The following is a 288,358-nucleotide window of genomic DNA, read 5'->3' as shown; positions in this document are numbered from 1 at the left end:
AGATTCAGCTTTGGAAGCATTTAAAAAAAAATTTTTTTTTTTTTTTAATTTCAGAGAGGAAGGGAGAAGGAGAGAGATAGGAACATCAATGATGAGAGAGAATCATTGATCAGCTGCCTCCTGCACGCCCCCTAATGGTGATCAAGCCCACAACCAGGGAATGTGCCCTGATGGGGAATAGAATGTGACCTCCTGGTTCACAGGTCAATGTTCAACCACTGAGCAACACCAGCCAGGCTGGAAGCACTCTCTTAAATACAGCTCCCTATACTAATCAAGTGAAAAGTCAAAATACGTTTTAAAAATAAGATGTTTAAACCTCTATAGTAGGAAGGGCTCAGGCAGGGGAAAGACAGAATGAACCTGGGACGTCTTGGGCCAGAAAGCAGGGAAGCACTGAAAGCTAACGGCGGGAATAACAGGACACACAGAAAGCAGCTGGAAGAAGAACCAATGGGACAAATTAGGGGTCATGTGAGCATCCAACTGTAATGCATGTGATCCAGCAACTCTTCTTCTGGGTATTCACCAAGGAAACACGAAAGGCCGTATAATCCCATAGATTTGTAACTGACTGGCTGCTGAGGGCAAAAAGGAAAAAGAAGATGAGAAAAGTGACATGCAGGTTGGGATCCAAGGAACCAGGAGAGCGACTTCATCATGAATTCATAAAGATATGCCTGCACCCGCATGCTCACTGCAGCATTATTCACAACAGCCAAGACATGGAAACAGCCTCAGTGTCCACTGACGGATGAATGGGTAAAGATGTGATGCCTGTAAGTACAGGAGTACTACTCGGCCATAAAAAGGACGAAGCACTGCCTTCTGTGGCAACATGAATGAATCCTGAGGGTATTATGTTAAGTGAAGAAGGACAGAGAAAGACAAAACTGTATGATTTCACTCATCTGTGGAATGTAAAACAAAAAAGGTAACAAATGAACTAAAAAAACAACAACTCACAGATTGGTGACAACAAAAACAGAATGGTGGTTACCAGCGGGGAAGTGGGGAGGGGAGGGCAAAGTAGGTAAGGTGATCAAATATACGGCAACATAAGGAAACTAGACTTTGGGTGGTAGGCACGCATTTGATTATACAGATATCAAATTCTAATGTTGTACACATGAAACTTACACAATATTAAACAACATTACCTGGATAAATTTAATTATTTAAAAAATTTAATACAGTAGTCGCCCCATATCTGTGGTTTTGCTTTCCGCAGCTGCATTTACCCATGGCCAACCATGGCCTGAAAATATTAAATAAAAAATTCCTGACATTTTGAGAAAGAGAGAGAGCACATTTCACATAACTTTTATTAGAGTATATTGTTACTGTTCTCTAACTGTAAAGTGAACTACTGTTGTCCTTTTTATATTAGTTATGGTTAATCTCTTACTGTGCCTAATTTATAAATTAAATTGTACCCTGGGTATGTATGTTTAAGAAAAAGCACAGAACCACCCTAGCTGGTTTGGCTCAGTGGATAGAGTGTTGGCCTGCAGACTGAAGGGTCCCAGGTTCGATTCCAGTCCAGGGCACATGCCCGGGCTGCAGGCTCGATTCCCAGTGGGGGGCATGCAGGAGGCAGCCGATCAACGATTCTCTCTCATCATTGATGTTTTCTATCTCTCTCTCCCTCTTTCTCCCTCCCTTCCTCTATGAAATCAATAAAAACATATAAAAAAATAAAAAGAATAGATCAATAGTCTCTGAAAAATCAAAATTAACACTATTTAAAAAAGAAAAAAAAAAGCATAGTACATATAAGGTTCGGTACTATCCCTGGTTTCAGGCATCCACTGGGGGTCCTGGAACATATGCCCGTGGATAAGGGAGGACTAATGTACTGCATATTTTCTACACATGTCCAAGAAACAGAATATAATGACAGCCTATCCTATGAATCGAGCATGGCTACCATCATCACACCAATTCTGCAAGTCACTTCAGTCAAAAATCATACTGGCTTCAAGGTTTCCAAATCTCATGACGTATTCAAATTGCGAAGAGCCAGTGCCCCTTACCTTGAGAAGAAGTGTAGGGTTCTGTGTAATGTCCATTGTAATGCAGCGGGGGTGGGGCGGGCATCGCATAGGGCTGAGGCTTAGGCTGAGAAATGGGAAGTTGGAGGCGGGGTTAAAACACACTGCCTAGGTAACATGCAAAGGCGCTGTCTGCTGGCTTCTTTGTCTCCTCTAAAAACACTCCCAAAGGAGGCACAAACATACGTGAAAAGCGAACATAGAAGTACACAGCTCTTATCTGCCATTCTCTCACTGCTGCCCCGAGTGGCGATGCCAAGCCCCGTGCACTGAGGGCAGACATCACACAGCACAAGAAAACGTGCTGCGTCTGAAAAGTTAAGGGCAAGGGGGCGAATAGACAAAAATGGCCTGAATTCTCAAGTAAACATATGAATGTAAGAAGCTTATATTTAATTTTAGGAGGCAAAATTGTCCAGTAGTACTTTAAATATCTACAAACTCCGGATTACTCTTGGCTAATAGTCAAAATTTTAAATATTAGATTCGACCTAATATTTCAATGTATAATATAATAAATGTTATATCAATACTGGGCTCACCCTCTGGGGGAAAAAAAAATCACCATTTCTTTGGTCAAAAAAACAACAGAATATTGACACACTTTTGTGTTCAAAACAAAATCAGCACTGCCCTAAGCCTACTTTACTAAGGAAGGTGACATCACTAAGGGAAACAGCCATCGTGGCTTTCCTTCTCTCTTACCAGAGACATCCTGGAAGAAGACCTCCTCCTGATCAGGTTCACGGTGACGGTCGGCGTTTGCCTGTAAAATAAGGCACGTCCTTACAAGAGCATACATATGTTCTCCCTCTCGCTCACTCTCTATACATGCAATCTTCCTAATTCTACGAGAATAAATTGATAAGATGGTAAAATGATACAGGTTCCCGTGCAAAAGACAAAGAAACCCAATCTCAAATCTGAGACAAGGAAGGAGGGTCCCTTCCCTGGCATGGCCTCGGCCCCATCCCGCTGCCCAGGCCCCTCTGACCATGCCAGGGGCTGAGCCTCCTCCCACAGTATCCGCTGCCTGGACTACCGGAGGGGCCGACAGGGGGAACCTTCCCTGGTCCATCCAGGAAAAGCAGAGGGGGAAGGAGGTGAGGCCAGGCCACCCACAAACTCACCCCAGAGGCAGCAAGACGATGCAAACGCACCGCTCCGTGGCCTGGCTCAGCACTGACCACCCCACTGACACACCTGAGGGGTGGCCATCGGCTGCCAGCCCCAAAGCCGGAAGCACCGGGACTGCATTTAGCTATAGTCTGTTAACCAGACTCCAAACGTAATAAAGAGATAAGCTTATCACGTTGGTAACTTAAGAATCTGTATTTCTTCTAAGGAATTCAGTTAGGAAAAGCAGGAGAGTAGGAAAATTGTTTTAGTGGGCCTGTGGTAAACCCGTTTATTTACCTTTCTTTCAAGAAACTTCTCTCTGGTTTTAAATGTACTTTTTAAAAAGCAATGAGAATGGGTGGAGGTGGGAGAAGGCATAGAAGGGATAAATGGTGATGGGAAAAACTAAATGTTTTTAAAAAGCCATGAGAATATTAAGGAGGGCCAACTAACATTTACCAGATAATCTGAGAGTTTAAACGAGTCACAACAAGTCCCATCTCTGAATAAAATTAGAAACAGGAAGCAGAAAAACCCATTGTAATTCTATAGTTTTTAAACAGAGGCAGGCATTTTTTTGTTTTTGTGTGGTCAGTTTTGTCAAAAGTTAAGATCTAGGAACCTAAGCACTAAGGATTCTTGGCTTTGCTGATGACTTACGTAATTTTGTCAAAGCACCTAAAAAAGACACACAAAAAACCTCTGCCATCTGTTCCTGGTTTGTGAGCTTACACGGCACGTAATTACTGATTACAGAAATATGCTGTGACCTTTGGTTGCACTGCTCCAAGGACTGATGACTGCAAATCCACAGCACAAAGTGAACGCTCATGCCCCATAGCACCGAGCCTCGGTCTCCCCGATCGGCATTCCTAGCGCTCTAACAACGAACATCACATCCAAACCCTGTCCATTATTAGCTCAACACCAGGCGACCACAACCGCTTTTGCTAGATGATTTTCTTTTTAAATTAAACGCTTTAATAATTTCTTTCATTATCTTTGGAATGTAATAAGCTTGTTGATGAACAGATGTCTCTTTCCCAAGGACGCTCCGTTCTGCCAGGATGTATGTTACTCAACAACCCCGTGGACGCGACTTCCGTTACGCTACGAAAATACCACACATGCCTGGTTAAGGAGGCCTCCTTGGTGAAGCAGGTAAGAAGGCTGTGTCTGGGCTTTATTTAATTTTTTAATAGTCCTTAACTGCGCGTTAATATATTCCTAAAATCTGTGTCCAGAATTTGAAGACATTGCACTTTGCAGCCTTGACATTCACTCTGCCTTTGCTCATTCTCCAAGGTCAAGGGTAGGTTAGGCAAACTGATCTTTTGAAGTTTCGATTTAGCCCAGAGACTCGCCGAAGTGAACTGAACTTTAAAGCACTACAAATCTGAAATTGAGACTTGGGAGGAAGGACTGCTGACAGAATCCTCCAGCGACATGTCCAGAGTTGCCCAGCCTGCAGCAAAAGTCAACCGCAGTGTGTTAAACACAAAACCCCAGGATGCAGAGCCTAGGACACAGGCAGCAGCTCCCCCACGTGCTATCGATGCTGCACCCTGGCCGGCAACACCCAGCATGTGGGCGACACTACCCGCTGCAGACACTGCTCCCACTGCACACCCACAAGCCAGTACCTCTTCCTCCTGCCACACTGTTTGGCAGAGTCAGCCTCGCCCTCATTCTAATTTTCTAACCTCCCCTTTCTTCCTGCCAGTGTCCTTGTCAATGCAGTTCACTGTGGGACCAGCTACCCCGCACTCAGTGCACGACAGAAAATGGGGGAACTGTTGGTTGTGTTTTCCAGACTTGGGGGGTCAGTTACAATGCTGATGGGTGCTGCTGACATGAGACCGGTGAAGAACTCTTAGGAAAAAAATCACCGGAATGCGTGCACCGGGGAAGACAAAACAAGAAAAGGCTGCCAGCCCCGAGGAAGATAAATGGCGGGACTTGTTGAAACAGGGCTGACGACGGAGCACGATCACCCGGGGAGGCCCACACCAACCCCATGCGGGAGGACGGCTGACCCTGATTTCACAGATGAAGAAACTGATACTTAGATTAAGTAAGTTACCGCTGGTCACGTGGAAAATAAGTAGCAGAACCGGCATTTGAACAGGCAGGTCTGTCCACTTACTGGGCACAGGCTCCTGATAATTGATTATACGCCTAGAAGTCCCCCCCCCCGCCCCCACCTCATGCACACACACAACCCCACCTGCTTTGTAAGGCCCATGGGGGCAGGAGCACAGGCCACAGTATTGTGGTGCCTGGCATACAGGAAGCCCTCCATGTTTGCTGAACCAAAGACACAGGGACTGAGGAGGGAAGTGATGCTCATTGCTAAGCATGGGCAGCTGAGCTATACTTCTGAGAGTTGTCTAAGTTTTGCTTTGTCAGCTTCTTTCTTATAGATTTCTGGCTATTGCAGAGGAATGAGATTTTTTAAAAAATATATTTTTATTGATTTCAGAGAGGAAGGGAGAGTTAGAGAAAGAAACATCAATGATGAGAGAGACTCATTGACTGGCTGCCTCATGCACGCCCCCTACTGGGGATCGAGCCCCCAACCCGGGCATGTGCCCTGAATCTCAGACTGGGAATCAAACCATGATCTCAAGAAAAGCCTGGAGAAAAGGAATCCTGAGAGGCCAATTCTAGGCCTGCTGCAGTCTCATTAAATGCTCACCACGCTTGAGTTGACCCAGTTGGACCGTGAGAACAAGTCTACCAATACTTCAGTCTAGGTTTAGAGCCTTAGAAGACATGACCAGAAAATTAAAGTTATTTTCCATTTTATTACCTACCGAAAAGCTAAGCATTCATTTACTTCACCTGGGGAACAAGTGCTCACCATGAAACATACAGTGGGGCCTTGACTTACGAGTTTAATTCGTTCCATGACGGAGCTTGTAACTCAAATTACTCGTATGTCAAATCAAAAAGTGAACGAGTGAGACACGTGATGCTGGGCTGATGTTGTGGCGTTCACTGTGACGTTCGCTGCGCCAACTAGCGGTGGGGTATCTGAAGCTGGCTCGTAACCCGAATTTTAGCTCGCAACTCAAAGCAAAAAATCGGCCGAGAGACGGCTCGTATCTCGAAAAACTTGTTAGTCGGGACACTTGTAAGTCAAGGCCCCACTGTACTCATTTTCCACAGAGCGACGTGGATATCAACCGTCATGAATAATTACATAGGACTACCGCATGGAAATGGACGTCCACGACCTACTGGATGTACAGAGATTAGAAACAAAATGTGGCACCAACTAATACAGAGGCCCGCGGGAAAGGAATTATATTGGTGGCTTATTCAAACCCATTGAGTCTTCATTATTTTCCAGAAAAAGAATAAACTGAGGGAATGACGGGTCAATAATATGGGTACTCTTCAGCGTATGAAAGGCTTTATCCTTATGAAAAGGCTGTGGTCCAGAAGGTTGCATATCTATTCCCTGAACCTCAGAACACACTTCTGCATAAAAATAACGTCGCACGTGGCTGGGTAGGCGGGCCAGCCCGAAGGAGCCCCCAATGCAACTATCCTGGACTAGCAGCACCCCTGAATCTAGCAGCAGGGGAACATTTCCACCCACAAATGCACCCCAAAGTCCCAGCCAGGCAGCAAGCAGAGGCTCCCATATCCACAAGGAAGCAGGTGTACTCCCCCCTGCCAGCTGGTGCTTTCGGAAACCCCATCACCAGACCAGCAGGAGGACTCGGATACAAACAGGGGTGCAGGGATGCAGGGAGGGGGGGACAGGGACCTAAGTGCTAATCGTCAGGTGGTTCTGCACGTGTGAGGTTTTCTTCACACCCAGGTCCCTATACAACACAAGCACTCCCGCAGCCTTTCCTCTTCCTTCCTGGCCAATTTTTTTTTTTCCCAATTGACCATTAGTAGTTAAAAAAAAGCAACAAGGAGCGAAAGGGCTCTTCTCCCCGGATCTGTCACCATGTCACCCAGGCTCCCACCAGGTGCTAACTAAGCCTATGCACGTACAAGGCCCCCTGCCAGGCTCCAGGGCACGAAGATGGATGGGAGGAGCCTGCCCTCAGGGAGCCCCAGCGGACTCGGCAGACAAATCGCATCACAGCGCAGACGCGGACACTCCAACAGTCTGCACAGGGGCTGACAGCGCAGGCTCAGCCCCGCTGCTCCCCGTCAGCAGGGGAACAACACTTGACGTCTCTGAGTCTCCATGCCGTCGCCCACAAAAGGGCAATAATAGCTACCACACAGGTGACTGTGAAGATGAGAGGAGATAAAAGCTCTCAGCTTGATGCTCGATACGGAGAAAGCATTTGCTGAATCAGAATTACTGTTATGAAAGTGATAGGAAAAAATGGGACTTGGAGAGTGAAACCGAGGACTAACGAACAGAATGCATGGTGGTCTCAAGGCGGCTGCATGCAAACCAGACCTTGAAGAATGACTGGCTCTTCGAGAGAAGAGGAGGAAGGGCGTGCCAGCGAGGCCTGGGGCTGCGAGGAGCATCTTCATTGGAAGGACTGAGGGCCCTAGACCCGGGATCAAGGGTGAGTGGGGCAGGGGAACCCAGAGGAGGAACACTGGACTCTACACGTAATCCCATAGCTGAGGAAGAGTGAAGAGGGACAGGCTCAGATTTGGTCCCAGGCTGTAACCCTGAGAGGAGTGCTACGTCTTTTGCTCATCCAAACAGAACCCTGGCTGGAGCCAGGTAGGATGGGGTAGGTGAGGCCAGGAGGGATGGGGTAGGTGAGGCCAGGAGGGATGGGGTAGGCAAGGCCAGGAGGGATGGGGTAGGTGAGGCCAGGAGGGATGGGGCAGGTGAGGCCAGGAGGGATGGAGTGAAACCAGGTCGCAGTTTAGCTGTCACTCGGCTAGGAAGCCGTTCCTAACTGGACGCTTCTGCGTTATGTACCCTTCTCCTAGGGGCTCCTACAGCACGACACACACCCCAAAGCAGAGCTCCTAACAATTGTTTCTATAGACTCGTTCAACAAATTCATCAAAGCCTGCCGTGGGCCAGGCCCTTGTTCAGCGCTGAGAATACAGGGGTTAACAAGACAGGGAGAGTGTCAGCCATGAGCACGGCTGGGAGCTGACCTGCTGGGAGGAGACACGGACAGTAAACAAGTAAACAAACAAACATAGATATTCAAGTGGTGCTAATTGCACGGGGATAGAGAGAGACAGGTTGTAGGGGGGAGGGACACAGGTGGGAGGGGACAGCCTGGCCACCTCTGATCAATGACGACATGTGAGGACACGGGAGAAGAAGGGGCAAGTATAGCGCCCCCAAGGGTGTAACATGTTCACAGACCAGAAAGGATCCTATTGTGGCTGGGACAGGGGAAGCAAGGGGGAGGGCAAAGGCAGCAAGGCTGGAACCAGGCAGTGGCCCGATGACACAAGCCTTGTACTTTTAAGTGGTGGAATGAAAGCCAATGCGGGGTTTTCGGAAGAGTGATGGGATCTGACTCACGTCAAGGTCATTTTACTCAGGGAGAAGCTATAGGCAGGGCAGGCTCAGAAAGGGAGTCTGGAGGCCACTGCCGTCTTCCAGGTGGGAGACCGTGGCAGCTGGCACTTCAGCTGTTAGCAAAGGAGGTGGTAACATGTCAGATTCCAGGTACATTTTGAAGGCAGAGCAGGCAGAGCTTGCTGAGGAATTGGATGTGGATGAGAGAGAAACGGGACTCAGGTAGGTTCGGGGCCGGTGAATATGGTGTTGCCATCTGCCAACACGGGGAAGAGGGAAAAGCAGGCCTGGGGGCAGGAAGCAGGAGAGCACCTCAAGAGTTTGGTTTTAGACAAATGTGAGGTGCCTTGTAGCAGGTGGGGATGTCAACGAGGCGGGAGGATATGTGAATCAGGTGCTCGGGGAGGAGACAGGGCTCGATGGGAAACCAGACGCACTTTCGGCATAAAGATGCCGTTTCTAAGCCCGAGGCCAGGTGAATCCCCCAGGAAACGAGCGGATGGAGATGAGGTCTGAGCATTAAACCTCAAAGGTGAGTGAGAAGAAACAGCCTAGAAAGAGGAGAAGCAGGGGAGGTGGCGTCCTGGCAGCCAGGGAAGAGCAGGTGCAGGAAGGAAGGGCGGTCAGAGGACAAGTGCTGCTGGAGGGTCAAGTGAACGAACAGAAATGACCACTGGGTGAGGGTCACTGTCCCTGGGACAGGCAGACTCAATGGTGCGGCAGCTTCGTGGAAACAGGCTGGGAGGAAGGAGAGAAAGCAGGTGCACACAACTCCTTTGAAGAAATCTGCTTCAGCCCTAGCCGGTTTGGCTCAGGGGATAGAGCGTCGGCCTGTGGACTGAAGGGTCCCAGGTTTAATTCCGGTCAAGGGCACATGCCTGGGTTTCAGGCTCAATCTCCGTAGGGGGTGTGCAGGAGGCAGCCAACCAATGATTCTCTCTCATCATTGATGTTTCCATCTCTCTCTCCCTCTCCCTTCCCCTCTGAAATCAATTATTTACACACACACACACACACACACACATATATATATTTTTTAAACAGAAAGAAATTTGCTATAAAGGAGAGCAGAGACATGATGCCACGGCTAGGGAGCATGTGGCATAAAAAAAAAGTGTTTTAAGATGTGAAATGTTACAGCACGTTTATATGCTGATGGCAATGATCCAGTAGGGGGCAGTGCATGTAGGTTAAGAAAACTACATTAGGCAGAAGGGCCATAAATTCTTCACATGGCTTGAAAAGCAATAATCCCTAATTACACAAAATGCTGATTAAAAAAATAAAAGATATTCACTTTCTAACTTTCAAAAATTAGAATGATTCTAGTAAATGGGTAAAAGAAATCTTACAGGCATATCTGCAATAATTAGAAGTTGGTCCAAAGCAAAATAAATTGTAAAACTTTGAGAAATATCATTTTAACATGCAAAAGCCAAGAGTTTATCATAAAAATGCCATCTAAACTATCATATTTCATAAAACTGGCCTTTCTAGATGATGCAATACAACTCAAGATGAAAATGTCTAAACTTATTCTTTTCTCCAATTTCTATGAGCAGGATATACTTACAGGCTGCACTGATTTAGTCTGTAAAATTTGTGCCTCGCCACACAGAGTCTCCACATGTATTTTGCTGTTTCCATATCTTCCTAGTAAGTAAAATATGCATAAAATAGATGAAAGCACATTTACAACGTGATACAGAGTTTATCTGGGGACAAGACGTAATACAGAGTTTATCTGGGGACAAGACGTAATTATGTCAAGTCACTTTAAACACCCTGGGACTCTTTCATTTTCCAATACTGTGTCTTCACAGGAATGTGAAGGATAATTAGGATTTAAATTATGAAGACAAAAAAAATCTATTCGAACAGTGTGATTCTTGTATTAAACAGCTTTAAAATGACTTAGAAATTTAAAACTTATGAAAGTGTCAACTTTCATTTTGACAAATAGATAACTCAAAGACATTTTTAAACAAACCATTTGACTCAGTGACTCAACATTGCCATGTGTCAAGGGAGCAGAAGCAAATACCTGTGAAATAATCTTTCTACAGAGCCATTCACTTAATGGAAATTAAGATATTAGTGCTCACTTTCTCCCCTATGTAGTTGCTTAAATTTAGTAGTTATCTAAGGATTCATTCAACAATATTTATTGAGCAATTACTTTTGTCAAATGCACTATTATGACAAAACTACCATTATGTAAAATGTTGTAAAATTTTATTTTATGAAACTGTAAAATATTATCATTTTAATGCCACCCACCCCCTCCTCCCCCAAACACACACACAGAAACGCTAACGTGTTCACTTTCGGGAAAAACATTCCATGCTATTCCTACTGCCCACTCACCGTTTGAAACTGGATGGTTTCCTCTTTACTCGCCAGCTCTAAGGCAAAGAACGACTTATTGTGGGACATGTTAGCAATATCGTGCCACCTAGAGAACAACACACAGAAAATGGCAATGTGAGCGCTCATGCGTACGCCAAGGAGGTGGAACACGTGATTTCCATGTTTGAGCTTGATACATAAATTAATATTTGATTGTCTCGGAAGCAAAACAGTTGTTTTAATCCTCTAGCATGCATTTTCTAATTGAAGTGATAACACATAGCCGCAAAAAGTAAGTGCAGGTATACTAAACAAGGCCAAAGGATGCTTGAAAATGTAAAATCTATTTACCCCCATTTGTCAGACTAGTTAGATCAAAGATCCCTATATTAGCTGGTTGCCAATGACCCCTTCCTTCATTCAGCAAACGTCTTACAAAGATGCATCATGGCAAGGTCGGAAACTATGTTAGGTCCCAGGGACACCAACGTCAGTGGGACTGAGTGCTTCCCTAGAAAGGCACACACCTGGGTTGCAGGTTCACTTCCCATTCCGCGTGCGAGGAGCAACCAGTAGATGTGTCTCTCTCACACTGATGTTTCTTTCTCTCTCTCCCTCCCTCCCTCCACTCCCTACCTCCCTCCCTTCCATTCTCTCTGAAAAGCAATGGAAAAAAATATCCTCAGAGGAGGATTAACAAAAAAGAAAGAAAGAAACAGCCCTAGAAACCAGAGCTCATATGAAAAATTCACATCAAAAGAAAGAACGCCTCCATATGGGAAGAAAAGGGGCACATTTGTAAGAATTTCCTAAGTCAAGCCCCATCACAAGCACTATTTTCTGCACATCTGGCTTTGAAGAAAGCGGCATACAAAAAGCACCCGGCAGTGAGGTGGCATTTTTTCCTCGGAAGGGCGTATTTCCATCTCCTACTGAGACCTGGGGAGATACTTATGAGCATAATAATATAACTAACATCGAAACTAAAAAGTAGCACCAACAAGAGCCACAGAAACTGCACAGAAAGATGGAAGAAAAATACCGAAATATCACAGGAGGCCTTCCGTTCTTGTGTTTCACAAAGATGCCCTCCAGACAGGCTCCGATGGAAATGTCGCTGCCCTGGCTGTCCTGGAAGGAGAAGGACACACTCAGGCGGCAGGTGCACAGCAGCCACAACTGCACCCCGTTCCCTGAACCTGTTTCCCAGACATGAAATGCTCGGAAGATTCACAGGATAACTATTCTGAAGGTGGAAAGTCTGAAAGTTATGAATGTGTCGTCTTGTAAGCATATGTGGATATAAGAAGAGATGGACCCCTTAAGGAACTCTCTCAAGAGCATTCAGAGAGCCCTAGCTGGTTTGGCTCAATGGATAGAGCGTCAGCCTTCGGACTGAAGGGTCCCAGGTTCGATTCCGGCCAAGGGCACATGCCTGGGTTGCGGGCTCGATCCCCAGTAGGGGGCGTGCAGGAGGCAGCCAATCAATGATTCTCTCTCAGCATTGATATTTCTCTCTCTCCCTCTCCCTTCCTCTCTAAAATCAATAAAATATATTTTTTTAAAAAAGAGCATTCAGAGAATGGCAAATCAGGAATATGTTTGCTGCATCACCTTGGCCACAAGGACCTCAGCTTTGAAATGTCCAGAACTTTGCACGATGTCGGCCTTCGCACAGCAGGCCACCCTGGGCTTTCCCTGCGATCCTCCATCCTCCGGGAATCGCTGAGACTAATTTTGGAGAGCCCCAGCCTCTGCGTCCCACTTACCTTCGCAGGGTAGCTCTCTTCTCCATAGCCTTCCATCCTCTCCACCTCCTGCATGTACAGCATTTCCGCCTCAGGAGCTGCGAGCCCTCTGCAACCCAAACGATGTCAGTGAGATTAGCCACAAAACTAAAAACAAACAAACAAAACCACGGAGCTTTTCTAAAACACTACATATGGATTTGGCCTAAAACAGTATAAACATTTCAAGTTTCTAAGCATCTGCCATCGGTTATATCAACCCAATATTTACTGAAAATTGGCTACATGCAAAGCACAGTGTGGCACACTGAGGTTAGTTATGGAAGATCCTCTCCCTGCGCTTTAGAAAGGCGAGGGGAACGCAGGGAATAAGACAACCCCTGGAACATCTTTGGGAAAAGCTAGGCTTCTTTCCAAACCACTGAATAACTGCTTACTATCCAAACTACCAGGGGATACTAAGCATCACGTGCCCAATGCCAAATGATAAAAGTGCGGAAAGTAAGAGTTAGGAGAACGGAAATCCTTTTTAGCTCCAGTGACACAATTACAAGGATGGGTAGGTAGGAAGGGGGTGTGGGCAGAGAAAGTGCTCAGCTGCATGGGAACTTGCCTCTTCAACCTCATCTTCGCTGCTCCCCCACACCCACAGGGCACCCCACACCTCAGCCATCCCAAACTCTGCCTTTCTGTGAATACACCACGTTCCCTCAGGCCCTGGGCCTTTGCACACACTGATCCCTCTTCCTGGTATACCTGTCACTCTCACCTGTGCACCTCTCCTTCAAGGCTTGGCCTCTGGACCCATCACACCTTCTCTGTCACCTGCTGTGATCCCTGAGTAGGTCAGACATCCCCGCTCTACACAAACCCACCACATTCTGTGCTCATTTCCCACTGCTCCTATATTCGTTCTGACTATTCTAACTGCCTGCTGGTGGGTTGTCCTGCCTACCCCTTAGACTGCAAAGCAGGAAATACACCCTCTGGTGGCAGGGGACTGTCCAACTTATCTCTGTGCCACTACATCTTTAAGGGGATGCACAAATGAATGACTAAAAGTAACAAAAGACAAGGCGATGTCGGCCTGAGGGATTAATTGTGCTGGGGGGCGGGGGGGAAACATGGCTCATTTCGGGGGGGCAGAAGGTAAAGCTGGAAAGGCAGGATTAAACCAATTCATAGGAGGCCTTTAATCCCAGGGGCAATGAACTCAGGCTAGTGAAGAGCAAAACCAAGTTCATGAGCATCTGAGAAGGGGGGTGGAGGGGGAGAAGAGAGAGGAAAGTGATGCTTTAGGAAGATTAATCCTTTGTGAGCAATTGTGTGAATTTGAATGAGGAGAGACTAAAGGTTATTTTTAATGGGAGGGGATGAACAATAGGTTATAATTAGACAGACCTGGGTCCAAATCCCACCTCTACCTCATGTAACTTTGGGCAAGTTATTTAGTCTTTCTGAGCTTGGCTTCCCCAATCTGTAAGGAGATAATAACATTGACTTAAAGCGTGGTTATAAGAATGTAATGATATATCACATACTTGGAACGGTGCATCTGGTTTAGAATGGAGACCTAGCATTCTTACAACAACTAGTATAGATTCACAATCCAAGAAAGTCACTGTCTACCCCGGACGGTAGGTCAGGGCAGTAAGCACCGTAGCTCTTAGCACAGCTTCCCCGGAGGACAGAGATACAGCTTCCAAAGGTGCAGAGGAGAAAACCCTGTACCTGCCGCATCGCATATGAAAAGAAACCCCTCCAACCTTGAACTGGCCTACACAGGGCTCGGTTAGCACCAAACCTTTCATACTCAGGGTGGAGGATGGGCACCCTCTCAACGTTCTCAGCCTCCTCGTGGGGACAACATGGATAATAGATGAGGTAATATGGCTAAGTGCCTGGACCAGCACTCGGCACAGTGAGTGCTATGAAAATGCGGGGACTTTCAGGAGGGGCAGCGGTTGCAGCAGCAGCAGCAGCAGCAGCGTTAAGTGCCAAATTTCACTGTGTCAACGCACATTCCAAGTTCAAACAGGCACTGGCTCCATACCATTGCCCTGTCTTATTTTCTTAGCGTTACCTGTACTTCTGATGCAGTAAGGCCACTTTTTGGGTTGCTTCTTCCAATACCTTTTCATCCTGTAGCCAGCCCTGAAGAAAACACACGGCAGTAAGTATGTACACAAGTCACCCCGATTTCCCAGGAAGACTCGTTGCTGCTGACTACCCAACTCTCGTCGCCATCAGGCAAAAGCAGGGCTGGTAGGAGTGCGAGGGAGCTTGGCTTCAGCACGTCACCATGGTCTCCCTAAGGAATTGAGGGGCTTCTGGTCAGAAGCCAAACACTCGCCCTGCCTTTTCCATTCAACCTCAGAGCAAGTTCCCACTGGGCTATGTCCGGTGGTAACATCCATGGGCAGTTGCCATCCCGGCACTATGACACCTGTGCCCTCCCGCTGGCCGTGCAGACGCCCAGAAGAGCATCCCTCCCTGGGTGGCTGCAGAGCAGTTTTCCTGCCAAGGGGACCAGTAGTGACCGTACCAGAGTAGAAGGCAGTGTCCTCCCATCATCTACTTTTTAAACTGCTGATGAGAAGCCGAATTTATTTCCACGTAATTTTGTGAGGTTTCAAGCCTTCGGTTAAAAGCAAAACCTCCTGTGGCTCCTCAGAAGCGGGAAACAAATCCCTCTTTAGACTCAACGTCCAAACGTTAAGACAAATGTCTCTGGCGACAGCCCGGTGACTGCAGACCCTCCCGTGTCCGTAGCTTTACCACAACCAAGAAAGGTGTTACAGGAAAAAAACTTATACTTGCGTGTTCATCAGAGGGAACCGATTTTTCAATACTATTCCTGACTGTAGAGGGCCCCTGGGAAGGCATATGGGCATTTCTTTAATAAATTGTCAGCTGAATCCAGGGCAGTAGGCAGAGCCATGTCCTGGATACGCATTTTGCCAAAAAGGCAGAAGTGTTCTCAGCTTGACCTTCATTTTGCCCAGGTGCCTGGGAGTGGGTTTATTACGTAAATCCAGCCAAGCACCAGGAATGAAGGGCCCACCCAGAACTGACCTGACAAGAATGCAAATAAGCTCCTTTGTCTTGACCTTTGGTGAAACTTCTGGTATTTGGGGGTATATAAAATAAACATGCTGTTTTGGTGCTGGGTCCCTGTCTCTCCATCAGAAGAGGACAGCGGTCCCACCCAGTCCCAGCTTTTTTCTTCCATCTTTGTGTTCTGTCTCTTTCTTTCATATTCTCAATCCCCAGCCGCCCCTACTCAAAGAACCAGACCATTCTCTAGCCGTGCTGGACACGGAAACGAGAGACCCCTCCATACCTGACTTCATTTCAGGGAGTAGTAAGGGCATGGAAATAAACTGGTTATACAAAGGCCCAATGTCAAAAGCAGTCTTGCCCTAAACGGTTTGGCTCAGTGGATAGAGCGTCGGGCTGCGGACTCAAGGGTCCCGGGTTCGATTCCGGCCAAGGGCATGTACTTTGGTTGCAAACACATACCCAGTGGGGGGTGTGCAGAGGGCAGCTGATCGATGTTTCTAACTCTCTATCCCTCTCCCTTCCCCTCTGTAAAAAAATCAATAAAATATATTTTAAAAAAGGAGTCTTACCACAGGAAATAAGGCAAATTTCTGAAGGAAGTCCTGGGATTCATACTGATCAAAGTCACCAAAATCAGCTATACAAAATGACAAATATTCACATGTCAGTTATGTTTAATTTGCATAGCAACGTATGCTCAACTATACCTTATATGTCGGACGTAGATGGTGTGCTTATGATTCAGAAGTCAAATTTGCATTATAGCTATAAAGTGTATATTTTAAAAATATCGTTCTTAAAGCATTAGTGAGGTGGACTCATGTGTCTTGACTTGGAAAATGCCTACTAATAAAGTGAAAAATAAATTACAAACTGTATGTAATGTGATCTCATCTTTATAATTAAAAAATAAAACTGCCCTATAATCATGTGGGCTTACTTATGCACAGAAAAATGTCAGGAAGAAACCAAAGTGTTCTCAGTAGTGGTTTAGAAAGTTTTAGCTGTTAAAAATAAATCGATAGTGCCGAAACCGGTTTGGCTCAGTGGATAGGGTCCCAGGTTCGATTCCGGTCAAGGGCATGTACCTGGGTTGCGGGCACATCCCCTCTGGGAGATGTGCAGGAGGCGGCTGATCGATGTTTCTCTCTCATCGATGTTTCTAACTCTCTATCTCTCTCCCTTCCTTTCTGTAAAAAACCAATAAAATATATTATAAATAAATAAATAAATAGTTTGGCAAAAAGTTTATGAAACACCATCTCTTAAAGCCAAAGATGACATGTAGGAAGAGTCAAAGGGCTTTGAAAAGAATGTGGTTTCATGTGACAGGCAATTGTCTAGAAATGATAAAGGTCTCCACGCCTGCTAATATCTGAAGAATTTTATTAATAATTCTTCTGACTAAATTTCAATTCCCAAGATTAAATGCCAGTTATCATATGAAACAATGTCCCACCAGAAGTCTTCCCAAGGTATATATATCCGTGTAAATACTTATCAATTGGGCACAGGAAAAAATGACAGAATTAAACAATCCCAAAAACTACCCGTGAAAGGCAAACTTAATCCAGGAACACTGTTCAGGAAACCAAACAAGTGACGTATGCCTAAAGTAGAAGTGATCATAACCTTATCAACCTCACTGTTGGCTGATCTTTCTTCCTAAAATATTAGCTAGCAGCAAAGCAAGAGAAACATATAACATGCAAATGCTCTGTGTATTTTTTTCCTGTTTCTCTGTTGACATATGAGAACATGTTTATCCTTCCAGAAGTCTCCTTTCACTAGAGAACCCAAATTCATTCTCCCCACAAGGAAGCCCCTTCGGTAACAGAGTAACATTTCACCAACATATTTACACTACTATAGAAAGTCCGTTACTTTAAGAATTCCTAGCTGTTTTCGTTATAACAGTTTTAATCTGATACGTCAGGTACAGTATCAGGTGTCATCATTTACCTTGAACAGCCAAGCCTGCTAGCTGAATTGCTTGTTCTAATGTACACGGAATGTTTCCTTCCAAGATATCTTTCTTCAGCTGCAGATAATACTGATACCTACAAAAAAATGTCAATTTTATTTTATTTTTTTAAAGGGGAGAATGATGATTTTTTTATTTTTATTTTTTTAAATATATTTTATTGATTTTTTAAAAATATATTTTATTGATTTTTTTTACAGAGAGGAAGGGAGAGGGATAGAGAGTTAGAAACATTGATCAGCTGCCTCCTGCACATTCCCTACTGGGGATGTGCCCGCAACCAAGGTACATGCCCTTGACCAGAATCGAACCTGGGACCCTTGAGTCCGCAGGCTGACGCTCTATCCCCTGAGCCAACCCGGTTAGGGCAAAAATGTCAATTTTAAAAAGTTAACACCAACATTAGCTCCAATTGAGACAAAGCATTTTACCATAATTTATTAGAGAAGCATAAACTAGTCAACTGAAACCTTAAGCCGGATGGTTTCAAAGAAAGACAAGAACATCCTTGACCATACCTACACCTATACCTACACACACACACACACACACACACAATCTGTACCTACATCCATACCTACACACACACACACACACACAATCCGTACCTACACCCATACCTACACACACACACACACACACACAATCCGATTGTACCTACACCCATACCTCTACACACACACACACACACACACACACACACAATGTAATAATTTATTGAGTTACTTCTCCTAAACCGCAGTTATTTCAAAGCTATAACCATGTAGAAGACAACTGGTCATCTACCTTATGCCCCGTAAGACAGTCCCTACATATTGTCCTTGTTAGCTGGAGAGAGACGCCATAGGCAATCTTTACTTTAAAAACTCTGCCTAGTAACTTGGTAACATAAGACTTTGCTTATGGTGGACGTTCCCTAGCCGTGGAAGATAAACCCAGAAGAAAACGATTCCTGATATTTCCGACCAGATTTATATTGAAATTTTTTTGGATGAAATCCCTAAAAGCATAGCTGCTAAATGCTTGCTTCATATTCTTGTAAAATGAGTTTACTTATTATTACACTTTCAATATTCCAGGCACTGGTTACCAGCGCAAGCTTTAGTCACGCAGACCTAGATTGCATTCCAGCTCTCCAATCAAGCATTCTGAGCAAGTCGTAATCTATGGGTTAAATTGTCACTGGCAAAATGGGAATGCTATCATCCCTTCACAAGGTGGAACGTATTCAAGGAATATAATTTAAAGCTTTTAGCACGATACTAGAACACAGCTGGCACTCAAGAAACCGTAACTATTATGATTGTTATCAGCAATCATCTACTTTAAGCCAGTCACCAATAGTTCATGTTATCACTTCTCCATTTTGGTAAAGCCCTACAGTGCAGATTTATTCTGCCTCCCGTTCATTTACCCACTTTAACCGGGGATTACTAGTCCCTACTCTGCATCAAGCCCTGTTCTAGATGCTGGGGACATGAGTGAAATGAAGATCCACCAACTCTCTGCCAATATGGTCCAGAGAAATAATGCCTTGATAAAATGTAGCCTGCAAACCTGAATTCAGAACTGTTTAATCCAAGGAATGAAAAAGACTGCACACGTTAATTCTAAAGCAAACATTCCATATACTTGCCCAAAAGCCAAATATGCTGATTAAACAAAAATATCACCTAAAGCCTTATCAACTTGTCAATTTTCTAGTATAAAGTATTTTTACACAAAAATATTACATTAATACCTCATGATTTCACTCACTTATGGATAATAAAGAACATTATAAACTGATGAACAAAAATAGACACAGAGGCAGAGAAGCATCAGACTGTCAAACTACAGCGGGAACACTGGGAGGGTTGGAGGGGGGAGTAAGAGATCAACTAAAGGACTTGTATGCATGCATATAAGCATAACCAATGGATGCAAGACACTGGGGGAGGGGGGACATGTGCAGAGGGGGGGAGGTGGCGGGGGAGGAGAGGCTGGGGGAAGGTCAATGGGGAAAAAAGGAGACATGTACTACTATTTGTAATACCTTAAACAATAAAATTAAATTAAAATATATATATATATTACATTAAATAATTATAATAGATTAGGTGCCTCATTTTGCACAACAGAAATTTTAAATAATGTGCAGCAGGTAGTTTTCACCTGTTTTTCTTAGGTTAGTAATAGAAGGCTAATGTACAGACATTTTTATTTTTATATATTTGTTTTATTATAGAAATTTTGACAGATATACAGACAATAAGTACAAAAACTCCCATAGCCTTAGCATGCAGCCTCACCAATCGCCAACGTTATGCCTGCCATGTGTCCTCTATGCTCTCCCTCCCTGGCTCCAAGAGTTTTACAGCAAATCCCAGATGTATCATAGCAACTACAAATACCTCAGTATATATCCCTAAAGGTCAGCTCACACACACACACACACACACACACACACACTTTTGACATATCTAACAAAATGAATGACTAAAATGCCTTAACACTATCCAATACCCAGTCATGTACAATTTTTGTGACTGCGTCAACAGTCTTTTTACAGTTGCTGTTTTTTAAATCAGGATCCCAACAAAGTCCACAAATTACATTTGATTATTTCTAAATTTCTCTTAATTTTAGAAAAAAAAATGCCTCCTCTTTATTTTCATGTTACTTATAGACAAAATGGTGTGATTTATCACTTAGAATTTTCCACATTCTCAGTTTGCCTGATTGTACTCTCATGGGGACATGTGATGTGTCCATCCCTTCTCCTGTGAACTAACTGCTAGACGGAGAGAGCAGTGTCGTCTAACAGAATTTGCTGCGGGGGTGACAATGGTATATATCTGTGCTGTCAGAGGGCAGCCATTAGCCACACTTACAATGTGGCGATTGTGGCTGAGGAATGGGAAAGGCCCCTTAGAGCAGCATGACTTGCTGAGAGGAGAGCCGGGTTTACGCTTCTGCTCCCTGGAAGGTGAATGCAACAGCGAGGTGGTCTCCAGGATCCTTTGGCTCTGAGGTTACGTAGTGAAAGGAAAGAACACGAACACGCTGAGGATGGTGGAACAGTAAGAGACAGAGCATGGGTCCTTGAAGACTGGTCCTAAAAGCTCTGCAGGGCTGACCTCTGGACTTCTTCCACGGGAGAAGTCAAAGGTATTAAGGGCTTTTGTTATATACAGCCATACCTAATCCTTACTGATGCAACTTATCTATCAGGTTCTGCTACACCCAATTAATGGGTAATCATACTGGCTGAATCTACAGGGCCTGTTCTCTCTCAGCCCTCCCCACAGCTAATGCCTTTGTTCAGGTCCACATTCTACACTAATGCCCGGATTATGGCGTGTACATTACTAACTGGTCTCCTGCCTACAGTCTTGCCACCTCTGATCTACCTTTTATGATGGGTGACCTTTGTGATATACAAATTTTATCATTCCATTCTGTTAAAATTAAAAAATGTCTGTCCTCATCGTATCATGATTTTATGACGAAAACACTCCTATTTTTTTAAACATGGGGGAGGGGGAGGGACACATATTAGCCAACATTTTCAGACCTTCAACACCTCCCGCCTCTCCCTCTCCCCCTCCCACATCACCACCCCACACTGCCACTGGAGTCAAAGAATTGTGAGAACCCTGCTACACACTTCCTTGAAGAAGGAACACAGATTCTGTGACTAATTTTAATTTTTCCCCCTCCATCCTTTCGTTGTTAGAAAGGTCAGAAACAAATCAATGCACACACTAAAGATGACATCACTATGAGAAGAGTTCACAGCCAGGGTAGAAGTGTTTTCCCCTTAATCACTCTTTTGTGCCCAGTGAAACCATAACTCATGCAAACGCAGTGAGGCATTCTGACACACCACATACCAGAACCTCCACGTGACACAGTGGCTGAAAATGTGGGGCGGGAGGGCAAAGGTCAGCCTGATCGCCTGATTGCAACCTTCCTTTCACTTTTCCAATCACACGCGGTCATTTCCTGAAAACAGAGCATGGACTCTCTCACCTGGTGACCTCCTGCTGCAGCTGGGACACGGAAGGCACGTAGAACACCACTCCGAAGGAGACGGTGGGCTCCAAGGCGTACTTATCCAGCTGCTTCTTCAGAGGCTTTTCCAAATCCACCCACCGGCGCTGATTCTGCTTGTTGTAGTACCAGAGGCTGAAGTACGTGATCTGGAAAGAGGGAAGGTCACTGAAGGAGGCAGAAATGTACAAAAGGGTCTCTCTACTTCAATTGCTCTAATCCATGACCTGGGGCCAAGTGACAGCCATCTCCTATTGTTTCACTTCTCAGAAAGGGACAATAGCAAAACCTGAAGGGGGAAAAAAAAGAGTTAAGACCTATCTATAGCTAGGTACTAGTATTCAGGGGGGAAAAGGTGGGAAGTCAATTACTCTTGCAGACGATTTCTTCAACTCTGCACCAAAAAAAATGCCTTCATGGCCTAGACAGCAGAATGTAGTGGGTGCTCTGAAATTTTACATACAGTTTTTAACAAAAATCATATGCTAAAAAATATTGAAATACTAAGTGTATTATAATTAATGTTTTATAATAAACATAACTGGGGGTCTACCTAGTAGAATTCTTTTTTTTTTTCAATTGATTTCAGAGAGAGGAAGGGAAAGGAAGAGAGAGGTAGAAACATCAAGACCATTCAGTGGAGAAAGAACAGTCCCTTCAACAAATAGTCAACAACTGAAGTTAGGTCCCTACACTTCTCACCATGTATTAAAAGTAATTCAAACTGGATCAACAACCTAAATATAAGAACTACAAACTCTTTAGCAGAAAACATAGAGGTAAATCTTCATAACTTTAAAATAGATCCTCAGATAATGACACAGAAAGCTTGAGGAACAAAGGAAACAACAGATACATTTCACTCTATCAAAATTAAAAACTATGTGCATCAAAGGTCCAAATCAAGAAAGTTAAAAAGGCACAAACTATATAGAATGGGAGAAGATATCCACAAATCACATATCTAGTATCTAGTATATATAAAGAACTCCTGCACAACAAAAAGACAACTCAATTTTAAAAAGGGCAAAGGGACTTGAAGAGCTATTTACCCAAAGAACATATACAAATGGCCAAGTGCACATGAAACAAGCTTCATGTCATTAGTCACTAGGCAAATATAACTCAGAACCACAATGAGATATTGGATATGAAGAACCTGAAATCTTTATACATTGCCAGTGGGAATGTAAAATGGTTCTGCCACAATGGAAAATAGTTTGGTGGTTCCTCAAAAGTTAAGCATATTAATCATCATATGAACCAGCAGTTCCACTCCTAGATACATAACCAAAAGAACTGAAAACAGATATTCAAATACATGTACAAGCATGCTCATAGAAGGGCTATTTGCAATAGCCAGAAGATGGAAACAACTTAAATGTCCATCAGTAGAAGAAAGGATCCATAGGTTTTGGAATATACCGACAATGGGACATTATTCAGCCATGAAAAAGCAGCACCGATACATACTACAGTGTGGATGATTTGCAAAAACATTATACTAAGAGAAAGAAGCCAGGTACAAAAGGTCACATGTTGTATGATTCCATTTAAACAAAATATTCAGACTAGATAAATCCTGAGCAACAGAAAGTAGGCTGATGGCTTGGGGAGTGAGTTGGAAGAAAGGAGAGCAACTGATTAACCCGTGGAGGGTTTCCACTCAGGGTAACGAAATGTTTTGAAACTAGATAGAGTAGGTATTGTGAATGCACGAAATCACTACATGGTTTATTTTTAAATCGTTAATTTTTTATGTGAATTTCATCTCGAAAAAGACTTTTTTAAAGAACAGAAACACTAAATAAAAATAAAAAACCACTAACAACTAAAATTAAGTACAGACTCTTTTAAACTTATAAATAGGTCAAATTCAGTGTGTTTGAAACAGTCTAAGGAAAAGAAATGAGCCAGAAATAGAAGAGGCTAGCCATGCGTTAATTGGATTTTTTGCTTCCTAATATCTATCCTTTGGTCTCCCTCTATTTAAAGTTAAGATATACCAGGAACTTTTTTTTTTTCATACAAAAACCTGAGTACAGACAGGCTCCCATGTGCCCTAAATTTTGACTCTTACCAGTCATTACTTGGCCTAGGATAGTTGCCCAGAATCATGTGTCTTCTCTTCCTTGAATCCGAATCTTCTGGGCTATGCATACCCTATAGTGTTTATGGGCTTGGTTTAACTGTAATTAAAATGTTCCCAGGAACCAGCCTTTAATTATTGGCTCTCAGGTGATGCCTCCCATCACTCCTTCTTTACTCCCCAGGACCTTTCCTAGGAAGAATCCACATGGCTTCCCTTGCCCCACAGCTCTGTCTGCTCTCACCGATGACCAAAGCAAGCTGACCAGGCCTGTGGAAAACTCACTCCAAGAAAAGCCTCTAAATAACAGAATCTTCCAGCATCCTCGGAGCACTTCTCAATGATCAGTCAATAGGTTTTTGTGAAATTTCTTCACGGTGAGATACTTTTACCTTCACCGGTTCTTTCCTATTTTATTCTAAACAAACACATCGGTAGTCTTACTAAAGTTGCTCAAGGATTTCTTCATAAGCTGTTTAAAATTTTACTAGCTACTCTCCTAAAATGGTATGGATAATTGTGCCTGCTGTGTAAACAACAGTAAAAACAAAAGTTATGCGGTTAAAAAAGTTGGCTTCTTTACAGGCACAATAGGGTTTACATGAACCAACATTGACTCAGAGAACTAAGTGATTCGGTAACTAAGCTTTTTGTTCAGCAGAAAACACAGCTACAAATTTTTGAGCTCGGGTCGAAGGTGTGTAACAAATCACAGTCGTCTAAGGAGACACCGATGGTTACAAGCAGGTCCAAATCCTGCCAGAATGTGACCCTTTCCTAAGCCCCAAGTCATTTCTTGTCTAATTATTTTAAGAGTCTTGTTAGTTGTACTATTTTTAAGGCAGAGCAGAAGGACACACAAATTAGCGGGAGGGTTTTTTAAGCCACTGATGCACTGAGTTTGATACAGGTTGATCCCATATAAAATGGCAACTATAATTTTATCCTGATGCTTTTCTTAGACGAGGCAGAAGTCAGCAGACGTTTCATCAGGAACGAGATGAGAGGAGATAGCACCCGATAAAGCCTTTCCCAGGCAGAGATCATCTAACAAGGGTGGTGAATAAGTATTAACCTAATTCAAGCCCAGCTCTTGCCTCTACACTGAGTCTGTCATAAATAATGAAGCATTGTGCTTCTTCCTCTCAGCTGTGAGTATGGTGGTCACACTGCCTCAAAGCAGACAATATATATTGTCCTTTTCTGTTTAATTTTAATCCATTTTCTTGTGTCCTTGGTCAGGCAGTGTATGATCTGTTTTACAGTCAAGGTGATAATTAATATGCAATATCACTACACCCTAGCACATATGAGGGCTCAGAAATATAACAATCAAAAGTGTATCTTCTTCACCCTAACCAGTTTGGCTCAGCGGATAGAGCATTGGCCTGCGGACTCAAGGGTCCCAGGTTTGTTTCTGGTCAAAGGCATGTACCTTGGTTGCGGGCACATCCCCAGTGGGGAGTGTGCAGTAGGCAGCTGATGGATGTTTCTCTCTCATCGATGTTTCTAACTCTCTATCCCTCTCCCTTCCTCTCTGTATAAAATCAATAAAATACATATTTTTTAAAAAGTGTATCTTCACCTTCTAATTATACTGAAACTTTTATTAGACTGAAGCCCAAGTAACAGATGGCCTCAAATAACCAGATTTTGTTGCTATTGTAACATTTCACTTCCAGGAAAAAGAGTCCAGTGACAGGCCAACTTCGGGGATTTATTAAAAGAAAGTCCGCCGAAACCAGTTTGGCTCAGTGGATAGAGCGTCGGCCTGCGGACTGAAGGGTCCCAGGTTCAATTCCGGTCAAGGGCATGTGCCTGGGTTGCGGGCACATCCCCAGTGGGAGATGTGCAGGAGGCAGCTGATCGATGTTTCTAACTCTCTGTCTCTCTCCCTTCCTCTCTGTAAAAAATCAATGAAATATATTTAAAAAAAAAAAGAAAAAGAAAAAAAAAGAAAGTCCGAGACATGAATTGGGATCACTATCTACATAGATGACGGCTCATACCTTCTCTATTTACTCTCCTGAACAATAAGATGCTATGAAGAACCCAATGATCCCAAAACACAGTACAAACATCCTTCAAAAAATATATATTGTACTTCCTAAGAAAAATGGACTGTCTTAGAAAAATTCATCTATTCATTCAATGAATACTGATTGAACACCTACTATGTGTTATAGGGACACAACACTGAGGAAAAGAACACAATCCATGCCCTTATGTCACTTACATTCCAGTAGGGAAAGAAAGACAAACAAAATATAGGGGAGGTCAGATACCAAGAAGTGTTACACAGAAATATATTCAATTATAAAGTTAAAATGATATTGACATGTTTTTAAAGACTAAAAACATGCAAAAATGTTAGTACATAGGAATAAATGCAAAAATGTTAGTACATACATTTTACTGCCCCAAAATGATAGAAATAACTGAGATATTCCTGCACACAGTTTCCACACAAAGGCTAACATGCTCTATCTTGTATTAACCACATAAAAGGTCCATTTGTTTAGGACCCACATACCTGAGGGTAAGTCAAGCCTCCCATACTTTAATTATTTTAGCTGTCTAGTTTATTATATTACAGGGCCATTTCTTATATCCCATTCCAATAGAATCAGGCAGATTTCTCTTTATTTAGATCTCTAAACTTGGGCCTTTGCAGGTTTGCTTATTAGCTTAATTCACAAATGTCTATGTTTTAGATCATTCATAACTGTTCTCTTTTTATTTATAAGACAGATAACCTCAGTCTAATTTGGCCCATACTCCAGTTTTAAAATTTCAATTAATTCACAGGAAAAATTTGTTCCATGTTTTCCTGATTTCGAGTCTTAGTTATTCTTTCTATCTTGGTTTACCATAGTATTGGGCAGTGTGAGCAGTAGTCTTCGAAGTGTTAACTGCACAATGTAAAAATGAAAAGAAGAGCTGAAATGAGTATATTTAGGAATAGCTGCTTATTTTTCTGACATTCAGTTTTGTCAGGTTAAAATTATATCTGTTTCATGTGACTCAGAAAGTGGTAACCATGAAGGACCACAAAGAGATAAAGGGAATTAGAAAGAGGATAAATCCATTTTAAATGAATATGGGCCTTAATTCATGTTAAGAAAGAATCTAGTCAAAGTTAATTTCTATTGCCTGAAAGAATATTACCCAACACATTTTCCATTGCCCTAAAAAAAAAAAAAAAAAATACAGTCGCTTCACTGTTCTTAAATTAGTATTGCCATGAAAGATCTGAAGGTTATAAAATCAAGTAAATTATTTTTGTGGTTAAAATACTAAATAGCCGAAACCGGTTTGGCTCAGTGGATAGAGCGTCGGCCTGCGGACTGAAAGGTCCCGGGTTCGATTCTGGTCTAGGGCATGTACTTGGGTTGTGGGCACATCCCCAGTAGGAGATGTGCAGGAGGCAGCTGATCGATGTTTCTCTCTCATCGATGTTTCTAACTCTCTATCTCTCTCCCTTCCTCTCTGTAAAAAATCAATAAAAATATATTAAAAAAATAAATAAATAAAATAAAATACTAAACAGATACACATGAAGAAACTCCTAGATTTCTGTTACTAAAAGTTATGCTGTTTTCTTCATTAATCAACACTTGCAAATCATGGTTTCATTGTACATGAAGTAACTCTTCTTTCCACATATTTACAAAGTGGTTTTCTAGTTACAGTAAACACTTCTTCCACGTACACAAATGTCCCAAGAAAACAGTAAAGTTATTTCCTCTTTTAATACAAAAAGGCCATTATCCCCTTTTTTATTAACGACATAAAGTTCCATTTAACAAAGGGCACACTACGGCTTTAATGAACTTCCTTTTGAACTATGTTCCTCACTGAGGAATAAGGCACGGATGGTACATAACTCAGAAATATACACTCAATATTTTTTAATTGTTTAAGTACCATAATACCAGTTACATTTTATTCCAAGAGGTGCTACTTAAAAAATACAAAGGACTAGGTATTTTCATTATATTTAAAAGTAGAATAGTTGAACTGACCATAAATATGTATTACTATTAAGGATAATAGGAATTACCCACTATTCATTATCCTATATCCAACTATCCTATATTCAAGGAATCCTATATAATAAAAGCCTAATGTGCAAACCAACCGAATGGCGGAACAACCAGTGGAATGACTGGTCACTATGACGCGCACTGACCACCAGGGGGCAGATGCTCAATGCAGGAGCTGCCCCAGCCCGCAGGCAGACCAGCCAAGGCGGGTGCCAGCGGGGGCCCCTGATTGCCCCTCTGGTCGCCCCACAGATCGGCCCTGATGGCCGGCCAGGCCTAGGGACCCTACCCATGCACAAATTTCGTGCATCAGGCCTCTAGTATAATGATAAAAGTCTTACTGGGAGGAGTGGGGGAGAAGAGACAGACAATAAAGGTTAAATGATAGAATCATGACCTGCAAAAGAGGAATTAAAAATGGGACAATTAATAGTCAGTCGCCTTGTCCCCATGCCAGGAATTCCCAGGTGGCAGCATGGAAACACTTTGGTGTGAACTGCTGTAACAGGTGGAAATACACCCGTGGGCACAGCAGCTGAATCCCAGTGATCCGGCTCATCAGGAACGGCAGCAAGAACCGCAATGGGCTCGCTAGTTCTCCCAGGCTTCCTTGTTTGTATACACATTGAGGCCCCAGAAGCCCCCAAGTCCATCCAACAGCCGTGCAACCAGATACTGCTTTGGAAAAACTCTCAGAAGGGAACTCTCCTGGGATGTATTTCATCAGCCTGATGCTTCGACTCCACCAGGGAACAAGCTTACAAAAGGCTTCCTACCAACCAGCTCTGCTCCCGGCATGTCAGGAATTCATTGCCAACCACGTCTTGCTGGCTAATCATGATTCATGTCCCTTCTCAGAAACGGTTCTGATGTGGTCACCGTGGAGGGCCATAAAGAGATAAAGGGAATTAGAAAGAGGATTTGGGAACTATAAATGAATATGGGTCATAATTCATTTTAAGAAAGAATCTAGTCTTAGCCTGATGTGACTTTAAAAGCATATTTTAAGCAAGATAATACATTGTACTAATTAAAATAAATGATAACAAATATCTCAGGGGTACTTAAAACAATCTCCATCAGCTTTGGGAGGCTGCAGTGTAGCAGGCTGTCAGAACACCTGTCACTTGCCCAAGGCTACATGTCGGGAAGAAAGATGCCCATCAAGGAGCCAGAACTACTCCTCCAGTTGTGGTTCCTGCCATGTAAACCGTGAGCAAGTGACTTAACACCTCTGAGTCTCAGTCTACCCATCTGTAAAATAGAGAAGAATATCATGGTGACTCACAGGATTCTTGAGGATCAAAATAAGTGAAAACATTTAAAGCACTTGGAAGAGGGTCTCATACACGATACATACGCAAGGAATATTAGCTCTTATTCTCATAGTCTTCAAATCCCCTTAACTAGTATAAAACTTCATATTTCATCTTCTTTCATATAGGAAATTCTACACCTAAATACTTCCTTCATTAACAGGGTTTTGTCATAGGTAACTTTTCCTTTTAAAATCAATTATTAGAAAACACCAACATTTGGATTGTTGGTTGTTGTTTTTTTAAGGAAAATGACAATGGCTCGAAGGAAAAGTAGTGTGTGGTTGAGGAAAAATGCCAAACCTGGAGCTGGAGGACCTGAATCCTAGTTGGGGGCTGTCACTGACTACTGGCACAGCCAGGCAGAGGGGGCGCAGTAGTGTACAGTGAAGTCTATGTTCGATAGTGAACAACAAATGTCATACGTATAATAATATAAAATATTAGATATAAAACAGGCTTCATTTCTTCCTGTTATCATGCTGTAATAAAGAATCTATAAGTATTCTCTTCATTAAGTAACCATTCAAACATAAATTTGACTTCAAATTAGGAGCCAGTAATAAAAATACAGACAAGTCAAATATGCCCTTGTCTAAATATCATGTGTAAGTGCAAAATATGGGTGAGTAGAGTTATTCTCTAGATAATTCATACCAAACTCTGGGACAAAGAGAGAGGATTTACAGTGAATATCTTAATTCTCAGTGGTGTAATTGATTTAATTGGCTAACAATAATAACACCTCGGAAGGAGACTAAACTTCGGGTGGTACACAGATGTTGTATTATAAAGTTGTACACCTGAAATTTATATAATGTTATTAACCAACTAGAGGCCTGGTGCATGAAATTCGTGCATGGGTACGGTCCCTAGGCCTGGCCTGCGATCAGAGCCATCTTCCCTGGCTGCCGGCAGCCGGCCCTGCCCCTGCTACCACCCACCCTCAGTTCCCCGTTTGCCATTGGGCGATCAGAGCCTGCCAGCCAGGGAAAGAGACTGAGAGGTTGGCTGTTCTTGCCTGCTCACCAGACCCATCCCCCAAGCCAGTTGCCCTCTGTGTGTGGGGCGACTGGCGGGGCGGGGGCATTGGTCTGGCGCCGCCTGCATCCGCCACCACCCACCCCTAGTTCCCCGTTTGCCATTGGGTGATCAGAGCCTCCTGGCTGGAGTAAGGGACCGAGAGGTTGGCCAGCAGGCCCCAAACAGGTGATTAGGGCCTGCAGGCTAGGGGCAGCTCCTACGGTGAGTGTCTGCCCCCTGGTGGTCAGTGTCCATCATAGCGACCGGTTGGTTCTGCTATTCGGTTGATTTGCATATTACCCTTTTATTATAGAGGATTTTACCCCAATAAATGTAATAAAAAAAATTTAATAACACCAAGTCACTTTTCTTCAATCCATTTTTTCTCAGTAAATTATTCTAACTAAAGAAGAAATGTACATGATGTAATAGAAAATGGAAATAGCTAAAGAAAAATAACTTTGCACACACACACACACACAAAAACAGAGCTGACAGTTAACAAGTGCCTTGCGTGAGAACCTCTCTTTGGTCTGGACACTGCCCCTTGTGTCCACTGCATCGCTGAGATGGAGCGAGGAGGAAGGAAGTCAGTCACATGCAGGGTTAAATTAAACATCTAGCCAAGCATCTATTTCAGCACTTGGCATATGGTCAGTCCCCAATAATTCGCGATCATTCTTACTACCACGTGTAACCATATCACATATGAAAGAAACAAAATCCATGGTTTCCTTGGTCACACAAGTAGTGCAAGGATTTGAAGCCAAGTTCACCTGGCACCCAAACTCTACCTTGTTGCCTACAAAACCCTGCTTTGTCAATCAGTTGAATTCAATCTGCTGAAAATTCACTTGACATTAAAAGTCATTTGTCGCCGAAACCGGTTTGGCTCGGTGGATAGAGCGTCGGCCTGCGGACTGAAGGGTCCCGGGTTCGATTCCGGTCAAGGGCATGTACCTGGGTTGCGGGCATATCCCCAGTGGGAGGTGTGCAGGAGGCAGCTGATCGATGTTTCTCTCTCATCGATGTTTCTAGCTCTCTATCTCTCTCCCTTCCTCTCTGTAAAAAATCAATAAAATATGTTTAAAAAAAAAAAGTCATTTGTCAAGCCCTGACCAGTTTGGCTCAGTGGCTAGAGCGTCGGCCTGTGGACTGAAGAGTCCCAGGTTCGATTCCGGTCAAGGGCATGTACCTTGGTTGCGGGCACATCCCCAGTAAGGGCTGTGCAGGAGGCAGCTGATCGATGTTTCTCTCTCATCGATGTTTCTAACTCTCTATCTCTCTCCCTTCCTCTCTGTAAAAAATCAATAAAATATATATTTTTTTAAAAAGTAATTTGTCAAGCCAAAGTCCGGTCCATCTAAATAATTATAACAGGACTGAGCAAAGACAAGTTGCTTTATATTCATGAATAAAATGAGTTGCTGCCACCAAGCACGAAGTTACATGTATATTTTCTTACCCCCTCAGTTTAAGCTTGTTCAAAATAGCACAATTACTGAGTCCTATTCATAAATCTGAATACTGCACGCCTTTTAGCGAGCTTACAGAAAGTACCACAAACCCTCCATAGAAAAGTTATTTCTACTACATGCTGCTACTACGCACATATAAAATTTGTGACATGCGTAGTTTCTTCTAGTGAAATCAGCATTTTAAGCTAAACCTTAAAATTTTTAAACTGACTCTAGATATCCCATCAGTTTATTAAATGCTAAATCTAAGTGGCATTTACTTATGAACAAACTGCTTGGGAATATATTTGCTAAACCAGCTGTTCTGTATCAGTTTGATATGATTTCAAATCAACTTGCTTCTGACAAAAGCTGAAGTTGTTTTTAAGAATGAAGTTGTTTTTATAAGTAAATTGTTTTGATATAAGAGTGAGGTGCCCTGGCCATGGGTTGTGGGTTCAATCCCCGGTCAGGGCACATACAAGAACCAACCAATAAATGTAAAAATAAGTGGAGCAACAAATCAATGTTTCTCTCTCTCTCTCTCTCTCTCTCTCTCTCTCTCTCTCTCTCTCTCACACACACACACACACACACACACACACACACACTCTCTCTCTCTCTCTCTCTCTCTCTCACACACACACACACACACACACACACACTCTCTCTCTCTCTCTCACACACACACACACACACTCTCTCTCTCTCTCTCAAATCAATGTAAAAAATTTAAAAAAAAAAAGTGAGGTGAGCTGTGAGAATGCCATTATCTCACCTGTGTGGTTGATAAGCACCCAGTAGCTCAGTTGCTGAGGGATTCCACTGGGGCTTATCGATAAGAATATATGAAGAAACAACTATGGCAGGAGACATTCAGATGATAAATACCAAGACTTTGTGAGGGCTATTTGCGAATGTTTGGTCTGGGCAAGGCTACCCTTTGCTGATCTAAATAGCTCTCCAAAGACCTTTGGGCGTATTAACTCCTGCCCTGGCAAAGATGCCCCCTACCAGCTGTGGCAAAAGCTGTGCAGGGGCCTCACGAAGAAGAACATCATGCCTGTCAACCCCACACCTTCATTCCTCAGCAACATGCTCTAGCAACAAGAAATTTTTACTATTGTGCTGGCAACTGGGCATCAGCTCTCAGTGGGCCAAGCTGAGTGCCAACTTGTAAAAGGTACACCTCAACTAAACTCAAACTGTATTCCTTTCATCTCCCCTTGCCTTGAATAATAGTGTAATTAATCTATCACTGCTTTGGAGTATGTTATACTATTTTTAAAAGATATATTTTTTTTATTGATTTCAGAAAGGAAGGGAGAGGGAGAGAGAGATAGAAACATCAATGATGAGAGAGAATCATTTTGGGCCGCCTCACTGGGGGCTGAGGCCAAACCCCAAGTATATGTAATGACCCAGAATCAAACCATGACCTCCTGGTTCACAGGTCAATGCTCAACCACTGAGCCATGCCAGGCGGGCTACAGTACTGGTATTTCTTTACCGACTTAAGAGGCATCATCCCACATGCTACCAGCCTGTGAAATTCCCTCAGTGAACCTGTGTTAAATAAATTGCTGACAAAGACAAACTCAGTCTTGGAGCATAATTTTGCCCCCACCCCCACCCCCCGAAACTGACGCCAGCATATTGTGAAGACAGTGACATGAGCAAAGGCCTTGTTCAGAGGAAAGAAAATGTCATGTTAAGGTAGGTGTGTATCTGATAAGAAGAATGAAGCGTAAGTCTCAACAACTGGCCTGGAATTTGGTTAATGCATAAGGGAAGCATGAGTCATCCATTCATTCACTGAAGAATTATCACACACCGACTGCTTGAGTACTTGGTGGGCACAAAGGTGCTATCTGGTAGGGAAGACAGACATGGATCTACCACCAGAACTGCAATGAAGGAATCCCACTCACAGCCTCCTCCCTTCCCTCCTTGAAAGAAGTTTTGTTTTGCTTTTCCATGAATAGTAAGTTGTCCCAGGGAGGAAAGGAATAACCCAAATGGCCTTTCCTGAGATCTGAATACAAAGGCCATTCAAAAAGAGCATTTGAGCCTGGCCAGCATAGCTAAGCGGTTGAGCATCGACCTACGAACCAGGAGGTCGTGATTCGATTCCCGGTCAGGGCACATGCCAGGGTTGCAGGCTCCATCCCCAGTGTGAGGCATGCAGGAGGCGGCCCATCAATGATTCTCTCCCATCATTGATGTTTCTATCTCTCTCTCTCTCTCTCTCCCTTCCTCTCTAAAATCAATAAAAATATATTTTTTAAAAACAACACAAACAAACAAAAAGGGCATTTGTGGGAGAAGGGGGTAAGGAGTATACTTCAGAGGCAAGTTATTGTCTTAAAATTATGAAGGCCTTGAATTGCTCACAAAGATTCCATCCTATCAGCACCTTCACTCTGGAGAAAGATTAGGGAAGAATCTATTAAACCAAGACAAGGGGAAAACTGCCTCATCCAAGAGGCTTCTAGGCCCCCAGTCTGAGCTCACAGATGGACTGAGGGAGGGGCATCCAGGAACCACCTGAAACTGTGTGCAAAATTCTGCATTTTCATCACATTCTCCAAGGGGTCCATGACCCCTCTACCTTTAATGAAGTTCAAGCAGAAGTCTGACAGGTATACACTCAAATTCTGGTTCTTTTGCTCATTAGCTATATGTCCACCCAGATGAGTAGAACAAGTTACCCAGTTTTTCAGGGCTTCGTTTTCTTCATTTTAAAATAGAAAAGATAAGGCCTAACTCATTGTGAGGATTAAACCAGATAAGGCATGTTAAGCTGCCAGCATAATCATGTTCATCCACCCAGAAGGAGGACAGCAGAAAGCTGTTAAAGCTTTTACTATTATAAGGAATGAAATCTGAAACCATATACACAAAGGATAATGACAGAACTTAGAGCCCCCCAAATGCCATCAGTTCCCCACATCTGACTTTTTTTTTATTATTATTGATTTTTTTACAGAGAGGAAGGGAGAGGGATAGAGAGTTAGAAACATCGATGAGAGAGAAACATCGATCAGCTGCCTCCTGCACGCCCCCCACTGGGGATGTGCCCACAACCACAGTACATGCCCTTGACTGGAATCGAACCCAGGACCCTTCAGTCCGCAGGCCGATGCTCTATCCCAGGGGTCCTCAAACTACGGCCCGCGGACCACATGCAAATACAAATATTGTATTTGTTCCCATTTTGGTTTTTTACTTCAAAATAAGATATGTGCAGTGTGCATAGGAATTTGTTCATAGTTTTTTTTTTAAAACTATAGTCCGGCCCTCCACCGGTCTGAGGGACAGTGAACTGGCCCCGTTTAAAAAGTTTGAGGACACCTGCTCTATCCACTAAGCCAAACTGGTCAGGGCACATCTGACATTTTGTAACTCAACTTATAAACCTCCCCACAGGAGTAAAACCACACTTACTTCCAGGTGATCATGGGACTACACTATCGTGGCAGATGGTTGCTGAGAGACACTCAAGGACATCTCTAATTCTCTCCATAATCCTAGCTAATAAAGAGGGAATATGCTCATTGACCCTCATGCTGTCGCAAAGACCGTGGTGCCCACAGCCAATAAGGAGGGAATATGCTAATTGACTGCCCCACCCTCAAAGATGGCAGCACCCACAGCCACAAGATGGCAGCGCCCAGTCCCCTGAGCCCCGCCAGGCCTGCCCCCAGGTGGGTCTGTCTGCTCCGTGTGCCTGCCTCCAGAGTCCCCCAGTCCCCTCAGCTCCCCAGCCACCCAGGGCCTGCCCAAGGCACAGGCAAGCCTCGGATGGCAGCTGCCCAGCTGCCCAGGGCCACCCAATGCTCAGGTAACCAGGGCCGGCCGAGGCTTGCGCTGCCGGCAGTGGCAGCAGCAGAGGTGTGATGTGCGTTGCCTTCCCCTGATCACCTCCCGCCCCTGAGGGCTCCCAGATTGTGAGAGGGGGCAGGCCGAGCTGAAGGACCGCCCCCCATCCAGTGCATGAATTTTCATGTACTGGGCCTCTAATAAGAGAATAACATCTCAGATTGTTAGCCTTTACATTTACTAGAAATGAGGTGAATTTTTTAAAAAGTAATGAGGTGAAGGTTAAATACTCCATTTCTTTAAGTAAACACATTTCCAAATTAATTCTGTATTAACTTGTGTGATAATATATTATTTATTCTAAAGTGCGTACTATCTCCATATCCATATGTATCATTCCATACATATTTATATGGCCGGTTCTTAATTATCTAGTAGACCCAATGAAAAAAGTAACAGATAATCTAAAAATCAGAAAAAAATCCTTGCTCACTTATAATCAGCTTTGGACTTTGGATAGCATTCTTTATCTGATAGGGGTGGGTGCGGAACCTTTTTTCCTGCCAAGGGCCACTTGGATATTTATAATATCATCCGTGGGCCATACCAAATTACCAACTGAAAAATTAGCCTGCTATATTTGGTCAAACATTTAATTAACTCACCCCGACTGCCTTGGCAGGGCCACACCAAACGATTTCTCAAGGCCTTATACGGCTCACCGACTGCATGCTCTCCACCCCTGATCTAAGGGAAGAGGTCAACTTAAGATTTATATTTGCTTCAGATGGTTCAATAGATCTAGCTGAAAATATTTACTGATCCATGCCTACTAGTATTTGTCAGTCTTACCGGTTTCATAACATACATAGTTGATTTAATAACTACCAGCCCAAAAGGTTAAAAAGTTTGCAGGTAATTACACTTTTACCTTACACATATTCCAGCTATGTTTAGAGTCCAAATGAAAACAGCTAGTACAGAAGGAAATGCGCTTGAAATTCTTGAGGTCTACTCAGGTAACAGTCACGATAAGGTCAGTGGATATTTGGAATACCTGAGACACTAATTTAAAATAAAACACTCCGGAGGCCAAGAACACTTTCTAAAGTTGCACTTGAGAGTAATGGCTTGCATTAGATGCTTGATTCCTCTCCCTTCCAACAGATCCCTTAGCCAAAAATGTTCCCGTCGGCCAGAAAACACTGTGAGACGCATTTGTTCAAAGTTCAGCCAAGTGGACACTCCCAAGTGGATACAGCAATCTTATCTTAGGGGGTTGTTCAAACTAGATCATTTTCTAAGTGTTTCAAAATAAATCCCCAAAGTGAAAACCAAAAGGCTAAAGAAAAAGGTGCTTTTCAAGTTGTATTCAAAACTTTGTAGTAAATGTGCAACTTTCTCCAGGAAATAAAATCATGCAGTGAATACAGGCTGACTAAACTGAATTGCTGTCCGTGCTTATCAATCTAAATTCAAAAAAAAGACTCTTAGTTTAAAAATAAGTAGACATTTATTCAGCAACTATGTACGGAAAGGCACAAGGCACCATATCAGGCAGTGGTGACAGAACAGTCCTACTCTGTTGAAGCTTATGTTCTAAAGAGAAAAAACCTGACTTATGTGTGATGCACTTCAAATACAATTAAAAAAAAACATTTTCTGAAGACCTGTGATAAACCACAACACAGTAACCAACTATCAAAGCCTATCATTATCATTTTAAAATGAGAGGCCATAGTAAGAACTTCTAAATGTTACTAGACTTTTCCCCTTATTCAACAAAATATTTTGGAGGTTATTTTAGGAGTGATTGAGTATTGCTCTCAACCTCAAAATTGTAGTTATGTATATATACCATATAAGTAGACAACAATGAGGAAATACACACACAAAACTCAGAAATAGTTGGAAGAAAATGCCGTCTAAGATTTAAGTTCTAAAACTAACACACAGAAATCGTAGCAAAAATTATGCAAAAGTTGTCTTCAAAAGGCTTTCAGGGTTTTATAACTTCCCTTAGAAATTTAAAACTTAAAAACTCCAACCGCGTGTAAATCCTAGCTGAATAAGGACTTTAAGACCAAGGAAGGCTCCTGTAAATAAGAGATTGCAATGGATCTAATTAAAACCCATGACAGCATGATAAAAATGTGATTATCAAACAAGATTTTTAAAGAATTCTTGAGAAAGACACACACTAAAGAAAACATATAAATCTTAATCCAAAATTTCCTTAAAACTTCTTTATTTTTAATCCTAGTGGCTAAGTGAGGACAAGAGGGAAGAAAGAGGCTAATAGAGAAGTAAAAACCTATCAAGGCTCTAGTTCAGTGGTTCTCAACCTTGGCTGCACATTAGAATCACCTGGGAATCTTTTTAAAAATCCTGATTTCTGCCCTGGCCGGTTTGGCTCAGTGGATAGAGCGTCGGCCTGCGGACTCGGGGGTCACAGGTTCGATTCCGGTCAAGGGCATGTGCCTTGGTTGAGGGCACATTCCCAGTGGGGAATGTGCAAGAGGCAGCTGATCAATGTTTCTGTCTCATCGATGTTTCTAGCTCTCTGTCCCTCTCTCTTCCTCTCTGTAGGGAATCAATAAAATATATTTTAAAAAAATAATAATAAAATAAAATCCTGATTTCTGGGCCTCATCCTCCGGAAATTCTGTTTCTTTGTTACTAATGTTGTAGCCCCACCCCATAACAAAGAAACAGAATTTCCGGAGGATGGGGCCCAGAAGTCAGGATTTTAAAAAGATTCCCAGGTGATTCTAATGTGCAGCCAAGGTTGAGAACCACTGCAGTTGTTTAGGGCAATGAGGCAGTGACATGGTAGAAATTAATTTCAGTTGGCATGAAACAGTGGCTCAAATATGACTGCCAAATTACAGTGATCTACTAAAAAGTTAGCCCTTTAGTGACCAAAGAAGTGTGACTACCAGCGACCACTATACTTGTTTGTACTATAAGAACATTTTATAAACAAGCGTGTATTCTCTTAATAAATAGAAGAAACAAAGATATGCACAAAAGGAAAGAGTTCATTTGAAGACGAGTGGGTCAGTCACCACCACGTGGAAAGGGTGTCACAAATAATAACGGTAATGAAGAATAGCACTTACTGAGAGTTCCCTACATACCAGGTCCTCTGCTAACCATCTTACATTTGACATTGAATCCTCACAATGACCATCAAGTAGATACTGTGATTCTCAATTTAGAGGGAAGAAACAGTGGACTTGGGAAATTAAGTCCATGTGCCCAAGGTCACACAACTAATCAGTGGCCGCACTGGCCTCCAAACCCAGTGTTTTTTTTGTTTGTTTGTTTGTTTGTTTTTTAAATATATTTTATTGATTTTTTACAGAGAGGAAGGGAGAGAGATAGAAAGTTAGAAACATCGATGAGAGAGAAACATCGATCAGCTGCCTCCTGCACATCTCCTACTGGGGATGTGCCCGCAACCCAGGTACATGCCCTTGACCGGAATCGAACCTGGGACCTTTGAGTCCGCAGGCCGACGCTCTATCCACTGAGCCAAACCGGTTTCGGCCAAACCCAGTGTTTTGACTCTGCTGGCAAATGTGTTCATCAGCCTGTTAGGCAGTCTTCTCAAGAGGCAAACAGAGCCAGTGCCCACCTTAAGCACTTGCCCAGAAAAACTACCCAGACTCAAAGGAACTGGAGGCAGTCCATTATGAAGATATGTAAGGTTTTCAGGGCAACCTCCATTCTCTCATTTCTTGCTCACCAAGTTGCTCTGGCTCCCAAGTGGCCTGCCTACAGGAAGATCATGGCACACTTACTCGGGGCCCTTGGTGGGTCCACAGCTGGGCGTTAATTACTGAACCTGCACCCTGGTTATATATCCTTCTCAGTGAGCTGGGGTGACACAGGTCTCCTTCCCTGAGACATTCGGCTTTTCAGTCTGACCACTTCCCTCTAGAATGTGCCGATTCCCATGGGAGACGCTGTGCCCAGATGACACCCCCCATCAAACCTCTATAACTTAGTTTCAATACTGGAGAGATGTCCTAATTCCCCTTAAATTCTATAAAGCCTTTCACAGCTTCTCTGGAACGTGTTGTGAAACTCAGAATGATATGCAGAGAATTTCAACAGCTCTGAGAGGCTATTGCTATAACAAACAGCAATATTTTCCTATGAGGATAATTGTTTTCCCCTTTTTAAAAGTCACTTTCCATAGTTCAAATGCGGTGAATTTAGAAAACAATTAACAACCCTAAGTCAAGTAAATTGAATATATTAACCTTTGTTATTAGGTTCTTAATGTATTGTAAAATACCTCAGACAAAAAAAAAAAAAAAGACCAAAAAGCAAACATCATATACCCACACATCCAGCTTAAGAAATAAAATGCCGCCGTAACCGGTTTGGCTCAGTGGATAGAGCGTTGGCCTATGGACTGAAAGGTCCCAGGTTCGATTCCCGTCAAGGGCATGTACCTTGGTTGCGGACACATCCCTAGTAGGGGGTGTGCAGGAGGCAGCTGATTGATGTTTCTCTCTCATCGATATTTCTAACTCTCTATCCCTCTCCCTTCCTCTCTGTAAAAAATCAATAAAAATATTTTTTTAATTAAATAAATAAAAAGACATCTGTTTAAAAAATAAATAAATAAAATACCACCAATATAGTTGAAGCCCCTGGATACAGCATTATAACAGTACATTGTGGAGCCCTTGTAAGTGTATTATTGTGGAGCCCTTGTAAGTGTCATAATAGTGAAATGGTACACAATTAGGCAAGAAAAGGAAAGACTTTTTCCTCCCCCAATTTAAATGTGGGCAGTAGTGAAGTTTATCAGCCAAATCTATATACTGTGATGATTCTGAGTTTGCTTGATGGGAGAATAGTGCGAGACAACAGCATACCAATATCACTTGGTATGAATCTTACAAATGATGTATGGACACACACTCAGAACAGGTGTTGCTGAATCAGGTTATTTCTGAGCAGTTATTCAGTACAATTAGGCCTGGGGCTGGAGCCATCTGTTTACATGTTACAGCGCAAAGCTTCTGAAACTTTGTAAGGAAAAAATTTGCTCTACAAACTAAGTTCCTGACCATGACTGCCATGAAATCTTGAGAATGGTGGGACAGCCTGTGCAGGGGCAAGACATTTTCTAGGGATCACATCTGTTCCCTCTCAAAGCATTCTATACGCTTCTGTTAAAAAAAAAAAAATCATTAAATTCCCACATCTGTATGAAGTTGCTTATTCCTGAGTCTGATCACCTTAAACAAGAGATAGCAGCTCCCTGCACTTCTTGGCTAACAGAATGAAGGCAAGGCCTGTGGCTTCAGTTCAACCTGTATTGACTGAGCACATCCCATGCCTGGTACTCTGGGCACAAAAATAAATTAACCACAGTTTCTCAAGACGTTGACTCTGTAGTGGTTGTAGGCAGATCTGGTGCATGAGGAAGAATTACAGAAAAAAGGAACCAAAATAGGGAGGAAAAAAGGAAAAATGGGCAAAGGAAGCCAAAACCATGGAATAAATGCAAGTCAACAGAAACGGTCGCTGAGGCCAACTCTTCTGGTTTACTCTTTCCTCCTAGGACGGCTCCATGTCCACTTCCTTCCAAGGCTCCCCTCCTCTAATTCAACCCTGCGGGTCTGCTACATCTTGTTCCCTCCTGGACAGCCTCCCACCTTCTCACAGCTTTGATTAATTAACTGATCTCGGCTGGTTATTCCAACATCTTTTCTCTCCAGCCTGGATTCTCACCTGAGCCCCAGACCCACAATTGCTCTGCCTGCTCAACATCTCAATTGGCATCTCAATGTCAATACGTACTTTCAGACCTGCGCTCACCGCACCTCTCCTTTCCCCCTCAAAGCTACCCTTCCTTTTACATTTCTTCTCTCAGTTAGAGCTCCCACCACTTACTGGAAACCTAAGTATCAACCTGGATCCCTGGTAGACCTTCCCCAACACTCCGGAGGCGGGTCCTGAATATCTCCGGATTCTACCCACTGTGTCCATCCCATCCAAATCCAACAGACCACCATCTACACCACAACTCCTCCTCTCTAATGATTCCCCAGAGGGCCCTCTCTTCGGAAAAAAACAATCATCCCACACCCGTTTAAAAATCCTTCACTAACCTCCCTATTACTTTCAGGATAAGCCCAAACTCTTTAACAAAAACCCGTGTTATAGGGCCCCTGCCTCTCCCCACTCTCCTCTCCCCACTTCAGGTTCCAGGTAGATCTCCTGCTTCCTGTCTTTGGCCCTGTCCAGTTCCTTTGTTGGAATAGTCTTCCCCAACCCCTGATAGGACCACCCTGCCCCATTCTTCAGGTGCCAGTTCAGACATCCCTTGCCCTGGAAAACTCTCCCTTTACTGCCAAACCCTATTGTCTATAACACCCTCCAATTCTCCTATCATAGCATGGACCAGGACTGTTTCCTACTGGTAGCAACACTAGGGTAAGCTCCTAATACATATGTGCTTGGCATTTAAGTCTTTAATACTGAATCATCAAATGATTGGATGGTCACCAGGGGCACAGTTTATCTATTGCTGACTATTTATGAACTACAACATCAGTGGGATTTCCAGTTAGGAATACAGACATTTATGTGGAATAACCAGTTTCTCCATCTTTCCCTTACCCTAGAACCAGGTGGCCAAAGGGTAGAAGGATCCTAGGTTTAATTAGAGCCCTTTTCATCAAAGGCCTTACCTAGCATTTAATTGAAGCCATTGGGTGGATACTTGAGGACTCTACAATTTCCTATTGACTAGATGAGGGGTTTTTCAAGGGCAAACCTCCCTATGGTTACCATAGCAGACTAGTAATTAGAGCAGGGGTCCTCAAACTACAGCCCGCAGGCCACATGCAAATACAAATATTGTACTTGTTCCCATTTTGGTTTTTTACTTCAAAATAAGATATGTGCAGTGTGCATAGGAATTTGTTCATAGTTTTTTTTTTTAATTATAGTCCAGCCCTCCAACGGTCTGAGGGACAGTGAACTGGCCCCCTGTTTAAAAAGTTTGAGGACCCCTGGATTAGAGCTTGGCTTTACTAGCACAGCAAATCACACAACCCCTCTGAGGATAACCCCTGCTATCCCCATGGTTCAGATGAGGAAACTGGAGCCCAGAGGGGTCACAGAGCTTGCCCAAGTTAAACAGCCAGAATTCAAACTCAAGCAATAATCTTGGCCTGGCCCAGGGAAAACAATGAATGTTGAATGAATGAAGTCAGTACACGTATAGATCAGGATGACCCCCATTTGGGATTATATTAGAAAAAAGAAACTTGATCATCCAAAATGCATTCATATTTGACTTTTAATGGCATATGGGGGAACATATAAACATTTTTAAAAACTCAGGCACTGTAGCCCTGGCCAGTTTGGCTCCGTGGATAGAGCGTTGGCCTGTGGACTAAAGGGTCTCGCGTTTGATTCTGTTGGGGGTGGGGGGAGGGAGGCAACATGCCTGGGTTGCGGGCTTGGTCCAACATGCAGGAGGCAGCCAATCAATGGTTCCCTCTCATCATTGATATTTCTATCTCTCTCTTCCTCTCTGAAATCAATAAAAATATTAAAATTTAAAAAAAAAACCTCAGGCACTGTGCATTCTCTTTTCTCTCTTACCCCCAAGGAAAGACCTCTTGTTCTGTATCTATTCCGTCTCCTGGGACTGTGGGCTAGCAGGCTAATTCAGGTATCATGGCCAGGGACATGGGTTTGAGAACGCGCAGCCAGCATCCATTCAAGTGGCTGGGAAGTAGGGAGAGGAGCCCGCAGGCTTGTTTGTGGCTTACCTCCCGCAGCTCCAGCCTTTGGGCCACAGCCTCCAGGCTCTCCTGGCCTGTGCTCTCCACAGACAGCGTGAACTCCACAAACTCATTATTGAGTAGCTGGATCCGGGCAACCAGGCAGCTCTTGCTGGACACCGTGTAGCGCCGGGTGCGTTTGAGTTTCAATCCGAATGGCAGTGGCATCTTCTTCTCTCTTCAAGAGTGGCGGGGTAAAGGGGGACAGCAGGGCCACCAATGCAGCGGCGGTGCCCGGGGAGGAGGGCGATCTCTCCTCTCCTCTCCTCTCCTGCCCTCCTGCCAGGAGGGTAGCACAGTCCCCAGCTGCTCACCCAGCAGCTGCTGCCGCCATTAAAACGCAACTGAGTCTCCACAGGCGGGGCGACGGGGGCATCCACACCAGGGCTGAGGAAAGGAACACACTGGTTACACGGGCAATGGCGACGCTGGACTTCGCTTTTTAAAATCAACATCCATAAAGTTATATCCAAAGAATAAGCTTCCCCTCTGCTTTGGAAGGTTGGGGAGGCGGTGGGGGAGTTGGCATCAGAGCTGCGTTAGCGTTAGCGCTGGGGTCAGCCTCCACCCCTCACTCACTCCTACAAAGAGTGACAACCGCCTGCGGCTGTTTCAGGATTAAATGGGATCGTTGGCTGGCACTACTGTAAACCCACATAGTGGTTCCGTTTCTGTTTGGGATAAGGTGGGGGGGTGGTTTGGGGTTGTGTGTTGTTGTTTTTTTCACAGTTAACTCTTTTTGGCTCCCCAATACTCCACACCTGAGGGCCTTTAGTCTTTAGGCGAGTTAACTACAAAACACCTCCAAAAGAGCTACGTCCAAGCCTCAGCCGCCAAAGGCAAATTAACCCTGAACCCAAATGAGAGGAATAATCCCCTTGAGCATATGGCAGCTGTTAGTTCAAAGGAGGTGAAGCGCTTAACAAGCATTTGGAGAAGCCCTTCTGGTTTCTAAATAGTGACGTCACCAAGTTGGTTGGTTGGTAAACAAATCATGAAAGACCCCACACACGCTTGTTATCAGATCACCATGTGGAACAAGTGCTGAAAAGCGTGGCCCGGGCTGCTCCGCGGGTGGGGACGCCTAAGGAGGCGGTGGGCCTTCTCGTAAGCGGAGCCCGGCCCAGAAGCGGCGGGCGAGGACTTAAACGCCATCTGGCTTCACGAGGGGCGGACGGGGTCCGGCCAGCCCACGTGGCTAAGAACACCCAGGAGCGCTCTGGCTCCGACTCCTCCCGGGAAAGCGGCCGTCGTTGCCATGCCAACGCGCAGCCTCGGCAGCCCCGGAACCCTCCGCCCCGGGCAGCGTTTTCCGGACGGACGCGCTAGAGCAGGGCCGGGCCGGCTGCTCCCCAAGGGAACTTTTAAAGGACCCAGCTCGAGCCCCTACAAGTGCTGAGGTTTGGGCGCGGGCTGTTTGATTCCGGTTCGGAGCCTCACGACTCCAAAATACGCGACTTCAGCCACGTTTTGAGTCACACCTGTTGATGGCCCGAAGCGACCAGCGCGGATTCTTACATCAGCTGGCTGTCCTTCCCCCTGGAGGAGCGGACAGAACCCCGGGATAGTTCCCACCCTCCGCTTTCGTCGGAGCGGAGGAGAATGAATCGTTCCTCAAGGCTCGGGGGTGGCGGGTGGCCCTGAACTTGGGCCCGGAACCGCGCGGAGGGGCGGGGTGCGCCCCCACCCGCTCAGCTGGCAGACACGGAGCCCAGGCCTCGCAGCTTCACCCCAGGATGGAAGGAGCTGGGGTCGAGCCCAGACGCCTCATGCCCAGCCCTTTTCCGCTCTCCGGACCGCGTCCCAGCCCCAGAGTGATGGGCACTCGGCACGGGGATGGATGGCACCCAGCTCTGCCAGCCAACGTTTGGTAATTCCATTCCGCAAAAGCGCGCTGCGTCTCTGGGCACCAGGCAGTGCCGCGGGCATCGTGCGGAATCCAAGGCGAATCCTAAGCCGGCGCTGCCCTCGAGATGAAAAGCATCTGTATTTGCCTATAGGGATGCACCTCTAAGAAGGGCCCGATCGATCTGTCTGGCTTTTGGTTTGTGTTGCTTGTGTTTTGGTTTTTGAATTCTGGTTATTTTCAGAGAGCCTAAATAAATAAATAAATAAATAAATAAATAAATAAATAAATAAATAAATAAAAAAGTTTAAAACAAGGAATAGAGGAGGAAGGCCAGAGGGAAAAAAAAAGAAAACAGGAACTACCTACAGCACTGTATTAACAGCATTTCCTGAGTGACTTTTGTAGGTAAAAGCATCATACTTCTACAGGTAAGGAGGGAAGTGGAAAATAAATATTATAAAAATATATGATCTCGCCCTGGGCGAGAACTTTTAAAGGACCCCGCTCAGTTAGAGTGGCATCCTGATACACCAAGGTTGCCAGTGTGATCCTCCATCAGGGCACATACAAGAAGCAATCAATGAATAAGAGGAACAACACTGATGTTTCTCTCTCTCTTTCCTCTCTAAAATCAATAAATAAAATTTTAAAAAGAAAAAGAAAAAGATATGCTTCTCCACCTGCAGTTTGTAATGCTGTTTGTTATATCAAGGCATAAACTTAATAGATAGTTCAGGCAAAATGGATAAAAATCAAGAATGAGAACCCTGCCCTACCCGGTTTGGCTCAGTAGATAGAGCATCCGCCTGCGGACTGAAGGGTCCCAGGTTTGATTCTGGTCAAGGGCACATGCAAGGGTTACTGGCTCCATCCCTAGGAGGGGGTGTGCAGGAGGCAGATGAACAATGATTCTCTCATTGATGTTTCTCTCTCCCTTCCTCTCTCAAATTAATAAAAATACTTTTTTAAAAAAAAGAAAGACATGAGAACCTTAATACTTTTAAACTAAAAAATTTCCTGATGAGCCAATAGCTTTTGTATAAGTTTTAAAAGATTGCATATACATTAACATATATATACTAAACACCCTTTCATGAGATGAGGTAATGCATTTCAGCTTAAAACACAAATGATGGTAACTGAAGAAGGATTAAGTAGTGGACATGAAAGACAAGATATTGCATATATGCAGAGGAAAGATGAATATTTGTATTAAGGGTGTTCAAATATGGTAGTCTCTTCACTACAAAGTAGAGCTATACATTGAAGGCAATAGATAGGACACAATGTAATTATTAACTTATGCTCTGATTAAGCAAATGCAGAGTGAAACTTTTCCTTTATCCCTGAGATTTGAAATATTTTACAACATCAGGTATAAAGAAAAGCCAATGTGTTCTCTTTATTTTGGTAGATGTTAATGTAATCTTAAAAGTTGAGGGTGTGTGTATCAGGTGCATTTCCCACCTTTCCCACCCCTCCCAAGACCTAACCATAAGAATAGCTTGCTTTTTGCATATATATATATATTTTTTTATCTTAACAGTAGGATATATATATCCTATATATACTGTTAAAATAATGTTTTGCTATTAAAATATACTGTTAAAATGTTTTGCTTAACCACAAATTTATCAATGACTTACACATTTTAACTTTCTTTTATGTACAATATTTGCTACCAAATGATGTCACAGAGTTATAAATGTTTGAGTAGAGTAGAAATTTAGGATGCTTTTGGGAGAGTCTCAGGTGTAAAATAAGTATGTAATAATTTGAAAGATAGTTGGGTCTGGAGTTATAAATTACCTAACTACTAAAGTAAACAATTCATAATTAGCTTTGGAAGGAAAAAACTACAAAACCATTCTGTTATATAACATACTATATTCTGTTCAAGTTTTCAAAAGACAGATATTTGTAAATTCATTTTAATGTTTTCTCTTCACATCCCCTCTCAAACCTTCTCAACTGCACTTTAACTGAATCCTGTATTTCCCCCCCTTGCTGATAAGATCCCCACCATATATATTTTGCCAATGAGGCTTTAAAATAAAATAACCACTCAAAAAGATATTTTTAGAGTAATATATAGATCTATAGCATTCTAACCTATGTTTCTCATGGACCAAATATTTACACGTAGATACACGAGACTAAAATGCCCTAGAAACAAAACAAACTATTTTCAGAGTAAAATTGCTGTCATATCCGACACTAAAAAAAAAACAAAAACAAAAAAACTGTCAGCAACTATCAGGCATACAGCGGTTGTCACTTGGAGCCCACGGAGTGTTTTGAATGTTTGAGAGCACACGCTATTATTATAAGGCTTTCTCAGCAAAAAAGAAAATAAGACGAGCATGCCAAGAACTTCTAATCAGCATCTGCAGAAATCACAAGTCGGAATTTGCAGACCCAAGAATTCTCTTTTCCAGAGTAAACACTCCTGACTCCAAAAACAAAACCAGTCGTCGCCAAACAGTCCTTCCCTGCTCCCCTTCTCCGCCAAGCTATCGGGCAAATTCCTTCGCACTTCAGACTCCGGGAGGCACAGACATGCCGAAGACTGAAAGCCCTGCTCCGGAATGGAGCCGCCGCAATCAGAGGAGGAACTCAGGACGGACCTTCCAGCCCCTTTAGGACCGACTCAAGTAGATCGCGGAGGACCTGGGCAAGGGAGACTTTTCCCTTTGTTACGCTCCTGCCATCCGATCCGTCCGTAGCCGGGACCCGTCCCCCAGGGCCGCCCGACGCGCTCGGGGGTCCCCGCTGGCGGACACACCCCACCGATCCGCCCGCCGCCCGGCGCCCCGCGCCCTCACCTGCTCCGGCGCCCGCATCCTCGGGGCCGCGCGCCCGGCTCAGCGGCCCGCCTCCCGGGGCCCCGCCGCGCGGCCGCCGCAGCCGCGCCCGCACCGCGGCGCGCTCATGGGGCTCGCGAGCCTCACTTCCTGTCTCCCCAAACTCGGCCCGCGGACCATCCCCGGGGGCCAGTCCCGCGGCGGCCGAGGCCAGGGGAGCCGCCTGGAGTGGGGGACCCGCCGGCGAGGAGCGGCGCACAAAGAAAGCGCGCGGGGCCCGGGAGGCAGGAAGACGGACGGACGGGCTCGGGACGCGCGGCCGGAGCGGCAGGCAGCGGAGCGGCGGGGGCCGGCGTCCCTCCCCCCGGCCGGGCGGATCCGGGGAGGCGGCGGCGGCCGTGACCTCAGAGAGTTGGAATGCGCGCGGCGGGGCGCGGGGGAGGCGCGGACAGCTGCGCCCGGCCGCCGGGGAGGGGGCGCGCCGCCGCTTTTTTTAATCATCTGACCACTTATTTTAGGAGTTTCCAAATAAAGCCGGGCTTTGAATGCAAATGAGGGGAAGGGGGATGTTAGTCCTGTTCCAGGTAGAGGGTTTTGTTCCAGTGTTGTTATCAGGTGGTCTGTAAAAGGCTGTTCTTGCTCGAGTTTTTCGATTACTCTTGGACATTTCTGAAAACCATTGAAACGCTCTATTTCTTGCCTCCGAGGGTGTGTCCCATACATAAGGAAAAACACGAGTGCTGAGTGGAAAAGCTCTCCCTCTCTCTCTCTCTCTTTCTCACGTAAATGGTTGATACGACCCAAATCATCTGTGAGTCTCAACAAAAATTAAAAAGTCTGCATATGCAATACCAAGTTAGAGCTATTAAGGATGCAGGCTCCAGGGTCCAAGTGTCCGGGGTTCAAATCCCAGCACCAACACCTGCTCGATGGTGTGACTTTGTGCAGTCTCTTTTATAAGATGGGAATAAAACGACCACGATCCAGGAACTTGTGTAAAGTATATACTAAGGCCCTGGCTGGTTTGGCTCAGTGGATAGAGCGTCAGCCTGCAGACCGAAGGGTCCCAGGTTTGATTCCGGTCAAGGGCACATATTTGGGTTGCAGGCTCGATCCCCAGTAGGGGATTTGCAGGAGGCAGCCAATCGATCGATGATTCTCTCTCATCATTGATGTTTCTATCTCTCCCTTCCTCTCTCTGAAATCAATAAAAACATATTTTTTAAAAAAGTATATACTAAGTGTTTCATTTAATTCTAGACCCTACTAGCAATGTTTATTATTACATGGTATTATTACAGGAATTGGTAACCAAGGAATGAAACTGTGACCCTTACAACATCACAATTGGGTGTTTGATATTTACTTGGCCTGTGGTTTGAATGTTTGGAGCAGAGAAGCTTTTAGGTAAATTCTAACTTAAATTTGCTTTTTCTAAAATAGTGCTGTTTCTGGATAGCTTTTTTATGTTGCTTCTCTTTAAGTCTCATTTTCTTCTTCAGTAGTTAACAGACACTTATTGAGGACTTACTATGTATAAGTCTGACCCCTGCACACAAAGGACTTCTGGTCTACTGGGTGAGAAAATACATACACACCACACATACCCAGTACAAACAAGGTGAGCGCCATCTTACAGGGATGAGTGCTAGGGGAGAACAAAGCCTGGGCAAATGCAGGTTGGGCCATGGAGCTAAAGGCATCTAATTACATGTGTTTCTAATGGAAAAAAATAAATCACTTCTGTTCATAATTGATATTTCAAGCGGACTCTGTAAGGGAGTCAATTTGTGTGTGAAGAAAAAAAAAGACATGAAAAAGTTACTTTTCTGATTTCCCAAGCTAGAAAAATCAAAATTCTGCATGATTCTTCTCGCTTTCTCATCCAACCTGTCATTCAGACCTAATAGTTCCTCCTTCCAAATGTCTCACGAATTTTCTTTTCTTTCCTCTCTGTTCCTCATCGCCTCAACGTCCCCTCCCCCGTTCTAATCCAAACCCTCATCATTTTACATCCGGACTACCAAGGGTGGTCTCTCCTTGCTTCTGGTCTCTCAGCTCTCTCTTGTTTCCATGCTAATACCAGGCTTACCCCTCTCTCTTGAGACAACCCCTCTCCCTCTCCCCCGCACCTTTCACCCCCAAGGCTAATTCAACTTTTCTGCCTGCCCTTTAGGTCCTTTCTAACCTGGTCTCAGCCTCTCAAACCATCCTTATTTCTCTTCCTAGTGCCCCCATCAAACGGTTTCTCCTGCCCCCGAGCTCCTGCCTCCCCCCTCCCACAAGGCCTCTGCCTCTCTCCAAGCCTCAATTCAAGGCTCTCTGTTCCAGGACAACTGTCCAGCCACCCCATTCCGCAGCGATGTCCACTCTTGGCAAGAACTTTAAAAACTTTCATGAAGGCTTGTTTTCTAACTGCTGGAATTCCTAGGGCACTGCTGGGCAGAGAGGAGGCACTAAATAAAAACGTGTTAATTGAATCGGGAAGAAAATAAAAGAATTTTAAAAATAGAAAATGATCCCCAAACCCAAGGATGTTAGATAACTGAGTTGAACTTCCTCCCTCATAATCCGCGAGTGTCATTCGCTGACCGAGCACTTAAGCTGTTTTCCCTCAACCATGTTCATCTGACAGTAGCATCCCCGTGAGAAGCCACTTGAACAACCCCTTCAAAGTGTTACACATGAAATTATTATTGGCTTATGATTATGAAGGAAGTGAAGTCATTTATATGGTTCAACCCTGAAGTTACAAAAGGATATAAGTGAAAAGTCTCCCCACCCTGCCTGCTAGCCACCTCGCTCTCCTCCTGGGGGTAGCCAGGGTAACCCTAATCTTATGTATCCATCTAGAGATATTCTGTAAATAAGGAAGCAATTGCACATCTGTACCTTTTCTCCTCTTGTTACCTGGAAAGTGGCATATTATAAATACTTTTTCTTCTGAAGGTAATTCTTATTAAAATACATAAAGTAAAATTTACAAAAGGAAGTTCTGTACTGAAAAGATGCTCCATTAAACGGAAGGAAGTTGTGATTTGCGTGGTGCAGTGACTAAAATTTTTCAGGAGTTAAGAAATTAATCTGCTTTCACAGCTTGGTGAGTATCCACTGCACCTCACTATGTAAGTTACCATCCTCTGCAAGAATCTAAATTGAATGACTGTCCCACCCTATAGAGATAATGATGCCTGGTAGAGGGAGTCCTGGGAGCTACAGCCAGAAAGGTGAAATCTCCTTTGGTCTCTGAACCCTCACTAGGTGCTCTGCCTACCACACTCAACACCACCTCAGGTACAGTACAGCACTTTTTCAGCTGCAAAAGGGTGATAATTTAGAGGCCAAAGTCCCCTAGACTTCAGAGGAATGACAGCATTGGCAATATATCTACTCAAATGGACTTGAAAATGGAGAAAAGTATGTCAGACTCAGTAGCATAAGTGACTGCCATGAGTGTGATTCCCAGCACTTAGGGTGTCTCACCCAAGGGCAGCCATGCCATGTGCTACCCGCGACGGAAAAGACTTGTCCATTCACCCCATATTTATTGGAATACAGGTGCTGCAAAGAGAAAGGCAAATCAGATACATAGCCTGGTCCTCAAAGACGCACCATGGGAAAAAAAGATGAATCTCTAACTCTAGTCACGTTACTAGTACATTTACTAATGGGTGTATATTCTGCGTGGAGTGGAGACGCCTAGTTTAACACTGAGATCAGCTTCTGGCTGAGTCTGGAAGGACAAAAGTTCACTAAGCATCCAAAGGAAGTAAGAGAAAAGCATTCCAGGCTGAAGGAGCCACCCCCAACGCATACTTCCAGAGGATGTGCAACCTCCAGCGGGAATGCTGCCTGAGAGGGGAGGAGGCTGGAGATGCCAGGGGCCAGTGTCAGAGGACGCAGGCTCCACGGAGTGGGGATTCGTACTCAGACCTCGATGACTTCAGAACCATGCTCTTTTCAGCCATCTCTCTCGGGAGACAGCCCAGAGCTCTCCTAGGCGGCACTGTGGTTTGTTGCCATCTAGTCTTCACTCTATCCCCTGAGCAAAATATGTCATCCCTCCTGAACCGGAGCGCCCTTCCCTGTTGGAAAAGAATTCTCATGGTTCAGCTTAGTCTTTTTCAAGCCGAATGCCCCTTTATTGGTTTCTCTCAGGACACCATCTTGAGCATCTTCCTCTTGATGAGATACAGTTGTGAAGCTGCGTCTTCGAAGAGCACCGGACCACCAGCTGCTCCGCTGTGACCCAGACTCGTGACTCCTCAGATCTAAATATGCGATTTCTGTAGCAGCCTGCAAGTCCCTTTCCCAATACTTTTAAATGGATTGTATCCAAAGCTAACTCTTTCTTGAATACATTTTAATACAAATTTCCCCATTCCAAATACATTTTATTTTTTTAAATTTATCTTTATTGTTGAAGGTATTACAGATGTCCCCCTTTTTTCCCCCCATTGACCCCCCTTCACCTCACACCTGCCCCTCCCAGGCCTTCACCACACTATTGTCTGTATTCTGGCTATGCATATATGCATATAAATTCCCAAATTAATCCCCCCCCCCGCCCCCACCTCCAGCCTTCCCTCTGAGATTCTTCTGTTCCATGCTTCGATGTCTCTGGATCTATTTTGTTTATCAGTTTATTTTGAATACATTTTAATGAAAATAATCTCTAGTCTTTTAACATGTTCTTTCAATATTATCTAAATATTGGCTAAGAATTTTGTACCCAGGAATGGAAAAACATGTGTTTTATGTTCTTAGTTCTGAAATGGTGGATAAACAAATAGAAACAATGTACCTGTCTTTTTTAAAAAAATTGATTTGAGAGAGAGAGAGGAAAGGGAAGGGATAGAAACATCGATGAGAGAGAAACATCGATTGGTTGCAGGCATGTGTGGAGTAGAGCTGGTGACCTCTTGGTTCATGGGTCAACACTCACCCTCTGAGCAACATCAGCTGGGCTGTACTGTCTTTTGGATTGTGTCCTGAATGTAGTCTTGCTCATCTTTGTGCTTGGGCTTCTAGCACAGTATCTGGCTCAGGGCAGGCATTTAATTTTTAATCAACAAACATAGTGCTGCTATGAGTCAAGCAAGTTTGAAATGTTTCCAAAATATTAACATTTCATCCTTATAATAACCCTAACGAAGGAGAAACAGGTGTCATACTTATGTCATAGGTGAATAAACTGAGGCCCAGAGAAATAAACAACATGCCTAAGGTCTCACAGGGAGTAAGGGAGCTGGGATTCAACGGAGACAGCCTGGCTCTGGTGTCCCTGTTCTCAGTCACTCCGCTCCACTGCCTCTCATCAATGTTGAATGAAGACATGATCACTGAATTTATCCATAAGGAATGCTCTCGTAACTTAGTCATTAATTTCTTTTTGTCTTACAACACTCAATAAGTGCTTACTATGTGTTTAGCATGCTGAAAGACACTTTGGAGAAATACAGAACTACAAGGAATTTATAATTTTGTTAGAGAGGACACACCCACAAATAAAATAAACATTACAGAGTATATTTTGTCCTAGTAGCAGCTCCCAAATGGATGTTAAAGGAATTCAGAAGGGAAAAAAAGGTGTATAAGATGAAGGGCCACATGGCAGACAGACCCGAGGTGGCCTCAGGATTTCTGCCCCTGCTGTTCACACCCCGGATAACCAATCCCCTCCTTTGAGTGTGGGCAGCACCTGTGACTTGGGTGTAGCCACCCTTTACCCCACTCAGGTTAGGTGTGGAGTCAAACAAAGGACTATGCTTGATGTTTCAGCCCTGTTGCATTGGATATTCCGTTTTCCCTCCAAGTGTAATTATAATGCAACCGCTAGGAGGCAGTACCTACTTCACAGGTAGAAAACCAGGACTCAAGAGTATAGATACCTACTGGGGGACCACTTTGTACAGCATATGATTGTTTCACCACTATTTTGTACACCTGAAACTAATACCAAATAATATTGACTGTAAACTGTAATTGAAAAAAAATGTTTTAAAGTTTATCTAAACCAATATCATACTACCAGTAAGTGAAGGCTGGATTCGAATTCGGATATCACATCAAAGCCAGAGATTTTCTCGCTGCATATTTAACTCATACATATTTTCCAGCGGAGAGTAAAATTAATAACTAGGGGCGAGAACAGGGACCAACCAACAGCTCTGCAGGTGCCCAAAGAGAAAGGGAATCCGAGGCCAGGCGCAAGCCGCTGCTCTCCCTGCCTCCAGCAGAGGGCGCCAGAGCGCAGGTCCGAAGGGGGGGGGGTTCCAGGTGTGCGCAGGCGCAGGCGCAGGCGCAGGCGCGCGCCACCCGGCTCGCTCCGGGCGCTGGGACGGTGTGGGCGGGTCACGCAGACCGCGCAGCCAGAAGCGGCGGCGGCTGTGTCCCGGGGGCTGCGCGCTGGAGCCGGCTCCGGGCTCTGGCTAAGCGAAGCGCCGCGCAGTGCTGAGCTCGCCGCCCGCCGCGGAGCCATGGAGATTGGCACCGAGATCAGCCGCAAGATCCGGGTGAGGCCCGCGGCGGGCCGGGGCGGGAAGCCGGGCCTCGGCGGGCGCGCGGTTGTCAGGAGTAACGGGGTGGTGGGCCCGGCCTGGACGCTGCGGCCTGGTCGCCGGCTAGCGGCGCCTCCTCGGGCCTGGGGGCTGACGCGGCCCCGGGAGTGCGCGGGCAAACGGGCCGCGGGGAAGCGGAAGGAGGCGTGGGTGGCCGGTGAGAGCCGTGCTCCGCCGCACCGGGAGGGACCACGGGGAAGGGGGAGGGGCGGCGAAGGGGAGGGGGGGACGGGCGTGGGAGGCGGCCGCGGCAGGGGGCCGGGGGGACCGGCTGGGGCCGGGGCCGGGGCCGGGTCGGGGCGCCCCCCGCCTCCCCCGGGCGCCCGGGGGTGCTGGAGGTGCGTGCGCCCGCACAGTCGCGTCTGCGTTGCAAGTCGCTTTTCCGCGGGCCGCCTTTCTCTCACGGACGTTTTGTCTTTTTCCCCCCTCCACCTCAGAGTGCCATTAAGGGGAAATTGCAAGAACTGGGAGCTTACGTTGGTAAGTGCTGTTGCTTTTGTTATCCTAATGCCATTTAGAGTTTGCAGCTATTGGAGTTGTAGTGAGTGCATTTTCCCAACGTACTTTTTTTTGACTTTTTTTTTTTAATTTTTTAAATATATTTTATTGATTTTTTACAGAGAGGAAGGGAGAGAGATAGAGAGTTAGAAATATCGATGAGAGAGAAACACCGATCAGCTGCCTCCTGCACATCTCCCACTGGGATGTGCCCGCAACCCAGGTACATGCCCTTGACCGGAATCGAACCTGGGACCCTTCAGTCCGCAGGCCGACGCTCTATCCACTGAGCCAAACCGGTTTTGGCCTTTTTTTTGACTTTGAAGAAACTCCTTTTCTGCTATCTAACCCTCTTCTACTGTGGTGTTTTGAAATTGTTTAGCTTCCTCTGTGGAGGCATTGTCGTATTTTTATTGTTTTTCCTATTTTTTTTTTTTTTTTTTGCTTTCCTTGACCTCCATTTTTTTCACAATTATTTTGCATGTGGGATGTTTGATGCTTTCTGGCATTTGCCTCCGCCGTGGTTCAGTGAGTTTTATGTTCAGGTCTCTTATTTACTTTTATTTTTTCCGTTCCTTTCGCTTTTACCTCCTACCAGCAATGTATCCCCTGTGTTCTTTTGTGATTTTTATAACTTGAGCATTTACTTTGGGCCAGGCCCTGTGCTTAACCGCTGTGTGTGCGCATTAGGCCATGGTAATCCTCAGGGGGACGCTGGAAGGTAAGTGGTAATATCCCCAACTGTACAGGCAAGGAGACTGAGGCTTGGAGTGCTTACTTGAGCAAGATTGAGACCTGGGTCTGTCTGGCTGCAAAGCTGGTGCCTCCTGTACGAATAGTAGCTATCACTTAGGAAGGTGGTTCCCAAGGTGTGGAAGACTCCAAGGGTCTCTGAAGTCAAAATTGTTTTTATATTAATACTGACATTTGGGTTGTGCAAAAGCAGTCGTGGGCAAAACTTCTGGTGCTTGACCCTGAATCAAGAAATCAAGGTCTCACACCAAACGTTCGGGGAAACCTTCATATTCTTTACGTGCAGTTCTCTACTTGCAATTTTTTAAAAAAAGCCCTTTCGCCCTAGCCAGTTTGTCTCATTGGATAGAGCGTCGGCCTGCAGACTCAAGGGTCCCAGGTTCAGTTCCGGTCAAGGGCATGTACCTTGGTTGCGGGCACATCCCCAGTGGCGGGTGTGCAGGAGGCAGCTGATCGATGTCTCTCTCATCGATGTTTCTAACTATCCCTCTCCCTTCCTCTCTGTAAAAAGTCAATACCAAAATATAAAAAGCCCTCTTCACTTAATGTAATTGATGAAGCAGTAAAAATATATTTTTAAAATCCTGGCCCTTGATTACATTATTTAATATGCAGAGAGGAAGAAGGAAATAGTTATAAATATATGTTTAAAAGTACTGTACGAACCTACAAAGTATTTCTGGTGTACGCTGAAGCATGATGGGTTGTCTTAAAAAAAAAAAGGATTTGTGTAATTGAGTTGAGAACTGAACTAGCCACCTTTTTCATGGAGCATCATTTTTAAATTATAAGGACTGACAAGCTAGTCACATACACGTGGGTAGTTGCCAAGACATTTCCTTGAAAGTGAGTAGAGGAAAAGAACTGATTTTGCTGCCAATGACAAAACAAAAGTTGGTTTGAGGGGGCGGGGCAGGGCATGCAGGAGGCAGCGGATTGATGTTCTCTTCGCTGATGTTTTTATCTCTTTATCCCTCTTGCTTTCTCTCTCAAAATCAGTAAAAAATATTTTTAAAAAAAAGGCTAGGATGGATTAATGTATTTTCATGTAACAGTACAAAAAAAGGTTATTGATATAGTTTTTGTTTGCATATTGCTACTAACCCTTAAACTATCACTTGTTGAATTTTGGTGTGGTATCACAAAATAATATTCACATTATCTGCAAAGGCTATTAAAATACTTGTTTTTCAAACTACACGTGAAAGACCAAATTTTCTTCACATTCTTCAATTATAACAACATATTACAACAGGTGAAATGCAGAAACAGAAATTAGAATCCAGCTGTCTTTTAAACCAGATGTTAAAGAGAGTAATAAAAATATAACTTATTTTGCTCTAACCAGTTTGGCTCAGTGGATAGAGCGTCGGCCTGCGGACTGAAAGGTCCCAGGTTCAATTCCGGTCAAGGGCATGTACCTGGGTTGTGGGCACATCACCAGTAGGAGATGTGCAGGAGGCAGCTGATGGATGTTTCTCTCTCATCGATGCTTTTAACTCTCTATCCCTCTCCCTTCCTCTCTGTAAAAAATGAATAAAATATATTTAACTTTCTCTCTTTTTTTTTTAAATATATTTTATTGACTTTTTACAGAGAGGAAGGGAGAGAGATAGTTAGAAACATCGATGAGAGAGAAACATCGATCAGCTGCCTCCTGCACATCTCCCACTGGGGATATGCCCGCAACCCAGGTACATGCCCTTGACCGGAATCGAACCTGGGACCCTTGAGTCTGCAGGCTGACGCTCTATCCAGTGAGCCAAACCGGTTTCGGCGAATAAAATATATTTAAAAAGTATATAATTTATTTTATATTTTTGTACTAATTCTTTTCTTTCGGAATTTTTAAAAATAAAAACATCTGTTTATTTAAGTGGATTTATTATTAACAGTAGATAGGTCTGCTTTAAATGAATTAATGCTGCGTAAAGTTTTAAATTTTAATTTCTAGTATAGTAAATATCAATAGATATACTCACATAAATGAAACTTCTTTGGGGGTCATCAGTAGTTTTTAAGAGTGTAAAGGGTGCCTGAAATCAGATAGTTGGAGGATTGCTAATTTACTACATGCTGGGCACATTTCATAAATTATCTGTTGTTGGGACTTTACCAGATAAGAAAATGAGGCTTAAAGGTTAATGATGAAGGTGAACCAGGATTTATTTATTTTATTCATCACTTGATGGATGCCAGTTATATGCCAGGAACATGTTTTGGGTTAAAAAGAAGTCCACAAAAAATGTACATTGAGAACTTTTTTTAAAATTAATTTTATTGATTTTAGAGAGAGGGGGAGAGAGAGCAAGAGAGAGGAAGAAACATCCACCCATTGTTCTACCCATCTTCGCATTCATTGGTAGTTCTTGTATGTGCCTTGACCTGGGATCAAACTTGAAAGCTTGGTGTATTGGATGACACTCTAACCAACTAGCTCCCCAGCTATGCATCCAGGGCCTGAGAACTTTCTTAATTCTAGCATATGAAAGCACGGGCATGTTAACAGTCTTATTGGTGATTCCTATCATTTATGAAAAGCTCAAACCAAGAATTTTGACCCTATTAAAAACCTCACAAGCTTGGGCAAAGGTCAGTATAAAATGTAATTGTAGTAAAAATATCATGTATTTTATTTATAGCTTTCAAAATGCATTTATATAGCTCCGTTTCTTTTAAACATGATGCTGGAGTGGGATGGCAGGTAGTATTACTCCTTTTACAAGTAAAGAAATGGAGTCTTGACTTCGTAATAGGAACTTGGTGAGCTACTGAACAGGTAGTAGTTACTCCTGTATGCTCCACTATAACTCCACTGAAATAAATCTGTCTTGGCAATTAACATAATACAGCTTCTCAATTCATTTGTTTCTGCTTGACCGGAAGTTTCTTTGAGGGTAGAGACTTCATATTTGTTTTGTCTCAGTGGCCTACAGAGAACCTGATCTTTTCATAAGTGTTGAAGTGGGTAAACGCGTCACCATGACGTTCTGTTTGAGATAAAAATGCATTACTTGTTTACAGTTAGCTACCAAATTATTTGTGCATTATTATTCTTCTGAAAAGGGTGACTTTAGAATCCCTTTCTTTGTGCTGGAGAAAGTTCTGGAAACTTCAGGTTATTGAAACGATCCTTTAATAAATATTTGACAGAATAGTCATGGGGGTGTCACACACAGCTTAGGGAATATAGTCAATAATCCTATCTAATAATAGACAAAGATTCAAATTGACCATACCTTTGCTATGCCCACCATTGGCTAATCAGAGTGATATGCAAATTAACCACCAACAAAGATGGAGGTTAATTTGCATACATAGGCGTGAAGCGGCAGAGTGAAGACTGAAGGCGGCTCCGGCCAGAGCAGCGAAGGCTTGAAGGCGGCTCCGGCCAGAGCAGCGAAGGCTTGAAGGTGACCCCGGCAGGAGCGAAGGCCTGGGTCCCGGGTGCCGGAGGAAAACCGGTGCCGGCAGCCAGGGGAAGGGAAGGCCTATTGCATGAACCTTTTCATGCAAAAGGCCTCTAGTATTATAATAACTATATATCGTGTCAGGTGGGTACTAAATTTATTGGAGTGATCACTCATAAGTTATATAAATGTCTAATCATGGGGTTGTAAACCAGCAATTACCATTTAAAAATAAAAAGTACTTTAAAAAGTAAACATTTTACTACGTATTTTCAAGGCATTGGGCAGGATGCAAAGGTGAACGGCCCTTTTGGTTAAGAACAATAAGGTCTCATTTGACTGTTTAAAATGGAGGACTTCAGTGAGACCACAACTATAATTTAAAACAGTATTTCATTCACATTTTAAAGATATGAACTTACAGAAACCTTCAGAATTTTTAGTTTTTTAATTCAGTATGTAGATTTTAAATGAACTTGTGAAATTCTGTAAAAATGTATCATGAGCACATTAATTTTTCATTATTTTCTTGTATCTAAGAAAACTACAAATTTCTAATAGCTATGTTGAGCTATAGTTGCTATACATTAAACTGCACATCTGTACAGTTCGGTAAGTCATAGCATATGTGCACTATAATCAAGCGAATGAGCATATCCATCACTCCCAACAGTTCTTGGGGCAGCTCTGTATCTTTCCCTCCACTTTTCCCTGCTCACACCCTGTATTCACCCAGGCAACTACTTACTACATTTCTATAAAATTTTAGAAAATGCAATGTCATATTGTGACAGAAAGCACAGTCTACTCATTTTCATCACTGACATGAGGGAGAGAAACTGCCAAAGCATTCCAGTTTCTTTACCTTTCCTGGGTTACCAGTGGCAGTGCATAGTAGGTACACTTCATATAAATAAGCTACCAGCGTTATTTACTAAAGTTTTGAGAAAGCAGTGGGGACCTTTTGTTACTCTACAAAGAAAATAATAAATGACTGGCTACTTGTCCTTGTATCTCCTCAGATGATGTATGATTCCGATAAACCTGATTTCGCTCCATTTGTAGATTGGGCTTTCTCAATATAGTTGTGCTTTTCTTGAACTGGATTTTTTATATTTCTCCTTTTAACAAATGTCTGGTAGTACTTTTGAAAGGAACCTTTCTGCTTACATAGAAATATTATGAGTATTTAAGGTATTAAATAATTATTTTTGGTAGGGATTAGAGTTCCTGGTAAATGACTTCCGTACCTTCTCATTATGGTGGTTTTTGTTTTTGTTGATTTTGATCCTTTATCTCACCCTCATAATCAGTGTGTAGGAGGGTATTAGTATAAAATAATGAGTTGAAATTATTTAATCTTAAGATGGAATTTTAAAATGATGTAGGGTTTTTTAGTGGTTTTAGTTTATTTGATGTTGCTGCATGGTTGTTACCCTGAGTAATTGAAACCTGACTTTACTAAGGATAAAGGTGTCCTCTTGAGAAATGAGTGTCATTTTGAAACAGACACTAATCTAACCAAAACTCAGTTTGGTGGATGTCCATATGCTTTCTGGAAACTTCTCTGAAATTATCATTTTTAAAACGATGGAAATGTATGTACTCAAGTTGGATACTGTAATTTCAAATATCTAGTTTTGTAAGTATTCATTATTCCAAATCCCATCCTTCTAGTAATTGAAATACCTATAGAATGAAGAGAAAAAAAGCTATACCTTTTTTTAAACATAATTCCTTTAGAGCTGAAATATTCTTAGAGCTACATCTATATTTTCAAGCATGTCAACTTTATAGAGGGAAACATAAAAGAGTTTTTATATACTTTTCCTTTTAAATAGATGAAGAACTTCCTGATTACATTATGGTGATGGTGGCCAACAAGAAAAGTCAGGACCAAATGACAGAGGACCTGTCCCTGTTTCTAGGGAACAACACAATTCGATTCACCGTATGGTATGTTTCTGAACACTTATCCCTTAGACCAGTGGTTCTCAACCTTCCTAATGCCGTGACCCTTTAATACAGTTCCTCATGTTGTGGTGACCCCCAACCATAAAATTATTTTCGTTGCTACTTCATAACTGTAATTTTGCTACTGTTATGAATTGTAATGTAAATATCTGATATGCAGGATGTATTTTCATTGTTACAAATTGAACACAGTTAAAGCATAGTGATTAGTCACAAAAACAATCTGTAATTATATATGTGTTTTCCGATGGTCTTAGGCGACCCCTGTGAAAGGGTCGTTCGACCCCCAAAGGGGTCTCGACCCACTGGTTGAGAACCGCTGCCTTAGACCAGAGTTTGGCACAAGCCAGAGTAGGTATTCTTTCTGAAAAGAGACTCCCGATAGGAGAGTCAGATTCAGTGTGGAGAGGCAGGTTGTGAGCAATGAGCACAGCTGCCGGAGCCAGTTGCCAAGGTTGAATCCTGATCTGCCTCTTGCCTTGGTTTCTCCATTTGTAAAATGTGAATAGTAAATCACCTTTATAGGATCCTTGTGAAAGGGTTAAGTGAGCTAACACATGTAATGTGCTCACAGCTGTGTCTAGCCTGTGCAAGTACTTAGTATATGTTAACTGTAGTTACTGTGTTTCTCTTGTAAATGTCTACATCTTACTCCTTTCCTCTAGCCTAAACCAGCTGCAGGTGTTCTTTTGGACTGGGTTGACTTCCTAAATTGCTTTCTCTGAGTTAATTCTGAGGGGGCAAGGATTTTGACAGAATTTCAAATTAATTTTTTAAAAGTTTAGAACTTTTTGAAGTTTGGAATTTTAAGATAGGCAACTTGATGTTCAAATATAAGTCAATATAATCTTCAATGTCCTTTTTCAAACCACATAGGCCTTTAGTTAAAACTCCTGACTAGAAGCACAAGATTAAATTTTAAGAAGTCAGGTCAGGTTCTGGTGCTGGGTTTGAGGTTAACTGAGAGTGCTGATGTGGATGAGAATAGAGCAGGAAGTACTCCAGGCTCCTCACACTGGAGACCCCCAGTTACAGCACAGTGGATGGTGGAGCAGAAAGAGAGTGAGGAGAATGGCCTGCTTAGTTTGAATGGCAAGAGACTGGAACAGGGAATACTCCTAAGTGTAATACTAAGGAGGAATATGAAGAAGCTGGTTCACTTTCTGCCTTTAAACCAAAAGTTTGTCTTGAAGGTGATTTTGCCCCAGCAGGTAAATGAATGCTTTACAACTCTTTTGAAGCTTTCTTGAAATTCCACACAGAATTCTCTAGTTTGTATTACAGTTTGGAAGAACGTGGAGTACAGTGGTTGATCCTCAAATGCTTTGGTGCATAGTGTGTGCGACCTAACCCACTTGTTTACAGTTTGTCCCCAAAATGTACCCTCTCCACCTCCCAAAAAAGATCAACATGTTTTGCCTGGGGAAATTACCATTATCATGAGTGCTTTTTTAAAGTCTTCAGCAGTCCAGGTATTTGTTTCATGTACATTTTTATGACCTAACTTCTTTTTTTTTTTTTTTTTTAATATATTTTATTGGTTTTTTACAGAGAGGAAGGGAGAGAGATAGAGAGTTAGAAACATCGATGAGAGAGAAACATCGATCAGCTGCCTCCTGCACATCCCCCACTGGGGAAGTGCCCACAACCCAGGTACATGCCCTTGACCGGAATCGAACCCGGGACCTTTCAGTCCGCAGGCCGACGCTCTATCCACTGAGCCAAACCGGTTTTGGCTATGACCTGACTTCTGGTTTAACTTTTGGATCACTTTAGTTTTGAGTCCCTCAAAATTAATATAGGAGATTGACCTAGTGGATTATTTCTCAGATAACTTGATGGAATGTGTTAAGACAGATTTCTTACTGCTAATAAACATACTGCTAATTGAATTTGAATTTAAAATCAAGTTAATTCAACTTTTTCACCTTGCCGTAAGTTCAGTTCTTTAACATGTACTGACGCAAGTGATAGTGTCTGTCATTCGGCACTTTACTTTCCTAAGTTAAATGTTCATTGACAAAGGTCCCAAATTATTCTTTGGAGCCCTGCAGTAGTTGTTTCCTAGGTAACAGTGGCATATGACTGGGTTCTGGGTGAAACATACTGAGCTATTTCTGGTGTTTCAGGAGGCATGGCCTCTTAGAAGGATTGTAAGGCCAATTTGCCATGTACATAGCTACTAAAATAAAATAGGTTATATTATAAGCAGGGTTATGGTCTGTGCTTGTTTACAGCATTCATTTTGTAAATAACAGATCAGTGAAATGTGATAGTATATTTTGAGATTAAGTTTTCTTACCTCAGAATTAAGGTTTTTTTCCCCCAGAAACCATATGAGTAGATAAAACTAATTTAAATAATGCCTCAACAATTGTAATAGTAAGCTCTAGTACATGTGTGGGATATTTTATCTTTTACCGTCAGTTACCTTGCATCTTTGGTCCTTAGGAAACAAAATGCATCCTTTTAGATAAGACTGTGTGCTCAGACTATATTCTGGCACTTATTTTTGCAGAGGTTAGATGTTGAAAATAGTGATGAAAAAAAATGATTTTTTGATTGGCTCTTGTAGTATTCATGTAAAGCCTTTTTAAAATGTGAAGCTTAATACCATTTATCTATTAAATACCATTTAATATCATTTATCAGTATTTATCTGAAGATTGATTCCACAATGTCATCAAATTTAGAGTGGCAGTTGAAATAAAATCTTTCTTGATTAAAGGAAGCTTTAAATTTTTTTGTTTTTTCTTTTAGGCTTCATGGTGTATTAGATAAACTTCGTTCTGTTACAACAGGTAAGATTCATAAAAAAGGGCTTTTTGGGGAATTTGCTATAGCATACGATTGCTTTCTTTCTAAGGGAAAGAACACATAAATTTGGCAACATTCATTTGAACATTTTTAGGAAGCATTTATTGTTATGAATTTAAGAGCAAGACATTTAATATAATTCAAAGATAATTTAAATAAGGGAAGGGAACTAAGCAATTTAACCTAAGGAAGTAATTATAGAAGTGTGCAACAGTTCAGTTTCAAGAATGTTTCAGTATTTTATAATTGAAAATTACTTAAAAGTTCAGTACATAATAGTAAATTATGTATGGAATAATATTGAGCCATTAAAAATGTTGTGAAGATGAATAACTTTTAAATTGGTGATGAACAAGGGGAAGGATCAAAGTAATGAAATAGTGTAAAAGGATTATGTTTTTCTTTCCAGACCCCTCTAGTCTAAAGTCTTCTGATACCAACATATTCGATAGCAACGTGCCTTCCAACAAGAGCAGCTTCAGTAGGGGCGATGAGAGAAGGCACGAAGCTGCAGTGCCACCCCTTGCAGTTTCTAGCACGAGAGCTGAGAAAAGAGATTCCAGAGTTTCTTCAAGTTCACAGGAGCAGAAAGCCACTAATGTCAGGTAAGAGCTCTGTGTAGATCGCCTGTGAACAGATGGGAGTATATGTGACATTTACATTAGTTTTCATATCTTTGAATTGCTTTTTTCAGAAAATTTTGGAAATAGTGAGGTAGGTGGTCGTGAGCAATTTTTTAAATAAAATAAAGAGTGGATAAGACCGAAGTATAATTATCTTAAATATAGTAAAGTTTAAAACAAAAAAGCCATTTCAAAGTAGTTTCTAATGGACTACATAAAGCGAATATTCATTCTTTTTCATTGCAATTTAAGTAAATATTCTTTGACTATTTGAACATATTCCTCTAAATTGGTTGTAATATGTTTGAGTATGTGTTTAATAGGCAGAGTTATGATGATGGAGCTGCAACCCGATTAATGTCAACAGTGAAACCTCTAAGGGAGCCAGCACCCTCTGAAGATGTGATTGATATTAAGCCGGAACCAGACGACCTCATTGATGAAGACCTCAATTTTGTGCAGGAGAATCCCTTATCTCAGAAAAAACCCACAGTGACACTCACATATGGCTCTTCTCGCCCTTCTATTGAAATTTATCGACCACCTGCAAGTCGAACTGCAGATGGTGGTGTTCATTTAAACAGGTTGCAGTTTCAACAGCAGCAAAACAGTATTCATGCTGCCAAGCAGCTTGATATACAGAACAGCCGGGTATATGAAACGGGACGTTTGTGTGAGCCAGAAGTGCTTAACAGCTTAGAAGAGACTTACAGTCCTTTTTTCAGAAACAACACAGAGAAAATGAGTATTGAGGTTTGTATGTACTTGTGAATCTTGCCTTGTTAGGCTGAAAATTGGCAATTCTTTATACTGAATAGTATGTGACATAACTAAATACATACATATTACATGTTTATTTTAAACTGATTTCTGTGTGCTCAATATAGTATACCAGTCAGATTTTCCTCTCCATGACTGACTTCTACAAGTGTATATTACACCTTGTTTACTTTCATGGGATGCCAAAATGTGAGATAGTTTTAACAATACCTTATAGTTTTGGTGGGATTTTTAGGTCAGTTTTAAATTTTTGATGTCATTTACTGGAAAAGAAGTAACCATTTTGTTAGTTTTCTCAACAGTGCTATTTGCTGCTGCATATAAATGAATGTAAAGCTCTGGTTTTTGTTTTTGTTAAAGGTTGGCTATTAGGGATAATATTCATATTTTTATAAGAAACCGGAAATAGCCCATAAATTATTAACATGATTGGCTTTTTCTTAAAGAGAAAAAATTCTGTGGTAGAACTTTGTTATTTTCTGAGACTAGGTAAGCATGAATTTATCTGATTACAGGAAGAAAACTTTCGGAAGAGAAAGTTGCCTGTGGTAAGTTCAGTTGTTAAAGTAAAAAAGTTTAATCACGATGGAGAAGAGGAGGAGGAAGATGATGATTGTGGGTCCCGCACAGGAAGCATCTCCAGCAGTGTGTCAGTGCCTGCAAAACCCGAAAGGAGGTACCTGAACATGTCTGTAACTTAATCTTGAATTGCTTGGTGGTGCCTTCTGTGTTTCTTGAAGAGGGTATCATAAAAATAAAAATTTAATAGCATATAAGACTTCTCCATTGGTTTTTGAATAAACCATATTAATGAAAGAAAAACTGCTTAAAATTGGAGAAATTGCTGAGAATATTAAAAACTAATATGGGTGGGAAGTTGATCGGATTTATTATTTTAAAAAGTTATAAGGTTTCAGTCTACTTGGCATTTCCTAGAAACTACGGCTAGTCTGTTCAAACCTAAGAGAATGTCCTGGGCCGGTGGCTCAGTTGGGTGGATTGTCCTGTACACTAAAAAGGTTATGGCTTTGATTACTAGTCAGGGCATGTGTCTAGGTTGTGGGTTCGATCTCCAGTTAGGGTGCATGCGGATGGCAACAGATTGATATTTCTCTCCCCCACCCTCCACCCCTTCCTCTCTAAAATCAGTAAAAACATATCCTCAGGTGAGGATGTAAAAAAAACACAAAAAACTTAAGGCTGTAGTAAAGGCATAGTGGCTAGCACATAAAGAATTCAAATCTATAATTAAAATGTTTTCTTTTTTAGACCCTCACTTCCTCCTTCTAAACAAGCTAATAAGAATCTGATTTTGAAGGCTATATCTGAAGCTCAAGAATCTGTAACAAAAACAACTAACTATTCTACAGGTAATTTAAATGAATTATGTTTTCATTAAGTAAGAGATTTCTATAACTCTTGAGTAAGCTAGAAATGATGATCCCCAAGTTGTGGTGAAATAAAGAGCCCTACCCAATGTCAAGACCAAGGTGCAGTTCAGAAGAATGGGTTTAAAAGGAGATTAGGCCAGTTTGAGAAACTTTCCCAACTGTCAGTGGAATTTATTTCTTTGAGCAACTGTCATGTCTTTTACTCCCTCTTTCCAGTGTGTGTGAAATAGGTAATAAATATAAATTATTACATGTTTTAAAGCAAAGGAGATGAGTCAACTATAATCTGATCATACAAAAAGCTCATTCTGAAACGCAAACCATATCATGGATGTCATGTCATTAAATTCTGTACTCTGTGCCCCACATACTAGAGTTGGGTGTGAAATTTCATTCATAAGTTGTAATGATTACTCACTTTAAATTTTATTTTATTTTTGCTGCCTATTTGATGATGATTCTTTTAGAGCTGTTCTGCTTTTTCATATTTCTTTTTGCTACCCCTTCCTAGAGTGAAGGAAACTATAAGCTTACTTTTGATCCTGATAGTCATCTGTCTCCCTGCTTCTCCTCTTTTAACCTCTAAACATGAAATTGAACAGGTTTTGGCATATAGGATAAGGATTCTCAGGCAAACTGAACAATCCTTTTATTTACACTCCCATTTTGTCACAATAGTGTTTAAAATGATGAGTGTAGAATTGTACTCATTTGTGAACTTGAAATTTTTTTGCTTTTATAATAGTTGGATATTGCCCAAGTTTTGTTTTGTTTTTTGTTTTTTCTTGAGAAATAGCATTGAAATTCTTTCTTTACCTAGTTTATCTAAATTACAATTTGAGGTTGTTAATGGGATCACAAAGTAGAACAGTGATGGCGAACCTATGACACGCGTGTCAGAGGTGACATGTGAACTCATTTTTTTGGTTGATTTTTCTTTGTTAAATGACATTTAAATATATAAAATAAATATCAAAAATATAAATCTTTGTTTTACTGTGGTTGCAAATATCAAAAAATTTCTATATGTGACACGGCACCAGAGTTAAGTTAGGGTTTTTCAAAATGCTGACACACCGAGCTCAAAAGGTTCGCCATCACTGAAGTAGAACCTAAATTCCATTTGGTTAAAATGAATATATATGTGCTTCAGTGTATATATGGCATGTGGTTTAACCCCTAGAGTGCTGGGGAGCGCAATTGCGCTCCTCCTGTCTTTCGCCAAAAGAGCCGGGAGCGCTATCAAAGCTTCGAAATGGCGTCCAGTTCTAAGTCTGCTCATATTAGTGATGATGATATTGCTAAGTATGTCAATGTAGTAAAGGTTTCCTTAAGTTTTTGAACATGTAACTTCATTTACTTGTGATTCATAATTTTTTTCCTAAACTGCTGTAAAATCAGCAAAAATGCCTTGGCAATTTTAGCATAGTTCCTAGGATATTGGTTGGCACTCAAAGGGTTAAAATGTGTAGATGCTGTTTATACACATAGAGGTATTTAAGTCAGGTTATCTATCCCTTGAGAATATTGTAAGAAAAAATGAGGTGATATCTATGAACTATTTAAAACTCCTCATGTTCTAAAGTAAAGGAGGCATTTATGTTTAATATGACTGTTGAGTTTGATGTATTGCTACATTTCCATTTCCATCTTTTTTGCTTTTTATATAAAAGTCTCGCAGAAACAGACACTTCCAGTTGCTCCCAGAACTCGAACTTCTCAAGAAGAATTGCTGGCAGAAATGGTCCAGGGGCAAAGCAGGACCTCTAGAATAAGTCCCCCCATTAAAGAAGATGAAGCAAAAGGAGATAATGTAGAGAAAGGTCAAGGTAATTTAAATGATATTTCATCCTCTATTACACTTTTTTCATGAGGCATTAAATATTTTCCAGTGGGTGTTTATGAAATGTTATATTATGAGAAAAGTGCTCACTAGCCCAAAAATAGAATAAGAAGGGACCATGAAGAATCTATATTTACATATTTCAGAGTTTTAAAAACCTTCTTATCAGGGAAATTTTTAATGTTCTCAAAGGGAAAAGAATAGTGCAATGAATTTCCATAAACTCAGTCATCCAGCTTTAGTATTATCAATATTTTGCTGGTCTTTAGAATGTGCCAATTTAAAGATACATAGATATCTACATTCAAGCTTTCCTTCTTTTTGTTAATTCTACTCCTGTTCTCTTGAATTTGAAATCTTATCTTTAAATCTCCCTTTTCTGAGCATCCTCTCTGTCTCTGACCTGCTAGATGCCTTATGTCTTAGTGGCCCTATTTTATCCCCTTGTGCCTGACAAACTACAGTTAGCTTCCAGCTGGTCTTTCTGTTTCCTTTCTCTTAGCTCCCATCCCCGACTCCTGCACTAACACTCTCCATCTAAAGTATGACTTAATGTGACTTCTTTGTCAGAGCATTTATAGTGTGTGAGTCCCGCACACATACCTCCCAGGGCATGGCCCAGGACTGATGCCATCAACGTGGCCTTTTGACAGTTTCCTTGTCTGGCCCCTGGGTCTGCCCAGCCCTTCCCCCACTGCTTTCCACTGTTTCTTCTGTCCCCATTAGGAAATATTCTAGTTTCTTCTTTTTTTATGATTTGAATTTTAAAATCCCACCAAAACTATATGCTCATTATGTTGTTTCTAACTTACACTTTGCTAAGACTGGAATATGTTTATTATTCCTCTTCAACTGTATCCTTTAAGTAGTTCCAGGTTCATTTCAGATTTACTTGTTTCATGAAGCTTTATGAGTTTATCCTATATTTGTTTCTTTGTTCTCTCTTTAAAAAAAAATCTTTGTATTGTACAATTTTCCATGTCAAGGTTATTTACAGTTCCAATAAGTGATGGACCTGAGCGCAGGAAAACCCCAAGCCAGCCAGTAGGTAGTAACTGGGAAGTGTGAGTGGGCCAGTTTGTGGAGAGCAACTGGGTTTGAGCTTCATTAGAAATAGGAAAGGCAGTAGATTGAATGAAGCCCACGATTTCATGATGATATTTTTAACTTTTTTTTACGATGATTATTTTAAGAAGTAGACCCTAATTCAGTGATGGCGAACCTATGACACGCGAACTCATTTTTTTGGTTGATTTTTTCTTTGTTAAATGGCATTTAAATATATAAAATAAATATCAAAAATATAAATTTTTGTTTTACTATGGTTGCAAATATCAAAAAATTTCTATATGTGACACAGCACCAGAGTTAGAGTTTTTCAAAATGCTGACAAGCCGAGCTCAAAAGGTTCACCATCGCTGCCCAAATTGATCACTTTCTGAAAAATAATAGATTCTAAACCAAATAAATAATTGAGCATTTCTACTGTCTTTCCTTTAAGAATGGTGCCACTGGGCAGCAAAGTGGTACAGGAGTTAGCTCATATTTTTGTAAATACAGTTTTCTTGGAACCACCATGCTTATTCATTTATATATTGTTTCTGGCTGCTTTTGTTCTATAACCATAGAGTTGAATAGTTGCAACAGACCATGTAACCCACATAACCTAAAATAGAAGAAGTTTGCCAACCCTTCATATAGATGACGGAAGCATCTTATGAAATCATTCTAGCTAATAAAGTGAAAATCAGCCATTTTGTACCTCCTGATGAAAGAATAAAATTCTACCTTAGCCTTGCCATAGTGGTCAAGTCTCTGATACAGCAGTCAGCTTAAAGGAAGTGCAGAGGCCAAAACATGTTGGCTGAGCTACCCCATGTGTGTATAGCAGGCAAAGTATAGTTTCTGGGAGTTATATAGGTCAAAAAGCCAAGAATTCTAGATTAAAAGTCTTAAAAGACAAAATAAAGGTGGCAAAGTTAAGCTCTAGTGCAGTGGTTCTCAACCTTCTGGCCCTTTCAATATAGTTCCTCATGTTGTGACCCAACCATAAAATTACTTTTGTTGCTACTTCACAACTGTAATGTTGCTACTGTTATGAATCGTAATGTAAATATCTGATATGCAGGATGGTCTTAGGCGACCCCTGTGAAAGGGTCGTTTGACCGCCAAAGGGTTCGTGACCCATAGGTTGAGAACCCTCTGCTCTAGTGTCTAGAGCTTGTGTGATAAAACCATAAACAAAACAGTATTACTATGAAAGGCAATAGTGATTACTTTTGGAGAGGACTTACTAGGATGGAGCTTGTAATGGGGCTTCTGGGGTGGCTGACATAGCTACTTCCTTGACCTAGAAGACAGTTGTAAGGATGTCTTTGCCTTATGAAAATTATTGAGCTGTTACTTGTTTTGTGTGGTTTTCTCTATCATTGTTTTGTTTTAAAGTGAGACAATAGAAGTGATATCAAGGACCTCTACTGATGGAGGACTATTACTACTCTTACTGGATTCTTACTGTGTTTTGTTTTGTTTTGTTTTGTTTTTAAATATATTTTTATTGATTTTTTACAGAGAGGAAGGGAGAGAGATAGAGAGCTAGAAACATCGATGAGAGAGAAACATCGACCAGCTGCCTCCCACACATCTCCCACTGGGGATGTGCCCGCAACCCAGGCACATGCCCCCGACCGGAATCGAACCTGGGACCCTTCAGTCCGCAGGCCGGCGCTCTATCCACTGAGCCAAACCGGTTTCAGCTACTGTGCTTTTTAAAAAAATATATATTTTATTGATTTTTTTACAGAGGAAGGGAGAGGGATAGAGAACTAGAAACATCGATGAGAGAGAACCATTGATCAGCCACCTCCTGCACACTCCCTACTGGGGATGTGCCCGCAACCAAGGTACATGCCCTTGACTGGACTTGAACCTGGGACCCTTGAGTCCGCAGGCCGACGCTCCATCCACTGAGCCAAACCGGCTAGGGCATTACTGTGCATTTTTAAGCATGTGCAGCAAAAATTCACTCTTTTTGGGCAACTGATCCTGTGTCTAGTCCCACTGTTTGGCTTGGGTACACTCTACGAGCTCCACCATTGTAACAACAGAATGGCACACATTGCTTCTGTGAAGTGACAGCCTTCTGATACATGGTGGCTCTTCTGCTGTGCATACTCTTGATGGGTTTCATGAGTGTTCTTCAAATGAAATGAAGACTTGAACCTCTTGATTTGCAAGATTTTGTGAGATTTTCTGGTCAAGTGAATAGTGAGCAATTTTCAGAGGTCACTTCAGGATGCTTTTATTAGAATTATTGATGTAGTTGGACTAGTTTCTATCTCTTTATTTGTATTTGCTTGCTTTTGTTTTTCCTTGTCTTTTTCCTTTATTCATTAATTACTATTGTTATTGTTGATTATCCAGCTCTACCACCCCCCCCCCCAACTAATTTAAATTTAAACATTCCATTTCTGTTCTTTTAGTGGTGAATTTTATCAAGCAAGTTTAATTGAATATTCCAAAAATTAATATTCTGACCCTATTCTCAAATAGTAAACGAACTTTAGTATACCTTGGCACTAGTCTTGACCCTCCTATGTTATGTTTGGTCTTTTTAAAAATGCATAAATTGACCACCATTATCTTATTTTACCCAGGCAATATTTGCTTAGATATACCAATGTTTATCATTTTTAATTTTCATATCTCTTGAATGTTATTTGGGGATCATTTTCTAATTTTTTGAAGTATATTCTTTGGAAGTTTCTTTAGAACAGGTCTATTGGTGGTAAATTTCCCAAGAGCCTGTTTACCTATAAACATTTTTTTTCTCTTTGTTCTTAGGCAGTAGTTTTGCTGGATACCCATATCTAGGTTAACAATAGTCATTTGCTCTTAGCACCTTGTATATCTTATTCCACTGTCTTCTGGCTTCCATTGTTGTTGAGTGGACATCTGTTATTCTAATTGTCTGTTGTTCCTTTGTAGGTGATCTGTCCTTTCTCTGGCTGCTTTCAAGATCTCTTTGTCTTTGATGTTCTACAGTTTCACTACGATGTGTCTAGGCGTGGGTTTCCTTTTATTTTTCCTATTTGGTATATGTTGTATAAAAATATTTAAAATAAAATATTTCACATTATCAAATAAATGTTCATCACAGAAAATTTGGTAAAACAAATCATTGTAATACCTGCTGATAAATTAGAAAATAATCAAATAGTATAGAGAAATTTAAAATAAAAAAACAACATTCCTGCCTTGGCCGGTGTTGCTCAGGGGTGGAGTGTTGGCCCACAGATCAAAGGATCTCGAGTTCGATTCCCAGTAAGGGGCATGTACCTGGGCTGCAGATTTGTTCCCTGATCCCAGCTGGGGTACGTGTGAGAGACAATCAGTTGATGTGTCTCTCAATCTCTGTTTCTCTCTCTCTCCCCCTCCATCCTCTCTTTCTCTTTCCCCATCCCTCCCTCCTTCCCACTCTCTCTAAAAAATGTAATATATATATATATATATATATATATATATATATATATATGTAAAAAATATTCTTGGATGAGGATTAACAAAAGCAAAAAAGGGCAACATTTCTTTTTCATTCTTCTCCACCTGATCTTCTCTAGAGGCCACTGCTTTTGAATGACTGTTTTATGACTTTAATTTTCTCCATGTTTGTAATAATTTGCTTATACCAGTTCCTTAATTCACCAACTATAAGATGGTATCTTTTGATTTCTTTATATATCAGGATCTAACTCACTTTTCCCTCTCTCTAAGCCCATACAGTAAAATCACTATTTTTAGTTATTTACTGGTTACTTTTGTAATGTTAGGAAGTATAACTAAATATCTATATTTTGTCTGATTAACTATATTTCAGTATGTTTTGACTCCCCAATTCCAGTACATTTTGACTCCTAAGAAATAAGGATATTTATGTTCTTTAATTCTTATATACTTTTTTCTCCCATCTTTTCAACTTTCTCACCTCACAATTGCATTTACATTTTTTTCTGTTTCCTAAGTAACACTACCATTCTTTTTAGATTGCTCTAAAAATTGAGAACCAATAAGCATTTCTATTATTAAGACTATATAAATATTACTTATTACGGGGCCAAATTAAAATTTTATTCTACAGTTCTTTGTTTAGGGGTTCCCTAGAGTCGTTTATTTTTCCCCCTTTTGGTAATTTTTTTGTTTTCCTTCGTTCTTCACCTCCCCCCCCCGCCCCCCTTTTTGCATTGCCTGCCTGTATTATAGCCTTAAGATCTATCATTTTAAACCATTAAACTTTGGGTTTTCCTTTTTTCTTAGGTACCTTCCTACTAAAGCAATTGTTCTCTTTTGCTCATCTGACTGGTTGCTCTCTAGGTCTGCCTCAAGGATATCATACCCGGATATATTTTCCTCGTTTGCTCTGCATTTCCTGGGTCCCACTTTGTCTTCTCAGTATATTCTATTTTGTCACTACATCGTGAAGAAACTTAAAATGTATGGGAGATAAATTTTCTGAGTGCTTAGAAATCTAAAGTGTTCAAAGGAGCATGTCTGAGATAGTGTTTCCTCTCCTTGAAATATGTTCTTTCAGATGTCCACATAGTTCGTTCAAAAGTCATCTCTGTGAGGCCTTCCCCAGCCCCACATTCCCTAACTCACCTTTCTATGCTCTCTTTTTCTCCATAGGACTTATTGCCACTTATATATTTTATATTTTCATAATTTAGATATTTTTACCCAGACTTAGGATTTTAAATATGTATCATCAACATAAACTATGTTATATATATATATATATTTATTTTTAGTTATTGATTTTATAGAGAGTTGGTAGGGGTAGAGACATACATCAACTTTGTTGTTCCAGCTGGAACCGGTTTGGCTCAGTGGATAGAGCGTCGGCTTGCGGACTGAAAGGTCCCAGGTTCGATTCCGGTCAAGGGCATGTACCTGGGTTGCAGGCACATCCCCAGTAGGAGATGTGCAGGAGGCAGCTGATCGATGTTTCTCTCTCATCGATGTTTCTAACTCTCTATCTCTCTCCCTTCCTCTCTGTAAAAAATCAATAAAATATATTTAAAAAAAAAACACACAAACAAACTTTGTTGTTCCAATTATATATGCATTCATTGGTTGCTTCTTGTATGTGCCTGACTGGAGATTGAACCCTCAACCTTGGTGTATCAGGGTGATGCTCTAACCAACTGAGCTACCTGGCCAGGGCTAAACTATGTTATATATATATATATGTATTTAAATATGTTTTTATTTATTTCAGAGAGAGGAAGAGAGAGGAGAGAGAGAGACATCAGTGATGAATCATTGATTGGGTGCTTTCTGCACGTCCCCTACTGGGTATTGAGCCTGACACCCAGGCCTGTGCCCTGAGCGGGAATCAATCCAACCATGACCTCCTGGTTCATAGGTCAACTCTCAACCACTGAGTCACACTAGCTGGGCTTACCAAATATGTTCTCCCTTCCCAACCAGACTATAAGCTCTTTTACTAGGGATTTGTGTTGGTTGTTCATGTCTTTTACTGAGTACCCAGAACAGTGCATGGCATGTATAAGAGCTCAGGAAATATTTATGTCCCTCTTGCGTTGCCTCTGACTTGAAGTTCTCCCAGGGTCTCATTTGGCTTTTCTGCTCTGCCCCATAGCCAGTATTTGTATGTATATTTTCCATTTCCCAGGGGTGGTTGAAATCTCATCTGCTATGATCCCCTCTCAAAGCCCATCTTTAAATCAGTGATCTCTGTATTTTTTACCATACAATTTTTTATATACTAAAATAATTTCTTGGTGCTTATACTCAATATACGTATTTTATTTACATTTACACCCGCTATTATTAGTATGTATGTTAGAACATGTAAAAAATAGAACTCTGAGAAGGATAGAGATGATAAATATTTCTACTGTGATAGAATTTCTGATATTTTCTTCCTACATTTTATTGGATTATCTTAGAAACCCAGTTTGGAATCCATTGCTGTATGTTGAAGACTTGTGCCCTTTAAGTTTCTTCCTTCCTTTTCATGGACTCTCCAGAGGAGAGCCTATGATACTTGATCTATCATGTTGGACTAGAAGCACTTAGTTTTAGTGTAGAGGAGGTTTATGTTAAGAGAAAACAAGGGAAATCCCCCTGTGTTCTGTCCACAGTCTTCCTCAGAGGTAAGCACTGCACCCAAACTAGTTTGATGTGCTATCTGTAGTCTTCCTGGCTTTTTAAAAATGTATATACATGTTCACTTTCTGTATCAAGTAGAATTACATGTATATTTGTATGCATGCACATATATGTGTATATAAAATAGGAGTTATACCATGTGAATTTCTCTAACGTTTATTCCACTTAATGTATCATGAAGTATAAGGTAGTGACTGTGACTGATATATGGATTCAGGGAGCCTGATTGTTTAGGTGTTAATCCAGGCTCTGCCACTTACTAGCTGACATTAACCTTTCAAGGTTCCAGTTTCCTTAAAATATGTAAACTTCCTCTGCTGATGGATATTTACATTGGAATCTCTAGAAGGATCTTTGCTTACTTTGCATTCTAAAGTTGGTCTAGGTACAATGGGTGACAACAAGAAGCTTCAAATGGACTTTTTTTAGCTACCTTGTTTCCCTGTGACTCATCTCTGCTTTTCTCATTGAAGTGTGTTTGCTACCCTCCAGTGAACCACCTGGTTTGCAGGTGGCACACAGCTCTTCCTAATGTGTGCTATAGGTGTCATCCATAAGCTAGTGCTCTTAAAAAATTCTCTGTGGCCGAAACCGGTTTGGCTCAGTGGATGGAGCATCGGCCTGCGGACTGAGGGATCCCAGGTTCGATTCCGGTCAGGGGCATATGCCTGGGTTGCAGGCACATCCCCAGTGGGAGATGTGCAGGAGGCAGCTGATCGATGTTTCTCTCCCATCGATGTTTCTAACTCTCTCTCTCTCTCCCTTCCTCTCTGTAAAAAATCAATGAAATATATTTAAAAAAAAAAATTCTCTGTGAATCCAAAGCCTTGTAAATTTTGAAAATTATTTTCTATCCAAAGATTTTGAAGAGTTAGGTTAACTTACAGATATAATAGAGAAATGAATAAAGGTTATTATATAAACTTAAGCATTTTTACTTTATTCTGTTATTGTGTTACTAGAGGCCCGGTGCACGAAAATTCGTGCACTGGGGGCGGGGGGAGGGAAGGGTCTCTCAGCTTGGCCTGTGCCCACTCAGGGGAGGTCCACCTGCCAGCTTAGGCCCGTGGGGAGCAGGCCTAAGCCACAGTCAGACATCCTTAGCACTGCTGTGGAGGCGGGAGAGGCTCCCTCCACTGTAGCTGCACTGGCCAGCCACCAGTCAGCTTCTGGCTGAGCGGCACTCCCCCTATAGAAGTGCACTGACCACTGGGGGGCAGTTGCTGCACTGAGCGTCTGCCCCTGGTGATCAGTGCGCATCATAGCAACTGGTCATTCCTGGTAGTTCTAGGGTCAATTTGCATATTACCCTTTTATTATATAGGATTGTGAACAATATCTAGCTGAGAAACCAAAGGCTACAATTATTTATAAGAATTACTCTTTTGCCCAGCCTGTGTGGCTCAGTGTTTGAATGTTGACCTATGAACCAGGAGGTCGGTTTGAGTCCCTGTCAGGGCACATGCCCGGGTTGTGGGCTCCATCCTCAGTAGGTGTCATGCAGGAGGCAGCCAGCCAATGACTCATTCATCATTGATGTTTCTCTCTCTCTCTCTCCTCCCTTCCTCTCTGAGATCAATAAAAATATATTAAAAACAAAAAAAGAATTATTCTTTTAGAGAGGCACTGGGTAATCGTGTTCACCATCTTGTATCTTCATATTTTAAATTGGTGATACTCCCAAATTGACCTATAAATATAACTCAGTGTTTTAAAATTCCTGCTTGTTTTTTGCAGAAATTGGCAAAATGTTCCTAATATTGATATGGAGATGAAAAGGACCTAAATAGCTAAAACTATTGAAAAATAATAAAGTCGAAGGACTTAGATTTCCCAATTTCAAAACTTGCTACAGACTTACAGTAATTAAAACTGGTACTCTCATAAGGTATAACAAAGACCAATGGAATCAAATTGAGAATCCAGAAATGGACCAATATATTTATGATCAATTGGTTTTCAACAAGTATATCAAGACAATTCAGTGGGGGAAAGAATAATCTTTTTCAACAGGTAGTGTTGGACTGCTGGAAATCCACATGCAAAAGAAAGAAGTAGGGTCCTTCACTACTACATATATAAATTTTTAACTTAAAATGAATCAAAGACCTAAATGTAAGAGCTAAAATTATAGAACTCTTGGGAGAAAAAATAGGTGTAAATTTATAAGTAAGCTTGGTTTAGTCAGGCAATGGTTTCTTAGATATGGCACCAAAAGTCAAAGAAACTAGATCAATTGGATTTGATCAAAGTTTAAAATTTTTGTGTTTCAAGAAAATGAAAAGACAACCCACAGAATGGAAGAAAACCACATATCTAATAATGTTTTAGCATCAAACCAAGGCAAAGTCTCTATTTCCCCCTATCCTTAAATTTCTACCATTTCATATCAGTGCATTGAATTCCATTATCACCACATATTTTTCGAGAGATTTGTGTGTGATCATGAGTCCAATAACCCTCCCTGCCTTCTGTCTACAAAGGAAATGCTAGATACAGTCCTTTACCATTTTTAAGGGAAGAAACTGAAGATACTAGATTAAACACTAAATAATCTGAAGCTTAAAAACTATTATTTAATAGATGTCAGGACAAAATTATACTTAATTCACATTATATCCCAGAATAAAGTATGTTGTTATATTTTTTAATTTATATCCCAAACCTTCAGTGCTCCTTGTCATGAGGTTAATAGAAAAATTCTTTGTGTGTCATATGTCTGTTTTTAGCCAATCAGAAGCCAGAATTCTCTTGTATGTAATAATAGGGCTTATTGTTTGGAGAGGAGCTATAAAGTAGGACTTTTGAGTTTTGACTACAGGAATATAGAATCCTGTCTTTTTAGTTACAGGTTTAAAAATGTTATTCATTCTTAATGCTTCTTAAAGTAAAAGCCTTTAATTACTACTTTTACTTTTGATGAAACAATTTAATGGGCTTCAAAGGAAAATATATTAAAAATAGGAGGGAGAGAGAATTTTATGAATATGTCTTCAAGGTTTTCTTCATCTTTACCGATTTTCGTCTCACCTGAGCCAATTGACTTAGGTTCTGTAACAAGTTCCTCTTGTTCACTGAATGAGCTAGACAATATTTCCCATCTTTTAAGGAAAATATCAACTGATATCAATGAAATTAAAGAAATGAAAACAGCAATGTTGACAGCGGAAGCAAATCTTTTTGATCTAAAAGTTAGAGTGTCACAGAATGAAGCAAAAATTTCGTCTTTGGAGGTTAAAATGAATGAATATTCAACATCAACAGCTGAATGCGACAGAGAGTTCAAAGGTCTTCAAGAGGAAGTAGATTTTGAGTCACAGTCAAGGACTACTGATGTAAAAATAATTGGCTTCCTTAGCAACATTGAGAAAGGTAAATTCTTAATATGATAGCTTCTAGGTACCCACGGCGCTATATATTTTCCTGTAACCTGACTAGTTCTCATACAGAGAGGCAGCATGTCACAAAGAGCTTGAAAGTTTTCGTGGACCTTTAATGACAAAATTGGACCGTGCATGATTTAACGTAGAAGTTTAGAACTTAACCAGAATTCCGTCCTCTCTAATGGATCTCTCTGAAATTATGTCCTGAAAAGATAGGTGAGCATAGAGAGATGAAGCAAAAGTTGACATATGAGAAAACGGTCCCTTTTTTTTGTATCTATCTTGGGATTTTTTTTTAAATGTTAAGACCTGTTGTATTTTAATTGGAAGAGCATTTTTTTCCTGTAACCTAATCCGTGTCAGTTTCTCAGGCTGCCCTTTAGGAATGCTGGCTTGACCAAATGACATCTGTCTTTCATTTTCAGGTCAGCTCCTTGGGATTTACTGTATTTTTACCATGATAATTTTGGAAGGAATTAACTTTTATTTTGGCACACCACTACAGGATAATGTAACATATTATAAAAGAAAATAGCTGATACAATTTTGAATTGAGCATAGCTTTTACAGTTTAAAAACCCTTTTAATGAAAATGGTAGTTGGCAGTTCCATGTTTTCGCTGAGTGAGTAAAGGCTATCCTTGTGAAGTGGCCAGTAGTACATACACTAAAAGTTAGCATGCAGGCACCTAATATTTCAGTGTGTGGAACCCTATCAATCACATCCCTTTGTATGCTGTACTGTGTGATGCTTTTGTAGCAAGTCTGCAAGCGAGTGAGGACCTAATATAGGCTGTGCATTGGACAGGGAGGCTTGGAGAAAGAAGTGTGACAGCCTCGCATCCCTCAGAGCGTTTACCCTCCAATTGAAGATAGAGACAGTTAGTGCTGTGTCAGTGCTGTATGTGTTTTGCAGTGTAACTATGAGCCTGTTTCTAGCCGAGCATCTTCTGGGAAATCCAAGTGGTTATTTTCATGCTTTGGTAGGACCTGGACAGTAGAGCTGAGAATTTTACTTGTTCAGTGTTCTCTTTATATCCATCCAAGCCTGTAGTCAGTCTTTTGGGCACTCTCTAACCAGATAACTCTGGAGTGTTTTGTTTTGTAATTCCAGGGGTGGGTGGAGTGAGTCATAATGGAGAGAGCCAGGTGATGGAGAGAGATGCCTCTTATGTTGACCTTGCAGTTGGCAGTTGCCTGTCTCCCATGGTGCAAGCTGTGGGTCCTTGCAGCACCTCCCTTTGGCTTTTCTACCTTTTCACCTTTATCTCCAGTCCAGGAAAACCAGCCTCCAGAGGGAGAGCCAGGAATGTACATTGCTGTTTCTGGTTTAATCCTGAGTACAGGTTTTTGTCTTAAAGACCTTTGGTCTAGAAATATTAGTAAATTGTATTATTTAAACTTTTATTTTTAAGACTTTAAGAACCCAGAAAGATTATTTGGGGCTTAATTTCTGGGACATAAACATGCTGGTATTGTGTTTTAAGCTTAGTTAAGTTTTAAAATATATATTCTAGGAACTCAGCAGAGGCCGTTACTGTCCCGGCTGCAAATTGATCCAGTCATGGCAGAAACTCTGCAGATCAGTCCAGGTTGGTAATCATGTTAAGTTTTCAGTGTAATCGGGCATTTTTTAGTTGCTATTTTCATTACACTTCATTTAATGTGCCTTGTGTTTCTTAGATCCTGCCCTAAGGTGCTATATTTAGGTCTGAAAATACTTTAGGGGCAGGTGACAAGATCTGCATTTTCTTTGTTACATGTGTTTGTATTTTTCACCTCATTCAAAACCTTTCTTCCATTGCTGCCATTTTACGTAGGACCCTGGAATTTGTTGGCTGCTCACTTCCCTGCTCTAGGGATGACTAGTGTCCCTACCCTACCCTCCTCTCTGCCCAACTTTTGCCAGGCCCTGCTGCTGTAGTTTCCCTGCCTGTTGAACCAGTCTTTAGACTCTCATTGCCAGGGACACACCAAGGACTTGTGGTTGTTAGACCCACTGGAACTTACCTTGAGGCTCTCCCACCCCAACACACGCCATGGCTACTTCAGGACTGGGGCTAGTGCCTTATTTATGTCTGTTGCCAGTGCCCTTGCCAGATGCATGTGGAATCCCTCATGTCTGCTGAAAAAATGATGGGAGCCATTGACACCTGCAAACTTAAAATCAGAAGTCTTATTTTCTCCACTTCCTTCTGTCTCCCCCAAACCTGCTCTTCACTAGAAGCTCTGGTGCCTTGACCCTCTGCTTCTCTGCCCCTAACCAAATTTTCTTCCCCGTGATCGGGACTCCACAGTCACCACCTGTATTACCTGACCTTGCCATGGCCTTTTGTGCTTGTCTTCTCTGAGGGTTACATCCCACCCACATGCCAGCTCCTAACCTGCTGATGAGCAGTTTGTTATCACCACACTCGTGTCACTTCAGTTTCTGCCTCTCTTATGGCTTCTCCCTTCTACCTATAAAAGGGGTTAGAAATTCTCCGGTCTTGATTTTCCACTTATCTCCCAACATCCTATCCTGCTTTCTACAAGGGCATTTTCCTTCAAATGTTTGGCAGCTGAAGTCTGTGTATGTAGTATCCGCTTAATCAACCCTCACACATTCGTTTTGTTTCCTTTAGTTTTTATATTTATCCATGGTGCCCATACAGTTTGAATCATCAAGTAGTTCTAGTAGGCTTATGAATGACTACATCCTTCGCTTACCTCCTATAATTTTTTAAATTGATTTTAGAGAGGGAAGTAAGGGTTGGGTGGTGGGGGGAGAAACATTGATGAGAAAGAGACATCAATCGGTTGCTTCCCATACACACCAGGACCAGGGATTGAACGCTAAACCTAGGTATGTGCCCTGACCAGGAATCAAACCCATGACCTTCTGGTACATGGGACAACGCTCCAACCAATGCCACACCAGCAAGGGCTCTACAATTTTTTAATTTTATTTCTGAGAGCCATTTTATTTGTGCATCTTTCTCCACCACCCCCCCCCCCTTTTTTTTCCATACTGGTTTTGTTTCATGTATGCAGTACTTTCTCCTATTTCTCTGAGGATATTGAGGTAGTTTCTGACTTTTTTTTTGTCTTTTATCCAGTTGTTCATTTTGATCACTGTCTTTTGTGAAAGTGGTTTTCTTTTTTTTTTTTTTTTTTTTTTTTTTTTTTTTTTTTTTTTTTGAATTTTTATTTTTTATTTTTTTTTTTAAGTTTTTGTTTTTTTTTTTTTTTTAATTAAATCTTTATTGTTCAGATTATTACATTTGTTCCTCTTTTTTCCCCCCCATAACTCCCCTCCTCCCAGTTCCCGCCCCACCCTCCGCCCTCACTCCCCACCCACTGTCCTCATCCATAGGTGCACGATTTTTGTCCAGTCTCTTCCCGCATCTCCCACACCCCTTTCCCCCCCAAGAATAGTCAGTCCATTCCCTTTCTATGTCCCTGATTCTATTATAATCAACAGTTCATTCTGTTCATCGGATTATTTATTCACTTGATTCTTAGATTCACTTGTTGATAGATGCATATTTGTTGTTCATAATTTGTATCTTTACCTTTTTCTTCCTCTTCCTCTTCTTAAAGGATACCTTTCAGCATTTCATATAATCCTGGTTTGGTGGTGATGAACTCCTTTAGCTTTTCCTTATCTGTGAAGCTCTTTATCTGACCTTCAATTCTGAATGATAGCTTTGCTGGATAAAGTAATCTTGGTTGTAGGTTCTTGGTGTTCATCACTTTGAATATTTCTTGCCACTCCCTTCTGGCCTGCAAAGTTTCTGTTGAGAAATCAGCTGACAGTCGTATGGGTATTCCCTTGTAGGTAACTGAGTTTCTTTCTCTTGCTGTTTTTAAGATTCTCTCTTTGTCTTTTGCTCTTGGCATTTTAATTATGATGTGTCTTGGTGTGGTCCTCTTTGGATTCCTTTTGTTTGGGGTTCTCCGCGCTTCTTGGACCTGTAAGTCCATTTCTTTCACCAGGTGAGGGAAGTTTTCTGTCATTATTTCTTCAAATAGGTTTTCAATATCTTGCTCTCTCTCATCTTCTGGCACCCCTATAATTCTGATGTTGGTACGCTTGAAGCTGTCCCAGAGGCTCCTTACACTATCCTCGCATTTTTGGATTCTTTTTTCATTTTGCTTTTCCGGTTGGGTGTTTTTTGCTTCCTCGCATTTCAAATCATTGACTTGATTCTTGCGCTCCTCTGTTCTGCTGCCGGGAGTCTGTATAATATTCTTTATTTCAGTCAGTGTATGCTTAATTTCTAGTTGGTTCCCCAATATAACATCGAGGGTCTCATTAGTTTTCTTGTAGATCTCATTAAGTTTATCGGCGGCTTCTAAACAGTTCTTGAGAGACCTTAAAAGTGTGGTTCTGAACTCTAGATCTTCCATTGACAATTTTGTCCTGTTTCTTTGTCTCTGCATTTTGTTATGCTTCCTTGGTGCACCCCCTAGTGGCCTTTGTGTGCAGTCTTGTAGCTAATTCCAGGGAGGGTTTGCCCTCCAGGCCAAGTGGCTATGAGAATCAGCTGTGTCAGCAGTGAGAGAACTTCTGTCCTCTAGGGAGGTACTAATCTGGCGTTTGCCTGAGGCTATCCGGCAAATGCCTCTGTGCAGGGCTTGGGCGGGGCTGGCCGCACAGGATCAACAGGGTGGGCCAGAGAGAGCAGTTATGGCCGCTCTCAGTCCTGTCCCCAGGGGCTCTGCCTCTCTGAGTCCCAGCAATGGCTGCAAAGCTCGGAGGGAAAGCTGCACTCGCTCTGACCAAAGCCAGGCAGTCCCGCTTCTCCCGTTTGAGTCTGGGTCCCTAAAGACTCGCCCGGATCTGGAGCTCAGAGTCTGCGACTCCCTCCGGATTGAAAACGCCAACCGCACCCTCCGCCGCCAGCCCGCTCCGCGCGCGCACTCCGCACCTCAGAATTTGACTTCAGCACTGCGCCTCCTCTGAGTGTCCGTGTGCGTTTCTCTTTACTCCTAGTTGTAGGACTTCCACTCAGCCAGCGTTCCAGTGGTTCTGGGTGATGTCCCTCTGTCTTTTAGTTTCACTTTTGAAGTAGTTGTTCAAAGCAGCAAACTCCGGCGTTAACCTATGCCGCCATCTTGGTTCTCTGAAAGTGGTTTTCTTCAGATGTCTGCAGGCCCTTGGTAGGCTTAGATTTAAGAGTGGGCACTTAGAAAGCTGTTGGTGCTCTGGGTTAATTGGCTGGGGTGTGGGCTTTGGACCTCGCATAGGAACACAGATCTGCAGTGGAGTGTGATGTGTCTTGCTATCTTGGGGCACCCTGATGTCGGTTTTTAGGCCTTTCCTGTAGGCTGGTCAGCTTCTCTAAAGAAAGACCTTTCAAGTAATGGACTGGCTGGGAGCCAAGTGGGAAAGGGAACTGGGGAAGGCACCTCAGCATAAATCACTACAGAATGTTTACCTTAACAAGCCCCTCCATGGTTTCTGAATGGTGGTGCTTTCAACCTGGCTGGCATCCCTTGGTGCAGAGACCCTTCTGCTTTTAGCTCAAAAATCTATAAAGCGATACTTTCTCCAAGGGAGAAACTGGTCAGAGGAAACCTGCTTTTAACAGTTTTAATAGTATGCATTTAGTTCATGGTGCAGCACCTTTCTGTCGGAAACCAGGGAGCTTCATCCATAGGTGTCTCCCATGGTGACTAGTGAGAAAGTGGACCTCCAGTTATTGCAGATGTCTTCAGTAGAGAGGTAGGGGAATAGAAACGAGAATTTAGGAAGAACTAACTGTGCTTGAAATGGACACTGGAGCCACGTCTGTTCTGCCCATCCCTAGAATTCCAAGGTCCCCTATTTCTCAACCGCTGGAGAGAGTCTTGGGATCCATGCTGGTTGGCTTCATTATTGGCTTCAGACTCAGCTTTTGAAGATCTACTGAATTGGTTTCTCACTTCCGAAGTGTGGTTGTATCTCCTTTCACAATCATTTTCTTGGCGGGTTTTTTAAAAATTAACCCTTTATTGATATTTTAGTGGCGTTTCAGGAGGAAACAGAACACCTGGGTCAGACGCCTGTGTTCTTCACCCAGATGTCACTATTCCATCTGTCTGGTTCGCCTCGACCTGGGCTGCTCACATTAGTCCTGCAGAGGCGACCAGTGGCTGTGTGGGTGCAGCGCTCCTTTTTCAGTGTCCACTTCCTAAACTGTAGCTTACGACACTTGAATTCTGTTTTCTTCCATCTCTGATCCATTGGCTCCCAGGACTTTCCTGTCCTCCTACTAATTCCTTTTCATTCTCCTTTATCAACTCCTTTCCTCGTCTACTGCCCTTTAAAATGTTAACTTTACCCTGTGTCCTGCCCTCAGTGTTATTTTCATCTCCTATATTCTCCCAAGATGCAAAGTAGTAGAGCCTCTTTGCCTCAGAAAAGTGCAGGGTGGTGAGAAGGAATGCTGCCGCCCTCGGACTAACTTCTGGACTCTGCCTTTGCTGGCATGAGGCTTCGGATCACCTGTGGTCTCGGGTCACTTGTGGTCTCTGACGTGCAGATCCATGAGAAGACAGCAGCACTCCGTGTGTACACTTTATTAAACATTCTTATTTCACCTTCACTTTTGACTCTGCTTCTCTTATTTGTCTCCCCACCCCCAGTGGTCTGATCTGAATTTTCAACTTCTTTCCTGAACATGTGAGAGCCCCACAACACTTCAAACTAAATAAACCTAAAACTGATATTTATCTTTGCCCTCTTCTATTTTTTATTAACATTTATTGGGGCAACATTGGTTAATAAAATTATACAGGAAAGGGCAAAAATAGATTTACTGTTGTGAGTATGTGAAACACAGTTTATTCTTGTACTAGTATTATTTTTTAAAATGTATTTTTATTGATTTCAGAGAGGAAGAGGGAGAGAGAGAAAACATCAATGATGAGAGAGAATCATTGATTGGCTGCCTCCTGCACACCCGCTACTGGGGTTTGAGCCCGAAACCCTGGGTATGTGCCCCTGACTGGAATCGAACCCAGGACCCTTCAGTCCACAGGCCAATGCTCTATTCACTGAACCAAAACAGCTAGGGCATTATTTATAAGTTGTATAATTTTCCATACGAACACCTGTAAACTTCCTTTTGCCCCACCCTTTGGAGGTTTCAAGTGTTCAATTGTGTAATACATCTTCCGTATATTGCATTGTGTGCCCATCACCCCAAGTCAGGTCTCTCCTTCCATCACCACTTATCCCCACCTTATCCTCTTCTACCTCTTCCCACTCTCCTTTCCTTCTGGTAACCAGTATGTTTTTGTCTGTGTCTAGAGTTTTTATGTCTTGTTGGTTGGTTGGTTGGTTTCAGTTTTATATCCCACATATGCATGAAATCATATGGTGGTTGACTTTTTCCATTTGACTTCATGTTGCAAGTGGCAGTATTTATCTTTTCTACGTCTGAGGAGTAGTATTCCAATGTATATATGTATCTCATCTTCTTTATCCAGTCATCTATCGAAGAACCCTCTAGTTGTTTCCATGTCTTGGCCACAAGCCTTTTCCCCCTTTTAAATTGGCTCTTTCTCATGTCCTCTATTTCCTGCATCAAGTTCCTCTTCCTCCTGCTTTCATTCATACACCTGTCTTTACCAGTCTCTGCTGCACTGGCAGGGACGACAGGCATGCCTCCTACTTGGCATAGTAGGTGAAAATGCACCTGCTGTGAGCTGCTGGTGCTCATGGGAGGGTGTTAGACTAGGAAAAGGGGATGAGACTTTTAACTTGGAGCCTCAACATCACTCCTGGGCAACAGCCTCATAACCGAGATATAGGACTCTAATCCATCTGACCACTGTTCCTTTTTTCCTGAAAACCAGTTTAAACATGTGACCTCCCTACTTAGAAACCTCTCTGGGTTACTTACTACTTCTGGACCAGAATTTAAACTCCTTTATGCCTCAGCCTCTTCCTTGCCACTCATCTGCTTAGCCCACCACACACAGCCCTCCAGCATACCACAATCTCACTGCCTCAAATCCCTGTGCTCCTAATGAGGAAAGCCCTGCCTTTCTCCATGCGGTGTCCTCTCTTCTCCAGCACTTTCCTTCCTAGTGTATTCCTGCTCATCCCTTTAGTACCTGTTGTACTTGTTCCTCCTCTGTAAGCCTTTCTTCTCCCAGTTGGAGGAGGTTCTGGACTCTTCCAACCTGCTTACACCCCTTTTAGGTCACTTTTTGGGGCATACGGTTCTGAAATATTTTTGTGTGTACCTAGCCCAGTATTCTCAGCAGTTCACTTTTTTCAGGGAATGAACATGAACGAATAGTCCGAATTTTGGTCTCTGTTATTTGCCTGTTAACTGTGGAGCTCATTAACTCGAGTCAGTTGACTCCATATTGATAGGTCAGCCATCTCCACTAGGGCTTGGTGTATTTTATAAAGTGTTGGGCCTAAGATGATGTTGCTGATGATGTGAGCTCTACTTATTTGCATTGAAGGTCATTGTGTTCCTTGCTGTATTTTTTAAAATGTCTATTCATCTTAAAATTCTCTCGTATAGTGGTCTTTAAAATCGGGCGGAAATTATGACAGCTGAATTCTTATCATTAGAATGTGTTCATTTCACTAACTGATACTGTGCAAAATGAACAAAACAGGTTTTAGAATGCTTTTTACACAATCTTTGTATCATCGTTCTAGGAAACATTAGGGCTCTTTATTCTCCATGTTTTTAGGAAGTATTGTGTTTAAAAGTAAGTTCATATTGTTAGTATCCCATTAGATGCCTCATGTAAGAACCTTTCCATACTGTAGGCAAGGAGTGTTCTAGAATCCCTTGGTTATATGCTGGAAGAGGGAAAGAATGCTTCTTTGGAAAGATGTTTGACACAGAATTGCAGCCCTGTTCTGAGTAGAACCATTGTGATTTTCCTTTGAAAATAATTACAAATATATATTAAAAACTTGACAGTCTTCTCACGTGTGTGATGTTGGGAATGAAGGTATATTCAAAAGTAAACATTTGTGGCCAATTTCTTTGGCTCAGATTACTATGACATGGAATCCCTGGTCTATGCAGACACAAGATCATTTATTCTGAAGAAGCCAAAGCTGTCTGAGGAAATAGTAGTGGCATCAAACCAAGAGTCGGGGATGAAGACCGCAGATACCCTTCGGGTACTTTCAGGACACCTTATGCAGACACGGTAGATGGTTTCTTTTTTTTGTGTAGCTAATTTGTGTTCATTAGATGGGCAGTGCAGGATAACCGCCAGTTTACACTTCCCTCCACCCCATCCTGGTGCTCAGTGTAGAGTGCTTTGACTCAATAGTTAGGCCACGTATATAGTAAGCCAAAATCAGGTTTCAAATATTCCAGTTCATCTTTCTTGTTCGGAAATCCATTATCCTGCAAAATAAGTCAGCGTATGATTTAATGTTAATAAGATTCTTTTCTTTATGTGCATCCAGGAAATGAGATTTTAAAGGCCAGGTGATCAAAATCAGGAAATCTCTCCAGAGTTAGCCAGTTGGGTTGGGATGATCCTTCCCTTAGAAAATTAAAAGTTCTAACAGACATACAGATAATAAAATTAGTGTAAATGTAGACTGCTGGCTATTGTGCTGTGTGCATGGATGCTGACTTCTCAGTATATTTCCATGTGACCCTATGAGGATCAGATGGACAGAGGGGGTTAGGGTTGAGGAGAAATTGGCTTTAGCCCCGGGGGCGCTGGTAATGACACAGTGATGGGCCGCAGCCAGTGTGTGGTAGCAGGAATCCCACGGAGGCTGTACCTGCAAGTTCTTTAAAGTCTTTTTTTTTTTTTAACTGAAGAAACCACAGCAAGTAAGGGAGTGATAGTTCTGCTAAACAGCAGGTTAGGAGGCTCAGCTTTATGTGTTCGTTTCCCTAATTCTATGGTATTTTCTATCTATCTGGCAGAGATCTTGTACAACCAGATAAACCTGCAAGTCCCAAGTTTATAGTGACGCTGGATGGTGTTCCCAGCCCCCCAGGATACATGTCAGATCAAGAGGAGGACATGTGCTTTGAAGGAATGAAACCTGTAAACCAAACTGCAGCCTCAAACCAGGGACTCAGAGGTCTCCTCCACCCACAGCAGTTGCAGTTGATGAGCAGGCAGCTTGATGACCCCAATGGTAGCTTTGCACACGGTGTGTTGAGAGCTCAGCCTTTCCCTCTTAGGGTGCTGGTATTGAGAAGGAAATCTTTGACATGTTTCTCTGTCTTGAATGAATACTGGTTGGAGGCCTTGCTTTTGTTTATTCCTCAGTAGTGGCCTTTATTTTTTTCAGACAGAACAACCAGTTAAATTTGAGACTGTCTGTCCTGTGAATGTTGGCTGTCATTTAGGTACTAACATGGTATTCAGCCATGGAAGCCAAAAAATGCCTTTTATTCATGTCAGAGAATGACCATCATTCTTAATTTCTGTTTGCCTTTTTCTGAAAAAGAAACTGTACTGGCTACTTTCCTCTTTTACCAGCATTAGTCTCTTCTATAATTAACTTGCTAGAAAAATGAATTTGAATTTTGATGCTATTTCTCCTTCAGTGAAATTCTCTTGAGTGAAGTTTCTCACCTAGCAGTCAAAATAGTTCTTGGACGCTTAGAAAAGATCTTATGTTTAAATTAATATTTAAGCATAGTATTTAGAAGTCAGATCAACTCATTTCAGATAGTGACATGCTTTTAGGCAGATGAGCCTTTCTTAGGGCTTTTCACTGGATACCAGTGGCAGGTACAGCTACTGATCATTGTCACTCAGGATAGAGAATAACCATGCTCTTCAGACCTCACATTCCTAGAAACACCTACTTTGACAGGGGAGGCAATTACTACATTTTTAAAAAATAGGTTTTTAATGATTTTAGAGAGAGAGGAAGGGAGAGAAAGATAGACAAACATCGATGAGAGAGAAACATCAACAGGTGGCCCCCTGCACAGTTCCCACTGGGGATTGAAGCCGCAACCCAGCCATGTGCCCTGACTTGGAATTGAACCACCGACCTCTTGGTGCATGGGTTGACATTTAACCATTCAACCACACCAGCCGGCCAGTTACTGAATCTTAATAGTATCAAAGAAAAAAATGGGTTGTGAAATTTTTCCAGAGTAAAATTTCTTTGCAGATACATGAAAATATATTAAATGGTTTTTTAGTAGCTAAAAAATATAATAGTCCTTAGGGGGAGATATGAGTAAGTGAAGAGATAGCGCTATTATCTTGAACTGAATGAGGCAGTAATATAGTGTTACGGTTTTGATTGGTGGCAGAAGCTGAAAACAACCCTATTCAAAGGAGGAAAGGTTTTAAAATGGAAACAAAGATGGTAAGAACTGCAAGTTGGGCACTGCATATTTCTTGACCTTATATATTTTGTCTAAAATAAGAGAAAATTCTGGTGCTTTTGCTACTTTGGTTTTCAATTTGGCAGCTTAAATATTTATATGTTAGGGTCCAGTTTCATTTAAATGTAGATGTCTGTCAAGCTTTATTGGAATATATGTCATCGGCGACACACACACCAGTGGCTCTTATGGAGACAGCTGTGCTGCGTGGTGAGCCTCCTTCACCGTCACTCTGATCTGGGACTCTTGGTGTATTACGCTGAGAGACTCCTGAATAGCAGTCACAAAGAGGCTGGGGTCTCTCTTGCTCTCCCCCTCTGAGCAGGGAGTTTGAAACTTTGTCATTGCTTTTGGTGGCTTTTTGTCCAGTTTCCAGGATGCTACCGACAGCAGCAGCCGTTTGAAGTCACCCCGACTGGCCATTATATAGCAGTCCAGATTTTATAGTTTGAAGCAAAAAGTGAATTTGCCTCTTAAAATGTAAACAGGAAAAGTTTTAATAGCTTATGAAGTAAATGTTAGGGAAAACCAGAGTCATGACCTTCGTATATATGGTTTAACATTGCTCTCAGGAAGATACAGTGTCCTTGTGCAGTATTTAACCTCTTTAACATGCTTGTGAGTTGCCACTTATTCCACTTTGCAGCAGCCTGCGATGAGTATTCTGTTAACTTCTCATTTGGCCTGGGTTTCCACACAGATACCATAGTCTAAAACAGTGGTTCTCAACCTTCTGGCCCTTTAAATACAGTTCCTCATGTTGTGACCCAACCATAAAATTATTTTCGTTGCTACTTCATAACTAATGTTGCTACTGTTATGAATCGTCATGTAAATATCTGATATGCAGGATGGTCTTAGGCGACCCCTGTGAAAGGGTCGTTCGACCGCCAAAGGGGTCACGACCCACAGGTTGAGAACCGCTGGTCTAAAGAATGTTCTTTAGGAGGAAGGTCAGACAGACAAATCTCTGCAAAGCTGACACAAAAATCATTTAAATTTGGAGAAAATCCTCTGGCCCTACCAGATTTTACTTAAGACTAGGGATACTTTTTATCCTGGAGATAAATAATTACTTTAAGTAGCCTGGAAAATTTATATGTCAGGCATAGTCATAATAGCGCTGATGGTCTTCCTAACGGGTTTAGGACTGGCTGTGTGTGCCTTGTTATCCTATAATGAAGACGGAAGTCGGGTCACTGTATTGTTAAGTTTTGATTGTTACCTGTTTTGCATTCTTGTTTTCATTTAATCATAAAATTAAGGAAGACATTATTTCCTCTGTGTAAATGAGGAACCTGACATTCAGAGATGTTAGCACTTGCCCAGTGTCTACCTTCTCTGCTAGTAAGTTACAGAGCCAAATTTGAACAGCTCTGTAAGAGATGTAGTTTAAGTGATATCTGCTTTCACAAACATGAATATGAACAATAATAGGTAATACCCATGGTGCTATTGGGAAGGAGGGTTGGATGTGTTGGACCAGAAGTTGGTAGGTAGCTCATGATAGCTACCAGGTGTAACTTTATTTGGTTTATTCTGTTTTGAATTTGAATTAGTTGCCAGCATTTAAAATGTAAATGTCATGTAAAAAGGTTTTTGGCTTACCGAATCAGGAGACAGTCTGGCAACATGGTCCCACTTTCTGAAGTCACAATAATTGACATTGTAATTGGACAGAATCTGGTGAGTGGTATGGCAGAGAGTGTGCCATCTGATGGTGTGTGCACTGGTCTCTTTCCCACCCGTTTGCTCCACGAGGAGACTGACCGCCATGGTGATCTCACATCCAGCCAGGCACACTCCGTTAGGTAATCTACTGGGCCCCTGCAGATAATGACATTTGTGACCCATTTTAGGCAAAAGTCTTTCCTCACTTTGAAGACATTGCTGAATTTATCACTTGGACTTAGAAAACTGGGTATTCCTCAGTGAGTTGGAATATTTTTGTATTGGGACCACTGGTGAACTTGCCTGAATGAGAATTCGTTCACATTTTTTATCAACTTGTGTTTTCAATCTGCATTTCATTTTATTGACTCTCTACTTGACATTCTTCCCTCTTTTATATTTGATCAGCTCTGAAATATTTTTGAGAATTGGAGTTTTTTGTGAGAACTTTGGCCCTAGTTGCAGCATCACTGTTCACTTACTTCCACAATGCAAACTAGCCTACTTCCTGGATCGTTTACAGCATTCTGTTACAGTGTCGGTCAGATTACTTTGACTCATTTATTTCATATGACTATGGACATAGAAGATAACGATTTTAAGACTGGGTTTTGAGGGAAATTTATTAGAAGAAGTGCCGTGTACTGAATTGATCATAATTAATGTATACTTTTAATTCCTCTCCCTTTGTAGCTGAGATGAGTGAACTGAATGTGGCACAGAAGCCAGAAAAACTTTTGGAGCGCTGCAAGTACTGGCCTGCCTGCAAAAACGGGGATGAATGTGCTTACCACCACCCGATTTCACCTTGCAAGTGAGTAGCAGCGAACCATTTCTGGTCTTCAGGTTAATTTCTATATCTGATCACATATTTAGTTTTTTTTTGTGTTTTTTTTTAAGGCCAAGTTTGAGTTTTGTAACTAAATTCATTGACACTTAACCACGGTCCTGCCCTGAACAGCATATGTGTGTGTAGCAGGGGGTGGGGTGTGGGTGTGGGGGTCGGGGTGTGTGTGTGTGTGTGTGTGTGTGTGTGTGTGTGTGTGTGTGTGTAGGTGTAGGGATGGGGAGATGGGAGGTGGCTTCTTTGTGCCTCAGACCTATGAGATACCGAAATTCTGGGTTTTATTCCAGATTCTGTACATTTAAGGAGGTGGGTATGTAATAACTATCCCAGTTTGTATGCATTGTGTTCATCCATACATACACAAATGTTAAGGCGTTGAGGAAAAACTATATAATAGGTAATGAGAAAATATTTTGGACTTGGGTATAATTTTTCCTAACCAGCTGGCTGTTTAAATGGAATGACCTTTGAGGGATGACTTTTACATTTTGTTTTTGGCCCATAGGTAGAATCTCTCCATGTTTTAATTTCAGGAGCTTTTGATATGAGAATAACATGGATGTATAAATAGGGAGATCGTGGGACAAGTACTCTTTTTGGTAGCACAATCCCTTGTATAAATATTGTGCTCACTATAGTGTTTACTTCATAAAATATATAAACATAGACTTTAATAATTAAGTGGTGTGATTCTCATTATCACCAAAAACTCTTTTACCCTTCATGTGGTTTGGCTGGAGTTGAAAAACTGTTATTATCCCAGGCTTTGGAATAGATAGTTGTGTCCTGTTGATGTATGGCCTCACTTAAAAATGGAGTTTCCTTCTCTTGTTACTTTTTGTTTCTGAAAACAAGTAGTGATGGAATGAGTATAAGGAGCCCCTCTACAAAAAAACGAATGCATTCAGAAGATTAAATGTGAATAATATGCTTTTTTTTTTTATAGGGCTTTCCCCAATTGTAAATTTGCTGAAAAATGTTTGTTTGTGCATCCAAATTGTAAATATGATGCAAAATGTACTAAGCCAGATTGTCCCTTCACTCATATGAATAGAAGAATTCCAATACTGCCTCCAAAACCAGGTTAGTGACTTTGTGCACTACTACTTTTGGGTAAAATAAAATTAAAAAAAATTAAAAATGACATTTTGTGAAAGGAATAGTTTCAAAATTGTAGCAGAATCAATTAAAGTAACGAGTCTCCAAAGAGGAAGTGCATGCATACTATAGTATTCTTACGTATTTTTATCTTCACTAATGAATATATATGTCTCATCATTCATTATATTTTAATTTTAAAATGGTTCCCATAAAAACATCAGAATGCATTAAAAATTATTTTGCCAAATAAATTTGATCAATGTTTGTCCTCATTTTTGTCAGCAGTTATAACAGCAACACCATCTTCTAGTAGTCAGCTCTGCCGTTACTTCCCTGCTTGTAAGAAAATGGAATGTCCCTTCTATCATCCAAAAGTAAGAACCTTTTTTTCCCTTTATTGATTAAGGTATTACATATGTGTCCTTATCCCCCTATTTCCCCTTCCCCACCCCCATTCATGCCCTCACCCCACTGGTGTCTGTGTCCATTGGTTAGGTTTATATGCATGCATACAAAGTCCTTTGGTTGATCTCTCCCCTTTACCCCCACCCATTTTCCCAAAACTGAATTTAGTGATAACTTTTTAGTTGTGAGACCTGGAAGATCACTAGCAAATTGAGATTGAGTATCTTCCTCACCTCCTTTAGCTTATTTTTTGTTAGAGTTAAGTTGAAGGTCTTTAAGATCTTTAAGTTATTCCTTGGTATCACCCAGCCTGTTTTTCTCCCTGGCCAAGTGGTGTGACACTACTGAATGTCAGTCTTCTAAGCTCTCAGGAGGGTAGAGCTCACCTTTGCTGTTTGTTCTTCACTGCCCCTAAGCATGTCGGTGGTTTTTTCTTTCCCTAATGCTGGAACTGAGATGATGACATTAGTAGTCCAGCTTACTGCCATCCAGGCTTGTTCTGATGCTTTTGTCTGTGTACTAAAGACTGGTTGCTGTGTCCTCAGCTGTTTCATTGCTCAGAGTAGTGTCTCCTTTCTGAAATAGCAGCTTGAAGACCATACAGAAGGCCTTCACTTCCCTCCAGTTGCAGTTGGGCATAGCTGAGGGTGCTCAGTGAAGAATGTTAGGGTGTTAGGCAGGGCGTGCAGGGTGATTGTTAAACATTGATTAGAAGTAGTTGATTGTATGCTAAGGTTCTTTTTGAAATTTGGCTTGTTGTTATTCTGTGACTAGGATTGTGTGTGTGTGTGTGTGTGTGTGGGAGGCGGTTATTTTTCAAGGTTTCAGTAGTAATAAAAATTAATGTTACAGACCATATCTCTTGCCCCATTGTTAGGGTGAGCTTGTTAGTGTCACTCTAATTGCCGTTTTTGTCTGTATTAGCTTTGCATATGTTGAAACTGTTCTTATCTCCTTAGCACTGTAGATTTAACACTCAGTGTACAAGACCTGACTGCACGTTTTATCATCCCACCATTACTGTGCCGCCACGACATGCCTTGAAATGGATTCGGCCTCAAACCAGGTAAAGACGAAAATTAGTTTTCCTAATGGCATTTCAAATACAATGGGGCCTTGACTTACGAGTATCCCGACTAACAAGTTTTTCGAGATATGAGCCGTCTCTTTGCTTTGAGTTGTGAGCTAAAATTTGGGTTACGAGCCAGCTTCAGATACCGCACCGATAGTTGGTGCAGCGAACGTCACAGTGAACGCCACAACATCAGCCCAGCATCACGTGTCTCACTCGTTCCCTTTTTGATTTGACATAGGAGTAATTTGAGTTACAAGCTCCATCACGGAACGAATTAAACTCATAAGTCAAGACCCCACTGTACTTTTCTAATATGTAGTTTCTTAAATTTATAAGCACACAAATGTGGAATAAATTATCACTGCTTTTTCTCTGATGTTTAATTTTACATGGGTCCTTTGGAAAAATAATATAGAGTAGAAGCCAATTTTGTTTTATCCAGTAATTGCTTATTTCCCTGAATCATCTCCAGATCAGGTTTCTTTTATAACTTCATCTGCACATACACTAAGGCCTTCAGGAGTTATACTGCTTACAAATCTCATATCAGTTTTCTTAGACATTAGTAATTCAGGGGGGGGGGAGTTTCAGAACATTTTAGTGTGGCCTATAAATTCATGTTATCTTTTATGTACCTTTTAAAATCTGGTATTTGCATCATAATCTGTAGAACGAATATTCATGGTCTGAAGAATCTCAACTTCTTAATTAAGGTATGTGGTATATAGGGATGCGAAGCAGTTAATTAAAAAATTTTTTTTGGTTTTATTCAGTGAATGACAGTCCTACCTGGCAGAAGATCGTGAAGTTTGAAAGTTTCCATCTACTGATGAAAAAGATTCTGTAGAACTTGTCAAATCTTTGAAACTTGGAATATATTGCTTTCATAATATGAAGTTATTGCCTATCTGAAGTACCTAATTTTTCAAGTTTGTACGTTTATTATGTGGTTTTAACATTGGGTGTTTTGTTGTTGTTTGCCTTGTTTTGACTATGGAAAGACAGTTTAAGGAAAAACTGAATTCTATTAAAACACCTGGTGTGTTTGTACACTGCTGTTTTGAGTATCAGCATGTACAACATGGTGATATTGTCAGTACAGATAATCCAGTTTGGGGCTACATGTTTCTGTGAGTGTCTGCGTGTGTGTGCGGGAGCGTGTGTATACAAAGAAATATAGTGAGGGGAACATCCTTATTCCAAAAGTTGGATTGCTACTTTCATCTTTTCCAGGGATTATACAATGTTCATGATCCACTAAAAAAGTGTTGAGGTAGTTTAAATAGTCCATCCTACTTTTTAATTTTAAGTGATTAAGTTTGGCTTCTTAGGTTGTGTGCTGGTTTGGTAAATGGTTCCCAAATAGCTAGTCTTTGCCTTTTGGGTAAGGATGAGTGAGATGGGCATGTAGAGTGAAAACAGCTGGAATGCCAACGGCAAAAAGAAAAAGAACAATTACTTAAAATGTTTTTCATTTACTGTTAACATATACTTTTAAAATAAATATTTTGGAGAACTACATTATCACAAAATTATACAAAAGTTTTTACAAGTATATATACATAGGTATCAGAGAACAGACTTGAAATTCACAAGATTATATAGCTATACATATACATTCTCCCATTCTGAAAAACATTCTCAGAAATAATTCCAGAAAATATAGTTACTGAAGATAATTTTTAAATGTAAAAATTAGATTTCAGTAGTATATTTTAAATGTCAGACTATATAATTACAGAGATCAGATGGATAAATTGCAAAGTAGGACTAAACTTTTTGACTACTGAATTAAAATACAGTTATGTGTTTGTGGTTTTTAAAATTGTTAAGGCAAGAAGTGTCAAAAACTTTAGAATTAAACGGATCGCTGATTTTAAAGACTTGATGTACAGTTTTTTAAAAAGTAAAGCTAAAAGTTGGTTAGAAAAAAGCGAATTAATGCAAAAGGGATAATAAAGACTCAAACATTCTGACGACCAAATTAAATGTAACTGTAAAAAAGTTCAGTGACTTCTTCAATCCACATCCTCAAGAGAGAATGAAACCACACGTGTCAACCCATGTTTAAGAGCCTGAAACCAGCAGTCTGTTGTTTTGTGGCTGCTGCTCTTCCATTGGGAGAAGAAAGATAACCGTTAACAATTTTGTAAGTTGCACTTTGCTGTGCTGATTCCAAACTAAAGACAAAGCACAGGAGAGCACAGAGTTGCCAGTGAGGTGTGAGTGAAGTGACCATTCCTCCTCTTCTAAAAAGTGGGCTCCATTGAATTTAAGGCATATATTCATTCCAGTGTTAGTACTTGAGATGCTTTTCACATCTCTGCAGAAGAAATTTGTTTTAAATTGTACTTCCAGAAATTTAAACAGATATTTAGCATCGTTTATAAATGTTTTGTAGTTGCAGTGTCATAATTCCACTATAAAAGACGTAAGTGGGAAACAAGGGCTGGTGTGGTTTAGTTCAGCCATTTTACAAGGAAATAACATGCTAAGATTGAATTGTTTCTTGCTAGTTAATAGACATTGCCTGGAAACATATTTAAGAGTTTAATCTTATTTTTCAGTTGCTATGGTTTATGGGAGAGCTAAGGTTGATTCTAAAACATTTGTTGGGTAATTTGGTCTAAAATGAACCATCATCCAAAAGGATCACAAAAAATGGAAGGGAAAAGGTGTGGCTCACGGTAAGCAGTGCATGGCACAGGGTGCAGTGTGCTTTGGCATGCGTTTATATACAGAAACAGGGCTAAAGGTGCCAGGAGAAGTCTCAGCTTACAAATTCAGGAGCATAGTCAGGTGCTGCGTGCACACACACATAATTCTCTCTGGGTTAAAAAAATGAACAGCAGAATCTCCATGGTCTATGGTGGTTTTTCACCTTCCCTTAGTTTGATGGCTGGTAAAAGCAAAAGAGCAAGGTACTCATGGATGACTCCTTAAATTCAATACGACCTTCAGTCATGAACTGACAACAGTGAGTAAGGTTGGCTCATCAAGTTGGCCACTTGGAAGAAAAAATGCAATGGAAGCAATTTTATCCTACTTGCTTAAGGTGAGTAGAGTTTCTATTTGCATTGTGATAGAAATAGAATTTCTCTTTAGCCAAAAACCTGCAAACTTGACTGCCAAAAGTCTCAAAAATGGAGGGAAAGAGGGATTCAGGGGATTTTTTTCCCTTTAATTTGTTGACTGCTCCTTTATAATATACATGAATAAAAATGTAATACTAGTGTATTCTAAAATTTGCCTTTATTTAGGAGACTGATGTAAATAATGAAAGAATATGATCTTATGTTTCAAGTTTCTTAAACACCTTTAATCAGTTCTTTTAACACAGCTATTCCAAGCTTTAAAACTGACCAGCTTTAATCACTGGTTAGGCTTTCTTGCGATGTAATTTGACCATTTCTGTTTTTAGTATTTACAAGGCGTTGGACATACAAAACTAAGATTTCCAGACACCTGAAGGGGCCTATTATGCTACAAAGATAACACATTAAAATAAAAATTCATAGGACCAATAGAGCATCATAATCTTCTTCACACTTAGAAAAATATATTTTTAAATATCAGTTTACATAATTTCCAATCTTCAGGAAACTACAGATAGGCTAAACAGCATATTCCTGAATGGCAAATACTGATCTTTGGCAGCATTTAAAGTGAATAGGAATAAAGATTTAAGAGTTCAGCCCCAACCCACCAAAAAGAAATAGACAAGTTTGAAAAGTGAACTTGTATTCATTCCTTTTGGAAGTTGGCTATGGGTGGCATACATCTAAACAGATTTTCCAATTAAAAAAATAAAAAGCTGTAAAAATATTTTTTCAAGAATTAACTAAATTGTATAACTTTGTAAATGTGAATTTAACTCTTTAGTTTACATGTTAAACATGTTTCTATTGGAGTATATCTTTAAATATTCAGTATGCTCTCCCATTTAAATACTATTGCTATCTAAACCTTAAAAAACAGTACACAGTTGGAAATGATTGTTCATCATACTACTTCTTCATTAATGAGGCTATAATTTTAACTTTTCAAATATAGAAATAACTTCTGAATAAAGATGAGGATGGATAGCTCAAAAATGAAAATGTAGCAATCATATGCTAGTAACTTTGGATTTGTCCCTGTACTACAAATGCCAGGAGAACACTCATTTATAAAAAGGGCTTTTCTTGATGCTGCAGAAGTAGTATGTCCTCCAGGGAAGTTTGTGTGTGTCTCCTCAGGGAAAATAAGGTTTGCCTTTTAAAAACATCCTTTAGGGTGATGGTGTGTTTCCTTTCCTTACAGAAACATAAGGATATATTTCACTTAAACTGTGAACCACAAACTTTCTAAAAGGAAAGTGTTGTGTTAAAGGATGATGAAAATAATCCGAGTTGGGTTTTTAAGGTTTTGGTTTGCCTCGCCAGCAGGTCTGCCAAATTTGCACACTCCCCCCAAATGGGGGTTGGCTCTCACTATTAAGTATTTATTTTGTCCTTCCTTGAATTGTAATTATCTGGCAGTGTATGGATTACAGTTACTCCGTGCATATAATAAATATTTTGAACTTATCCATCTTATATTTTGATGATTCTGGGCATATATCCCTGTTACAATCTTAAATTAGCACCACTTGACTTCTCCCTCGTCTGTAATTCTGGTTTCTCAAGGCTGTTTGTCCAGTCTTCCCAGCATCCACATCTTTCAATGGGGCGTGTGTACACACTTCCAGACAAACAAACTGCAACCAGAGAAAACCTGCAGTGAGTTCATTATATTTCTAGGTTTTCAGAACAGTTAAGTTTTTCAATTGAGCTTTCAAACCATACATGTATAAAATTTTTCCTCGTTAACTCCTTTTACTCTGTATTTATACATAGTGCGTGACTCTAAGGCAGTGGTTCTCAACCTTGGCTGCACATTAGAATCACTTGGGAATCTTTTTAAAATCCTGATTTCTGGGCCTCATCCTCCGGAAATTGTTTCTTTGTTACTAATGTTGTGGCCCCACTCCATCACAAAGAAACAGAATTTCCAGAGGACGAGGCCCAGAAATCAGGATTTTAAAAAGATTCCCAGGTGATTCTAATGTGCAGCCAAGGTTGAGAACCACTGCTCTAAGGAGTCATCTGCTTTTGCTACCTTCCGATGCTGACAGTTCAGTGAGCCCACAAACTGCCGCTGTAGAAGTGATACCAAATCTCTAACTAGCAAAGACAGTCTGCTCTTGGGCTGAAAAAGTTACCAACCTGCAGTCATCACCTCCAGCACTAATCACGTGTCGATCACCACTGGTAAATCGAATATTTGTCACATGGGGTGAATGACCTAAGAACCTTTTATGCTTTGCCTGAAAAAACAAACAAAAAACTAAGCTCAAGGTGTGTGATGCACACAAAAGTCCAAGGTTGCTACAAGGAACCATAACTTCCCATCACCAGGGCTGAGGAGAGAGGAAGCAGGACCACAGCCAGTGATCAAGTGCCTTTCAGATTAGTAATGGGCCGGCACTTAACACAAACCAGGTGATTTGGGCAGGCAGATGTCTCCAGTTACTCTGAAATTTTTCCTGAGGAAAAGCATTTGAAACTTGGTAAAGGTTTGATAAAACACTAATCACAGCTTTTTATTAGTATAGTTTGCAAAGATGGGTGTTACTTCAGGGCAGGGGGTATAATTTCTAATAGCTATTATTTCAGAGTAAGGGATTTAAGAAGTTTGGGGGGAAAAATTAAGAACACAAAGTATTTCCAGAGCAGGACACAACACAGTTTAGCTATTATGTGGGGAAATGTACTAATGATCAGACATCTAATTGAGAATATGATTATATAAAATGCTAAACCAAACACTTACAAATTTTTCAGGGCATGGGAAGTCAAATAACTTAACCATGCCAAAGTCATCTCCTGTCACAAGGCTGATTCCTGAATGAGACACACAGGCACAGTTGACATCTGCTTTCTCAGCGTGCCTGGACCAGATTCCCATAACTTCACTTCCTAGAATGCTAGAGGGAAGGGAAAAGAGAAATTCACCATAGCAAACAGGTTTACCATACTGAAAAAGTTTCTTGGTAATTAATCTCTAAGTACCTAATGTGTGTTTTAAAATACAGGAAGCAAATTGTAAGTTACTGGGAGTCCTGAGTTTAACCTGGGATGTTAATCCTCCCCCTGCCTAAAGAAAATTTAAAAATTTTAAGATTTATACATTAACCTTTTAAAAATTAATACTGTATGAGAGCTGGCTTTATAAAATAAAAAGTGAAGCTTATTCTATAGGAATTTGACAGTTTTCATTTACATTGGCTAAGAAGATGGATGCTCATCATTACCTGTTACACAGCCAGTGAGTTTGAACAAATTTATCGTTTCATTTCTAACAGCTGCAAGATAGCATTCCTTTTCGATAGAGAAATAATACAATTGCCTAACAGAACCCAATATATTTGTTGAACCTATGAGGTTAAAGGAAATAGCAGGGCATCTTTAAAGTATTAACTTTGATTTCCTTTTTTTTATTATTTTTTTATGATTTCCTTTCTTTAAAAGAACTGATAAGTCATGGAAACTGAAAAAGCCTGGAAATACAGGCAACCCAAAGCAGTCCCAGAATGAGCAGTCCTTCTCAATGACTATATGAATGCTTACCTGGTCCATGTAGCCCAAGTAATTCGATCAATGGCAGCCTGATCCGTAAGGTGTCTTCCCGAAGGCACTTCGTAGACATGCCGTTTATAGCAACCAGTGGACACCTTTCATCATATATTAAAATGGAACAAGAATTCCATTATGTGAGGCAAAATCCAGAAGTTTACAGTATACTAGCGGAGTGCTATCTGGTTTACACTTCTAACATTACTAAGAATGAAAAGATGACTACAAAATCTTGTACAAAAAAGTGGAGGAAAGGACTGAGGAACAGGGTAGTAAAAAATGTAGCGAGTAGGAAATGCAAGAGTTTGGAAGCACTGGAACTCAGGCATTTTAATGCATCAACTAACGAAATGTAGAAGAAATGTACACGTGTCCAGTACTGATACTGCACCTGGAGGTATCTGCTGTCTGCGGAGAAGTCCATTTGGATGACGAAGCTGGGGATGTCTTTGCAGTAGCTGGTTCTGTTAAGGGTGGGGCCCAATGACAGGTCATAAAAATCCACCGAGTTCTCACTAGAACCCACTGCCAGGAACCGGCAATCTGGACTAAATCTGAGTAGGTAACAAAACGTGTAAAAGATGCATTAAGTGACAGTTAAAGACCTGTGACTGTTCTTTCTAGCTCGAAAGTGTGAACATAAGATTGGCCTCAAACCGATTTACCTGCTAGGAACAACTGATTATGTATCCTGAGATACTGGTGTTACATGAAACAAAAAGCTTTATATTTGACTTCAATCTTAAATTGTTTCTGAACTTTTATCTCCTAATTCCTTTAAAAACATTTGTTTTTTTAAAAAAAAACACAATTACATAATTACCAAGTTACATAATTCACCTAAGGTAGTCAGGATTCTTTCATCTGGAAACATCGTGTCTTAGCAGTAAAGACCAGCTTAATTCACGTAGGTTATCAGAAGAAGGGACATTACTTGAGGCTTGGATGATGTTATTTTAAAAGACAAAGTACTATTTGTCTAGTGATCATGGAAAACTATTCAGTCAGTCTTGTGAAAACTTGCTGAGCTCAGTACCTTAGGGAAGCCATTACTGTTTTATGTCCTGAAGTTCTGAGGAAGTTTCATTTGGAAAGGGGTTTTAGCGGTGTAGAAAGTGGAAGATTCTGACCTGGATTATTATCTATCTAGATCACATAGAAGTGCTCAGTAAATGGTAGCCACTTAAGCTTAAGCACTGAAAAATAAAAGTTCAAGAAATTCAGATTCTGGGGCATAGCAGGTATTTAGTAAGTATTAAATGAATGAACTATATATTCTGCTGATACTAAGAAAAGTAAGAGATGGTTGTATTACTACTACAGTTTTCCAGGCTGACAACTTTTTCAGGGCAGGGGAAAGATCACTTCAGCAGGAGGAACTTACTGGGCATCTAACATTCGCTGAGTACTTGCTATTACAAGGCACTGTGGTTGGTGCCCAGTGGATTCATAACTTATCAAGAAGGAAATAAGTCTATAAACAGCCATATTTCAGCATACAGTTTATGATGTGATAAAACGCTATGGGCAAGAACCTTTTTTCAAATGCAAACTGGGTCAATTAAAAGGACACTAGAAATACTACATTTGTTGACTAACCTGATATCATGGATTGCACATCGTCTGTCTCTCTTCTTTCCCCATATTTTTAGAGAGCTCACCAATAAAATAATAAATTCTCCATTTTTCATTCCTATAGCCACCATGTCCCCTTCAGGGCTGTAACACACAGTACGAGCAGCATGTCCCAAATTCACTTTGTTTAACATCTTCTGCATAAGAACCAAGGGTCAGAGAGTACTATATTAAGTAGAGTACTTACAGAATAAACCAATTTCTTCCCAAAACTCAACACAATTCTGAAAAATTATAACATCTTTTAAACTGTTTGCACCTACTTTATCAGCAATATCCCAGAGTCTCACTGTCCCATCTTCAGCAGCAGAGAGGAAAAAATCCCTGGAAGGATGTGTTGCAAGTCCCCATATGGGTCCGTCCACATGACCATTAACTAAAATATTACATGCTGCATTTTTCTCTCCAACTTCAATAATTTCAGCATTCCTTGTCCCAACTAGTATCTTGCCCTGAAATACAAGTGGGACCAATAATATTTAATGTAACACTACAGTTCTTTTTAATAAGAATGCCCTATTGACCTATGTGCTACTGTGATTTATAATAAATACAGATTTGGTCTTCATCCCATTTCTGGCACTAAGCTCCTAAAACCCTTGGAATTTACTAAGTGATGAGAGCCTTAAAGGGGTCTTTTCGTATGTTAATGAGGTGCCATTTGGATTCCACTTAAGATTGGATACTGGTTGCCAGGAGACTCAACCATATGATGAAGGTTGTCACTTTCAGTTCCATCTCACCATCCACCTGGGGATGGTGGAAGGGCTGGAAGTTAAACCAGTAACCAATGGCTAAGGAGTTAATCAGTCCTGACAGATAAGGCCTCCATGGAAATCCAAAGGAGGGAGCTGGTGACCAGGTGGAGGTGAGGGAAGGGTGGCTGCTGGGGGGGCTGCGGCTCCCGCCTGTGCCACATGCTTCTACATCTGGCTGCGCAGGAGTCACGTCCTTTTACAGTAAACCCGTGACCTAGGAAGATATCTTGGGAGTTCTGTGAGCTGCTCTAGCAAATAAACCAAACCTAGGGGTGGGAACCCCCAATCTGTAGCCAGTTGGTTGGAAGCACAGGTAACCACCTGGACTAAAGACTGGCGTCTAAAGGGGGTGGGGCAGTCTCCTAGGAGACCCCTCACCTGTAGGATCTGATGCTCTCTCTGGGTAGGCAGTGTCAGAATTGAGTTGAATTTCAGACACACTGTTGGTGTTGGAGAATTGTTTGGAGTTATGTGGGCTTCCCAGACCCTATCCTGTTAGAACTGTATCCAGAACCAAAGCAACCTACTTTCAGGGAACTTGCTGCTTTGCACTCACCTAGCCTATGTGGTTTTCTATGACTAGAGGCCCATTTGCAAGAGCATTGGGCTGGGGGCATGTCAGAGTCCGTGCTAAAAATGTCGCCTTTTCTCTAAGATAATACACCTGACTTCTCCAATCATCAGGTTTTGACACTGTAAATCTCCAAAGGGGTGTTAAGTGCATTGAGATGTAGGAAGACAGTTTGGATTTTAATGCAAAATAAGTGTAAATAAAAGCTTAACTAATACTTAATATACAGACTGACAGTAATACATGAAGATATATAAATACACTTTTTACAAGTATATGCATAGTCAAAACTTTGTATAGAAATGTGTGTTTTTAAGAAAATGGAACAGCAGCACTAGTCAAAATTAGTAACTGGAAAGGAAATTCAGTTCCATCTACCACCGTTGAATGAGCAGAGTCAAGAAAGTATGGAGGACTGAATACAGCCTGAGGTGAGCGCTTCGCTTCCGCCCTGACCCTGCCCGGTGCAGGCTGCACGTGTGCCAATGGCGGCAGTGGAGCTGCAAAGAAAGCAGGGACCCCACAGAATACAGCTGACAAGCAAATCCGCCTAAGGATTACTCCTCGGCTTGCAGAGGGTGAGCATCACGGGGATGATGTTCTCTACTTTCTGCTGCCCCATCATGGCGCAGGATCAGCTTACTCTGCCTCTGCACACGGAACGGACGCAATCTGTGACTTGTCCTGTCTCCAGCCGGAAGGCACGGCATCGCCTCAGCTCCTGATCCCACAGTTTGACTGCCCCTCCTTCTTTTGACCTAACAGCCACCCAAGCAACGAAAAAAGCATTTATTATTGGCTATTACAAGTAATGTTTACTAAAACAAATACTAAATTATAAGCAGGATACTAAAAAGGCCCTGATATTTATGATTTACTTCTGATACTCAACATTTTATGGCAATTTTAAGATATATTGTTATCTCAAACATTCAGTTTAAGCAAATTTTATTTTATGAAAATTCATTTTTCTGACACGAGCATAATTTTATCTAGTGTCCTCCCCAAACATATCCTTTATAATAGCTCTTGATTAAGGAAATGTACAAAGTGATTTAATGTTAAGAAGACATTAGAAATGTATGGCTATGCCGAAACCGGTTTGGCTCAGTGGATAGAGCGTCGGCCTGCGGACTGAAAGGTCCCAGGTTCGATTCCGGTCAAGGGCATGTACCTGGGTTGCGAGCACATCCCCAGTAGGGGATGTGCAGGAGGCGGCTGGTCGATGTTTCTCTCTCATCGATGTTTCTGACTCTCTATCTCTCTCCCTTCCTCTCTGTAAAAAATCAATAAAATATATTTAAAAAAAAAAAAAAAAGAAATGTATGGCTAGAGGAAAGGATTCCAGCTGCCATGTTATCGGATATAGTTTTACGGACCAAAAGAGAAGCACATTTTTTCCTACATTATTATTCAAATGTCCTACTGAAAATAAAACCTAAAAAAATGTATCTTTTATCTAATAAGCTTCCTATATATGTATACACACACATTTAATATATTCAGGCACTTGTTTGGATTGAGAGGCATCAGTGAAATGTTCCATGTTAGCTTTGGCATTTGAACAAGTTCATCCTATTACCTTAGTTATAAAACCATTTCTAAGATCAAAACAATATCTACTGAAACCGTTTATAGGCTAATGAGTAGGGGTGTGCAAGACTAGATAATTATGGGAAATAGTATCAAAGTAACATAAGATGAAATGTAGCCCATTTATGGTTTTTCTGTTGGAAGGACTGAAACACATACTGCTTTATTTTCTGCTGGATGAACTGCTTGTCTTGGGGAAAAACATGTTCTTGTACCATAATACAGTCTTCCTTAATGAGAAAGGCAAAAGCAGCTGCATTTGTGTTTAACTGGTGTATGGGGCTCTTGCAATCCTGCACTGAAAATGTACTTAGTTCCTGGTCACACTGTATGTTGCACTTTAACATGCATGTGAACATGTTGGCAGGAATCAATGACAAGTATCTGGTTTCCACTGGATACCTCTCTTCAGACTTAAATTCTGAAGTCTTGTTTTAAACAGTTTTATCTAACAAGTTTGCCTCAATCAAAAGCAAATGAGGCAGAGTTTGTTTCTAGCATGCTCTCACCCTTTCTAATGCAGCAATGCGTTCTACCCTCAGCATCCAGCCTGAACAAAAGCGAGCAGTAAGATGCATCCTGGGCTCAATGGCAAAGATTCCCCCATGAATCACCTATTTCTCAGCAAAGACTTACACAAGCATATAGACATCAATAAAATCGTCTTTTGCTCTGGCCAGGGTCCTCAGTGGTTAGAGCATAGGCCCTCATACCGAAGTTAGATTCCCAGTCAAGGGCACATACCTGGTTGCAGGTTCGACCAGGGCGCATACAGGAGGCAACCCATTGATGTGACTCTCTCACATTGATGTTTCTCTCTCTTTCTCCCCTTCCTTCCCTCCTCCTCTCTTTCTTCCTTTCCACCCTCTCCAAAAATAAATGGAAAAAATATTTTCGGGTGAGGATTAACAAAAAAAGAAAATCATCTTTTATTGATTTTAGAGATGAAGGGAGCAAGAGAGAGGGAGAGAAGAGGGAGAGACATCGATTTGTTGTTCCACTGATTTATGCAATCATTGGGTGATTTGTGCATGTGTCCTGATCAGAGATGGAACCTGCAGCCTTGAAGCATTGGGACAGTGCTCTAACCAACTGAAATACCTGCCCAGGGTCAAGAAAAAAAATCAAATCTTAACTTGCAGGACAACAGCCTATCCATACCTCAGAAAAATTATCACCCAAAGTTGCTGGAGATTAATTTATCTACAATGCAAAAAAAAAAAAAAAGCCATTTAAAATAAAGCCATGGCAGGTATGGCTCCGTTGTTTGAGCACTGTCCCATGCATGGATAGGTTGCTGGTTTGATTCTCGGTCAGGGCACATGCCTGGTTGCAGTCTCGATCCCCCGTGGGGGACATGCTCAGGAAGCAATCAATGTCTCTCTCTCATTGATGTTTCTATCTCTATCCCTCTCTCTTCCTCTGTCTCTAAAATCAATAAAAAACATAGTTTTTTAGAAGGCAGTAAAATGAGAAGCATATGATGAGGAAAGTCAGAGAGGAGAACCTTAGAAATAACTAGAATAACTAACCAAGCCTCAGGGAGGTCATAATGCATAGCCAGGAAGGCTGTGAAGAAAAAAGGACTCACGGCCTTTCCTTGCCCCCAGTCACAATCAGTCCGTCTCGCAGGGTGGTGTACATGGCAAACACAGGCCCGTTGTGGGCTCTGGCCACAACTCTACACAGTATGTGATCTTTCCACACGCAGACATCTCCACTGATGGTACCTGTAAACGTCAAGTTATTCTGAAAAGGAGTGGGGAAGACACACTCATCAAAAGTTCCAGTGGAGTTCAAACAGATGCAATTCTTATGTACACATGAGCCTGCCTCACCGCGGCTACCGAGAGCAGGGCTGGTGGGAGGACATGCGCTCAGCAGCCAGGGAACCTGACCTGCGGCTGCGCCTTGTCAGCGCTCTTTCTGTTCCAGTGCTGTTGCTTACTGGCTGGAATGACCTTGGACCAAACTTTTAACCTCTATGAGTATCAGCTTTTTCATGGGTAAAATGAGGGAAATCATCCTCTAAGGCAGCGGTTCTCAACCTGTGGGTCTCGACCATCGGAAAACACATATATATATAATTACATATTGTTTTTGTGATTAATCACTATGCTTTAATTATGTTCAATTTGTAACAATGAAAATACATCCTGCATATCAGATATTTACATATAATTCATAACAGTAGCAAAATTACCGTTATGAAGTAGCAATGAAAATAATTTTATGGTTGGGGGCTGCCACAACATGAGGAACTGTATTAAAGGGTCGCAGCATTAGGAAGGTTGAGAACCACTGCTAAGGTCTCTTCCAATTACAAATACTACATATTGTCCCTTTGGGATGCTCCCTTGTAGCTGCCAAGAAATAATTTAAAGGTCACTAGTAACTGAGAGTGGAAAAAAAAGTAAAAATAGGAAGTGAAAATAACTTTTTTATTACATTATCTTTTCATAGAAAATAAAACTACCATCTATAGCAAAGTTGTAGTTTTTCAGATTTTACTAACTCATAATGTTAAAAATGAAATTAACACTTGCCATTTCTTAAAATCAAGGTAGCCAAAGTTAATGCATTTCTGCAATCAATCCAAAATAAGATAAATTTGATAAGGTACCAAAAGCTTATATATGCTTTAGGTCACATTGAGAACTGCAATCCCAATATAGTTCATTATGTGGAAACTGGAAAATGGAAATCCTGCATCACGTGCTATTTTCATCCCATTTTAGCTTCACTTTTAGAACAACTTGTATAAGATCGTTCACCCAAAACAATATGGAAAGAATCAATAGGAAAAGAGACGGAATGATAATAGAAACAAACGGAGATTTTTCTTTAATCTTCCTGAGAATACTAGTTTGTATGTTTAATTTCCCTACAACTTACTGTCACTGTGAATTCCTCAGCATATATACTTATAGCTCATATTTGAGTAACAATGACATCTGTCGTCTAAGAGCAGCGTTAATTCATGCCTTATATGCAGTTAGAATGTAAATGCTCAAAGTGTAAAAACCAGTATCTTATTTCTCCGGCTGTTTTCATAGCCTAGCAGAGAGCTTCACAGGCTTAAACTGAAGAAAACTCACCTTGTTTTGTAACAAAACATTCTCACTGATTGCACTGTTGCTTCAAACATAAAAGTATGACTCATCTTTTAGTCTTCACATTTATTTTGTGTTGGGAATAGGCAATTAACTACCTAAGGAATTTTGTATGTGAAGGTTAATCTACATGGGCAAATTAAACGCCAGGAGCATTTGAATGTGTGGGTTTTCCTTCTGGAAAGGAATTACTGGTCTTATATTAAGAATTCCCAAAAGATTTAACTGGTTTGACATGGTGTTGTCAACATTTTTAATGGTCTTTTTTTTCTCAAAAACACGAGTGTGCTTAAAGGTTCTAAAACTGTAATTCTCTTCAAGGATTACATACCCACGTAAATACTTTAGTAAGGAAACCCAGTTAGTTTCCAGTGCACCAGGGGCAGGGTCTTTAAGGAGACATGTGAATTGTAAAACAGTCCCAGATGGGATGGGAGGGGCAGTAAGTGGCTCTTTTGAACACTTTCTAGTAAGTTTAAGAGCAGTTGTGCTCTGGCCAGTGTATCACAGTGGTTAGAGCATTGACCCAAGCACCGAAGGGTCCTGGTTGGGTTGTGAGTAGGAGATGAGCAGGAGGCAACCCGTTGATGTGTCTCTCTCACATCAGTATTTCTCTCCCCCCGCCTCCCTCCTTTCCACTCTGAAAAGCCATGGAAAATACCCTCACGTGAGGATGAACAAGCACAAAAAGACCAGTGTGCTCTCTTCCCTGAATGAGAGCCACTGGCCCAAAGCACTTCCGACTATGTAAGAAGCAGGGTTAAGATGATAAAAAGCAGAGGAAATCCTAAACCCAAGTACCACCTTTTAAACACTTGAAAATTACATTTTTTGATTTATATCTCTTTTATTCTCAAAAATTTTTAGGGCCTAGGAGATTTAGGATAACAATTATAAGATCAACGAAGGCTTTTGAGAATGGCAATGGCCCAGGGTTTCATTATAGTTCTCCCTCATTAACTTTCTCACTCTCTGATTTCTGAGAGTATCAGATTCTTAAAGATGAAATATATGCATGACCCGGACATATGTAATGATTGGATTCCAGTGCCATCTAAACATCATTAATGTGATTTATCTAAGGCAAGAAAATTCAAAGTAGTCCTATTTAGGTAATTCAAAGTACACTACCACACGCATTTTAAGAGACATACTGCACCAAATGCAACAGCCAGCATGGTCTGCATCCGGGCATCTTCGAGAGTGCTCAGCAGCCCTTTTTTGCTAAGAAGAGCCCTTCCCGCCAGTGTCCAGAACTTCACGTGCTTTACTCCCACAGAGACAAACTGGGAATCTGAGTCTGGTCGGAATTCTGCCACAAAAATACGTTGGTTGTGACCAGCTTTGCTGGCAATTTTGGCACCTGATAAAAAAAGATAAGACAAAATCATGTAGGTTAATATAAGAATTAAGCTAATTTTCATAGAATCAAACAGTTACTCAAAATATGTAGTTCAAAAAGCAAATGATTATTTAAAAAAGTGAGAGGGTGTGTCCCTTCCACTGCTACCTAGCAACCACATGATATACAATTACTTGTGTAGAGGGTCCTTTCTACATATTTTTGCAAGTGATGTGTGTACAGAGAGCTTCATTATCATTTAAGGGGCATTTTATTTATTTAGTTTTGGTTTATAAAACTAATTAAAACTGGATTGTTCTTCCTTCCCATGAGCATCCACCCAGCTTCCTTGCAAATTCAGCTGCAGAACTGCTGTCATCATTTAAGCCCAGTCTGTCACCGGCGACTGACACTATACTTCCCATCCAGAAGACAAAACAGGCTGGGTGCTTAATGTGTTAAGGGGCATTTTAGGTTTTAGAAACCATATCTTATTTTTTTCTATGTAGCTCTATGAATTTAACTTTTTCTAGTAGGTATGTATCTGAAGAGTTTTGTCTGAATATTAAATAAAATTACCCTATTAATCTTCCATTATCACTTACAATATAGTTCACTTCCATTCTTGATTAAGAACCTCCTAGCCCAGTGATGGCGAACCTTTTGAGCTCAGCGTGTCAGCATTTTGAAAAACCCTAACTTAACTCTGGTGCAGTGTCACATATAGAAATTTTTTGATATTTGCAACCATAGTAAAACAAAAACTTATATTTTTGATATTTATTTTATATATTTAAATGCCATTTAACAAAGAAAAATCAACCAAAAAAATGAGTTCGCATGTCACCTCTGACACGCGTGTCATAGGTTCGCCATCACTGTCCTAGCCAAACAAAAATCAGCAAAATGCTTATATACATAATTTCTTACGGAAAGAAAAGAGCAGTAAACCATTTATAATATTAACTTTATTAGGTTATGTTTTGCGAGCTTGCAATTTTGCTGGGCTTTTTAAGAGGGATGTAACAATAACACCAGCTGTGTGCTGTATATTGTCCAGGTTATTGTGAATAATGGTTTCAATCATCAAGTTAAGGCAAACACTAAATTGAGAATTCATGTTACCATAGTATTCTTATTTTTTTTAATATATTTTATTGATTTCTTACAGAGAGGAAGGGAGAGAGATAGAGAGTTAGAAACATCGATGAGAGAGAAACATCAATCAGCTGCCTCCTGCACACCCCCTGGGGATGTGCCCGCAACCCAGGTACATGCCCTTGACTGGAATCGAACCTGGGACCTTTCAGTCCGCAGGCCGACGCTCTATCCACTGAGCCAAACCGGTTTCGGCAGTATTCTTATTTTTAAAAATCACAAAGGAAAAGAATCCTACCTTCCTGCCATCTCCAAATGGTAACAGTATGCTCTGGGTCTAGTCCCACAGACAGCAAGAGTTTGCCAGTAGCACTGAAGCTGACTGAACACACGCCCTTCGAATGGTAGCATCTTAGTATAGCTAACGTCTGCTTGTTCACTGCATCCCAGATGTGGACAGAAGGAGCTGTAGCTAAATACAGATAAAATCCAAAAGTTGTAACACACCTCTCACAAATGTTTCCATACTCATCTCTGAAACATGGAAAGGCATACTCATCTCTGAAACATGGAAAAATAAGTACCAAAGAAAGACTACATTCTTAATTTAAAAATGTATAACTAAGACTAAATTAAGAAAAAGGAAGAGAAAGGAAAGGGTAAAAATACAGAATACTTCTTCAGTCTACTAGTATAGTCCAAATTGCACTTTTGACAAAGTAGCATTTGGATAAGCAAATTAGGTAATCACAACTTTAAACAGCTCCTCAAAAATAATACATGTTTTAGATGCATGTTAAATCTTACAGAATTATGTGGAGAAATATATAAACATTACACAATTAAAGACCAGGGTATATTCAATACTTAGGATTATCTCAAGGAGAGATTGAAAAGTAAACACAAACTGAGAAAAGCAACATATAGAAAACTATGGAAAAATATTCTAAGGAAATGTTTAACTGGATATTGGGTAAAATGCTAACTCCATATCACTTTATAGACAGTTTTTTTAAAAAACAGGATTTTATGGAAGGAATCTTTTTTTTAAAGTTACTTTTGTTGTTATTTATCTTGCAGAGCCCATTTCTGCTGCTTAAAAAAAAATTTCTCAGCTCTCTATTTTCTAAGTTAAAAAAGCACAGGTTTGTATTATTGTCCTTTTTTCATGAACTGTACCCTTAAAAAATAGGTATGTTAATTCAGCAGCTAATTCAGTCTCAGAACTCTTAGTAAAATAATCATAATACTAACGTCATTTGCTTTAAATTATAAATTTACTACAAATACTGTATTGCAAAAATAGAGAAATATTAAGACAAGCTGCTTTAAAACCATTTGGTGCAGAAAGAAACTTTGGTCTCTAAAGAAAATATTCTGATCAATTTAGACTCTATTGTATACCATCTACAATTTATATTATACAATGATAAATTAAATCTGATAGTTCCTCAAACAAAGGAGTTACAATATATTAAACCAGGAATTTAAATTTTATTATTATTAAGTAGGGACTATTCAAAGACTTATGCAACTTTCTCTTAAAGTTATCCTTTATTTAATTTTTAAACTTTTTCAATTACAGTAACAAGTTTTATGTAACTTTATGTAAAAAATCAAAACTACATGGCAACAGATACAAAGGGTTACCCTATAATAAAATAAGGTATCTATGTATGAAAAATGGATAATAATTTAAGTATTGGAGTAAAATGTTGCTCATTCAATAAAAGTCAAAGGATATGGGGACTGTAAACTTAATAAGCCATGTTAGGTGGTTCAAATTTAAAATGTAAATACATAGTAGTAGATCACTCTAATTTTTTGCCAGTGATAAACATTACATGGGTCATAATGTAAAAACATTTTAATATGTTTACAAAAAGCACCTCTGGGCAATTCATATACTACATTTGCCTAAATGTGATGAGGTAGATAATGGACTTTCAAGAAACATCACTTATTTTTGTCTCCAAACTTAATATGCCACAAATTACACAGTTCAATTTACCTAAAATTTAAATAGCAAATAATCTTAGATAAATTGAATTACTGAGCTTTTCAAACATTTATAAAAATTATATGAGATGGAAAGAAACTTATAGCAGAATTTATATTTTAAAACATATAAGTATGACTATGTTATGGGACTGCTCCACATTTAGATTGTTCTAAACTTATTGATATAACAGTCGTTAAAATTTAAATTACTGGAAATTCTCAAGGCCTAAGTTACAAAATAAGTATTAAGTTTATTAAGTATATTTTATTTTCTCCTATATAGCTGTCCCTCAGTTTCCCTGGGGGATTGGTACCAAAATCCGGGGGTGTTCAAGTCCCTTATGTAAAATGATGATATAGTATTTGCATATACCCTGTATTTGCCTAAAGGCTATGGCAGTGTTCACTTCATTTGCATGGATTCAGCACAGTGCTCAGCGTGTGGCAAATTCAAATTTTGTTTTTTGGGATTTTGGGGGAGCTTTTTCTTCTGGGTATTTTTAATCTGCCGTTGGTGGCCCATGGATATGGAGGGCCAACTGTGATTTCAGAATGGCCATTCTCTCTGCTGCCGTACACAGATGCTACTCTTGCTCTCTGCTTCCTATATGCCACCAGATATGAGTGCCTCTCATGGACCAGGCATGTTACCAGGAACATCTCATGCTTTCCAATCCCTACTTCTGGACAGGTATGCTTTCCCACGGACTCAGGCTCAGAGAGGTGAAGTGCTTTGCCTGAGTCACACACAGCTCAGGGCGAGCAGAGCCAGCAGGTGTGCTGTAGTCAGTCCCCAGGCTCTTGTCTGTCCATCACATCAAGCTGCCTCTGGAAAAGCAATCCCACCAACTTCTCATGACATCCTTGACTCTTAGTCTCCAGTACAGAGATGCCAGTAGGGTCTCCTTAAATTACAGCAAATCACAGAACCGTGCTTTATGCCCGAGGAGGGGAGGGCAGGGAAAGAGTTACAGATCACTGGGAAATGTTTTCTTGTTAAACTGCTAATTCTTACTATACCATGTAAACTGAAAGTTCAGTTGAAAAGCCTAGTTATTATACAGGGTGTCCCCCCAAAATGTATACACGCATTCTGAATAATTATAAAGGCAGTGTTTATTAAAATACATTTTATTTTCAAAACTGAGCTATCAGTTATTAAAGTGTGTATACATTTTTGGGGGGATACCCTGTATATCTAAAAACAATGAACACATTTTTTATTTAATAGCTTTATAAATTCACAAGCCCATGGTCAAAATCATTAATAAAAAGTTATTTATAAATATTCAAATGATCTGTTGATCTAGCACAGTGATGGCGAACCTTTTGAGCTCAGCGTGTCAGCATTTTGAAAAACCCTAACTTAACTCTGGTGCCATGTCACATATAGAAATTTTTTGACATGTGCAACCATAGTAAAACAAAGACTTATGTTTTTGATATTTATTTTATATATTTAAATGCCATTTAACAAAGAAAAATCAACCAAAAAAATGAGTTCGCGTGTCACCTGACATGCGTGTCATAGGTTTGCTATCACTCACCTAGCTTGTGCAATAATTGTGATAGTATATAAAAATAAAAATTTAAAAATTATATTTTCAGGCAATAAAATTTATTGATTCATATTTAAGATTAAGTGTTAAACCCCCTACTTTTAACAGCTACATGACATTGGCAAGTTAATACCTACCGTTAAGAATTCTTGTGATGACTAAATAGGTTATATATATAGTGCTTACAACAGTGCTGGGCACACTAAAAAGGTCAAAATATAGTATTACTTTAAAAAAATTATTGTTATTATTATTACAAATTGGGCTCAATATCATGACATTAAGAGGATGTATTCTTCATTTTTAAAACATCCAAAATAGGTTCAAGTATCTCATTACTTTATGCAAATATGGACTACATTACTAAACAATATAACTAAAACAAAAAAAATGATTAATTTTCCTTACGTGACATGTCTGCTGAATCACCTAAAATGGAAAAGGAGCAGAAAAATAATTACCCATTAATAACATAAATACTAAAAGTAAAATTTGAAAAACTCAATTATAAAATAGTGATTTTATATAATTTAAATAATCAAGTGTCATACAAAATTAATTTTATGTGAAACTGAGTAAACTGTAAATGAAGCTAATAATTTAAATTATACATACATATTAACATTCTATATATATGACCTTTCAAACTTTGGATTAATACTTTATTTTCTTTGTATTTGATAAGTTAAATAAAATTTTAACTTTAAAAATAATAATATGATTTAAGTTGATATGATCCTCATTTCGTTTTACAAAATGAACTGTTAATAGACCCTTTAAGGTTAGAATGCATCTCTACTTGAAGGGGAGAATTAGTTCTAAACCTGAGAGAAATGATGGCAAAAGTTACCATATAATTCAAGGCCATAAATTAACCATGCTCATTTTTTTTTTAAACTAAATATTTTCTGTCTGAGTAAAAGGTTACCAATACAGAAAACATGGAAGTCTAAGCTCGTTATGTTTGTGGTATAAATACCTATTAACCAAAATTTTAGAAGTGGCAGTTTTTAGCAATAAAGGCATAAAAATTTAGAAATCCTTTCAAGGCAGATGATGGCTTTGGGAAATAATGATTTCAAGGATGTATGGATAATGAAGGCCCAGGGTGTGCTGACATGGAATGTGAGAGAAAAGAGAATATCGTAGCTGACAGCTGAGCAGACGCATAGGAAACACACTGATGGTTGTGAACTGCTCTGACAACCAAAGGGGGAGGACTGACACCGCGCCACAGGAAGCACGGCTGGGGAACCCGGGCACTCTGTTTGGAAGTCGGGCTTGGCCCTGAATATCTGCAGGACCTGGGACAAGAGTACAAATAAAGACCTAAACATCACAGGCCTAAATATTTTCAAGTTACCAATCAAGATAAAATTAAGTGAAGTGTTTTATCTTCCTATCTTGACAAGTACCCCCCTACAACAACTTTGAAGACCTGGTTCGATTTTAGAACTCGTTAGAATTTGGGCAGCATGAGACAGCCTTAGCCTCTCCCTTTCTCTTCCCCTCCCAGCTTTATCCCCTACCACAGGAGCATGGCAGCTCATGTGTAGCCATCCACCCTGCACATCAAAGGCCTTCACCACCTCCCAACGCACGCTGCCCCTTGGGCATCCTCAAGAGGGCTCTCACTAGTTGTGCAATCTATGACTGGGGGCTTGGACTTGCAGAAGAGGCTCAGACAGGCCCACAGCAGGTTTAGGACCATTTGATAGAGAATTCTGGGTTTTCAGATATCATAGTCATGGAAAGCAATCCCATTGCTCTCATTTTACTCTGACTTATGAAATGTATTTGGAGGATGTCTAAAGTGAGCCCTTTTATTTTTTTTAATTAAATCTTTATTGTTCAGATTATTACATTTGTTCCTCTTTTTTTCCCCCCATAACTCCCCTCCTCCCAGTTCCCACCCCACCCTCCGCCCTCACTCCCCACCCACTGTCCTCATCCATAGGTGCACCATTTTTGTCCAGTCTCTTCCCGCATCTCCCACACCCCTTCCCCCCCCCCCACTGCCAAGAATAGTCAGTCCACTCCCTTTCTGTGTCCCTGATTCTATTATAATCACCAGTTCATTCTGTTCATCAGATTATTGATTCACTTGGTTTTTAGATTCACTTGTTGATAGATGCGTATTTGTTGTTCATAATTTGTATCTTTACCTTCTTCTTCTTCCTCCTCTTCTTAAAGAATACCTTTCAGCATTTCATATAATACTTGTTTGGTGGTGATGAACTCCTTTAGCTTTTCCTTATCTGTGAAGCTCTTTATCTGACCTTCAATTCTGAATGATAGCTTTGCTGGATAAAGTAATCTTGGTTGTAGGTTCTTGGCATTCATCACTTTGAATATTTCTTGCCATTCCCTTCTGGCCTGCAAAGTTTCTGTTGAGAAATCAGCTGACAGTCGTATGGGTATTCCCTTGTAGGTAACTGAGTTTCTTTCTCTTGCTGCTTTTAAGATTCTCTCTTTGTCTTTTGCTCTTGGCATTTTAATGATGATGTGTCTTGGTGTGGTCCTCTTTGGATTCCTTTTGTTTGGGGTTCTCTGTGCTTCCTGGACTTGTAAGTCTATTTCTTTCACCAGGTAGGGGAAGTTTTCTATCATTATTTCTTCAAATAGGTTTTCAATATCTTGCTCTCTCTCATCTTCTGGCACCCCTATAATTCTGATGTTGGTACGCTTGAAGCTGTCCCAGAGGCTCCTTACACTATCTTCGAATTTTCGGATTCTTTTTTCATTTTGCTTTTCCGGTTGGGTGTTTTTTGCTTCTTCGCATTTCAAATCTTTGACTTGATTCTTGCGTTCCTCTGGTCTGCTGTTGGGAGTCTGTATAGTATTCTTTATTTCAGTCTGTGTATGCTTAATTTCTAGTTGGTTCTTTATCACAACATCGAGGGTCTCATTAGATTTCTTGTAGATCTCATTAAGTTTATCGGCAGTTTCTAGAAACTTATTGAAAGACCTTAAAAGTGTGGTTCTGAACTCTATATCCTCCATTGACAATTTTGTCCTGTTTCTTTGTCTCCCCATTTTTTTATGCTTTCTTGGTGCACCCCCTAGTGTTCCTTGTGTGCAGTCTTGTTGTAGTTAAGCTTTGATTGTTGTAGGTAATACTGGGAGGGATTTGCCCTCCAGGCCAACTGGCTGTGAGAATCAGCTGTGTCTGCAGTGGGAAAACTTCTGTCCTCTGGGGAGGTGCTAATCTAGCCTTTGCCTGAGGCTATCCGGCAAATGCCTCTGTGTGCAGGGCTTGGGCAGGGCGGGCGGAGGGAGCAGTTATGGCTGCTCTCAGTCCCGTCCCCAGAGGCTATGTCTCTCAGAATCCCAGCAACTGCTGCAAACCTCGGAGAGAAAGCTGCCCTCGAGTTCCGACCGATGCCAGAGAGTCCCGCTTCTCCCGTTTGAGTCTGGGTCCCTAGAGACTCGCCAGGAACGGGAGCTCAGAGCCTGAGACTCCCTCCTGATTGAAACAGACAACCGCGCCCTCAGCCGCCAGCCCGCTCCGCGCACACCTCCGCACCTTTGTATTTTCTGCACTGCGCCTCCTCTGAGTCTCGGTATGCTGTTCTCTTTCCTTCTAGTTGAAGAATTTCTCTTCAGCCAGCCTTCCTGTGGTTCTGGGTGATGTCCGTTCCGTCTTTTAGTTGTATTTTTGAAGTGGTTGTGCGAGGCAGCAATCTCCAGTGTTTACCTATGCCGCCATCTTGGTTCTAAGTGAGCCCTTTTAGAGGCTAGGTTAGACTAGATTAGACTCGGGGAGATTGACAGTTCTCTCCAAATACTGGAAGATAACATCATGGGAGTAAGAAATTAGCTGTTCTAGCCCTAGTTGGTTTGGCTCAGTGGATAGAGTGTCGGCCTGCAAACTGAAGGGTCTCAGGTTCGATTCCTGTCAAGGGCATGTGTTTGGGTTGCAGGTTCGTTCCCCAGTAGGGGGCGTGCAGGAGGCAGCCAATCAATGATTCTCTCTCATCATTGATGTTTCTATCTCTCTCTCCCTTCCTCTCTGAAATCAATAAAAAATTAAAAAAAAAAAGAAATTAGCTGTTCTAGGTACCTCAAGAATGAGGACCAATGAGGTGCAATTAAAGAGACAGATTTGTGTTCTGTATAAAGAAGCACTTTATAACCGAGCTTCCCAAGGAGAGGTTACATTATTTTGTTAAGCATTAAGTGATGATGGGGTTCAATCATATGTAGGAAGACCCTTCACCAGAGATGTTACAGAGGACATTCAAACATCTAATGATAGACTAGATAAAATGATATTATTTGTCCCTGGGATTCCAAGATTCCAGTCAAGAAAACAAGAAAAGTTTGAATGTAATGGGGTAAAATATGAAAAAAAGCAAAGTATTTCAATTCTTCTGTGATCTAAATAATTTTCAACAAAGAGAACCATAAACATTATAGTGTTCTGTGCTTTGTGGGTGTTAAAAAAAGCTTGGCAGGCAAAGTAACTACTGATTCAATTCTTTTTAGGTTCAGAAGAAAAAAGGTCCCTCACTCTTTGGTCTCTGTGGAATCTATCTTACACTTAACTAGTCATCAGTAAAGAACTTCTGTTATGGGTTTTGTGGGAGGGTACAAGTGGGGGCAAGGCTCAGGCTACTCTGCATTGCCTGGACTTAGAAGGAGAGGGGAGGCAGTAACTAATCATTCCACATTCCCTATAGTGTTGCCTTTTAAAAAGTATAAGTGTCAAGTCATTATGGTGTATATCTGAAACTAACATAGTGTAGTATGTCAATTTTAAAAAAAGGATAAGAAGTGGACGAGTCAAATTCTGTGAAAGATTAACTTGTGATCACATTTCTTAATCAAAAGAGAAAACTATAACACTAATATATTAAAGTTGCTTAACAGAGGGAGAGAAGAGGAAAGAAAAGGAGAAGGAGCAACGGTGGAAAATGGAAGAAACATGCCTTCCAGAATTTTATTCACAGAATGTAAACTCCATTAAGATAGAGATTTGGGGTTTGTTTTTCTTTTATAAGCTTCTTGTATATCCAGAACCTAGAACAATACTTTGAACATGATATGTGCTCAATAAACTTGTTGAAGAAACAAATCCACTCAATCAAAATTAACTGAGCAATAAAAAAGTAAAGTATATGCCAAGAGAGGCACTGAACTAGGTTCTTTAGTGGCCAAAGTGGCAATAACATGGCCTCACATTCCTCAGGCAGAGTAAACACAAAATTCACTTTCAAAACACTTAACCGAAAAAGGGGTTAGACCTATGCATTTATATTCAAAGATTAGAATAGTTTGTATATAATAGGTGAAATATTGGTCTACTTTCTTTGCAAAAGTAGAAAATTTTACAGAAAGAAAGAATACAAGGGTCTTTGTGGTATCACTGTAGAACTAAGCAACCCAGAAAATAAGTATTTAACTGATCGATTTAGTGCCTGTATGAAAATGAAGATATTAAAGGCATAAATCATCTTAGGAAGAAAGACACCTGGAACACCTGGGAAGCTGGCTTAGCAACTGAGGCCCAACAAACCCAGGGTTCCAATCATTTCTAAAAACTGTACCAGGTTGTGAAGATGTGACTGACATAATCTATTATGCAGAATTCATACTGATTGCGGATTGACTGGTAGGTATGTCCTAACTAGACCTGCTGTCCTCTCATCATTTTGCTGGTAGGGTTATGGCCTTTGTTCCACCGATTTAAACACAGCAGTAGAGGTGATGATTTAGAAACAGCTGGCAAATTAGATCCATTCCAAGGAGGGAGAAAGGCAGTGGGGTTTGCTGGCACAGAGCAATGTGGCTTCTCTTCTTTCCAGCTAATAGCCCTGCTGTAGCAGAGGCTGCCTGCCCCCTCACCTAGTTATGTCCTGGCTCCCCTTGGTTACCGTGTCTTCCTCAAATGCTTCCTTCCTGCTCTACGTGCTATTAAATTAAACCTTTTTGCTGATTTGAAATTTCTGCTAAAGGACTAAATCCAACTATTTCAATCAACATAAAATAGCTTATTCTTAATTTTGAACTGTTTGAATCAACTCAGATAACTGAGGTGAAAGAAAGATACCCGGAAATAAGTAATATGGTCAAACTGGGTGTGTGCTTTACGTGCAAATAATTTTTGAAAAATAAACAATATATTTTAATTTTTTCCTTAGGATACCAAATCATTTAAAATTGTTTCTTTTAAAATACACAAACATACCTACTTGGCCAGTTGCTACTATGTTGATGAATTTGGGATGCTGATTTACAGTGAGGCACAGAATATCATCATTATGTTCCTGATAAAAACTCTGAGTTCCTACAAAAAAATAATTTGAGAATTAAATCTTAAAACTTTAAAGTATAACAGCCAAATGCACTAAATGCTATTATCCACAGCAATAAACTGCTCTGTTTAACTTACTTGCTTCTTTAACACATATTTTTGAGCACTTAATATGTGCACATCATCATGAAGATGGAAAAATGACCCAGAAACCTTTAAACTTTAAAGTTTAAAGGGGTAGAGCCCTGAAAAGGCATAAACCGACGTGATACAGGCCGGAGACACAAGTGCCACAGAGTCAAAGATCAAACGCTGTGGGGATTCACAGCAGAGAAGTCTTCTGATCCTGGCAGGTGGCACCGCTGGACTGACCCGGCAGATTCGGTAAATGTGAAGGTGGGTGGGAAGGGCATTCCAGGTAGAAGAATATTTGAAGCAAAGGTAAAAGGCAGGAAAGTATTGGGTAAGCACACAAGGGGTTCACTTGGCTGAAGTGTGGGGTCATAAAAAAGAAAAGTGAGAAATATGGTTGAAAGGCAAATTGAATCACAGAGGAATTTGAATGCCATTCTATTAAATTTCATATTCTATAATCAGCGGGGAGGCACTGAAGAATTTTACTTATTTAATTTAGAGAGAGAGAGAGAGAGAGAGAGAGAGAGAGAGAGAGAGAGAGAGAGAAAGGAAGGGAGGGAGGGAGGGGGAGAGAGAAATACACCAATGAAAGTTAAATATCGATTGGCTTTCCAAACCTTCAGTATGAACACCACCCACCTCATCCCCACCCCCAGCAATCAGCTCACCCAGCATGCTACTTTCAATCACTCTGAAAGACCACCGTCCAAATCATCAACAGAATAAAGTTACAATGGTTTCAACATACAGTAAACCTTCGCTCAGAGACCTGTGAGCACTTGGCATTATGAAACCCTTTTCTGCTCCTATACTCTAGTGAGATTGTAAATTTGGTTACTTGAAATATTAGTAGGAAGTTCTACAGTATGAAGTATATTCTGGGCTCATGCATTTTAATTATTTATAGTTTTAACAAAGAATTTTAAGATGCTAAATTAAAAAATCCTAAATTTAAGAAAAAGTAGGGATGAGGAATCAGGGTTTCCTACCTGTAGCAACATTGTGCAGAATTCCAATGGATGCAGTATGATAAATTATATCATCACCATCATTTAAATAGTGAACATTATTCCTACAGTCTCTGCCTCGATAGCCAAAAACAAGCTCCAACATGAGATCCTATAACAATGATAAAACCATGATATGATTCCTCATGTCTAAATATTCACCATTTTTAAAAATTGTATACAGTATTGGTATCTTCAGACAAAATAAAGGATGCATTTCTGATGTTTTACAAACTGCAAACACAAAATTAAACTAGACATACTTCTTTATGTAACCTGTTTTAGACAGCTAAAACACACATTCTATCTTTTCCACATCAAGTTGTAAAAATGAAAAGGAAAGCACAAGGTCATCTGATTCCAGGAATTTCGGTTCTTAAAGATTTTATGGGTTAAAAATTGAGATACTTCTGTCTAAAAGAAGAATATTCCGATTTGTGTTCATTATTCAAAATATCTGTTAGTCAAGATAACAGCTATTTTGACTATTATAACTCAGTAGGAATTAGGTCCCGGGGTGCACTTTTGAGGATGGGAGCAGTACAGCGACATGGGTGCACAAGGGCAGTGCACCCTCCCTGACCACTCATGCTCTCATTGACCTGAGGCTGAGTGGGGCAGGGAGGACAACAATCGCCCTCCCACAGTTTTGACACCTTATTTTGACCCAACGTAGCACAGTCTGCTTGTTGCTGCTGACACTGGGATTATGAAATGCCTGGGAGAGACAGAGGATGTCAATCTAAAGCTCAGACTTGACATTTAATCAATTTTTACAATCAAACAAAAATGATTATTCAATATGTTTATTTTCATTAAAACTAAGATTTGGGTATTTTACAAAAAGGAAACAGAATGAACTAGAGAAGGAGTTTTCCTCACCTCTATGGGTCTTTTTTTCTTGCCAACATTGTTTGTCTGGAGTTTCTCTGGCTGTGGCGGGGCCCTGCTCACGGGGGGCCTGAAACAGGGAAGTGGGAATGAGGAGAGGCACTTGTCACGGGCACCTTCCTGGAGCCGCCCTCTCGTGCCCTCCAGAGAGAAAAGTCTAACACGCCTTCATAAAAACACGCCCCATCTGCATGCTCACTAGGCTGTGCCCTCTTTATCTTGATATCCTCTAAAACACGAAGGCATTCGATCTTTTATTCATTTTACTTTTAATTTCTTCAGTGTATGTTTCATAATGTAAATACTAGTAACAGAGCAGACTGCTTAGATTCTTCTTGAACTGAATTTTGAAAATATTTCTATGAATTTTCTATTGGCAACAGAAATCACGTCTGAGTTCGAATCTGTACTCTTACCTGCCACGCTGCGCCTACCTTCTCCCTCTTGCAGTCCCTAGCATGGCCGTGGCATCACCATCAGTCCAGCAGGACACGGTATAGGAACGAAGCACGTAAATCCTATCACGCTCCGTAAAAGGTGATGGCTGTTACTACTGCCTCCAACTCCTTCTCGTCTCCTGTTTACTAAAGTCTTATCAACTTCACCTGCACAGCAGCTCTCCAAAATCTAGCTCGCTCTTCTCTGTTTCCACTGCTAGTTCAGGACTACTCATAATGTCCCACTAGGTGTACATAGTTCCCATTTTGAATAATTTGAATGTAGAGGCTCTTTCCTAAAATTCTTTTTAAAATAAAAATTTAAAAACTCCACATCATTTAGTTTTAACTGATATAATCATTAAATGTTTAATATCCTGAACAATGAATCTAAATTAATCATATATCACCCCCCCCTCCAAATTTTAAGCTAATATTCATTTAAAAAAATGTTTTTATTGATTTAAAGAGAGGAAGGGACAGGAATAGAGAGAATGAAACAGGAATCCACTGCCTCTTGCACGCCCCCTACTGGGAATTGAGCCCACAACCAGGCATGTGCCCTGACCGGGAATAGAACCTGTGACCTCTTGGTTCATGGGTTGACACTCAACTACTGAGCCACACCCACTGGGCTAATATTTAAAAATTTTTAACAACAAAATCAGGAAATGGCCGAAACCGGTTTGGCTCAGTGGATAGAGCATCGGCTTGCGGACTGAGGGGTCCCAGGTTCGATTCCGGTCAAGGGCATGTACCTGGGTTGCGGGCACATCCCCAGTAGGAGATATGCAGGAGGCAGCTGATCGATGTTTCTCTCTCATCGATGTTTCTGACTCTCTTTCTATCTCTCTCCCTTCCTCTCTGTAGAAAATCAATAAAATGTTTAAAAAAAAATCAGGAAATGATACAAATTAACTTTCCTCTGAAAAATTCCAATATTTATGAATAAGTCCATAAAAATAAAGGCATAACAACATTTGTATTTTCAAAATGGGTTTCAAGTTATTTATCCATAAAAAGTAAATAAAGTGTTATGTCTTGAACATCTATAATAATTAAAGCATAATATGCTAATTAGACCAGAAAGCCATGGTGGGTGGGGGTGGAGGCAGAGGTGGCCGGCAGGGGCCGCGGCGGCGGTGGGGGTGGGGGGAGTGGGGGCCGAGCCCCTTGCACGAATTTTGTGCATCGGGCCTCTAGTGTAGTAGGAAAGAATGTGCATTTTCATGCTCAGCAGCTTATGTAGAAGTACATAACCTTGACTGGCTGGTGGCATAAAAATTAAATGCACTTACAAGACTATATAAAGAGCTTTTCAAATTATCACAAAAATTTTGGTTTGAAACCTTTTTCATGTACTTTAAAGATATATGTAATTAATAAATATAACTGAAATGTACAATGTTTAACTCAAAATATTTGTGCTAGGATCATTTCCGAGAAGAACAGCAGCTTTGGTCGCTTCCAAGCCTTTTTATTTTTTTAAATATATTTTATTGATTTTTTACAGAGAGGAAGGGAGAGGGATAGAGAGTTAGAAACATCGATGAGAGAGAAACATCCATCAGCTGCCTCCTGCACACCCCCTCCTGGGGATGTGCCCACAACCAAGGTACATGCCCTTGACCAGAATCGAACCTGGGACCTTTCAGTCCGCAGGCCAACACTCCATCCACTGAGCCAAACCGGTCAGGGCAAGCCTTTTTGTTGAACCTGATTCAATGCTATCATTTGATAGTTGTAATTTTTATCTATACAATCCCATGTAACAGTTAAGTATACTTTAATCTCTGTAAAAATAACTCATATAACGTACATTATTGCTTAAAATTACACAGCTTGCAATATTATACAAGTTAAATGGATAATGTTTCAGAGAAGTAGTTACTTATATGTGAATCCAATAATTAAGATGCTGTTCATTTCAGAAATACTCACTTCAAAGGAGAAAAACATAAACTGTGATTAGAAGTAAAGAACACCAGGTAACATAGCTCATTAATGGGAAACATAAAAGAAGATACAAATACAAAATTAGGCCTCATAAGACATAGCAAAGAAAGAGGATTACCTGGAACCTCTTTTTAGCAGCAGATAAAAAGGGGAAAAGATTACAACACAGATTTAATTTAAAACACTAGTAAAATACTTCCTGTAATAAAATATTTTTTACAAATTGAATGCAGATAAGCTATATTGTATATTTTAAAGGCCTATTGTTTTTATTTATTACTGCATATTAGAAAAGACTTAAGTTACTCCACTAATGGCAGGGAAATAAGAAAGGTGAAGAAGAAAAATAAATGAGAATTCAACATGTTCTGTTATAAATGTTAAAACTTGAAAAAAAAAAAACAGATTAATTCCTGCTGTCTGCAAATTAAGGAGCGTCAAATATTTGAATTTCTATACAATCTCTTTTCAAATATCCTTTTTTCATCCTTACCTCCCAGCATTTTCCTAATGGTACCTTTTTAAAAAAAAACTTCTAAAGGAGCCTTTACCACAAATGGTTCTGCTTCAGAAACGGTTTAGAGACACTCTCATCTCCATACAAATAGCTACAGAAGTACCCCAGAGTCCTTGCACATAATTTTATCAAACATACATATACATTTACTGCCCTATATTAATGTTTTAAAATTCATGGAGACATTAAACATGCATGAAATGACCCTTAGAGGTTTATAAACTGAAACTTTTTCCACTGATAAAAATGTATGGCTAACAGATTGTTTTTATCAGTCTCTGAAACTTAAGGAAAAACTGAAACTATCTTGAGTATAGGAGTCTATGAAAAGTCATTTTAAAACCAATGATCATAATCAAGACTCTCATAACAACACCCACATATTGTATTTATAAAATGCAACTATTTTGTAGGATTTGTCCTGTTTCATTTTCTGATTCTTTCTTGACAAATGTAGTTCAATGTTTAATAGGGGAAAAATATACCTTAAGTAACTATAAAGACCAAAACAGAAGAGTCAATTTTTGAGTAAAGTATTGTCTTCAATAAAATACTTACCTTACTATCCCCTGCCTTCAAAAGGAGCAAAAGGAAAAAAGGAGGAGACATATGAAAACTGATCATGAATAAAATGTACCAGTTTAGTGAGCAGAGTGAAGACAAATATTAAAAATTTGATTGATAATAAATTACTTAAATACATAAGATTTGTTTCACAAATATTTATTTTTATTTTTTATAGGTTTTTAAAATATATATATATATATATATATATATATATATATATATATATTTTATTGATTTTTTGCAGAGAGGAGGGGAGAGGGATAGAGAGTTAGAAACATCGATCAGCTGCCTCCTGCACACTCCCTACTGGGGATGTGCCCACAACCAAGGTACATGCCCTTGACCGGAATCGAACCTGGGACCCTTCAGTCCGCAGGCCAACGCTCTATCCACTGAGCCAAACCGGTTCGGGCTCAAATATTTAGATAAAAAGAATAACAAAATTATTCAAGTCATTTAAGTAAAATACCCCACAAAGTATCAACCAATTATAGTAGTTATCAAATTGTCATCAGAAACATTTTCCTGTTAAGTGAATAAGATATTTGACAAGCATTTGTTTTAACTATCTCGTGTCTTATTTCACATTTGACGACAATAATGTATTTTATTTAAAATATGAAAATAATTACTTATACAGACTATTTTCTCTCCTCACAAGTATATTCAAAGTTGGTAAAAAGAAATATTTCTTCGTTTTTATTTCCTTTGATTCTTTCATTTCATGAAAATGAAGTCTCCTAACTATGAACCACATTACTGGCTTCTTCTGCCTCAACATTTTCAGAAGAATTTAGTAGAGCTGAATTATGATTTGAAAATAAGGTGTGAAATAATTTCAAAATAATTTTAAAAACATTAGCTGTAAAAAATGCAAGCTAACAGCAAAGATTATAATCATGACTGTCAAATACTCTCCATGAGCAGTGATATTTTCACCTGTTAGAACTTGGGTCACTTCAGCAATGAAGAAGAAATCAGAACTTGGGTCACTTCAGCAATGAAGAAGAAAATTAAAGCGTTTTACTATAAAAGATGGCCTACATATTAAAATTAGGTCACACTTTCTGACATACTAAATTTATCTGATAAACATTTTTCTTTCTTTTTTTAAAAAAATATATTTTATTGATTTTTTACAGAGAGGAAGGGAGAGGGATAGAGAGTCAGAAACATCGATGAGAGAGAAACATCGATCAGCTGCCTCCTGCACGCCCCCCACTGGGGATGTGCCTGCAACCAAGGTACATGCCCCTGACCAAAATCGAACCTGGGACCCTTGAGTCTGCAGGCCAACGCTCTATCCACTGAGCCAAACCGGTTCTGGCTGATAAATATTTTTCTTTAAAAATAAATATAATAAATGAAAAAGACTTATGGAGCCCTGGCCGGTTTGGGTCAGTGGATAGAGCATCGGACTGCGACTGAAAGGTCTCAGGTTCGATTCTGGTCAAGGGCATGTACCTTGGTTGCAGGCACATGCCCAGTGGGAGGTGTGTAGGAGGCAGCTGATCGATGTTTCTCTCTCACTGATGTTTCTAACTCTCTATCCCTCTCCCTTCCTCTCTGTAAAAAATCAATAAAATATATTTTTTAAAAAAGAAAATGACTTATGGAAATGGCAAGTTCCTTTTCCCCTATGAAACACTTATCATTTTTCATGACCTGGGTGATATACTTTCCTTTAAGTAATATTAAGCACTATATTGCAAATATTCTAATTAGGAACATCCACATTTGCATATTTAAATGTATTACTTTAATTAATATATAGGTAGTGTTAATTACTTTGTGAATATTTAATTTCATAGAGTGTTTCAGTATTAACCAAGGTACTCCTCAGGCTACTTTGTATTTCATTCCATGGGAGGGATGTCATTGGTAAAGACCTACTGTCTAAATTCTTTAATTTAAACCATAAATTAGAAGTCATTTTACCTCTGAGGAAACTGAGGCTCAGAGAGGATGAACAATTTTACAAGATTCACATTTATCATTTACACAACTGGTAAATGATAAAATGAATATTTTAACCCATTGTCTGAATTCAAAACCCATGCCATTTGCCTCCTATCCAGTTGCTTCAACCTTGAATCCTGTGCAAGTAGTCAGTTTATGGTTTGGCCAACTTTTTTGAAACATATCTGTAACTTCATACTTTGCCTCTTTATACGTGATGACAATGTTGATGATCACCCATAAGGTGGCTCCTCACTGTTACTATTTGAGGCATACCATCATCAATAGGGGCATGTGGAACAGCTGTGGAGGCATCACCACCTCAATATTCCACCCAGAACTTGCGGTAACTTTGGAGTGAATGTCTAGTCCTCCCCTCCTCTCCATCACTATCACGCATCCCACCCTTCCAACGTCTTCCTTTCCCTCGGACTCTTAAACCCGTCGGTGTAAACTCTAACCCTTCTGCCAGTGCTTTCTTCTGATATGATTTCTACTAGCTGAGCTCCAACGCTCTTCAGCACTACCCTCACCAACTATACATTCACGTGAATCTTCCACAAATTCTGTTAATTGTGAATGCATTCCCTGTCTGTACTCTTGCCTCAGATCTTCTTACTAACTTCTCATAATGAAGTTTTCCTCCTCACAACTTCTACAGAAGAGGTCACCGCTGTTCTCACCTCCCTCTCCCTCTTTGTTCCTCACTGCTGTATCTGGATAATGTTTCCTTTACCATTTCTTAAAACCTCTTTGCTTCTGAAATCCATGAGATTCCCTGATCCATATGCCTCTTTTTGTTTTCTATCTTCCCTAATGATTTTAAAAGCATCAGGTTCACAATTTCTCTCTTAATCTGTCACCTAGCTTAGAGACTTTATTAAAAAGTTATCTCCCCGCCCTAACCGGTTTGGCTCAGTGGATAGAGCGTCGGCCTGCGGACTGAAGGGTCCCAGGTTCGATTCCGGTCAAGGGCATGTACCTTGGTTGCAGGCACATCCCCAGTAGGAGGTGTGCAGGAGGCAGCTGATCGATGTTTCTAACTCTCTATCCCTCTCCCTTCCTCGCTGAAAAAATCAATAAAATATATTAAAAAAAAGTTATCTCCCCTTAAAATTATTGTGTACATGTCCTTATTTTTGATTTGCTGATTCTAGACAAATACCAGTAATTCCCATTAGAGACAAGCTATACTTTAACTTCCCTTTTAGAAAAATTTCTGAAATAAATATATCCTTGATTAAAGGCACATGGCTCAAAGGGCCTTTTCAAAATTTAATATCTCTGCTCATGTGCTTCCTAAAAAGTACATAGTACTAGGTTCAATTTTTATTATCTCCCCAACCCCATCACATACATTTATAAAAGTTAGCAAATAACATTCTTCAATTATATAGACTTCATATATAGCATCATTCCTTAAACCGATTTCTAAACAGTGTCACCACCAAAAAGTATACAAGGAAAAACATGGTTTTCTAAGAGGTACTGGGGACTGTATAATAAAAGAGTACCACTGTTATTTAGTTTTTGCAAAAATACATTCAGTTAAAGAATAAATTCAATTATTAATAGCAGTATCATTTTCTTCATCTAGATTTAAACTTGATTGTTACCTCTCATCAATTGAGGGTTCTTTTTGTTGCAAATGAGGCTTGATTCCAAACATTGGACGAATATTTGTTGATAAGGCTCTGATGGTGTAACTGATTTCATTCTCCCTTGTAACATCACTGTCGTAGCCTACCATAAAATATAAGAATTATTCATTAACTGATAACTGAAGAGACCAAGTATGTGATCTTATTATTTGGATACAAGAATTCTGTTCAATGATATGAAATAAGTTAAATAACGTGTATTATTACAGCCAAATTATAAAATAATATACAGCCAGTAAAAGTGATGTAGAAGAATATTTAATGATATGTAACAATGTTTCAAAGTATTACTAAGTGATAATAGCAGGCTACAAATATAAGTTCAATATGACACCATTTTTGTTTAAAACATACTATGTATATAAATGCCTTATTAATAGATCCCAAAATATTAACAGAAGTTGCCAAATATTAAGAGAATTTGACCAACAGAAGTGGTCAAATTATGGATGCTGTACTTATTATTTACTGTAAAAGGTATTTTCTAACTTTTCTATAATGACCTGGTATTACCGGTATATTAGGAATTATTTTAAAACATGAGGTTAGATACTATAAATTTTTAAACAGTACTTATTCAAATATGATTATCTTACACTTGGAGATAAATAATATCTAAGTCATCAATACATGACAGCCTGTTCTTCTTGAGTCACAAAACCAATTTTGGTATTAAACAGACCAAATAGACTAAAATTACAATTATTCAAACATCAGTATTACTCGTTTCAGCTTCTGCAGCTTAAACCAGCTGTACTGTTTTTTCTATGTTCTAGTTAAAATAAGACTGTAAACCAACACACCCCCATCTTCTTCAGAGCCTGTATCAGATTCTTCACTATCACAAGGCCTTTTTTCTCGAGAGCCCTCCATTTCATTTGTCCAAACCATTAAGGACATATCCGCGCCTCCTAAGGTCACCAGCATGCTGTCATCACAAGTCCAGCGCACATTTGTGACCTGTGTACTATGAGCCACATACCTCTTAAACTTTCCAAATTTTCCCTAAAGATAAAAAAAAAAAAGCCAAAAAGTCATTCTGAGAAATTTCATTACTTGAAATCTTTGACTTAAAATTTTGAATTTTTTTAATATATGACCAAGAATTAGTCATTATAAATACAACTTATACAAATTAGAAAATACTGAAATTCACTAGAATAAAATATAACAGTTCCCAAGCTGGTGAGGGTAGGGTACAACTAGTAGTTTCACACATTGCTAGTACCGTGGGCATAGCTATTTTAGAAATCAACTTGTACTGTGCATTAAAAGCATAAAAACGTGCTGACCTATCATTTACCAATCCCCCTTCTAGAGATCTATGCTAAAAAATGCAGCATGTGCAACAATTATTTACCACAGCATTTACTTCTAGCAGTGAAAAACTTTAAATACCTTAAATGTTCCTAAGAGTAATACTACATTGTATACCTATGGAATAATACATATCTATTAAAAACAATGGCTATGAGACATATTGTTGAAAATAGAAACAATGATTTAGAAATCAGAATATAAATATCTATGTACAGGGTGGCCATCTTAACAAAAGTAATTATCAATCTTGTTGGTATAAACCCATGTAAATATCTTTTATCTTAATTCATTCATTATCTGTAAGCAACAAACATGACCATGTATTTTTCTTTTAAATATCAAGAAAAATACAAGTTCTAGAGACTGGCAACTTTTAAATCTTGAACAGTAGCATTACCAGTTACAGAAGTACATTTCAGAGTCATGTATCATAAGCAGGTTTCAGATGGACATCATTTCAAGGATTTTAATATAAGAAATATTTTAAATATACAAAACATAATGCCAGCTAAATCAGTAAACTTTCTGGGAATGAAAGTTAGCTGAAATAAAAGGGGGATCTGTCAACAAAACACTGCTAGAAGGTAGTTTCCCTAAGATTTTGTGGTTCTTGCTGCAATAGGTGAAGGAGGAATCTGTACAGGAATATCCCAGGACCTCTTCGCAGGGCATTTATATCATTTAAAATGCTCGAAGTGAAGTTTCTGACTAATAATGTTTTACTGGAACACATTCTTATCCTATATAATAAAAGCTTAATATGCTAAGTGTCCAGTTGTCCATTCAACCAATCAAAGCACAATATGCTAATGACATGCTAAGGCTGCTCAACCGCTTGCTATGATGTGCACTGAACACCAGGGGGCAGATGCTCCGACTGGTAGGTTAGCTTGCTGCTGGGGTCAAGCTGATCTGGACTGAGCGAGACAGGCTGGACATGCCCTGGAGCCCTCCTGAGGTTCCCCCCCCCCCCCCGCCTGGCCAACCTCCCACATCTCTCCCTGGCCCCGATCGTGCACTGGTGGGGTCCCTTGGCCTGGCCTGTGCCCTCTCGCAAACCGGGACCCCTTGGGGGATGTTGGAGAGCCGGTTTTGGCCCCATCCTGCAGGCCAGGCTGAGGGACACCACTGGTGCATGAATTCATGCACCAGGCCTCAGGTCAACTATAAAGTCCTACCACTTAAGTGTATATAAAGTAGATACACTACTTTCTTGGGCACCTGAGTTGTCTATGAGAATTTTTAAACTTGCGTTTCCACTTCAATGATGATTTAAAAATAATAATATGAGGCCTGGTGGTGTGGCTCAGTGGTTGAGCATCAGCCTATGAACCAGGAGGTCACGATTTGATTCCCAGTCAGGGCACATGCCCAGGTGGCAGTCTCGATCCCCAGTAGGGGGGCATCAGGAGGCAGCCAATCAGTGATTTTCTCTCATCATTGATGTTTCTATCCCTTTCTCCCTTCCTCTCTCTGAAATCAATAAAAGCATATTTAAAATAAAATAATATGAGCAATTAAGACCATCATGAACCAAATATCATATATGGTTTCAGTGCCCTATTTCAAATACATGTTTAAGCTCATGTTCGTGCCAAATTATATATCTAAATTTGTGGCAATTAAGAATAAATGCATCTAGACTTGATACATGAATTTTACTTTTGTAATGTTTCCCAGTAGTTTGAATAGAGGAAAGCAATAAGAGAATTAAGTCATCACACACTAGCATAGACGTATAGTACATTACTCCAAAGAATTTGTACAGTTTGGTTTTAGCAAAATAACGTCATTCATCATATTAAATCAATGTTGTTTATTTTAATTTTGTAGATATTATATTCATAGTATTTTTATTTTTTTATTTTTTTAAAACATATTTTATTGATTTTTTACAGAGAGGAAGGGAGAGAGATAGAGAGTTAGAAACATCGATGAGAGAGAAACATCGATCAGCTGCCTCCCACACATCTCCCACTGGGGATGTGCCCGCAACCCAGGTACATGCCCCCGACCGGAATCGAACCCGGGACCCTTCAGTCTGCAAGCCAACGCTCTATCCACTGAGTCAAACCGGTTTCAGCAGTATTTTTATTTAATTGATTAAAACATTAAATTTTAAAGGTATAAATATAAACTTGTTATTTACTGCTAATGATATATATTTAATCAAAAGAATATTAAATTATTTAAGTTATTAGGATAAAAGGGATATTTCCTTTAAAAGGAATATTTACATTACTCATTTTTGAGAAACACTATACAACATAATATAACTTAAGACATGGATCATAAATTATAATACTTCTAGATAAAGCCATAAATGTGACATTAAGAACAGGGAACATAAGGTAGTTACAACTGGCTGCTTATATTTCCCTCCCATTTTCTCCTTTCTTCCTTTCCTCTTTCCTTCCTTTATTTCTTCTGCTTCCTTTTTCCCTCCCTCCAGGAAAAGAAAGAAAAAATAGAATAGGGAACATAATTCTGAACCTTTCATATTTCAACTTATATTACCCATGTAATATTGCTATTTCACTGCTGTAATGAAATAGCATTTCACAACTATGACATGCTATGAAAGGACATTACATTAATGTGATAATTGTAATCATTAGAACAGTTAAAGAAAAACACATACTTTAGCGGGATATCTAAATAACTTCACAAATCCCAAATCATCCCCAGTGGCTAGAACCATTTTGTCATGGGTGAGGCAAGAGGCAGTTATATCTGTGACTTCTCCAATTACTGGCCAAATTCCCTCACAGCACAAACCAAGCACACTTGTCCATGATGCCCAACCAATTTTTTCTACCTAAAAAGGAAAAAAAAATACTTTAAGTTTGAAATATCTAAACCAGTGGTTCTCAACCTTCCTAATGCCGTGACCCTTTAATACAGTTCCTCATGTTGTGGTGACCCCCAATTTCATTGTTATAAATTGAACATAATTAAAGCATAGTGATTAATCACAAAAACAATGTGTAATTATATATGTGTTTTCCGATGGTCTTAGGCGACCCCTGGGAAAGGGTCATTCGACCCCCAAAGGGGTCGGGACCCACAGGTTGAGAACCGCTGCTCTAAACCTAAGAGTTAACAACTAAATATATTTTTCTTTGTAATTGCACACCATAAGTAAAATAAAAAATGTAATACAAATTATTAGTTGTCTTGGTTTTGTAACCTCCCAAACTCTCTAGTTCCTGCAGAAAAAAATTTTTTTAAATTCATCTTTATTGTTGAAAGTATTACAGATGTCCCTTTTCCCCAATTGACCCCTTCTAGCCCGTTCCCACCCCATGTCCCCGGGACTTCACCACATTATCTGTGTGCATGGGTTATGCATATATGCATGTAAGTTCTTTGGTTAATCTCTCCCCAACCCCCCCTCCCCCGCCCATCCTCCCCACCCTCACCTTCACTTTGAGATTCATCAGTCTTTCCATGTTTCTATGTCTCTGGATCTATTTTGTTCATCAGTTTATTTAGTTGTTTAGATTCCACATATAAGTGAGATCATGTGATACTTGTCTTTCTCTGACTAGCTTATTTCACCTAGCATGATACTCTCTAGGAACCTCCATGATGTCTGCATAGTATTCCATGAATAAATATGCCACAGCTTCTTTATCTACTCATCTACTAAAATTTTAACATGACATTATTAAAGATGTACTCATAGATACACTGTGTGTTCTAGTGATGAGCATACAGTGATAAGGAATAAGCTTATTTCTGCCCTTTGAATAATCAAGAAAGTTATTCTTACCTTTCACATCTAAATTTCAACTAATACATTATAAGCATGTTTTCCAATTAATCACTGTTGGAAATTATGAACTTTTATTTACAGTCTCTTCCGTATTAAGCCACTTTCATGTTAAATTTGTTTAACCTCTCTTCCTCAGCCATGTCATGACAACAACTTTTGCTAATGTTGTCAGGCACAAAACTGAACACTTTATTTTCCTTTCTGTAAGCAGGAATTTGCCAATAAGCATTCTAAGCATATGGGTTCCAAAAGATTCGGCCCCCTGCAGTACTCTAATCTGGGGTGTCATGCCATCTACTTGCTATGGCACACTTCCTGTGCTTTACGGAAGTCACTGGCACACAGCTGGACGTACACGATGCTTTCTTACTACATCATCTCTTCCTTTACCCATCAGTGTGGTCTGACCCCACAAAATAAACTCAGAAAAAGAATATCCATCATTTGAATGACCCAAGAACAGGCTTCATGTGTAACTAAATGAGAGTGGGCATCAGCTCTGTAACCATGTTTAGTCGTATCGACTTACAAGCTCTACTGTCTTCCTACCTCCATCCTGGGGATGGTTTGTCTTTTCCCTCTGGGAGCTTCAAAGAATAACTGTTCTTTAGCACCAGTGTTAACCTGTAAGAGCTTTCCTTCAGAAGAAGGCAAAAATATACACACATACATAGTCATATATATATAATTTTATATGTTTATAATTTTATAATCTTAAAATAGAGACCATTACACACATAGCATGAAAACTTGAAATTATATAGAAAACCATTTAATAAAATTCACTTTTACTATATAAAAATATGAACCTTATATGTTAAAAGGAAAAATACTAGTTGATAAAAATTACAAAAGTCTATGATAACAAATAATTTAGAGATGCAAACTAAAACAAGAAATACCATTTTTTCACCTAACCATGCCAAAAATTAAACAAGATTTAACAATTCTAATTGCTGCCATGGGTGTGAAACCTGATGTTGGGCATATAATCTGATACAATTGTTCTAGAAGGAAGTTGGGACATTTGAATAAAATTTTCAAATGTGAAAAAATTACATACACAAATATAAAATACAAATACATATGCATTGAGTATCATGTTTAACTTTTATGGGAAAAATTAAGTTTAAACACAAAAACCATTTTCCTTTGCAGTCAACATATATTAAGAACATTTGGCCGAAACCGGTTTGGCTCAGTGGATAGAGCGTCGGCCTGCGGACTGAAAGGTCCCAGGTTCGATTCCGGTCAAGGGCATGTACCTGGGTTGCGGGCACATCCCCAGTAGGAGATGTGCTGGAGGCAGCTGATCGATGTTTCTCTCTCATCGATGTTTCTGACTCTCTATCTCTCTCCCTTCCTCTCTGTAAAAAATCAATAAAATATATTAAAAAAAAAGAACATTTGATTTTATTACTTTCTATATAATTAAGTAATTAAATTCATAAGTGGTTTCATTTTTGTGTATGTCTACATATAAAAACTATTTCTGTTATCATGTACATGAAAAAAACCCTGAAAACTAATTTTGAAATTTTAAAATTTTGTTCAATAGTACTTAAAAAAAACTGATTTACAATACTAGATTTATAGAGATGAATACATGAAACAAAAATCCTTAAAAACGGTAGGTCAGTTGGTTAGAAAGTCATCTAGCTACATCTAGTTACAGGTTCAATCTCCGGTCAGGACATTACAAGAAGCAATCAATGAATGCAAAAATAAGTGGAACAACAAAATCATGTCTCTCTCTCTTCCTTCCTCATTCTCTCTAAAATCAATTTTTAAAAATCCTTAAAAATGGAGCATTTAAAATATTTAGCATTTATCCAAGCTTATTAAACGCTGTCATATGCCATGCATTCTGCTAAAACACAATGATATTAAACTGTGCATGTTATACAATCATGAATATAATTTTTAGGGAACGTAATTATATCAGACAAGGGAAAATCACTTGAAAATTCTCACTAACATACCTACTTTCCATTACTATTTATGTCAAGCTTTTTTGACAAAAACCAGGACAAATGAATAATATTATCTTGGATAATATTTAAATTATTTTACAAATTAAAGAGTTTACACTTACTGTGCTATCATTTGAATTATACTAGAAGAAATACTGAAAAGTCTAAACTCATGGCATTCATCTTCAGATGTGAAATAAAGCAATGGAAAATAATTTTGAGAATGATATTTTCTTTTCACAATGCTTTTGAACTCATCTGTTGAATCACTTTTTGCTTCTCTAAATTAGTAATACTAAAACAAATGAAACTTTTACAAAATAGTAAGTTATTTAAATTCTTACCTCTAATGTCCCAGTCAATATGGGTGATATAACTCGTAGCGCCTTTGCATATTCCCACTCGTTTACTGCTCATTACATTGTATATATCCACAAAGCTGTCATGGGATGCTACTGCGAGATATTTTCCAGAACCTGTTATGGAAACATGGTTGCCTGTCATTTTCTACTTTTAGAAATGTTTTTTACATTGTACAACTAGAGTTGTATTAATATTTTCTGGGAGAAACTCAGTTGTTTTGTAAGTTATAACAAGCTATGTGTGTCAAATGATAGAAGGTGACATATTTTAAAAATATATTCTAATTAACAATAAGTAAGTTTTGTAGTGTAGTAAAGTAGTTAAGTGTAAAGCAAATGTCAAAAATTATACACAATATAATTTTGGTACACTAAGCATTTAAACAAAAACAACAAAAAAACCAAAAACCACAACCTTATAAATTTAAGAAAAAAGTAGAAGTAAACCAACATAGATACATTTTGCCTTAACATTAGTAATTCCTACATTATAGAAGGTTTTCTTATCAATAGTATGTAGAAATTGATGAGAGAAAAATATAATTTCAAAAGCATTAAGATTAAAGTGAAGATAGTCCCTCCAATCCTTTTATGTTGCAAATGAAGAAACTGAAACTCAGAGTAGTGCCTGGGCCCAAGTCACACAGAGAACTTAGTGACTGGATTGTCATTTTGTCACTGATCTTATACAGGGCTTTTACCTCTCACCATACTGCATCTTCTAGTAAAAAAAAGTAAAATTCTTAGAAAAAATAACAGTTAATAGCCCTGGCCAGCGTGGCTCAATTGGTTGAGCATGGTCCCATGCACCAAGAGGTGACTGGCTCAATTCCCGGTCAGGCACACGCTGGAGTTGTGGGCTCAAACCCCGAAAAGGGGCATGCAGCAGGCAGTCAATCGACTTTTGTTTCTCTCCCTATCCCTTCCTCTCTCTCTAAAAAATTAATAAAAGCATATTTTAAAATAACAGCTAATAAAAACCATGCATTGATTTATTTACACATTGCCAGACCCAAGTTAATGATCAAATGTGATTTCAATAGAATCTGACCTGGAGAGAATCGGATATCTGAAATAATATCTTTTCTGTGGTGAAAAGATACAAGATCCTCGAGAGTATCTGCATTTGCCATTAAGAAACTTCCATCACAGAGACCTACAGCTAAAGCTTTACCATCAGGAGAAAAACAGCAGCATCGTCCACCTAAAAGAGGAAGACAGTACACATCAGGCGACTTTCTTTTATTAAAAAAAGTATGTATTTAAAGAGCCTTTAATTTCAAAGAGGATCCCTATTCTTATTGTCACCTCAAACAATATTAAAAAGGAATCAAGAGATCCAGGTAATAAAGTCTTCTATGGAAATCAATGGTACGGAATTCTAAGCAATAATTAATATAAACTATTCCCTCTTCTGAAAGTAACAAAATCAAGTACTAAGACTCACCTTAAAAGAAATTAAGTTGCTGAACAAGAGTGAGAGTTTTCAACTAATATAAAAAGCCAATGACATATGTGAAAAATTTTTTTGTGGGTGGGTGGTTACCTTTGTAGTTTCTACGCAACAAATCAGAAATTAAAGATACACAGTCATCTTTATAAAAATGCTTTCAAATTTTAAAAAATCTGAAAATAGTCAATTATTAGTTTCAGCTAGGAATATCTATCTATATATGTTTCAAAACCACACATGAAGAAATAATAATGTTAGTATTATTTTATTTTTTTTGAAAATAAGGGTTAGTGCTGCAGTGGCAGCCACATAAAAATGAGCTTTCCTAACAGGAGGGGATGCAGCAGGCACATTAAAATTCCTAAGACTTGGTGCCTTGTGAAAAATTTGGAAAGGGAGGGATCGGGTACAGCTGTTATAGAATGAAAAATTACAGAATGAATTAGGATCAAGTAGTTATTTTATTATCAAGCATATAATGCAGAAATCTAAGCCATGGTTTTTGAGATTTAAGAGTCAAGAGATGATGACATGGAGCAGGGTGGCAGCAAAAGAGGTGATGAGAAATGGCAGGATTTGGATATTTTGAAAATAGAGCTGGCAAGACTTGGACGATGGACTAAGAGAAAAATACAAAAGTCAAGGAAGGCTATGTTTTTGTTTGAATGGTGATTCCATTTACTGAGATGGGGGAAAATTAGGAAAGGCAGGAATTTTGGTTTTGTACCCACTAAGTTAAGGATGCATATGAACAACTCAAGCGAAGACATGACAGAGCCAGTTCTTCTCTGGAGCTCCAGGGAGAAGAGGCTGAGGGATAAGTATGGGAAGCAGTATCATACAGATAGCAGCTACAGCCAAGAAACTGGATAACAACTTATTAATTTATTAGAGGCCCGGTGCATGAAATTTGTGCACTTGGGGGGGGGGTGTGTCATCCCTCAGCCCAGCCTGTGCCCTCTTGCTCTCTGGGAGCCCTTGGGGGATATCTGACTGACAGCTTAGGCTACACTTGCCAGCTGTAAACCCGGCTCAGGGCTTCTGGCTGACAACCAGGGGGCAGCTCCTGTGTTGAGCGTCTGCCCCCTGGTGGTCAGTATGTGTCATAGCAACCAGTCATTCCGCTGTTCAGTTGATTTGCATATTAGCCTTTTTTTATATTGGATTGCCACTCAGCTCCAAATCCACCCTTTTCCTGGTATGTGATACTGTAGCTGGACCCTGTAGACATTTTCCCTTTGCCAGCTGCCTTGATTTTAGCCAGTAGGAGGTGCTGAAGGGCCCCTACAAGGCAAAAGCAGAAGGAAGGACTTTTCTGGGGCACTTATGGGGGAGTTTCTCTGACACCACAGCAGATCAGCCCGCTGGCAAGTTTCTTTTCCAAGGGCAGGTTGTAGTTCCTATGACACCCACACCCTCTCCAAAAAGATCTGAATCTCAGCCTGGGGAAAGAGGGAAAGGGTCCATCCTCAGACTCCATTCCTTGTTCTTGTCCACTCGCCCTGTGGGTGGTAGCTGCTTTCTGCAGTTGCTACTTCTATATCCCTCAAGAATCCTTTTTTTCCAAACCCTTTTATTAGTTAACACTTCATATTAAATTTCCCCTGTTCAAATTACTGGGGTATCAGTCAAGAAATTGTTTCTTGTTTCTTGACTGATATAGAATGGGTGCTGACGTGGTCATAGGAGACAGACCATTAAAGAGAGGACTTCTGGAATTGATTTGGTCATGTCTTTGGGCTTGAGCACAGTGCTAAGTCTCTGCCAATGAGAAATGGGATGCTTAGTAATACAAGGTATGCACTGGCATAACAATTAGTTAAGTTATATCCTGCGGTTGCTTATGATATGTACCTACTGAAATAAGTGCCCTACGAGTCCAAAAGGCTGTTGTCCTTGAGCATTACAAAAATAACGATGACTACAAAGACTGAGTGCATGGACATTGATAGAAAAGAGTAGTAAGCTCAGGTCCCAAAATTCTCAGCACGAGTTATGGTCTGAATAAAGAGAGAGCTTCCAGGTAAATCTTAAAAAAAAATCTCTGACAGGGCTGATACTGCTGAAAATTAAACACAAAATTTAATTGCGTTGGTTTAAAATTTACAACTTAAAATTAAAGCCTCACCAAGTTTCTTATGTGAAAGTTTAGGGCATTGATTGGGAAGAAAGGGAATGTTGAAACTTGGAATGCAATCATTGGGTTGAAATCTAACAAAACTGAGAATCTTGAGAGTACATTCCGACTCTCACTGGCCAGTGCAAAGAGACTGCTTGCTCTCCTGCCTACGAGAGGAGTGACTTTCTTAGGCAGAAGCCTTGGCAAGGAGACGCTTAGTCTCTGAAGAACCATCATAGCCACGCGTTCCTCTGCTGTCACTAGTCCCCCAGCTTGGATCTCATCCAGCATGCTCTAGGGCAGAGGTTGGAAGGACCAGATACCGAATATTTTCACTTTTGTGGGTCATACAGTCTCTGTCACAACTACTCCACTCTGTATTGTAGTGCAAAAGTAGACTTAGATAATACATAAAGGAATGGGCATGACTTCGCTTCAGTAACATTTATTTATAAAATCATGGGCTGGGTTTCATCCATGGGCTAACACCTGATATAGAGAAAGGACTCCCAAAAGCTTAGGGAGATAAGAATGTTAAAATAGATTTTTCATATGCAACCTGCACACCCACCCATGACCTACACCCTCCAAAAAAGTCTAGAAAACAGCCCCTCACGAAGGCACCGAGAAATGCATTAAGTGAGGGCAGCATCTGCATCCTGGAGGAGCTGTGACTGTCCTCCTGTGTGGGTCAGAAATGGGAGGTGTCCCCATTGATATGGGCTCCCTGTTTCAACCAGCAAAACCTGAAGAAGCAGAGGCAAGAAGCATCACAACCACCAAATACCACGTGTGTTCTCTTTAGCAAAAAGGCAGCAGGGATGTAGTGATAATCAGAATGTGTTGGCATGTGGGGATTTCTGTTGGTGGCTAATTTAACACGATGTCTCCAGAAATGAAACCGATGAGTAGACTACTAGATTAGTGATTGATCTATGTAACAGAAGAAACTCCATATTGGGTGACTAAAAAACCTGACTTAAATCACCACTTAAATACCACAACGGAGAGTCACAGATTCTCAACTGCTTTTCAGACCTGAGACAATTTATACTCAGAGCCCCTTGATTAAAGGGGAGGCCAGGCCCATTAAGGAAGAACTCCGCAGCATTGCCACAGTATGTAAAGTAAACTTCCTTCCAAGCATCCGTGGCCACTTAATAGGATGACTGTGACTGAGAAAAAAAATACCCAAACTTTCAGGAATTACCAGACACAAGCTTTGAACTGACATTAATTCTTGAGCCTACAAAGTGCTGTGTTATACACCAGCAGGAGTGGGGCCTAGGGTGAGCATGTGGTAGGTGAGGATTTAGTCCAGTTGTGAATCAGGGCACTCAGGTGGTCTGTGGACCTCACCCAATTCCTGAATGGAATAGACATACTGGGCAATCGGTAGGATCCTCTACACGGACTCTGTGCGCCATGGGTGAGGTCGATATGACAGGAAGAACTAAGTGAAAACCCTCGGAATTCCTCTCTCTACCAAGACAATAAACCAGAATCAAAACTGCAAGCCTGACAATGCAAACATCAGTGACACCTCCAACGGCCGGCAACAGCAGGAGTGAGAATACCTGTCACGTCATCAAGACTTGCCTGCTTGGTCTGGGCTCAAATCAGGTGGATATTAAGGTTACAACTATGGATAATATGTTTATTCAGTGATGACTCTAATTGAAGTTACTCTTCCAGATGCATTCTTCTGGACCTTTCCTAGAGCACATTAGCACAGCCCCTAGCGTTTTGCATGCAGCCATTGCCTTGGTTAGTGCTGTTTTCTCCATATCAACTTGTAAGGACAACCACAAGCGGTTTGCTTTTACCTGGCTTGTATCTGTGTACACCTTCAAAGCCTTGCCTCAGGGCTATTTCAACTCTCCTGTTCTTTGCCATAATATAGTCCACAGAGATCCTGATCGTCTTGAGATTCCACAAAACATCTCAATGGTCCACTACATTGATGACATTATGTTGAATGGATCTGGGGAGCAGGAAGCAACAAGTACTTTAGATGCCTTAATAAGACATAAGCAAATCAAGAGCATGGCAGATAATCCCACAAAAATTCAGGGACCTGCCACCTCAGTGAAGTTTCCTGGGACCCAATGATCTGGACTATGTAAAGATGTTCTTTCCAAAGTGAAAGTCAAGTGGCTGTGCCCCACATCACCTATCACAAACAAAAGGAGCAAAATGCTTGGTAGGCCTTTTTGGGCAACATCAACCACATCTGAATGAGCTGCTTCTACCCATCTATCAAGTCACCTATAAGGCTTCCAGCATCCAGGGGGGCCAGGCAAGCTGATTTCCCACTGGGCCTGATGGCCCAGCAGCTCCAATGATGCTCAACATGTCTGTGGTAAACAGGGGAGCTGCACGGAGCCTCTGGAAGGCCACCAAAGGAGAATCACACTGCAGAGCTCTCAGATTTGAGAGAAAATGCATGCCCTCCTTTACAGATAAGTATTTTCCTTTTGAGAAGCTGCTTCTGGTCTGCTACTAGAACTTGTTAGAGAGTAAATGCCTAACTATGGGATACAGGTGCCTGTGTGTCCAGAGCCTTCCTATCCTGACCTGAAAGTTTTGTGACCAACCTAACCACAACTGGGTGTGCACAGCAGCAACCCATCAGGTGGGAATGGAGTATGAAAGACCAGGCTTGGACAGACCTGGAAGTTACAAGTAATTTGCATGAACAGGTGCATCAGAATCCTTCAACAATAATTCTCACTGCAATGCCTCCTCTCTCTCTCTCTGTCTATACCTCTGGCCTCATAGGTATTCCTTCTCATCAGTTGGCTGAAGAAGAAACAAAACTTAGGCAGGTTTACAGATGCTTCTACACAGTACCCATCTGAAAGCATTGCAACCCCACGAAGGGCTGACCCTGAAGGATGCTCTGCCCACACAACAGCCTTTGGCCTGGGTGCTTTTTCTCTAAGCAGTGATCCTGCCATTCAGCCCTGGCCTGTGCCCTCCAGCAAGCTTTCCTTCCCCAGTGAGCACGTGCACTGTCCCACTGAGGCCTGCAGCCGCCAGCAAGCTTCCTCACCACGGACAGACCGTGTTCTGATGGCAGCCACACCTTTTCCAATCTAGGTCTGAATCTCCATCAAGTTCTTTCTTCATTCCCTCTCCCCAGCTAACTAGGGCTAGTGTCTGCCTTCTACTGTGGCTGCTTTTATAGCTTTTTCAGTAGGTAACCACATTTTACTAATTAACTGTTCTTTTTATTAAATTTTCCCAGTTCAAATGACTAGCATGGTCTCTGTGTTATGACTGAACAATGACTGATAAAATACCTGAAGTGGGAGTGTACACATGAGAAAAGGAAGGCCAGGGAGAGAACCCAGAAGCAGTTCTGCATGTAGAGAGCGGGAAGAAGAGGCAGGACCATCAGAGGAAACAAAGAAAGAAGGCAGTGAAGTAGAAGGGGGAACCTGAGCCAAGTGAGGAACGCATTTCAGAAGAGAAAGGAATAATCAATTACATCAAAATCTAGCTGTAGGTGATTAAGATGAGGACTGAGAGCTGACCAGGAGATTGGCAGCAGGCTCAATGGACCGACAGAGATAAAAGCCTAACTGCAGTGGTTGGTGACGGGAGTATTGGCTACTGTGCTCTGAGGAGCTCTGCCACAACGGAGGGCGGTGGTGCGGCCAAGCATCACAGATGCATTTTACTCAACCCTATTCAGCTGGCTGGGGACAGAATACAGCAGGTGGGAAGTTGAGTTTAAGTAAAGATTCATGTAACAAGAATCCTTAAAAACTAAAACAAAAACTCCCCAGGGATCAAAAATAAAAAGGGAGCAGGAAACAAAAGCGATAGAATAAAGTCACATATCCCCGAGGGCAGAAGAAACTAGTCTTGCCTCAGCGCCTCCTGAATAAAACTGGAATTTCTGAGGAGCTATATACTCATTGTATTCATATAATACTGGTTTCCAAATCTGATGTTAATTTTAAGTTCCAAAATACCAGTAGTGAAAATGTAGTACCGTTATTTCCAAATTTAAAAATATTCTGATATCTGAATCATTAGCACCTTGACACATGTGGAGTTATATACTATATTAAGTTTTTAAAATTCAACATGGGTTATATAAAGTACGCTTCTTTAGTTTCTTCCTTCTCTCACGTTTTATAGAGAAAAGTCAACTAAGCAAAGTTTCGGCTGAGAATAATTCTTACTCTACTCCAAAGACTTTGTGAAGTGGAACATTGGTTTCCTAGGGCTGCCATACAAAACCACCACAAACTGGGGGTGCTTAGGACAACACAAGTCTATTCTCTCGCAGTTCTGGAGGCTAGAACACCCCAGTCAAGGTGCTGGCAGGGCCACGCCCCCTCGGAAAGCTCTAGGAAAGACTCTTGCCTCTTCCTTGCTTCTGGAGGTTGCCGACAGTCACTGCTGCCCTTGGCTTATAGATGCCTCAGGCCTCCATTTCTGCCTGCCACTGCATGGCATTCTCCTTGTGTGTCTGTGTCCCTACGTCTTCATGTAGCCCTCTCACAAGGACACAGCCACTGGATTTAGAGCCCATGCTGCTCCAGTGTCACCTCCTCTTACCCTGACTGTATCTGCAAAGACTCTATTTCCACATAAGGTCACATTCACAGGCACTAGGGGTGGGGACTCCCACAAAGCTTTTGGGGGAACACAATTCAACCCATATTAGACATAATAACAATGAATTAGAATTTCCTTCCATCAATCGCAAATCTAAAGACAAAGAGGGGAGAACCAAGATGGCGGCATAGGTTAACGCCGGAGTTTGCTGCTTTGAACAACTACTTCAAAAGTGAAACTAAAAGACGGAACGGACATCACCCAAAACCACTGGAACGCTGGCTGAATGGAAGTCCTACAACTAGGAGGAAAGAGAAACGCATACGGACACTCAGAGGAGGCGCAGTGATGAAGTCAAATTCTGAGGTGCGGAGTGCGCGGAGCGGGCTGGCGGCGGAGGGCGCGGTTGGCGTTTTCAATCGGGAGGGAGTCGCAGACTCTGAGCTCCAGATCCGGCGAGTCTTTAGGGACCCAGACTCAAACGGGAGAAGCGGGACTGTCTGGCTTCGGTCAGAGCGAGTGCAGCTTTCTCTCCGAGCTTTGCAGCGGGTGCTGGGACTCAGAGAGGCAGAGCCCCTGGGGACAGGACTGAGAGCCACCATAACTGCTCTCTCCGGCCCACCCTGTTGATCCTGTGCGACCAGCCCCGCCCAAGCCCTGCACAGAGGCATTTGCCGGATAGCCTCAGGCAAACGCCAGATTAGCACCTCCCTAGAGGACAGAAGTTCTCTCACTGCTGACACAGCTGATTCTCATAGCCACTTGGCCTGGAGGTCAAACCCTCCCTGGAATTAGCTACAACAATCAAGATTTAACTATAAAACCGCGCACAAAGACCACTAGGGGGTGCACCAAGGAAGCATAACAAAATGCGGAGACAAAGAAACAGGACAAAATTGTCAATGGAAGATATAGAGTTCAGAACCACACTTTTAAGGTCTCTCAAGAACTGTTTAGAAGCCGCCGATAAACTTAATGAGATCTACAAGAAAACTAATGAGACCCTCGATGTTATATTGGGGAACCAACTAGAAATTAAGCATACACTGACTGAAATAAAGAATATTATACAGACTCCCGACAGCAGAACAGAGGAGCGCAAGAATCAAGTCAATGATTTGAAATGCGAGGAAGCAAAAAACACCCAACCGAAAAAGCAAAATGAAAAAAGAATCCAAAAATGCGAGGATAGTGTAAGGAGCCTCTGGGACAGCTTCAGGCGTACCAACATCAGAATTATAGGGGTGCCAGAAGATGAGAGAGAGCAAGATATTGAAAACCTATTTGAAGAAATAATGACAGAAAACTTCCCTCACCTGGTGAAAGAAATGGACTTACAGGTCCAAGAAGCGCGGAGAACCCCAAACAAAAGGAATCCAAAGAGGACCACACCAAGACACATCATAATTAAAATGCCAAGAGCAAAAGATAAAGAGAGAATCTTAAAAACAGCAAGAGAAAGAAACTCAGTTACCTACAAGGGAATACCCATACGACTGTCAGCTGATTTCTCAACAGAAACTTTGCAGGCCAGAAGGGAGTGGCAAGAAATATTCAAAGTGATGAATACCAAGAACCTACAACCAAGATTACTTTATCCAGCAAAGCTATCATTCAGAATTGAAGGTCAGATAAAGAGCTTCACAGATAAGAAAGAGCTAAAGGAGTTCATCACCACCAAACCAGTATTATATGAAATGCTGAAAGGTATCCTTTAAGAAGAGGAAGAGGAAGAAAAAGGTAAAGATACAAATTATGAACAACAAATATGCATCTATCAACAAGTGAATCTAAGAATCAAGTGAATAAATAATCCGATGAACAGAATGAACTGGTGATTATAATAGAATCAGGGACATAGAAAGGGAATGGACTGACTATTCTTGGGGGGAAAGGGGTGTGGGAGATGCGGGAAGAGACTGGACAAAAATCGTGCACCTATGGATGAGGACAGTGGGTGGGGAGTGAGGGCGGATGGTGGGGCGGGAACTGGGAGGAGGGGAGTTATGGGGGGGAAAAAAGAGGAACAAATGTAATAATCTGAACAATAAAGATTTAATTAAAAAAAAAAATAAAGACAAAGAGGATTGGAAATGCTTTCTTTGAAACAAACGTAGCTTGCTATCAACAAAAGAACTACATACTGCAGTTTCCATGAAAAAAAAAGTTATTAAAAAAATGCCCTCAAAGCTATCACAGAAGAGATCATGTTATATGAATATGAAAGAGAAAATTTAGAACAGGGTTAACTCGATTACTTATGTTTACAAATTCTCTATTTAAATATACTATTTAGTTTCATTGATTTTTACTTTCATAGCTTTTCTTTTGATTTGTAAATAACTTAAGAAATAAAATACAAATATTTAATTACATAATTTGTGTGTGTGTGTCAAAAAATATCCTCCAAATACCTGTATTGTCATTTTGCTCCAGAAATACAATCCCATCTCAAGGGAAGAACAGACTTAAAGAAATACAATCCTATCTCAAGGGAAGAATAGACTTTAAAAAAATGTGCCTGGCAGAAAAGAAAGACATAGATGTGTCTACCCTGGCCTGGGTGCTAGAGGAGTTGAAAAATCATACTTGAGAATTCACGAACAGGGGTGGCTTGTGTAGATCATAGATTTGAAGCTATAATATTGACATGATCTAAGCAATCCCAGTCAAAGAAATTAATTGTTAGTAGTTCTGGATGGTAGCATCCCAGGCACGTGGCAGAAGAAAATGCAAAATCTCCAGAAGAACACACCTTCAATTCAGACCTCAGAGGATTCCCACAGGTAAAGAAAGCAACCAAACATGAACGTAAAATCCAAATTTTCAAGCACACAAGAAAATGGACTGCCAGGATGGAGTCAGCAGGAAAATAATCTCAAAACAGCATAAAGAAAAACATAGCGTGGTCAGATCTGCAAGGCTGTCAAGTAATTAGATTTTAAAAAAAATATATGTTTTTATTGACTTCAGAGAGAGGAAAGGAGAGGGAGAGAGAATCATTGATAGGCTGCCTCCTGCATGCCCCCTAGTGGGATCGAGCCCGAAACCTGGGCATGTGTCCTGACCTAGAATTGAACAGTGACCTCCAGGTTCACGGTTGACACTCAAGCACTGAACAACACTGGCTGGGCAAATAACTACATTTTAGATTTTTTATCTGATTAGATAAGATTAAAGGCATAAAGGAGGAAATATAAAATATAAGTAAGGAATAATATAAAAAATCTAAGGCAAATATGAAAACACACAGAAGTCCTAAAAATGAGAATTATCAGAATTAAATACAGAATGGGTAGGTAAAATAGATGGTGCTATAAAAAAAATGTCAGAGCTAGAATATCTTAAGAAAATTTCCAGAACACTACACAGAGAGACAGAAAGAAAATATGAAATTAGCCAAGACATAAAATAATAGTGTAGAAGTAAAAAATAAAAAGTCTATTAAAAATTCAGGTTTGATTATAATTAACAGCTAAAGCCAGGGGATAAAAATTTCTAACAGGCACTTTCCAATACACCATTATTCATATACATATAAAAGGCTAGCAAATATTCAGAAAGTATTAACACACATCAAGAATATGGACATTATTCATGCTGCATGTTCAAACTTCTGGTTATTCTATAACTAGTTACTAAAAAATTGAATTATTTGTTTGGCAAAATTCTCATAAGGTGGTCTACATTAACTATAATGACTTTTAAAATAAAATGTTAAACCTCAGGACCATAACTTCAGTAATTTTGTTATAATTAACTCAACCAGTATAAAATCATACATATCCCTTTGCAGTTATAAAAATCCACCTGACTTTCTCTTGGATCAATGATGACATTTTTAAAAAGTGGAGAAGAATATGTAAAAACAGAAATACAGAATCATGACTCTCCTCTGCAATCCTAAATAATAAAAGCATAGTATGCAAATTGTCCCCTCAACTGGGAGTTCGTCCAGGAGTTCCAGCAGGGGGTGGGGCTGGCTGGGGGAAGGGAGGGAGTCCCCGGCCAGCAGCTGGCAGCCTCTAGGGACCCTACTAGTGCACTGTGCACTGGGCCTCTAGTCTAATATAAAGATCCAGTCCTAAAAGGAGCCAGTACTTCTGGCAGACAATTCTTCAGGACTTATACAAGACATAAATCCATAGAGTTAGGAAGCACGCCAAATCCTAAACAGAATACATTAAAATAAAATGCATGCATTCATGATTTTATTAAATTACAGAACTATACAAAAAAGTAAAAGAGATAGTAGAAACCAGAGGGATTATAACTCTCAACTAAAAACTCCAGAAGCAGTTAAATTAACATTTAAGAATGAAAGTAAAAAATCAAAACATGTTCAGACTGTAGAGTACTAAGGGCAGGGTGGTGGCAATAGTCCACCCTGAGTGGCAATGCACTGCCTAATGAGAATTTAAAACAACAATAATAAAACTGAATAAAAAGAGTTTGCTTTTTAAGAATTGTGATGTCAGTTATAAAATACTTCAGCTGCCAGAATGGACCACTCCCACCAGTCTGTTTTTACTATGCCACTGATTTGGACAAAGGAAGCTGAAGGAATTTCCAACAAATCTTTATTGAAGAACTCTAAGACTGTATTTTAGGAAGAAAGAAACTGATACAAGAAAAAAGTCTGAGATATAAGAAGAAAAGGTGAACAAAGAAATGTATAAGCATAGATAACCTAAGTAAACTCTGACTGCATAAAACAATAATATCCAATTGAAGTGGATTAAAAACCCAGAAATCCTAAAAAAATAAAAAGTAAAACTACCATATAATCCAGCAATTCTACTCCTGAGTATTTACCTGAAGAAAGCAAAAACACTAACTCAAAAATATGTATGTACTCCTCTACTCACTGCAGCATTATTTACAATAGTCAAGATATGAAAACCACCAAAGGGTCCACTGATGGGTGGATGGATAAAGAAAATGTATCTCTCTCTCTCTCTCTCTCTCTCTCTCTCTCTCTCTCTCTCTCTCTCTCTCTCACACACACACACACACACACAATGAGCTATTATTTAAATAGCCATCACAAAGACTGAAATCTTGCCATTTACAACAACATGGATGAACCTTGAAGGCATTGTGCTACTAATACTAAAGTAAGTGAGACAGAGAAATCCAAATACCATACGATCTCCCTTACATGTGAAATCTAAAACAAACAACAAACCCAAAGCTCATAGATACAGAGAACTTGGGGGTGGGCAAAATGGGTGAAGGAAGTCAAAAGGTACAAACTTCCAGTTATAAAATAAGCCATGGGGGTGTAATGTACAGCATGGTGACTACAGTTAATAACATTGTATTTCATATTTGAAAATTACTGAGATAACAGACCTTAACGATCTCAGCACAATAAACAAATTTTTGTAACTCTGTATGGTGATGTATATGTTAACTAGATTTATTGTGATCATTTTACATTATATACAAATACCAAATCACTGTATATCCAAAACTAACGTAATGTTATATGCCACTTATACTTCATTCAAAAAAAAGAAAGAAAATCTGATGGGTGTTAAAACCAAGTATGGTCCAAATTTGACTAATCAGGACTTTCTAGGGCCCTGTGAAGAAAAGAGTATTTGGTAACACGGTTTTTCTGTGTACACAGAAGTGTGACTGTGGTTTTGGAATCCGTTTTAACTTTTCACATTTATAATTCAGTGGTACAGAACCACTGAAATATTTGGTAATTCTCTCTAATTCTTGCCAACAAACAAACCACCAAAGAATGAGAAGGCTGCACATCAATAACTTTAAAAAAAGGAAGTACAGTGGCTGGAGTTCAAGTGTTCTGGGGATTGTGATTAGCTTCAGATTTTGTTAAGGATACATGTTAAATATTTAACAGTAACCCTAGAAGAAGAGGATAGACTCTGTAACTTTTAAGTTAGTAGAAGGAAGTAAATTAAATGACTAAATTACAAATTCATGTTACATAACTTCAGCAGGCCCTTAGTACATCTAGACAGATCCTGCCCTTCATCTACTGATTCTATCACATTTCTAACTTTTTCAACCAGTGTTCCGCCTATAATTATCCTCATACTATAAAATAATATTCCCTACCACTTTACTAAAAAATCTGAAGCGCTCTGTAGATCCTCATCGGCCCTCAGCTGATAGAAACACCATTGCTCCATCAACTGAACCCTCTGCCTCTCTACCCCCTGATAGGCCAGCCTCATTTACCTCCTACAAATGTGCTCAGTTCTGTTTCACCCTAAAATATCCTCCCATCAACTCTGCTACTCCTTTTTTTAAATATATTTTTTATTGTTGATAGTATTACAGATATGTCCCATTTCCCCCTCTGCTACACCTTTTTAAGTTAAGGCGTTCTTTCTTAGTTTTTAATTCTGAATTACACATACTCCCCAGTCATAAAGGGTAGAAAGCTTAGCTTCTGTTTCTTCCTATATTCTTTCTTCCAACACAAACCAGCTGAAAACTGGCTCAGGATAGGCATGAGCACAGGAGGTCCCATAAAGCAAAGATTGGGTATAATTAATTTTGTTTATATAGCATCATGATCAAGTGGACATAGACTGGATATTCAGTCTTTTATAATATACTGACCATTGCTTTCTTACATCTGTGAGGGCTATAAAAATTGTGACCACTTACTCTATGTTCAAGTCTGAGAGCCTCTTACCCTTTTTCAGTTTCCGGACAGCCAGCATACAGTGACTAGGAGAGAGATCCCATATTCTCAAGGTTTTGTCATCACTTACAGTAGCACAGATGGGCAGATAAGGATGTGTGGCCAAACCCCACACTTCTCCTTCCATGTGTCCCTATATAGAAAACATAGTTAAGATAAATTTAACCTAAAGCTATGTGGATTTAGAAAACAACGAAAGACAACTTTTGATAATATGTGATAATGATAGAACAATGAATAATGAGTAAGTCTACTAAAACTTTTCTCTTTATCTTCAGAATACACTATAAAACACCTTTGTAACAACTTTATCTCCACAATTACAATACAATCAAGCTACTGTGAAAAGTAGCTTAAAATCCTAGAACATTCACTGGAGGAAGAAAGTAGAACTTGGCTGCCCTCGAATGTTAATAAAGGCCACGTAGGGGGAACAGCCTGCATGACAGAGTAAGGAGTTCCACAGACCTCCTCACCAGTAAATGTGGTGAAAATAATAACAAAAATACACCACACATTTCAGGTCTCTGGATATGGTTCCAAGGAAAAGCAACAAGTGAAGCAACATTTACTCAGAAAATTGAGATGAACAGTGAGCGTCTGCAGTATTGGAGCTGAGACCCATCCTCTTCTCCCTCTTCCTAACTCACTGATGTGGAAGCGCCACAACAGACGAGGAAACCAAGGACACTCCCTCTCCAATTCACCAGTTATTAGTTAGAGGGTATCTTCCCAGAAGGGGCAGGTGCCAGCATTTCTCACCCTGCCCCCAGTATCTGCTACTGATGCAGGTGCTGCTGAGAGGTGGGATTGCCCCTCTTCTGCCCATCCTCACTCTGAAATGTTGCCCTACCCCAGCTGCAGTGCCCCTGAGCATACTGAGACCTCAGTGTCAACCAGTAAGACCTGAAGTTACTGCACACACACACACACACACACACACACACACACCAAGCACTCATCTTCTAAAGGAAAGAGCACTCCATAGTCCTCGCCCTCAACTCCAGAACCTTGGATAGAGGTTTTGACTGCGGTGAGAAGAAAGCCATAAAAGAGCTTCTAATCTCTTCTCAAAGGACCTATGTTATTTACTGCTAATGTGGAAAAGTTCTGGCCTAGAGGTGGTCTCAAAAAACGATGGAGGCAGCAGGTGGTGATAAAATGTAACTGGCAGACTCCAGGGACATACAGACTAAACCGAAAGTCAGCTAGCTTATCCAAGAGAAGCTGGGAAAACTCAGGGATAGCTGAGAGGAGACTGCTTAAAAAGTAAAAAAATAAAAAATAAACAACAACAAAAAAAATCCCACGATAACCTAGGGAACTATTCCTTTTAAGAAGCCTGCATTTAATTGGTTTAGTCTGTGGGGCAATTTATGTTCCAGGGAAATGTTGAAGACAATAGAGCCTTAACGGCTGGTGGTGTTCAGGGAAAGAGACCTCCAGAGGAAAGAACACTCCCCCAATCATTGTATGAAGCCAGTATTACCCTAATACCAATACCAGATAGACACTACGAGAGAACTACAGGCCAATATCCCGTATGAAATACTGGCAAACTAATTTCATTATAGAATGATACACCACAACCAAATGAAATTCATACTAGAAATGCAACGGTTTAAAATCTGAAAACCAATTAACGTAATACATCATTATCAATAAAGTAAAAAATCAAAACCACATGATAATTTCGATAGAGAAAAAAGCATTTGACAAATACTTTGGAGAAAAACTTGGAAGAAAAGAATAATTCCTCAATCTGACAAGGGGCATCTCCGAAAAATCCATAGTTAACACTGGAGTTAATGGTGTGAGATTGGAGGCGTCCTCCCTAAAATTAGGAACACCACAAGGATGTCTGCTCTCACTACTTCTATTCAACATTTGCAGAGAGTCCGGCCACTAATTAGGCAAGAAAAAGAAATAGGCATCCAGCCCTAGCTGGTTTGGCTCAGTGGATAGAGCGTTGGCCTGCAGACTGAAGGGTCCCAGGTTCGGTTCCGGCCAAGGGCACATGCCTGGGTTGCAGGCTTGATCCCCAGTGGGGGGCGTGCAGGAGGCAGCCCATCAGTGAGTCTCATCATTGATGTTTCTATCTCTCTACCCCTCTCCCTTCTTCTCTAAAATCAATAAAAGTATTTTAAAAAAAAAGAAAAGAAATAGGCATCCAAATTAAAAAGGGGGAAGTAAAACTATCTCTATTTGCAGATGACACAATCTTGTGTACAGAAAATCCTAAAAAAGTCCACTAAAAAACTATTAGAACTAATAAATAAGTCACTTTAATAAAATAAATATGGGACTTGTACACTGAAAATTATAAAACACTGTTGAAAAAGGTAAAGATCTAAGTAAATGGAGAAATCCCATGTTCATGGATTACAGTACTTGATATTGTTAACAGGCACACTTCCCACACTGATCCACAGAATTCTGCAGCTACTAATATTGCTCTCCATACTTTTTGGTATATACATACGAATACTCCTATTGTATACATACATTGCTACACTTTTAATTACTACAGTTTTATATTTATTTCTAGCATGAAGAGTTTCTCAAAAATTTCTTGACCACTTTAAAATATTTTTTAAAGTCTCAGAGTCTGTAAAAAAATTTCATTAGGATTTAGATTATGATCATACTGAATTTGTAATTTACTCAGTTCTTTTATGTCTTTAGTAAAATTGTATACTTTTCTTAATACAGGCCTTGCGTATTTTTACCGGTATTTTTTCCTGATTATCTGTATAGTTTTCTTTATGAGTACCCTTTTTGTTTCATATTTTCTAACTGGTTATTGCTAATATATAGAAATACTATATTGATTTTTATGTGTTGATTTTGCACATAAGTTCTTAATAAGTTCTACTAAATTTTCAGTTTATTCTCTTGTACAGTCAATGTATAGGGTTATAATTTCTGCAAATATTGAAAGTATTGTTTCTAACATACCTTTTTTTTAATTTTGTTTGTTTTACTAAACTTGCTAAAACCCAACACAGAGTTGAACAATAATGGCGAGAACTGGTATCCTTATCTTGTTCCTAATGCATAAGAGTATATTTGAAACCTTAAACTCTATAATAAATATAAAAATATTAGGGTGTCATTTTATAATTGTGAAATTATGTGTGGGTGTGTGTTTTAGTAGTTCCATCTATGGATTCATCTGTAGAAGTGTACTTATGTTATTATTTTCCAAGAAATCATAAACATGTTAAACTCCACGACGCCATCATCTCTTTACTTCAATGGAATATGATGTGACTAAAATTAAAGTATAAGACATGAAAGTTTGACAGTTAATTTAATATAAAATATGTTATTTGCTTATAAATTCTCTTTGGTACATCAGGATAGTATATTAACATTGAAGTATGTGCAATATTCTCATCTACGTGTCCTCTTTGGTATCTTAACAGGAGTGAAGTGAGAGTTAGAGAAAAAAAAAGTCTGTATTAAGAAAGAACATAATTATTCTTACGTGTAAAAGGCAAACCCAAAATTGGTGTTACTGTATAGAGTTGCATGAGGACAATTTTTCATTAGGGTAAATCAGCGATTTTCAATCGGTGCGCAGCAAGGATGTTTTAGAACATGCAATACCTGACCATTTAGTCAGTGACACTGACCTCTTTTCCCTTGGACTGTCAAATAAAAAAAATGACAACAGCCAACACAACAATAGTTATCCTGTGTGAATGAAACAAAATTATACTTATTTGTTTTTTGTCAGATTGGCAAAAAACATATTTCTTGATGTGCCACAGAATTTTAGTAATTAGTTTATGTGTGCTATGAGATGAAAACGGTTGAAAATCGCTGGGGTAGAGCCTACCTCACTTAGTGTATTTTATGCTGTCAATTTATTTCCCTCCCTACTTTTCAAAAAAAATAATACATATTGAAAATGTACATGTGAAAAATTAGTACAGCATTCCCTGCTGTTTCATTTTACATTTCTACCACACACATTTTTATATTTCTGAATTTTAAAAAATGTTTTTATTAATTTCAGAGAGAGGATGGGAGAGAGATAGATACATCAATGATGAGAGAAAATAATCAATCAGCTGCCTCCTGCACGCCCACTACTGGGGATGGAGCCCGCAACCTGGGCACGTGCTCTGATGGGGAATTGAACTCGACCTCCTGGTGCCTGGGTTGTTGCTCAACCACTGAGCCAAACCACCAGGCATATATTTCTAGATTTTTTGTTTTATTATTGACATACAGGGTGGGGCAAAAGAAGGCTTATAGCTGTGAATACACAAAAGTTTATTCTTGTATTATTATTTATTATGAAATTTTCCATACAAACTACGGTAAACCTACTTCAGCCCCACCCTTCATTTTCACTGATGTTTTCAGCAGTACATTTTTAGCATACATTCATTTTTAAGTTTTCTAAGTTAGAAACTTGAGAAAGAATGAAGTGAACTGAAGTTTCACAGAAAAACAATGGCCATAGGTTCAACAAATATACCTCAAAGAAATAAAATTAAACATGAAATAAATGCACTGGATTAAATTAACTAAACTGTTTTTTCTTTCCATTGGTTTGTTTTACAATAACAAATTACTTAAAATATTGGTTATTATCCCCATGATATCATGCACATTTATTTACTGAAGCTATGCATTTAGCTCTAATTAAATGTAAATTTTTTGATATATAGTAACATTAACAAATATTTCTCTAATTAATTTAACATCATTTTCACCACTATCAACTTAGGCTCTTAGGTATTATATCAACTGTATATTAAGGGATAAAAAGCATATTAACATTTGGGAAATTACCTGAACCAGAAGTGTTATTGGGCCACTTTTATCCACTTCTAGTATTTCACCATTCTTTGTGCCAACTAAAATATGACCATGTCCTAACGATATGGCACGTATAGATGGGTTATCTTCCAAGAGAAGACCTGAAATGTTAAATGTAGATGTTCCTCTAGGTATCAATTAGAATAGTACAAGGCTATATAGTATATTGCTAATGATACTATTCTGACAATGAAAATCACATTACAAGGTTGCTTTCTCCTATATTTTAAGTATTCTAATAAATGCATTGCATGTTCCCCATTCAATTTACTAATCTCAAATGCAAGTACCACCTATATACTACAGATCCCCTAATATCATTCTGATAACTGTTTCTTTTCCCTTTATATCTGTACCTCCGTATCCACCTTCTGACCCTCTAAGAGCATGTATAATATTCTGGTTAGTAATTTTAATTCAACTCAATTTCAGATGAATCCATTTGTGTTTACTGTGTCCTAAGGCAGGCTTCAGAAATACCTGGGTAAACATGATAGAGCCAGCTCCTGCCCTCACAGGGCATATAATGAGAAAAGCAGACCCTGTCTGTATGAGAAGCATAGTATTGGAAAAGGAGCATACAGTAAGGGAATCAAACCTTTTTTGGAAGGAGAATTGGAGGGAAAGGTATCCTAGAAGAAAGAATGTTTGAGATTTGAAAAATGAATATTCAGCCATGTAACTGGAGGGAGCAAAAGGGAGAAGGGCAAAATCTAGGCCAAAGTCCAGTAGCTCCCCCTGCCCAGGGGATATATTCCAAGACCCCCAGTGGATGTCTGAAACTGTGGATAGTAGCAAACCCGATGTTTCTTCCTATACATACATACTTACGATAAAGTTTAATTTATAAATTAGGCATAGTAAGAGATTAGCAACAATAGCCAATAATAAAATAGAACAATTATAACAATACACTATAATAAAAGTTATGTGAATGTGGTCTCTCTCCAAATATCATATTATACTGTACTCACCCTTCTTGTGATGCTGTGAGATGATAAAATGCCTTATCAATTAGTAATTTTTGCCTTTTTACTTAAAGGAAGCACTTTTATGGCTTCTTTTTGGCATGCCTGAGTTGCCCCATTACTACTTTTGTGCTTTGGGGCCATTATTTATTTTTTTAAAATATATTTTATTGATTTTTCACAGAGAGGAAGGGAGAGAGATAGAGAGTTAGAAACATCGATGAGAGAGGAACATCGATCAGCTGCCTCCTGCACATCTCCCACTGGGGGATGTGCCCGCAACCCAGGTACATGCCCTTGACCGGAATCGAACCTGGGACCTTTCAGTCTGCAAGCTGACGCTCTATCCACTGAGCCAAACCAGTTTCGGCCTTTGGGGCCATTATTAACTAAAATAAAGGTTCCTTGAACACAAAAACTGATTCTACAACAGTGGATCTAATAGCCGAGGTGGTTAAGTGACTCAAGGGTGGAGAGCATATACAGCATGGTGACTCTGGACAGAGGAAAGATCTATATCCCAGGCAGCACTGAGCAGAAGAGCACGAGATGTCATCACAATACTCAGAACAGCACCAATCTAACACTTACGAATTGTGCATTTCTGAAATTTCCCATTTAATATTTTGAGACCAATGTTCACCACAGGTAACTGCAACTGTAAAACTATGGCTAAGGGGGGACGACTGCACTAGCATATAGAAAGAAAGGCCTGGAGGTCAGAGAGTGTGACCCGGTGGCTGATTGTGCTGAGAGAAAGGGTGAAGCAGAGGAGGGCCTGCAAGGCTGGACAGGCAGGGTCACTAAAACACCGAGAGGAAACCAAACAAACTCCTGATTGGTGGTAAATGTGATGTTCAGGAGGCAATTTTCTTTGGAAAATTAAAAATGTTAAAAATTAACACTAATAATCTTGTTTTTGGTTAACGTTTTGCCACGTATGTCACAGATAACAGTTTGAAAGGACAACAGTGATTCTAGCATTCAGTTAAGTGGCTTCTCCCATTTAGCTCTGATGCCTGTCTAGTAACAAAGGAACAATTTACTGCATGTGCTCTACCTCAGTGACCACAGGTGTTAATGAGCCATTACTCTTTTTTCCTACAAAGTAAATTAAATCTCAAATCACCTTTAGATCCTGGGGCCAAAGCAGCTCTTTTTATAGGATAGGTCTTGAGACATCTCTCAAAGGAGTCATCCCAAAGTGCGACTACACCATCTTTTCCTCCAGTAACAAATCCCTACAAAAGTAAAGGTGTCAAGTTAATAAAAATACAAGTATTTCAAAACAATAAGCCTCTTTGTATTGAAAAATTCTAGAGGAAAGAACATTTATAGGTAAAAGTTACTGGTTGTAATAAATGGAAATTAGTATAAGAATCCACTGCATGTTTTTAAACTTCAATATGGAGCCTGCAAAAATTTTTACAGTGACACAATACATGCAACTTTTAGGACAGGACTTTAAAAGCACAGTTTGTAAGCTGGAACCATAAGGTAGCGCTACTACTTTCAGCAGGTCACATCTATTCTCCTGGAGGCTTCATAATCCTATCCTTTAAAAAGAAAGGTTAGTATCAGGAGCTACCTTATAGGGCATGGTGATAATATATAACGCACTTAAATAATTTCTGACCCATAGTAAGTGATTAATACATATTAACTTAGACTTTTTTTTAAAACAGCAGACCTATTTCACTCTGGGTTCAGGCATTTGAAAGAGGAATAAAACAAGGTCAGGTAGACTAGCTCATAGATTATTACTGAGTGGCTCAACTAAGCTGAATGCCACTGTCCCTTTACTTGTTTAAATGCTCTACACTGCAGGATCAAATTCTGTTGAACTTAAGATTATCTTTAGATGACTTACCTTTTCCAATGCATGCATACTGAACACGGGCCCATCATGTGCCTTAACTGTTTTTACAAGAAAGATGTCTCTCCAGATGCACACATCTCCTGTGGACGTTCCAGAAAAAGCCATCTCTTCCGTCCATCCATACACCGCACACATCATTGTTTCTTTCTTCCCCAGTGTGCCTATGTAGCCTTTTCTGCCAACCAATCCTCCCCCTGGGTCACAAAAATATGATGAAAGTACCACTTTCAAATATATAACGTAAGACAGTAAAATTCCTTCTGTTGTTGTTTACATAGAAAGACATGGAACAAAAAGAAGAGTTAAAAAGAAAAAGACGTTTTCTCAATGAGTGACTTGAGCAACACCTTGTCTGGCTGAGGCAGACATACTTAGTTAGGGTTGCCCTCCGGCCATAGCCTTTTTTTTTTCCAGCCCTCACCTGAGGATATATTTGATTTTGAGAGAGAGGAAGGAACAGATGGATGGAGAGAGAGAGAGAAACATCGATGTGAGAGAAACATCCATCAGTTGCTTCCCATATGCACCTTAACTGAGGATCAAACCCACACCACAACCTTGGACATAAATCTCCAATTGAAAGGATAAACTATTGTTCGGAGGTGTTTTAGTACATAGATAAGAAGAGAAATTGATCAATAATAGGAGGGGAGAGTTGAAAGGTTTTTGTTGAGTTACTTATTTAAGAAGGAGAAGTAACACTGCCTTAAATGCTGAAAGGAAAGACAGTAGAGGAAAAACGGATGATGTGGAGAGAAAGGGGCGAAGAGCTTGGAGTGATGTCCTTGAGTAAGTGAGAGGAAAAGGAATCTAGTGCCCATGGGAGGGCTGGCCTTCACTAGAGCGTGGACCATGCATCTAGAGCAGGGTGGCAAACTCTGGGCTCGGGGCCACATCCTGCCACCACCTGCATTTGTAGAGCTCCCACTGGAGCAGCTTTGCACCGAGAGCTGCAGAGGCCACGCCTGTTTCCTTCTCTGCTCTCTGACTTTTGGCTGCTAGATAGCAGCTCCCAGGGCTTGAGCTGGTCACCATCTACAGGACTTTGCTAATGGCAACTGCTGGGCCCCTAACAGTGGAATCACAGGAGCTGCCTTGCCGCTGGCCAGCTGCCCACGTTGAGAAGGCAGGCCTCTCCGGGAGGATCTATGTGTCACTGAGGCAGAGGGAGGCTGACATGGTCCCCACCCCAACCTGCCAGTCCCCTTCACCATCGCAGGCTGATCTTGGAGACAATGTCTCCAGTTAATGGCCTCTGGGTGCAAACGGATAAGGCAGGGCAGGAGTTCTCTCTCTTGTTTTATAAATACCAATGCAATATGGTTGATCTTGGGCCTGGAAAGTCTAAAATAGTTACTCTCTGGACATTTAGAGAAAGAGTTTAGCAGTCCTGGTTTAGACAACCATTAGTTCGGTTTTCTGACACAGTATAACAAGGTCATGTCACTGTTGCACTAGAAAAACTTTCAGTGGCTCCTTGCCCCCACCAGCCATGAAGGAGAGTTCAAATTCCTTAGAGGAGAGATTAATAATTCATAACTTGGAATCCTCAAAGCCTACATCCAGAATAGGAGGTAAGAATCTCCCCCTAGCCTCAGGCTTAAGTAATCTTTAACTTAATTTACATAAAGCTATGCATTTAGAGGGTTAGGCAGCACTTAAGACTAATAAGTGATCATTTCCCACTTGGCTAGTACACTCTGTGGATCAGAACCCCAAAAGTGAGGATGGCTGAAAGGCACACCAAAGTCTTATCATTTATCCATTTATGATTCAGTTTCAGGTCTACTATATGTCTTCTCAAACTTAAGGAAAGAAGTTATTCAATTGTACATCTTTTCATTTTAAGGCTATTTACTTTCTTTAAGTCTCTTATTTAAAAAATAATTATAGCTCTTTTCAATAGAAATAATAAGCATTATGTGCTTGCTAATTGCAATTCCAAGTAACAAAGACACGCAAATTAAAAGTTTTGTTTAAATGTATAGGAATGAAAATTACAAATATGAAAATACTTCTTTTACTTTGTAAATGTGTATACACTATGATCAGATGAGTTTGTGAAGTATTAAATCCCTGAAAACTGATTTGTGTTCTATGTGGTTTACAATTTGAAAGTTACTTGAACTTGAAAAATGTCTTCATGAAGCCTTTTCTTTCCTAATATATGTTTCACTTCTTCCTATATTTACATATTTTATCAGAAAGGTTTAAGAGTACTGAGACTTTGATGTCAAATTGCTGGAATTTGTAAGTATACTAATCTATGTGGAAAAGAGACATTTTCATTTTAAAATGTGAATTCCACAGTTACTGATTTCCAGGTACAAATAACTAAAGTAATAAAGTCCATTTCTATGTCATTTCATAGCATATAAAGAATTTTTAACCGAAACTGGTTTGGCTCAGTGGATAGAGCGTCGGCCTGCGGACTGAAAGGTCCCAGGTTCGATTCCGGTCAAGGGCATGTACCTGGGTTGTGGGCACATCCCCAGTAGGAGATGTGCAGGAGGCAGCTGATCAATGTTTCTCTCTCATCGATGTTTCTAACTCTCTATCTCTCCCTTCCTCTCTGTAAAAAAATCAATAAAATATATTAAAAAAAAAAAAGAATTTTTAAAAAAATATCTTTAACAAAAAAGGACTTCAGATATCACTTGGTTAGTTTCATAAGTTGCATCCTTTTGCAAATATGAATACTACATCAATGCAGCTAATAAATGATAAAATAAATCTTATATTTGTTTAAAATATATCAAGGCAACTCTGAATCACTTTTTTAAAAATTAACTTTTTATTTTGAATAATCTTATATTTTCATAAAAGATGCAAAGATAACACGGTGATCTCATATACAATACTTATTGTTTCCCCAAATGTTAACATCTTACATTCCAATAGACTACTTATCAAAAACTAAGAAACCAACATGTTTGCTGTATTACCATTAACTGAACTCTAGACTTCATTCAGATTTCACCTGTTTTTCAACTCTCTTTTCTGTTCCAGGATCCAATCTATAATATCACATTATACTTAGCTAAATCACTTAGAAAAGTAGTAACTTCCTAAATTTCAAAGAAATAAAAAGAAGCACTTCCTTACCTGCTCTACGCCAAAATTTCATGTGTTTAATTCCAGCTGTAATCAATTTATCAGGCACGTAGGGGTTCATCTTTACGACAAAAATCTTATCTTTACTGCCTCTGAAATAAATACCAAAATGTTTGAATTCTAAGCTAAACCTCTCCTGTGATAATCTGCCTAATCCATACCCTATCTCGATTCCCCCATTACTCAATGGTTGGCCCACATGACTCTCAGGTTTGGGCTATGTAATCATGCATTTGTACCTAAATTATTTCATCATTATTTTAATTTACTATTAACTCTAATCAGCAGAATCTTAAAAGAAAGGAACAGTTAAAATTTGACTTCTTTTGCATGATACCTACTATATAACACTATGCATTGGGAATGCTATTTGTGGCATGAATGAATTAAAGATAATTTAAAAAAATATTTTGCTCTAGCTTAATACAGCCTTTCCAAATACAAAGTTGCTCTTAAACTATCTTTTATTTGGGCACTGTCTATATACTCTAAAAAAAAGCATTTTTCTGTATTTTCTTAATGCTTTAATGTCTTACTTTGAGGAACAAAAAGTTAAAAAAAGATAATCTGACACTTGACTATTTCCTACTTCAAAGAAATTGTTAATATTTTTTATTATTAAAATACAAGCTCATTATAGAAAATTTAGAAAATGAAAGTAACAGAAGAGATTTAAAAATCTATAACCTCTTTGTGAAATGTGTGTATGTATATATCTTCTTTCACACAAATATATAATATGAGCATTTTATCATGCTTTCCAATAGCTACGCAATAGCTTATCATACAGAATTCACTCTACCTGTAAATGGAAAATTTTAGATAATAGCTATTTCCAATGTCATATTACATGTACATTAGTCTTTTTACTATGATTGCATTACTTATTCAATGATGAAAAAGATGGCAGTGATAGAAAAAGGTTAGGTTTCCTTGATTTCAAAACTATTTTAATTTTTTTAAATTTTAAGCCCAAAGTAATTTCAGTATATTGCAATGTACTATCAACCTTTTCCCTACCTTGCTATTGAAAGTTTCTCGCCTTTCTTCCAGTCCCACAGCACAACAGTGTGGCTCTCATCTATTCCAACTGAAGCCAAACGTTTCCCATCCGCTGACAATTAATCAGAGAAACATGCTGACCATTAAATTCAGAAGATAAAAACCATCCAGTACATAAAAATCACAGCATCATATTTAAACTTTTATAAAAAATGTGAAATGCTAGGTATACATACAGCTATAAAAAAACACACCAGAATTTATAAGGAGAGGAGAATTATTTCTCAATGCATATCTGCTGACATTTTCTCTCATTTCATTCACCTTACCCCCCAGGATGTGATGGGGGAAAGGAAGAAGATTAGAAAAGTGGAAAAAAAAGATTTAAAAAATGAGAAGGAAAAACTAAGAAAGAAGAAAGGAAGAAAACATTCACTTCAACTAAATTCACCATAAGAACTCTATCCCATATAATAAAAGAGTAATATGCAAATTAACCCTAATGGCAGAATGACCTGGAATGACCAGTCACTATGACGCACACTGACCACCAGGGGCACACTCAATGCAGGAGCTGCCCCTGGGTGGTCAGTGCACTCCCACAGAGGAGCTCTGCTCAGCCATAAGCCGGGCTAATGGCTGCGAGTGCAGTGGCGGTGGCAGGAACCTTTCCCACCTCCTTGGAAGAGCTAAGAATGTCCAACTGTGCCTTAGGCCAGAGAAGTGGGCCTAAGCCATCAGTCGGACATCCCCCAAGGCCTCCCAGGCTGCCGGAGGGATGTGTGAGTGCCAGCTTATGCCCGATCCCCTAGGGAACGAGCCTAACCTAGCAGGTGAAAAACCCCTGAAGGCTCCCAGGCTGCCAGAGGGATATGTGAGAGCCAGCTGAGGCCTGATCCCCTGGGAAGCAGGCCTAAGCTGGCAGGTGGACATCCCCCGAGGGGTCCCGGACTGCAAGAGGGTGCAGGCCAGGCTGAGGAATGCCCTCCTCCCCAAGTGCACAAATTTTCGTGCACCAGGCCTCTAGTTTATATATATAAAAGCCTAAGTGACCATTATGACTGGACAACCAGATGACCGGCCAGCAGCTATGATGTGCACTGACCACCAGGGGGCAGATGCTCAATGCAAGGGCTGCTCCCTGGTGGTCAATGTGCTACCACAGCTGACCTCCTGTGGCCAGCCAACCTCCTGCGGTCCCTCCCTCTGGCCGGCTCTGATTGGGACTGGGTGAGATGGCCCCGGTCAGCCAGGAGGGACCCCACCCATGCACAAATTTGTGCACTGGGCCTCTAGTTGTAATATAAAGACTCACAGTGATTATGAAAAGTTAATCAAGTGAAAAAGATGTATTTACAGTCACATATTGCCATTAATATGACTATTTTTAGTAAAGACCAATTATTTTTTTTTTGTTTTTTGTTTTTTTTAAAAAATATATTTTACTGATTTTTCACAGAGAGGAAGGGAGAGAGAGAGAGTTAGAAACATCGATGAGAGAGAAACATCGATCAGCTGCCTCCTGCACATCCCCCACCGGGGATGTGCCTGCAACCCAGGTACATGCCCTTGACCGGAATCGAACCCGGGACCTCTCAGTCCGCAGGCTGACGCTCTATCCACTGAGCCAAACCGGTTTCGGCCAATTATTTTGTTATATCATCAAGCAACAAGTAATAAATGTGTCAGACAAATGACTGAGGTAAGTTAGTCAAGCTGACAGATGTGCATGTGTTTATAAGTTATAAAGGCTCAAACTGCAAGAAAATGTTTGCCACTCTGCCATACTTTTAAAAATATATTTTTTATTGAATTTTAGAGAGAGAGGAAGAGAGAGAGAAACATTGACAGGCTTCCTCCAACATGCTCCCTACTAGGGATTAAATCTGCAACCCAGGCATGTGCCCTGACTGGGAATCTAGCTGGCAACCTTTAGGTGCACGGGACTATGCCCAACCAACTGAGCAACACTGGCCATGGCTCTGCCATGGTTTTGAAAACCCCAACCAGTTCATTATCACAACCAGGGGTAAACCAGTTCATTATCACAACCAGGGGTATTTTTCCTGTTGACTCCCTGGTTTGCCATTTATTCTCTTACTAGAGGCTCAGTGCACGAAATTTGTGCACTGGAGGTGGGGGGCGGGGGGGCGGTGTCCTTCAGCCCAGCCTGCACCTCTCCAATCTGGGATCCCTCTCACAATCCAGGACTGCTGGCTCCCAACCGCTCTCCTGCCTGCCTGCCTGATCACCCCTAATCACTCCCCTGCCAGCCTGATTGGTGCCTAACTACCCTCCCCTGCTGGCCCAGTCGCCCCCAACTGCCCTCCCCTGCCAGCCCGGTTGCTTCCAACTGCTCTCCCCTGCAAGCCTGGTTGCCCCCAACTGCCCTCCCTTGCCAACCTGGTTGCCCCCAACTGCCCTCCCCTGCTGGCCTGATTGCCCACAACAGCCCTCCCCTGCCGGACATCTTGGGGTGGCCATCTTGTGCGAGGGCGTGATGGTCAATTCAGGCATATTACCTCTTTATTATATAGGATTTCTTGACTTGTAGCAGATCCCAAAATGTGTATATACTTTTTCCCCAAAAGTCTCCACTATGAATAATTCAATTATCACTTTAGTGAAAGCAGCAGAAAGCACAAATTGACTGTTTCTTAATATAAAATTCCCTATTAATGGCACCCCATTTCCTGATCCACAGCCTAGCTTTCCTTGTACATCTGTTTTCGTATTGTGAGCTATCTATAATTGTTAAACGTTTACATGTACAACAGACCTAACATGATCTGAAATTATTTAGATAAGACAGCTTGGAATTGTCACTTCATAGAAATGTTATAAAAGAAATATTTCAGGTCTCACCTCTTTCTTAGCTTTCACCCTAAACATTTTCAAAGTCTACTCTGTGGCTATGACACCGAGGTCAGTCTGCCCAAAGGGGGAGCTATATACTGCTAGTGATTGAGATAATTTTAGACGTTACACAAACATTTTTATTTTAATAGAAACATATTTATGTTAATGGGTATCAGAAATTATACTCATTGAATTATAATTACAAAATAGTCAGAAAACCCACACTGATTGGTCCTAATTGGTCAGGAAAAGAATATGCACATTTGGCAGAGCTAAGAAACAATGATTTAGACTAAAATGCTATGTATTGTCTCTGCATTTTTATCATTCTTACTGAGATAGAAAACGGCCTTACCTGAGAAATCAACAGCACAGACACCATATTGGTGGTAGCCCTTTAATATAGACAATGGTTTAATGGTCTCTGTATCCCATATGTGAACTGAGGGATCCCTACCTACCTACAATAGAAAGAAGTATAAGTTATTTTATACAAATTATTTATTTTTATATCTTTCTAAGAGGAAATAAAACAGATTTTATATAATCTTTTTTGTATTTGCTATTGACATTTATCAAATGAAAAACATAAATTAGACTGCATATGTGACTATTTTTCTGATGTTTGTTGAAGAGCTAATAAGGTTAGGCTCAGTGTTTCTAGCAATATCCTAGGACTATGTGACTCCTAAATCTTATCTTATGCTTCACCAATAAAGATAGTGTGACCGGGCACCTACTATTGGCAGTGTTCCTATGAGAGATATAGTTAAGCACTAAGATCTTAAGGTATTTTCACACTCAACTGTGTGCAACAAGGTATTTTCACACTGTGGGACAAGAAGATATTTTCAGTTAAATAAGAACATCTGGTAATATATGCTTAATGAAGATGAAAATGTTGGGAAGAAAATCATGGAAGAGATGATACTTGACTTGGGCCTTGCAGGTCTTGAATAAAAGAGAAGCAAGCACTTCTAGCCTCGTACAATGGTGTAAGCAAGGATCAGAGGGGTTCAAGCACCAAGCAGGTACACAAGGCTCTGAATAAACAATTTCACTGCAGCACTCTATCACCTACCTTTTAATTTGGTTTATGACGTTTGCTAAAGCACAAGAAAACTATCAATCCCCTCCCCCTCCAAAGAAGTGCCTTTATTTACCGAGCTTAGGAAAGGAAAAGGAACTAGAAAAAGGAAATTTCAAAACAGGTCTTTAGTGAGGGCCCAGGTGCAGTGAGTGGTGGGTCCAGCTGGAGTCTTGCCCTCACTGGTGGTCACTTCCTGGGTGAGAGAACAGTTCTCCCCCATTCTCTCTACCTGTCCCCTTTGGGCCCTAGCGACTGGCCAGAATGACTTCTCATCTCGGTCAGCCCTGTCGTCCTGCGTCAGCTTTCATCGTACAGAGTTTCATAATTGCCAAGAACTTCCTTTTGGGAGGACTTGCTCCATTTACAGTCTGGAGTTTCACCATTAGGGACCACAACATTGAGGGTGTTGTTAATCTGGTTATACTTAAGGATGTGATCCTGGAGGTGAGAGATGGCCACATGCTAACCTCGATCGGCCAGGGCTTCAGGCCGTTGTCTATGAGGAGCCATATAGGATGATGCCAGTTGCCCAGCCCCCCACCCAAATTATATCCTAGGAAGTATATTTACACAGTGTTTGAAGCTGGACAGAATAAGGGATTTACTACTTATTAGTTGAAAATTATTTCATTTCTTTAATCCTAAACTTAAGCATTTATACACTGGAGAAAGTGGTTTCACTCTCCTTGAGGTGAGAATAAAATAAATATACTTTAAGAAACTCGTAAAGTTCTGACATACAGTAAGAATCTATAAACATTACCCCTTTTCTTTTTTTTTTAAATATATTTTATTGATTTTTTACAGAGAAGAAGGGAGAGAGAGAATTAGAAACATCGATGAGAGAGAAACATCGATCAGCTGCCTCCTGCACATCTCCCACTGGGGATGTGCCCACAACCAAGGTACATGCCCTCGACGGGAATCGAACCTGGGACCCTTTAGTCCGCAGGCCGACGCTCTATCCACCGAGCCAAACCGGTTTTTGCAACATTACCCCTTTTCATCCTTCTCTAAGAATGTCTATATAGAGAGGTATCAGTTAAGGCTTATCTTAGTGTTTTCTATTTCAATATTTCTGCTTTGTACTTTGGTAAACTTGAAGAGGTTCCTATCATGGTTGTAAAACAAAAGCATACTGATCCTGTCTGTCATAGAACATTTGTTAGGTAACTTATTATAGTATTTTAGATAACCTAAATAAACTGTATTTCTAGTCTTTATGTTTTCTGTAATTTTTACTCACAAATTTTTAAAAATTAATATCCTCACAGAAAGAGGATAAGCCAGAGCTTTTTAGTTCCAAATTCAAATTAAAATAACAATAACTAAACCTCTAAGGAAAACTGTAGGGGAAAAGTTAGGGTAGATTTTATTTGTAATATGAAAATAAAATCCCATTCTAAAGAATTCTTCACTATTTTTTTTTTTGTTCTCAATCCTCACGTAGGATTTTTTTTTCATTTGTTTTCCAGAGAGAGTGGAAAGGAGAGGGAGAGACAGAGAGAAACATCAATGTGAGAGAGATACATCGACTGGTTGACCAGAATCGAGCCCACAACCCTTCAGTCCACGGGCCAACGCTCTAACCACTGAACCAAACCGGCTAGGGCCGTAATTCTTTACTCTTTATTTCCTAGAATATAAAAGATAGATTTTTAAAAAGTGGACTTACCTAACTTTAAAGCCAAACAAAGGTCTAACCTATCAGACCTGTTATAACAGTTTTTCAGAGGACCTACCTGGCCTGTTGCCACATAGTCTTTCAAAGGATGGATAGCCAGGCAGAGAATATCATCATCATGACCCAGGTAGAAGCGCTGTGTGTTCTGTTGTCGATTATAAATGACACCCACTGCTGCCACATGGTACACAATTTCACCAATTTGAGTATAAAACAGATTACTTCGACAGTCATAACCTCTGTAACTAAACGTAGAAAACATATAACATGAACTTTGGCCTTTATCTGATAAATATGGACTATATAAAGGAAAAGGAGGTATACCTTTTGGGTCATTCAATTTCTAATTTTATAAGATACTAAGCCATTAAAACAAAATACAAAATCTCAGGTCACATAAACTTTTATGAACTGCTCTAATTACAAATAGCTAAATCCAAGCTACACTATTGAATTTAAAAAAAACTCAAGGTGGAGGTAAATAGTACACTACTAGTTGCATTTAAGTACAGTATTAAATTTGCATATAATAAAACAAAAATAGATGCTTTTTATAAGTGAAAGGGTACAGAAAACAATATATATTTGTATACTGTCTGTACATGCATAAATATTTCTGGAACTAAGTAACAGTGGTTGTTCTTGGTGCAGGGAAATGATGGCTGGAGAGCAGAGGGGGGTGGAGGAGTTTTAAAGTGTACTCTTTTATACACATTGTTGAACTATGAGAATATAATATATATTCCAAAAATAAATTTATGCAATTTTAAGATATTATACTCATCTGGAAAAAAGTAGTCAAATCTTCCTAAAATGGTTATTACAGTTCCATTTATAGCAACCTTTCTTTGCACGTCAAAGAAAATCAATTCATAAAATATAACTGCATGGCAATACTGCCTTTTACCATGGCAGAAAAAATACTTTTGCTAAATAAATCCTTTTTGAAATTCTTGAAAGCACTATACTGGGTGAGGAGAAAGAAAAGAGTTGGATTGGAGAATCTGTTGTTCCAGGATGAAAGGTGAGACCTGTACTGCCAAACGTTCTCAGGCAACCCATAAACGGTATTTTATCGAAATTAAAATTTGAAGGCCAAAATGCTCAGGCCAATTGAATCCACAATATCATTCCAAATTAGACATATGTAGAGGTGATGATACTCTCTTACATTTTACTACTCATTTGTTTAAAGACAGGCGATCCATTTCTATAAATATAAAGCTCTCATAAAACAAATTAATTTTTTATTTAATATACACTTACACAGTGCTTATTATGTACCAGACAACTTCTAAGTCATAACTATTTACTTATTTACTCGTCATCAGAACGCTATGAAGTAGATACTGTTATTTGCATTTACAGATGGGGAAACAGAGGCACTAAGAGGTTGTGTGACTTGCTCAAAGTCACACAGCTAATAAATGTAAGCCCAAATTCAAACATAAATGAAAAACTGTTGTTTTATACCCATGAACAAAGTGTAATCGAATACTATTTCCTGGAGCCCGCTCTCTTCTTTTAGAAGTGCCACTTTTTTGTTTCTCTTTGTATTGTTCTTTAAGCTGAGGTAGATCTTCTTTGTAAACCTTTAAATAATGTAGAAATGTTTTTAGAATATATATTAACAAAGGTTTTCACAGATTCCTAATGTAACTTTCAGACATCGTGTTTACTACTGATTACTAAAGTTTTAACAACTGTCTTAAATAGGAAGGTACTTTATGAAACTTACTTCCTTGGGAAGAACAAACTAATTTATATTTTCTATGTAACACTGACAAGTGCATATTTAATGTTCCATGATTTTTTTGTACTTCTTAAGAGAATATTTTAAAGGGAATAAATAGACGTGTACTGTGACAAAAAAGCTATAGGTAAATAAAATACAGGCACACTTAATCTATCAAGCACTTACTATCAAAGAACACTTCACAAAAGTTTAACTCCTAAAGAGGGAAAGCAAATGGCCACATATTTCTTGGAAAATTAAAAACCACAAAAGATAACAGATGAGCAATCAACAGGGAGTTAAGAGGAAAAAGAAACTAGACTTTTTCAGGGAAAAATTACCTGCCGACGGTAAGTGAGCTGTGTCTCTTGTTCAATTTCAGAATCCAGTTCTGGAACATCAGACAGATCTGAATCTGATTCATCACTGTTAGAGTCAGCCAGACTTTCTGTAATTTTAGGAAATGAAACATTATTTGTTTAAGAAAGATCCATTTTCAAAGCAGCACCGTAACATTAATGATTAAGAGCTGACTGTGCTGACAAGCCATAAACACTCAGATGAAATTACCCATTCAAGTGACACAGATGTCAGTAAACTGTACTACAGGTTACCTTCCTCCCCACTCACTGCAAACTCAATAGCTCCTTTATGTACCCTCACTCTCCCCAACGACTGCTACATCAAATTTAAATGTCTGTGCAAATATAAGTGAATACAATCTATAATTAACATGAAAATAATCTAATCTATAATTAGCTAGAAAATACTATGATTAACAGATGATTGACATTAAATAACTTTTCTTTGGGGAAAGAAAACTATATACAGAACCTAGATACCCATCTCCCATAGAATACATTAAATGTTTGTTCTGCCAATGTAACTGTCTCTTCATCCATCATTTCATAGATTAAAATGCAACCAAATCTACTTTGTATTCCAGGCTCTGTGAAATCTGACTTTAAGCATATAGACCTCATAGTCTAATTTAAAATTTCCAGTAATACACTATACCATAAGGCTAGATTACATTTCAACAGTAAAATGTTATTTGGGGATTACTGAAGAGTTATTTGACAGAGAAACTGTCAGGCAGTGAGTACTGCTACTCACCTTGGGGTGCTATGTGAAGAGCATCTTTTAGTTTTCTTTCAGGAATAAATCTCCACTGAAAGACGGCGTGATCTGCTCCACCGATAGAAATAACCCACTGATGATCATGTGACCATCTGACATTAGTTACGTGAGCCGAATGGCCAATATATTTTCTAAACTTGGCCCCTATAACAAAAAGTATACCTTTCAGTTGATAAACAAATGCCAACACAAAAAAACCACCTCAAAAAATAATTTCTATACCTGAACCAATGCATCCTTCTTCCATTATCTTAATTATGATCAAAGGAAAATGTTAATTCAAAATTTGTTGGATAAACAAATATGAGTCTACATCAAGGATGTAAATCTTTGTTCTGCTGATTCACAATATAATTTAATAGGAACCACAGGGCTGGGAGGCATGATCTTACTGCTTTGAAAAAAGCCTGCAAGCCACAAGATCAACTGATTTCATATTAACATATCTGAATGTTTTGCATTGAGGCCTTTGGTCTTAAGTGACATTGAAACCAGCCTACTCCCCCCCGCCCCCACCACCACCACTCTCAGCCCCAGCAGCCACAGGATCCTTTTAAAACTTCAGTCATCAACAAAATACTAGCAAACCTAATAAGCAACATATAAAAGGGATTATACAACATGACCAAATGGGATTTATGCCAGGAAAGCATTGGTTGATTCAACATACAAAAACTAATCAATGTAATATGCCACATTAATCAAAATAAAATATGCCCAGTGGTTGTCCCAACAACTGTCCTTTATAGTCATGTTTAAATCTCTACATTTTGTATACTATCCTTCAATATGAGTTTGCCTGGTGTTTCTTCATGATTAGATTCAGATGCCATTTTTGGCATAGGCAGTGTTGGGTCCTTCTGGATATATCACTTCAACGGCTCCGTGCTATCACTAATGATGTCAGGTGATATCATCTGGTTAAGGTGGTATGCACCAGACTCTGTCAAGTGTAACGGAATTGTTTTCCTTTGTGGTGAGCTTTTTAAAAATGTGTAATGGAAACCATTTCTGTGGATCTAAGTTTAGAATACATTCTCCATATCCTGCTTAAATAAATCTGATATTTGGCAACATATACACAATCCTGTTAAAGCACACTGGGTAGCCCAGCCCGTTTGGCCCAGTGGATAGAGCATCGGCCTGTGGACTGAAGGGTCCCTGGTTCAATTCCAGTCAAGGGCACATGCCTGGGTTGCGGGCTCGATCCCTAGAAGGGGGCATGCAGGAGGCAGCCAATCAATGATTCTCTCTCATCATTGATGTTTCTATTTCTCTCTCCCTCTCCTTTCCTCTCTGAAACAAAAACATTAAATAAATAAATAAATAAATAAATAAATAAATAAATAAATAAATAAAGCACACTGGGTATATAAGGTTTGGCTTCATTTTGATAACATTTTAAAAGTTTTATGTTAAGTTACAGAAGGCCTGAATTACTTATGGATGCACTTTCACATGCATCTAGGAAGCGAACACCTCATAGGCAGGGATCAACAACATGGCACAGCTGGCAGCACCTGGAACTCACCACTTTAGAGGCACCACAGAAATAATCAGCCTAGGCTTTGAGGAAAACTGGGCCTTTATGTTGGAATCAATGGACTGCTTATTTGAATAAAACTATTTCAGCTGTTCCCATAATCACCTTTTACTAAAACTGCATTTAACAGTTGTCCAAAGCTTTTAACAACCAGATTAAAATTATTACTGCATCTGCTATAGATGGTAATGCTCTAGAAATACACTCACTGCACCTAATATAAAGCCCCATACAACAGGAGAGCGCTCTTTGTAAATTCAAACCTCTAAAGAAATTTTGCTTTCCCTGAGTAGCAAGTATGCTTTTTTAAAAATATAGCTAAAATTAATTTGGTTTCCAGGAAGCTCACATTTCATTTTGATATTTGACTACTATTGTTTTCTTTATTTCTTTTTTACTGATGTGAGAGAGAAACATCGATTTGTTGTTCCACTTATTTACGAGTTCATTGATTCTAGTATGTGCCCTGACTGGGGAATCAAACCTGCAATCTTGGTTCATCAGGATGACGGCCAAACTAAGTGAGCAATCCAGCCAGGGGCTACTGTTATTTTTTTATCTGGTTTTAATACTATGGTATTTGCTCTGGTACTAATATTTTATTCATACAATTATTTTAGTACTTATGGGCCTGTTATAAGCTGACTCAAATACTTTATGGAACAAGGCATGAAATAAATGACAAATACAGAATTTCATTTATTCCCCAGGACTATGAAAAAAATGATTAATATCATCATTTTAGAAGATACCCAAGAAAAAGAGACGATATATAAAAATAACCCCTTACATCTTAAGAGCAAAATAAAGTAATGAAACAGGAACAGACTCATAGATACTGAGATCAGACTGACGGTTGACAGAGGGGAAGAGGGTTGAGGGACTGGGCAAAAAAGGTGAACGGATTAAGTGCAAATCGGTAGTCACAAAACAGTCACAGGGGTGTAAAGTACAGCACAGGGAATAGTCAATATTGCAATTACTTTGTACAGTGCCAGGTGGGGACTTGAAGTACCGGGGGGACCACTTTGTAAAGTATATGACTGTCTAACGGTTAGACTCTAACCACTATGCTGTACACCTGAAACTAATTACAAAGCAATATTAAATGTAAACTATAATTGAAAAATATTTTATTTTTTGTTAATGCTCACCTGAGGATATTTTTTTCCATTGATTTTTAGAGAATGGAAAGAAGGGAGGGAGGGGGACAGAGAGAGAGAAAGAGGGAAAGATCAATGTGAAAGAGACACATCATTGCTGCAACCCAGGCATGTGCCTTTGACCAGAAAACTGAATCTGTGACCCTGTGGTGCGTGGGCCGCCACTCTAACCACTGGCCAACACCAGCAAGGACTATAATTGAAAAAAACTTTAAATGACTCAATAAATGAATAAATCACTGCCTTCAAAGTAAAAAAAAAATAACCCCTATTTCCCCCCATGATTATAGAAAGTAAACAAATGGCAAACAACATATATTAAGGATTAAAAGGAAAACACACTCGCATGTGAGACCAACCAACAAATGAACAGATTCCAAACTATGACATGAACTTGTACAGTTCACTACTTCATCAGAATTCTTGAGAAAAAGACATAAGAAAATGTCACCTAAAAGATATATGTTCAACGAGTTGCATAAATAAAGATAATAAACCATAAGAAAAGAATAAACATCAGTGTACAGTCTGACAATATGAAGCAATTCTGGAAGTGGGAAGAAAAAGAAAGAGATAAAGTATTAGTCCATTCATAATATATGAATTCAAAAATAATTTTCTAATAAAAATGTCATGTGAAAAAAAGTAACATGGCAGTAATTTTTAATTAGCAAAATAAAAAAGCAGCTAATTTTGTCTATTTTAATGCAACTTCACCAAATTATCAATGCACATATTTTCAAAAATATAAACCCTCTATTTATCTCAAGACTAACTTTTTTGCAAGAACTTAAAAGTCCTATAAAATAGTACTTTGAAAGAAAAATTACCTTTTCTTAAACAAGGATATCGAAATAATTTTACAATTCCATAGTCATCAGCTGTAACTAAAACTTGTCCAATATAGTTTCCATCTACTGAATTTATATCATTAATATCTGAATACTTGGGCCAAATTCCATTTACTTCAAGGCCTGAAACACATGTCCATGAAGCCCAGTGAACACCTTTTGTTTCATCTTTATTTGTCACTTCTTTACCTCCTAAAAAGAAATCAGTCTTAATTTAGTAAGTTATTTCATTTGATTTTTACTAAAGCATAAACTGTACTGATACCATGGTAAACTCCAAAACTTTTAATAGCTTCCCACCCTGCTAGGTGGCTCACTTGGTTGGACTGCAGTCCTGTACACCAAAAGGTGGTCAGGGCACATACCTAGGTTTCGGATTTGATCCCCGGTCAGGGGGCATATAGGAGGCAACCAACTGATGTTTCTTGCTCACATTAATATTTCTCCCTTTTTCTTTCTCCCTTCCTCTCTCTGGGGAAAAAAAAATCACCTAAAAAACAAAAACCCTACATGTCTGTGGGTGAGGAATTAAAAAAAAAATTAAATAGTCTCCCACTCCACTTAAAAATAGAACCCATGAACATGTTTGTAAATATGGTAAGAAGAGGAGAGAATAAAATGCTAGAAATTTTTAAAAAGCCAAAATTATACTGATTCAGAGACACACACAGATTTAACTGGATGCAGCTTAGAAGGTTCACCATGTGAAGAATAAAACTAAACCCTATTAAAGTCATGCTACAGATTAGTCACAACAGGGTAAGTTAGAAGAAAGAGCAAAAGCTCTAAGAAAATGACAAATCAAGTATTCAAAAAGAAACCTAAGAAGGTACATGGTTGAGAAAAGAGAGCTTTTGAAAAGGACTGGGAGGGAAAGACGAGTGGGAAGTAATACATTTACATTAGGTAGCAGGACTTTAGGATTGATTCAATGTTCATTACATACAGATTGTTAGTAAACACTATTGAGATGCATTAATTTAATTATGTAGTTTTATCAAATTAATTATTGCAAAAGTGACTAACTCACTATCATACTAAAGTACTAAGAATATTTTGCTCTGTTTTAAATCTCTTTTTAAATCTTTGATGAAAACTTTTTCAAATTTAATTTATTAGCTTATTAATACTGGCAACTACAAATACCCAAACAACTTAAGGTTAGACATTTGTAGCAATTACATAGAAGTTCCACAATAAAAATTGCATTTTTGACTTCCTAACACACACAAGGACTTTACCATATACTGGTACAATGTACATGGTATGGAATTCAACGAAGGTTCTAGATCAAGCATGTCAAACTCAGAGCTAATATGGGCCAAATAAACGAGGTATGTGGCCCACAGGCCACGAGTTTGACATGCTTGTTCTAGATCCTCTAAGCCAGCGGTTCTCAACCTGTGGGTCGCCACCCCTTTGGGGGTCGAACGACCCTTTCACAGGGGTCGCCTAAGACCATCGGAAAACACATATATAATTACACATTGTTTTTGTGATTCATCACTATGCTTTAATTATGTTCAATTTGTAACAATGAAATTGGGGTCACCACAACATGAGGAACTGTATTAAAGGGTTGTGGCATTAGGAAGGTTGAGAACCACTGCTCTAAGCAATAAAACTTTAATTAAGAACCAAAAAGACTTCAATTAATTAGGGCAGCCTTATGGAAAAGATCATAATGTCCAAAATATTAATTCAGGTCTTCACTGATTTCTTATAGTCAAATATAACTGAACTCTGTTTCTAGTGAAATCCTAGAATAATTTACAGGCACTAAAAATCTATAATTTGTGAATAATGTATTAGAAATTTTTACCTGGCATCCTATAAAAAAGTCTTTTACCATTTCCATCATTAGTCTGCAAGTATCTACTGTCTGAGGACCAGTCCAGATGAGTGATGAAACTAAGTGATCCCACACATTCCCCCATTTTTTTGTAACGCTGAGAAACTCCATAAATATCAACTGAGCTGTCGTTGCATCCAACAGCAAGGTAAGTTCCATCTGGTGAATATTTTAACTCATGAATTGCCTCTTTCCTATCTTTAATATGTACAACTTCCGTCATATCTCTGTAAAGAAAAAAAACATTAAACCATATGAAAAAAGTCACTACAGAATTAGTTGTTTCCAAATGTGTGTAAAATGACTGTGAGGCTGTATCAAGTATTCATAAACAATAAAATAAATGTGAGACAAGTAGTATTAAGGAATAATTATTTTGCTGAACAGAAATATATAAGTACAATATAGTTGGAAACAGGTGAAAAATGCTAAATTTCATTTCCTGAATTACTTCAAGCAGTTTAGAGATTCAGATTAACTTTATGGAGCCATACAATAAAGGAAATAAAGTCACAAAATTTTATGTTGAAAGAGGAGTCAGCATCTATACAAACTCAGAAGTACGAGAGAAGAGGATGTGTCTGAAAAAGTAAAAGATGTTTTATACATGTTCCAAGAAAGAGATTGAGGTAGAAAGAATAGGCTGGAGAGATGGGCATTTCAGTCTATGTTAACTACGGATTATGAATTTCATCCTAAGGACAGTCCAAAGCTTTTATCGTACTTCAGAAAGAGGAGGGATGCAAACAAATGTGTTAAGCATCACTATAGCTGTAGGATGAAAAAGGTTTTAAGGTAAGTAAAACAGGAGGTAAGGAGACCAGCTGAAATACCATTCCACCAAACCAGGGAGGCAAAAGGGAGAAATGAATTAATGGTTTCTGGATTGGGCGGTCCTCACCAAGACAACAGTGTGGTGAATGCCGGAGGGGAGATGGGGGAGGAAAGAAAGGGATAAATGATGATGGACAGAGACGTGTACAGAGACGTGATGTGAAATAGGATTGTGCACCTGAAGCCCATATAATTTTGTTAATCAGTGTCACCCCAATAAATTCAATAAAAAGATTTCATAAATACTTATCTATACCATATCTATAATTCAACACTAGATGTTAATTGCTTTAACAAATTCTTCAAAGTAGACCCAAACAAAGGAAAAACAGAAGGAATTTTTTTCAAACAACAAAGCCATTCAGCCATTTTTAAAGGCTCAATGTCCATCCCACCCCCTTCAATGACAGAGGAGCATTACTGAAAATCACTACCACCAAGGAATTAAAAGTCAAGACCCAAATTTAGAGTACAAATTTCAGCCATTAATCTATTAAGCATTCTTAACCCCCAAACCAAGGTTTCTGAGTTAACTTAATTTTCTGACAAAGCATTTTATAAATATAATTTTATATTTAATGAAACTAGTACCGGAAGTATATGTTAATTAAAAAGGAAATGGGTAAAACAATAAGTATTAGAAAATTACTATCTGCTTCTGTTTCTCCCCCAATACCATACCTTACTCTAAGTACAGTGAATGAGCCATCCTTCATTCCAAGGGCAAGATGGATTCCATCTACATTTACAGCTGCACAACGAATTGGTTCTTCCATATTACACCTTGCTATTAATGCATGATCTACTAGGCTCCATATCCTGTAACATTTAATTAAAATATAAGAATAGTTAACTGGTGTATGCTTAAAAAATAGACTCTATGAAAACATTTTGGTTAAAATAATAATCTCATTTTAAGATAAATCTAGATTTTAACTGTATACTTCATGGAATTCTTATCCATGAAAACAGAAATACTGTTTATGCTTAAAATGACAAGAGGGGATAGAATCTTTTATTTTAAAACAATGTAATGACATTAATTTTTTAAATAGATGATTTCTACCCTGATCAAAGGGAAGATCTAGATATAATATAGTGGTACATGGCATATCCTTTGTATACAGTCTTTCAAATTAAGACTATGCAAATTGAGTCTATTCCAGACTCTAATGTTAAAAATCTACAACAAAAATGTAAAAAGAAAATACCCATTGTTTGAAAATTAAGAATTATACTTCCCAATAACCTAAAGGACAAAGACAAAATCCTAACGAAAAGTAGTTACTCTTTTGAAGTAAGTTATTACAAACTTGTTTTATATCAAAACTTATGGGATACAGCTGACACAGTACTTAGGAGGAACTTTGCAGATATTATAAAAACAAAGGCAGCAACTTAATGAACAGGCATCTACCCCAAAAGGTTAGGAAAAGATCAGTAAAACTAAGTAATTCTTAAATGTTTTTCTAGCAGCATCTTTAAAAAAAAACTATTCTGTGTGTTGCTGTCTTATAGGAAAAATGATTCTGTATATTTTTATATATCCAGGGAAATTTGCTAAATTCTTTTTAATTCCAATTATTTCTCTGTATCTTCCTTTCAATTTTCTACATATACAATCATAATACCTACAAATGAGAGTTGTTTCTTCTCTTACAATCCAAATATCTATATCACCCTATACATAAACACATAAATAGTATATCACACATATGTATTTGGCCCTGCTGTGCTAACAAAGACTTTTACTCTACAGCTGAATATAATGGTGAGAGTGGAAATCATTGTCTTCCTGATTTCAAAGGAAAAACTTCAAAGTTTTAATATATATATCACATGACAGACATATGATAATTACTGAAGACTTTCTATGTTCTACCACAGGGATCAGTAAACCAGAGCTGGTGGGTCAAAGGGGGCCCACTGCCTATTTTTGTACAGTCTGCAAACTAAGAAGTTTTCTTTACATGTTTAAATGGTTGAAAAAAATTAACAGAATAACATTTTGAGACATGAGAAAATCATATGAAATTCAAGTCAAAATCAAATCTGTAAATCAAGTTTGATGGAAACAGCCACATTTATTTGTTTACATATTGTCTATGGCTGCTTTTACACTACGGAGGCAGTGCTGAGTCACCCACTGCAAAAGAGACGGCGGACAGTGTGTGACATATCACTTTGCACACTCCTTCAGCGCACTAAACTGACAGCTATAATTTGATATAATTTTGAGTGCCACCTATATTATCATATGGTGACAATATATTATTTTTAATTTCTAGTACATACCCATCCATGTCAGAACAAGAAAAACAAAACACAGAAAAGTAAACTTTGAGTACTGCATTTTTAAGGCACATTTTTAAAGCTAATTACAAATTATACTGTTACTGAATTAGTAAAGCATTGTGTTTATTTTGCAATGACACAATAGCTTTTTAAAAAGAATACAAATATGTGTTACTTTCAGACTAAGCGCTCATCACAATATGTTCAACTCACAGGAAACCAATGGTCAGAAAATTTAAAACAAAATATGTCATTGCAGAATTTCTTTAAAATTAAAATGAGGTTTCCACAAAAGTAAGTTTCTGAGTGGCTCATTTGTTAGGCAAGCAAAGAAAACTGTTTATTGGTAAAGGATTAACTAAATTATTTTGAATGGCAGCAGCTGAAGAAATGTGTCTGGAGAAAATAAAAGTAAGACTATTAGCTTTTTGGTGAGAACAGTTTGCTCAAGGAGATGATGAGAGTGTTGGGAACAACACCAACAACTAATTAAAAACAAGGAAAATAATTTTAAGTGGTTGGTTTTCCTTGAATTTTGATAAATCCACAGATGTTATGGATACTACTCAGTTGTTTACTTGAGGTGCCAATGCCAAGTTTGCAGTGATAAACAAATAGCTTCTATGAACAGTCTGTGTGGAACAACTGTAGGCTAGAATATTTTTAAAGGCATTAGTGAGAAAGCACTAATCTGACACCACATAAAGTGGAATCAAATGGTGGTAAAAATATGGGGGGAAATGCCTCAGACTAGTTTATAAAGCCTGTGAAAACAGCCAGGTGTTTCTCCAGTAAAATGGGTTTATTTGACTACAAAGAAGAATTGTAACTGGAACATGTTGTCTAATGGTGAACCACACAGTCCAGAGAAACAAAGGAGAGGAAACTCATTTATAAAGGAGAAGAAGTTGTGAGAGCTGTTATAAAACAGAGCTCTTCCCACCCTGGCACGGGTGGCTCAGTTAGTTGGAGCAAGTACTGGTAACCCAAAAGGACCTGGGTTTGATTCCCAGATAGGGCACATACCCAGGTTTTGGGTTCATCCGCCTACAGGAGGAAACAGATCAATGTTTCTCTCTCTCTTTCTCTCTCCCTCCTTCTCCTTTCCTCTCTCTCTGAAATCAGTAAAAATATATTTTTAAAAAAACCCACAAAATAAAAAAAATTCTTCCTGTTGGTCTCCTTGACCCTGGGGAATGAGAGCTCCCCCTTCTGGCCTCCTGACTTCATTTTAAATGAGGTTTCTGTTTATTAATTCTTACAAAGCCTATGTATTCATTGTATTATTCTTTAGCAAGTATTCAACAAAAAAAAATTTTGAATTGTTTCTTTGAACCAATAGTGATAACCCTGAGCTTCATTTGCTCTTGTGGATCTAACCTCCATTTTTGTCAGTAATAGAAGTGAAAAATTCTAACTTGCACTGCTAAACAGCAGTTTAATGGCTTAGCAGTGATAAGTTTTTATTGTATTTTGATCTCAGAGCCAAGAATGAAATTTTTCTGAACCAGAACTGCTCTCAATTACTATTATTAAACACTGAACAGTGGCGTTGGAAATTAGCTTTTGCTACAGATTTGATACTGTTTCTTAATGAATTCAATCTAAAATTATAAGGCAAAAGCAGCCTTTATATGTGCAGCCAGTACTGTGGTGAAGTTATCTGGACAACAATTTATTGTTGAATAAATTACAGCATATCCATGCAATGGAATATTACAGGATATTAAAAAGGTGGAGGTAGCTCTGTATATTTTGAAATGGAACAACTCCAACTTAATGTTTTTTAATGGGAAAAAAACAAATTTTATAGTTAATTCTATTAATTTTTAAGTGCCTCTTAATTATGTTCATTTGTTATATCACAAAAGTTGACAAAATTTAAATGTATTTTTAAAAAGTTTTTCTTATGTTTAAGAACAAATTCCAGCCTACACTATTATTTTATAATTGGCTTACCTGACTGAACGATCATCACTTCCAGTCACGGCCAAAGGTTTTGTAGGATGGATGGCAAGTGCCCAGAGTTCACCCTCACAATGCCCTTGCATAATTAGGAAGGGTTTCTTTCTTTCATGCACCACAATTTCAAAAATTTCACTGTCCTGTGTTCCAACTAGAATGTGGTCACCTCGCCAACAAACACTCCTCACAGACAAACCTAGTCAAAAGTGAATTGTATTTAAGAGCAATGCTGTAATAACAGAATTCCGATGGCCTAAACTGGTATTAATTTTTATACCTTTCTATACCTTAGATGTAAGATAAGAGAAATCTGTAAGTCTCTGTTCCATACATCTTTTTCAATTCTCTGTATTGTTTTCTATATGGAATACTTCTCTTTTTATTATTATTATTTTAATTCTCACCCGAGTATGAGGTTTAAAAAATTTTTTAATGAAAAAAGAAAAAGAGACTTCTGCTTTTACTGTATACTTCACAATTCCTTTTGTAACCTGGGGAAAGCTAATGTTTCTCTCAGTTTTCTTATCTATACATTATGACCAACATAGAGGTGCTGTGTACAGTTTCCTTCAACCCTTGACACACTTTCTTTTCAACAGTTTATTTGCTAAAGTTACATCTAGCATTCTAATAGTAAAATCGTTTCAAGACCCAAGGTTACCAAGTAAGTATCTATCACATCTCTCGTTAGGTCCATTATAACAGTCATCAGATATGAAAGAATCTTTGTCGTAACAGTAAACCTAGACTGGCTTTAGGCAAAATTTCTCTTCAACAGAAAAATTCCAATGAAATGTATACACTGTGAACAGGCAAATGTCTCATTATATTTATAAAACATACATTCATGTTTCCTGAAACAGACAATCCTAGGTAAATTTAGAATTTGCCTAGTAATGAGATACTATTTGGTTTGTTATTACCTTTGTATCCCTGGTCTGTTTCCCTGAGATCAATCACAGTAATTGGTTTAAAAGTTAAATCCCAAAGACGAATACAGCCATCTCTGCCACCAGTGGCAAAGCCTTCTTCACAAGCATTCATGCTAAAAATTCCTGCCTGGAAAAGGAAATAATTTAACATTTTACATTTTAAGAAAATCTATACAATCTAGAAATAGATTATATATAGCAACTCAATATATGACCAAAGAGGTATTTAATGATATGCACATAACATAAAAGAAAATAAAGTTAAACCTTATATCCTATAAAAATTAATTACAGATAGGCATAAAATTAATTCTGTTATAACATTTTCCAAGTCACTGGACTGATCAGAACGTTCTCTATATTATGTAATCTTCTGTTCTAAGACAAGATAAGCAGTTAACATCAAAAAGTGTTTGGAAATATTTAAATGTACTTACAGTATGGGCCCCTTGTATTGTTCGAATGAGATTGATTCCTTTCCATACATATATATCCCCATTGAGTGCACCAGAATATGTTAACTCATCCCTTGCACAGGCCAGGCACAATATTGTTTGAAGGTCGCCAGTCTTACCAAAGACTCCTCGTTTTGGGGTCAGAGCATTTCCACATAAACTCCAGAACTACAAGATACAGAGTATAATCAGATTATCAAAGAATGCTTATAAAATAAAGTAAAACATTCCCAATACTTTGATGCTACTTTAGAGCAGCAGACTAGAAATTACCTAAGATTTTCCCTTATGATACAATAGCATTCAAGGTTCACATCCTCATCCTAGTGTTGTCAACAGCTAGTTAGAGCAGATAAGTCACTGGTTTCAATACTTATCTATAAGAATAACAGGGGGGAAGGGGGGGCAGCGGGATGAACTACATTACTTTTTAAATATGCTATGCTTCCATTAGGTTTCTGAAGAGAAAACCACACGAAACTTAGGTTGAAAAGTTGGGAATGAGCTAGCAATGAAGATACTATATACTAATAGGAAAAAGAACCAAACCTAATGTTCAATCTGATAAAGACAGCAAAGACAGGGAAAAATAAAAGGATTAGTATGTTGCACCCGTTGATCTTTTCAAAGCTTAAAAAATAAGAGAGATACATATTTGGAATAACTGGTTCATTCTTGGGAAAACACAGGGAAGTGAAACAGGTCAAATATAAATCTTCATGACCAGAAATTTGTTCTTCTTTGTGAATTCAGGTAAATTTTAATAGTTTGCAGAGAGAAAAAAAAACAAAATTGGGGCAAAGGCAGATACACACACACACACACACACACATACATACACACACACACACACACACACTACAGGCCTGGTGCATGAAATCTGTGCACGGGAGGGGGGTGTCCCCTCAGACCGGCCTGCACCCTCTCACAATCTGTGACATTCCTCACAATCTGGGACTGCTGGCTCCTAACTGCTTGCCTGCCTGCCTGCCTGCCTGCCCCTAACCCCTCTGCCTTCCTGCCTGATCTTCCCTAACTGCTCACCTGCCTGCCTGATCGCCCCTAACCACATCTGCCTTGGCCACAGCTGCCATGGCTTCGCAGGAAGGACTGTCTAGAACAGCCGTGGGCAAACTATCGCCCGCGGGCCGGATCCGGCCCGTTTGAAATGGATAAAACTATTGAAAAAAAAGACCGTACCCTTTTATGTAATGATGTTTACTTTGAATTTAAATTAGTTCACAAAAACACTCCATCCATGCTTTTGTTCCGGCCCTCCGGTCCAGTTTAAGAACCCATTGTGGCCCTCGAGTCAAAAAGTTTGCCCATCCCTGGTCTGGAAGGTCATTTGGCTGTCTGGTCTAATTAGCATATTATGCTTTTATTATTATAGATATATAAAATAGCTATGTATAAGGTAATTAGGCCCCAAGAATAAATTCAACTTTATAATAACTAAATTACTATTTTAAATAATATAATTTGTTAATATTATATACTTAAAAATCTCACCTGACCTTCAAGATCTTATTTTAAGACCTAAAGATCTTAATTTAAAACATGAAGCCTCAAAGAACTAAAAATTATGATGCTGATCTACTCAAATAACTAATGAATGTTTTAATCAAAGAAAGTTTATGATTTTTACATTTTAAAGTTCCATGATTTTGTGCATAAGGATAGTTGATTTTCTTTCTTTCAGCAAGTCCCAAATTCAATCTATTATTTTCTTTTAGAACAGTGATGCTCAACTGTGGCTGCACATTAGAATAACCTGGGGGAAATGATAAAACATAGTACATCTGGTCCCCACTGAGATAAATGGAGACAGTATTTAGATGAATCACTAGACAAATGTGGGTTTTTTTATATACATGCATCTAGAATCAATCCTTTATTCTTTTTGACACATGTGGCTCTTGAGAATACTGCCAGTGTGACTGAGAAATGAGTATTAAATTTTATTTAATTGTAATTAATTTAATTTAAGTAGCTGTACTGGCCAGTGTAGTTCTAGAGCATCTTTGGGATTTAGTTTCCTCATATGTATTGTCTGCAGAGAGCTACCATGTTATTCACTGCCTCTACCAAATGTAAGGAAATACAGTAAAAAAAAATATATATATATAGTTTGTTTAGTTTAATTGAGAAGATAAGATTTTTTTAATCTGAAAATGAAAAATTCAGCTTTATAGTTATAACAACAGTAAGGTCTCTATTTATTAATTTGCCAACAATTTATTGACTTAATATATATCAAGTACTGTGTCAAACTTATGTTCATAGAAGATGAACAAGACAAAACTTCTACCTTCATAGCGCTTATACTATATACTTTAAACCTAGCACAGAGCCTACTCATTATCAAATCAGGACCCAGATTTGCAGCAGCAGCCAAAAATGCTCTGGAGAAAATGTGGATGTAAGTGAGAGTATCAGAAGAATGTCCGCACAAAACCCTACTTACTAAGAGTTAGTTAACTGTTACATCAGATATCGGGAGAAAAGCAAATATTTCCAATTTGCATTACGGATTTAAAAGTAATTATCAACCTAAGAGTGAATACCACTGACTATATGGGCTTCAAATTCTGAACTATAATTATGAGACAAAACTCAAAGCTTCCATATGCAAAGTAAACAGTGACTATCAAAGGCTGAAATCAAATAAGAGAACTTATAGAGAAGAAAAGGTAACCCTGTCAGAAAGCTGACCAGGTGCCAGGCACTCCGACATATATACTGTCTTACTGAATCACCACCTCTCTGAGGGTGGAACAGCAGCCCGTTTTAAGATGTGAAAAAAAGCTCAGAGATTAATGACTCATCCCAGGTCAACAGTTAGTAGGTGGCAAAGCCAATTCTACCCCTGATGCTTCTGCCACAGTGTTTTATCTTTGTGAATGAAAACTCAGTTTACTTGGTTTTCTATTCTCACATTTTACTTTCTAAGTGAAACATGCAGCAGCAAAATAACAGTGCAAAACCTTATTTCATTAGACTCTAAATTCCTTTATGGGAAGTGTTCTATTAATTCTCTGTTTATATCTATGTCCCTCTCATAGGTTCCTCACACAGTAACTACATAATATTTGTTAGACTGAACATTAAGATATTAAAAATGTTGACATTTAAAAATAAGTACTGTCAGAATCCTAAAACTATCCTAAATTGTAAATAGTGTGATATGTACTCAGCGGCAGAGAGGAAGTTAACATCCTATGTAATAAAAGGGTAATATGCAAATCGACTGAACAGCGGAACACCCATGGCCTCTCACCCCGGCCGCCCCCAACCCCAGGGGACCCCCCGCCCCAGCCAGCACACCCCCAATGGGCCCCCATTGGGGAGGGCTGGCTGGACCCCACCAGTGCACAAATTTATGCACCAGGCCTCTAGTGACTCTTATACAACAAGAACCTTCTAGTACCTTGATATGTTTTACACCACAGCTGACAAGTTTATTTGGTTGGTACAAATCCCAAGAAATATCAAATATCTGTAAACAAATCAGATTTATGGTTAAAATACTTAATTTCAGAATCATTTAACAATGCTGTCCAAAAGACCAAATAACCCCCAAACTCTACCTATCATAAAGTCATGTTCCTCAATAATAATAAAAATCTTATGAGAAATAAAGTAAATACATAAATGATAAGGAACAAAAGCTGTATCTTGCCCAGCCAACATGGCTCAGTAGTTGAGCATCAACCTATGAACCAGGAGATCACAGTTTGATTCCTGGTCAGGGCACATGACTGGGTTGTGGGCTCAATCCCCAGTGTGGGGCATGCAGGAGGCAGCTGATCAATGATTTTTCTCTCGTTGATGTTTCTATCTCTCTCTTTCTCTCCCTTCCTCTCTGAAATCAATCAAAATGTTGTTGTTTTTTTTTAAAAAAAGATGAGCTGTTCTTTATTTAAAAAAAAACAAAACTATTTCTTAGTTTCTATGAACTTATGAAACAACTACATGAACTTATGAAGCAAGTAGTAGAATGGCAATTAACAACTCTATTTTTAATTCTTTTTTTAAAATATAGGCCCATAGCCCTAACCGGTTTGGCTCAGTGGGTAGAGTGTTGGCCTGCGGACTGAAAGGTTCCAGGTTTGATTCCGGTCAAGGGCATGTACCTTGGTTGTGGGCACATCCCCAGTAGGAGGTGTGCAGGAGGCAGCTGATCGATGTTTCTCTCTCTTCGATGTTTCTAACTCTCTCTCCCTCTCCCTTCCTCTCTGTAAAAAATTAATAAAATATATTTTAAAAAAATATAGGCCCATAAATAACAAGAATGGTTCAATACAACTAGGGCATAGGCATTTCTACAAAAGAAAAATCTGAATGGAACACACACTTAACACATACAGCCAGAAAGCTTTCTATCATGCAGAACTACTTTCATAAAGAATCCAAATATTTATTTCATAGTGCAAATTCTATTTTTATTTTTATTGTTTATAAGTCAAACAAAATTAACTTATGCACTTAAATTTTGGAGATCCCCAGGCTCTGTTCCTTTCTAAGATTCCATAAATTCTAAATACACACAAACCATTTTTATTACAAAAACAAGAAAAAACCCCAGATGAAATCAAACATGCATTAGAAACATGTACTTTAATAATAAATATAAGAAAAACTAATATTTGAAAAATAATTTCATAGCAGAAAATAATTCTGCTATCTGGTAGTCTTCATCATATTTCTTTGACACCTGCCAGCACAATGATGTAAAATGCTCAGTACCTCTAAAAATACACTAAGTGATAGCCTTCAGTGATAATGAAGAAAGAATACATCTTATAAGTTAATGGTTAGCAACTCACCAAAAAAACAGATTAAGTGAAAAACATACTGATGAAACTTTAAAATACTAACCACAAAATAGTTTTAAAAGTTCCAATGACAGTATCATTTTTTCATAATAATCAATCTATTTACTAAATCCAAAGTACTAATGTGTGAAATGCTTTGTTCTAAGTCAGAATACAAAATTGTTTAATAAGCTATACTTAACATTTTAATAATCTAAATTGTGTTTTTTTGTGTGTAACAGGACTCTCTGAGAATCTGCTAAAAACCAAAGGTTTTTTTTCCAAAACGCAAATCACACAAATGTTTCTATACACTTTTACAGATTCATAGATTCCCCCGAAATAGAATCAATGACTATCCCTCCTGTGCTGGTTCAGCTAAACATTTTATTACACACAAAGAACTCAGACATTTTAAAGAGTTTATGATAAAATTCTGATGTATGTTTATATAAAAGTAGTATAATATTTAATTCAAAAGCTGACATCATATTCTTTATGTTAATTTTAAACATCTTAGAATAATATATTTTTAACAAGTTTCATAAATAAAAAAGGTTAGGTCTCTAAAAACCCTCATTCTAATACATAATTTTATATATATATATATTTTTTATTGATTTTTTACAGAGAGAAAGGGAGAGAGTTAGAAACATCGATGAGAGAGAAACATCGATCAGCTGCCTCCTGCACACTCCCCACTGGGGATGTGCCCGCAAGCCAGGTACATGCCCCTGACCGGAATCGAACCTGGGACCTTTCAGTCCGCAGGCCAACGTTCTATCCACTGAGCCAAACCGGTCTCGGCCTAATACATAATTTTAAATTCACACACGAAATATCGTTTTCATCTTAACTATGAAATATATGTAACAAATCAGTGGTTAACCAAACTAAACCGACCATAGGCCTTTACCATTCAATTTTTAAATTGAGGTTTTAGTGTCACAAAATTCATCATTTTTGCTGAAGCAACTAGGTTAAAAGTTTTGTGCTAACACTACACCTATTGAGTCTACAATACATATGCATTCTAATTACAACTGTACTTTAAATTTTTAATTAGATATGAACTATTGGTCAATAACAAAAGACAGAAACATAAAATCCCCTGACACCCTCTGGCCGTTTCCCATGCAGTACCCATTAGAAACCAGAAAGGCAATACTTACTCTATCCGTGTGACCAGGAGCCATAGATAACATTTTTCCCCTTTTCCAATCCCAAACACAAACTGCATTTTTTGAATCGAGTCCAACTGAAACCAAGCGCTGAAATATTTCCAAGAAGTCCCGAAGGGCAGGCAAACAGATAAAAAAGGAACCAAATTATAAATTGCAAATTCTACTCGTATTATAAACATCAAAATAGTTATATTTTATAGACTTTATTGAGAAAGGCTGGATATATTTCATCTTGTTAATATCTGCACATATATGTGATTCTTCACATTAAGAAACAGAAGGATGACTTCCATGTCTAACAGTAGGATTGACAAAATACCCTAAACATCTCTCCTGTCAAAAACTAAAAATGTTAGATAAAATGTAAAAACATCTTTTAAATGTACTACTGAGCTGTCAAAAATTAAGAAATCTGAGAACAAAAACAAAGTTGTTTCATATGGGAATCTGGAATAGTAAGAGCTCCTACGTCCATCCACTTTACTCTAAAGGTGTCAGCTAAGTCCTGGTAAGCCTGATTTTGTTCTGTAGGCTGAACAGGAATAGGAAATAAAGTTTAAGACACGCCTAAGGTAGGGATTTGATATGCAAACCTCTAACTAAAGCATCTAACTCCTCAGAGTAAGGGAAAACAAGAAACTATCCTATTTTAAGGAGGGGTGGCAATGCATGAAGGGAGAAACACTACCCTGAAAATCTGTAGCCACAAGCAGCCTTCCTGTGGCTGTAAGGCCTAAATCCACATTAATCATAAATCCGAAATTTTCATTTAGAGTGGTCCTAAGGATTGCAGAATCTTCAAGCATTTTTCAACAATGTTACATAGGCAGATATAAATACTATGTGGAGGACTAAAACACCCATCCCTCAAAGTATTTGTAAAGATAGCAATCAATAAAAATAAAATAAAAAATAAACAACCTGTTCCCTATAATCACATAGAGACATGAGTGAGAATCAGAAAGTCACGACAAACAGCAAAATCAGTCCTGCAAAACATCAGACATTGGATTTATCAGATTATATAAAATAAGACTTAAAAATAGCCCGAGCTGGTTTGGCTCAGTGGATAGAACGTCAGGCTGCAGACTAAAGGGTCCTGGGTTCGATTCCAGTCAAGGGCACATGCCTGGGTTGTGTGCTTGATCCCCTGTAGGGGTGCATGCAGGAGACAGCCGATCCATGATTCTCTCTCATCATGGATGTTTCTCTCTCCCTTCCTCTCTGAAACCAATAAAAACATATTTTTTTTAAAAAAGACTTAAAAATATCTTCATATGAGCAAAGAATAGGAGGCTATAAAAGTATCCAGGCAGATTTGAAAAAGCAAAGAGAATTTCTAGATATGAAAAAATAAATGAAATTAAAAACTCATTGGAAGAGTTAAATAGGCGATTAGAGGGGAGTAAAGAGAGACTTGAAAAGAGGAGACAGTGAGATGGAAAGTAGGAGAGGGGTTAAGAAACATGAAAGATGAACTTCTGGCCATGAATGAGTATTAGGGTCTGAACCTGATCCTCGGCTATAAACAATCCAAAAACTGTATAAAGTACATGAAACAAAATGTTTTCAGACATTCATAATAGGAAGTGAAGAACTGTGAATCCTGAAAGGGGGGGAAACAAACAAGGTGAGTCGTGAAATTGCCCCAGCCTTTATCTAGAAGGCAATTTCCAGACTACAGCCCAGGAGGGTGGAATCCAAACAGAGGCCAGCAGACTTGCTGATTTGAGAAGACAGCCTAGAGTTCAGAGAAGCCAAGATGGCTAGTAATTTGCAGAACAGAGAAAAAGCTCCATAAAGTCAGTTTATAAGACCCCTTGAGAACACCAATATTTCATGCACAGGGTAAAATCCTGAGGCCAAGCAAAGAACAAATTCTGAGGGGAAAAAACAATTACGAAGAAGCTAGGCCAAAAAACTCCCAAAGATCACAAAGCGTCAGTCACTCAAGACTTAATTTACACATATGAATGAAGGGCACCCAAATAGTAAATGCATAAATATGATTTTTCTTATTTTTAATTTGCCTTTAAAACTAACTATTCTAGGCAAAAATAACAAGTTATTATGGGGTTTACAAAACATGTAGAAATAAAATGAATGAGAACAACAGTACAATAAATAGAAGGAAAGGAAACAGAAGACATATTTTTCCCTACCATTTCCAAATGTACATGATGCTTCATTAAGATCACAAAATTTTGAATCACAAAATAAGCCTAAACGAATTTTTTTAAATGAAAATACAGAGTACGTTTTCTGTATTTTCAAAAACAGAAATCAGAATAGCATGAAGTTATTATCCTATGAGGTACTTTTATTATCTCCACTTAATAGGTAAGAAAAATAAGGTACTGGTTTCTGACAAAAACAGAAATCAGAATAGTATGAAGTTTATACAGAAAATCCTTCAAATATTTGTAAATTAACAAGACATACTTCTTAGTAAATGAAGGGTTAAAGAAGAAATCACAAGGACCAACCCACAACACAGACTTTGAAAAGCGCTGATTTAGAAGCAGGGGTTGCAAACGACAATTCTCAGGCCAAACTCTACCTGCATCCCGATTTTTGTAAATAAAGTTGGAACACAGCCACACACACTCTTTTACAAGCTGTCTATGATGCTTTCACACTACAGTGCAGAGCTGAGTCGTTGTCACTGAGACCACAGAGTCCACAAAGCTTTAAACTATTTATTATTTGACTTGTTATAGAAAGTTTACCAATCTCTGGTTTAGAGCATAGATTCTGGTAGCTGACTGCCTAGATTTGAACACCGCCCCATCTCTCACTAACTGGATGACTTTGGACAGTTCTTAAGCCTCTCTGTATTTTAGTTTCCTTACCTATTAAGAGGGGATAATAAAAGTACCTCATAGGGTCAATATGACAATTAACATATATACACACAGGGTGGGACAGAAGTAAGTTTACAGTTGTAAGTATGTGAAACACAGTTTATTCTTGTATTGTTATTTATTATTGTACTAGAGGCCCGGTGCACAAAAATTTGTGCACTCGGGGGGGAATGGGGGGGTCCCTCAGCCCGGCCTGTGCCCTCTCGCAGTCTGGGACCTCTCGGGAGATAACGACCTGCTGGCTTAGGCCTGCTCCCGTGTGGCAGAGGGCAGGCCCAATCCCTAGGTGCAGCCCCTGGTCGGGCTCAGAGCAGGGCCAATTGGGGAGTTGGGGCGCCACCCCCTGTCATGCACAGAGCAGGGCGGATTGGGAGGTTGCGATGCCACCCTCAGTCACGCTCAGGGTAGGGCCAATTGGGGGGTTGGGGCACCGCCCCCTGTCACACTCAAGGCAGGGTCGATGGGGAGGTTGCGGCGCCACCCCTGTCACGCAGAGAGCAGGGCCCATCAGGGGGGTTGGGGCTCCGTACCCTGTCACGCACAGAGCAGGGTCAATCAAGGGGTTGGGGAGCTCCCCCATCATGCACAGAGCAGGGCCGATCAGGGGGTTGAGGAGCTCCCTCCTGTCACTCACAGAGTAGGGCCGATAGGGGAGTTGGGGCACCGCCCCCTGTCACACTCAGGGCAGGGTGGATCAGGGGGTTGGGGCACCGCCCTCTATCACCCACAGAGCAGGGCCAATCAGGGGTTTGGGGCGCCGCCACTGACACACTCAGGGCAGGGCCGATGGGGAGGTTATGGCCCTACCCCGTCACACACAGAGCAGGGCCCGTGGGGTGGGGGGGTTGGGGCGGGGCACCCTGTCACACACAGAGCCGCAGGGTGATCAGGGGGTTGGGGAGCTCCCCCCTATCAGGCACAAAGCAGGGCCGATCAGGGGGTTGGGGTGCCTTCCCCTGTTATGAACAGAGCATGGCCGATAGGGAGCGTGTGGCCCCGCCCCCTGTCACACACAGAGCCGCAGGGTGATCAGGGGGTTTGGGCGCTGCCCCCTGTCACGCTGATCCCGGTGCCGGGAGGCCTCTCAGCTCCGCTGATCCCGGTGCTGGGAGGCATATTACCCTTTTACTATATAGAATAGAGGCCTGGTGCATGGGTGGGGGCCAGCTGGTTTGCCCTGAAGGGTGTCCTGGATCAGGGTGGGGGTCCCCACTGGGGTGCCTGGCCAGCCTGGATGAGGGGATGATGACTGTTTGCAGCTGGTCACATTCCCTTCAGGGTAGGGGTCCCCACTGGGGTGCCTGGACAGTCTGGGTGAGGGGCTGAGGGCTGTTTTCAGGCTGGGACTGAAGCTCCCAACTGCTCCTTTTTTTCTTTTTATTCTGGGCCAGCTTTAGCTCTGAGGCTTGGCTCCAGCTCTGAGGCCTCAGCTGCTGAAAACAGGTATCTGGTTTGTTTCAGTTCTATAATCGAAACTCTGTATCTCTGTATCTACTGAGATCCCAGCTCTCTGAAAGCTGGTTTCTGGGGTTTTGTTTAGCTTCTGTATTTGTTACAATGTTTTTTAAACTGCAAGCTCAGAGGTCGGCAATGCAGGCAGGGAACGTTGCAGTCCTCCGTCACTGAAGCAAGCAAGCCTCATGTTCAGTTTAAGCTGCCTGGCTGCCGGCCGCCATCTTGGCTGGCAGTTAATTTGCATATCACTCTGATTAGCCAATGGGAAGGGTAGCAGTCGTACGCCAATTACCATGTTGTTTCTCTTTTATTAGATAGGATTATTTTCCATATGAACAACTGTAAACCTACTTTTGCCCCACCCTGTATATAAACGAGTTAGAAGAGTGTCTGGAATATAGTTAATGTTATATAAGTGTTTGCTATCATCATCATCAGTTTACCATAATTATAATTAGCTTTAAGAACCTATTTTCTCTTCTTGTCCAAATGAGAAATGTCATCTAGTACCCTGTTAGAAACCGTTTCTGCAAAGTACAGTTGCTATTTAAACCCCAAATGTGTAGAATGAATGGTTCACATGAAAAGAGAAAGAATAGTCCTGGTTGGCTGATGTTGTTCAGTGGATAGAGCATCAGCCCTTGCACCAAAGGGTTGCAGGTTCAATCCCCGGCCCTGGTTGGGGCACATTTAGGAGGCAACCAATCGATGTGTCTCTCTCACATTGATCTGTTTCTCTCTTCCCCTCCCCCCTTCTACTCTGTCTATATCAATGACAAAAAAAATATACTCAGGTGAATCTTTAATATTTGAGAACAAGAAGGTTTCAACAAACACCTAGCTAAAACAAAGATATTCACCTCTTGCTACAGCAAACTGTGTAGAAATTAAAGTGTCACAAGACAACGATAAAGTGAGTAACAGAGGGGCTCTGTCCTTTCTACCATTGCCTCTTCTCTCTGGCTCAACTCCTCATACACACAAAGCAAGTCACAACTGGCTAAAAGCTTTAAAACTCCATGGAAGTTTTTAGTAAAAAGTTCTGGCATACTAAATACTCAAATAAGAAAAATATTCCAATAGCCACAGCTAGACGCATCCCATGTGTTCCTGCAATTGTGAAATACTTTCAAATAATGGACAATTAAACTTAAAAGACCTTAGTGGGGGGATCTTTGTGATCTCAGGGTCCAATATATAAGATCTAACGCAGTGGTTCTCAACCTTCCTAATGCCGCGACCCTTTAATACAGTTCCTCATGTTGTGGTGACCTCCAACCATAAAATTATTTTCGTTGCTACTTCATAACGGTAATTTTGTTACTGTTATGACTCATAATGTAAATATCTGATATGCAGAATGTATTTTCATTGTTACAAATTGAACATAATTAAAGCATAGTGATTAATCACAAAAACAATATGTAATTATATATGTGTTTTCCGATGGTCTTAGGCGACCCCTGTGAAAGGGTTGTTCGACACCCAAAGGGGTCGTGACCCACAGGTTGAGAACTGCTGATCTAACTGTTACAACGTTACAAAGTAAAAATCACTCATTTTGAAAAAGACACAGGACTTCATGAAGTAAATATCGGTCAAATCATACAGAAAGCCATTAAATTAGATGTTAGGATCTGGAAGAGCAATACAAGAAAAATTTTTTAAAATGCAATAGGCACTTGAGGTATGTTTAGATTATCAGGAGGTTATTTGAAGGCCCTTGAAAAACAAAACAAAACAAAACAGTGAAATCCCCTAATATTTTTGTAAAAATGACCCTCGTTATAATTACGTGCCAAAAGTCAATGGTAAGCCAAAGCATTTCATTTTGTACCAGCATATAGTTGACAAATTAGGTTAAAAACGTTAATTCTTTATTCTTGGTTCATTCTACAAATTAGCAAAGTTGTAACTATAACAGATTTTATGGAATATGAGAAATGTGCTTTTATTATTTTAAATTATGGTTATATTTTCAAGATAAAGTACTAAATTTCCCTTCCTCTTATTCCTCCTCCATTTACTATAAAATTTTAGCCCTTGTTTGATGTGGCTTTATATAATTAGCCTTTTTAGGCCCTAATTATTCTACATAAGGGAGACTTCCAGCGTTAGCATAGATACTCAATCCATTCAGAAGAACCTCTCTAGGAAAAGAACATCCAGCATTGCTACCAACAGGAAAAAACTAATTCACTGGATAAATCTTAATTGGTCATTTATAGTTTCAGTTATAGTAGAACATGGAAAATTTATACAGCATTTCCTAGTTGGTATCTCATAAATAGTTTATATATATATAAGAGTGGAGAGATATGTACTAAAATATATTTTTTAACTAAAGCATTTTCTCATTAATATAATTTCAGATATTTTCTTCTTAATCTTTAACTGGAAGCAGTTCCTTACAAGCTTTAACTGTACTTAAGATGGATAAATTCCTTTTGAAATATAAATAAGCACCTTCTAAGTTCATTTTTGGGAGGCAGTTGAGGATTGCGGTTAAAAACATGAGATTTGGGCCGAGACCGGTTTGGCTCAGTGGATAGAGCGTCGGCCTGCGGACTGAGGGGTCCCGGGTTCAATTCCGGTCAAGGGCATGTACCTGGGTTGCGGGCATATCCCCAGTGGGGGATGTGCAGGAGGCAGCTGGTCGATGTTTCTAACTCTCTATCTCTCTCCCTTCCTCTCTGTAAAAAATCAATAAAATATATTTAAAAAAAAACACAAAAAAACAAACAAACATGAGATTTGGAGTGTGTGTGACCTGGGTTCCACCTCTGGTTCCATTTACTAGCTGTGTAACCTGGGGCAAGTTATTTAACCTCTCTAAGTCTCAGTTTCTTTATCTGTAAAATCCTATCTAATAAAAGACAAAAAGGGTAATTGACTGTACCTTCGCTATGCCTCCCAATGGCTAATCAGGGCGATATGCAAATTAACTGCCAACCAAGATGGTGGCGGGCAGCCACATAGCTGAAGCGAGCAAGAGGCTTGCTTGCTCCAGTGATGGAGGAAGCCAAGGTTCCCCGCCTGCTGCGGCCCACCTCTGAGCTCTGAAAGCAACAAAGTTTCAATTATAGAAGCTAAACAAACCCCAGATACCTGCTTTCAGCCAGCGGTGGCCTCAGAGTTGGAGCGAGCAGGACGGCAACAAAGTTTCAATTATAGAAGGTAAATAGATCCCAGAATAAAAAGAAAAAAAGGAGAGGCTGGGAGCATCAGTCGCCGGCCAGCCTGAAAACGGCACTCAGCACCTCACCCAGACTGACCAGGCACCCCAGTGGTGACCCCCACCCTAAAGGGGGTGTGGCCAGCCTGAAAACAGCGATCAGCCCCTCATCCAGGCTGGCCAGGCACCCCAGTGGGGACCCTCACCCTGAAGGGGGTGTGACCAGCTGCAAACAGCCATCATCCCCTCACCCAGGCTGGCCAGGCACCCCAGCGGGACCCCCACCCTGATCCAGGACACCCTTCAGGGCAAACCAGCCGGCTTCCACCCGTGCGCCAGGCCTCTATCCTATATAGTAAACGGGTAATATGCAAACTGACCTAACAGCAGAAAGACTGGGAATGACTGGTCACTATGACACACACTGACCACCAGGGGGCAGACACACAATGCAGGAGCTGCCCCTCTGGTGGTCAGTGCGCTCCCACATGGGCGAGCTCTGCTCAGCCACAAGCCAGGCTGATGGTTGCCAGTACAGCAGTGGTGGTGGGAGCCTCTCCTGCCTCCTCAGCAGCGCTAAGGATGTCTGACTGCAGCTTAGGTCTGCTCCCCTCCAGCAAGTGGACATCCCCCGAGGCCTGCCGGGCTGCCAGAGCGATGTCTGATTGCCAGCTTAGGCCCAATGCCCCAGGGAGCAGGCCTAAGCCAGCCGGTGGTCATCCCTCGAGGGGTCCCAGACTGTGAGAGGGCACAGGCCGGGCCGAGGGACCCCTACCCCCGAGTGCACAAATTTTTGTGCACCAGGCCTCTAGTAGAGATAATAACGGTCTCTATTTCATAGGGTTGTGAGGATTAAATGAAATGATGTAGACAATGCCTTATACTTAGTATGTGCTCAATAACTTTTAGCTCTCATGTTTTTTTATAAGCTTAAATTTTAAGTAACACATTCTCATGAATATCTGTGGTAATAAAATACTTGTGCCCAAGACTTTTAACTTGTTTAAAATAAGTGAAATTAAAGGTTCCAACTAAGAAAATAGGTGGGCATAACTTCTCCTTACACATATAAGAGAAATTCCTCAGCAATGTAATATATTACATTTAGAAAAGGCAATTTTAAAATTAAGAAGAAAACATCTACATTTAAAACATACAGACACATAGTTAAAACATCTTGGATTTCATAACACCTTTAGTAAATGATATTTAAAAACAACTTTATAGGTTTATTTCATAAAATCTCATCTCCTGTAAAATAGGTAAAGAGTATAATTCTCTTCCTTTTAAAAAAATAAAATAAAATTCTGATATGAGGACATTAAGGGACTTGAAAAAATAATAAAAATGGCACACAAATTAAGGTTCTGTAATTGACGATCACTGCTATACTGTGATATTAAACCTAGAAGCACACTTTTCCCCAAATGAGAGGTTCCAGTTAAGTCTTTATAGATCTCTTACCAGACTCTTATCAGAAAGTCATATGTATCTATGCTACTCAAAGAAGCTATTCCTCAGAGTTATAAATAAAACATCTACTGGATATCATTTTCAAGGGAAGAGATCACAATGTAATTGGTTCCTGTTAAATCTAGACCTATGAAATTAATTTTATGAATTGAAAAGCAGCTAAAAAATTTTTCTAAAGGTTAAAATAATTTTTAAACTCTAATTTTATTTTATTTTTTTTTCAAATATATTTTATTGATTTTTTACAGAGAGGAAGGGAGAGAGATAGAGAGTTAGAAACATCGATGAGAGAGAAACATCGATCAGCCGCCTCCTGCACATCTCCCACTGGGGATGTGCTCGCAACCCAGGCACATGCCCTTGACCGGAATCGAACCTGGGACCCCTCAGTCTGCAGGCCGACGCCCCATCCACTGAGCCAAACCGGTTTCGGCTAAACTCTAATTTTAACATAAAACTTTTAAAGACTATAAAAGTTTTGCACACCTACAAAAGCCAACTTTTTATCACTTCTTAAATATGTTTTAGGTATAATAAGTTCCATGAAAACACCACCAAAAAGCTGTTGACTTGTTTAATTTTTTAAAAAGTCATTGTCTAGAAGTAAATAATAATTTGGGAACTGATTAGTAAAGTAAGTGAAATTATAATTATATCCTTTGTTTTTAACTTTGATTTTTGTCTAAAAACAGTTCATATAGGAACTGCCTTGTTATTTTCAATAAAAAAATGTAATTTTAATAGAAAACCTTAAAATAACTAAAAATTAAAATGTATACAACTCTACTTAAACTTAATTTTCCTAAGATGTCTTCCATTTGTCTTATCAATATACACAACCTGGAAAAGAATTGTGTGTAAAATTTTCTAGAGCAACCAGATAATATTCCACTGCATCAGGGTCTCTTTAGCTTTCATGATAGTAATTAATTCAATTGAAAAGTTCTTGAGAAAATTAAAAAACCTCATTGTTCTCATATACACCAACCACTCATCCCACCTACCCTCCTCCACCCTTGAACAAATACTTGTCATCATTGCTTTCTGATTTAATATTCATAGATTTATAATAATTTCTTATAGTACACATTCTTAACACACAATTACAAAAAAAGAAAAAATTATCACATACCTGGCCATCTAAGTCGAATGCTAAGCAAGCTATACCATGTGTATGAACATCCTTCAGAACCGATATGGTCTGTACCGTGTATGAATCCCAAACACAGATATAAGGCTCTTTCCCAACTTGTCCGGTTGCTACTAATACTCGTTCAGGATGCAATGCAAGGCTGCAAAACAAACAAGCAGAAGACTTAAAATTGGTTACAGAGATTTCAAAATATTTGGTATCTATAACATATACCAATGTGAAAATTAGACTTTACTTATCCATTTAAAATAATCTGGATTTAAAATAAATAACCTCTATAAAAATTCAGGCTAAGAGTTACTACTTCAATAGTACATGTGATAAAGTTAGTGACAGACCTCCTAATCCCTGTAATATGATACAGTGTGTGTAAACTTCTCCAAAAACAGGATGTTCACAAGGATCAACTGAACCACAGCAACAAATCAGTAGCAACCCTACCACATTCCACTCTCTCAGTTGGTATGCATCTGTTTTTAAGCCCTCTTTCCCATTTTACTCCTTTATTGGATAAAGTTAGATCATATCTTTAGTGTCCAAAAATAGTATTAGTAGAACTCCTACAATAACATTACTATTAAAGTACAAATCACATTTTACGAAACAAAACGTCACCCATAATTCCTATAAAATAATCTATGAATCTTTAAATACAAGACAAAGACCTAACCGTTGGTAATGATTTATATACATCAGCAGAAGACAGGGAATGAATATAAATTTCTCCTTGATAAACTTTTCTATACGTAGATTTAGATGATGAGATTCACCTTTGGGAGGAAAACAAATGGCATCAGGGTGGAGGATGTAACGAAAGAGGGAAAAGTTAGGAGGGTATTAAAACAGAATCAACTGATTGAATATAGGAAGAAAGGGAAAGGAAACGGTCTATGATGACTCTAGGGCAGCGGTTCTCAACGTGTGGGTCGAGACCCCTTTGGCGGTCGAACGACCCTTTCACAGGGGTCGCCTAAGACCATCCTGCATATCAGATATTTACATTACAATTCATAACAGTAGCAAAATTACAGTTATGAAGTAGCAACGAAAATAATTTTATGGTTGGGTCACAACATGAGGAACTGTATTTAAAGGGCCAGAAGTTGAGAACCACTGCTCTAGGGTTTCTGGTTTGAACATCTAGATGGCTTGGGTAGTAGTCAACAAGTCAGAACATACTAAATGAATAGTAAAAGGAAAGGTAAGTGGAATAAAACTTAGTTCAACATATTGAAGTTAACCAACATATCAATACTAATAAAAGGGTAATATGCTAATTAGACCAGACATCTTCCGGATGTCCTTCCAGACAAAGACACGGTTGTGGGGGCTGAGGCAGAGGCAGTTAGGGGCAATCAGGCAGGCAAGCAGGTGAGCGCTTAGGAACCAGTGGTCCTGCATACTGCGAGAGGGATGTCTGACTGCTGTTTAGGCCTGATCCCGGCAATCGGACATCCCCCAAGGGGTCCCTGAGGGACACCCCCCCCCCTGCACGAATTTCGTGCACCAGGCCTCTAGTCATATTAATAAATAACAACAGAACCCACACATAGAAACAGATATAGAAAACACATTTGACAAAAATTTAACCCCTTTTATGATAAAAGTACATAACAACCTAAGAAATTTAGAGAGAGAACTTCCTAAATCTGATTAAACCCACTGCTAATATCTGGCAACTGTCAGATTCTAATGTGCAGCCAAAGTTGAGAACCACTGAGATAGAGGGTGTTTTTCAAACTTCAAACAGCAATATGTTTACAATCAGCTGAGAGTGTTAAAATTCAGCATCTAATTCAGTAGGTTGGGTGGGGTTGGAGATCTCCATCCCTAAGATGCTCCCAAGTGATGCTGAAGCTCCTGGTCTGAGGACCATACGTTGAAGCAACTGCCAGCCATGTGTCATTTTTTAAAAATAACCAAGTAAACTAGAAGCTGCTGGGACAAATCTTGAAGGCCAGTGTTGTATTTTGGAAGACAGCTTTCTGCTCCCCTCCCCCGTTCACCTGATCACCTGAGCATACAGTCCCCTGGAGAGTCTCGTGATTACAATATGGGATGGGGCAAAAGTCGGTTTATGGCTGGGAGTATGCAAAACACGAAGTTTATGCTTGTATTTGTACTAATGACTGTATTATTTTCCATATGAACAACCGTAAACCTACTTTTGCCCCCACCTTGTAAAAATAAGAACAAGTGACCCTAAAATTCCTGTATTATTTCTGACAGTGAAACTAATTTCTATATAAATCAGTACTGATATAAATACAACTAAAGGATAAATTACTAGAGAAGTATAGATATGTGGTAAAAAGAAGTAAAACAACAAGCAACATGGACAAAAAGGAGAAGTCATGTGGCACCATCATTAGCAATATTAGATGTAGTAAGATGACAGAAAAACTGGTAAGTAAATGATAGACTGGTTGTGGTTCATTCTTTACAAGCCATATAGCATTTACAGTTTCAGAACGTAAAGAAAATAACCGGCTCATTCCGGTTAGCCCCAGACTAAGTCAGATTTGACCAATAAGTTTTACCTAAGTTTCAAGCAAATATGGAAACAAAACAGATGATAAAAACAGTAAACTTTTTAGTACTAAGGCTAACATTTCAACAACACTGTTTTCCACTATGCATCACATTTATGAATATTACCTTTTTAGCTATGAAATAATTGAAAATTCTTGAAGTACTTTCTATATTTATATTTCAAGCACTGAACTGAAAGAAAATGAAAAAGCCTGAACATCTGCCTGATCTATTTCACAAGCAATAATGATCTGTCATTGTTCGATATGAAATTTCCAGAGCCTTTTCACTGATTCTTACTTAATCTATACTCTTAGTACTGTATTAAATTTGTGCCACCAATTTCAAGATGCAATATGAGTCCGATTTTACGATCCCATTGCAATTTTTTTCAGGAAACCTTTTTAGTGTTACAAATTGTTTTAAGGATAAATCTTTTATCTATAGAAAAGTAACTCGCCATTTTGCAATATTGTGAGTCAATGTATGGGCTGTGCAACTACATCTATCTTCCTACCTACCTATGTGAAAGGAAAGCAAAAGCATTACCTTCCTTAGGGCTTACTGAAACACAATTATAAACATTCAAGCAGTGTGACCTATGACATAACTTCCACTTACTACTGGATGCACAAAAACCTAGTGCCCCATCAAATAAATCGTATCTAGATTTCAAAGACCCTCATACCATCCTGCTTTCAAATACCAAAGAGTACACATACAACAGAGGTAGGTACGCTCCGAGAAGACCTCAAAATACTTCACACCTCCCTCACCCACTGAATTCAGCCTAATAGACTTGAGTACCTGGAGGATGGTTGCTTCAACCAGGTAAAGTTACGACCTAACCGTCTAACCCCTGTTCTGTGGGCGACCTAACACCCGGAAAAGAAAGAAACTGTCAAGGATCATGAAAAAGACAGAGAACTGGCATGAAGTCTACTCTTGGGATTAATCACAACAAACCAATGAACCCAAAACAACCCCCGATTCCCTATTCCACAATCTCAACTTCTGCTCTCAGTACCTTTACTCCATCTTACCCCTTTTCCCTACGGATCACGGATGTACACACAAAATAAAAGAACTTCATCGTTTATGGAACTTATGTTTCTTGCCTGTAAGACACCAAACCCAGATACTGGATTTGGAATGCCCAATTTAAATCCTGTGGCGTGACCAAATCCAATCACAGAATTTCTATGAAAAACCCAGAAGCGGCACACAAAACACATGCTCCAAATAGTTTAAGCAAAGGCGTCCATCACCGACACGTACGCCGTGCTTGAGGCAGTCATCAATTTCTGCAGCTTTTAACTCTATTTGCCACCAAAGTTCCTGCCGAGACCCTGACTGAAACCTACATTTCAAAGACACCATCCACTAAAGAAATGTCAACAAGCACGGAATACCGCCCAAAGGAGAATAAAAATTAAAATTAAAAAAATGTAACGTAAGCCCAAAATACAAAAGTGAACTTATTGAGGGGTGCTTTAAAGAGGAGGAAACCAGGGGATTGGGAAACGGAAGCTTCTTTCCCATGACACCTATATTCCCACACTGCCTTTGGGGGTGCAAGTGCTGATCGCTAAGGAACCGCGGGCGGCGAAACCTGAACTAATGACAGCGGCCGAGAGGTGCGCGCCCCCGGTTGCGATCAGTCCTCTATCGGGCACGGGACTTCCCCCCGGCGCTTGAAGAATCCGTTGAACCAGAAACCTCGGGCGGGATGTAAAGGAGCAAACTGCTACCTAAATAACCTTTTTGCAGTTTCGCAAACGCGGAGGCAGGAGGGTACCCAGCCAGAGCGCCGAACGCCCGGAGCCCCCCGGACTGGGTGTCCCCGCCCCGCCCCGAGGGAGACGAGCGCCCGAAGACGCGGAGAGGCGTTTGCAGGGGGAGGACCGCTGGCCTCGGACGAGGCGCCCGCGGGCTGTCTGTCTCCGCGGCGCCGCTCCCGGCGGCACCGGGTCACCGCGCCCGGGAGGGCTCCCGGCGGCCGCCCCCTCCCGCCCCCGCGCCCGCGCCCGCGCCCGCCCCGCGGCACCTGATGATGTCGTCGCTGTGGCCGCGGTAGAACTTCTGCCGGTGCTCCCGCGGGCTGTACACCACGCCGACGCCCGCCACGAAGTACACGATCTCCTTGGCCGCCGTGTAGTAGAGGTTGTTGCGGCACTGGTGGCCCCGGTAGCCGTACACCCACTCGAGCCGCAGGTGGCAGCTCGGGGCGCTCCGGGCCGCCATGTCGGGGCGCCCCCTCCGCCGCTCCAGCTCGGGCCCGCGGCGGCGGCGGGGGGCGGCCGGGCGAAGGGAGCCCCCCGGCTGGCGGCCGGGACTCGCCGCCGGCCGCGTCCTCTAAGCGGCGCCCGGCAGGTGCATGTCGCTTCTCCGGGCCGCCGCCGCCGCCTCAGCCCACGGGCGGGAGGACCGCCCCGGCCTCGCGGAACATGCCGGGGGCCGTCCCGGGGGTGCCGCGCGCCCTTCCCCGCCTCGGCTCGCTGGTCTCAGCCCGCAGCGCCCCGGGGGAGACGCAGCCGAGCGAGGGCCGCCTCCCGCCTCCACGCCCCGGCCGCCGCCCGCGCTCCCGGCGCCCGGCCCGAGCCACCTGCGGCGTCCGCGCCCCGCCGCCGCCTCGTCCCGCTGCCCCGCGGGCCCGCGCCGCGCGCCCCCGAGCCCAGCACCCGGCCTCGCGCGGCCCCGCCCCCGCCCCCCGCCGCCGCTGCGCGCTCGCCCCGCCCCGCCCCGCCCCGCCCCGCCCAGCGCGGAGCCTCGGGAACGCGGCGGGGTCCGGGGTCGCCGCTCCTGCGCCGTCGCGCTCACCCGCGTCCGGACCCGCTCCCCGGCGGCGTGGCGAGCGACCCCGATGCCCAGACCGCGCCCCGCCCGCCCGCGCGCGGGGAGCTGAGCCCTCGCGGGGACCCCCAGGTCGCGGGGACCCTCGGCGACTCCGTCCCTGCCGCTGGGTGTCCTCGCCCGGGAAGCGCCTGCCTGGGTTGCAAGGCCCGGGGACCAGGACGGGGCTGCATTTGCGCCGGGAGGAGCAGCACCGGGATGCTAAGCTCTTTTTCTTCTTCGAATTCTGAGTGTGAGTGTGTGTGTGTGTGTGTGAGTGTGTGTGAGTGTGAGTGTGTGTGTGTGAGAGTGTGTGTGTGAGTGAGTGTGTGTGAGTGTGTGAGTGTGAATGTGTGTGTGAGTGTGCATGTGAGTGTGCGTGTGTGAGTGTGCGTGTGTGAGTGTGTGTGTGTGTGAGTGTGTGTGTGAGTGTGTGAGTGTGTGTGTGTGTGTGTGAGTGTGTGTGTGAGTGTGTGTGTGTGAGTGTGTGTGTGTGAGTGTGAGTGTGTGTGTGTGTGAGTGTGTGTGTGAGTGTGTGTGTGTGTGAGTGTGTGTGTGAGTGTGTGTGTGTGTGAGTGTGAGTGTGTGTGTGAGTGTGTGTCTGTGTGAGTGTGTGTGTGTGAGTGTGTGTGTGTGAGTGTGTGTGTGAGTGTGTGTGTGAGTGTGTGTGTGTGAGTGTGTGTGTGTGAGTGTGTGTGTGTGTGTGAGTGTGTGTGTGTGAGTGTGTGTGTGTGTGAGTGTGAGTGTGTGTCTGTGAGTGTGTGTGAGTGTGTGTGTGAGTGTGAGTGTGTGTCTGTGTGAGTGTGTGAGTGTGTGTGTGCGTGTGCGTGTGAGTGTGTGTGAGTGTGTGCGTGTGAGTGTGTGTGAGTGTGTGTGTGTGTGTGTGAGTGTGTGTGTGTGCGAGTGCGTGTGAGTGTGTGTGAGTGTGTGCGTGTGTGTGTGTGAGTGTGTGTGTGTGTGTGTGTGTGTGTGAGTGTGTGTGTGTGTTTCTTGCTGTTTCACGCTGCTCACTACACCAGACCCTGAGTGAGGATAAAACCCGACCCCCTAACTGCATTTTCTCATTTGTGTGGGTGACCTCAAAGCTGAAGGAATTTAGGTCGTAAAATAACACGCCAGATCCGACTTGTTAATACATAGCAACGGTACCTGAATTTTTAAATATTTCTGTTTTGAACAGCGGTACGTTGTTGATACTCCTTGCATTGTAGTCATGGCTTGGAATGGTGACCCTGGAGAACGCCCGCTAACGAAAGCCCTGGCAGCAGTGGGTTCCTGGCTAGGCTGTGCCCGTTCCTCTGGTACTCAGTTTTCTAAGTGACCCCTTTCTCATGGGAATATGGCCAAGGTTAACCAACACCTGCAAAAAATAAAATATTTGAAATCCATCCTTTAAGAGGTTTTAAGTGCAGAATGAGAGCCATGAGGTTTACAACAGGAAATATTAATAAAATACAAATATGAATCCTCCCGTGTCTAAAAATACTGTTTTGGCCCTGACCAGTTTGGCTGGGTGGATAGAGCGTTGGCCTGCAGACTCAAGGGTCCTGGGTTCGATTCCGGTCAGGGGCATGTGCCTTGGTTGTGGGCACATCCCCAGTGGGGGGTGTGCGGACGGCAGCTGATGGATGTTTCTCTCTCATCGATGTTTCTGGCTCTCTCTCTCCCTTCCTCTCTGTAAAAAAAAAATAAATAAATAAAAATCAATAAAATATATTTTAAAAAAATAAAAATAAAAATCACTGCTTTGGTTTCCCTGGGAAATACTAAAACTTGGAAATCTGACAAAAGCTAGAATAAACAATCCTTTCAAGAAAGTGGCTGCTTATGCTCTGTCGATTGGTTGGAGCAGCATCAAAAGGTGCAGTTCAATTCTCAGTCAGGTTCCAGGTTCCATCTCCATTGGAGGCAACCAATAGATACATATTTAAGTTCTCTCTCTCTCTCTCTCTCTCTCTCTCTCTCTCTCTCTCTCTCTCTCTCTCTCTCTCATCAATAGAAATGCCCTCGGGTGAGAATTTTTTGAGAAGTGACTGCTCAAAGGTGATGATTCCTATATGGTACCCATACCTTAGAATGGATGTTACACAGCCTCTACTTCCTCAAAGAAGCAAATTACCAATTGCAGGGGAGAAGGGCCATCTCAGAGGAAGGAATCTACATAAATGTCATGCAAAGCAAACTTCAAGAAATGAGCCGATTTGGTGAACTCTGCTAGGAAGGCTGGAAATAGAAATCCAATGCACTGTAGTTCACCGTTAGCATCTAACAGGGTGGTGAGGAAGTACAATGCAGGAAAAAGTGATTGTAAGAACTTCATAAAATTCCCAAGCTTTCAGACATCCTCAAGTTTATTATATTTTTGCAATTCCCAGAGTGATTAGCTATAAAACTCTTGTAATGAAGAGGCCCTTGTCCTAATTTTCAGGAACAGCCAAGAATTAGAAGAGAGGAGTGAGCAAGATTGGGGGAAACGTGCCCACTCTGCAGCTTGTCTTTGGTCAGGGGTAACAAGAATCTTAGCAGAAAGGAGTGAGGATGTAGATTGGGTTTCTGGCACCTGCTGGAAAGAAAACAAACTCAGGCCCAAGAAGTGGCTCTGAAGCCATAAGACCAGGGTGCACCTAGATTTTTTTGTTTGTTTGTTTTTTAATAATGTTTGCTAACTCACTAGTGAGTTCCTTGAAAGTCCCTGGTGAGAAAAAGAAAAAGTGGTTGATTATTTAAACTTAAGCAGTGAACTTAGAAAAAGATGGAGTATTTTGTTGCTATACATTTGTGGTACATTAATTTCTGGTTACATGTAATTTTTATGAGATGTAGGATGGTGAAGAATAAATACTTTCCCCTGTGTTTTAGATTTTTCAGGACAATGTATTCTGGATCCCATGATACATATTTAAGTACTCATATTAATAACAAATTTAAATATTTTCTTTTTCCATTATCCTATTTTCCATTACGATTTTTAATGACCCAAGGGTGGAATGTGAAGCAAAAATATTCTTAATTAAACCATCTTCAACTGACAACTCAGGACCAAAAGAGACAGCTGAGGCACAAAAGTGACTAAAAAATGACACATTTCATTAATATTAGAGGGGGGAAACCTGATTAGTCCTTACAACCACAACTTTATATAATCTGTTACTAATGTCACATCAGAATGCTTAATCAAGCTTTTATTGCTAAATGAGATTCCACTATCTGTGCCCTTTGAAAGTAATGAAAATCAGAATGCAGGAGAAAGACCCCCCCCCCCAAATTCCACATACCAATGAGTGGCATTGTTAGGCATTTTAAATATATTACAATGCCCTTTGGAAATCTATTTCATGAAACTTGAGTTCCTAGTATGGAGTTTTCTATTCCAGAATATTTCTGAAATTAATGCAAATAAATTATTTGCTGGCTACCAATTTTAGCTATCCTCATGTCTACAAAAGAAATATAAAGCAAAGTACATGAAACCTAAAAGCCAAAATTCACACTATTAATTCTAGCTAGCTAATTTAACCAACTTAGGAGTTGTAATGATATTTTAATAAGCTATCTATAAAAACATTTTTGTGATCATATCTTTAATTAGCCTGTTTTTGTGTCTGGAGCCTAACACAGTGCCTGACACTACAATAGATGCCCCATGCACCTTTGTCAGCCACTAAATATAAATGAGAATACTTGTGTAGTCATGATAGGACTCCTGTTAGTTTTATCTTGAATAGCTGAAACTTTTGAAAACTTGAACCTTTTCCGATCTCCAATACTGTATTAGCCAGGACTTCTTTGGTTGTATGTGACAGAGACTCACTCAAAATGGCTTGAGATCAAAAGGGAATTTTAATACCTCATAGGACTGCATCAATGGCACTTGGATACTAGGGCTCAAGTGATGCCATCCGAACCAGGTCATCAGGATTAACTCACTTCTGCTTCCCTTTGGGTTGATTGCATTGCCAGACAAGCAAAATAATGGCCAGTAGCTCCAGGTATACATCCTATCCTCTTTGCAATTCCTGTGGGAAGAGCATTCTTCTCAGCAGTTCTCTTGGGAACGCCTAGACTTCAGCCCCATTGGCTCTGATTGGTTGACTTGAATTACGTGCCTATCCTTGGATCCACAGAGTAGCACCTGGGGCAGTAAAACCACAGGGAGGGGGAGTGAGAGATGGGTGAACCTCCCAAGGAAAATTGAAGTGGGAATAGAAGAATAAGAAGGAATGGATGCCAGCAGTGACTACCTATGACTGACTTTGATGCTTTATCATCTTCCAATCTCAACTTATATAACGAAATACACATGAAATCTAAATTTAAAAAACAGGTGTCTGCTAAATAAATGCAGCTTTAGGACAAGACTTCTAACCAGATTGCCACCCAAAGACCCTCCCCTGAAAAAAAATTCTAAAGCTAGCCCCAGATGCCAGGCAGGCCAAACAAAGAAATCACAAGCCAAGTTACGGATCTTAGTTTGTCTATTAACTAACTAATTAACTAACTTTCCCTAGGTCGGCAGGTTGGAAAGCTAGGCAGTTATCTTTGGTTCCTTACTGTTTCGCACCTCCCTATAGCCAGTTACCAACTCCTTTGACTCTATTTTAGAAATATCCCTAAATGTCACCTGCATCTCTACATCCAGACTCTCCCAATCCCAATTGCCATAGTTCAATTCAAGTTCTCGTCTTTTCCATAGATTTTGCAATCTGAGTTATCTGTAAAAATCATGTCTGATCATATCATCCCCTTTCCAAGAAACTTTTCTAGAAACAACTTAGCAATAGGCATCTTGAGCCTTGAACTGTCATCCTCTGACTCGCTAATTTATCATCTAGTTACCTGCTAATAAAATAATTAAAAATGCAGATCAAGATTTATGTGCCAAAATATTTATCATGGCACAAGCTACCATTTATCAAGCTATCCAACCATATGGAAACTTTAAATTGACTCAGAGCATATGAAAAATATTATAAAATCATTGAAAATTAGGTTTTCAAATAAAATGTTGGCTCATTGGAAATTTTCCATAACAGAATATAAAACATTTTTTAAAAATCAGGATAAAAAATGGATGTACAAAATGAGCCTAATTATGAAACATATTAAAGACAGGAACAACGATGCCAATGTTAGCAATTTTGCAATATGATGGGTAATTTTACACACTTCTTGGTATGTTTTCTAAGTTCTTTAAAAATATACATATAATGAGATAATTTTTTTTCTCAGAATTCCTCATGGGAAGGGAACTACATTTGTTTGGGGGGAAGGGGTTGCCCAAATGGGTGCTTGGTATATAGAAAATAAGATCCCAGAGGAGCCAAATGTGGACAGAACTGTTCTGCATGAAGATTGAGAAAGAATTTGTTGCACCAGGAAGATGAGGGAGGAAGCAAGTCAGAAATACGGCCAAGCTGCAGTTTTTCCATGCAACTCTCTTCAAAACCTCTCAAATCTTAAAGTTTCTAAACTCATGAAATGTTAGGTTACTTTTTTTTTTTTCGTGGAAACTAGAGAAACTGGGCTTCTCATCTAGATTGAGGTAGGAGACAGCAAAGACCAATTGTGGCCTAGAGCAGCTCCAGGAAGGAGGAAGGAGAGAGGAGGGGGATTTACTGATGCAGCTCCCTCCTGTTTCCTCATTCCCATTGGTCAACCCTGGCAGTGAATGCCCACATTTCCAGGTTGCATCATCTAGCTTCTGTGATCTTTGGGCCACTGGCTCCCTGAGCCCCAATTCCCACAGGATAAGGCAAAGAGGGCCAGAGAGCAATTGCATACACAATGAGCTGCATTACAGGAGAGGAATCTCCACCACGGTCAGGGCACCCAAATCTTTTTTGTAAAGGGCGGGAAGCCTGACCTGAGGGCCCTGAAGGGAGACATCTTCTTGATTATACTGGACCACGAGCTAACCTCCCCTTTATCCAGAAGAAGATGCTGTCTTTATCCTCCGAGGCTGTTCGCTACACAAACATCCTAGAAAAGATAGAAACAGAGGCAGTCAGTGCCTCTGCAAAGAAGATGTGCAGCAACAGGGAAGACCTGTGGAACGTCTCTCCCAACAGAGATCCAACCTGCAGCGCTTCACCTGCTTTTTCCCGGAGTAGACAGGCTACCAAATTGTGATCCACATGTAACATTCATGTCTGCAGCCACTGAGAATATTGAGTTAAGCAGGTAATGCAACATAATATTGTCCAAGGCTAAGCTGGAAAGGACATATTTTATTCAGTCAGACTATGTTGCAATAGGGAAGAGGGTCCAGAGTAAGCTGAACTCAACTTCCCTGAAACAAAGGGTTGGAGACCTTTTCCAGGCTGGGTGTGGGAAGGGAAAGGCACTGTTGGTGTTCAGGGGCATCAGCCCCTGTGACCAGGACACCCGGGTTTGTTCATTGGAACTTATCGGGAAGGAAATAAATTTCTATCTTTACCACAGGAGGCAGTGGTGCAAGTTGAAGCAAAGCAGCCACTGAAGTTAGACCCTTGTCCTCCACTTAGCAATTATCATGTTGAATTTTGGGAAATTATTTATGCAGATACAGGGACAGAGAGTGAGCCAGTGTTTCAAAGAGACAGCTCTCAAGTCCTTGAAGAAACAGGGGTGGTAGATTTACATCTCAAAGGGCAGAAGAAAGGACTTATAATTAACTGCAAGCTTTCTGACATATCTGCTTTAAGAGGGAGTTCAGGGGTCTAACACCTGGTTTTGGCTGGAACAAATAAATTGTCCTGGCCATGTTGAGCTGATTCCCAGGCAGGCATTTTAAGGGGGACTGGGGTCAGTCTAGGGACATAGCCTGAAGCTGCTAGAACCATGCTAGTTTGGTCTCGTAGTGCAGTGGTTTGGATGGAGTTGCTATAGACCAAGAGTTCTGCCGTTCTCAGTGTAGCAGTGGTATGACTAGTTATAAGCAAGAAGTAAAAAGCATATTTTGACATCAATCTAATAAAAGAAGACATGAGAAATTTTTGCTCAATAAGCTTTTAACAGAACACCTTCAGGACCAGAAACAACTGTGCTCAAACAGGGAAGTAGCTGTGGATGCTGGCACAGATACTGAAAGACATTGTTATTAACTGTAGTAGCGATTATCCTGTTATTGCCGGCTTGTTCCAAGTTCTCAGGTTTCTAATGCCTTCCAGCCTATCACTAAAAATTCTACTATTCGAAAGCATGCCACAGAAAGAAAGAAAAATAATTCCTAAACACAATCCTAATCATTCCTAAACATAAATTCAGCACCCACGTGTGAATCATTGATTGGGCTTGGTACTATGGAGGCGTAATCAGGGAAAATGAACTCTCAGTCTGTGCTTTGGAGAATGTACGTTGGAAAAAGGAAAACAAGAAAAAGATGTATTTTTAAAAACAAATGAAAAAATAAACAAGGGAATAATATATAAATTAATATATATGTATATATTAAATACCGTAGTAAAAAATGATAGATTATAGAGTAAACATAATCTTATCAAAAGAGACTTTATTGAATTCTACTGGTCACTAACACCTATTGCATTAAAAAATGGATGTAGAGCCCTAACCGGTTTGGCTCAGTGGATAGAGCGTCGGCCTGTGGACTCAAGGGTCCCAGGTTCGATTCCGGTCAAGGGCATGTACCTTGGTTACGGGCACATCCCCGGTGGGAAGTGTGCAGGAGGCAGCTGATCGATGTTTCTCTCTCATCGATGTTTCTGGCTCTCTATCCCTCTCCCTTCCTCTCTGTAAAAAATCAATAAAATATATTTTTTTAAAAAATGGATGTAGAAAAGATAAGAAACAAAAGTAGATTTGTCATAGTTGTGCAAAAAATTAAACTTAGTTGAAAAGTATTTATGAAAAGATTAGTTTTAAGCTGATTTTGATGGAGGAGGACATTTCCTAGAGAAGCAAATATAGTCTAGTTGAATATAGTACAGTTCTCAAAAAAGGAGATATGATAATTGGAGATAAAAGAAGATAGAGCTATGACATAAAGGACAGGACTGTAGTAAAATGTCATGTATATTTTAAAGTCACAGACTTTACTGGGAAAGCATTTTAGCCAACAAATGAAACACTATTTCTAAGCAATATCTTTACATTTATAATGTGAGAGTAGTATTCCTTCAGATATAGAAAGGCAATTGTATACTTTCCACCACAAGCTAAAGTATCAATTTGTTTTAGACTGGATCTCACCTTGGATAAAACGGTTATTTTATTTTGATATGAAGTTTTTCTTTTCTTCCAACTTCTTATTTTAACTTTGAAATAATTTTGGCTGGACAGAAATGATAAAAATAATTCTTGTATATTTTAATTTTTATCCACATCCTTGATTCCCTGAATATTAACATTTATAACATTTCCTTTATAATTCTCTCTCTCCTTATGTGTGTATGTAAATATATGTGTATGTATATATTTACATGCACACACACATATACATATATACATGTGTATATATATATATGTGTTAATGCTTTAAGAGTATGTTGTAGACATGATTCTTCCCTTTTTCATGTGTATTTTCTGTTTAATATTACATTCTTTTACATAATTACAGAATAATTATCAAAATCATAAAATTACCATCAATACAGTACCATTATTTAACCTACAGATCTTATTAAAATCTTGCCTTTTTCCAGTTAATATCCTTTATAGGAAAAACTAGTAGCCCTGCACACAAATCTGTGCGCCAGTAGCTTGCTGCTGCCCTCCTGTAGCTCCCACTTCCTCCCCTCATAGCTTGGTGCCCTGCCTGCTCCTGTAGTTCTCTGCCGCCCGCTAATAGCTCACTGCCCCACCCTCCTGCTGATCCGGTTGTGATGGGGTAGGTCGTTATGCTTTTCAGCATAATGATCATTTGCATATTACATCTTTATTATGTAGGATTTTTAAATCTGATCCAGAATTCTAGTCACATGTTGCATTTAGTTTCCATGTCTCTTTTAACCTGGAAAAGTTTCTGAATTGTTTTTATATAATATCAACTTGGTATTTTGAAGAATGCAGATCATTTATTTTGTAGAATATTCCTTAGTTTAATTAAATTAAAATAATTCCCAGTTTGATAGACATTAAAGGAACCTCAGTTGAGTTCCAATGAACTGGCAGATCAAAAAGGAGACCAGCATCACAAAAGGTATTATGTAATACTTGTTACTATGTTATTGTCGTTATCAGAGGTGAATTTTTTTTCAAATGATGTCACACACAAGGACTGGTAATATTCCTGCATGAAAATCTGTACCATAGAATGGAAGTCTGGATTAGTTACATATAATCATGGATTGTCCCTTGTGGAATAAAGATAACAAATAAAAAATGCAATGTGCTAAGTTCAGATTTCAGCAAAAGTGTCAGAAATCACTTTTTAGAAAATATTCTACTGTAGTAGGAAGAGAACATGAGATGGCTTTTTTCAGCCACATAATCATAAATTATGTGGCTGAACACAATTTACCTTCAGGAAAAGCTTAGGAAGTATACTACTGAATATTGACATGATCTGGTACAATTTTAAATAATCATTAATTTTTCTAATAATTATTGCTTCATATCTTGTGAAATACTGTTTGGACTAATTATAAAAGATGTTGAAACAACATAATCCTAGAGTGTCTTAATGCATGTAACAGACAATAAAACCACATTATTAACACTACGAAAGTTAGCTGTCATCCTTTTGTGGCTGTGGCTTAACATACAGTGACAGGAAAATATGTAGTCACTTTGAACCTTTTCCTAGAAAGCAAACAACTCATTGACTGTACACTTAATTCCATTCTTAAAAGCGTGAACTCATACTTCTAATCTTATTTTTGCTTCCTAAATATGGGCTCATCTACTTTTCTTCCACAATTTGTGCCATGTATTATGACGAACTACTCATTCATTCAACAGATATGTATTGCTTGTTTGCTGTGTATCGGTCTCTGTTCTAAGTCCTTGGGACATGACAGTGAATAAAAGAGACAAACATTCCTGATTTCATGGAGCTTACATTCTAGTGGGAAACACAAATGAGAATGATGTAAATATTTATCTTTGTAAAGAAAATGAGGAGGCCAGGCCGGCGTGGCTCAGTGGTTGAGCATCGAACTATGAACCAGGAGGTCACGGTTCTATTCCTGGTCAGAGCACATGCCCCGGTGGTTCACTCCATCCCCAGTGGGGGGTGTGCAGGAAGCAGCCAATCAATGATTCTCTCTCATCATTGATGTTTTTATCTCTCCCTCCCTCTCCCTTCCTCTATGAAATAAATAAAAATATGTTGTTATTTTTTTTAAGGAGATAAGAAATATAGGTTGAAGTTGCTATTTTATGTGACATTCTCAGCCAGTCTGGCTTCGTGAGTGTGTGACAGGCGGTCTCACAGGGCACCATGCTTGGAAGAGTCCCATGATTGGCTTAAGGCGCTCCTGTTGATGTCTTGAAATTATTAATAACTAGGGGCCCTGAATTTTCATTTTTTTCTGAGCCCCATAAATTATGTAGCTAGTCCTGGTGGTGAGGGATGACCACTCTATAAGGTAAACATTTGATGTGGGACATGAGGGAAACGAGGAATCAATTTACATGGACGCCTGGGGAAAGAACATTCTTGGTAGAGGAAAGAATAAGTGCGAATAACTTGAGATGGACTATGTTTGATCTGCTCAAGGAACAGAAGCCTTTTTCACTTGGGTAAACTGAGCCAATGTATAGTGACATTAGACCAGGCCAGAGAGATGGAGTGGATGAGGGAGGGGGTAGATCATGTGGGGCCTTATGAGCGGGCGTAAGAACTTTGGCTTTTAAGATCACAAGTATATTTGGCAGGAATAAGCAAACATTTAGAGAGAAGTAATTTATGTTGGGCCAAATAATTGATAGGTAGATAAGGACAAAGGAGGACATCCTGGGAATGAAAAAGAATAGGGGTTCACAGGAGGGCGGAGGTTGGGAGACTGACACTGAATTTTTATATATTTTTTTTATTGATTTCAGAGAGGACGGGAGAGGGAGAGAGAGATAGAAACATCAATGATGAGAATCACTGATAGGCTGCCTCCTGCACACCCCCTACTGGGGATCAACCCCGCAACCCGGACACGTGCCCTTGACTGGAATTGAACCCAGGACCCTTCAGTCCACAGGCCGACGCTCTATCCACTAAACCAAACCAGCTAGGGCATGATCTTTTTTTAAATTAACATTATAAAAACAGTACATAAATACTTCTTATAAAAATTAAAGAAATGTTAGAAGTGTGTTTCTTTTCTAAAGGATAAAATTCCAAAAGTGACATCACTGAGTCAAAGGGGTTTTGTATTTTAAACTTAAGGTTACTTTCCAAAAGCGTTGTCAGAATTCCCAATAAACCTGCAGTGGATGAGAGGGTTGGTTTCTCCAGCACCGTTTTCATCTTTCTGATTTTTTCCTAATCTGCCAAGTGAAAAAAAGCTATTACTTTAATTATTTCCTTGATTAATAGGGAGACAGAGTAACTTCTTATATGTTTACCTTTTGTCTATCATGTACTTTACAATATTTAGGTTATTATTTGTTTATTTATTTACTTCATTCCTAGTTTATTTTGTTTTAGAGGAGTTTAAAATTTGTTATATAGTCAAATAAGTCAGTCTTTTCAATGATGATTTTGGGGTTTTTGTAACTGTTTGGCAAAGATCAGTCCAAGATAAACAAACAAACACAAACAAAAAACAGCAACTTTAGGCGTCTTAACTTTTGTTCTTTTACTGTTGCCATTTGTTCCAGGAGATCTTTATTTTTGTATACTGGTGAGGTTGACTCAATATTTTTTTCTCCAACAGAAAGCTAGCTGTCCCCTTCAATCTGTTGAAAAGGCTATCTTTTCCTCACTGTTTAGAAATACCATGTTCATCATATGCTAATTTATCACATATCCGCAGCCATTTTTGGCTTCTCTACTCTATTCCATTTATTCAGCAAACATTTTTTGAGCACATCTTATGTGCCTAGAATAGGCATCTGGGATGCAGCAAAGTGTCTACTTTTGGTGCTTGCATTCTGGGGAAGAGGAGTTAGTGGTAGAGAGAGAAGGTAATCTTATGGTCCACACTATGTCATGTTGTGGTAGGCACTCTGAAGAAAAATGTGGTAGGGGAGTGAGGTGGGGGTGTTGTGTAAGAGGTCCTCTTTGGTGAAGTGGCGTTTCAGTATGGACCTTTATGAAATGAGAGAAGACACAGGGAGAAGCAGGGGGCTGTCTAGGGGAAGAGTGTGGCTGTCAGCAAACAGCAAGCACAAGATTGCCCTGCTAACCCAGTCAAGAACCAGCAAGGAGGCCAGTGTCCCCCAAGTGAAACAACCAAGTTAGACTGGGGGGGTGAGATATGGTCAAAAAGGTAGCCAGGAGCTAGAATCTGTGGGACATTTAGGACTTAGTAAGGAGTTTGGATGGTGGTGTTAGAATATTCCAGAACTTATTTATTTATTTTTTTTAAAAAGCAGTACCCTAGCCAAATCAAAGATACTTTCTTGCCCGACCATGGTGGCTCAGTGGTTGAGCATTGACCTATGAACCAGGAGGTCAAGGTTTGATTCCTGGTCAGGGCACATGCCCAGGTTGTAGGCTCGATCCCTGATTGTGCAGGAGGCAGCCGATCAATGATTCTTATCATTGATGTTTCCATCTCTCTCTCCCTCTCCCTCTCCCTTCCTTTCTGAAATCAATAAAAATATATATTTAAAAAAAAAAGATACTTTCTTACTCATTGCCTTCTTCTCATACATGTATATGTGTCCTTGTGGCAGATCAGAGTAGAAGGCAGGAATGTATGAATATAGTGTATACTGCATTATAAAAATCAGTACTCTTATTTTGCATTTTAAATATGTGTACCCAGATTCCTTATGCCATTTGATTTTGGTTTGATCAACATGTCATTGTTTTAGCTTAAAAAAGACTCTAGGTCTATTTTTTAAGAAAATGATTTTAAAAGAATCTGCGTGACTCCTTCCCAATGAATAGAAAATAAGGCACTCTTTCATATCACTTTCAATTGCATGCGGATAAGATGCAGCCAGAAGTGGTTGTCACATAAATAAAATGTATACCAACAGAGTTCTAAGCTCACTTCAATTGTTGAAAATTAATTCATTTTCAGTCTTCAGAATCTGATTTTCAGAGTACAAGAAGCTTGATGGGAAAAGCAGCTGAATGTAATCAACCTCTCTTTCAAACTGTGCAGGCTGTCCTGTATAATATGCATCAGAGGGACTTGATAAATATTTCTAAGGACATTCGAGATGGCTCACCTTAGTGGGTGTGTAATTGCCTGTGAAATTCAGAATGAAACAAGCAAAGTTAGAACAAAAGGGAATGTTTAAGAACTGAATTTCTACTTTCTTAAGACCTTTGCCAAAGTAGCAGGTGGCAACTTCATTGGAGAGCCACAGGAGGGAAAGGGGTCCTGGCAGATGGCCAGTGATTTGGGGTGGGTGTAATGCAGCTCACGTACATAAATTGAGGAGCATTTCATTTATTTTCAGGGATGTCACTAGTTTTATAGTGTTTTTGCTTTGGAGTTTTGCTTTGGAGTAGCAGACTATTAACAGAATATTTCCCACCAGGTTAGGAAAAATTATTGTTCAAGTATTTGAAGCCAATAATAGTGGATTGTGACTAACTTTATAGCATACAATAGTTTTTCTGTGAATAAGGGCTCACATGAATTTGAAGACCTGAAAAAAAGTGAATATTTGTAAATAGAGTTACAGTAATTAAAATGTGTTATGCCTTCATAAATATGGACCTTCACAGCAGTGGCCCTGAGTACACAACCCAGAAACAGTATACCATCTATGCTAGAATTTAGCATGTAATGAAGGTAGCATTCCTAATGACTAAACCAGTATCCAATAAATTGCAGAATACAAAATAAATATAAAAAACACACACAAGAGCTTTCTTACATGACAAATTTCCTAGAAAACCAACGATCAGCAATTGGCAAGTAATAAAAATTTTCGCTCTGCTCTTCCAATAGCTAAACCTCATATTCTGTTCACTGAATTGACTATAAGTTTCTAAGCAAACTCTCAGTGGGGAAATCACATCCTCTCCATTGAAAAGATGTATAAGTACATGAGTCAAATTTTATCTCTACCGCTGACCTCTTTTTATGTATCTATGTCCAGTTATCAACAGAACATCTTCATCTGGCTGTCCCAAAACATTGAAATCATTATACCCCAATTGAATTTAATCTCTTTTTTCCCCTCAACTCATTCCTTCTCCTCCATACCATACACTCACAACCTGAAAACCTTGGAGACAGCCTAGCTTTCTCTCTTTTCTTAGATAAATACCCTCCACATATCCAATCAGTGTCCAAGTCCTATTGATTCTATTTATTTTTTAATCCTCAATCTCAGGATATGTTTTTATTGATTTGAGAGAGAGAAGAAGGGAGGGATGCAGAGAGAAGGAGAAAGAGAGAGATATCCATGTGAGAGAGAAACATCGATCTGTTGCCTCTCGTACGTGCGCCGACTGGGGATCAAACCCGCAACCTAGTTATGTGCTCTGACTGGGAATCGAACCCACAACCTTTTGGTGTATGGGATGATGCTCCAACCAATTGAGTCACACCAGCCGGGGGCCATTCTATTTCTTTAATATATTTGGTCCACTTTGTCCATCTGCATTACTCCCAGCATTTTGCACCTTGACTCTTGCAATAGTATCTGAAGTGACCTCCCTGACTTCGCTCCCAGTTATTCGAGTTGTTTTTATCCTGGTAAAACTTCTCTGATGGCTTTTCATTGACTATGCAAACTCCACGGCATGGTGCTCCCCACTCTTGATGACCTGTCCTCAGCCTACCTTTGCCTCTTCTTTCCTTCCTCACCCACTTTCCTGGCCACAGGATTCCATGCCGCTGTGAAGCTTTTCCTGAGCTGCTGACTGCAGAGCTCATTACCCTGTGCAAGGGCACAATCGCCCCACCCTGTGCCTCTACTGTACCTATTCACCTGGATAGGTTCTATTGAACTTATTGTTTATATGCATTATTTACTCTGTGTCCCTTGCATGTATTTAAAAGCAGGTCTGCATAAATACCAGTATCAATAGATATTAAATACCTCGGCAAGAAACTGGAAAAATGTAACCAACCTTCAATTTCTTTGATACTGCCTCAAAGTGCTCTATCTCTAGCACAGTGGTTCCCAACGTGGGGCACATGTCCCACAGGAGGGCAATTTGATTTTTAAGGGGGGCAATTCGAGAATGAGTTAACAGTGAATTTTTTGCATTTCTTACGGTTCTAGGGGTCTCTTATACTGTATATAAATATATATTGTGACAGATTTATGCATTTCAGTTCTCTATTATGTTTTGAAACTTTATTTGCTATTTTTTCTTATCACTTCATATTATTATTTTTTAACAATTTCTTAGTGATTTCTTCCTCAATACTTCAACTGTCCTTTCATTCTTTTATTTTTCTCTTTCATGGATGCCATGTTCTTTGGAAGCTTGTTTAGACCTAGTCAATGGCCTTTTAGGCTTCCTCCACATGAATAGGAGTTCACTTTTTGAATAACAAGAATTGTGTGTCACAGAGGGGGCATCAGGGTTTTAGAGTTGCTTAGGTGGGGCGTGGCCAAAAAAGTTGGGAGCCACTGCTCTAGCATGAAATAAATGTTGTCTGACAGAAAATTGAGGAGATCCCTGGTTGCATACATTGTTTGGTTCCCACCTCAGAGCATTTCTATGTTCCTTTGAAAAAAACAATGTAATTACACCTTACTTGAATCAAGTTGATTTGATCTCCACAACCAGCCCATAAATAGCCACTACCATCATCGCTGTTCTCATATCATCATCACCATCATCCCCCGTTTTAAATGCAGTGGGGAGGGACTGTGGTGGCCTTTAAGTACACCACCTGCCTCCCTGGACCACACCCGCTCCTCCCTTTCCTCCTGTGTGCAATTTACTTCCTCCTAAGCTCAAGAGCCCTCCTGTTGCCTAAGTTGTTTTTTTGTTTGTTAGTTTTGTTTTTTTGTTAACCTCACCCGAGGATCTTTTTTCCGTTGGGAAAATTGGGCCGAAACCTTCCAATGTGCAGGCCTAGGGCTGGCCAGCCAGGGCTTGCCTAAGTTTTCAGTGAGCCAAAAGCAGCCCACCCTGGGCTCACTCCTATTACTGTTGGTTCTATTCTAAGCCCTGCCTTTAGGGTTTAGACTTTAATAGGAAACATTAATAGGAAAAATAGTAGTTGTAACAGTTCCTGGTGAAGGGGGTAGATAAGAATTACTGTCCCAAGTTTTAATAAGTTTACTCTCCAAATCACCTGGATTCATGTCTTGAATTCTTTCCTGAACGAAGTCAAGAATGCTGCCAAACTGTGCTGGGGCAGGCTTGCCTCAGCCTGGTCCCTTTCTGGTGATAAGGGGTTCAAATATAGGATATCTGGCTTCGGAGCCCACTTCTTAATCACCATGCAATAGCTAATTTGCCTGAGAAAACACAGTCAGTCTGAACTGAAGTTCAATGCTCTTTCCGCTGACTACTCTTTATACAGGGTGGGGCAAAAGTAGATTAACAATTGAGAGTAGGCCAAGCACAGAGTTTATTCTTGTATTATTATTTATAAATTATTGTATTATTTTCCATATGAACAACTGGCAACCTATTTTGCTCCACTCTGTACATAAATAACCTTAGGGTGGGGCACCTGTCTTATTCATCTCTGCATTCTTATCACCAAGCATAGGGCCTACACAAATAATAGTTGACCAAGAGAATATCTTATTTTATACTTTTGCTTTTCTTTTGGGTTAAGTTTTCATGGCCTGAATAACTCCAATTTAACATTTAAGAAAATTTAACTTTTGACATTTAAAGTTACATGATCTCCAGTATCTGATTTCAAGCCCAATTAACCTAAAGTGATATTCAGTTGCTAGAGAGCTAAAGATAAGGATCCGTGAACTGAGATCTAGCTCTGATTGTGAAACTGACCCTTTCAAAGGAATTATGTTGTTTTGCTATGCTTCCTTTTCTCCAGTAAGAAAATGGCCCCAGTAATTCTTATCTACCCCCTTCACCAAGAACTGTTACAACAGCAATTTTTCTTATTAATGGCATGATATTAAAATGATTTCTGCATTATTAGAAATGATAAAAAATACATTCATAAAATTAACATAAATACATGTACATGATTTAAAAATAACATGTTTATTACCTTTAAAGGTACATTTTATGCTACATTTGGACATAACATTCTGCAATTTGCTAAGCATTCTATAATTTTTCTTATCCATTTGACTTTTCTAAAGGAGAAAGAATAACCTTCTGAAAGAAGCTAAGATGAATTATATGCTCCTAAGATACTTTAATGCTTCTATTTTGCCCCATATTAAATATATATTTTATATATTTTAAATACTTTTTGTATCCTACTTGCAAAAATCTATTTCCCTCTAGGAAGTTGGCAATACTCTCAATATATACAAGGCCATTTTGAACTCAACACAGTGGTTGTTCAACCCTGGTTTCCCATTAAAATGACCTGGGAAACTTAAAAAAATACTGATTCCTCAGCCCTACCTCAAACCATTTACTGAATATCTGGGGATGGACTTTGGGCATCATATTTTTAGAAACTTCCATGACATCCTATGAAATACTTGACCGGCACTCCTCAACAAAGAAAGTCTGAGAAGCTGTCACTGACCATAGGAGCCAAAGGAGACATGATGACTAAATAGAATATTGTATCTAAAGTGAGATGTTGGGAGAGAAAAAGGATATTAGTGAAAAGACCCTGTGAAATATTGAGCCTAATTGCCAAATGCCAGCATGTGTGGCCCTAAAAATCTGCCACCTTAAAACAATAAGCTGCTGATTAGAACAGGTTACATTTCTAGAGGCACTCCGGGGAAAAGCAATGCACTCATTTTAATACGTAATTATAATAAGCATAATCCTGAAATTAATTGCCTCCAAGATGCAAAAATTCAAGAAAGACTGCTAGTAGAGGAGTAAAAACAAACAAACAACCCATTTCTCAGAAAGGTAAGTTTAATTTTTACATCTATGAAATATATAAATATCTGTGCTGTTGGCAGTTTGTTTCTTATCTATAAAGGAGATTGAGACCTGATCAGAAAGTTACTCAGTATTGAGTTAATTTTCCTCTCTTGCCTCTCCCACCGCGGTAGGAAGGAGGCAAAGAATAAAGATCCCCTAGTCTTCCATAATGAAGTCTACCTGGATTTAACCCAGTCACACTTCTCCTTTCATAACCATTAAAGATATTTGTCATGTGTGTTGATCTTGAGCAAAGTCAGAATTGTGCCTGAAGAAATTCTCTGCACAAGTAAACATTTGACCAACAGCAAGTGCTTGAAGATGGTGTTTCAAAAGCTCGTTTTTAATTTTTTGCACACATTATCTTGTTTGGTAAAAATGAATAATTTATAACTCAGAATCCCTGTGCAGCATCAAATTAACAAACAGTAATAACAGCCTGTGGGCAGCCACACAGATTACAGCCCAGATCCCTAACTCCATGAGACATAACGTAAAAAAATTTCTCTTTCCTCAGCCTACCTCAGTTTCTCATCTGTAAAAAATGAATGCATTGAACTAAGCAATCTTCAATGTTCCTTTCAATTTGGACTTTGGGATTTGGTGAGAAGGACTTCGAGAAACGGACTGGAGAGTTTTAAGATTTTAGGTAGGGCTTTGGGTTCGAATGGGCAGGATGGTGTTGAAAAAGCGGTTTGCAAGCTGGTGTTTCTGAAGTCGGAAGGGTAATTGATTGGGATAAAAATAGGTGAAGGAGTAAGAGTAAGACAGTGACCTGCAGGAGGGTCTACTTTGTGATTGGCAGTGTAAGAAGAGCGTTCGGCTGCTAGGCAACGGCGCGTCTAGGGGGAGGTTGAGGACCCCAGTCCGAGGTGTCTAAGTACCGCCTCTTAATTCAGTTACACTGCCTTCTCGAAATTAATGAAACATGTAGTCTTTAAAAGTACACATTTGTCTTGCACCACGTTTGGCACGCCCTAGCGTATGGGCAAGCCTGCGGCTGAGTTCTGTTTGCGGTGTATTTTTCTTTCTCCTGTTTTCAGGCGCAATGCGGGCTCCTCTGTGACTAGGCCCCTGTCGCCGAGTTGCCGGGCAGAGCTGGACGCTGCGGGCTCCTGGGTCCCGCCCTCCCTAGGTCCGGCCGCGGCCCTTCCCGGGCAGCCCTCGGCAGCCATGGCCCCAGAGATGGAACCGCTGTTCCTGGCCTGGAGCTATTTTAGGCGCAGGAAGTTCCAGTTCTGCGCCGCTGTGTGCTCGCAGATGCTGGAGAAGTCCCCTTACGACCAGGTACCCGCCAGACCCCATCGGCCCTGCGGATCCTGGGGACGAGGCAGAGGGTTCCGGGGGTGCCCAGGCCTCCGGGTGGGAGCTCCGGGGAGGAAGGCCGAGAGGCAGGTTGACTGTGTGGTGAGCACAGACCCCGGGAGCCGTGTCCGGCGGGCGCCTGCCCGCTGCGTACCCGAGGCCCGGAGGGACCCGCGGTTGCTGTGCCAGGATAACCAACCCCCCGCCTGAAACGTTGGCGGTGCCTTTACTTGCTGGGGTCCAACCCCAGCAGGTTCAGGGGTCCCCAAAGGTGTGGACGGAGTCGGCGAAGAAGGAATGACACGGAGACAGCTTTCAGTTGATCAGCAGCCTAGCCAGGATCTCTAGCCAAGTTCTGGTCTGGATCTCCAGCCAGGTTCTGTGTCCATGTTCTCTTGCTAGGTTCTCCAGGTTCTCCAGCCAGGTTCTCCAGCCAGGTTCAGTCACCAGGTTCTAGTCAGGTTCTCTTGCCAATTTCTGTAGTCAGGTTCAGTCCAGGATCTTTTGCCATGTTCTCTCCAGCAAAGTTCTTCTGTCTCTAGGTTCTGTGTAGGTTCTGTATTCTTGGTTCTGTCTTCTATGTTCTGTCTTGTTACATCTGTATTCATACCAGTTGATTCCAATCCTATCAATCTCTATTCCAAAGGTTAGGGCATTTCTTATCTCCATTCCAGGGAGTAAAGATTATGTAGCTTAAGCATGATTGTTCGTAGTTAAAGTGATTAATTACCCCCCTGTCACTTAGTTGAGGTTTTATTCCCTCCCTAACTTCAGGGGAAAATCCCTACCTGGGGAAACAACCTTTCTCAGAGATCTTGGTTAAAACACATAGTGCCAAGAAGGTGAGCAAACATATTAAGAACAGTATGCCATATGTGCCAGGTCCCTTGAAACAGCAAGGATGGACCGGCTCCCGGCATTTACTTCCTCCAAGCGTCCCAGAAAGGAACCCCTAAGTCCCTGACTTTTACTTGCATACGGATGGGCTCTTAAGCTCGCTGCATGTGCGTTGTTCATTTCTAAAACAATGACATATAAACTTAACGATCTGTAAACTTTCTACCTCCCGTTGCCATAGCTGCCTTTTTTCTTTTGGATCAAATGTGTGATCCTTCCACTTCACCTTAAACTGTTATTCAAGAGTGAGGAGCCTTTGATTTGGGGGCATGAGTGCAGCTTGCCAATAAGACAAGTTAGAGGAACCTAGGAGGGGGAAAGGGTACATTTATTATTAGGAGAGAGAGAGACTGGGGAAGGGACGGAAATGTCCCCCTAAATGGTGGCATTGATGAAAAGAGATTTTAAGTAAACTACAGCGATAGTTTAACTTCTCTTAAAGTGTAATATTCAGTAAAGCGGATGAATAGGTCGTATGTTTAATGCATGTGAGAGGTGCAGGTCTGGTTGACAGGTAGTTCCTGGAAGAGGCAAAAAGGAGAAAAAGAGAGGATAGGAGCAGAGCTGTGGCAGTTTGTCAGTGCTTCTAGTAAATGCAAAACAGAGTTCGTGTTTGCCAGCTTTTCCTCTAGTTAGAAAAAAAAAAAATGAGGGGCGATGCATAAGCCCAGGCGTGAGTGTGAACACTGTCATCAGGCTCTGCCATAGGTCCCAGCAAATGGATGGAGGGTAACCTTTTGAGGTGAACGTTTTGGCCTTCAGATAGATTGTGCATCTCCCCTAGAACAATCCACGGTAGTGGAGGTGCCAAGCTAGGTTCTGTTTGTGTTAGTTGATAGGATTGTGTTTCTGTGGGCAAGTATTTTTCCAAGTGTGCTTCTTGGGACACTAGTACCACAGATGCGGTTTAAAAAAACAGCAACGCAGAAACTTACCATGATCCCACAGGGGAATCATGATGAAATATTGACCCATTTCCATTTGTACCACAGAAGTTAGTTACAGACCTGTGATGTGCCAGACACTGTTCTGGGCACGATGGTTTTCAAGATCTATGTGGTCAGAACAATGGGGAATGTTTCACCAGGAATAGAAGTTTAGCTTGATGTTATCTCGCAAAACTGGGCTTTTGATATCGGGATAGGGCTGCTGGAAAGTTGACAGCGTTCATTCATGTTAGTTATTCTTTGAGCCAACCTTTTTTTTTTTTTTCTTTTGAGAGCCAACCTTTAAACACCACGCTTTTGGACTGTGTGCTTTTCTTAGTACCAGTTTAGGTAGTTTGGGCCCAATTGTTATTTCAATTTGGACATATTTCCCAGTCTGCTTTTCCCAAGCTTGAAGACATCCTGCTTTTTTCTTAATTAAAAAAAAGTAAATATTTATGTTAAGAGTACTGATGTAATGAAGGAAGAGCTTTAGGAAGCTTAAGGAGGTTCCTTTGAGTAAAAACATGACAAATGCTCTTTCCTTTCCTTAGGATGAGTCCAGGATGGCAGATCTGTAAGGTATTCACAAAGTCTGGCACCCAGGGGCTGTCGTGTATTTGCTGAACAAGTGCATTAATCATATGCATGGTTGCATTTTGATGGCATTACTTATGTTTGTGAAGATCATCCTAGTTGCCTGATGATTGTCACCCCCAACCCTTGCCCCTCATCCTTCTTTTCTTAAATGACCTCCCTCCTCTCCCACTTCTTCTTTAAATATATATATATATATATATATATATATATATATATATATTATTTCAGAGAGGAAGGGAGAGGGAGAGAGAAATGGAAACATCAATGATAAGAGAGAACCATTGATTGGCTGAATCCTGCCGGCCCCACACCGGGGATCGAGCTCACAACCTGGGCATGTGCCCTGACCATGGAATCAAACCGTGACCTCCTGGTTCATAGGTCGATGCTCAACCACTGAGCCCCTCAGGCCGGGCGCCCCTCATCCTTAATTCTCAGGACCATTGGTTCTTTTTTTTTTATTATTGATTTTTTTACAGAGAGGAAAGGAGAGAGAGAGAGAGTCAGAAACATCGATGAGAAACATTGATCAGCTGCCTCCTGCACATCTCCTACTGGGGATGTGCCCGCAACCTAGGTACATGCCCTTGACCGGAATCGAACCTGGGACCTTTCAGTCCGCAGGCCGACACTCTATTCACTGAGCAAAACCGGCTTCGGCAGGACCATTGGTTCTTAAATGTACATTTATATTTTCAAATGAATGTATTAGCATTATGGACATAACTTAAGTCATTTCTTGTTAATTAATCCAGAAAATTCTTCCTGGATTCCTCCAGGAGAGTGTTTCTAATAGTGATTATCCTCATTGGGATTTATCCTGTGCCACCAAACTGATTTGGGTACAAATGAGTGACTTTGAAGCAGTGCTGGGATACATAGAAGAGCAAGGAAATGACAATATTTCTTCGGAGTGCCAAATGAATTTATTTTTGCTCTTTCTTTTTTCCAAAAACAAAATAGCTTTTGCTTTTGATGTTGTTTTTTTTCCACTTTTTATTTTTGCTTGTTTTTCTCCCCGATGAGGAGAACCTCTCTGAAGTGATTTGTTACTTGTTAATCTTTGTATAAGCTTGTTCAGGGAGCTTCAAAAAAGATAACGTTTCAGTCTCGATACATCAGCCTTTTTGGAGGAAGCCTATCTTTGAGACTATTTTACATTTACTTCTCCTTTAAGAGATATCCTTTTGGCATACTTCCATCAAACATATTTAATTAGTGCCTTGTGGTTTTTATTAGGACATTTGGGTTTTATTTAATTTTGATTCTTGTCAAAATTGAGGTAGTCTGGTTGGCCAGAGAGGTATGATATACTATGGAATAGCATGTTTCCTTAGAGTAATACATTTTTATATGGATTCAGAAGAACTGAAGGGTAGGTTGAGTATATTAATATGGTGGTTGATAATGGGAAAAGGTTCATGAAGCAGATGGATTCTGAACTGCTTTTTCCAGGAGCAGAATGGTGAGACACAGGGCAGGGTCTGTGAGCATGAAGGGCACTAATTAAGGTTCTGATCAGTTAAAAATAAAGAGAGAAGGATAATTGGTTAATTTAGCATAGTTTCCCCGTTTGATAAAATTCAGAGAGAGGCGTTGTCTTTTTTCAAAGTGTTCTTTAAATCCTGACTGAAGAAGTGGTTAAGAGCGATAAGATATGAAAGGGAGAAACCCCTTCCACACACCATCTGACCCCGAGGGAAAGGTTGCTTTTAAAGGATGTGGGTCATCCTGATTAGTTGCTTAATCTGATTACTGTTCTTTGTGTTCCATATGTCAGATTCATGGCTTGAAACCCAGTTCTGGTATTTTAGCTCCATTATATTTAAACAGGTCATAAAACAGGGAGGTTTTTTTGGGCACTGTTTTTTGGGGGTTTTTTTGTTTGTTTTTAATGACAATGGGGTAGATTTCCAAATTATTAAAATTAATGATTCTGGAAGCTGTATATCAGAATAGGGGTAATTCACATTCTCCTCCCCCCCCTCCCCCCATCTCTGCTTATAGTGAGAGATGTTACGGAGAGGAAGGGGTTAATACTGTAAATGGTTTGAAGGTGGAGAAAAGGCTAAGAGCCACTGGCTTAGATGAAAGATAGGGAATCAGGGCTCCCCAGTGACTTATCTGTTAGTCGCTGGTTGAGACAACGATCTAGAGATCCAAGCCAAAAAGCATCTTTCTGGATGATTATCTAATTTATTTCCTCTTTGGGGCCATGGAGACTTAGCCGCACTTAGTCTTTTGATTCTGTACCCTGTGGAGCAGTTCTTTTTCTGATTTTGTATTCCTGCTGAATTGTACATATTACATTCCCACTTGGCTACTTGGTCAGTCAATCTCCCTAACCTTCTGAAATCTGTCCATTTCTCTGTTCCCTTACATTTTCCCCCCTTCCTGTTATTGTTAAATTCTGAATAATAACTCAGAAGAGTAGATTCATTAGCTGGAGTGAGTATTGGTGGCCATTAGGAAGTCACATTCAGAATTATCTGGAGACTTAACTCCCTGAAGTAATAACAGCAACCGAAGAGAAAGCCTTACTGCAGGGAGGAAGGGAGGAGACAAACTGATGTGAATTGAAGTTGCTGCTAATGAGTATTTGCTGGTTGTCGGCGGTGCCACTCTGCTGTCCATGCCCTCTTGCTCACTTTGAAGGAGATCCAAAGAGAAGTTTTAATTTGTGTGCCTAACTGGGAGTTCCTTCTCAGTTCTGACAAGGGAAGTAATAGAGAGTTTGGTGCTTTTTCGTTCATTATGTAGATGTTTTTATAGGGAAATTCTGTGTGATTGATAACTCCTGTCAAAGGTGCTACCACCCTTACACTTCATTGACAATGATCGTACCTATGAAAGAATTCCGAAAATGATTAAATTTTCTTAAAACTGCAAAGTTTTATGCCATACAGTGGGCACTATTACTCCACTATGAGGGGAGGACTAGGTAATGGAGGTTGCAGGACTTGCTCCAGGTCATGCAGCTAAGTGGCTCCTGAGGACCAGGCCCAGGTCTTCTGACTCAACTGTGTGGATATCCATGGAAATTATTTGCTAGACCAAGCGAACCTAACTTGTGGTTCCCTATAGGGGCGGATTAATTGAAATCACAAAACTCTAGTAGAGAGCGATCCAAAGATGTCTCAGTGATTTTTAAAAAGTTCTGCCTTCTCTCTAAATTACAACATTTTGAGTTTTTCTTGTCATAGTCCTGCTACTCCTGATGGACCTCCAGGCCAGCCCTACCTGGCCTTGGTCTCCCCATGCCCCACAGTAGTCTGCTGTCCAGCCTTGCTACGACCTCACATTCTCAGCAAAGTACCAGCTGTTGGCCCTGAATGTCTAGGTTCAGATTCTGCCTGTACACCTTGACCTCAGAGTTTTCTCATCTGTGTAATGGGGATGATAATGTACCTATCTCAAAGGGTTGTTGTGAGGGTTAAGTTCATGAATACATGGTAAGTGATCAAAAATGTTAGCTGCTATTGTCTCTATGCAGCTAGTGATATTTGCATGTAGGATTCTGTCATCTATGTTTTTCTCAAAGGATTGTTGGTAATATGGAAAGCATCTGTGAGGAGTGTCCGGTGAATTGATGATAAAATGATGTTGAATGTAGTTTATAAAATCATTGGCACTCAGTAATTTCCAGAATAATCTCTCTCTCTTTTCTCTGACTTTCTTACCTCTCATGTATTCTTTTCTCCTCTCCAACTAAGTCATCTATAATTGGTCCATAGCTTGAATATAGCATTTACCATATTGTATTGTAATTCATTGGATTATGTGCTTTCCCCCATAGAATGTTTTCAGTGCCTAGCCGAGTGCCAGGGATGCCGGGAGAATGTTGTGAAATGAATGTGTTCTCTGCCTCCCTCTCCTTCAGGCCTTGTCTCCATCTTCCATTCATACAACCTCACCTGCCTCCACATCTTCTCATCCCCTAGGCCTTTAATTTTCTTCTCTCACCTTCTCATTTCACATCATTTTCCCACATGCTTTTTAGCTGTACGGTAAATTGTAAATGTATTCCTGAGGGACAGTGGAATGAGGCAGAGCCAGCGCAGAGGCCTTCATCCGGGAACAGAGCGCTCTGAAGCTGAGCTGCCGGTTTCAGTTTGGCCACTGGGGGATCTTCCTGCCCTTGGCAGAATAACAAGCATCTCCTTTAGTTGTTTTCTTTTCCGTTTCAAGCATTGTCTACAATCACCTCTGGTAAGCTTTTCCCCCCTTTGTATATGGAACTTATGTTTTTCCTACACTTTACCCTTCAATCCTGCTTTATTATTTCCAACTCATTTTTTTTTTTTTTTTTTTTATCTCCAAGATGCGCTGGCAAGAAAGAGCTGTGGCTCTTTGTATAACCTTGAGCAAATTACAAGACATCTCTGAATTTGTTTTATTATCTGTAAAGTGAATAATATCACTTACCTGCCTCTCTCAGATGGTTGTTACAAAACTCAGGTGAAATAATGGGTCAACAGACATGTATACAAATAACCAGAAAAAAAGAATAGAAAGGGGTTACTTCTGTCATTTCATTTCCTGTATATCAATCAGTGTGTTTCTTTAAGTATGGACTGTGGGAAATCTGTACTTTTCCTACATCTTTCTTGTGCACAGTGGAATTGAAAACCTCCCGTTGCTATGCATTCTTAGCTGCTGTTTTGTGTTTGGTTCAGCTGATTGATAAATATTCTCTAAAGCCCACCTTCTAGGGCCCTCACTTTCCAGCCTCGCTTGGCTTTTGTCTCCCATGTTCCTACCGTGTGCCACGCTAAAGAAATTGCTTATCCTCGCATGGTGACCAGAAGGTTTACACATTGCCTGAACACATAGTAATTCTTAAATAAATATGTAGGGTATTCTTTTTTGGATTTCAGAGCTGTAGAAAGCAAGGCAAGCAAAGATCCTATTTCTGTTTCTTAGTAGATTCCTCAACAAAACACACTCAGGCATTCGACAGAAGCTATTGATATAGACATGTAAGTGTAGATGTTTTATAAATAAATTTGTTTATAAGTCTGATTTTTTACCAACGGGCTTCTATTTAATTTGGACAGAAAATACCCTGAGTTATCAGCACCTGGAACTGATATACATTACATAGTTTATTTATAAAATTTTCTCAGAGCACATTACAGTTAGAATTAATTTTTTATCTTCAGCCACCAATCCCATTGTATTTATGTGAACTAGAGGGTTTAGAGCAGTGGTTCTCAACCTTCCTAATTCCGTGACCCTTTAATACAGTTCCTCATATCGTGGTGACCCCCAATTTCATTGTTACAAATTGAACATAATTAAAGCATAGTGATTAATCACAAAAACAATATGTAATTATATATGTGTTTTCCGATGGTCTTATGCGACCCCTGTGAAAGGGTCGTTCGACCCCCAAAGGGTTCATGACCCACAGGTTGAGAACCGCTGGTTTAGAGTATGTAGATTTTCCTTTTCCTCCCAAAGTGATTAAATTCTGATATTTTAACCACCATATAAAGAAATGTTTCCTTGGTACAATTGTCAAATTATTTTTAATTTGGGAAGCTGTTGTGTCTTCATTAAATGAGCAGTTAAGATATCTTCTCAGTGCTCTAAATGAAGTTAGAGTACTTAGAATTTTCTGATCATAGAGAATTTAGTACTCTTCAGAGTATATTAGTTTTACAGAACTCCTGAGAACACTTAGGTAGAAAAATTAAAGTTAATATTTGGATTTTTATTGAGTGAGTTTGAATTCATCTACAAATACTTGGTTAGTCAGTAAGACTTTTTTATTTTAGAAACTATATTTCTTTAAAATGTTTACTACCAACAATAAAGAATTTAAATAAAAAAAAATATTTGCTATCTTCTTAATGCTTCCCAGGAACCAGGCCCTGAATTGCCGGTATCTCAGGTAAAGGCTTAGCTGCAGCCCTTAGTTTAGAGAATACTTTAATTATTATCGCTTAGTTGTTGCTATAGACTAGAACATTTGCTGCCTATCTACCTGTCGTGTTATAAAATTAGCCGTATCTAGGCATTCTATACCTTCTTATGTAACTACTATATTGCTAATGCTTTTGTGACTGTGGATGGGTAGCCTTATGGAACTCATAGAGTCTATTCAGTAAGCCCTGGTGCTTCAATAGAAATAACCGATATTGACCAGAAGGATAACAGTAAAGGAAGCAAGGGGAACCAGGACCTTAGAAAGGGAGCAAGAAGTTAGCAGAGCCTCAGGTGTCTGAAAAGACTGTGATGGGCGGGACATGTCTTGAGTAGAACAGCCCGACTCTGCTTCAGAAGGTCTTGGTTATGGACAGAGATGCTTGTCACAATGAAGAAGAGAGGAAGGGACCCTGGCCAGACAGCCACCTCTACCAAATCGACTTGGTTAGAGGTAAGGGGGTGGTGGTCAGGAGGGCGTGTTAACTGGGTAAGTTACAGCAAGTGAGGGAGAGAGGGGGTCTAGTTAGGGGAGCACCTGGCCACTGAAGCTTTTAGTCCAAGTGGGTTTCCAGGAAGTGTGAGAATAAGGAGAAGGGAGGGAAGAGCTGTAAATCAGAGAGCTTAAATATTGCCAGGTGTTTGCCCTCCCAAATGAGAGAGAATTTTAAGTGTTTTTCAGGTTAATAAGTGATTTGCACCTTATATAGGGCCCATATGGATAATCATGAAATTTTTTTAGAAGAAAGCAATATACAAAGTACTCTTATAAGAGGCTTGTGAGTGTTAAAGAGACACCATAAATAGGTTAAAATGTAGTACTCTGTTCTTTAAAAGTATGCCATTTGTCTTTGAAATGTTTATAACCAAAACTATTTTTTGCATACTATGTACAAGTCATTTAAGAATGACCTAAATTATAAATAGAGTAAGTAGTGTGTTTTTTTTGTTTTCACTAATTTTGGAAGATTTTGATTAAAATTAAAACTTCAATAATTTGCATGGTTGGCATGGTTTTAAAACTATACATGGCATTTGAAAGTTTCAAACTAGCACAGGGACTTCATGAAAGATCTGTATTTAGTATTACTTTCCTGTTATGTTACTGTAGACCTAATTATCCAGCGGATAGTGAGCTAAAAGGATAAAAAGCGGACAAGGCTGACAGGATTCTTTTGAGCTCACTATTTACACTTTTTGCCTCTCTCTTCTTTGGCACATTTTTACAACTTCAAGATAAATAAGGCTTTGCAATAATAATTCAATATTCTGTGCTTAGATTTTCACCTTCATAGCATAGACCAGTGATGGCGAACCTTTTGAGCTCGGCGTGTCAGCATTTTGAAAAACCCTAACTTAATTCTTTCTGGTTGCCATGTCACATATAGAAATTTTTTGATGTTTGCAACCATAGTAAAACAAAGCCTTATATTTTTGATATTTACTTTATATATTTAAATGCCATTTAACAAAGAAAAATCAACCAAAAAAATGAGTTCACGTGTCACCTCTGACACACGTGTCATAGGTTCGCCATCACTGGCCTAGACAGTGTCAAATGTTACTGATTTTTATGTTGTCACAATCAGGTCAGACAGACTGTTCTTAATAATAACCTAGCAGAATTGTTTCGTACATGCTTTTAACTACTGGCCTTGCATTCTGTATTAAGAGGAACTGAACAATTTAAATATGTTGCCCTCAGTCAGTATAATTTTTGCCTTTTGAAATGTTTATTTTTATAACTAAATTGGATTAACCTCACAAAAGGGAGAATGAGTCAGTATTTTCCTGATATTAGCCAACAGGTATTTGCCTCCAGAATAGTGTCCTGCAGTCTAACTCAGTTGGTGGATCCGATGGGGTTTAGTTTCACAGATAAAAAAGGAAAATATTGATGAGATAATCACTCAGTTAGATTGGGAGAATCTATGCTTTTCTTCTTTAAAAAAACTTCCGTATACATCTATTATTTTTTTGTGGACTTCACAGGACTTGCTATACATAGGTATTCAAATTATTTACATAAATTGCCTGACCCTGTCATTTTTCAACAAGTTAAACATATCTGATAAAGCTAATTTATATTGTTATTCAGATTCAAGGGGCAGTTTGGGATCATAGATTGTGCTTTATTATGCATTTTATTTTAATCACTGATTAGTTTTGAGCTTAAAAAATAATGTAAACCGGCAGAGGATTTTGGAGCTGTAAAACATACTTGGCTTTTTTCCAAAATAAATTTAAAAAAATTTGTTTAAAGCCAAAGCCCCATCTGCTGTTTTTTATTAAAATCTCAAGAATTGTTCACATTGCCAAGAGCAGTTCTTTGAATACAATCCGATGTTTAATCCAGCAGTGATATGTGAGTTTCAAGGTCATTTTTTGTTAGGATAGAAAGAAAGTCAGGAAGATTAATATCCTCAAATACTGGTGAAATTTAAAATTTAATAACAGTTTAAGTAGATTTTATTATAGAGCTTTAAATATAAAAAATTCACATCATTCTACTTAAAAATTAGATTTTAGAAATTGGAGCTCTACTTTTTTGAAAAAGTGAATTCTTATGGAATAAAATTTTAAAAAATGTTCTTATTTGGCTTCTGAAGTATTTATTCATTTGTGTAGGGAGGGAATAGTAGATTTACTTTCCTATGTTTTGCTTAGCCTAACATAAGAATATTTGCACCTCCTTAATACTTGAGAGGTTAGTAGGAAGATAGATGTCAAGAACCATGATGGCGTGAATTATGAGATAAAGTCTGGACATGAAAATAATTTAAAAATATGTGCATGGATAATTAATACCCAAATCTATATTAATAAAAGGATAATATGCTAATTAGACCAGGTCAACCGGACATCTTCCAGTTGTCCGGTCCTCCTTTTAGACAAAGCCTCATGGTGGCGGGGTCTGAGGCAGAGGTGGTTAGGGGTGATCAGGCAGGCAGTGCGAGAGGGATGTCTGACTGCCAGTTTAGGCCTGATCCCTGTGGACATCCCCCGAGGGATCCCGGATTGGAGAGGGTGCAGGCTGGGCTGAGGGACCCCTTCACCCCCCACGCAAGAATTTTGTGCACCAGGCCTCTAGTATATAAATGATACTATAATTATAAAAACTTGGCTTTTAGAAATTCCACTTAATGAGGACTCCATATCTTGGTTTTGAAGTTTCATTAGCTCCTCATCATCAGGATAAAAATTCATATACCTCACTGTGGCATACAGGGCCCATCACCTATCTGCTTCTGCCATTTTCTCCGCCTTCTTCTCTGACTGCTGCCTCAATTGGACCTGATTCTCCAACCATACTCAACTCTCTCAGAGCTGCCAAACTAGCCTGTTTCTGTCCTGTTGTTTGCTTTACCTGGCATAAGCTTTCTAGTCTTGGCCACTGAGCCAAACTGTTCTCTACTATTCCCTCTACCTCAAGGCAGCTGGGTGCCTTTCTCCCCTCAAATAGCTCCAGAATGTTGTTATTACACTTTCCCCATAACACTGCAATTCTCATGTGCTAGAACTAGGCCTACTTATCTCTGTTCCCAGGACCTGGCAAGCTGTAGGTGCTCCTGAGTTAAGTACTGGAATGAACCACTGAACCAGCAAAGCCCACCTCCTGCTTTACTGTTCCAACAGAACATGTGCAGTCCTTCTTCCTGTCCACCAGAGGGTGCTGAGCAAAGAATGCCCTGAAAAATGGAAGCCATCACCTTAGGAGCCTAAATATATCGTGAAGATAGTCTTCTTTATTCCCATTAAAATGAAAGCATGAAGATTTTTAAAAAATCTTTTCTTTAAATTTTTAAAATATATACATTCCATTTACTTTAGCCTACAAAGAAATCACAACTTTCTAATTCCTATAAGACTAGTTTCCATACCACTTGCACTGCTTTGCCTTGCCTTATATTCCAATAGGTGATGTGTTCAGGGAAGTTAGGATCCAAGTTTTATTCTCATGCTTCCTTCTCAGAACCTAGCCCAATGCTCTATTTAGGAGGTACTCCATAGATGTGGACTGACTCACTGCATGCCTCTTGGGTTCCGTGAGGACCCTTTGGACCTCTTAGTGCCTTCATGTGTTCCACTCTGAGTCCCTTTGCCTTCACTCAGCAGGTATGGTGAGCTCTAAACCGCCCAAGTTTCCCTTGCTGCTACTGCCTCTAGACCAGGGGTTCTCAACCTGTGGGTCGCGACCCCTTTGGACGACCTTTCACAGGGGTCGCCTAAGACCATCGGAAAACACATATATAATTACATACTGTTTTTGTGATTAATCACTATGTTATAATTATGTTCAATTTGTAACAATGAAAATACATCCTGCATATCAGATATTTACATGACGATTCATAACAGTAGCAAAATTACAGTTATGAAGTAGCAACGAAAATAATTTTATGGTTGGGGCTCACCACAACATGAGGAACTGTATTAAAGGGTCGCAGCATTAGGAAGGTTGAGAACCACTGCTCTAGACTATAAGTCAGCTCTATGCTGCAACTGCAAGACTTGCCTTCTCTCCATATTGTCCATAGGACAGACACCAAGCTTTGTTGTTCTCTGCTCCTCATAAAGTAGTTTTAAGTGTTTAACAAGACATAGAATTGTGCACATCTTTATATCTAATTTTTAAGGTAAAGCAAAGCTGATATTTTCTAGATTCCTTAATTTTTTCTTTTCCCCAGCCCCACTTTCTAGCAGGTTTTCTACTGGCTAGATCACATAGCAACCAAGATTGTGTTGATTAATTATTGGGAGAAGTTGATCTTAGTTAATTCAACATTTTTGAAATACTTATTGTGTAAGAAAAATCATCAAAGATGTTATTGAAAATTAAAAAATTAGCAAAGAAAAAAGCTCATTTTCTAGGGAATGGAGGGCTAAACCTATTCCCAAATAATTATAGCCTTTTTCAGATATGGTAAGTACATAATAATAGAAGCTTGAAGAGAATGCTCCGTGGGACAGACGAGAGGGAAGTAGGTTTAGAGTTGAACTATAAGGGAAGTCATCGTGAAGGACTTGATCCTGAAGGAGGAGGGCAGAAGGAGCACGGTAGGGGTATCTTCACCCATTTGTTCTCAAATTATTATTCTAGTAAAATTTCCTCTGAAGATCTTTTATCTATAAAAAGGCATGTTAGAAGGCTCACAAGCTAATTATCACACTTTTATTTATTAGGTAATTGATGTATTAGTTGTTTCATGATAAATAATGACCTTTCCTTCTTAGATCCTTGACATGGCCTTTTAAATTAGTATAATGCATTAAGTGGTAAACATGCTTAATAAAAAATCCTATATAATAAAAGGCTAATATGCAAATCAACCAAACGGCGGAATGACCAGTCACTGTGACACACTGACCAAAGGGGTAGACGATCAATGCAGGAGCTGCCACCTGGTGCTCGGTGTGCTCCCACAGGGGGAGCGCTGCTCAGCCAGAAGCTGGGTTCATGGCTGGTGATCGCAGTGGCTATGGTGGGAGCCTCTCCCGCCTCTGCGGCAGCGCTAGGGACCCCTCGGGGGATGTCCGCCTGCCAGCTTAGGCCCGCTCCCCCCTAAGCCAGCAGGCAGACATCCCCCGAGGGGTCCCGGACTGCAAGAGGGCACAGGCCGGGCTGAGGGATCTCCCCTCCACCAGTGCACTAATGTTGTGCACCAGGCCTCTAGTCTATAATAATAAAAGCATAATATGCTAATTAGACCTAACATCCTTCCAGATGACCTTCTGGACGAAGCCGGGGCTATGAGGGCCGAGGCAAGCTGCTGCAGCTACGAGAGCCGAGCCCCTTGCACGAATTTTGTGCATTGGGCCTCTAGTTAGATAATAATAAAGGATGGCTGGCTTCTGCAAGCTTTGCAGTACTTCTAATGCTGTTTAATATGTGCTTATTTTATCCATGCTTTGTAGGCAGCTTGGATTTTGAAAGCACGAGCACTAACTGAAATGGTATATATCGATGAAATCGATGTAGACCAGGAAGGAATTGCGGAAATGATACTGGACGAAAATGCTATTGCTCAAGTTCCACGTAAGTGTTGGTTTTTCAATTAAGTAAATGAAATGCCATTAGGAGGAGAAAATCTTGTGTTTACAAAATATGTAGTCAGGTATAGCATGTTTAAAAAATTCTTACGGCACACCAGTTGAAAATCACTGCTGTAAGCCTTTGCTGAGTGGGTTAATACTACTTACCTGACAGACTTAGTGTGAAGATTAAATATGATAACATAAGTAACCTGATAGACACTCAATAAATATTAGTTTCAAACATATTTCCCTAAAATATATTTCCTGTTATGAATGTCTTTTGCACCAGCACATTTCTAAAAATTCATTAGCTGACAGTCTTTACAGTTATATAAATCATACATAAGTTGAATTCGCTGTCTCATCTCATAGGCCCTGGAACATCCTTGAAACTCCCTGGAACTAATCAGACAGGAGGGCCTAGTCCAGCCATCAGGTATGTGTTTCTGTTTCATACCCTCTGCCACTAAATATGGTCCAGATCGTTAGAGACTCTTCCTTTATTGATCTTCTTTGTATTTGAACCATTTACAATCGTCACAGGCCAATCACTCAAGCGGGAAGACCCATTACAGGTTTCCTTAGACCCAGCACACAGAGTGGCAGGCCAGGCACCATGGAGCAGGCCATTCGAACGCCCAGGACCGCCTACACGGCTCGCCCTGTCACCAGCTCGTCCGGAAGATTCGTCAGGCTGGGCACGGTGAGCTGTCAGAGCCTGGCACTGCCGAAGTAACATTATGTAACATCACTTTGCACTGTTGTTATAGTGGAGAATTATATGGAAGGTTTTTAAAGGCGATTCTTTTTAATTATGTTGCCTTTATAATTTTTCTGCATAAGTTTTAATTTGTGTTTCAAGAGAAGGTTTTCTATTTCTTGTTTTATCATTTTCTCCATAGGCTTCCATGCTTACAAGTCCGGATGGACCTTTTATAAATCTGTCTAGACTGAATTTAACAAAATATGCCCAGAAACCTAAATTGGCAAAGGTATGTACTTCAAATTATGTTAGGAAGTTATATTAGAAGTATTATCGTAATAACATTGTAGGAACTGGATACAAATTTGTGAAGGAAAGGCCATGTTTTTATTGAAAAGGGTATGTTTAATTATTATAGATGTAAAATTCCTCTTAGTCTGGAGTTAAGGAAAGTCAGTCAGAAATAAAGCGTATACAGTGTACTGTTATTATAGGAAATTCTTTTTTTTTTCCTTATAAAGAACAGTAACGTAGAGCAAGGAAAGCAGATACGCAGCAGCATCTTCAGGGAGTGAAGCTAAGGAGGTCACCTCTATGTGTGTGTATTTTTTTTTTTTTCTTTTTCAGCTTGGCCAATTCTCAGAAAAATGATTTTCTATCCTTGAGGATTTTAGGACTGTCAAAAAGAAGATTAAAAAAATATACTCCTTCTAATTAGTATTTAATCAGGCGTCTCAATAAGGATTACTCAAGCCAGACAGTGGCAAGCCAAGTACATTAGTAATTCTAACTACTCAAAGATTAAATGCTCCTTTAAATTAAAGAAGGAGCGACGGAGGGAGGGAGGGAATGGGGGAGGGAGAGGGAGAGAGCCCATGACCTTTCCAGTATAAAAATACTTGGAGGTGAGTGTGGAATAATTCAGGGCTAGGAGCACTTATCTTCTGGAAACTGGTTTAAGCCTAGCTCGGATTTTTAACTGTAATCTCTGTGAATTCTGTACATGAGCCCTGAGCTCATTCCTAATTTCAATTTCAATGGCATTTAACGTATTTGCTAAATATCAAACACTCTAGGAAACTGAAATGGATACGAGCTATACAGATTTAGAGTTTAAACCAGGAAGAGAAATGCTAGTAGGTAGAAAGGGACTCAGGTTAGAACAGTGCTGCTGATATTTTCCCAAGTGCTTATTTGCAGTCCCGCCAGCTTCATAGCAGAACCATGAAGCTTTGCTCATTTCCCTTTCTGTTGTGAGAGTGGCGTGTTAGGAGCAGCCCGGGTGGAATGTCTGGTTCCTTCCTTTTCAGGCCGTTTACTTGGGGTGGCTGGATGGCTAGGCGACACCTTTGCTGTTTCCTAACCACGAAGTCCAGTGAGCGGAGGCATTTCCCACAGTTCACTCCTGATGCTTGCAGGACAGACCTGTCTGTGTTACTAGATTTAGACTGAGCTAGATTTTGTACATTTTTAGTACAAGATGCCAGGTTTTTCTGTCTTTGGTCCCCAACTTGCTTGACTCCTCAGAACTCATTTCTAATGTTGGCCTATTGCTTGGGGTGTCTGTGTGACTCGACTCCCTGGCACTGTCTCAGGTGTTGTGCCTTCTTTTTCATGGCAGCGGTAACACCAGCTGCATTTTGAACTTTTTTTTCTTTTTCTGCATAACAGAACAAATGGAAAGGTACATATGGTTTTTTAAAGAAAGACCTTGTTCTGATGTTTTGTTGTTGTTTCCAAGTCTTCTCTGTTAATAACCTTGATATCTTCCAGGGGTCCCAACCTCTTTGCAAGTGCAAATAATGTTGTTATGGACAGATGTAGTCCTACCAACAGATAATCCAGTAAATGCTTATTTATCCACATGAGCTGGGTGAAGGATTAAAATAATGGCTCCCAGCCCTGGTTGCCCATTAGAGTCATCTGAATAATAAGCAACCCCCCACCCCTCCCACACACACTTTACCCTTAAACTCTACTCTGTTTCAGAAGAAATGTCCAGATTTTCCTATGTCTAAAGTGTTATTATTAATAATATCATAATCAATGTGTAATATATGTAAAGTGTGTCAAAATGGGGTGAATCTGTTTTTTTTTTGGCAGTCCTAGTGTCTTTCCCCCCCATTTATCTCTTTCTAATAAAATAGTATGTACAATATGAAAAAAATGTTCAGTTGTTTGAGCTTTCCAGATTGTACTCTGTAAAAGACAGGAATTAGTTGTAAATAGCCATATTTTGTAGTGGGTAATTGTGACAAATGATGGATTGACACATTATTTATAAATCCCAGGCACTGTAGAGTACCTTCTTATTCTGGTTCAATCCAGCTGTTGTCAGAACTGCCTGAGTTTTGATATAATAATAGAGTGCTTTTGTTAAAATAAAATCTAATGTATTTTGGCATTTTTTTCTTTGTAGGCTTTGTTTGAGTATATCTTTCATCATGAAAATGATGTGAAGACTGTAAGTTTTGAATTCATGCTTTTTTCTCTTATTTTAAGTTTTCTGACTTTGGGGATTTAAATTCTGAAATGTTCTGCTTCCTACCTTTCTTACCTTATAAACAGATCGAATTATTAAAGATTGGAGAATTACTAATATCTTCAAACCCACTGGATGGAGTTTTCATCTGCTAACTCCCAGAACATATACACTACTTTATAGGACGTGTAATTCAGCAATTTGTTTTGTTTTTATTTAGTAAAACCGCGAATTGTTCCTCTGTTTCCCCTTTTATTCATTAGTTTAATTATTTTTTTAAAAATATATTTTATTGATTTTTTACAGAGAGGAAGGGAGAGGAATAGAGAGTCAGAAACATTGATGAGAGAAAAACATCGATCAGCTGCCTCCTGCACATCTCCTACTGGGGATGTGCCCACAACCAAGGCACATGCCCTTGACCGGAATCGAACCTGGGACCCTTCAGGCCGCAGGCTGACGCTCCATCCACCGAGCCAAACTGGCCAGGGCTAGTTTACTTATTGATTTGTTACTTGATTGGGCTATCCTTTGAACCAGTAATTACTGAGTATCTATGCATTGATACTATGATGTGTGCTAGGAGTACTGAGAAAGACAGAATCCCTGTATCTATTTTCCACTGGTATGGGCTTGCCACATTATAATTCTGTGCTGGATCAGATTGTTCCATTAAAATGTCATTGTATTTTATTTTTATTTTTTAAAATATATTTTTATTGCTTTCAGAGAGGAAGGGAGAGGGAGAGAGGTAGAAACATCAGTGATGAGAGAGAAAATCATTGATCGGCTGCTTCCTGCACACCCCCAACTGGGGATTGAGCCCACATCCTGTTATTTTCTGAATGGAAGAAGAATTTAAATAATGAACCAGAAGCATTCTTTTTTTTTTTTTTTTTAAATGAATGTTTTGCAACTTAGCTGGGAAAAAAGGGAAATTTGTTTTTCAACATGCAAGAAATCAGAGGTGCTATTATACTGGTTACTTGGGTGGCCTCCAAATTTCTTTGTAAATAAATTATTTCACACAAATTTAGAAAATATTAGATAAATACTGTAAAATGGTATTTAAATGTCAAGAAAAATCAAGTTGATCTTCTATGGAAAACTATATTTGAATTCTTAATACTTTTTCCATTTGTGGGGGAAGCCAATATTAACAAATCTAGAATGGCATGTGAGTTGGTGATTCTGTATTTGTCTATAGACAGATATGGAGAATACTGTAGATAACTTTAGAGAATATTATGAAGTGATATTTCACTGTTAAGGAGAAGTAAAGTTGTCCTATGGAAACTGTTTGTCTGCCTTGGAGTTCTTAACATCTTCCCTCTTCCCCTCCCTTTTTGGGGCAATTTGACAGCATTGACAAAATAAAGTTGGTGATTCAGGAATCTTTATTTCCAAAAGCTCTTTAATTTCATCATCCTGAAGTTGTCACAACTGTAACAATAGTGAAAGGATGACTCCTCTTTTTTTTTTTTTTAACATTAGTGGTTGGAGCACTATTAGGAAATCAATTGGGGTGCTCAGTTAGACATTTCAACAACCATTAGGATGTGTAGATCTGCTGAAGACTCTGCATATGGACTTCTATACACTTATGGCTTTTATTTATGATCTTCTGAACAATTGATATTGAGATTCTGTATTGGTTAAATGATTCAAAGATCCTTAAATAAATAAATATATATATATATATATATATATATATATATATATATATAATCATTTATTTTTAAAAATTGGAACATTAGCTTGATGATTGCCAGAGGGGAGGGGGTTTAGGGGACTGGGTAAAAAAGTTGAAGGATTTGAGAAGTTCAAATTGGTATTACAAAATAGTCATGGGGATGTTAAGTTCAGCGTAGGGAATATAGTCAATGATATTGCAATGACTATATATGGTGCCAGGTGGGTACTAGAAATATTGGAGGAGTACTTTGTAGAGTATATGTGATTGACTAACCACTACGCTATAAACTTGAAACTAAGACAAAAAAATATTGAATATAAACTGTAATTAAAAATAAATAAATAATTGGGACTTTAAAGAAATAATATAGGTTTTCTGTCACCACTTTAAAATTTAAAATTGTTAATATGAATCTTATTACTATAATTTGTTTGGTGTTTAAGTTATTTTCAACATAAATTAGAAATAAAGAATAGGATTAGGTAAATCAATAAACAATTCTTCAGGGCCTCTTAGCACAGCAAGAGAGATGTGTAAGAAGGGATGCCTGTCCTCAGGGGACTTGGGGCCCTTTCGAAATGGTCACCAATGGTTTTGTCTAGTGCAGCCTCCGTCTTCCTATGAAGAATGATAATTTAAATGTATATCTTTATTATTTTATTCTATATCAATAATTCATATTAATTTCCTTCATTGGGTTAGCACAAACATGGAGATCCTTCTTAGGAGGACTTGTTTCAGGGCCGTATGTGAGTGTAAATCAGTAGCCTGGAATAAGCACCGAATCCTGTCTTGGAAAGTTAGAAAATGTAAAGAAGTTAGAAGGACGTTTTTCTGAAAACAGAAGTCATTAGATTAAACATGAGAATGAATCTGATCTATTTGCTGGAAGAGATCTTATAAAGATTGTTAAAATTAATATATGCAGATATTTACAGTACACCCCTGAATTTAGCTGATTGAAAACATGTTTTTCTAGTATTTCCAGGGATAATGCTAATTGAAGTTACACTTTTTCCATCATTTTTTGCTTTTTCCATCATTTTTATTTCTGACTTGGGGAAAAAAGAAAAATAAGCATATGAAAGTTATATGTGTCTTGTTTTTGAATATCTATGGCTTTCAAGTAGAGGTGTTGATTTTTCAAGTCAATTAGAACCCCACCACTTTTTAAAAAAATAAATAGTTTGCATATTTAAAAGTTTCCCCTGGAGCAAGAGAAGATGGGAAACACAAAGAAATGTTATTAGTTTTGCAGTAGGAGAGCCAAGGAATATTTTTGGCATTTATTTCAGAAAAAGGTTAATATTAAGACATGGACAATAATATGGGATATATTCTGAGATAACAGAACTGAAAACCTAAGTTCCTTTAACTGAAGTGTTGGCCATCATTACACTAACACTGTTTAACGAATAAAAGTTTTTCAACCTTGAGAGAAAGAACAATAAGTATTACTTGAAAAAAATCAGAATTCTCTTTTAACTAATAACCTGAGTTTTTATTCACCAAATCTTTGCATGAGCTTCAAATTCCTATGAGCTTCAAATCTGTGTAAAGATTGATTTGCTTTTCTCTTATCCAAATGGTTTCCACTGCCTCTACATAAAATTCTCATTCCTGTTTAGTCATTCCTTGCCAAATCTTGAGTAAACACTAGAAGGAACAAGCTAGAAGACACGAGAGAGATGGGAGAAACACACGTAAAATATGAAAGCAACTAGGGGGATTTTTTTCAGTCTGCAGCAAAGGAAAGTCTGACCTTTGGAGTTATTGGAATGTGAGGTGATGTCAGAATAATGGAATGGAGGTTTTTGAAGATGGTCGTTACCCCAGTACCCCAGCTTCTTCATGATCCTGTTTTCCAAACCGCTTTCTATCTGCTTCCTTGATCTTTTTCTGTTTCTCGGTGTCTCTTTATTAAAGTGGAGCCTGCAGTTGGGCCAGGCCAACACCCCAAAGGTTTGACTGACACTGAATTGGGAGGCATTTTGGATCATTAGACAGTTGATAAATGGTGGAAACGTATGGATTTTTGAAATACCACTTTTGTGCCTTGTATATTAAAATTGTATTCAAATATGTTGTACATCTGCTTTCCGTTAAGCACTGTTTACTTGTCATCTGCTGTCAGCCCTCTGGTCTGGAATTGATTATTTGGGGAAAATTCCTGGGGCCATCTGGAAACAGGAGCAACTTGAGTTGCTGTCTGATTTCTAATGCATGCTTTGATTGATGCAAATTATATGGTTGATTTCATTATTTATTGTTTCTGTTTGTTGTTAGAAGAGAAAAATCCTAACCTAAAATGACTTGTTTTCCAAGGCCTTGGATCTGGCTGCCCTTTCCACAGAGCATTCTCAGTACAAGGACTGGTGGTGGAAAGTGCAGATTGGAAAATGTTACTACAGGTAAAATTTGGATTATTTGTGAAGGGCTTAGAAGTGGCAACATATTTTAGAGTCTTAAACCTGATAATTTTGGGGGTTGGGGGTGAGAGACAGATTTTTCTCATGAAGAAATATCTTTGGCTTACTTGAGAAAGCATTTACTGAGCTATCACAGGGTGGCACAAAGAACTGACACCTTTAGAATAATATGATTTTAGCCCAGCAAGGATGGCTCAGTGGTTGAGCATCAACCTATGAACCAAGAGGTCACCCATCCTATTCCCGGTCAGGGCACATGCCCGGGTTGCAGCTCGATCCCTGGTGTAGGGCGTGCAGGAGACAGCTGATTGATGATTCTCTCTCATCACTGATGTTTCTATCTCTCTCTCCCTCTCCTTTCCTCCCTGAAATCAACATCCTATATAATAAAAGGCTAATATGCAAATCGACCAAACAGCGGAACAACTGGTAGCTATGATGCGCACTGACCACCAGGGGGCAGACGCTCAACGCAGGAGCTGCCCCCTGGTGGTCAGTGCGCTCCCACAGGGGGAGCACCGCTCAGCCAGAAGCCCTGAGTCAGGCTCACTGCTGGTGAGTGCAGCGGTGGTGGCGGGAGCCTCTCCTGCCTCTGCGGCAGCGCTACGGATGTCTGACTGATGGCTTAGGCCCGGTCCCCATGGTTCAGTTGGACATCCCTTGAGGGCTCCTGGACTGCAGAAGGGCGCAGGCCAGGCTGAGGGACCACCCCGCCGCCTGACCCTCCCCCCTCCCCCCCAGTGCACAAATTTCGTGTACCGGGCCTCTAAAAAATATATATATATATATACATATATATACACACACACATACATACATACATACATACATACATATAACAAAGTGAAACAAGGTAAACTGGTTACTGTGCCCATTCTTCAGTTCTTTAGTTTTCAAGCAGATACTGTGAGGAAAAGGAACTATATAAATGGAACCAAAGGGCTGCTTTTTCTTTTAAAACTACTTTCTGTTTAGATATTTCACATAGAACTCTAAAGTATTTTTTCCTGTTGTTAGATTGAGGAAGTATTTTGTGTTAAAAGGTAATTTTAGATCATTGTAACATTAAACTCAGGAATATAATTCCTGAAGACAGACTTGAAATCTTGAGCTTCTGAGCAAGACCTTTAGAAATCTTTAATAATTAAAGATCAGCACAACTCAGATTCCTTCTGCCATCCATTTAGGATGGCATTTAAATGAGTGTACTTTTTCATATTATCGTTCTCTGTTCCTTAATAGGTTCTTATCTTTATTATGGCTATAATGTTCACTCATTCATTCACTCTCCTGTTAGATATAGTTTCTTCCTTTAAATGATAGTTTCTTACAGGCCAGTGGGGAGAGAGGACAGTAAACAACAGTAAGCCCGGATCCCACTGTGATAGAAGCAGGCGCAGGTGCAGTGGGAACCTAGAGACATCTCCTAATTTCAACTGGGGAGGCCAAGGATGGATGGACTACCAGGCGATGTAGCCCCAAACTGACTTCCGTCTTTTTGCAGAAAAGTTCTGGTCCTTCCTCTGCAGTAGCTTTCACAGTTGCTCCCTTACTATCCAGTCCCACCCCTGCCCTCATTCTGGCATTTAGTGCATTTGCTTGAATTATTACATTAGCTTCTTACCTGAATTGTCTGCTACTACACACCCACACACACACACACACACACACACACTGAGTGGACAGATTTTTATGACCACCCCATCAGTACTTCATTGACACTTGCAGAAACACTGAATATTGAAAACTTCCTAAGCAAATACTCTCAAGGTTTTATTATTATTATTTGCATAACTATTTCACTTCATTGTACTGATGGGGTGGTCATAATAATCTGGCCACTCAGTGTGTGTGTGTATTTTTTTTTTTTGCCTCCATCAGTCTTTCCTACTGTCCATGTACTGTTGTGAAAGCACAGCTCTTGGCTTCTCTGGCTAACTTTCGTTACCTTTAGAATGAAGGTCTTGTCTCAGGCTGCACGTTTGCCCGCCTCTCCCATTCCTAATTGTGTCCTCCTTTTCAGCTAAGCCAGGACAACTTGGCATCCCCACCATGCTCTGCACTCTCCTGCCTGTGTGCTGATTCTGGTAGTTTGCTTTTGTCTGAAATGTCCCCTCCCCCTCACCTCTTGGTCAAAATCTTGTCTGTTGCGTCCTCCCTGAAACTGCATTGGTCCGCTCCTCCTCTGAGCTCTCTAAGCACCTTTGGTTCTCATTGCCATGATACGAAGTTTACCTGTGAGCGTGTTTTACTTCAGTCTTTATTGGTGCCTTTGGGACATGGTTGTTACCTTCACCTTTGCGTCTCCTTATCATCATGAAATGTGCATGCAGTCAGTGCTTGATAATTATTGAATTAAATTGCTAAGGAAACGTTGGCAGTTGGTGGGGATTATCTCTGGACTCTGACTCTGATATTGGCCTGTGTTCATGAATTTGACTGATGTTTTCATTACACTTGCTGTGTACATGGCCCACTCCATTTCCTTTGCACAGGAACCCAGATGGTACATCCCTTTTGATAGTACTGGAAGAAGTGAGCTCTAAGGATGCAGTAATAAAATACTTCCTTTTCTTTGGTTTCTGGGTATCTCAATATCTCTGATTGCTTTTTTTTAAAAAATTGGTTTATGCTTCCATCTCCTTGCTTTTTTTTTTTTTAAGCTATTTCTGTATTCATATTTTTGTTTATATGTGTCTTTTTGCTGTAATCCCTTTTCAATCATTTTTGGAAAGAGACAACTTACTAGATAAAAATATACAGACTCTCGTGGATAATGAGGTGTTCTTGGAAGTCAGTGATGAACTTCAGCCACGTGTTTCAGACTTGCACGTTTAGTTCAAGTTATGTATATAAATATGCTGTTTGCCAGAACTTCTAGCGTCTTTGGTAAAATTTTAATAACTACACCTTGTAAAAGTTGTGAGATCTTTGAAGAGGTGGGGGCTTCTGTTGTATCATATATCCTCTAACTTTAGGCCATTTTTTTTGTGTGTGGGGGTCACTTTTAACCCCTTTAATCCTGTGTCTTCCAATAGCTATTAGGGTATAGCCACACCAATGCTTGAGGCTTAGGTTAGGAAAGAGATCAAAGCTATCTTTTCTAGCCTTTAAGTGAAAGCAGCACAGTGGAACATACTGTGTGTTGTCCTGACTTTATTTCACAAAATAAGAGCAATATTAAAGTGCCTAAGTAGCTCTTAGAGGGCTCGGGGTGGGGAGGCGGAGGGAGTAGTTATAAGAAAGCCCAACAAACCTGTTAAAGACAGGCTGCGTATGCTGTAATGATTGAGTTAGTGGTAACGAAATATTTCTCGGGCAGAAGAGGTGGGGATTGACACCAGGACAGTTACAGTTAAACAAGGAACAAATCTCACAGTGGGAGGCCAGGACAGTCGGCATCAGACACCAAAAGAGGAAAAGAAAATGTTTCTAGAATAACAAAATGGCATAACTCAAGTGGCAATTACTACTTACATCAAAATTGTTTAAAAACGGTTTTAAAATTTGGATTTTTGTCTCAGAGCAAATGACGGTTTCTAAGAAAGGGCATCCTTTAGCTCTTCCAGTAAAATAGAGACTCTAAGCATTTATCCAGGTCACTTGCCATATGTCCCGCTGGTCATAAGCTCTCTGGGCGGTGAACCCGTATGACCCGGCTCACCAGCAGCTCTTGGTCCTGCTGTGACTAGACTGCAGCAGACTACACAGCATTTGAGGGTTAGATAGACAGTGACTATGGGACTAGACAATGTTTTACTAAACTATGCAAACTACGTGCTAATATTAATATGTGTGTGGGGGGGCATTACCTTCTTTTTACGTGCTTACTCTTTTTTTTTTTTTATTGATTTTTTACAGAGAGGAAGGGAGAGGGATAGAGAGTTAGAAACATCGATGAGAGAGAAACATCGATCAGCTGCCTCCTGCACATCCCCCACTGGGTATGTGCCCGCAACCAAGGTACATGCCCTTGACTGGAACCGAACCCGGGACCCTTGAGTCCACAGGCCGACGCTCTATCCATTGAGCCAAACCGGTCAGGGCTACGTGCTTACTCTTAATAGATGTAATTTGTCTCTATCCAAAGCCTTTAGGGGATGAATGCATATTAGAGTATTTATTTTTAAGATGCATGCCTAATTTTTTAATGGCTTTTCTTAGGTTAGGAATGTATCGTGAAGCAGAAAAGCAGTTTAAATCAGCTCTGAAGCAGCAGGAAATGGTAGATACATATCTCTACTTGGCAAAGGTAAGTGTTCCCAATCTGAGTGGAATCTGCCTCCTCAGAACTGTGTAAATTCTGGCCAGCGCATGGGGAGAGTTGCTAGGTTCTTCAGGAATATTTTGGCAAGCTAATATGTTCAGACTTAACTTATTTTTCTTTTTAGCAAGGGAGAATGTGAAACCATATAGAGAAGAACCATTTCGGGAGAAATTGATGGCCATGAAAAAGATTTGAAAGATTGCCCATTAGAGCAGAAGAAAATATCACGGGCTTACCACTCCTATGGGTGCAGGCTCCATAGAGGCCCCCCCCCCTTTTTTTTTTTTACAACACAGTCTCCCACCTAAGCAGACTGTGTAAAACAGGGGTTGTTCTTATATAGGTCCTTTACTTCTTGGCTCTGCCGTAATAACAAAAACAATATTTTCCCTGTATGGACCACCTACTCAGTGTAAGGAATTGTATCAGGTCTGTTCCATACACATTTAATTTAACCCCTACAGCAACTCCACAAGGTTATTATTTCCTTTCTGCTCTTAAGGAAAAGGAGATCCAGGAGGGTCAGTGAGATTTCAGGGTCACCTGGCTGTTGAGAGCCAGCATTCAGACCCAGGACTTTCTGATTCCGGAGCCTACTCCCTGCCTCATCGTGCCATCGTGCCACAGCAGAAGTGAGGGCACTCCTAGAATTTTCAGTATTGGGGTAAAGTTACTTCTTGACCCTCACCAAGGCTACTTTAAACGAAACATTTGATGAATTGGTGGCTGTGATGTCATCGTGCCGTACCTCTAAGAATTTTTTCAATTGAAAAGTGTGGTGAAGGAGGTTGAAAAGAAGATGAGCTATACATGGAAGTGCTACTACGTCGTAAATAGGTATTAAACGTTAGCATATTGAAAGAAAACAAATGTAAGCTGTGTTATGAACTTAGTGTGCTAATCTTAGTGCGTGTACAGTGGTTCCAAACACGATTGAACTGTCTGGTACCTAAATCTACTGCACCTTATATATTAAACTTCAACTCTTAAAGAAGTTACTAAGAATCACAGTAGACTTAAACTTTTCTGACAACTTGAAATGAAAATTCAGGTCATACTATTTAACTACTGTCTTGTTGATAATCACTTGCCACATGGTTAAAAGATGTACTTTTAATTTTAACTATGTTAACTATATGGTTTGACTTATTTTTCCATAAATTAATTTGTTTAAATCCATTGTCTGCATGACTCTATACAGGTAAAATTTACTTATTTTTTTAATATATGAAGGAATGATTGTTAAGTAATAGGGATCAGCAGATTTTAGGAACAGAATTATTTCTTACAATTCTAGATGGTTAATTTAAAAATAATTAGTCAATTTTTATATTACTTAGCATATTAAATTATATAATTTATTCAATTTTAAAAAGAAGTTAAAAATATATAAGGTAAAAGTTGAAAAATTTTTCACCCATACTTTCTCGCTAGTCTTATATTTCGGTAATAAACACTGTAAACAGTTTTCTGTGTATCTATTTGGGCCTCTTCAAAGCACAAACTAGCTGTGGAGGAAGAAATAGAGGACCCATGGTCATGAAGGAAAAAAGCCATAATCTTATGTTTCTATACATAAAATAATTCTCTGATTTAGAGATTCCTTTCATATTCTCTATGTGGGTTATTCATGCTAATATCCTGATTGCTAATTAAATGAAAGCCATCAAGTGCCAACTCTCTCAACAGCCTGACCACACTCCTCACAAATCTGTTTCCCCTCTATTTCTGAGGGTCCTTTTCCAAAACCACCGTCTCCACAACGTCTCCCCTGCTGCTCTTTCTCAGAGCCTGTTCCCTTCTTTCTCCAGTGTTTTCAATTTCAGTCTCATAATTGATTCTTTTGGCCAACCTGTAGACATATTCATGTCTTCTATCCTAAAAAGAGTTCCGCCTGATCTTTGTCTACTCACTGCTCCATCTTTGTGACAATAATAAGCCCACAATAAGCATTTGTTGAAGGAATAAATGAATGAATGCTTCATATACAGCATGTGAAGATAAAATGATAACATCATTATTGGAAATCCTACACAATTTTTACTGTAATATCTAGGAGATAATTTGTTACTAAGCAATTATGTAACCAATTGTCATAACAAATACTATATTATTTTAAGGACCAGTACTTTTACTGAACTGTGTCTTGGTTTTAGGTTTACACCTCATTGGATCAACCTGTGACTGCTTTAAACCTTTTCAAACAAGGCTTAGATAAGTTTCCAGGAGAAGTAACCCTGCTTTGTGGAATTGCCAGGATCTATGAGGTGAGGTTCATAGTATTAAAAAAGTTGATGTAAAATTGAGGTTATATGCTTCTTAAGTAAGCCCATTGTCCTGTGGGGGCCTAGCAAGGAGAACAATTTATAAAACTTGGGCTGCTGGCCTGTAGTTTACCAACAGAGTAAGAGATTTTAGTGTATGCATTTAGTAAAGCTGACTTTTTCTTAAGCAGTATTTCAAACATACATAAATGTATAGAGAATAGTATGAAATAGGGATTTAAGTTAGTTTCTATAGATTGCTAGTGGTCCCAGTACATTTATTGTACATTTATGGACCTTTTCGTAAGGTCTGTAATGTCAACTATAATTTTTTTTCTACATATGGTAGATATGATTTGGGGCCTTCTATTCTGTCCTATTTGTCTGTTTGTCTAACCTTATGCCAATATTATATCATCTTAATTACTGTGGTTTTATAAAACTTGCTATTTGGTAGGGCACTTTGTTCATCATTATCAGGAATGTTTTGGCTATTTTGGACTTTGCTTATTTTTTATAAACTTTAGCATCATGTTGCCAAATTCCATGAAAAGCCCCATTGAGGTATCCTGCCTGCTTCCTAATTACTTTAGCTTTACAATAACTCCCTGTACCTATTCTTCTTCACAGTTTGTTATTCTTGGCCCTTTGCTCTCCCATATTGATTTTAGGACTGACTTGTCAAGAACCATTAAAAATAACTGTGCAGGGATAGTGATTGGACTTGAGTTGAATACAAGAATGAGGGGGTGGGGTGGGCTGCCTCTCCTCCCACTCTCAATATGTCTCCTTTTGTTTTGATCTCATTTTTTTTTGTTTTGCAACGTATTTTGTAATTATCTCATAAAAATGGTTTGTTGGGGAGTCTCCAAAACCACCCTGAAGTTGGGTGATTTATTAGAAAGATCTGAAGCAAAGGGAAGAGGCACCTGGGGCAGAGTTCAGAGGAAAACAGGCACGAGTTTCCAAGAGTCCCCCCCACCCTCCTACCCCCCGTGGACTCACACAGGACACACCTGTTCTTTCAGCCACAGGCTATGACCACGTGTGCCAAGCAGTGTCTATCAGGGAAGCACATTGGAGACTTGGTGTACAAGGTTATTACTAGGGGCGGGTCATATAGGCACCCTCTGCCTATCATGTACCCAGATCCCAGACTCCCAAAAGTCAGACACGTGTTCAGAAAAACGATATTGTTTGTACGGTGTAGGTGAGGTGAGCCACTCTTACCATGTGGGAAAGTTTTATATCAGACTAGGGAACTAGCAAAGTTCTGAGATGCCGCCCAGGGGCCAACCTTGTAAACCGACCTTTCTAGGAATAACAGTCTCAGACCTGCTATGTTAACTTTTTCTGCACAGATGTATTCCTGCGTATAACTATGAATGGGATCCTCTTTTCTATCGTATTTTCTGTTTGATTATTTCTGGATAGTAGGAATGCATTAATTTTTAAAAGTAGATTTGATACTAGCAACCTGGCTAACTACTCTTTAAATTTTAATTCCTTATCCACAGGTTCTCTTAAAATTTCTAAGTAATAAAATAATCATCAGCTACAAATGGTTTCATTTCTTATTTCAATTATCTTACCAAACTAAAAAATATCTTATTGTTTAGGACTTCCAATATAGTATTTAATAGAAGCATCTCTGTTCTCTTTTAAATGCCTTGAAATGCTAGTTATGATATTTTAAAAACTATTTTGTTAGAAAAAGAGTGGAAAATATTAATAGTTTCTATATCTGGGTAGTAGTATATGAATGATTTTCATTTTTGGTTTTACAGTTTCAATATTTTCCAGATTTTCTGTAATGAATATGCATCACTTTAAAAAAGAAAAACAGTATTTTTGAATTGTCTGGAAAGGTGGTTTTTCTTTTTGAAATATAGTTTTGATAAACATCTATAATAATGAAAGCATAATATGCTAATTAGACCAGACAGCCAAACGAACGTTTGGACATCATTCCGGACGTCCTTCCAGATGAAGTCTCAGGGGGCTGAGGCAGAGGTGGTTAGGGGAGATCAGGCAGGAAGGTGAGTAGTTAGGGGCAATCATGTAGGCAGGCAGAGTGGTTAGGGGTGATCAGGCAGGCAGGCAGAGTGGTTAGGGGTGATCAGGCAGGCATGCGATTGGTTAGGGGTGATCAAGCAGGCAAGTGGTTAGGGGTGATGAAGCAGGCAGGCAGAGTGGTTAGGGGCGAGCAGGCAGGCAGGCAGGCAGGTAAGCAGTTAGGAACCAGCGGTCCTGGATTGTGAGAGGGATGTATGACTGCCGGTGTGGGATTGGGCCTAAACCGGCAGTCGGACATCCTCTGAGGGGTCTCGGATTGCGAGAGGGTGCAGGCTGGGCTGAGGGATCTACCCCCGCTCCCCCCCCCCACACACACACACATGAATTTTATGTACCGGGCCTCTAGTGTAAATAGAAAACTTTGATCATTCAATAAAAATTCTATATTTCTGTATCTTTACATGTGTGACTCCACATTGAACAGAATTTTGACCAAGAAGCTTGGGAAGGAAGGGTAATAAATTGGGCTGTGAACCCAGTGGCATTCACGTATAGGGTTGACTGTTCCGATGCTCTTGCACCTTCATGCTCTGTCTTCTCACATCCCAGTCCTTCGGCCGGTCTTCCTTAGGCAGGAAGTGCTGGCAGAGAGTGCTGTGGTTGCTGGTCAGAGTTCCCTCCACGCCTCTGTGGTAGTCACTGTTGCCATGGCTGCGATAGGGCACAGATCCTTTAACCAGCTACCTTCTTCCTTGCCCTGCTTCGCGGTGGCCAGGAGTTGGAGGAACATATCCTGTGATGGGTGCACAGGGGAGGGCTTTGTGAGGAAGGGAGAGTTTCACTTCGCTCTCAGAGGAAGGAAGATGTCGAGAGGAAAGTGTCCTCGTGGGGACAGTGCCAGGCGCCCGTCGGGTGATCGGGACTAAGCACAGACGTGAGCTGGTCGGATGCAGCATTCCCTTTGAAGCTACAGTTCAGTTCCCTGGCGCATAGTTCGCCGCACAAAGATTTCCAGCGTGTCCTTTTTCTCTTTATGTGCCAGCGGCTTCAGCGTTCACTAGTGAAGTTTGTCCTAGCATCGCAGCCTACACTGCATGTGCCGGTAGAGATGTTTTGTAGGTACAGCAGATGTGCTCAGGCCTCAGCCCTCACTTCACCCAGGCCTCAGCCCTCACTTCACCCAGGCCTGTGCACACCGCACCCCTCCGCGGCCCCTTCTGAAGCAGCAGCCTCCCTCTCCGCACCCTGCTCTGTCTTTCTCTCCATCCCGGTCCTTGCCCAACATCACATCACATGTGTGTTCATTTGTTGCTCTTCCCTACCAGATGCAGTCTCCGTGAGGATAGTAACTTTATCTCTTTGGTTTATATTGTGTCCCCAGGCCCTAGAACAGTCTGGTAGGTTCTTAATAAATACTTACTGAATGAGAAAATGTAAACCAGTCAGAAAGTGACGTCTTGGCGATATCAGTCAATTATTGCTCTTCTGTCTTGCTGGAGAATAGGAAATGAACAATATCTCATCGGCCTCCGAATACTACAAAGAAGTTTTGAAACAGGACAACACTCACATGGAGGCCATTGCATGCATTGGGAGCAACCACTTTTATTCTGATCAACCAGAAGTCGCCCTCCGCTTCTACAGGTGAGCTCTACCTTCAGTTTGTGAGACTCCTTTCCTGTGGAATATTGGCGAGACAGTAATAAAGAGGGAATGCAAATGTAGAGAAATAGTGTATAAGCCATGTCTGTATGAGACTAGAAACTCAAACACCCAGGTGTTTTATGAGCATTAAAAGTAACCTCTAAAACTTTAGAAATGCACAGATATTTGGCACCTTGTAGAAACACACCCCGATAATCACCTGAATGTTTAACCCTATGGCATTACAGGCTTAGGTAGCAATGTAGAAGTTTCTAAGGGTCACCATACTCATTTTGTATTCTCAGGATAAATCCTCTCACATACAAAGTAGCCATTTTGTCATTGACCAGTAACAGTTTAATGGCTGCTGGAAGCACCTCCATCTCACCATCTCTGCCTTCATTAATGCCATTATCTATACTAATCTGTACTAATAAAAAGGTAACATGCTAATTAGACGGGACCTCTTCCGGACATCCTTTTGTACGTACTTCCAGACAAAGCCACGGTGGCGGGGGCCGAGGCAGAGGCAGTTAGGGGCGATCAGGCTGGCAGGGGAGGGCAGTTAGGGGCAACCAGGCCGGCAGGGGAGGGCAGTTAGGGGTGACCAGGATGGCAGGGGAGGGCAGTTAGGGCCGATCAGGCAGGCAGGCAGAGGTGGTTAGGGTGATCAGGCAGGCAGGCAGAGTGGTTAGGGATGATCAGGCAGGCAGGGGAGCAGTTAGGGGCATCAGGCAGGCAGGCAGAGTGGTTAGGGATGATCAAGCAGGCAGGCAAATAAGCAGTTAGGAAGCCAGCAGTCCCAGATTGCTAGAGGGATGTCCAACTGCTGGTTTAGGCCCGATCCCAACCTGCAGTTGGACATTCCCTGAGGGGGTCCCAGATTGGAGAGGGTGCAGGCCGGGCTGAGGGACCCCCTCACCCCATGGATGAATTTCATGCACCGGGCCTCTAGTGTATACAGTAATGACCTTGAAGCTGAGATGGGGGTGAGATTTGCAAAGAGAAGCAGGCCCCAGGTTCTGAGCCCCAATGGGGACCTGAAACAGCATCCCGTGTTTTGTGAAGTATTGTCAACTTTTGTCCAACAAATTTTTCAGTCTAAATGAATTCTGTTCTCTGGTTCTCTTTTGAGCACAGACTTATTTTATCCAAGAGCTTGTTTCTGGATTAATTTTTAAATTTTGATTTCCTCTTCAGCCCTTAGGTAATACAAGGAGGTAACTGGCAACTGGCAAGAGTTCTTCCCAGATATATATAAGTGATCATGTCAGTGCTGTCTTGAGTCACGCAGCTGACTGTTCCCCTGCCCCCAAGCGGGTCACGGGTTCCTCAGGGCAGCTGGGCTGGATTTCATTTGCTTATCTGAACTCTTGTCCTTTGTCCTGTGGGATTAATGATGCGTAGAAGCAAATGGGCTTCTTGAGCTGTAGCGGTCTGTCTTCCGTGGTGGGAGCCCATTGGAGGTCGGTAGATGCAGCTAAACCACAAAATACTTATCACCAAAAACAGGACCCACTCAACTGAAAACGTGGAAGTAAATGCTAAACATCCTCAAATTAGATCAGGAGGTTTAGGAGCTTAGCTGTGGGTACAAAAGCTTTATGAAGCAAAAATGTGTGGGTTTTACTTTTCGTGACTATTTATGTCTTATTTTGATTCTCTAACCAAGCTTTTTGGAGGGAAAAAACTTAGATAAGTTGTGTCTGACCTTGCCTGTGGACACATTTCCCATAACTGGTACTATTAAAAAAGGCATGCTTTTGTATTTGCTTTAACACTTTTTCATCAACTGCAATACTTTCTATTTCTATTCGGGGGTGTTAAAATTATAAAATAAGTTCATTTCTAACTTTGTAAAAAATACATGTGTCTAAACATTTGTAAAGTTGGTCTGACAGCCAAACATGTCTCCTCTTCTCAAAAAGGCGCCTCCTGCAGATGGGCGTCTATAACTGCCAGCTCTTCAACAACCTGGGGCTCTGCTGCTTCTACGCCCAGCAGTACGACATGACGCTGACCTCATTCGAACGTGCCCTTTCTCTGGCTGAAAACGAAGAAGAGGCAGCTGATGTCTGGTACAACCTGGGACATATAGCTGTGGTATGTTGTTCCTCTCACATCCCTTCTGCCATAGGAAAGGTAGTGCAAGTCCGTCTGAAGGCATTTTCAGGAATTGTGAATCCAGGCTTGGCAACAGTCTTAGGTAGCAATGTAGAGGTTCCTAAGGGTCACCATACTCATTTTGTATTCCCGGGGTAAATCCTCTCACATACAATTCCCCACTTGACTCCCATGATTGGCACTTGCTGCCCGGACGGGAGGAGGTGGCGGGAGGAAGCGTGTGGATCGGCGTGTGCGGAAATGTGTGTTGCTTTTGCAGGGAGTAGGAGACACGAATCTGGCCCACCAGTGCCTCAGGCTGGCTCTGGTCAACAACAACCACCACGCCGAGGCCTACAACAACCTGGCCGTGCTGGAGATGCGGAAGGGCCACGTGGAACAGGTCAGCGCCCTGCGTGCACAGTGGACAGGCTGCTGTCTCCAAAGAAAAGCTGTCCCGGCAGCGCCTCCACCGGCTGTAACTTAACAGGGAGCCCGGGTTTGAATCCCAGCCTGTCACGCATTAGTGATGTGACCTGGCACAAGTCACTTGTCTCCGAAACAGAGCACCTAGTTTATCAGGACAGACCTGCACCCCCCAGTCTTCCCTGTTGTAGGGAAATGTTGCATCATTCACAGTCCCCACCCACCAGGGAGCTGCTCAAGCCAGAATCCTAGGAGGTACCCTGGAAACCTCCTGTTCGGACTGCCTCTCCTGCCACCCCATGTCCCCAGCGTGGTTGACAAGCCCTTGTCAGGCCTATCTCCAAGCCTCGTCCTGAACCCGGCCACCTTCCTCTCCCCACCACCCTCTCCCACCTGCTCTCACCTCCTGCCTGGACCAATGCAAGAGTCCCCTTGCTGGTCTTTTTGTTTCCAAGTCAGCAAGTAAGTGTGCCCTCTAAGACATCCTCCTCAGGACAGCCGCAGGGATTTTGAAGAAACAAACAAGATTATTTTATTACTACTTCGCTTAGCATCCTTCAGAGGCTTTCTCTTTTCACTTGAAGTAAAACCTGGACTTCAGCCCTTGGCCTAGGAGGCCCCGTGGCATGTGGCCTCTGGCTCCCTCTCAGATGACACCTTTTGCCGCTGCCACAGTCCCCCCTTCCCCACGGTTTCACTTTCTTGGGTTTCAGTTACTCGCACTCAGCCATGGTCCTAAAATGTTACATGGGAAATTCCAGGAATAACAACTTAGGAGTTTTAAATTGAGCGCCATCCTGAGCGCGGTCCCTCTCCATCCTGCCCAGGACAGGAATCATCACTCTGTCCAGTGCGTCCACGCTGCACATCAGTCACTTAGTAGCTGTCTCAGTTATCAGATTGGCTATGAGAGAGAGAGGGGGGGGGGGGAGAGGACATTTATAGCACGTATATTGTCATAACTGTTCTATTTTACTATTGTTGTTAACCTCTTATTGCGCCTAATTTATAAATTAAACTTTATCATCGGTGTGTATGTATAAGAAAAACATAGAATGTACAGGGTTTGGTACTATCCCTGGTTTCAGGCATCTGCTGGGGTCTTGGAGCGTTTCCCCGTGGATGAGGGAGGACTGCTGCCCACCTTTCGTACTGACTTCTGGACACGTTAGCTGCCTGCTGCTCTGCAGACACGCAGGGACTGTCCTTACTTTAGGGCCTTCGGAAAGTTCTTGCAGATCCTGCAGTGACTTTTCTTTTTGTCACTGAGGTCTCAGCTTCATCCCCTCCTTCTCACACTTGGTGTCAAGGAGACCCTCAGGCACTGGCAGCAGAATGGGAAATGCATGCTCACTGCCACCCAGCACAGAACCCATGGAGCTTTGAAATTTGCTGTGGCGTTTGGTTGTGTTTGTTGTTGAATTAGAGAACAGATCATTAGGAGCCCACTAAACCAGTCAACAGCAACACACACTGGATTAACAAGACTTTTTTTTTTTTTTTTTTTTTTTTAGCATTGAGAAGATTATATTTTGAGTTGTCATATTGAAATATAAACTTTACAGGAACAGCAGTTCTCAAATAACTAAATCTACTTAAGTTTTCAGTTCCCTTATTTTCACCATATTTTGAAACATTTTAGTATTAATCTAGTTTTGGAAAATATACGTAGTTAGTATATTAGTAAGTTGTATTACATGAGGAATGTCATCTGTATTTATCACATCATGTTTATTAAGGTCCTATCTTGGGTAAAGGATTCTTTACCAAAAAAACCCCACAAATATAGTGCTGACATCTGCTCAGATACCTTTGGTTTTTCTTTTCTTTTCTTTACACAGGCAAGAGCGCTGTTGCAAACTGCGTCATCTTTAGCACCCCACATGTATGAGCCGCATTTTAATTTTGCAACAATCTCTGATAAGGTATTCTCTTTCTATAGCAATTTGGTTTTTAAAAAAATCATACAGATAAATAAGGGCATTCTAACCATAACTTCCGGAAAGAAATGATTTTTTAAACACAATTATTATAAACACATATGTCTTCCCTTAAGGGACCTTGTAATAAACTTTAAAGAACGTTATCACCGAATATTGCCTAAACTTAATACCATTATGGATTGCAGAAGAATTATTTTATGTTTTAAGATATGACATTTAGTCATTAAAAATATACTCATTAAGGAGCTGCTGGGTTTAGGAAGGATTCAGTAATTGGCATTTACAGCAAGGAAATTATTTATATAATTGGTTATTTTCTTTTTCTCATGTTTTTTCAAGTCAGACTTGTCATCTAGGTGAAATAATTCTACATTCCAAATAGCATAATCAAGCAGATTACCCTTGGGAACCATTTGAGTTTGGACAGTGTACAGATAGTATGTCTTGTTTTGACTCCCTTGCTCATTTTTTGGGAGTTTTATTCTGTGGTCTTATTCTGGTCTTTCTTGCAGATTGGAGATCTGCAGAGAAGCTATGTTGCTGCTCGGAAGTCTGAGGCCGCATTTCCGGATCACGTGGACACCCAGCACTTAATTAAGCAGTTAAAGCAGCACTTTGCTGTGCTCTGATGGCTCCTTAGACCAAGTGTATTTTTACGATGGGGCATTGTATGAGGGAAAAAGAAGTGTGTTTATTTACATATGTGATACAAACCTGTGCTTGATATTAGTGAGGATGACACGAGGGAGTTTAAACAAGAATGTAAATTAAAACTTTTATAATAACTTTGTAATATTACAAAAGACAGGATTTCTGCATTTGTAAGTAGATCATGAAGCCTCTCCCACATTATATAGTGGGTGTTTATTTATAATGTTTATAAACCATTTTCATGAATTTCCTCAAAGTTTTATAAATGCACATTTTTACTGTTCTTAAGCTTGCCATTAGCTATCATGTAGCTAAAGAGGTCTGAAACTTGCACTTTTATGACTGAAAATGTGTATATTTACTCTAATTAGAGATTTATTTGAAGTATTTATCAGATACTTTGTGAGAGACTCTACATTTTCCTATGTGTTATGCTTTAAAATAAATCAGTGTGTAAAACACCATCATTCTGTTATTTTTCTTCCTCTATCTCTTTTTTCAGTGTCCTGTAGTTTTCAGCATATAAGTCTTTTACCTCCTTAGTTAAGTTTATTCCTAGGTATTTTAATTTTTTTGGTGCAATGGTAAATGGGATTGCTTCTGTAGTTTCACTTTCTGTAAGTTCACTATTGGTGTAAAGAAATGCCATGGATTTCTTAGCATTAATTTTGTATCCTGCTACATTGCCGAATTCATTTATTAAGTCTAATAATTTTTTGATGGAGTCTTTAGGGTTCTGTATGTACAGTATCATGTCATCTGCAAATAAGGACAGTTTTACTTCTTCTTTTCCAATCTGGATGCCTTTTATTTCTTCTTCGTGTCTGATCACAATGGCTAGTACTTCCAGTACTATGTTGAACAGGAGTGGTGAGAGGGGGCATCCCTGTCTTGTTCCTGTTTTTAGGGGGAATGGTTTTAGTTTTTGCCCATTGATTATGATGTTGGTTGTGGGTTTGTCATATATGGCTTTTATTATGTTGAGGTATGATCCCTCAATTCCTATCTTGCTGAGAGTTTTTATCAAGAAAGGGTGTTGGATTTTGTCAAATGCTTTTTCCGCATCAATTGATATGACTATGTGGTTTTTTTCTCTCAATTTGTTTATGTGATGTATCACGTTTATTGATTTGCGGATATTGTACCATCCTTGCATCCCTGGGATAAATCCTACTTGGTCATGGTGTATGATCTTTCTGATGTACTGCTGGATCCGATTTGCTAGGATTTTGTTGAGGATTTTGGCATCTATGTTCATGAGGGATATTGGCCTGTAATTCTCTTTCATTGTGTTGTCTTTATCTGGTTTTGGGATTAGGGTGATGTTGGCTTCATAGAATGAGCTGGGAAGTGTTCCTTCCTCTTGGATCTTTTGACATAGTCTGAGGAGGATAGGTTTTAGGTCTTCCTTGAATGTTTGGTAAAACTCCCCTGTGAAGCCATCTGGCCCCGGGCTTTTGTTTGCTGGAAGCTTTTTGATTACTGCTTCGATTTCCTCCATAGTTATTGGCCTATTGAGATTTTTAGATTCTTCCTGGTTAAGTTTTGGAAGGTTGTATTTATCTAGGAATATGTCCATTTCCTCCAGGTTGTCTAGTGTGTTGGAGTAGAGTTGTTCATAGTATTTTCTAACAATCCTTTGTATTTCTATGGGGTCTGTTGTTATTTCTCCTCTTTCATTTCTGAGTTTGTTTATTTGGGTCCTCTCTCTTTGTTTCTTGGTGAGCCTGGCTAGAGGTGTATCAATCTTGTTTATCCTTTCAAAGAACCAGCTCTTGGTTTTGTTGATCTTTATTCTGTTATTTTTCATGAGATTTTATTTCAGGGAGCTCAGATAAAAATGTCTTTCAGAAGTCTGTAATCTTAGAAATCAAGTCATCATTTTAATTTTATTTGAAATGATGCACCACCAAGTCGGTTTTGTTCCTGAGAAGCTATATTTGGGCTATCACATTGTTAGTGTCAGAACCTCAGGTTTAGAAATGGGGTCACAGGCCAGGAGTCCACCTGTGCTCAGCCCCGGGAAGGTCAGGCCAGGTCCCAGTTCTGTGCGTTGTAAATCCTGGACGGGCCCCAGACTGTATTAGAGGAACTCTCCTTAAGGTGTTTGTTCAAGGTCGTGTGTCAAGGGGACAGGGACACTCAAATGTGCATTTTGGACTTTGGAATCTGTCCATGTTATTTTTCACTTCTTAACTTCCTGAACACTATTTTACAGGTGCCTATTCGTTTCTGTTCAGATTTGTGTAAATAGTACTACTGAGCTGATAGAACAAAACCATGTGAATTTAAGGCATTCTAGATTGTCAGAGGCTGGAAGTAACCTCCGAGAATACGTGGAGAGTGTCTTCGAGGTGCAGATGAAGGAAGGTATGTTCTAGGGTCCGGAGTTGCCCAGTGACTGGTGGTACAGCCATGACGGACCCATGGTCCTGACCCTGAGCTTTAGGATTTAACCTTTCCTTCTGCAGGGCATGCAAGTGCTGCTTTAGCTCATGGGAATTTCCTCCAGCCCTAGTACTGCACTTACTATTTAGATTGACATTTTATAATGTGAACCGTTTTCTCAGTTAATGTAAGATAAGAGCTAATCACAGTGGCTAACACCAAGGATGTGTGTGCACTCAGCACTGTTCTAAGCACTTGATGTGATTAATTCATCTGATTCCCACTGCAGTCCTGTGAGGTGCTGCTATTCCCATTTTACTTGTGAGAAAAACGAGGCACAGAGCAGTCAGGCCACTTGCCCAAGGTTAAACAGTTACAAGTGGCAGAGCTGAGATGTAAATACAGGCATGGTGGCCCCCGAGTGTCTGTTCCTAACCACTCTGTTAAATCACTTCACAGTGTTTCTCCTGTAAATAAAGCTACGATCATTTAAAATGAATATTATATGCATTAGTAAAAGTGAATAATAAGGGAATAGTCACACAACAAAAAGTAAATGAGTCAGTATTCCTAAGGCAGCGGTTCTCAACCTGTGGGTCGCGACCCCTTTGGGGGTCAAACGACCCTTTCACAGGGGTCGCCTAAGACCATCGGAAAACACATATTTAATTACATATTGTTTTTGTGATGAATTACTATGCTTTAATTATGTTCAATTTGTAACAATGAAATTGGGGGTCACCACAACATGAGGAACAGTATTAAAGGGTCGTGGCATTAGGAAGGTTGAGAACCACTGTCCTAAGGTGACATAGAGATATTTTTGTCCTGGCTTTATGTTAATTCAATGTGAACACCAACGCAAAGGGTGAGTCAGGATGGCTGAGGGCAGAATGATGACATAACGCTGCGTCAGGAGCTATATACATCTCTGTAACAAAATTATTTCTGAACTGCGTCGTTTCTGGCTTCTGTGCCAACATTCCTATAGAAGGAAGGTTAACAATTGTCTTCAATCATGGCTAAAAAGGTATTCAATCCATATGCAAACTGTTCAACCAAAATTAACATCATTGAGCTTCCGACTGATGAAAATGAGATATGGCAAGAAGGCTGCCCACACTGAATAATTGCTGAGGTTAGAAGTTCTTCCTTTGCAAAAGTATCACATCTGAACCAGTCTCCTATGGTACTAATTGTTGTTACATTTCTGATCCCAGGATCAGAGCACTCATCAGGATATAATGTATGGCTTAGAGATAGGAAAATTGATAAAGGTGACACGTCACTATCCTTTTAATGTAGTTTCCACCACCAATTCTTTATTAACATGAAGGATTTCTTATCAAGAGATTTCAGTTGGGACTGAGTTTAAGCATTCAGAAAAAACACACACAAAGATTTTAGAAATACTGTGGTAACACTCAAACCTTGGACTATAATGAACCCAGAAATTGAGTTCAGATAAAAGGCCATAACCAAATGGTTATAAATTCTAGGAAATAGGTTAATTGGAATGGTCCTTGGATATGTTCTAGAGTTCCAAAATGGTTATCTAGGTTCAGATATTAGTGGGGTGTGGGGGAGATTTATTTAGTAATTTGAAAATAACTGCAGTTTTATATTCTTCCATGTAGATGGCATTAGTCCTATTTTTTGGCTGGCAAATACAACATTTTTCAGAGATGCTGGCATTTTGCTTCCTTGATATTAAAGCCATATTCTTGAGATTAAAGGATAAAGATTAAATAAAGATTAATTTATAATCACGGGACTATAACATTCCTTGCAGTGTGATCCTTTCCCTTACCTGAATCCTGACTAATGAGGAGTAATTGGTTGGTAAGATGTCAATGATGGAAACTCTTGGAGAAAACAACCACATTATCTTAGGGAAGAAAAGGCCACACCTAGACAGATTTTAGGAAGAAATTTTTTCCCTTTTTTTAAACAATATATTTTTATTGATTTCAGAGAGGAAGAGAAAGGGAGACTTGCACGCCCCCTACTGGGGATCGAACCCGCAACCTGGGCATGTGCCCTTGGATGGAATCAAACCTGAGACCCTTCAGTCCGCAGGCTAACACTCTATTCACTGAGCCAAACCAGCTAGGGCAATTTTTTCCCTTTTTGAATCAGACAAGATAGACCCTCACCCAGTGTTTGAAACTCAAGTTCAGTGGGCTCTAGAACTTCACACTGTCACTGCCCCCCCCCCCCCCACACCTGACCCACACCTGCTCTATGAGATTCTCTCTCTCCCTCTCCCTCTCTCTGACTAACAGGCCTTCTAAAGCTTCCCCCTTTCTAGTACTCCCATCATTATGGAAACTGCTCTCATTAAGGCCAGTAATAACTCCCATTGAGCAAATCCAGCGGTGCTTTTTAAAAAAATACCCCTTTTTAAAATATATCATTCATATACCATACCATTCTCTTTAGTACCATTCAATGATTCTTAATATATTCGCAGCTGAGCAGCCATCACTATAATTAATTTAAAACCATTTCACCATCCCCAAAGAAGCCTCATACCCATTAGCAGATTCTATTGAATGTATAGATCTATTGGGGGAATTTCGCCATCTTAATATTAAGTGTGTTCATGAACATGGGATGTCTCAGTGGTTCATTTTTAGTCTTTATCTCACTTGACCTTTCTCAGCATTTGCATGGCTCACTCTCTTGAAGTTCTCTTCTCCTTTGACTTCTTTAGTGCCATCACTTTTCTGGGTTCTCCTCCCACTTTTCAGAGCACCCCTCAATCTCATGAAAGACTCCAAATTGCCCAATAGCTTAATTCCTTTTCTTTTACTTGCCCTTTAAATTTTGTTGTTAGTCAGGGTTCCACTTTCCACCCTTTGAAATTCTCACTTTTTCTCTTATTCCTCAGTATGCTCATTCTCTCAAAGAACCTTCAACTACCACACACAGGCTAGGGCAGCCGTGGGCAAACTACGGCCCACGGGCCGGATCCGGCCCGTTCGGCTGTTCTATCCGGCCCGCGGAGCTGAAAGAGCGGAGGGTTCTCTTGCTCTCCCCTCCGCTCCTTCACCAGCAGCAGTGTTAACATGTATTAGTTCACACAAACACTCCATCCATGCTTTTGTTCTGGCCCTCCGGTCCAGTTTCAGAACCCATTGTGGCCCTCGAGTCAAAAAGTTTGCCCACCCCTGGTAGGGGTTCCCAGTCTGTGTTTTGGGTCTCATCTTCTGACTCCAGATACTGATTTCCAACTTCCAACTGGAATTGTCACTTGGATATTTCAGAGCCATTTTAAACTCAAAGTAAAAGTATTCATCAGCAGCCTCTCCAAATCTGATCAGACCTTGCACTGTATACAAAAGTTAAATGTATGACAGACCTCAATGTATAACTTATAAGTACAAACTTTTAGAAGAAAACATAAGAGAAATTCTTTGTCAGTTTGGGTTACATATTTTTTTTTTTAGATGTAGCACCAAAAGCATACTAAAAAGAAAAGAAAGATTAAGCAGTTGGACTTCATGAAAATTAAAAACTTTTACAACTTGAAAGACCTTGTTAGGAGAATGGAAAGACAAACCATAGGCTGGGAGAAAATACTTGCAAATCTTATATCTGATAAAGATTTACATTCAGAATATATAAAGAACTCCCAAAACTCAATAAGAAAAAATAAAAATGGGCAAAATAACAAATTTTGACACTTCATTAAAGAAGCTATATCAATGGCAAATAAGCACATGAAAAGATTCTCAACAAAATTAGTCATTAAGGAAATAACTCCCATTTGACCATGTGATCCCACTTCTAGGAATATATCCCAAGAAACCAGAAAACCAATCAGAAAGGATATGTGCACCCATATGTTCATAGCAGCACAATTCACCATAGCTAAGATCTGGAAACAGCCTAAGTGCCCATCAGTAGATGAATGGATTAGAAAACTGTGGTACATCTACACGATGGAATACTATGCTGCTGTAAAAAAGAAGGAACTCTTACCATTTGCAACAGCATGGATGGAACTGGAGAGCATTATGCTAAGTGAAATAAGCCAGTCAATGAAGGAAAAATACCACATGATCTCACTCATTCATGGATAATAGAGACCATTATAAACTTTTGAACAATAATAGATACAGAGGCAGAGCTGCCTCAAACTGATTGTCAAACTGCAGCGGGAAGGCCCGGGAGGGTTGGGGGGCAGGAGGGAGGGGGTTAAGAGATCAACCAAAGGACTTGTATGCATGCATATAAGCATAACCAATGGACATAAGACACTGGGGGGTAGGGGAGGCCAGGGGATTGTCAAGGGCGGTGGGGAAAAAAAGGACACATATGTAATACCCTTTGTAATACTTTAAGCAATAAAATAATAAATAAATAAATACATAAAATCAAGTTAGAATGGCTACATTTAAAAAGATAGACCATATCAACTGTTGGTTAGCACATGGAGCAAGTAGAACTATATACTCATACTGGTGGTGGGAATGTAAATTGGTACAACCACATTGGAAGATGGTTTGCAGTTTCTTAAAACATTAAACTCTACACCTCCCATTTGATCCAGCCATGCCCATTCCTGTGTATGTACCCAAGAGAAATATAAGCATACATTCATAAAAAGACTTGGGCCTGAATATGTACAGCAACTTTATTTGTAATAGCTCCTAACTGGAAACAATCCAGATATCCACATCAACAGGTGAAGGAATACTTGTAAGCAAGCTGCAGCATTTCCACACATACAAAACAACAAAAAGGAATGAACTATTGACATATGCACAACATGAGTGAATATTAAAAGAATCATGCTGAATGAAAGTAGCCAAACAAAAAGTACATGCTGTATTATTCCATTTACATAAAATTCTAGAAAATGCAAACTAATCTGTATTGACAGAAAGCAGACCAGTGGTTGCCTGGGAACAGGAGGCTACAGAGAATAGTGGGGGGGAAGACTCACAAAGGTGCATGAGGAAACTTTGGGGTGACGGACATGTTCGTTATCTCAATTACGGTAGTGGCCGCATCAGTGTATACATATGCCAATCTTATCCCATTTTACACTTTAAATATATTCAGTTTATTATATGTCAATTACACTTCAATGACATTTTTTTTAACAAAAATCTCATAGAATCCTACATTCTTACAAAAAAGTCAGTTTCACTGTATGTAGATTATACTTCAATAGACTTGACTTAAGCAAATGCAAATATCCCAGGTAACTGAAGTGCCATGCTATTTTTACAGACACTGTCTAAGTGCTGTAAGAGTTTAGGAGCGCTACAGATGTTTAAAGAAAAAGCATTGAGAGCGGACGAGAGAAATTACTGGGTGAAGTGTCTTACCGTGGAAGAGCAGTGTGATTTTGACAACCTGAGAGGAGAGATGGGCTATGGAGAGGCATTCCAGGCAAGGCTCCTGGGTCAACATATTTGGGGGCCATTAGAGTATGAACTTGGCGGGATGGGCATTGGGCAACAGCAGCTAGAGAGGGCTGGCCATGACAGCTAAATCTGGAGGCTCAGGAAGGACTGAAATACAGGTTTTGAATCCCAAGTTCAGGAGTTTAAGCTTTACCTGAGGATGGAAGAGGAAGCAGGTATTTTGTAAGAATCATTCTGAAGGCAATGTTTAGGGTTAGTGGGAGAATATAAAGTTGAATACAGTTTGCAAATAAAGTTTTCTAGGAAAATGAGTGTATTTACACTAGATAATAAATAATAATTTCTCAACAGCATAGCATATGCATCCGATCAGGTAGTTCAGGCCACACTTCTGCTTGGTTACACCCTTTTTTCTTTCCCATCTGCGCCAAAAAAAAAGCCTAAAATATGCCTGGATTGTCACAGCTCATGCAAAGAACACTGGATGTCACAGATGGTGCCTTGTTAATTATGGTTTGCAACAAATAGTTTTCTTAACAAGATTGTTGTCTTTTTACAAATGCAGGGCTACTCGTTATGTAATATTTCTCTATTTCACAGGAATTTGGGGGAAAGAAGAACATGAATACTTACACAGTTTTCTCCACTTTACGATTTGTTGCATTGGAATTCATGTCTAAGGGGAGGCTGTGATAAGAACCACTTTGCTAGATGGTTTCTAAGAGCACTTTCACCTCTAAAGTCCTCAAAAGGCACCAACTATTGAAGCTCCCTCAAAAGCAAAAGGTAACCTAAATAGCCCATATCTGCTCAACCTGTGGGTCGCGACCCCTTTGGCGGTCGAATGACCCTCTCACAGGGGTCGCCTAAGACCATCCTGCCTATCAGATACTTACATTACGATTCATAACAGTAGCAACATTACAGTTATGCAGTAGCAACGAAAATAATTTTATGGTTGGGTCACAACATGAGGAACTGTATTTAAAGGGCCAGAAGGTTGAGAACCACTGTGCAAAAGCGTCTATTTTTATAGCTTGAGTGGAGGTGAACAGTACAGTGCCAGTGGGAAGTGTCCCAGGTTCCTCAAGACAGAGGGCTTTAAAGTGAAGGGTCCAGGACATCTTTTGAGACCCTTGTGAAAAACTGAAGAACAAGAGGTGGAGAGTGAGGACAGCATAATAATAATAAGCAATTATGAAGTATCAAGCGCCTGCTGCTTGTAACCTTTGAAACCCCACAAGTTAACTATTAGGATTCCCACTGTTCTGGTGATGACCTCAGAAAGGTTACATCACCTGCACAAGGTTACCCAGGTAGTAAAATCTGCATCTTGGTGCGCCATCTTTTTCCTGCCACTTAATAACAGATAAACTAGCAAAAGTAGATGAGGTGGTAGCTACCCACAGGTTAGGGAAACACTGAGATGCCACAGAGAACAAATGGCTCACAAATGATGCTATGTGCCCCATCAGAAGGGTCCTGACAGTTAGTTCCATGACTTGTACTGGTCACAAGGTGCTTCCCTGATCTCCTCTGATTCATTCTCTCAGCAGCCCTGTGGGCCCAGCAGTCTAGCAATCTGTATCCCCACCTTACAGACAAGAAAAGCAAAATTCAGGGTGATAACAGGATCCACCACAGCCACACAGCTGGTGAGAGACAGATTAGGGAGGTAAACACATCTTCTGTTCCTCATGACAGCAGTACATCTCCACTTACCTGACCAGGCAGCCTGTCAATGATACAGAGACTAAATGAAAGGCCAAACTATCTTAAACTTTCCAGGCAAGGGAGAAGTCTGATTGGAAACACAGTCACTTCAAGCAGTACCAAGCCTGTCCCAGGTACATTTCACTGGGTAACATGGAGGATGTTCTGGTTCCAAAGGAAGCAGAAGATCCCCACCGGCTCTGACCTGAACTGGCTGTGTTACGTGCCCTGAATCCTGAATTCCGACCTATCCAAACTTACAGTCATACAGAGGGTTTATTTTTTTAAATATATTTTTATTGACTTCAGAGAGGAAGGGGGAGGGAAAGAGAGATAGAAACATCAATGATGAGAAAGAATCATTGATCGGCTGCTTCCTGCACACCCCACACTGGAGATTGAGCCGCAACTTGTGAGCATGTGCCCTGACCAGGAATCGAACTGGCCACCTCTTGGTTCCTGGGTTGACGCTCAAATGCTGAGCCACACCGGCCAGGCCAGAGGACCTATTTTGGTTGCATAGCTCATGATAGGATTTCAAACAGAAAACAAATTCTGAAGAACTTTGATAGTAAAGAACTCATGTTCTTAATACTGACTTCTCAGAACAAGGCGGCTTCTCCTCCTCCTCCTCCTCCTCCTCCTCCTCCTCCTCCTCCTCCTCCTCCCCCTCCTTCTTTTTTTGCTGAAAAAGCTCTATTGTTTCATTTGGTCCAAAGCATGGGAGAGGATTTCAGAGAGAAGAGGCTCAGATGAAAGCCAGACACCTGGGGAATGCACAGGGGCCTCTGAAGTGCCTCTGGGCTCCAAAAGCTCCTAGTCATGCTTGAGGGTGAGCCTTTCGAGGAGATACTCCCCCAGCCCGCCAGCCTGCGGAGGTGTCAGGTGTAGCCCATCTTCTTGATGAGTTTCACCTCCTCACCCCGGAAGTGGTTCTGCAGGAAGTCACAGAACTGAGTGTCTGCACGGGCAGAACCCAGAGCATGCAGCTCCAAAGGGGCCCGGTTCAGGTTCCTCTCCAAGGCCAGGCGGCTTCCATGGCATCCTGAGTTTTGCCCACTCATCTTGGGAAGGCTTCAGCTCGTCCTGGAGAGAATGCGGCCACCGCACTTGTTTTGCAACTTTAAGAGACGCTCAGTGCCCTCGCTCTTCTCCACCAACTCGTGGAAGCAGTGGCCGCCGCCCTCCAGAGCCACATCGTCCAGGTTGAAATAGAAGCCGAGAGAGAGGTAGGTGTGGGAGGCCCACAGAGGCAGGTTGGCCAGGGGGTTGACCACAGCCTCCACGTCGAGGGAATAATTCTGATGAATTTGGGAGCTCATGGTGTTCAGCAATAAGAAGTTAAGGCAGAAAACAAACCGTGTGTTGGCTGGTCCCAAAGATGCTTCTGAAGGTGGTGACTGGATAAGACGCAGGAGAGTGGCCGGAGGCTGGAAGAAGGGGCGTCCTTGGGTCGGCTTCTTCGCTTCTTATCCATGAGGTTCATGAGCAAGCAGCTTTCCCAGGTGCACAGTGACGTCACTAGCCAGGGCCGGTGAGGGGAGTGAGCCAAGAAAATCTGAGTCCGGGTCAAGAGGTCCACTGTAAGCGCGACATTTGATGGTGAAGTCTCCTGGTTTCCCCCCTTTTAAAATAGCCATGTGGATCTTGCAGTGAACCTCAAAGCAAGTCTGTATTTTGTCTTAGTTTTATTTTTTATTGAATTTACTAGGGTGGCACTAATTAACGGAATTATACAGGTTTCAGGTGCACAGTTCTACAACACATCATCTGTACACTGTCCTGTGTGTTCACCACCCCAAGTCAAGTCTCCGTCATCAACATCTAGTACCTCCCAACCCCCGTACCCTCCTCCCTTACCCTAAAGTCTGTATTGTTTTCATAGAAAAGTAGTATATTCCTCATGTCTTTACAAAAAGCAGCTGTTCTGGGACGAAGGTCTGTCTAAGTCCTGTGGTTTCCCCAGCAATGTCCACATCTCTCCTTCCATCCCTCAGCTCCAGGTGGAAGAATTAAGTGGGGGAAGTTTGCCTTGTCTAGTGCCTTCCTCTCCCCTCCTCCCTCATCTTTCCCGGGCTCAGGCTCAGAGGCCTTCCCCGCCTGGCTCAGGGTCCCTTCTCCAAAAGTTGCCGGTTCTGGGTCTTCTTCCCTCAAGATCCCACCAAGTCATTGTCCAATGTGGACAGTTTTATGTTTCTTCCTTTTAATAAAATACCTGTCGTTTCGCATGGGTTTGCAGGCATCATGGCAGACTTACAAGGCAGATATCCGGGGACAAGAGGAGCGTCTCAGCACCCCTAGCTCATATCATGAAAGCAGCCTCCTCGGCAGGGACGCTGCTCCTGAAATCCCAAAGGCATGGGCGTGGCTGGGGAAGCGACAGCAGACAGCGGGAACATTCTCGATCTTGTTTATTCAAATAGCTTTTTTGGGCTCTCACTATGGTCTTGCTGGGAGCTGTACTCAGTGTGGTTAATTTTCAAATCCGATGGAGGGATGTGACAATGACAGTGGGATTCAAGGAAAGGTTGACCTACGCCCAGGTTGGTCTCTAGGTTCCTAGGAGACAAGAGATGCTGATTTTCTCCACCGCTCATTGAGGTCTCAATCTGTTTCTAGTATGTCCTGTTAAAATTCTCAGGACCCACTCTCCCATGAGTAGAAGTGGTAATTACATTTTCAAAGCTGTAAACTCAACACAATGGTATTGGAGAGGTTGTGGGAGGGAAGAATAAGTGTTTGGAGACACTTTTTGTGCTGGTGTTGCTCACACATCCATTTCTGCCCACATGGTGCCATACAGATTGCACCTTAGGGGTTCTGTGGGGTGTGTACTTTGTGTGTCTGTGTGTGGGTGTGTGGGTGTGTGTAGGTGTATATATGGTGGAGGACATCATATGCTTTTTTTAAAATTGCAAGTTAATTTGATCCTGAAAGTTGTTATATAGATACCACTTGGGAAATAAAAAATCTTCTAGTATTTGCTTTGAATATAGAGATAATCCATACAGCTATGTGGTCTCAGATTAGCTGCATCAGTGTGCCACTTGGAATAGACATCATCTCTCTTGGAAGTATCCTCTCCCTAACCACAGACACCATTTAAACAACATCTTCTTCCCCCCCCCCTCCCCCCACCTCCTGCCAAGTGGAACCAGGGGTAGCCAATTCCTTGGCTGGGCTGCCCTAACCAGGTTCTTTCCTGGTGATGTGCACTAGGGCTGAAGGGTACAGAGGAGTCGAGGTGGCCTGGAGAAGACTCAGAGAACATTCCCCTTAGCTTCTCTCTACTGATTTGGAAGTGTTACAGCCTCTTTCTGTGCCCTTTTGGTAGTTATTCTTCACATTAAGAGGCATACACAATTTAAGTTTGTATTGAATTTGATATTTCCACCCTTTTCCTGCATAATCAAAACCCTCCAATCTTACATGTTATATGTCCAGTACTTTACTCTCACCTCGTCTCTATATCTCTCAATATACTCCTCTGTTCCTTTTATCACTTGTTTAGATTTCCCTATATGGTCACCAATTTCTTTGTTCAACCATCCTTCTTGAGACTAGTGACATCTGGTTATAGAATCTCAGAGGGACTTACCTTACAATGATTGGTATGTAGTCTGTGGACATAAAATGTATATTCTCTATATGAGATATCAGATTTCTCTTTCTTTCTAGTATACAAATAACTGTTTATTTTATTATTCAATTTGTCTGTGTCCTCACTGCCTTTCTAACCTATTGAATTTGTCAGATTCCTGAAAACATCCTAATAGACCACCTCACAGAGTTTTGATTTGGGTATTACATAAAATTCTGGATGTATACACATCAAACATCTAGCTCAGTGCTTTACTATTGAGCCTGTGTGAGCTTGATCTTCTCTTCTCTTCCCCTTCCCCTAATAATGATCTAAGCCTTTGATGACCGATGACATCCTGGTATAAAATCCAGTCAATATTGTCATACCTGAATGTAATCGGGGGTAGGGTGGGTCCTGCAGTGTTGAAAGGTCTAAAATCAAGCTCTCATCAGGGTTATGCTCCCTCTCAAGGCCTTTCTCTCCCTAGGTGGCTGGCAATCCTTGGCATCCCTTGACTTGTAGCTGCATCCTTCCAGTCTCTGTCTTCGTTGTCATATGGCCTCCTTCCCGGTGTGTCTGTCCTCTTCTAAGGACACCATTCATTGGGCTAATATGGTATGACCTCACTCTCAAATAATATGACCTCATTTTAATTGATTACACCCGCAAAGACCCGATTTCCAAATAAGGTCATATTCTGAGGTTCTAGGTGGACATGATTATTTGGAGGACACTATTTAACCCACTACCACAGTATGAATGATAATGAACTAATTTTCTGAATGAAGTCTGTCGCTTTCCGTCCCCTTGACTGGGACCAGCACTCCCTGAAAGAAGATTTTAAGGTAATCTTGGGAGTAAAAGTCTTGGTAGGCTGTGTAGGGCAGAATGCTGCTGTAGGTGCAGTGGGCCATGACAGGGCAGATGTTCTAATAAAAAAGGGTCTGACATTGCCTGCCAATCAGAAAAAAACCCCACCTACACACCCTGCAGGGCCCGGAAAAATGAACCTCCTCCTCCCCGTCTGTTTTGTATTCTTGTTAAAGAGCTCTGACTCACAGGAAGACTACACTGCCAGCCAGGGACCTTGTTTGTGTTGAAGTGCACATGGGAGTAACAGCCTGCAGGGAGGAATAAGGGCTGTGATGTTCATGGCAGAATTCGTGTATAATCGAGGCCCACGCCTTTGTCTGTGGTGAACACATGGACTCGAGAATCTAGGGCAGGGTGACTGGCAAGCGAAGGGACGTTAGCAGGCAGAGGGAAAGGTTTGTCTTGGGAAGATTGTTTAGATGGCAGTTGTTTATTCACTCAACAAACCCTCACAGAAGGCAGGCTCTGTACCAGGCACTGTGTTAGCTTGTGTGTCTCTCCGTCAGTATAACTCAAATACCACATCTAGGCATATTCCTTATGGTTATTTTCTCCAAAAATGCGGGGAAGCACCTGAAAATGACCTAGCATTGCTTCAAGCTGGGTGAACTAAAGCATGGAGTGTTGATATAACTAGGCATGGGGCTCAGAGTTAAAAATGTCAGGGTTTGTATGAGGCTCAGAGTGTCAGACAAGATCATCATGAAGTACAGGGAAGCTAACACTCAACTCTACTAACCTAAGATGATTCCTTAGCCCAGTGGTTCTCAACCTTCTGGCCCTTTAAATACAGTTCCTCATGTTGTGACCCAACCATAAAATTATTTTCGTTGCTACTTCATAACTGTAATGTTGCTACTGTTATGAATCATAATGTAAAATCTGATATGCAGGATGGTCTTAGGCGACCCCTGTGAGAGGGTCATTCGACCGCCAAAGGGGTCGCGACCCACAGGTTGAGAACTGCTGCTAGCCAGAGTCACAGGTCACAGTAGGCGCTGTAGAAAGGTCAAGAGAAAAGAAACAATAAACCTTACCAGATATTCAGGAAATGGTATTGCCTTTGGGCTTATGTGAAAAACAACTGCTAAAAGGAAAAGCATTGAAACATCTTCCACTCAAACAATTGGATGCCTATAGCTGTGCTTCTCACCTGGATGATTGCTTTCATTTCCAAAGTGTGTCTTTTGATAAAGGGTCTAGGAAGCACATAGAGGCCAGGGGATTTCTTTCTCTCCATAGGCACCCAACCCATATATTCATTCATTCACTGGGCCACCGTTTGGGAGCGCCCACGGGAGCCAGGCACTAGCTGATGGTGGAGTCACAGCATTTTTAAGCCACATTTTTAAGCACGGTGTTCAGTCCTTCCCTTTGGTGTCTCAGAGGAGGAACTTGCCCAGGATGCTGAAATGCCTGGTCCTACCTCCCCCCTAGTCAGGGGAAACAGCTCTTGGGAGCCACATCGAATGCCCGTTCTTCAAGGCCTTCATTGTGGACTGAATGTTTGTGCTCCCTGCCCCCCAACCCCCACCAAAATTCATCTGTTGAAGACCTAATCTCCGACATGGTGGTATTTGGAGGTAAGGCCTTTGGGAGGGAATTAGGTGGTACAAGTGTGTTTAGAGGAAATATTGACCTCTAGCAGAATAATCGCCATAGCAACCAGAGAACCCATCACCTGAACTGTATGCCACATAATTTTATGTTTACTGTCTTCTACTTTAAGTGATAGATCAGAGAAAAAACAACAGCAACAACAACAAAAAAACCCTGACAAAGATCAGGTTAGAAAGCCATCATTTATTTATTAACACAGCTCTAAGTCCACAAACAGCCTGACATGACAACTTTTCTATCTCGGTGTAGGTCCCCTCCCAACAATAGAGTGACAGGGTCGTGGATCCCCTTCAACAGACCAGCGATGTGCCTGCCCCAGGGTGGCCTCTTCAGGGACACACCGCCATTCTGCCAGCCTTGCCAATGTGGGACACGGGGGGTGACCCCCGAGGGAACCGCTCTGTGCTAATTCTATCCAAACCCTCACCTCATCAAGCAGGAGGGTCCATGAATCAGACCACAAATCAGAGAAAGAAAGAAAAGGCATCCAGAATAATTTCAGGGAGAGAAAGGATGGGCCACTTTCAGAACAAGAGAAAGGAGGAGAAGGAGAGAGAATATGAATTTTTCATCTTTCATTTTCTGAGACTGTCTGCAGTTCACTCCTGATAAAGCAGTTTGGAATAAAGCTTGGGTGATTGGGCCTTTGGTTGCCATGGCAATCACTAGCTGTGTGCAGTCGCCTGAGGCTCCTCTAATTTCCCTGCAGAAGCGAACACAAGGTCAGCCGAGGATACAAAGTGCCTGTCCCAGACTCCTGGAGACCAAGTTCGTCTCTGCCTGGCACCTGACCAAGATGTCTTTAAAATTCATTCTGTTTCTTAAAATATTAGTGGTTGTTTTGACATAAAATAAAAGGAGGCAGGTTGGAACTTTGGCATACACGAAGCAGAATTTCATTTTTACATAACTTAGTTATAATTTCTACCTTTATCTCAGTGGGGTTGTGGGAAGAATTAAACAGTTTTCAGAAATCACCCCACTTCTCCCGGGGTTGTGTGAAGGTTTTGGGGGGAGGGTTGGCCACATACTGCCAGCTTTTGGGAGGGGATATCTGGGCCCACACTGAGACCTCCCTTCTTTCTGTCCATGTGGCCGTGTTTGGTCCTGCCCCTCTCTCCGTTGCTCTGTTCCGTCTCGGGGTGGGTCTTCTTTACATGGGTACGGCAGGCAGGCAGCCTCTCTTGGGGGTCCTGAGGCTCCCCGGGGCTCTGTCTGTGAGGTAAGGCATAGATTTCACTCTCCAGAACCCACCAGACTCTGCTTTCATCATCATCCTTCAATCCCCTCAAGTATTTTTATAGTTTGTGGGTAGGGAGGAATCTTGCCTTTCAAGGTCCTTCCATACATTTTTGTCTGCACCCAAACCTTTGCATTGCTCAGGGGCTTAGAATTTTAGAAACTTGAAACTTACTGAGCATCTACTAAATGCTAAGTCCTCTTCTAGGCTGTGGGGATATGGTAGTGAAAAAATACACACATATCCTTGAGATTATGGGGCTTATGTTCTAGCAGGGAGACAGACAATCGTCAATAAATGCAACAAGAGGTAAGCAAACATAGGGAAACAACACAGTAATTAATAAATAGCGATGTAAGAATGAACTCAGTGTTTCATGTTCTCACAGCTGTAAACCTCTTTTGCCTCACTCTGTATATAGTGTGCTAGGAAAAGACAGATGCTAGGGGAAAATAGAACATGAGAAGAGGGGTCAGGAAAGTGGAGGGGGAGCAGCAATTTTAAACAGAGAGGATGGGGTGGGTCTTATGGACAAGGTGACAGCTGAGCACAGACTTGGGCAGGGCCAAGGGAGTAAGCTAGCTGTGCATCTTGGGGGAGAGTGTTTTTGTTGAGGGGAGAGCTCAAGCAAAGGCCCTAAGTGAGAGCACGCTTGGACTTGTGCAAAGAGCAGCATGCAGACCAGTATGGCTGGAGTTGAAGGAGGGGGAGAGTACACAAGAGAGGTGTGGGGGGGCGGGAGGGTGTGTGTGTCTGTGTGTCCGAGTGGAGGGTCCTGTAAGCTCATCCAGGTCTTGGAAGCTTTTGCGAGGACCGCTTTGTTCTGAGTGAGGCGAGGAATCATTGGAGAGTTTGGATTAGGAGCATAATGGGCCTTAAGTTCTAAAAGGGTCATTCTGGCTGCTGTGATGAGAATAGACCGTAAGGGATAAGAGTGAAAATAAGGAGACAAGTTAGAAAAACATGGCAGAAATCGAGACCAGGAGGTGAGGAGAAGTGGTCAGATTCTAGGGCAAAAGGTCACAGCCCTCTTCCGCCTCCACCTGCTTTTTCATTATGTTCACGAAATGTCTTCCCTCTACCCCGCCATCCCCCGCACCCAGAGGTGCCACCACAAACCGAAATTTTGTGTTTAATATGTGATCGGTTTTTCAGGAGCTTAGCCTCCCGACCGGCGGAACACCCTTCAGGGATAATGCAGGTCACCGTTAGGTCTATAGAGCTTCCTGGTAACATGAGTCATTTAAAAGTGCTATCTAGTAACTTGATTTTGCAAATGTCCTCGCCATTTGATTTGGATAATCTAAATTTATTAAATCCTGAAGGACATGTTCCATGGCCGGCTGCACCGATGAAGACCTTAAATTGTTTTTGCTCCGTGTTCTGTAGCAATTTGTCTCCTGTAACTGCTATGTAACAGCCCAGCCTTGATCTCCGGGGGCCTCCGCAGACTTTTGAATTAAATCTCAGCGATTTCCTGGGCATATGTCCATATCCACTCTACACAGTGATTTGGAGAGTGTTGCTCTGGTTTAAACCACAGGCATCTTGGGATTATTGGAGCAGGATGGGCTGGGGATGGGCTGGCATCTTACTATCATTCCAGCTGTTTTCTTTTCACATTCCTTCCGAATACAGGGATTTCTGCTGGGGAGCCATTGGAGGTGTGGTTGAACTACTCTACACTTGAAAGAAAGTTTATCTCTTTATTTCCACTGCTTCAAGTAGTAGTCAAATGTCTTTGTTTTTAATCTTGTTTTGTAAGTCTCTTTAGTTCATTAGGTGCTGAGCCAATAGGATTGTTGGTTGAGCACAATAGAAATCAAGTCTGGCCAGAAGGATGGGAATGAGACCACAGAAAGGGTGAGATGGCTGAAGAACCAGGCTGCAAGGACAGGTGGGAGCCAGGGGAGGAAGGGAAGGCCAAGGCCAGTGCAATGGACTGAATGTCTGTGTCCCCCCAGTTCATAGGTTCAAAACCTAACTCCAATGTAATGGTATTGAGAGGGTGTCTTTGGGAGAAGATTAGGGGGTGAGGGTAGAGCCTTGATGAATTAGATAAAGGAGACCTCAGAGAGCTCTCCCGTCCTCTTTCTGCCCTTCGAGGGTACAACCAGATATTAGCAGTCTGCAATCTGGAAGAGGGCTCTCAGTGGAAACTGACCAATTTCTTTGACCCCCCAATAGTCAATCTGGGTGAAATCCTTTTGATTCTTTACAATGTCTCTTGGCCCCTCATTTGTCATTGCTAATTATGCTGTCTTTGTTTAGACCTGGTGACATCTGGGATATTTAAAACTCCTAATTAGTCTCCCTGACTCTAGTTTCTTTATACTCCAGTTCATTTTACACAGTGTTTGCCAAACCCATCTAATGACCTGGCTTTTAAAAAGTGCCTGTAGCTAGCAGATTCAACACTAGGTCTTCACCCTGATGTTAAGCACCCCTACTATCATCATCTTTAGCTCCCCAGGTTAGTCGACCTACATCATGCTCCCATCTATACTAATAAAAGGGTAATATGCTAATTAGACCAGGAGACCTTCCAGACAAAGCCATGGTGGCGGGGCTGAGGCAGAGGTGGTTAGGGGCAATCAGGCCAGCAAGGGGGGGGGGGGCAGTTGGGGGTGAGCAGGCTGGCATAGGGGGCAGTTGGGGGTGATCAGACTGGCAGGCAGAGTAGTTAGGGGTGATCAAGCAGGCAGGCAGGTGAGCGGTTAAGAGCCAGTGGTCCCGGATTGTGAGAGGGATGTCCGACTGCAGGTATGGGATCAGGCCTAAACCGGCAGTTGGACATCCCACGAGGGGTCCCAGATTGGAGAGGGTGCAGGCCGGGCAGAGGGACACTACCCCCTTCCCTGTGCACAAATTTCATGCACTGGGCCACTAGTCTAGTATATTTCCTTTCCCCTTTGGTTAGACCCTTTCAATCGCTCCTCACTCTCTGAAGGAGTAAGTTTCCTCTCTGAAGCATGACACAGGTGGCTTTCCTGACCTGTGCCTGCCTACATTTGACCTCCACAGAGCGTCAAGCTGTTTTATGCCTCAGTGCCAATTACATATGCTCTTCTATTCTTTCAACTAGAATGCCTGTCCTTAAATATTCCTTGAATGTTCAACTCATTAATTTTCCATAACCACTGAGTACCTAATGAAGCCACACACTATCTTGGATGCAGAGAGCTGGTGAGATAAGATCCCTGCTCATGGATATTATGTTCAAGAAGGAGAAGACCAACAATTAATTGGAAACGAATAAATGAAGTACTTTTAAGGAAATAAAACAATATGTGCTAGAAAGCAGAGAGAGGGAGTGGCCACTTACCCTGGTGTTCAGAGAATGTTCCCTCAGAGAATGTGCCATTTGATCTGAGACCTAAATGAGAGGAGAAACTAGCCATGCAAAGATCAGGGAGGAAGGTTATTCCATATAGAGGGAACAGCAAGTGCTAAGGCCCTACGCAGGAAAAATTGGTATACCAGAAGAACAAAGAGAAGCCCAGAGTGGCCAAAGTATAGAAAATAAAAGGGAGAATAATATAGATGAGGTCAGAGAATTGATAAGGGCTAGATCATATAATTTTTAAATAATCTATAGAAAAGAGTTTGGATTATTTTGCTTCCTCTATTGAATCTTCCCTGATCTCCTTTCACTAATTCTTTAAGCACAATAATTTGATCTTGAGTGATTCTACTACTGAGTACACCTAGCTGGCCCACTCAGCATTCTCATCTCAACTTGCTTTGTGGACATCAGTTTATTATTATTTCATGTATTTTTAGAAAATGAAACCAACTCTGTTTCTTTGTTTAAAGAGAAAATATAATTGAAAAGGCAATGAGGATATGAACAGGAAACATGTAGTTCTCAATGAACACATTATCCATATTTGCAAATTTGGGACTCTGAAGGTCTCCTGATACTGTCCTCTTGAATGTCAAAGGTCTCTACCACTGTCACTTACCATCCTTAGTTATCTGGTTATCTATTTTTTAACTAAATTATAAACTCCTTCAAAAGTAGGTTTTATATATGGAATTACTTTTTCTACACATGTCAACTTCCATAAAGCACCAAACACATGTCTGGCTTCATGGTAGGTAATTACTGTCTCTCTTTTCACTTTGAAGATTTTTGCTTACACTGAAAGGGATTGTGTAAAGACAGTGCGTAGTAAATAATGGTCATTTTTATGACCATCCAGTATTTTGGGGGGAATTTCTCAAGACAAAATCCCCTCCCCTCTCCCCCCCTCCCCCACTGACCAAAATAGAAGCCAGACTTTCTTTCCCAGCTTCCCTTGCAGCTAGAGTGCAGACAAGTGATCTTGACTTCTCTGACTAGATGTATGCATGTGCCACTTTAATTTGTAAGAAAGTGAAAAGGAAAGAGCTGTTTCCTAGAATCCAATTTCCAGATAATGGAGAAGCAAGACATTCAGCTTTCAAAAGCAGAGAAGAGAGAGTTCTGACACCCAGAACCTGGGGTCAGCAGCGGGGCCACAGTGTCTGTACCCAGTGACAGTAACTGTCTTTGCTGGAGCTGCCCTGCAGCTTGGCTTGCATGTTCATTTACTCTTATCCTGAATCGAGCCCTCCAGGAATTTCTGTAAGTGACCTCATATCCTTTAATAAATTCCATTTCTGTGTAAATTGCTAGAATGCATTCTATTTTTCTCAACTAAGAGCTCTGACTGAGGCAGGCAGGGTGGAGGAAGCAGGGACACTTTCAATTAAGCCTTAGGGTGGAAAACGAATCAGGAATTAAAAACAAAACCTCTGCAAGTTATAATTTAAGCCAGTGGGAGCATGATAGCTGATTTACAAAAATCCAATTTGCTCACAACCTCTTGGAGAGCAAAAACTATTGAAATAACATTGCTTTAAAATGGAAGGTAGGTATTTGGCAACTGGAAATTTATAAAGACATTTTGACTGAAAAGTACCCCAGTGGGATGCTGAATAGGCATGTAAACTAAGGCTACTCTCTCACTTACATTTAAACTGACACACTGCTTGATGGTATTGCATCCTTTTCCAAAATAAGCTGTTTCCATTCACTCTCAGACCCCCCAAGCATGTATAATGCCATGGGAGTGTTTCTACATTGAGTTCCTGCAACTGAAGGGGAGGTTTTGAACTACTTGTCAAGAGCTAGTATTCTTGTATTATAAATAATGCAGGTCCCCCCAAAGTCCAGCCCTCCCCTCCCGCTACCCCCCCCCCCCGCCCCGGGACTGTTTTCACATCCTGTTCTTTATATATATTTTAATGCAATCATGGTAATAGGTATGATCTAGTTCCGCTAGTTGGGTTCTGAGATGAAGCTAGCATCAACCCTGGGCTAAACCCGGAGCTTCAGTGAATCCTTACTTAATCAATAACCCTATAAAGGAAGTATTACTTCTCACATTTTACAGATGGTGAAACTGAAACTCGGGAAGCTGATGTTACTTGCCCAAGGACTTGGGTTGTGAAATTAATGCAGTAGACCACTGTCTTCGTCTGTCCAGGCTGCTCGAACAAAAGCAGAGACTGGGCGGCTAAGACAACAGAAGTTTCTCACAATTCTAGAGGCTGGAAGTCCGAGATCAGGGTCCTAGCCCAGTTGGGTCCTGGGTTGCAGATGCGGACTTTTTCACTGTATCCTCACATGGTAGAAAGAGAGGAACCAAGAGAGATCTCTGAGGTCTCTTTTACAAAGGCACTAATCCAGTCACAGGGCTTCATCCACGTGACCTAATCATCTCCCAGAGACCCCCACTTCCAAATACCATCACATCGGGGGTTAGGATTTCAAAATATGAATTTTGGGGGAATGCACACCTTTAGTCCATAATAATTGCCAATAGAAAAAAATCAGAGTACATTGTGGTTCTCAGGGATCTTATGTCATGAAACTATAACTTTAGTGTTTTTTTTTAATACATGCAGATGTAAGTAAAGGGTAGTAATGTAAAATACATTGCTTAATGTGAGTTGCAGTAATTGATTTCAGGCCAGTTGCTTCATGTTACAGGAAAGGAAACTGAGGCACAGAAAGATTAAGTGGGCCAAAATTACTCATCTATTTAGGAGAAAATACAGAGCTAGCAATGAATGGATGAAGCTGGGCTCTAGTACAATATGACTTGTAATTTGGACATAGACATGCACACGCACAGACAGACAACCACGTGAAGACCCAGGGAGAAGATGGCTGTCTTCTAAGAAACCAAACCTGCCAAGAACTTGATCTTGGACTTCTAGCCTCCAGAACTGTGAGAAAATAGATTTCTGTTGTTTAAGCTGCACAGCCCATGGTATTTTGTCATGGCAGCCTGAGATGACCTTAAGCAGGAGGGGAAGAAGGAAACGAGGTGAGGGCACAGGGGCCCCAGGGGCCAGATCCTTCAGGGCCTTGAAGGTCATGGTAAAGGCTTTAGATTCTATCCGAGAGAGACAGAAAGTGATCCGAGGGCTCTGACAGGAGGAATGGCATGACTTTTAACGTCTCATTCTTACTGTCAGGAGCTCAGGGTGGAGTGGATCACAGGATCCAGGTGAGAGATGGTGAAGGCTTGGATTCGGGTGCAGAAGAGGAGCCAGGGAGGAGTGAGCACATGCTGGGTAGACTTTGGAAGGGGAGCTGCCAGGGATTTGCTGATGGGTTAGATGTAGAGTGAGACATAGAAAGGAGTGGCACATGCTTCTGTGGCTTTTTGGTTCGAGTAACTGAGACAGTTAATGAAGGAGAGAAACCAGGAGTTGAAATTAAGCTTGACATTTCCATTAGTCATCCAAGTGGAGATGCTGAGGAGACAGTTGGATACAAGAGTTGGAGTTTAAGCTATTTGGGAGTCGTCAGTGAATAGGTGGTATGTAAAGCCATTACATTGGATGAGATTACCTAGGCCCGTGGTCGGCAAACCGAGGCTCTGGAGCCACATGCGGCTCTTTGGCCCCTTCAGTGTGGCTTTTCCACAAAATACCACGTGCGGGCGTGCACGTACAGTGCGATTGAAACTTTGTGGCCCATGCGCAGAAGTCGGCATTTTGTGGAAGAGCCGGTATTTTGTGGAAGAGCCACACTGAAGGGGCCAAAGAGACGCATGTGGCTCGCGAGCCAAGGTTTGCCGAGCCGCAGTTGGCCGACCACTGACCTAGGAAGTAAATGTCATAGAGAAGAAAAGGGATCTGATGACTGGACCCTCCAAACTTTGGGGATTGGGAAAATCACCAAGTGCAGCAAAGGAGGCTGAGAGAGGCCAATGGATAAGGAGGAGGCCAAGAGAAGGACAGGTGGGCTGGAGGCCTAGGGGAGCGTGTTTCAGGAGGGAAGGTGCTTGACAGGGCAAAGTGAGTCTTCTGATGGAGGAGGAGAGCTCACAATTGGCCACCATACTTAGAATTCCTTCACTGGAGGGACAGGGATGAAAATCTGACTTGAGTGGGATCAAGGAAGACCGGAAGGAGAGGCAGTAGAGTCAGTGAGAGAAGATAATCCCTCTCAAGGAATGTTTCTGTGAAGGGGAGAGAGAAATGGGCAGTGTTTGGATTAGAGATATGAGGTCAAGGGAGGTTTTCATTTCTACATTTTGCTTTGTTTGTATTTCATCGTATTTGCACACTGATGGGAATGATCCAGGAGAAAGGGGGAAGCCTGGTGACGCAGGACAGAGAGGGACCATTGCAGGAGGTCGGAGAGGAAGTGTTCTGGGAAAAGGTTTGACAGCTTCATCCATAGTAACAGGAGGGAAGACAGAGCATTAGGGCCCAGGAAAGATGTGTCAGTGGGAGCATGTGACTTTCTCTTCTGATTGCTCCT

At 40.4% G+C, this 288,358-nt stretch overlaps 4 protein-coding genes across 14 annotated transcripts in view; 2 read left to right on the top strand and 2 right to left on the bottom strand.

Moving 5' to 3' along the window:
- The window catches only part of PTPN21 (protein tyrosine phosphatase non-receptor type 21), a gene marked incomplete at its 5' end in the record, with an annotated part of 63,288 nt that extends 19,713 nt beyond the window's left edge, over nt 1-43,575 (bottom strand). Inside the window, 11 exons of the mRNA XM_081111886.1 lie at nt 2,037-2,121; nt 2,760-2,820; nt 10,226-10,305; nt 11,020-11,107; nt 12,044-12,132; nt 12,771-12,858; nt 14,833-14,903; nt 16,382-16,449; nt 17,775-17,872; nt 21,811-21,980; nt 43,396-43,575. Of these exons, the coding sequence (XP_080968012.1) occupies nt 2,037-2,121; nt 2,760-2,820; nt 10,226-10,305; nt 11,020-11,107; nt 12,044-12,132; nt 12,771-12,858; nt 14,833-14,903; nt 16,382-16,449; nt 17,775-17,872; nt 21,811-21,980; nt 43,396-43,575 (1,078 nt within the window). The remainder of the gene's footprint in view (nt 1-2,036; nt 2,122-2,759; nt 2,821-10,225; nt 10,306-11,019; nt 11,108-12,043; nt 12,133-12,770; nt 12,859-14,832; nt 14,904-16,381; nt 16,450-17,774; nt 17,873-21,810; nt 21,981-43,395) is intronic.
- Nucleotides 43,576-54,391: 10,816 nt separating this feature from the next.
- On the top strand, nt 54,392-96,604 carry ZC3H14 (zinc finger CCCH-type containing 14). Of its 10 annotated transcripts, none has more exons than XM_081111733.1 (17): nt 54,396-54,575; nt 55,058-55,100; nt 61,123-61,237; nt 64,016-64,056; nt 64,482-64,677; nt 65,019-65,448; nt 65,991-66,151; nt 66,745-66,845; nt 68,540-68,695; nt 80,800-80,874; nt 88,279-88,438; nt 89,179-89,411; nt 92,974-93,094; nt 94,074-94,210; nt 94,514-94,602; nt 95,593-95,699; nt 96,482-96,604. In XM_081111733.1, exons 1-17 carry the CDS (start codon nt 54,540-54,542, stop codon nt 96,486-96,488), a joined length of 2,208 nt encoding a protein of 735 aa, XP_080967859.1. In that variant the 5' UTR covers nt 54,396-54,539; the 3' UTR covers nt 96,489-96,604. The 10 variants fall into 10 exon arrangements, with proteins under 10 accessions (XP_080967863.1, XP_080967866.1, XP_080967858.1 ...); XM_081111731.1 differs by having other exon boundaries at nt 94,511-94,602; XM_081111737.1 differs by lacking the exon at nt 61,123-61,237 and having other exon boundaries at nt 54,392-54,575; nt 94,511-94,602.
- A 2,343-nt stretch (nt 96,605-98,947) lies between these two features.
- Nucleotides 98,948-206,782, bottom strand: EML5 (EMAP like 5; the record flags this gene model as incomplete). 2 transcript variants are annotated; one of them, XM_081111714.1, is made up of 42 exons in its annotated part: nt 98,948-100,446; nt 100,955-101,055; nt 101,562-101,715; nt 102,359-102,462; nt 102,756-102,918; nt 103,964-104,136; nt 104,263-104,451; nt 105,972-106,086; nt 108,513-108,670; nt 111,189-111,397; nt 112,773-112,946; nt 116,443-116,463; nt 122,225-122,323; nt 123,415-123,544; nt 124,315-124,393; nt 131,376-131,502; nt 132,224-132,425; nt 135,382-135,558; nt 137,068-137,156; nt 138,836-138,967; nt 139,905-140,057; nt 153,680-153,821; nt 158,498-158,625; nt 160,622-160,733; nt 161,363-161,565; nt 164,477-164,577; nt 165,506-165,599; nt 168,702-168,807; nt 171,179-171,365; nt 172,594-172,712; nt 173,197-173,303; nt 173,972-174,139; nt 177,532-177,744; nt 179,375-179,631; nt 180,920-181,057; nt 184,493-184,694; nt 185,422-185,557; nt 185,868-186,053; nt 189,316-189,384; nt 191,875-191,973; nt 201,986-202,145; nt 206,586-206,782. In XM_081111714.1, the coding sequence occupies 42 exons, from the start codon at nt 206,780-206,782 to the stop codon at nt 100,410-100,412; spliced, it is 5,910 nt and encodes a 1,969-aa protein (XP_080967840.1). The 2 variants fall into 2 exon arrangements, with proteins under 2 accessions (XP_080967840.1, XP_080967839.1); XM_081111713.1 differs by lacking the exon at nt 98,948-100,446 and having other exon boundaries at nt 100,909-101,055.
- Nucleotides 206,783-226,525: 19,743 nt separating this feature from the next.
- On the top strand, nt 226,526-264,215 carry TTC8 (tetratricopeptide repeat domain 8). Its single transcript, XM_081106394.1, has 14 exons — nt 226,526-226,724; nt 241,010-241,130; nt 241,502-241,565; nt 241,673-241,832; nt 242,032-242,121; nt 244,252-244,296; nt 248,336-248,421; nt 252,604-252,691; nt 254,863-254,973; nt 258,491-258,630; nt 260,559-260,733; nt 261,014-261,136; nt 263,001-263,084; nt 263,615-264,215. The coding sequence occupies exons 1-14, from the start codon at nt 226,611-226,613 to the stop codon at nt 263,729-263,731; spliced, it is 1,518 nt and encodes a 505-aa protein (XP_080962520.1). The 5' UTR covers nt 226,526-226,610; the 3' UTR covers nt 263,732-264,215.
- Nucleotides 264,216-288,358: the final 24,143 nt, after the last annotated feature.

Source organism: Myotis nattereri (assembly GCF_964212035.1).
Source record: "Myotis nattereri genome assembly, chromosome: 1".
NCBI classification, from domain to species: domain Eukaryota; kingdom Metazoa; phylum Chordata; class Mammalia; order Chiroptera; family Vespertilionidae; genus Myotis; species Myotis nattereri.
This window is presented reverse-complemented; position numbering and strand designations above follow the sequence as displayed.

Bases quoted from the DNA above. Each gene is read 5' to 3' on its own strand.
- ZC3H14 (XM_081111731.1), top strand. From the start codon at position 54,540: ATGGAGATTGGCACCGAGATCAGCCGCAAGATCCGG. The intron at 68,696-80,799 runs GTAATTTAAATG...TATATATTCTAG, and splicing joins TAATGTAGAGAAAGGTCAAG to GAACTCAGCAGAGGCCGTTA. The intron at 94,603-95,592 runs GTAAGAACCTTT...TTATCTCCTTAG, and splicing joins GTCCCTTCTATCATCCAAAA to CACTGTAGATTTAACACTCA.
- TTC8 (XM_081106394.1), top strand. From the start codon at position 226,611: ATGGCCCCAGAGATGGAACCGCTGTTCCTGGCCTGGAGCTATTTTAGG. The intron at 242,122-244,251 runs GTATGTACTTCA...TTTTCTTTGTAG, and splicing joins AGAAACCTAAATTGGCAAAG to GCTTTGTTTGAGTATATCTT. The intron at 258,631-260,558 runs GTGAGCTCTACC...CTTCTCAAAAAG, and splicing joins GTCGCCCTCCGCTTCTACAG to GCGCCTCCTGCAGATGGGCG.